The following is a 288,358-nucleotide window of genomic DNA, read 5'->3' as shown; positions in this document are numbered from 1 at the left end:
GCTAAGCACTCTGTCGCCTCGCTCAGTTAGCATGGATAGCTGCATCAAACACGTTCTGAATACAACTACAAAGCAAAACATTATAACTTTTACAATTATTGGAGTAACTGAAATTATTATTGCAGTAGGCACAATGTAATACCACATTTAAAACGAATTATCGCTGCAGAAAGACATGCGGTATTAGAGCAGGTGCTGGTAGCTGACTCTACGTGTAAGTACATGTAAAGCACTGTGCATAAAAAGGCGAAGAAATCCGTTACTGTTCTGTGAGTCACATATATCTCGCGTAATGATCACGACTAGATAATCAGACACATTAGAGTGCATACGGCGGTTTTATCGACAGGCGTTCTTACCGACAACCATTTGACAACTATTTTCGAAAGGAACAGAGAAGATGAAAAATATAGTGGTACCAGTAGTACCTTCGGCCACACACCGTCAGTTGGCTTACAGATTTTTAGAAATATATGTACATGTAGACACTCACGCTCGAAGTTGTTACTGGTAGTCAAGTAAAAACAAGATAGATTTTTTTTTAAATATGTAAGCTGTTCATTATTTCAAAAGTAATCGCCATAACTGTTAATACATTTATTATTCAAAAAATGGTTCAAATGGGTCCGAGCGCTATGGGACTTAACATCTGAGGTCATCAGTCCAATAGAACTTAGAACTACTTAAACCTAAATAACCTAAAGACATCACACACATCCATGCCCGAGGCAGGATTCGAACCTGCGACCGTAGCAGTGGCGCGGTTCCGGACTGAAGCGCCTAGAACCGTTCGGCCATCGCGGCCAGCATTTATTATTCCACTGCGGCACATGACGGTCCGTGCCCTAAACGGGAAAATAACTGTTGTTGCCCATGGAACATATTTGTACCCAAGCGTGCACTTCTTCGTCCGGTGCTAACCGACGACCGCGACTCACTTTCTTCAGGGATCCAAAATTATGGAAATCGTAAGGGGAGGGATTCAGACTGTGTGGAGTATGTGTTAGGGTCCCCCAGTGAAACTTCTGCAGCATAGTCCAAATGGCATCATCCTGCTGCAGGTTATTGCCCGCTGACATGTTGCCAAGGTTGTTTCCATTGCGCCGCAGAAGTTTCCCCAGGAAGTCTTCACAAATCGTTCCGAGTCCCGATCTCTCCTCATGAGATTTCCATATCTTAAGAGTCCTGACTAAAAATATTTGTGGTCGTTGATTTGATTCGGAGGAATAAGAGAAGTGATCGCCTGGATACAATCATGGTTCCATATGCAGCCGCAAACATTTTTTCACGAAGACATTGACCGCCTTGATTCACAGTGAGATAAATGTATTAACAGTTATGTCGATTATTTTTGAAATAATGAACTGTTTACTTTCTTTTTTCAAGTTGTCTCGTTCTCATTTGACTGCCACTTTCAGATTCGGGCCAGGGACCTCCTCTTAACGTGGCAGTAAATCTATCCCCAGATCACAGAAAACTCGTCGAAACACGGATCTAATGAATTTTTTCACATCTCCCTCGTCATTTCTGCTTCTAATTCGCATATATGTAGTAGAATACTATTATCAGCTGCAAAAAAGGCACTCGTTGATGGTAAGATATCAGTAACTAAGACTACTTTTCAATGTATTTTGTCACTTTATAATTCCCAACTAAGTTTTTAATTCCCAGGGTTAATATTTACATTCCCCTTTTCTTTTGACCGAGCAAGATGAGAAACTACTTATCACTTCCGTTCTCGGAGAACTCTATTTCAATCGCCATCAAGCCGTTCTCATTTACGGTTTCCACTTTCCCCTCTATCACTGCAGGTGAAACACGAACTGTGCATTATACAAACCACTGCCGAGTTCCTATGCACAACTTTATCCAGTTTCAGCCGTAATGATAGGACATCAAATATTAACCGTCTAGCCTTTTTTGTCACATAGTTCCCAAGTGACAGCAACAAAAAATGTTATGCAGTATTACATCTGAATCATCTTCCGTGAATACACTTTGAAATCACATCTCCTGATACAATTCTTCAATTGCTCTATAGCACTGTCGCTGTTAATAACAGCCAGAGCTGCTAGAAGCTCAGTGTAGGCTTTCATACTGGTTCAGATATTAGCTTCATTTTTTAGTCTGCAGCGAAGTGTAACTGTAACATTGCTTTGCCCACGCAATACTTCTCCCATCTGAGCCGTCCAGTCATCCTTTTGAGAGCGACACGGAGCTTACATCTGTCATTACCTGTCTCGGACTTTCCAAACCCGAAAGAAGCCATGTGGCACGTCTTGGATGACTTCATAGTTTGTTGCCAATTGTTTGTGGCAATAAACTGTATTGAGGAGCCTAGGACGTCAAACGGGCAGACTTGGAGCAGAAAGGTACCATAGGACATTTTAATTTCCATTGTCTATACTTTTACAAATAAAATCGTAAAACGTTGTTAGCTTGACCAGGAAGGATTCAGGATTCACCCTCGTAGCAGTGGATGATCCAAAAAATAACAAAATAAATTTTTTTACATGTGAAATTTCATCATTTTTTTTACTTACTATTAGCTGCATTTGTTGCCTATAGATACACTTTTCTTCATAAGTAAGCGGGATTCTTCGATGAATTTTGCACAGCATACAAACCATGTTTACAGGTGTATGAAACTCTAGAATTTTCCAAATCAATTACAAACTGTGGTAAAAAATTGAGATAATTAACTATAAAATTTCAGTTTTTTTCTAAACTTGAAGTTTAAAATATAACAGATCATTTATTTTTTCAAAAATTAAATAAATTCTAGAGTTTCGTAGACCTGTAAGTATGGTTTGTATGTTGTGCAACATTCATCGAAGCATCTCTCTTACTTATGAAGAAAAGTGTACCTATAACAATAAATGCAGCCAATCGTAAGTGAAAAAATGAAAAAATTTCACTTGTAAAAAAAATTGTATTGTTATGTTTTTGAACTTCCACTTCTATGAGTGCGAATCCTGAATCCTTCCTGGTCACGCTGACAAAGTTTTATGAATTTATTTGTAAAAGCATAAACAATGGAAATTAAAATGTCCTGTGGTGCCTCTCCCGTTTGATATCCTAGCCCCCCCCCCCCAAAAAAAAGAAAAATATTGAAGGAATAGAGCTGTGACGTTTGCAGACAACACTATAAACACAACACATAGGCCATAGCTAAGCAGTTCTCCGCTACTACTCTTTCTCACCAGGATTCTAATAAATTCAGATGTTCAGTAGAGAGTGGAAATGTGAAAAGTTGCTGAAAATCAAGAATGGACGTTGTCACATAATTTTAAGGTGGCGACAACGGGATTAACGACAGGAAGGTGTGATCTCTGTCGGCAAGTTGTGTAATAGTTCAGCAGCATCTTGTATTTTCATTTCCTCGTCCTATAAGTGGTCCCACTTCCCAACCGGCTCCGATTTGCGGCTAGTTTGCGTAACACCTAGTTTGGATTGTATGGGATAGACTGGCCAAATACCTAGACACCCCTTCTTCTGCTTCTCAGCACCGAATAGGCTAGTGGCGGCTGGCAGGGTTCGCTCCATAAAAACGTGTGAGCAACTGTGCAAGGCACGTGGAAGAAGCATAGTCGTCGGCAGCGCCTTCCGCTGTGACTTCTGTGAACAATTAAGCGCGGAAGCTGGGGAACAGGGATACTTACTGGGCGCTACTTCCGCTGCCTGTGGCCAGATAACAGCAGGGAGGGGGCAGGGGTGCGGAAGCTAAGTTGGCCCCGCCCTTCGAGCCCAGAGGAATCGTCGCGTGGCAGCTAGACCTCAGTGGTCGCCGCGCGGCTGGACAAGAGATGGGCGTCACGGCGCTTCTGTGGCCCCCCAAGAAGCGCGCCCGCGTCAACGGCTTCTGTGGTGAGTCTCTGCGTACGCACCACCAGCTGTTATTCACAGTATCCGTAACACTGTATCCTTCTGGGGCTACTGCCTCTCTAAACGAAATCTTCTGAATGGTGTGCGACTGTGTGATGTTGTTTCTCCAACATGTAACGCGTGATGGAGGCTTTACATTTGAGGTGCCTGGTTATGAAAATACAAAGTTTCAGTTCATGCCTGCTGTATGATTAATCAGTATTCTACGACATGTTTGAGATTTGATGCTTCGTTTTCAAGTGTATGTCGGCTACAAGATCTGAGACGGTGTTCGTCTGTGCAATTTTGGTGTGGAGTTTTGTCAGTATCCACTGCCAAAGGACCATATTTCTAATCGGAATGTACCTAAAAAGATTTACTCTACTAGCTACCTCACGACGTATGACCTAAGGCAAATTGTGTACCACTAACGTATTGATCTGCGAATTGTATCGTGTAAGAACAATAGTTCAAATGGCTCTGAGCACTATGGGACTTAACATCTGAGGTCATCAGTCCGCTAGACTTAGAACTACTTAAACCTAACTAACCTAAGGACATCAGACACATCCATGCCCGAGGCAGGATTCGAACCTGCGATCGTAGGGGGCGCGCGGTTCCGGAATGAAGCACCTAGAACCTCTTGGCCACAGCGGCAGGCCAACAATAGTTCCCAAAGACTTGCATGACCGTCCTGCTCAAAGGAGATACGGTAATTAGGCTTGAAAGAACAGTAGTTTCTAATGACATGCTTAAGCTCCAGTTTCTTTGATTCTCCTGTTCCGAAGGAGGTAAGGTGTTCACTCTTGAAACATGAGATAAAATATTGATAAATCAAATTGTGTCTGCGGTAATTGTTATCTTTATTGTATTGTCGTTCTGGTGTAATTTATTGCCTATACGTCATACGCGAATGCCGAACAAGGTGTAGCAGTTTTAACACCCTGTACTCGTATTCGGGAGGACAATGTTCCAAATTCCCTTCCGGCCATCCAGCTTCAGATTTCTCATGGTTTCCCTAACTCGATTTAGGCATATAAGGGGATGATTCCTGTGAAAAGAAAGCTGCCGATTTCCTAATCCATCACTCCCCAGTCCGATCTGAGTTGGGTCACTAGTTACGTCGTCGTTGTGGGACGTTCAGCACTAATATTCACAAATCTTCACAAAAATGACCTACTGGCAGCTTCAAGTATTAGGCATCCCCAGTTTGTCTTCATCGAAATTGTTATTGACATTCGTTTACAATTTATAAATAAAACTTTTTTTTAACTCGTTCGTCAGGTTTGGTTTGAGCTGTGTGTAGCTTTCTCACAGAGTGCAGGTGGTGTCGTCCTTACATCGTTGCCATGGAACAGACCTCGTCGCAGATGGCCGTGAACGATATCATGTCAAATAAGCGTGCAGGTGTTTGCAGGACAGAGTTGGCAAAAAATTCCTCCCTCGTTGTTACTGCCTGTTGCCTACCAGTGTCTTTTGTCAGTTGGTGGCTGATGTGCAGTCCTGACATTCGCCAGTTCCTTGGTTTTCATTAGAAAGTTATTGACTCTTGTCATACTTGGGTTACGTGTAATCGGCTTGACAACTACGAAAACGACATCGTAGCAATAGTACGCTACAGTACTACACACTGATAGAGCCTAGCTCGTCCCCTACACGTAGTCGTGGCATTTTCTGGAGACTCTGTTGTGTGCTCTGTGACTAACAAAACTCGTGTTTCACCAGCTATTCGTTGCTCAGCACGATGGACACACCCCATGATTATTGTCTTAAGGTGTGAAGAATACTTGGTGATACCCTCAGAATGGTGAGTCGTAAACAGTGCAGTAATATTTTCTTTTCTTTTCGATAGATGCAAAAGGAAATGTGACCGTGATTTAAGTTACGTTGTTCCTTTCATATCATCGGAAGACATCCCACCACTTGTTTCTGACAGGTCTAGTGCAATATTAGAATAACATTAGTCAATAATAAGCTAATATAAAGGACAATTTTTAGGTGCACATCTTGATATTTCTGCGACAACTCATATCTACAATAGATGATACTAGCTGCGTATATGCATAGATTTCAAAGAGTGCTAAGTAACTTCCAATTACAAGCAAGATTGAGAGCCCATGTCAACAAGATAAGCCAGCCTTGACTGATGTGGGGATTAAGGTGTACAAGATGAGACTGGCTGCTTAAATTCTTTTCTTTTTTTGTCAAAAAGTAGCTGATGTGCTTTAAGGCCGTTTCCCACACACATCTAAGCAAATAGCGATGAAAATCCCATCCTCACATGAAATACAAATAGATACAACGCGTCAACATACGGAACAAATTTTCATGATTCGCAGAAACTTGCATGGATGACTCACTCATCTTCTACATCTATACTTGATGAATTAACATAGCTTGGACGAAAAAGAGTGAGTTCTATTTGCAACACGTGTGTGATTACGGTCATTCCTTTTGTACGTCGTACTTGAACATGCTGAAATTTTATATCGCGAGCTGTTATTATTTTCATATATTTGTTTATTTTTATTTTTGAGTGATGTGCAAATGGCCGTAGAACATTTATAAACACCACTGAGTATTGTTTGTTTTTATCGAATAACATTTCCTCATACAAAAGGAAGTGATCAGTGAGAAAATTTATACCAGAAGCCTAAAATATAACGGCCCTTGATTACAAAATTAGTGAGATGAAATTCGAGTCAGTCATGTCATACAGATTCCTTCGGAAATAACTTATGTGGATTTAATGTGTGTAATAAACCAGAGCTCTTACTGCGTTGCTCCTTATTAACCAATCTGAAAGAGATTGAACTTATTAATTAGGATGACAAATTTACTTATAATTATTCAGTTATATGAAATTCATCATTGTCATCGTTACTAGTCACGTGACATCTTCGCTTTAGCCATTTGTTACCATCTTCTGGTATGTGTATTCATGTGGCTCCTGTACGTTTCCTGGCGTCGTCTGTTCGTCTTCAGCTATACCTTCCATTTCCAGGTAAGAGCTTCTTTGTTAATCTGCTAACCGTTCGACTGGATATATGTCTCTGCTACAACCATCTTATTTTCACAACCCTCATGATTAAGTCTTATAATCCAATGCGTTCCCTGCTCAACTTGTTTGTTCTGCTTTCTCTCCTACCAAGTCACGAACTGTGAATCTCCATTGCTCACTGAGAAACTATATATATTTCTGAATGGTTTGCTCTTTAATATGCTATGGCACACTGACAAAAGTCTTCAACTGCCGTAAGTTCAGAACCTCAACAACTTATCATGCTCGTATGCTACAAATGTAAACGTGGTCTGCTGTTTATTTGTGCATTCAGCTAATTTCGACTCTGCGTCATTTACAATCAGCTTAATCACGTCACATTTTTCATTGTGCTAACATTTGTAAAATATTTAGAGGATGTGTACCCACACAGAAACAAAATTTTAACTCCTTGTATGACATCAGTGTTAGTTTCTACCGTTTTCTTAAACTCTGTTGCTTCTTCAGTACATTTGTACAAGCGTTTTTGCTTACGGAAGCAAAAGGCCGATACTCCACATTGTGAAAAATATAGAATAACAATTAATACAGAAAATCAAAAAGATATTACAAAATTAAAAAAATAGTACAGTGTGGCTGAGAAAAGTTGTGACGGATTAGGGTCAATTAGCAACCGAGGATTTATTTTAAGTTTGCAGTGGAGATAGAGGTTTCAGTCCACTGCACTTAAGCGCATTAACTTATTCTTAAGACAAGGCTTAGTACGTGCAGTTCACGGTTTCTCATAGAGTCCAACAATCTTTGCAAATAGTCTGTTGAAACCGTTAAACACAGGAAGTAGACAATATTCAGTTTTAAGTACTTGAACTGAAAATCCCTCCATGGAATTAAACAATTGCTTCAATACAGCTATATTTACAGTACACATGGTTAGGCTACAGGTGATTCTAAAACAAAAAAAAGAGTTTCTTCAAATGGCTCTAAGCACTATGGGACTTAACACCTGAGGTCATCAGTCCCCTAGAACTTAAAACTACTCAAACCTAACTAACCTAAGGACATCACTCACATCCATGCCCGAGGCAGGATTCGAACCTGCGACCGTAGCGGTCGCGCGGTTCCAGACTGTAGCGAGTAGAACCGCTCGGCCACAACAGCCGGCAAGAGTTTATTCTACGTATTTCTATTCAGTTATATGATACAGAATCGATCCATGACAAAACTCACTTTAAAAACAATTTTTCAGGATACAGAAGCGTAGTATGGGGTTTATAGATCTAGAACGTTTTACAGGGTATCTTCAAACAAATTGTTTAGCTAGTGGCTTCTCAGCACAGTTATTCATTAATGCATGTTTTCTTTAAAAAATTTGTGCATTCTAGGAAGATAATACTGGCACAAGACGGTCTCTAAAAATACATCAAGGATTATGCGTTAGTATAGAGAAGAGTAAGAAACTCGAGTACAAATGAATTCAACAACCTACCAGTAAATATTAAATATCATCTGATTGATTTCGTGGAATTTGAAGCGAAACTAGATAAAGAAGTGTCAGCTGAGCAACTCCTCTCAGTCCAATAATATCAGCGCTGTAATACAAGAATATTTCACAAAGTTGAGGCATTAAATATTATTCCTGTATAACAGTATGAAGATCGTTCACTTTTCTCGGCATCACTGGCTCCTCTCCACGAGATCTATAGAATATTAGACATGTAATGTAATATGTGTTGGCTCATGATTCAAACACCCTCTACTTCACTGGAAATCTATTCACCAATTATCCATAGCGGTAGGCAGTGCAAGTGCTTACTGCACTGGGAGCACTACGTCCCAGTTTCACGGTGGATGTGGGAAAGTAACTAAGCTGCGTTGCTGTTCATCCACAGCGTCCGTTAAGCTTATATGAAACTGCTATTTCAAAACAAAGCGCGTAAGATACGAAATAACGTTTTTGTAAGTTATGTCATTTGTGCAGACTATATTCTGTCATCGTTTGAGTGTGTTGCCTCACGTCTAAATAAGTTCTGCTGCTGTAAGTAGATCATGTATGATCTTGAAGTAAATGATTTGGGTTACTGAGCGAAGTGAAACACGTAGAGTTAACGCACTAGACTCGTATTCAGGAGGACAACGATTCAAATTCCCTTCTGACCCCCCAGAAGTAGACCTTTTAAGTGATTTCGCTAAAACGCCAACGCCGCGGTGGCTCCTTTGAAGAGGCATGTCCGAATTTCTTTCCTGTCCTCCAGTCTACACCTCCATCTACACTTACATGCATATTCCGGAAGCCACCTTAGGGTGTATGGCGGAGGATATCCTGTAACGCTACTACTATTCTTTCGTGTTCTACTCGCAGACAGAACGAAGGAAAAACGACTACCCATATTCCTCCGTATAAGCCCTGATTTCTCGTATCTTATCTCCGTGTTCCTTACACGGAGTGTATGTTGGCAACAATAGGATCGTTCTGTAGTCACCTTCAAATGCCGGTTTTATAAATTTTCTCAGTAGTGTTCCTCGAAAAGAAAGTCGCCTTCTCTGCAGGGATTCCCCATTCGAGTTCCCGAATCGTCTCCGTAACACTTGCGTGTTGTTCGAACCTAACGGTAACAAATGTAGCAGTCCGGCTCTGAGTTGTGTCGATGTCTTCCTTTAATTCGACCTGGTAAGGATTCCATACACTGAAGCAGTGTTCAAGAATAGGTCGCAGGACGTTCTATATGCGGTCTCCTTTACAGTTGAACCAAACTTTCCTGAAGTTCTCCCAATAAACCGAAGTCGACCATTCGCCTTCTTATCACAATCCCGAGTATGCTCGTTCCATTTCATATCGCATATCAACTCTATGCCCAAATATTTAAACGAGATGACTGTGCAAAGCGCTACACTACTAAGGCTGTATACGAACATGAGTCGTGCTTGGGTAGCTCTGATAATAGAGCACTTGCTGGCGAAAGGCCAAAGTTCCGAGTTCGAGTCTCGGTCCGGCACACAGTTTTAATCTGCCAGGAAGTTTTATTAAGGGTTTATTTTTCCTCGTTTTGCTCCGTCTGTTAATGACCTCGTCGTCGACGGCGCCTTAAACCCTAATCTTCCTTATAATTTTGTGACAGAGAGAGATCGACGGGTAAAAAGTGTTTGGTTGGCAGTCAACGCGAGATCAAGAAGCAGGAAGGAATTTTAGTGCTAAGTCCGCTGACCTAGAGCACGGTTTGAGTTGTAGCCAGTGCACGTTATACAAAACTGATGATATCTCAAACATAGTACCCAGAAAGAAATAGGGTATACTGGCTGGATGAGGCGTGGGGAACGAGTGTGAAACAATATAACAGATGGATTGGCTGGAAGGCGTCCCAGACTAGGGCCGTCCGCGGCCACTTCCCGCTGTCTTTGTCGTCGTTCCCTCCAGCGATGTGGTGTGCTGGTAATCAGAGCACAAAAGGACGAGCCGCTCATCCCTTTAGCAGCCTTTGAGCTGCCGCCACCGCGCGGTAGTGGCTTACAAAGCCAGGTGTGTCGCACGTATTGTGCGCTCGCTGTTTTCCCTGCCTTCTCGATGCACTGGCTCAAGGTCCCCAGTGAAAGTCCTCGCGTTGCCAGTGGAGCGTTTATTTGCCCCTCGATTTTTGGCTCTACAGCGAAATGAAGACCAGAGAATGGGATGTGGGACTATGATCGGAGGCACACGGGATTAGCCGAGCGGTCTCAGACGCTGCAGTCATGGACTGTGCGGCTGGTCGCGGCGGAGGTTCGATTCCTCCCTCGGGCATGTGTGTGTGTGTGTTTCTCTTTATGATAAAATTTGGTTAAGTAGTGTGTAATCTTAGGAACTGATGACCCTAGCAGTTAAGTCCCATAAGATTTCACACACATTTGAACATTTTTTGACTATTGTCGGAAGAGCACAAGTGCTTATTTATCCGCGGTGTCCCTGATACACCGTTATCGTAAGGTCGTTGTGCCACTCAGTTAAAGATTACTTAATATCTGAACCGATGCAATGACGACGGAATTCATTATCACTGGTGAGAAAGGAAAAACCTCAGAATTTAGTCTTTACTCGCATCCTGTAAGGCGTAGGGAAATCCAACGCCGTTTAAATATTTTTGACTTGAGGAAACTGAGATAATACTGACTTAAGTACTTCAGAAGCCACCTTAAACTTTTAATCAGCATCTGTTCCATCTTCTCACGACTTACGAGCGCCTAAGCTGTGATGGGCTGTTGTCATATGTTAATACTTTGCATCATGTATAAACCAGTGAAATCCTCTAACCACAATTTTGCGATTAAAACTACAGCCGAGATATCTATTTGCTTTCATCTATATTCTCGAATATTCCTTGAATTAATATTATCTGATGCAGGGGACTCGAGGCCCGAAAGTAACTGTAACCATTAATCCACTAAATGAATTGAAATGTTTCCCAGGGAATTCCAGTGGTTATATGACGAACGAACATTATGTTCTCAGTGTTGATTGAACGGCCTATCACTTGAAGAAGACCTGTATTTCTTTCTTATATACGAGGGCTATTAGGAAAGTAACATCCGATAGGTGAAAATCCGATGAAGCTTTGCGCAGATGTGTTGGGTGGTTTCTATAGTATGCCTGTCGATCGCGTTACGTCGCTCTTTTTAGTTCTGAGCACACAGTGAGCACGTCAAGATGCTAGAACAGTAGTGTCTCCCGCCAAGTACGGGTGCCCACTGCTAGGTTTCCCCAGATTTCATGCATCTGCACATAACGTACCTGTCATACATTTCCTTCTTCATGACAATTCTCGTGTAGCAAACAGTTGCAAATAAAACATTTTTGATTTTCACTGTTGTTTTCATTTCGCGACCGATCTGATATTACTTTCGGAATATCCCTCGTATTCGATTATGCCCAGTTAATGTGTTCAGTTGTCGTTAATAGAATATGATATAGTTTTGTTTTATTGCCGTTTTTATCTCCACATAGTTAAAACTCTCTTTCTATGTTGCACGATGCACTGTACAGCTCTTGTTATTCCCTTGTATAAGTGAAACTGGTCATTTGTAAGTTCTCAGTTAATTAGGAAATCACGAACACTTGAGACAAATAGGCCGGCCGAAGTGGCCGAGTGGTTCTAGGCGCTACAGTCTGGAACAGCGCGACCAGTACGGTCGCAGGTTCGAATCCTGCCTCTGGCATGGATGTGTGTGATGTTCTTAGGTTAGTTAGGTTTAAGTAGTTCTAAGTTCTAGGGGACTGATGACCTCAGCTGGTAAGTCCCATAGTGCTCAGAGCCATTTGAACCATTTGAGACAAATAGAAATAAAAATAATAACTAAAAAAAAAACTTGATGTGTTTCACTTAACACAGTTAGTCAAGTAATAGAATAAATCAGATTTTCACGTTACTTATGAATTACTGGCATATTTGTATAGCTGAACGTTCACTGTGTTGGAGTCCGACGTGTAGAACCTAGGATTCATAAAATGGTTCAAATGCCTCTGAGCACTATGGGACTTAAAATCTGAGGTCATCAGTCCCCTAGAACTTAGAACTACGTAAACCTAACTAACCTAAGGACATCACACACATCCATGCCCGAGGCAGGATTCGAACCTGCGACCGTAGCGGTCGCGCGGTTCCAGACTGTAGCGCCTAGAACCGCTCGGTCACTCCGGCCGGCTAGGATTCATACTTGGCACTGAATACTTGTCGGGAAGAATGAAGTGGGATTCAGTCCATCTGGCGAGTATAAATGAGGGACGACATGGGTATATGAAGGCAACATATATAAAAAACGAAGTGCAATGAGATTAAAACTGTGATTATTTGAGGTTACAGCGTATTATTGAGGAACTATGCGAAGAGAAATAAGTGTTTCGATTTCGAAAGCCAGCACCACTGGCCGAGAGACAGAAAGCTTCGCATTGACCTTTTCCCGCTTCAGACCTGTACTCCAAGGGCTAGGATGAAGCACTGATCGCTCTACAGGCTAACTTCCCAGAGGGACCACAGTGTAGATGACCTTAGTATTTATTTGGTTTGACACTTATGATATGACTGGTAGCTCTGTAATTACGGTGTGTGGTGCATTGCAGTCCTAAAATTTTCCATGTCGCTAATATATCTTTCTCCATTGGCAGTGTTTTACGAATGGAAAATTTCCAAGTTGCTTCATGGTTTGAGTTTCTTGCCAAACTGTAGGAGCGCCTGGATGCCCTTGGTCATAAGTCGAAAAAAAGGCAGCGTTGCAACATTTCCATTATCATCATAGACGAACAATAATTCCTATGACAAAGAAGAAGAATCACACAATAATCGGTTACGAGGTCAGCGGCTAACATCTTGATTACACAAAACCTTATAATTATTTAAGGACAGTATTAAGAAACAGCATAAAAGGACATGAACACTACAATCATTTTAATACTGTCACTTTAAAATCGTTATTTCTGAGGAAACTATGATGTAAAAAAGGTACTGCATATGTGGAACACTGGTCCGATGTAAGAGATGGGCTGATGGCCTTAATCAGATCAGGTGAAATAGATAAATAAACAAAATAAGAAATTAATCAGTATTAACTAAGGCTAATGGAAGATTTACATTTATTTGGAGGCTTCTGGGAGTGCAGCATTTTCGTAAAGGAAATTCTAGACTATTACTTGAGCGTTTGAAGTCTTTGTAAAGTATACATGGCAACAGACTTCGAACAAATTTAGAGACGTACTGCTGGCATCCGGCAGGTTAATGCATTCCATAGGAAAATTTAACAGAGGTGCTCAGGGTACTTAAATGGGAATGTTTACAAGAAAGATGGCTTAATTCATATGGAAATCTAGTGAGCAAATTTAGACAACCTGTCGTCGAAGAAGAGTGCCCGACAATTCTGCTGTCAGCCTCGTACGTCTTATGTAGGGGTCACAAAATAAGAGAGAGCAGAGCGTGAAGAAAATCCTGTGGTCGGTCTCTTTTCACTCGCTTAACATGAAAACCGAATAGGACAGAATGTCGGTAATATTTATATAAAGTACAGCTTGTGTATGGATTCACTGAAAGCGACGAAAGAGCAGTACAAGACGCTATGTTGAACTGTTCCCGGTAATCACATTTCACAATACTTTCGCATCTGTACATATGCGTCCACGGAAAATCGGACATTTCCGCATTTGAATGATTGCATTTTACAGACTTTTTCATTCTTGCCAAGGTATTTTCACATAAACAAAGACAGTTTGGGGTAACAAACGGAATAAACTATGATTACATCATTACGATCCAATGGAGACCATAGTTCCCTTTCACCAGAATACCTAGAAATATACCTGGACTATCTCCGAAGTTTTGTTGTTGCAGTGCAGTATACGTTATTTGTTCAGCAAACGTTCTTTGCACTTCCGAAGAAAAGTAAGGAACTGGTCGTTACGTCGCTTCGAAACATATGACTTGCCTGATTTCCCGCGAAGAGGTCCTCAGCTCACTTCAGCGACAAAGTCCGTTATCAGACTTATAAGGGGTAGTCAGATGAAAACGAGAAAGATGACAGATGGAAAAGGGGTAATAATACTGTTGATGGAAAAGAGGTAAGTATACTATTTATTATTTGGAAAGTGATCACCATACCTTTTAACATGTAACCCATTGTGAGACAGTATAATGAATTCTACTCTGCTTTTGTAAATGATGAAAGTCTATGTGAATGCAGCTTGCCGCTAACTTGGTGTAATGTTTTGTCTGTACAGAAGTGTATCTGTCGCCTTTATCGCTCTTTCCCTCTCACACATAAATCGGTACAATAAAGTCAGGGCTTCGTGTTTTCTAGTTAGGCTGATCCGTGAAAAGACAGAGAAACAATTATGCTAATGGAGGATTCTCTCACTCTCTCTCTCTCTCTCTCTCTCTCTGTCCTTTATCTGTGTACAGTTTAAATATATTATTTACGTGAAATCAGCCTAGTAGAATCTCTGGTGGACCCCTTCGCCTTAATATTCAGCGGCTGGCTTGCTAGAAAAGATCTTTACATTTGTTATTATTATTAAGCGCTGCATTCAGTTGGGAAAATCGATCGTTTGAACAATTCGTTCAGTTTACGACAGATCTAAAATTTCAGATGTGGACGAAGCCTTTTTGGACGATTTCAAAAAACTCAGAGATTGCAGGCTCTCTTCGTCACAGCTGAAACTTCCCAATTACTTACAGGGCCCAGACAATCATCAATGGTTCAGACAGAGAACTCATTCGTCATTCACTCTAGAATAAAATGGTCACAAACCTTATTTCTGAGGAAAATTGTATATTGAATCCATTTGCGTACATGTTCCGTTTTCTGTTGGTTCCAAGTCTCATGTAATTTTCTTTTACAGGTTTTTCTTTCTCTTTATCTATCACGCTAGCGGCACAAACTTTCCTAGCTCGCTTTAGCGCGAAGAAGAGTAAATAAATCTCCTTTAGCAATCCGACAATCTTCCAACCGATACTTCCGAAGCTGTTCCTCTCTCTCTCTCTATAATAACCATGGAGCATACATTTCTGTACCTCTGTTGTTCCAAAGAATAAACGGACTAGAAAAATACCTTGGCGTCGACGAGCTGTCGGCGCATATATTACTAGAAAATCTGATCAGATACTTTTCAAACGTAAATACATGTGGATGATTTGGTTGACCATTATTAATTATTGCGTGGTAGAGGGTAATTTTCCGTGGGGAGATTACAACAGGACGGTCAATGCTTTCATGGAAAGATGTTTGAGGTTACCTACGGAACCATGATTGAACCTAGGCGTGCATCTCTTCGTCCGAAGCAAATCGACGGCCACGAATATCTTTCTTCATGCCTCCAAAAATATGGAAATTGCACGGGGAGTGATACGGACTGTTTGGAGGATGAGTAAGGGCTTCCCACCGAATTTTTTGCACCTTGTTTGAAAGAACCTCGCAACACGTGGGCGGGCATTATCCTGCAACATAATGATGCCATCCATCAACATTCTAGGGCGTTTGGACTTGACGGCGCATTTCGCTTTTTACAGGGTGCCCACGTACCGCTCTGGGTTAATTGTAGCGCCGAGCTCCATAAAGTCAATGAGTAGCGGGCCCTTGTAGTGAAAGATAAACGTCATCATGACTTTCCCGTATCTGGCCTGTATATTGTTTCGACTGCGCTGCAGAAGCTTCGCCCTTCCTCCATACACTCCCGATCCCTCTCCATGCGAATTCCATACTTTTGGAGCCCTGAAGAAAGACAACTGTCGATTTGCTTTGGACGATGAGATGCGTGCCTGGGTACAATCATGGTTGAGTAGGTAGCCGCAGATATTTTTCTATGAAGGAACTGACCCGCCTATCCCAAGGTGCGATAGATGTATTAAAAGTTATGGTGATTCCTTTTCAAACAGTGAAGAGTTGTAAAACATTCTCGGTATTCTTGCCGCGTCAGTTCTGGATAAAATCTCGAGCTTTCGACGATTACCTCCAACGTCATCGTCAGGAGCAACTGACTGTCTTCACTGCTGCTGTGGTAGCCTTTTTTAAAGCCCGTGGACGGCTTCTGATCGGTCGGCTTATGATTGGTCGGCGATTACGTACTGCTGTCGCAGACGGCGTCACTGTGTGCGCCGGTGGCGCCACCGCTTCCGTTGGAACGTAAACCTTGGAAGGAACGTCTCTGATGCTTCTCTGCATCAAGCTCTCGTTTCCATGCACAGCTCAGATGGTATCCGCTATCGCGGTTAAGGTTCTTTTGGCTCATTCTTATTACAACAGCCTCCATAATAACAGAATCCCAGTACGTGGATGGATGGGACAGAATTTTTGTTTCATCGAACAATATTTTATGCTTGTTCGTGAAGCGGTGCTCCGCAATTGCCGATTTCTCCAGTTCTCCATTTTTAATATGACATTGGTGTTCTGCACAGCGGTCGGAAACGGTACGAATCAACTGACCTGTATAATTGCTTCCACACTCACAGGGGATATTATAAACTCCAGGGACCCTGAGGCCGAGATTTTCCCTAACAGGGCGCATCATCTCCTTAATTTTCTCAGGAGGACGAAAAATCTACCACAGCAGCAGTGAAGACAGTCAGTTGCTCCTGACGATGGCGATGGAGGTAATCGTCAAAAGCTCTAGATTTTATCCACAACTGACGTGGCAAGAATATCGAGAATGTTTTACATATAAGTGCCGTCGCGAAAAACTTCGTTCCCAATGAGGAGTTTACTTGCTGTCTTCCATCTGTATCTTTATATTCGTAAACGTAGATGTTTTATAAATCACCGTGCTGTGCAAACCAAGTTAAGTTTTACGTCACTGCCTTCATTTGTAGTGTCGTTCACAGCGGTTGCAAGCCGCTCGAGGGGTAGCAGAGACGCGTAGAGACGTACTGATAGCTCGACAAGATCGCTACCGGTACTGCTTGGCGTGTCACGCAATTAAGACTTTTAATTGCTTCTCCAAACGCCCCGCTTTACGATCGTATTTGAACGCGGCGCACACGTGCGAAGCGCGGCGGGCCTCGCCTCCATTAAGGGGCCTTAACAGCCCACTCGCTTCCCCCGCCGCTCTGGGTGGCGCTGGCTAAATGAATAAACATCTCTCGCGGCTCTGCAGATAAGCGTGAAGTATGCGTCCGGGGGCGCACGGCCACGGGGCCGAGCTGCTGTCTGACGGGAACAATTAGTAGGCCAGACGCGAGCGAGGCCGTCGGAGAGTTCCTGGAGCGCTGCTTGTCCTCGCTGTCTCTCTACACAGGATGAGCGCGCAGCCCCCCGTTTCGCGGTGTGTTTAGGTGGCCGGTCGGCCGCGGCGAGTTTAAAATGTGCTCCCTCCCTGGCCGGCCCCGCTGACGGCGCCCTCGGCACAATGGGAAGTCAATCCGCAATTCTTTATCCCAATGTCCGTCCCTATTTCATCCAATCTCCTTTTATTTTCCTCTGGAAGCCGGGGGCATTCAGCGCGCCGCCCTCTTCCGCCACCGGCCAGCCCCGTTCCAGATGCGCCGCTACTCTTCGTGGGCCTCGGCTCGCCTCGCCTCACCTCTCCTCCGCAACTCCCCCGAGTCGTTGCTCTTAACGCCGCCGCCCCCGCAGTGCGCCTGGCCGAGGCTATCAGCCGGCTTCGGGCCTCCACTCGTGTGTCTCCCTTTTTTAAACTCGGCCGGCTATCTGTGCCGGCCATTGTGCGCGGCGCGCCGGCGACAATAGCCCTCGCCGGGGCCGCCGGGGGGGTGGAGGTTCCCTCTGGGGACTCCACTTCCCAGAGGCACTGCAAGCCGTCGGGATTTCCTGCAGGTAGCGGCAGCAGCACTACTTGTTTCGAAGTGCCGCCGCTCCCATTACACTTTAATGGTACAGTCTGCCTCCATGAGTCCCTTGACATGAAACAGGAACATTTACTCGTAGGAAATACTAAACGGTGTGAGCATTACGCAGCGAAGTCTCAACCAGAATCCCTGGTGATTTTTTTCCGTCCTGCCTCTACTCTTCCCCATTGTATTCTCTTATTATTAAAAATTTTTCCATTAGTCTTCCAGTTTTAAATTTCTCTCGATCATTGCTGTTCATCAGTATTCCGAATCAGTGTCTGCCTGCTCCGGTTTACTTCATTACTTGAACTCTTCTTAACTTCTTGAGCCATCTACTTTCTTTGAAACATTCCCTCGTTTCCTACTCGGAGCCTTTCACTCGCAGCCCTGGCCAGAATCCCAGTGCTCTCGACACTCCACAAAAATTACGCAACGTACTGCTTCGAATATTAATTCGGAAGCGTCTTTCAGTAGACATGGATTATTTCTAAACACTGATATACTTCCGAAAATCGCCTTGAACAGCGGCGTCAACTTCGCTTTGATACACAAATCACGGTTCAGCTTCCTACTATTATCTCCCTTACGGACATTTGTATGCAGAAGCGGAACAGAGAATCAGGTGCTGCCCTTTTTAAATTAAACCTTGGACTTCATTTCCGAATATTTTTATTTTGTTTTTATGTTATGACTGTTACGCACTTTTTAAATGCGTGTGTATGAATCACACCACAACTGGGTGGTCAGCGTGCCGGCCCCCGGTAGCTGAGTGGTCAGCGTGAAAGAATGTCAATCTTAAGGGCCCGGGTTCGATTCCCGGCTGGGTCGGAGATTTTCTGCGCTCAGGGACTGGGTGTTGTGTTGTCATAATCATCATCATTTCATCTCCATCGACGCACAAGTCGCCGAAGTGGCGTCAAATAGAAAGGCTTGCACCCGGTAAACGGTCTACCCGACGGGAGACCCTAGTCACACGACATGTATTTGTTTAGTGGTCAGCGTGGCTGACTGGTATGTGGTGGAGTGGGCTTTCATTGCCGACACTGCCAGGGCTTTTCTCTGGTGGAAGGACTGAAACGGGGAGCATTCAGCCTCGTGTTGCCAACCGAGGAGCTACTTGACTGAGTGGCTGGGTCCAGGTCACGAAAACTGACAACGGCCGGGGAAGCAGCGAGCTGACCCGACGGTCCTCCGTACCGCACCCAGTGACGCCTTTGGCAGAGGATGACAAGGTGTTCGGTCGGTACTAACGGTTCCCTAGGGCCTGTGGACAGTGTTTACGCTTACGCATGTAAAGGGTTGAACGTCGATAGCCAGATGATGAGAACTTGATACCCGAAACGCGTTCTCTGGGCTGTTCTCCATACATTTGCGTGTTGTATGCTAAATAACGATGCTGATATCACTAACTTGCTTGAAAATTCGTACCAAGACGAGGATTCGAACACAGGTTTCCAGCTCACTAAGAAGATGCGCTAAACAGTACGCCGCACTGTCACAGTCGCTCTGCACAACTGCATGGACTACCCTAGCATACGTCGTAGATGGTCGAGGCTTGAAAAGGTCTCTGGAACCGTACCGTTTTATTTGATTAAAGCATTTAGAAAGACTCCGAAATGCGACCACTGGATTGGGAAACTCACTCTACGAACACTAAGCTGACTGCTCCAACTGTTACCTAGCAAATTTGTTTTTATTTGCCTATGAATAGAACCTTGTACATTACCCGTCAACCTGCTGGAAGAACTGCTGCTTCATATAAGATTCTGCTTCCCTTTTATCCCCACGGCACATCTGCCATTGAAGCAGTAACACAATTTTCCCGCGTTAATAGACTGCAAGCCAAAACTATTTTTCTCGATGGAATTGATTTTTGCTTGGAACGTGTGTGCCGATGATTACAGACATTCGTTCAGAATAGTTTGTTTTCTTGGAGAGTTATTTCATCACTACTTTTGTATAACAGTAGGGTTTCACTTAAATTAAATACTGAGATACATTTTTACCGTAGTTCCATGGTAAAATATTATTTTTTGCCTCAACACCCAAATTTTTCCTTCTCTAGACTCTGACAATTGTTGACACAAGTATAGTGCGATTTTCGGGATGCACTGCATCACGTCGACAGATGTCTTCGGCATTCCTGTGGTCACCAGTAGGAAATGATCGGTGTGGTGACATTCACTCTGGATAACTTAATTAGAATATTTCTGTATATGGAACATCCATTTTAGCAAGAAATTTGATAAGCGATAGTGGTGACACAACATACACACTAGCACACTAAAGCGAGTTTACAGTAACTTACGGAGGCTTTTTGATCCAGCTGTTTTCCAAGATGTGTTCCGTTTGCAGGTCCTCTCTATTCGTTTCTTTTGCTTGCGTCGAATTCGTGTACCGAGAACTGGTACAACAGAGCCGCCACCATCGCTCTCCATTATTGAATGCTGGCTGAGATTTTGAGACAACCTGAGAGTCAGTGTCATGGAAGAATGTTCAGGATCCTTCTGACTCAATGCAATCCGAGGTAGAGACACTAACTGTCGGATGCAGGCTTTATCCAAGCTTAACATTCGGGAGTAACTCTTGTGTGATCGTTCCTGTTTCTGTTAACTCAGATTGCTGCAGTTTTCTTGTAGACCATTGTTTTTATTGCACTGTTTCGACACATAACGATCATTCCATCTCATTGTCAGTTTATCACGTCATACACAGAGAGCAAGATTTTGCAGCCGTCAGAACACTTCACGAATGTTGCATACCAGCAGCCTTCTAAACTCTTTCCGGACCGTTCGGTTTAGATTTACCACGATTCCCTTAAACAGATTTACACAGTTGTCAGGATGGCTGCCTCGAAAGTGTTATGACCTATTTTCATTTATTTCAGCAAAAATACTTGTACTCCGCGTCTAACGACTTCGACGTCGACAGGACGTTAATAATAGAGCAGAAAGACTTACTTCTGAAACGACGTTTCGGAGGAATTTTGTACAAAAGCCGTCGTTCTTCCAACAGTGGAAAGCCGAGTAAATGTAACATCTCTGTGATCATAAAGCTTGGAACTCAAAACTGTTTTGTTATACATACGCTTTTATCTGTAAGGTAGAAGACCTAGCTGCGATGAGGTCACTCGAAGTCCTACTAGCGACGTATATCCCGCATGACAAATTACGCCGCCTATCACCCCGCAGCTTTATGTGGAAACATTTATGGATGGACTCGCATTAATTTTCTGCATTGTAACACTACAGAAGTAAAGATTGTCTCGCTTTGACCCGCGGAAAAAGGTGAAAGTTTTCGCATCTAGCTTTTTAACTCCGCTTCATATCTAGCTTTTTAACATTGTTGAGGAAGTTACCGAGACGCGACCACAGGGATGGTAAACGTACAGCACTAATAGTTCACCCACAGCTTCCAGCTGTATCCTCGCAACTTCACCGAAAATATCCACAGAGATAAAAGAAAAGCATAACAATCAAAGAAGGGGGGGGGGGGGGGTATACACAAAAACAAGACACCCACATTTCCAAGAAGGGCACTTCCAAATTTTGATCTTCTGTTAAACCACGCGAAGTGCACATCGTAAGCTGAACACCATTTGGCTCTTTGACTAGGTATACGAGTAAGGCCACTGCCTAACTATCTCGTGTGCTCTCACGTGTAGAAGTCGAAAATGACTCAGTCTAATCCAAAAATAGCTTGGTTGATCGCCAACTCCCGACTTCCGGAAGACAACCAACTAACCCCCTGTCTTACAGGGAGTACTACTTGCCTCTTAACCTGACGAGGGCTACCATCCCACTCCTAGATTCCGCCCTTTCAGCCAGTCGGCCTCAGGAACAGAACTGAAGCATTACCAACTGACCATTTCCTGTACCCGCAAATAGCGGCCTTCCGCAAAACGTTGTTTCCTGCCAGGAATTTCAAAAAATTATTTCCGGCCGGTACTTGAAGACATCAGCCATCCTGGGAAAATAACTCGCCCTTTAGCCAACATAATAGGTCTAGACCACATCCCGTTTAGGAGGACTGTTGAAAAGCATCTCATCATCTCCTGACTGGACAAAATCCCCCGTGCCCCTGATACCGTAAACCTGCCCTGTTGATTACAATAGTGAACAGGACGCGCACAGAGTTGCGGCCGGAAAATATACAATACAATGCGAATATAGTAACGTATAGCTGTTGCTGTACTTACTGGGTTTTGTAGGATTCTCTGCGAACATTTCGTAGGCCAGTCGACTTCCAGGAACGGCACATTTCCTCTTGCAGCTGACGGCTTGACATGTGTAGCGTACGCGGCGACAGCAGCAGAACTTGGGTTTCCTCTGGTCTCCGGCCCGACTGCAGCACACGACACTTGTCAGCAGCGCAGGTATCGAGCGCGTCGCGTCACGGGCACCTGCTGCCTGTCGCCGCCGCCTGCCGCGGGGGTTCCCCTGCAGAGGCGCCGCCGGCTGACTTTTATCGCGGCATCGCTGGAGGGTCGTACCTTATCCTCGCACCCACATACTGCTGTCCACATCCTGCCATCCGGTAGTCAGGTGTCAGCACAGAACTGTGTACATTGTGACGATATTCCTGTGTTCTCTGCAACAGTCAGTTAATGCACGGTTACGTTCTAATCTGTTTGTGACATCAAAAGACGTTGTCTTCGGCGCCAGTATAGCTTGATCACCAACAGCCTTGCCTTGTTGAATACACCGGTTCTCGTTAGATCACCGACTACAAGCAACGTCGGGCGTGATCAGTACTTGGATGGGTAACTGCCAGTATGCTGTTGGCCACATGCTGCTGGCTATGCTGTTGGCCACATGCTGCTGGCTGCTCTCTTTGCCTTTCCGGCAAATGTGAGGATGGGTGGTGACCCAAAGTTCCTGATCAACTCTCCACAGTGTCTCATGAAGTGAGGGTATGTGGAACTATAGATGGTGATTCCTTCGTCAGATTGGAAAGGCAATCTCGGCGGCCCTCTTGGTGCTATTCGAAAAACGTAGCCTATGTACCGACACCTGGTTTCACTCTCTCCCTTCTCTCATAACCATCATAATCATCCAACACAAATAAGTCACCACACTATATACATACCAATTATGGCCACTTACTCTTATCAGTGTAATTAAACTCCCACATCTCACCCATTGTAAGCGAAAAATTCGGCGGATAAACCTACCCAGTAGTTATCATAATGTTGCCCTCACTAACTGCGTGGGAAGGACCTTTGAGCGAATAATCAACCGCCACCTTGTCTGGATTTTGGAATCCAGGCAACTCCTTAGTCGCTTTCAGTGTGGGTTCAGAAGACATCGCTCCACCTTTGATAGTCTGGCCCTACTGGAGGAGGCTGAACAGCAGGCTTTTATGCGCCGGCATCACCTTCTAAGTATATTTTTTGACATCGAGGCATCTTATCTTCGAGCAGCTTCATGAATGGGGTTTTCGTGGATGCTTTCCCATTTTTATTCGGTCCTCCCTCTCGTCACGGTATTTTCGTTACCGAGTCGGCGACATCCTGTCTGATCGCTTTGAGCAGGAGAACGGTGTCCCTCAAGCTGGTGTTTTAAGTGTGATTGTTTTTGCCATAACTATTAATAGAATTGCGACAGTAGTGAAAAGTTCTGTCCAGTGTTCTTTGTTCGTGGATGACTTCTCTGTGTTCTACTCTCCGCTGCTAACATTTGCAGCTACACATGGTGTCTCACCTAAACCTCACCGAAACGAAATTAACTGTGCCGCACGGGATTAGCCGAGCGGTGTAAGGCGCTGCTGTCATGGACTGTGCGGCTGATCCCGGCGGAGGTTCGAGTCCTCCCTCGGGCATGGGTGTGCGTGTTTGTCCTTAGGATAATTTAGGTTAAGTAGTGTGTAAGCTTAGGGACTGATCACCTTAGCAGTTAAGCCCCGTAAGATTTCACACACATTTGAACATTTTTTTTTGTTCTACTCTCCTTCAAGTCTTGCAACGACAACACGTCAGTTGCATCTAACTCTTCGACATTTTGAATGAATGGACGCAGAAGAATGGTTTTAAGTTTTCAGCTGAGAAGTCTGAGTTCTTCTTAACCGTGTAACTAACCACGTTACTACGGGTTATTCCTTATTATTGGGAATGGAAATACTTATTGCTTAATGAAATCAACGTGAGAAGAATAGGGTCGCCACCGACTCAAACCATACAACTAATCAAAGATTTGGTCGAGTCGGAAAATAAATTAATTTGATCACAGACCAAAAACTCACAAAAATGCATACGTTGTGAGGTCGCTCACAGCGGATACGATGTAATTAATAGTATTGCCCGTGCGCTGTTCACGACAATCAAACATTTAAAATAAAATAGAAAATGCTTGAACACTGCATAAGATCAGCTCCCAGCAACACACCTGAAAATATGACTTAATCTAAAGCATTTGTTATAAAATACAAGAGGAGACTAATCACTGGACATGTGCATAAGGAAACGCATTGGATGTGCTAATGGGAAAGCTACGAGGTGAGTGGCTTAGGCGCAAAAACGTAATCTCGGAACACAAGAGAAAATTGTAGATAAAATCATTTATTCCTAAACTAAGGATGTGAGGCATGTACACGATTCCTGATAACACGTGGTTTGTGGAGGCACAATTTCTAGGTATAGTGCCAAATTCCAACAATATCACATCATACAATCATGTTAACATTTTCTAAAACAAACATGCGATCGGACAGTTAGTGATGCCGGTAGCCCAACAACTATAATGTTCTACCACGTGGTTGGCTCCCCACGGACGAAAGACACGGAAAGTAAGGAAAATTTACGAGAAGGCAAGGCTCTAAATATTTAGAAAGGTGAAAGCTTATACAGGCACAGCTGAAGGCAAACAGACATTCATACAGAAGCGAGTGCTCACTTCTTATCGACACCTTTGTGTGGCGCTCTTCCGGCGGATCCAAGTCTGCTACAGAAATTTGCTAAAAGAAAAATCTGCCAAAGTTTTGCATTCCTTGCTGCGACAAGGCAAAGCAATCTTCCAGATTTGAAAAGCGAGACCAAAGGCTAACAGCTCTCCCCTCGCCAAGTAACAACGCGCCACGCGGTCAGTCTAACTCACCCTTCTTCGACTGGAGCACAGCTGTGGACGCTTCCCGTACCGGCGGCAGACTGCCTCCCGCTTCTCCAGCCTCTTCCACGCTCTGCGTGGACCGGAAAACCCCAAGATGCCATTTCCGCCACCAACCTAACGCAGGTGGATTTCTCACAAGTAGCGGAAACTTCTTTGCCGAATTGACCACTACGAGAGTTGGCTATTCTGTGCAACTGCTGCTGAATCTGTACGACTATCGCAGACTTTCTGCAGCAGACTACGCCACCGTCTAGCAACGTGACACACAACCACATTCATTCAATCACACAACTATGAGAGTAAAGAGAATAGAGAAACAAGGAAAAGAAAGAGAAATGGTAATGAAAATGGGCTACCGGACTAATGAAAGGTGGCTACAGGACCCTTTCAACCGTTGTCGTTTTAAATTTTCAACCGATAAGTTTGTGTTCTCTTTAGTCGTTCTCATTCCACGTTAAACTTTCCTGAGTTGAGGATGAAGGATACTGTTCTTAATTTTAAAGACACGGTGAAGTTTCTGGGCCTCGTATTTGACTGTAAACTCACATGGTTGCCACATATTAAGGAACTGAAATAACGGCCCCTTGAGGCTCTTAATTAAAATGTCTTAGCCACAGTACAGGGGAGCAGACAGGACTTTTGTGCTCCAGTTTTACAGAGCCCTTCTGCGTTCTCGGCTAGATTATGGATGCACGATGTATGGATCTGCGAGACCTTATTTAAAGATGTTGGACGTGGTGCACCATGAAGGATTCGGCTGGCCACTGGGACGTTCGGAATAAGTACCGTGCAGAGGCTGGTGAACCGCCACTTACATCAGGCGACGGCTACTTACGGTGCGCCAGGCATATAAAACACTGTCCACACCATACACACCTACATACCATGCCATTGCTCGGCCTCCAATGGAGAGGGTTTTTCATAACCGGTAACGAGCAATGAAGCCTAACTGGATTCGCGCTAAGGAATGCCTTTTATTGTTAGATGTGGGCGGTCTTAATGTTTTACATTGTGGGTGGAGCAGATTTCCACGTTGGCCCTTACTTATTTTAGACTTGATCAATTTCGAGAGTGATAGAACACCAGATTTTACTTTTCAATCTCTGTTTTTTAACATTTTACATATGGGTCACAGTTTCACGGTAGTGTACACTGATGGCTCCAAACAAGGGAACTGTCTTGGCTGCTCTGTAGTCTTCCCCGACCATGTCACCAGGATTCACCTACTTGATGAGTATATCGTTTTCTCAGCGGAGCTCCACTTGATCCTGAAGGCACTGGAGCTCATGGGGCGTATTCAGGGTAAACGGTTTCTCGTTTGCTCTGATTCCCTTAGTGCCTTACAATCGTTACAGAATTTGTAGCCAGCTGAGAAGTGGCCCAGCTGATATATGACCAACTATACTTGCTCCAACGGCAGGGGAAGCAGGTGTCATTCTGCTGAGTGTCAGGATATGTAGGGGTATGGGGAAATGAACGGACCGATCGGACTGCCAAGATGGCCGACAGAGAACAGAATGTGGCACGGTGTCCTATCCCCCTGCCGGCTGTCGTTTCTGCGCTCCATAGAAAGTCCACGCAGTTGTGGGCTGAGGAGTGACTTTACAGTAACGGACAATAAGCTACGGTTGGTGAAGTCAACTATCCGACCGTGATGTTCCTCCTGCTAGTTGTCCACATCAGTGACCCTCACATACCTTCAAATTGGGCACTGCCCTCTAACACATAGCTTTTTACTACGGCGAGAGGATCCCCATTTTCTGATTCTTCTGGCGTGCAAATCTCTTTCCGTCATATTTAACAGAGTGCTTTTTATACCGTGATGCAAGAGCAGAGGCAAATATAGGTGGGTATCCGCTCTCTGTTTTAGCTGATGATGAGACGAGTGTGACTGAAGTTTTAAAGTTTTGTGATTTCTCTGGACTCTGGCCTAAGCTTTTAGGCTGGAGGTTTCAATGTGCTACGTAGAAGGTGGCTTGACGTCAGTCAGTCACGTCCATCTGCTATACTGTTTTAACTCCTTATACCACTTTCTTCCTGGTGAGTAAATGTTTTAATATTGGCACGATACTTCGTTCCTTGCTTCCGTGTGGGTACACGCACAGTTTTCTACAATTTGTTACTTTTATTTTCCGTGCTGTTTTATACTCCTGTTTAGTGTACTTTAGCGAAACTCGTCTCAAACTGTTTTCGCGCGGGCGCTGGAGATCTTGGTTCAAATGGCTCTGAGCACTATGGGACTTAACATCTGAGGTCATCAGTCCCCTAGAACTTAGAACTACTTAAACCTAACCAACCTAAGGACATCACACACATCCATGCCCGAGGCAGGATTCGAACCTGCGACCGTAGCAGTCTCGCGGTTCCGGACAGAGCGCCTACAACCGCACGGCCACCACGGCCGGCGCTGGAGATCTTGCTGTCGTACGCGCATACCAGCATATCCACCATCAACATCCTCCTTAGTCTCAACCACTGCTCCTACTAGATTCCAGTTGGTGGACAGGAGCGCAACACGTTTTCTCAAGTCATGTCCTATTTGTCAAGAGATGGGTCCATTACTTGTTCGACGTCTTTATGCCTCATAAAATGTTTAAGCTTGAATTCGGGAGAGTCAAGCCAGCTAGCAACCGAGCTCTTTCAACAAGTTAAATATATGTATTAGACGGAGCTTCTAACAAGAGTCCCTAACATTTGAGAGAAGACAGAGATACATTTCGGATTCCAATACAGTTTTCGTATTTAGCTTGTCACCATCACGCATCGTGGCGTATACGACGCTACGGAGTAGAAACTTGTCATTTACTCAGTTAGCGTTATTGCTAGAGATACAATCGGATTGCTCTGGTAAGTTGCATTATTTGAATTAAAGAATCTCCCACTGTCAAAGACACTGATTATTTTCTTTCTTACATCAAGTGTGTCAACGAGCCGGCCGTGGTGGCCGAGCGGTTCTAGGCGCTTCAGTCTGGAACCGCGCGACCGCTACGGTCGCACGTTAGAATCCTGCCTTGGGCATGGATGTGTGTGATGTCCTTAGGTTAGTTAGGTTTAAGTAGTTCTAAGTTCTAGGGGACTGATGACCTCAGATGTTAAGTCCCATGGTGCTCAGAGCCATTTGAACCATTTTGTGTCAGCGACATTCCAGCAACGTAATGCATTGGCACATATTAGCCGAAAGATTGACCTGGTAGATAACGCTTACAAACTCCAGTAACTAAATGTTGAATGATACAATAGATCTAGTGTCTTTTGCATTTATTGCCATTAGAGTTCGCTCTATAGGTAATGTCATTTTGTTTTCGTCCAAAAATTCTTAATGTATCGGCCAATACTGTGTGTAAGTATTTATTGTGTGTGTACTCACCTGCTTGTGTACAGCATTTGTAATGCGGGGCGACGAATCTGCACGACATTTACCTAAAAAAATGTGAAAAACAGCATAAAAACAACATTGAGGCTGACCAGTGGATGAGACCACCAATCATCCAAACCATGCTCGTATTTGAATTAGATTTAACAGTCCAGCAACACAGCGCGATCAACTCTACGGGCAGAAAGAGCATATGTACTCACGAAACGGAGGAAAAGTCGGTTGGACGGGAGGTCTGCAGATCACGAACAAGAGGCACCACTTGCTAGAAACGACTATGCAAAAGCGTTTCTTCAAACGTCAGATTTCGAACCACTATCTTTCGGATCATCAGAGTGACTTGGACGCGTCAGGAATGTAGGATTACGAGGAGGGGACAAAAGGTGAGCCGGTCCGTGACCAGTTGTCAAATATCTCGGGCCGCCATATACAATGAGCAGATCTAGTCGTATTACTGGATCACAAAGTTAAGCACGCTCAATTTTGTCTCGGAAGGACCGTGAACACAAACCCAGAGAAAGACACATAATTGTATACATTTTTTTCAACAATAAATTACTAACAACAGTCTGAATAGTTTACAAAGTTTTCAAATGACAGTCCGGAACCGCGCGACTGGTACGGTCGCAGGTTCGAATCCTGCCTCGGGCTTGGATGTGTGTGATGTCCTTAGGATAGTTAGGTTTAAGTAGTTCTAAGTTCTAGGGGACTGATGACCACAGATGTTAAGTCCCATAGTGCTCAGAGCCATTTGAACCATTTTTTTCAAATGACAGTGACATTGGCACGTTACGAACGGCATAATCTCAAAATAAACAGTCCATGCGGCCTTCAAAGAATTCATTAACACACGGTGGGTACAGGCAAAATCTGAAACACACGTGCATTTAAAACATTACAAAACGTACACTGGCAAATAACCATTAAAAAGAAACTTACTTGGAACATACGTAGCCGATCCTAGGGTGAAAATAAAATTAAGTTAGGTGAGTTTAAGGACCAGTAATAAAATTTAATATCCACTGAAAATGTTATGCCCAGGAGTACCAAGCAAAAATCTTTACAGAAAACGCTTGCAAGTTATGTACAATCAATTTCGGCTCTGCACAGTCAGCTGACAGAGAGGCATTACAAGCGATCCGTAACCCTTCGTTACTTGCTTAAAACATTATAACCATTTAAATTCAAAATGAATTACAGAAAGTTTAACGGCGCTGAAATAAGTGAGCCAACGCAATAAGAACGTTTAAAACGTATTGTCGCAACGAACACTTAATGGATTTTAAACAATTTACCTCTGTTATGAAAACAACGAAATCTCAAATCAACAAAAGCCATAGGGCCAGCCATAATCAGGAACTTCAACACCCACACACACACACCCGAACGTCCAGAGCAGAAATGAGCGTCTTGTCCTAATGCCAGCGAAAAACTGTTTACAAGCAAACGCGACGTTCATCACACACTGAATTGCTGCTTTGGCCTCCCTCAGCAAACATATCTCGGGAAGCAGCATCAGCAGGTGACAAATATGGGGAGTGTTTGGCTTACAAATCCGTCTGGTGTTTCTAATTGCCGATATGCAGCTATTAACTAGTCATATCTGGCAACCATCCACTATGTCTTCCACGGTTATTCCACTGTAAGGTGCACCATATCGGCCAAGGAACGACACCACACATCCAGCTGCCAAGGCGCCACCTAACAGCTCCGGCAGGATCTTCCCTCAACTCACAACAACAGACTAGGCGGTGCAGACAGTACTCAATCGTCACATGCCGGCCGAAGTGGCCGAGCGGTTCTAGGCGCTTCAGTCTGGAACCGCGAAACCGCTACGGACGCAGGTTCGAATCCTGCCTCGGGCATGGATGTGTGTGATGTCCTTAGGTTAGTTAGGTTTAGTTAGTTCTAAGTTATAAGGGAGTGATGACCTCAGAAGTTACGTCCCATAGTGCTCAGAGCCATTTGAACCATTTAAAGTGAAACTGATGGTCACCTAAAATATCCTCAGTTCTTTTATCCCTCTTCTTTATATTAGATTTGTCAGCAGCTTGGGCCCATTACCTCTTAAACTCACTGTGCGATTATGCGATTATTATCACATAATTGCCAGTAAAACTGAAAACCCTATAAGAGTTAGCAGTCAAATAAAGAAATCTTGTGTTAACGATGAGAGTCGAAGGTTAGTTAGGTTTAAGTAGTTCTCAGTTCTAGGGAACTGGTGACTTCAGTCGCTAAGTGAACGAAAATGTGTACAATCTTACAGGACTTAACTGCTGAGGTCATCAGTCCCTAAGCTTACACACTACTTAACCTAAATTATCCTAAGGACAAACACACACACCCATGCCCGAGGGAGAACTTGAACCTCCGCCGGGACCAGCCGCACAGTCCATGACTGCAGCGCCTTAAACCGCTCGGGTAATCCCGCGCGGCACACGTTAAGTCCCATAGAGCTCAGAGCCATCGCCACATAGAGCAGTGCTGGCAGACGGAACCCAGAGACACTTAGCCGGGCCGTATGTGCTCCCGTATTTCGCAGAGTCGCGACTCCATTGTGTCCTACCGAGGCGCCTGAGACCTTTGACAATCGATCACGGACCGGCTCAAAAGTAATACCGGAATTTATAGAGAAACCAGAGCGCCGAAAACTCATTTTCTACTCGACTTCTGCTGCAGTGTGATGACGGTTCCTGACTCGAAAGGGAGAAAGTATTCGGAAGTGCAGAGGAGGAAATTCTGTTTGGTCAGAAAGTGTAATGATTTCTCGGCGAAAGAATGGCGCGGTTGGGGACGCACAGTGAAACAGCCAGCACTCGTTGATTCTGACGTTTCACTTTGCGTCTGACTCCTCTCGCGGAATAACAATGTGGCCGCAACCCCCAAAGAGGCTTTATAGCGGCGCGCGGCGGCCGCTGACGCGTGTGAGATGGGGTGAAGCGGGCTGCAGCGCAGCGACGGGGAGGGGGTGATTGCGGAGGGGAAGGATCCCATTTCCTCGGCGCCGCGGGGAGGAGAACCGGAGGCGCCGGTCGGAGGCGTCGCAGGCGCCCACGACGCCGCAGCCGCCGCCACTGTAAACTGGTGGGCGCGGTGGCGCAGCCGTCAAGCGCAGACCGCGCCACCGGCCAATGGCGCAGCTACCGCCGCCGGACATGAAAGAGCGCCCGGTCCCTCCTTGGCCATTGTAGCGGCTTTCCAATTACCGTCATGCATGCTGGCCGCCCCGCGACTGGCGCCGACGGCAATCTTCGGCACAAAAACCGCATTGAAATCACCCTAAATAATCTGCCTGGCCGGTTGGTGCGTTCCTGCAAAGTGGCTTCGGCCGCGGACGAACTTGACCGCTGCGACCCGCTGCTGCGTCGCTGGTCTACGATCGACTTGGGGAGTCCCTCATGCAGCGCTGCCCTTCCCCGTGGCCGTCTTACGCACCGACAGCATTAAGGCTAGAGATGATTATAGACTTTAAACTGGTTGGCGTCTGTCATTTAAGCTCCAAAGTTGTGACGGCGTCTCGACAAGAACTGTCTGCAGACAGCCGCCACAGCAGTCAACTCTAGACGGTGATACACACCGCTTTGATCTGTTAGTCTTCTAAAAATATCACATAAGAAGTGTGACGTTCGTGAAGGTTATACAGGGTGTTACAAAAAGGTACGGCCGAACTTTCAGGAAACATTCCTCACACACAAAGAAAGAAAATATGTTATGTGGACATGTGTCCGGAAACGCTTACTTTCCATGTTAGAGCTCATTTTATTACTTCTCTTCAAATCACATTAATCATGGAATGGAAACACACAGCAATAGAACGTACCAGCGTGACCTCAAACAATTTGTTACATGAAATGTTCTAAATGTCCTCCGTTAGCTAGGATACATGCATCCACCCTCGGTCGCATGGAATCCCTGATGCGCTGATGCAGCCCTGGAGAATGGCGTGTTGTATCACAGCCGTCCACAATACGAGCACGAAGAGTCTCTACATTTGGTACCGGGGTTGCGTAGACAAGAGCTATCAAATGCCCCCATAAATGAAAGTCAAGAGGGTTGAGGTCAGGGAGCGTGGAGGCCATGGAATTGGTCCGCCTCTACCAATACATCGGTCACCGAATCTGTTGTTGAGAAGCGTACGAACACTTCGACTGAAATGTGCAGGAGCTCCATCGCGCATAAACCACATGTTGTGTCGTACTTGTAAAGGTTCATGTTCTAGCAGCACAGGTAGAGTGTCCCGTATGAAATCATGATAACGTGCTCCATTGAGCGTAGGTGGACGAAACTAAAATGAGCTCTAAGATGGAAATTAAGCGTTTCGGGACACATGTCCACATAACATCTTTTCTTTATTTGTGTGTGAGGAATGTTTCCTGAAAGTTTGGCCGTACCTTTTTGTAACACCCTGTAGATCTCTATGTCTCTTTGGATGTGCAAAATTCGCTCTTAATTTTAATTAAGGTTCAAAAATGGCTCTGGGCACAATGGGACTTAACTTCTGAGGTCATCAGTCCCCTATAACTTAGAACTACTTAAACCTAACTAACCTAAGGACATCACACATATCCATGCCCGAGGCAGGATTCGAACCTGCGACCGTAGCGGTCGCGCGGTTCCAGACTGTAGCGCCTAGAACCGCTCGGCCACCCTGGCCGGCTGTTCGCTATCAAATGTGCACTACTTTAAATCGGTCTACAGGCCAGCCTCACAATTAACACATTCATAGCCTGCCGTTGTGGCCGAGCGGTTCTGGGCGCTTCAGGTCGCAGGTTCGAATCCTGCCTCGGACACGGATGTGTGTGATGTCCTTACGCTAGTTAGGTTTAAGTAGTTCTAAGTTATAGGGGACTGATGACCACAGCAGTTGAGTCCTAAAGTGCTCAGAGCCATTTGAACCATTTGAACACTTTCAGATACTGTGTTGCCGCTGCGTTCACAGTTTGTCTTCCGAATGGCTGGTAACGATCCTGAAATACTGTAGTTAATAACACATCGTGCTTTCCTTTACATTACATTGGCTATAATCACATCATCGCTGCTGAGGCGATAAACCCTGATGTCCTTCCCTTCTTAGCACGGTGTACAGGCGAGTGGTTCACCATTCTCTGCATCTGACACTGCAAAGTACCAACGCCACGTTACCGTTCGACTAGCGTTCACATAGATTTAATGACCACTAGCGGAATAAATTGTCATCATCCCATGACAGTGGAAGTAGATTTTATACATCAAATGCACTGACAGTACCTGTGACTATACAGACGATTCTCTAACTCCCCAATTCATCTATGCGTCTCTAAAAGAAATTGCCCAATAATGTACCTACTATGTCTTTCTTTCATCATGAGATATTTTGGATTCAGTTTTAATTTTTCTACTAGAAATGACAGGGTTTTAATTTTAAATTTAATATCATTCGTCGGGCTCGACGGAACCATGTGAACGAAAGTTATTTGGTCACGGAACGAATCAGTAGATAATTCACAGGAAGCTGATAAGAACACTTAAAAACAAAAGAAGACAATAAAAATTAATAAAAAGGCACAGGAAGACCTACAATAGTAAATATAGTAAGTAGCACGTTACAGTACAAGTTTCTAATCTGCTGTAAGGAACCCATGTAATGAATGAAAAAAGTGTGTCACAGGGAAGTCTTAGATCTGAAAATCTGAGGTTCGACAATTGTAGGCTTCAGTTCTGCTGAAAATGAAATATATATAATGCAGTTGCAGTTAGCTTATGTAAATGCTGTTCCATGAAATACAAAATTTTGACCGTATTAATAAATTTGCTTTACTCTCAATTTTGATCATATAATTACTAGACAAAAAGCAGTCATTATTCCGTTCACTGGTTGAACACTTCAGTCTTTGTCTAGGCAAGGTCATATTGAAAGCGGTTTGTCATTTCCTTTTTTTGAACTGAGAATAACCCTCTCCAGTCATATACATGCAGATCTACAAAGTGGGGTGAAATACAGTTCTTTGTGGTAAGTTGTCTTTTTTTTTATACATACGAGGAGTTTTAATACGATCAACAAGAAAAGTCAACCTAGTCATGCTGAAGCGGATCGTTGCTAATTTGGGCGTCTTTGTAGTAGTCTTTGTCTTTCATAATGATGCAACCTAAAGATTCAGATTCTGTGATCTGCGGTCTCCATGGTTTTATCGCTGGCATTATCAGTAACTTAATAATGATGCATTCCTACATAGTTTTTCAGCCTCCTAGCATTACCGTTATGTGTCCTGTAGAAAGCGAGATTGTTACAGTGCTTGTCCCATCTGAGGTGTTCGAGGACGGAAGATGAAGCCGACCGAGGTGGCCGAACGGTTCTAGGCGCTTCAGTCCGGAACCGCACGACTGCTACGGTCGCAGGTTCGAATCCTGCCTCGGGCATGGATGTGTGTGATGTCAAAAATGGTTCAAATGGCTCTGAGCACTATGGGACTTAACATCTATGGTCATCAGTCCCCTAGAACTTAGAACTACTTAAATCTAACTAACCTAAGGACAGCACACAACACCCAACCATCACGAGGCAGAGAAAATCCCTGACCCCTCTGGGAATCGAACCCGGGAACTCGGGCGTGGGAAGCGAGAACGCTACCGCACGACCACGAGATGCGGGCTGTGTGAAGTCCGTAGGTTGGTTAGGTTTAAGTAGTTCTACGTTCTAAGGGACTGATGACCTCAGATGTTAAGTTCCATAATGCTCAGAGCCATTTGAACCATTTTTGAACGGAAGATGAACTGTTGAAGACTTCTTACTCCAGGAGTCGCCTACAATGATTCTTGCGAAGCACGTAGAACTTTAATAATGATTAACAAACTAGTATTAGAACCCCTCTTCTACAGTGTAGCAGTCGTCCGGAGTACCTTAGCGTTAGCTTTGTTGAGCCTCGCTGTTTAATTTTTTCCGTTACCCACAATATCCAATTTATGTTAACTACTTTTATGGACGACCCTGAAGGCTTCTGCAGCGAAAACGAACACAAAAATATTGCAACTATGCATCGGGTCACAATCTCAGTGACTGATTTAGGAAATGTTACAGGCAAGTAATGAGGATACTGTCTACCTAACATATTCAAAATAGTATAATTGCAAAAAACGAAGTAATTAGTTAAGTTCACTCTGTAATTTAAAGGACAATTGTTCCATTTCCTTTAAAAATACAGTTTTGGATCGAGGGAAGTATTTTCGTTTAGAGCTGCATCTGAGTGGTAAAATACACTCAAATGGTCCGGCTTTCAGTTCCTGCCAATTCGACTGTTTTCTATAAACGCATGTATCGGAAATTCGAACAATATGTATAACAAACTTACACGTTTAAATGATAGTTCTTGTGAGTAATACTGCTGAAGTGATTCGTTGCATCGTAGGAAACCACGTCAATCGATACAACCAGGGGCATTAGACTGATTGATTATATGGCTTAGGGCTTCACGAGTGTGAATTGACGAAGGGAAGGAAGGTTAGAGTTTAAAAGTCCCGTCGGCGACGAGCCGTTAGAAATGGAGCACAAGCTCGGATTGAGAAAGAATGGGGAAAGAAGTCCTTTTCGAAGGTACTATCCCGTCATTTGCCTTAAGTGATACAGGGAAACCACCGAAAACCTTATGTTGCTGGCCAGACGGTGATATGAACTACCGTTCTCCCGAACAGGAGTTGAGTATGTAATTACTGGGCGTCTTCGTTGGTTGACGATATGATTTTTATTTGTACGTATTTGAAACAAGGCATTGCTTTGCTATTGCTGAGAAGTAGTTTGTTCTGCTGTAAAATGAACTGTGAAATAGTGAAAAACAAATGAGAAATGGTACTGTGTAGTTAGTTACAGCTGAATGTAATCAATTCACATAACACGTTCTGTGGTCAACATCTTATCACATATGTATGCCTGTTACACGGCCTGTTCAAATGTTTCTGTGAGCGATGTTAATGTTGCTTAGTAACAAGAAGCACTTGAATTAACAAACTAGGGTAGGCCGGATATGTCGGTGCTCAGAAGACATTTCACTCGGAATGTATTAAACATTTTTCAGTGTGCATAGACTGACAGTCAGTAACACAACTGTCGACTTAATTCCAGGGACACACCCGAACAAAGGTTACACTTTCATGGAGCTATATTTGCCTATGCACAGAGAGTAGTATCAAAAACAAATGATAACAATGCTATTTATATCCAATTTCGTTTTATGGTTACTAGATTTCGACACAAAGCCCACAACACAAATCAGTGGATTCACGGAAGTGAGAAAGGACACAACAGAAATCAACTTTACGAAAGCAGAAATTCTAGACAGGCCAATGTTTCGAAATTAGATTATAAGGTTCGCGAGTTTTCAGGAAAACGTCAGAAAGCGCCTCACTGTATGCACAGATTAAAATAACACAGCCAAAGCAGGAAGAAATATTGGAAAGTCCAAAAACCTGAAAGAATATATGATGAGGTAGTTACATCACGTGGTCCATGAAAAATTCATGTTGACAATTATTACAGTAAAGTAAGAATTTAGAGGCACGGTGACACGTAATTACATGTAAAACTAAAAGTTCGCACAGATAGAAGATATACAGCAACAGACACTCACTAATGCGAACCGTTTTCGCTGTTAATCTATCCGTAACGTAAGCCTTTACACTGAAATATCACCTCATATGTCTTGTTGAAAACAATCATCTTTCTGTTTTCTGGCTTCATCACGTGTGTTCACTGGGTCGGTATGTTACTCTGCATTTCGCAGTGTTAATGAGAGGATATGGCCGGATGCCGCTCCTGTCGCGTGCCAACGGGTGCGTCTATGCGGGCGGCTCTTGTAAACAATAACCACGTTGTCTGTTAACAACGATCTGTAACTGAATAAACTGCCTTTTTGTTTTCAAGTTTCGTTATGCTATTTAGAACCGGGATAGAGAATAACATTTTAATTTACCGTCAAATTCGATACTATTTGGGACAGTGGTTGACACCACTGTGGTGTTACGGCATGTTATCTTTCAGTGTGAAGCAACAACGAACTTCTCGGTTACAGCTGTACTCACAGCATATGCGGATTCCCAACCTATAAAGAAGCTCTGTCGACAGGAGGCATTCGCCTCTTCGGGCGAGACCCTTTCAACCCTTTCAACGCTACAGCAATTCTAAACTAACTAACGTGAAAATATTACATCACGACTTGTGTACCTGGAGACCCAATTATGCAAAAACTATCAATTAAGACCGTGTGTGACTTATGGCATGACAGAATAAAAGGATTTTATCTCCATGTATCGAATTACACGCACTTTATTGCGTCACCGCTGCTTCTCGAATGCCGGCATAAAAGAGTCCGTGTCACTTAACTTTTAAACGTTTAACTTTATGGCTGAGGAATGCTAATGAAGACGCCTCCCAAGGGTAGCGAGGCATAAGGTTGGTCTCTTCTTCAGCGAGAGCGAGCCGCGGGCATGAAAGGGCGTCGCTGGGACCGATGAGGTGGCAAACGTATTGGTGCTTCCTGCGTATTCAAGCCGCCCTTTAACATACCGCGGTGGAGACCCTTCCGTAGCAGTGCCGGGGATAGCAACACTGGGACGCGTTTGCCAGGCGAGGACCTTGGGCGCAAGCACTGTCATCTTTTCTTTTTTTGCTACATAAAGCCCCAGTGCGCCGTGATTTAATGTTGTGATGTGTGGCCGTAAAGGGAACTGCAAATCTTCGTTATGCGGGGCGGCGCGGCACGGAATACGTGAACCACTTCGTCGACCGGCACGCCACTGCATGGCGCCGGCTGCCTCGACCGAGAAACGTGTCGCAACAGTCTAATTCCGGGCATCTTTCCATTCTGCCTAATAACAGATGCACCTGGTTTCACATTGAGCGCTGTACTGTAATTTTTCTGTTTCCTAGAGAAGGGAACAACACGGAAGCGAATAATAGCTTCGTGGGAAAGAATTCGATGTTATCACAGACTAAGCGTGCTCGTCAAGAAACGTCGACTACGTAGCGAAAACCGGTATTCGTCTGTGCTTATTTGTAGCAAGGAAAGATTCCTTCTCTGAACCGCTGATTTTCTTCCTTGCGGATCGTTATACGCTGCGCTCAGACGACTGTTTAATTCCATGGGAAGCGCACTGCATACCTGGTTTCCTTACCTCTTTTTTTCCGAAAGAACAGTATGTGTAGCTGACCTCTAGGGTCAAAACATTACACCTTATCTTTCCAGTACACACAACATAGATATGAAAATCTTTTTATGTTTTACCATGATCTTACTTTTTAACGTACGTGCTACCACACAAGCATACTGTTCTTTTTCGACACTATTTATTAGTGACTGTAAAAGGGGAGGTGGGGGGGGGGGGGAATCGGGAGCAACAATTGTTTAGCAGTACGATAGTTTTACTGATATTTCGTTGGTACTGTCATTTACCAGGGCAGCTTGCAGCCCTTTGTAAACGGTCCACTCACAATAATGTTACCAACGCATATTTTCGACGTCAACGCGCAATAACCACTCACAGACTGCAGGTGGCAGCACTAGCAGTGGAGGGTATGCAAAGCATGGTCAGGGAGGGTTGTCGCAGAAAACACTGCAGTCGTTGTCATAATGCGGAAACGGAGCGATTTATCTGAATTGCAAAGGGGCTTCATCATTGGCTGTCGCACTATGGATGGAAGCATTTACGAAACGAAAAAAGTGGCTCTGAGCACTATGGGACTTAACCTCTGAGGTCATCAGTCCCCTAGAACTTAGAACTACTTAAACCTGACTAACCTAAGGACATCACACACATCCATGCCCGAGGCAGGATTCGAACCTGCGACTGCAGCGGACGCGCGGTTCCAGACTGTAGCGCCTATAAGCGCTCGGCTACCCCGGCCGGCTTTACGAAACGAGCTAAGTCAGTAAATTGGTCGCGCAGTGATTAAAGTATACGCTGTATGGCAAAATTCGGGGTGCACTCAGCTTCGTGATGCCAATTGAGGAGCTACTCGACCGAATAGTAGCGGCTCCGGTTAAAGAAAACCATCATAATGACCGGGAGAGCGGTGTGCTGACCACACGCCCCTCCTATCCACATCCTCAGCTGAGAATGACACGACGGTCGGATGGGCCCGATGGGCCACTTGTGGCCTGATGCCTGAGTGGTTGTATGGAAAAATGGCAAGTTTGCGAAAAGGGCGCCGAGGCAACAGTGGTGCACCACGGGCTACAGATAACAGGGATGAACGACGGCTGCCTAGACGTGTACAGCCAAATAGATATGCACCTGTTGAGCAACCGACCTCCCAGATGAACCATGGGGCTACCAGCAGTGTCTCCTCAACGACTGTTCAACGAACGTTGCTGCATGTGCGTCTCTGTAGAAGGCGCCTTGCTGACTGCAGTTCATCGACGACGAAGTCTGGAAATTACACTCAAACACAGCAACTGGACCTCCACTGAGTGACAACTTGTTGCCTTTTCAGGAGGCGAAGCACGTTTTATGCTCCGAAACGCCTGAAAGGAAACACCCTGCAACAATAATCGAAAGGGTGCAGGCTGGAGGAGGGATCGTTATGGTCTGGGGAATGTTTTCGCGATATTCGGTGGATGATCTCTTCATTCTGGTAGTCACAGTGGATCGGTACAAGTAAGTATCTATCTTTGGGGACCCTGTCCACCCCTACATGCAGTTAGTTTCTCCTGGTTCAAAATGGCTCTGAGCACTATGGGACTCAACTGCTGAGGTCATTAGTCCCCTAGAACTTAGAACTAGTTAAACCTAACTAACCTAAGGACATCACAAACATCCATGCCCGAGGCAGGATTCGAACCTGCGACCGTAGCGGTCTTGCGGTTCCAGACTGCAGCGCCTTTAACCGCACGGCCACTTCGGCCGGCAGTTTCTCCCGGGCACGATGGCATCTGCCAGCACAACAATGCAACGTGACACAAAGCTCGCACTGTAAGTGCGTGATTCAGAGGTCACAGGAATGAGATGGCCACAAAACTCCCCGGATTTAAACGCAATCGAAATCCTGTGGGGCCACCTCGAGCAGACTATTGGTACCATGGATCCTCAACCGAGAAACGTAGCGCAGCTGGCCACGGCACTGGAGTGCTCAAGGCTCCACATCCGTGTCAGTGCCTTCCAGAACCTCACTTACTCTCTTCGTGCGCGTTTCACAGCGGTTCGCGCTGGTCCCATCGGGTGTTCCATGGCTGCAAGTAATGAATGACTGGCATCGATCCAAGCTTCATCTAGCTGCACCGTACTTTCGAATTTCGCACTCACAATTCTGCGCAGATATCTACACCGTCATGCACAACACCTCTCTTTCCCATTAATTATTTTGCCTCCGTTAAACACTGAAGAGTTGAAGCCTTTATCTTTGAGCATCGTAAGCAATATACATGTGGTTCATTTAGAAAGATGGTCTTTCTAAAGCGACATGAGTAATTTGGATAGCGTGGGGTGTGTTTCTAAGTTCTAGGAGACTGATAACCTCAGCAGTTATGTCCCATAGTGCTCAGAGCCATTTGAGCCAGATACGTTGGGTGAGGGGGGTCTGAAGAATATATTAGATTATACAGTTAATACTAACCCTGAAATTTTGTAAGTAGTTTTTTGCAGAGTAATTTGCGTTTATATTCAGAAGACTGCCACTTTAGATATTTTGACATTTACGCACGGTGTTCTGTCAGTCAGATAAAGCGGTCATCATTCGTGCTGTCCTCCTTTGAATACTTTCTGTATTCTCTGTTCATCGTACTTGTTATATATAGGTCGCACACTTGAGCAGTGTCCGAAAATAGGGCACACAATTTCTCTATCTCTCTCTCTCTCTCTCTCTCTTTTTTTCTTATATATATATATATATACACATGTGAGACTCAAAAGTATAGTGTGGCTAGATGAAACTCGGATCAGTGCCAGCCATTCATTACGTATGGAATGATGGAACGCCCGAGGGGACCATGGCAGTGGAAAAGGAAGCACTGTTCAGTCACAAGAATATGACCACCTGTCAAAAGCGTGAATAGCCACCGTTTTCAGCGCGGACCGTGCACGAAGGGAGTGAGTGATGTTCTGGAAGATACCGGCAGGGTACACAAACTCCATCCCGGCGGGGAAAGGATAGTGGCAGAAAGTGCATGCACTCTGCCACTGACATTGCCAAATGCAATATTTAACATGCCGATCCCGCCAAGCCAGGGGATAGAAGCTAGGAAAAAGAAGGAGATTTAAAGATAGCTACTAATTTTTGTATCGTTTTCGAATTTTATCATGATCCGACAGTGTTTGTGCAGCCTTTCTTTTCAGACAGTACCTCACTATAGACAACTGCATCATTTGCGAAAAGTAGTCGTAATAAACATGAACACCAAGGGTCCAAGTACGCTGTACGATATATCTCATATGGTCCTTTCCTGGTCGGAATATCACGAAATCTTCACGATGCGTGACTTTTAAGTATTGAATCGGGGACAGAGGGGACAGGCAGGCGCTATCTTGCGGTGGTAATGGGCCGTGCCGCGCGGTCGCAGCTGCGCACCTGAGAGCCGCCAGCCGGAGCGGAGCCGGAAGCTGAGCCGCTGGACCGCGACGGGGAGCGCGTGTCCCCCTCCCCTAGCGCCCGCGCAACCCCCTCCCGCGACGGGCCGGGCGCCTTGGAGGGGAGAGACCACGCCCCGCGCAGCTTCCCCCGCCGCCAGAGCGTCCCGCGCCCGGACCGCCGCCAGTGACCGCCCAGCGCCGCGGCGCTGCTCGCAGGACCCCGTGTCGCCACGCCGCGTCAGCACTGTGCGCCTACGCAGACCGTCTGCTGTCACCGTCGCCCCTTCTGCCGGCTGGCCGCTTCCGCCGCCCACCGACTGCTTTCCGGGTGACCACTACCGGTGTCATGGCAGGTAAAGGAAGCCTGCCCGCCCGCTTCTACCGCATCCCACGTGCCGGCCCGCCAGCTGCATTGGCGCCGACTCCTTCGCTTTCCGAGTGACCACTACCGGTGTCATGGCAGGTAAAGGAAGCCTGCCCGCCCGCTTCTACCGCATCCCACGTGCCGGCCCGCCAGCTGCATTGGCGCCGACTCCTTCGGGGTGTTTTCGTTTGCCGATGTCGAAATACGGCGTGCAGACGAAGGTCTGACTGCAGAGCTGATTCGAACGGGGAAAGAGCATCATTTGCGAAGTCCTCTCGTCTCCGCGACCAGAATGATTAATACACCCAGGATCCTTTACTGAACCATTTCTTCGGTATACTACGCTCATAGTGGAAGCGCCAGTGAAATCATGCAGTGCAGTGATGTCAGTGTTTGAACTAAACCGGATAATACATCAAAACACTCACCTCAAGTGTGCATTACTCGCTGCTAACTTTTACAATAAAATATGAACGAAGGGTGCATCTAGTGTTTGGTCGGCGAGAATGCAAAAGAAGGTGAAGCAATCGGAAAAGACCACATTTTCTAACTATCGTTCGAATACTCCTCATGTCATAAAAATAGTGTGTATCCCACGTTATGGACGTTTCACGCAAATTCGGTTCCTTTTTGTACGTCAGATATCCACACAATTATCAACGTAGGAAGTGTCTCAGGTTTTCGGTAACATCCTTACGGTTACATGAACAAGTGTCTGACTCTCTATGCATATAGTTCTTTACGCAGAAATATTCTGTATTCGCTGCTTCCACGTTATTCGCCTCGCACAAGCGTCACAACTTTTGCTACTGCTTGAATACAAATACGAAGCAGATACGCAATGGTGGATGTACAGTGCGCAGACTAAAGAAGTGACCTTAGTAAAACACCGGACATCTGTCAGTGCCCGAAGTACCGTAATTGGTCCACAGAATGTGAAATGTCCATTTAATATAAGAAATCAGCGGTCCCCAAGTAAGTTTACAATACCCTTCCGAATTAAGTTTCGCTCTTTTTGGTGCTTCACTCCTTGTCAGGAGACAGAAAATTACATAGTACTATTGGTCAGATTTAAAACTGAGTGATTCTAAGGCGAGGAAAACTACCCTTACCTTCCTTACCGAGTCAGATATCCACAAGCGCCTCATATTTCTCTTTGCTCGTACCCTCTTACAGTCGGAAAGAATCACACTCAAAAAGTGAAGTATTCGGGATATGGCGCAGTATCTTTCCCATTTTATAAACATTCAGGTCTTCTACACGACAGAAAATAAACACATTGCCTTCCACAAAATATGAAAATTGTCCCGTAAATCACAAACAGAACCTGGCACACAATCAAAGTAAAGCAGTTCTTTCGACGCTTTGCGTGACTCTCGAAACTGTAACTGCCTTTTACATCTGCAAGTCATTTATCTGCAGGGGGATACGTTTCTTAACAATACAATTAGTACTTCCGGTACGTCTGAACTATTGTTCAGTTACATCGCAGTACTTTCATTTTCGAAAGTGCAATGAACCTGATCTGTTTCACGAAAAGTGTGCCAGACTTTTGTGTAAGGGAAGTCTGCAGTCTTATCCCTGAGAACGGTGATCGAAAAGTTACCGAATGTCTCTCGCAGAGTTAAATAAGTATATTGTATCATTAGGTATTTGCAATGCGCGTAATGTACTCACCTCGCAAATGGTTGCTGCTAATTGCATGCCTAGACGGCCTCTTGCGTTACGTAGGTTTGTTTACACACTTCACCGTCATCCTGTAGTGCTAATTGAGCTGTGAATAGACACTTGCGATAAAATCAGAGGATTTCGCAGCATTATAACTACACCAATTTTACCCTTATTTGTTAGTTGTTAGCTTGAATTAGAGTTATCCTCTCAACACCATTTTTTTTTTTTTTTTTTTTTTTACAAAAACGTTTTGCTGATGTTTTGGAGTGTATAACTGTCATGTCCACTAAATATTTGCTAGAGGTTGAACAAAGAAAGCAAATGTTAAAGCTTGTAATTCTTCTCCGTAAAATATCGGAAAGTTGCATTATAGCAGGCAGACTAGATCGCGTCTGGCCGTAGTACATCACGGAGCGCAGCGGTAACATGGATAGTCTTTTCCAATTTCATTTTCACAGTCGGGCGGCGTTATATCTAAAGTATAAATTCGGTACTTTGCTAATTTCCCATGTCTTTTTGTACAGGTGGTGGACGAATACCTGGCAAATGAGATTACGAAACAAATTTTGAGATAGTTTAGATAATCAAACTTGTCTCACCTTCTTACTTGAAAACACAAAATGCTTAATATTCAAATTTTTTTACAACTTTTGAATCTTTTGACACAACCTATTATGTAGGTAAGTGAGCGCCGTGTGTTACCAGATATGCTTACAGTGATATCAGGAAATGAAAACCTGCCAGTTGTATGCATACGCTGGTGACTGTGCGAATGCGTTATACGTTTACCATTGCCCTTGATAATTCATCGCAGGTTCCAGATAACTATTGTCCGCAGCATATAGCTGTCGTCTCCGCAGGATCTCTTTGTGGTAACTACAGTACGTATTGATATCTACAAGGAGGGGACATCATTATTTGAAGATCTACATTCGTTTCTTCCGTTAGGACGATCCATTAGATACCGACAACGAATGATAATAACGAAGGAAACTGAACTCAGACTAGCCTGAGAGTCGGCGAATAGACTACACTCAGTTTTGAGCGCTACGTATCGCACCGAAGTAATCGTCAGCAGACACGCTGTCTGTGGTGGCCACACACCGTTCTGCTCTCAGAAGGGCGCTTCCTCTCAGTGCCCCAGTACAGAAACTGGGCAGCCGCGGCGCACTGGAACTCCGTCGCCACGACCAATTCCTTCCTTAATTCTTTTCGGACTTAGAGCTTCCTAGCAAAGCATGACCGGCAAAGCATCAAAGATTAACAGAAGTTTAGTATTTAAATTAGCCGTGACAGGCTAAAAGGAAAATTAAAGTTGACGTCTCGACGAGGTCATCAGGGACGAAGCAGAGCCTCTTTGGACAAGGAGAAAAAAAGAGTCAAGAAAATTACGCGAAACTTAAAACGCGCGAGCCTGATGGGTAAAAGATGTAACATCTGTGCCTCTACACGGCGCATGCGCCAGGTTTTTAAAAATCTGATAGTGCCATAATCTGACAGAGAATCCTGTTTCACCGTCATAAATTCCACAGTCTTGATCGTTACAAATAGTTACTGCAATACGAGAAGGTCAAATGCTGATAATTAGTTTACAACGTGGAGAAATAATGACAGAAGTCCTAAATAGGTCTGAAACTTGCACAGCTTAACGGTGCCCAGACGAGAAAGTGATGATGACAGACTCTTTCTCAAGAAAAAAGGTCCATATTTCATCATAATAGATATATTGTCTAATTTCCAAATTTCCCTAGCTTTTATTCCACCAGAACAACAGAAAAGATCTGTCAGCTTCACTATTTCATATTTGAATTCGCCTTCAAACATACAAAGAACATGTTTAATTTTGTTATCAGGCGGACATCTTGATAATCCTCGTGACAAAAAGGGCGCAGCCATTCTCTTGATTATGAAAAATATTGGAACTCTTATAAGTACATTCGTTTCCTTGCCTCGAAACAGGGAAGAATTTAATCCAATGGGCAGACACTTCGATATTCACTTGCTGCTTTAGTTGTGACAGTAAGTGTAGTTATTTCGTGAAATCTTTCCTACTGTAACTATTGGGTACTTTCTGACCTCTACTGTCACGGCGACAGAATCCTCTCCGTGACTTACTTCCGACACAGTGACAGATTATAAGACATGTAACTGACATGCAATCACTGCCGCTGGGGTGAGAGACCGTGACGTTACCTGCAATAACTCTCCTGTTTTACTTGGCTGGCTTATGGTGCAGGACCAGTCTTGACTATGAACCGACTGCTTACTGTGACTCGGTGTTTCACTGTGTCAGGCATGACCTGTTGATTTAGATGCTACGGAGTGCTGTGCAAGTACTTCCTATTAGATGATTTCCTCTACATGCTATTTGTACACATAAAAAGTTTTTCTTTCTACAAATCCATTACTAAATCACCGAAAGAAACAAGAGTAAACTGTTATGTTAGTGATGTTAATTCTAGAATTACAGCGACAGAATATCAGGTCTATTGAAAACATACCGTATCCTTTTACGCACATAAATGTCATAGTACCTCAAATGTGCTCAGTAGCAGTCCTGAAAGCAATTAATGTTGTGCATTTCCAACCAATCATCTTGGAACTATTAAACTTCTCATGTTCATTCTTCGAAAGAACCATGGCTAATGTAATAGAGAAAATCACAGTGAATTTCTTGCCTACAGATAACATAAGCGATTAAAAAGTTCTCAGTAGTGTAGGTTTACTTACAACTATTTATAAAAGTAACACAGTTGACCATTACAATATTATTTTCTTCCAATTACAAATAAGTACAACACCACTATTCTGTGAAACGCTCCACTGTAAGTGGTCGTATTTATAACTGTATAAAGAACAACGGCCTCGAAATACGCGAATTAATCCTGTACCCTCCTCTGATATTTCCTTATATTTTTGCTCGCCTGGTACAGAAATAAATGGTAACTTTTCAATACTAGTGGTAGTAGATAGCATATCCTCGCTTTCCCCTGTCACCCACGCTGCCTGTGAAGCTTAAGTAACAGAGAGTCTCTTATTAAGTACTTGTTAAGATGCATTCCTTTGTAGCTGCCGATTTTTCAGTTGCAATAGCTGCATGAAAAAAGTAGGTAGCTGTTTCGTGAGACAGTAATTGCTTCAAGAAGTTTAGACTGTTTTAGCTAATTACTGCTTTTATTAATTTTATTTTCGCCCACCACAAAGTATTTGGCGTCATATAAATAAAATAATTTTAGTAAAATTAAGTATGAGTCTAATATATTTTGCTGTATTTTACGACGAAGTTTGTTTAGGATAATTATCTCGTACTACTCGTCAAATCAGTAGCATCCGATTGGCACGTGTTATATAACATCCCTATGTAATAAACTGCGTCTCCCTTCATGACTTACGTTTCTGGATGCTTTAGTATAAAAATGCGTACATATCATGATGGGGAAGTTTAACTACGTGTTAGCGTTACCTGCTGCGTAATTACGGTAGCAAAAAGGATGATACGGAATACAAAATAGAACATTTGAATGAACATGACTGTGGTGAAAAGAAGTAGGATGTAGGACTCCAGATGCATAAACTGCATTCTATGTGATCTAGTGAGCATCGTAACTGTCAGTTTCCTTTCAACAAGAAGTACCCATTTTTACGAAAATGTTAAATGGCAAATGTACCTTACGGAAGGAAACAACGTGCATTTGAGATTCGGTAGATTTATGTCTGTCTTTTGCACCATTTTGAATGTAGTTTCTTCTTACCGGTAACAGATGTTCGGTACATGTTACAGAATGGAACATAACACTGCAACATGTTTGTAACTGTGAATGTGCCGTTAACTCGTCCCGCAGTATTATGCGACTTTATCTTCTTCTTGCTTTTTACATTTTCTTGGCTCTTGCGGGAAAACACAGATGACTGCTCACTCTGGGAAGTACGTAACTGTTGATAATTACCTAAAATTTGACGCGTTAATTTTATATATGATCAAGGATGCCGTTCATAAGGCGCCTCAAACAATTTGCCGTGAAACATCTGTCTCACACCGTCTCTAATGAGTTCGTTGTCGACGGGATGTTAAACACTAATGTCCTCCTCCTCTTTCTCCGTCCGTCTCACAGGCAGAAATCAATTTTGAAACGGGTGTAATAAAACCGAAAATAAAGATTGCTATCGTAATGGACTTATATTTATATTTAGAATGTGATTTTCTTTACTGTTGTAGAATTCAAAATGACTATTGAAAGATTGGCAAGAGACATTGTTTCCACCTACTGTAGCATCGAACATTAGCTTCAACTTGAGCAGTTGCATTGATACAGAAAGGAATATCTCTTCACTGCTTTCATCCCGATTTTACCACTTTCACCGATCCGTATCTCATGATCCGGTCTATAATGTGTCAAATATTTTGATGATTAATTTTCTGAAAATGATACTAACGTCTTTGTCACTAGTAAATACCAAAGCTACGTTGTTTTGTTTCTAAATTTGCTAATGACTTCGTGGAAGTCCTTAGTTGGTAATTATATCGAAAATTTCCCTGGCGTGAATACAGCATATTGGATTAATAAGCGCTGTGCACAGTCGACACACTTTGATGCGGTTGTGTTATGTTTTTCGTTGCGTAACGTTGCATTTATCGGCAGCTTGTGAAAGCATATTAGCTATGACAGCTATGGTCAAGACATTTAACAGCAGATTTGTTCTGTGGAGTATGTGCACCAAGGGCAAATAGAGGCTTCTCGGCCTGATGAGCTTTGATAAGTAGATAATGAAGTTATTAGACGAAATAAAACTCTGCAGATTCGTTTGGGATATTAGTTACTTCTTTTCCTTTACGGTTTACAATTCCGAGAAATGATTCCAAAGAAACTAAATTTATAATCTCTTTTAGTCTACATTCTTATTTTTGTAAGAAATGTAGTTGATGTGTTTTTAAAAATGTAATTTAAATTACATTGTTAGTGGTTATATGATTCCATTGTGCAAGACCTGTATTTATGCTCGGTGTGCGCTATCGAATTCTGTTAACTTTCCTCACAGCACACAACGAAACACCATCTTTTATTGACTGGAACACAGTGAAACTGAAAGTCATGGTATGAGGGCTATTCAGAAACTAATGTCCGATAGATCGCGAAACGGAAGCGACAGTGAAAATCCGATGAAGCTTTGCACAGGTGTGTTGGGGAGTGTCTTTAATATCGCGGCACGTCACTTTTTGCCGTTCTGAGCACACAGTGAGCATGTAGAGAGCGTGGAACAATAATGTCTCCTGCCAAGCATGGGTGCCCCTTCAGATGTTTCGCCTGATTTCATGCAACCCCATACAAAGTATACATTTCCTTCCTTATGACAATTTCTCGAACGCATACTGTAGGGGAAATGAGAAAGTGTGTGATCACTCACCAGAAAGCCCGGACTTGACTCCCTCTAAATCAAATGGCTCTAAGCTCTATGTGACTTAACACCTAAGGTCATCAGTCCCCTAGACTTAGAACCACTTAAACTTAACTAGCCTAAGGACATCACACACAACCATGCCCGAGGCAGGATTCGACCCTGCGACCGTGGGAGCAGCGTGGTTCCGGAGTGAAGCGCCTAGAACCGCACGGTCACACCGGCCGGCTGGCGCCCTCTGATGTTCATCTCTGCTCATAAACCGCGGGCTATGAAGGCAACATTTTGCACAAATAAAGAACTGCAGACCAGCGTAGAGAAGTGGCGGAAAGCACAGGCGGCTGACCTCTATGGCGAGGGTATTGGAAAGATGACATAACGCTACGAGAAATGTCTAAGTCGGAGCGGCGACTATGCAGAGACGTATCTGGAAGGTGCAAAAACTGTTACAAATAAAACATTTTGGATATTCACTGTTCTTTCCATTCCCAACCGATTGGACCTTATTTTTCGAAAAGCCCCCGTATGGAACTGTGGGAAACGTTGAAGTACCTTAATTCGTACATTTATTCAATTAGTAAGTCCGAATTAGTGGCCTGTGTCAGGCGTTACGGTAAAGTTAATTTGGAGCTCAAAATGTTTAGGTTTTATATCAGCTGCCACGGTATCCCAAGTTCGGAGCGCATTAGAGTCACAGTTGGTTTCAGTTCAGGGAACGGAAAGAATAGCGAGATAGAAACATTCCTGTCATGTCGTCTGCCATTGAAATAAAGCATTTAATTTGCTGAAATTGCAGAAATTTGCTGAAGTTAAGCAAAAATTGGAAATTTGTGGTAAGGTCTTATGGGATCAAACTGCTGAGGTTATCGGTCCCTAAGCTTACGCACTACTTAATCTAACTTAAACTAACTTATGCTAAGGACAACACACACATCCATGCCCGAGAGAGGACTGGGGAGCCGTTAGGACCGTGACAAGGCGCCTTAGATCGCACGGCTGAAGTTAAGCCCTACGTTGTGTGCCAATACTGTGGTTATGTTAATTGTTGGCCAGGGTTGTAGTTATCAATTAAGCTGTGATTAACGAATTAATTTACAGCGTAAAAGTTTGACTGTGGAGTGAAAGGTGTTACGGAACTGTAGGAAATACATCTCATTGCGAGCTGAGATGGAGCGGTGTGATTTAAGCACGTGGCTGGGACGACGGGCAGCGGGCGTTAATGTTTATCGGGAGCGTCAATGGGTGGGTCATGCTGGCGGCGGAGGGAGGCGGATCAGCGCGGCCGGAGCACGCCGCTATCTGCCGGACACATCCCCCGGCGGGCGCATAACTCGGGATTACAGGCGCGCCGCCTTCCTAAGCCCTCGGGCAGAGGCAGGCAAAGGCAGCCCCTGCCGCAGATAGTCGAGCCTGGCGATGAAAGCTGTCGAATCTCCCTTGCCCTGAGATACAAGCGCTAACGGCTAGTGACCTCTGTCGCAAAAGCTTGGAAATCGACAGGGACCATTACTCAGTTTGAAAAGAATTACCTGACCCACGGGAAATCGATCTACTAGTCGCTGTGAACCACAAGTACTCCACACATTCAGTTTTCAAAAAGTGTTTCGGATCAAGCGATTTCGTATGGCGTATTATAGAGTACTTTTTGTTCATGTCGTCGTGCGAAATCCCAGCGTATTGAAATATAGACATCAGATAGGGATTTCGAACAGCTTCTGCTAATTAATAGTCCACTGTGGCACTTCTAAGACCATGCTACGTAAACCACCATTAAAAGAATCGCAGAAAGTACTTCCTACTGTAGCATTTTCGTCTCCTTCCATTCGTGTATGGAGAACGAAAAGCATGCCTGTTAAGATGTTTCTGTGCGCGCTGTAATTATTCAGACTTTCGTGTTCGCAACAGAATCTATACACGGGGAAGGCAGATGAAATAACATTTCTAGATTATTCTCTCAATAGTGGTTCTGAAAGATTATAAATAGGCTTCCGAGCTATGTTTGACTTCTTTGTTGAAGACAGATAACGTTTTTCAACATTTCCATAACACGCTACCGTAGGCGAAACATACAGGCTGTTTATGATTAAACTTTCACTACTTGAGGGGGTCTCCAAAAACAATGAGTGACCGTAGGACAGTGAAACTTTATGGAAAGATTTGTAAGGACTTGCGGAAGAGAAGTAATGAATACCATTGAAAGACACGCGTGTTAATTTCCACGCGAGGGGTAACATTTGTTAATTGCGTACCATGTTTACGTTCCAGGTTACAAACGTTGCTCTGTGTGACAACAATCTGCGTCCACTACAGCCGGGAATCTCACTGGAGATACAATTTCACAATTCTGCATTTTTAGAACGGTGGACCACGAAATGTTCAATTGTCGGGATACAGCTCGTGCATTGCTTGAAAGTCGCACATTGCGTCAAACATTCTCAGCCACGACAGCAGTAACTTCTTCAGCGATTTGTGGACGTCGCCTTCTTCCGGGAAAAATTTTGAAATCCTCAGGTAATTCGAACTTCCGGTGCGGAACGACGACCTCTCCTTATTCCTCTAAAGCGTCGATAATCGCGAAGAGCGGTAGCGCCTGTTGCCGTTGTTTTGATACAACTAGTGCCGACACTTAGCGGAAATCATGGCACTCACATTACTAACAACGAAAATCCTGCAGCGCACATTCCGAACATCATTCTTCTGAAGTTGCATACCCATACGGTAAATAGTTTTCCTTCTTTACTGGCTCAAGTAGCGAACGTTATGTTATTATAGCTACCCTGTATACGTAACCATTCATTCTGCCCTTCTTTATATAATTTCTATATCGCTTGTTAGGCCTATTGATATGGGTCCAACAAACTTGAGCAATATTGTAGGATGGGACCCACAAGCGTAGCGAGGCAATATCCTTTGCTGAGTCTGTGCTTTTTCCCGGTATTCCACCATTGAACCGAAGTGTATCAACTACTTTATCTACGATTACGCTTTGTGATCACTACATTTCATATCCGTAGAAAATTGTTGCACCTTGGTTCTCTCTATCCACGATTACGGCCTATGTGATCACTCCATTTCATATATATAGAAAATTGTTACAGCTATGTTTTTGTATAAGATACCTCCGCGTCAATCTAGCCGGTGCAAGCCACTGCATCTCTGCATGTCTACTGCGGCCCACATCCACATGAATCTGCGTACTAAAATCAAGGCTTGATCTTCCTCTACAGTTCCGCGCCCCCCCCCCCCCCCCCCCCCCCGTCACAAACACACAAACACTTTCCTCCATTACCACACAGACATTTCATGCTTCAGATTTTATGCTGCAACCGATTCTTCTTTCAGTCAAATTTTGCCACACATTTCTTTTTTCCCCAATTCGGTTCAGTAACTCGTCATTATTTATTGGATCTACTCACCTAATCTTCAGCATTCTCTTGTAGCAGCTTATTTCATAAGTTTCTGTTTTCTTCTTCTGTCAACTGTTTATTGTTCACGTTTCACTTCCGTACATGGCTACACAGCAAATACAGCGACTGGACAAAAATTTGAAAACACCAAGTCAAATGCATGCTTAAACATAAATACAGTTTCAGTCCTAACCGGCAGCTGGCGCTGTTCTCAGTTGTGGCGAGGACAGTGTTCTCTGTAGTTGTGAATGCATTACATCAGTGGTAACTGAACTGGAAGGTGGGCAAATTGTTGGTGCTCGTATGATGGGTACTTCCGTAACCAAGGAAGCCAAAGTGTTTGGTAGAGGTACCGAATCCAAGATTTATACGTAACATCCTCTGGTAAGTCACTCCGTGAGCGAAAGTGTGTGTTGAGTGATTGTAAAAGACGGACATTGAAGAGGATTGTGACAAAAAGTAAGAGAACGGCAACTGTAAAAGTCAGTGCAGAACTGTTCCTCGCACTTACGAACCTGTAAACACCAAAACGATAGGAAGGATTATGTGAGAATTGCACGGTGATCTGGAACTGCAAAACGTTATTCATGCAAAAATTACGTAATAAGAAAATGTGGTGCCGAAGGCATAAATCATGGACTGCGGAACAACGAAAGAAAGTTATTTGGTGCGATGAGCCTTGTTTCACACTGTTTCCAGTTTCTGGCGTAATTAACGTCTGGCGTAACGCCGTCATAAGCTTACAATGCAGGCTGCTTGATGCCAAGAGCCAGAGTTTCCACTGGTTCGGTGATGGTTTGGGCAGGTACACCGTGGTATTCTATGGGACGTTTTATTACTCAATCAGGTACTGCCAGTGATTGTGTGAGCATTTTGGTGGATACAGTTCATCCTATTGTACGATATTTATTTCCAAATAGTGATACTGTGTTCCTAGACGATCGGACTTCTGGTCACAAAGCTCACATCTTCCAGGATTGTTTTTGGAGCAGGCAAATTAATTGTCGCCTCTTCCCTGGCCATATTCCTTACTTTTCTTCGCCCCCTGTACACGTCTTCAAAAAATCTTCCTATATTTGGTGCTAAAAAATTTCACTCTTTCAGAATCCCTTTTCTTGCTGTGTCCTGTCTGTGTTTCATTCCGTTCTCCTGCTGCCGTTGTCACGTATGTTGCTGTCGAAATAATAAAGCTCTAATGAATTTATAAAAGTGCATTATGTAATACGCAGCAGTAACGGTATATTTTATTAGAGACGATCGGTTTCACTCTAGGATCAGACCGTCATCGGGTCCAAAACTGTCTAAGCTACTCATTTGCGTTGTTGGAATAACAGTTATCAGATGTACATTGTTCCATCATTGATGTTGCCTGTAAATACCTAACATTATTTCCATTTCACGTCATAGACATTTCTTGGAAACTGTTTTTGGATCGGATGATCGTCTGATCCTAGACCGAAGTCGATCGTTTCTAATAAAATATGCCATTACATCTGTGTATTGGATAATGTAGTTCTTAACATATCGACGACTCACATCTTTCCGTGGTATGTTCATGGATAATAAACAAAACTGTGAGTCGTTAATATCACTAACTAAAACTGTCTCGTTGTGAAACAGCTCGTCATTTCCTCTTCCGAATAACTACCCGGTGATACGACTTTCTCAGCAAGCCAAAATACACTTCCTAGTCCCCCAGTTATCTCGCTTGACGGAGATAGACGAAAGGACGCTTTACCGGCGCGAAATGTGCGGCCAACGCTCGTGTGATTGCGGCGTCGCGGCGGTCGGGCGCGACCGCACGCTTCCGCGGCCAAGTTCTGCACGTGGCCGCCAGAGGCGCGGCTGTCACGCGTTCATTATACCATTCCGGGAGAGAGATTTAGGAAGCCTTTGGCTTTATATGAGTTATTTCGAGATAAAGCAAATACCACGTACTTCCACAATAATTTATTTCCATCGTGTATTTCGGAGACAACTAGGATTTATATTAAACAGGATTAAACACAACATTTCACTGTTCGAACATCTTAATGTAAAGAAATGCAGATATAAATGTGTGTGTGTTCTTTCGGATGTATCCGAAACATCAGACTCCATTTTCATACTGCAACGACTATGAATGAAGTCACAAAAGAATCAAAGACATTAGCTGCAGTGGGCACTGATTGTGTCTTTGATTCATAGCGGCTGCAGGATCAGAATGGTGTCTGTTCTTCAAAAATTTTCGAAAAACAGACACTACATATATAATTACGGCCATGACGGCCAATGGCCCCTTCTGTGCAGATGCATACCGAGGTTGAACTCTTACGGGAATCGGCGGGTTGCCGCGTGTAATAAGGCTAAAGACCAGGGTCACTGCATCAGTAGCATGTGATATACGTTGAGAATTTGGGTCTGACGGGAGGCGCGCTGGGGTAGTCCGTGCTGTTGTGGTGACAATAGTGTCTGGGTGGCGTAGTTGTCAGCGCTTCTGCCTAATAAGCAGAAGACCCGGGTTCGAACCCCCATCGATATAAATCAATGCTCACAAGCAGCTAATGTCTTTAGTCCCTTTGTGTCTTGAAATGGAAATAGTTGCCCACGAATACTGTGTCGAAATAGTGTTGTCGCACTCAAAGCCTCAGGTTACGATATTCCATTGATGTGTCGTGTGTGCTACTTGTTTTTTTTTTTCTCAACTTAGATGACAGTTGCGACACTTTTGAAAGAAATTGCTGTAATATTGAGTTTCGGGAGCGATTACCAGTATTAGCTCCCTTTATTTGGAATAGAAATGTAATGTTTTAACTGTTCTAATGTCCGCCCTCGGTAGCTGAGTGGTCAGCGCGATAGAATGTCAATCCTAGGGGCCCGGGTTCGATTCCCGGTTGGGTAGGAGATATTCTTCGCTCATGGACTGGGTGTTGTGTTGTCCTGATCATCACGATTTCATCCCTATCGACGCGCAAGTCGCCGAAGTGGCGTCAAATCGAAAGACTTGCAGCCGGCGAACGGTCTACCCGACGGCAGGCCCTACTCACACGACATTTACATTTACTGTTCTAATATTACACATAATCTACACCGAAGATGAGTATCAAAGTCTTCAAAGCGCGTGAAGGACTAAATTAAGCAGAAAATTGACGAATTGTTTGTTGTGAAATAGCGTGCAACGCCTCTCCCAGTTGCGAGGGCACGTGCTTCCTGTGGAAGATTATGCAACTTGAACTGATCTACTAGTGATGTGAATAATATGAGAAAACCTGACCCTCGTTCGCCGGGCTTTGCACGTCACTGAATAAAAATCAGAGACGGAATACTAACGTATGCATCTAACTCGTTCCTCTTCATCAGTTTTTGCCCCTCTGTGGAAAGCTCTGGTCGTGTGTTTCATTTCTGAGAAGAAGATTCGCAACTAGTCCAACAACTGCGTCTAAAACCAATGTACCAGAGATGAGGTTGTTCACCGGGCGCACGGATTCGAATCGGGCGCACTCACCTACTTATTTGGAACTAGAACGTCGCGCGTTATGCTGTTCAGCAGGATGGCGTAATTCTTTTAACACCGAGTAAAATTTACGCAAGTATCTAGAACCAGTAAGGCATCCGCAGAAGGAAAATCAAACAGAACAGAAATGAGGTTAGGGTAATGAAAATTCGAATACCAGTTCGGCAACGGAATGGTGTTGTGGAGACCACGCGCACCACACCGTCAGTAGTACTGGGGAAAAGAACATGACGTGTTTGTTAACGAGGTATCTCAGTTTTGTTAGGTTCAGTTTCACCACAGACAAAGGGAGAACATCCATTTTTTAGGAAAAGTGACGATTGTCGCCAAATTCTACAGAAGAGTTGGATTTGGTGGCTTTAATATAGCTTTCGATTGATGAGAGGTTATCGAGAACAACTTGGCTGCGCTTGGACACGAGATAAACTGAAAGTAACTGGAGGAAGGACGAGAAACGCTACTGAATGTGGTTTCTTAACCGAAAGGGCGACAGTCACAAGTGTTCCATTTAACCAGGACAACGTTTTCTCAAGCGCTGGTACGTACATCGTCTCTAGATCTGCTTGCTTTTTTGTGTCTGTTTCCATTGTCTTTGTTTCTGTGGTAAATACTATTAACGTATTAAGAGTCCAGTATTATATTCCGTTGTTGTTGTTGTTGTTTTTGTTGCTGCTGCACTCTTCAGTTCAACCACTATCTGATGCAGGTCTCCGCACTAGTCTAGCGTGTGCAGAACTCTTCATCTTTCCGTGGGTACTACAACTTCATTTGAACCTTCTTACTGCACTCAACCCTTGGTCTCTCACTAAAATTTTTATCTTCCACACTTTCTTTGATTACTGCAATGACTGCACCTTAACCCCTCAGAAAATGTCCTGTCAAACAAACCCAGTCTGTTAGTCAAACTATCACATAAATATTTTTTTCCCAAGTCGATTCTGTAGCACAGCAATATATCATATTTTCAGAATTTCTTGAGGAGATGGCTGAATAGAGCTCACTTACCGTTGTACATACAATTAAAAACCCAAGTAATGACATCGTGAGACGATAACAAAGACCAAAATCACTCTCTTCTCCAATGTGTCCTCATTCTAAATTGCCTTGAGTGAAGAACACAGAACGAGTGAACGATCGTCTCGGCCACAACACCGAGCGCAGTGGCTAGCACACTACACTCGCATTCGGGAGGACCACGGTGCAAACCCGCGTCCGGTCATCCTGATTTAGATTTTCCGTGGTTTTCCTAAGTCGCTTCAGGCGAATGCTGGGATGGTTCCTTTGAAAGTGCACGGCCGACGTCCTTCCCCATCCCTCCCTATTCCGATGGGACCGATGACCTAGCTGTTTGGTCCCTTTCCCCAGATCAACCAACCATCGGCCGCAACCACAAACTACCTGGTCTGTGTGAAATGATTAATAGGCGAACTGTCATAAATGGTCTGAGTGCCTACAGGCCAAACGCCATATTGTAAGTGTTTAGCCGACCACTCGTTCTATCGTCGTGTAACATGGGCTTTTGTATGGTGGTGAAATAGAAGCCCATTGGCGGTCTAATGTCTTTACAACACCAAGGCACCACAGAGTTCAGATGTAGTTTTACGGCCGCAATGAAGGAAGCTGTCCGTACCGCGTTTCCTGGTAAATCTCGGCGGAGTGCAGGCGAAGCGGCCCGGTGTGACAACCTGCCGAGCTTCCACGCGGCCGGCCCCTGTTTCAGTTGTGATAAGCGGCGACCGGCGGAACAACACGACACCGGCTTTTATTTCTGCCGTTTGCATGTTTGCCAGCCGTACGTGCGAACAATCAGTGCTAACGAGATAGCGCGGCGGGCGGAGAGGGCCCCGAGCAAACGCGGCCTGACGGATGGAGATTTATGGCGCGGCGGCGCAGGTGAGCGCCTGAGCGGCTGACGCGCACGTGCGTGTTTGCCGGCGCCCTCGGCCCTCAGCCCTCGCCACCACTATCGCCGTCAGGTGCTGCGGAGCTGCCCGATAACCAGGCCGGACCGCTCTCCAGACCAGCTTATCTGAGGGTAGTCTCGGGCCGCTCTAACACACGGGATGCAAATTCGTTCTGCTACCCGAGACACTTATTCCGATTTGATAGGCGAGGGTAATGCCGGAAAAAATAACACACTGTTTCGTACTTAACACACAGTAATTCCACAGTGAATGGCTCTAAGCACCATGGGACTTAACATCTGAGGTCATCAGTCCCCTAGTTTCATATCAGCGCACACTCCGCTGCGGAGTGAAAATCTCATTCTGGAAAATTATATAACCTTGTACGCCACATTGTTCAGGATCGATGACGTCGTAGAGCTGAAGGTGTGTGAAAACGAAGCTTCAGGAAGAAATGCGCTAGAGCTACAGGGAAGGTACATGTTACAGATATGCGTGAAATATGTTAAATATATGCGAAATACGTGTGACATGTACATACTCTGGGAAAGCCATGGGTAAAGAGCTCCTTCTAAACCCCCGGATCGATTTTAAACAAACGTGTATCTGGAAAGAAATAGTGTGGGATAAGAACCTGCAGCCACCCATTGGGCTGGGAAGTACAGAGCGGCGTCAGTTGATCCAGAACATTCTCGGCTACGATCTGCCAGCGTGAAAAATGCGTCTAATCAGTTGTGTTCGGCGGCTGCTCTCACCAGGCTTGGAATGCTGTGTCCCAGCACTAGCGAGCGAGAAGCGGCCCGCCGGCGCGCCGCCACCGCCACGTGCTGGCGCGTCGCGTATCGACGTGCCGCTCCCGGGCAGCCGATTCCGTCGCTGTCAATCCGCCCGAAGCGCAGGTCGCCACCTGCCGCCGCTGAAGCCCCCCCTCCCTGCTGGGGTGCCTCGCCTTGTCAGCAACTTAGCCGCCTTCCAAAGAAGGCGCACTGTCACTGAATCGCTGTTTCTTTGGCGCCTTGCCGTGCCGATAAACGAAGATCTGTATTCGTAGATCTGCCTGTTCGTTATTCTTGGAGCAACATTTTCGACACAACAAACAAATAATTCGCAATGGTATTACTGTGTTCGTTCACTTGCAGCGTTAATTCTCGATGAAAATCAGAAATTTCGATTATACCTACCTACAACAGACACCGACAGGGAAGCAAGTGACGCTCGAAGTAATAATGGACTTACATAATTGTTACTGATGTGGTACTGCTCCCAGCCGCCGGATATTACTTTGGTGCCAATGACGAAATGCGACTTGTAGCGCCTTGGAGCGCTGCAGGGTGTATAATGCGGGACGTACAAATATGCGGTCCCTCTTTCATTGACCCCAATACGACTAAGGATTCCGAGAGGTTTCACTTAGTCATGAGACGAATGCTGCAGCTAGGGCAGATTAAATAAGAAGCGATGAGTTTACAGTGTAACAGGGGTACTGATTCCGTGTTGGACAGAAGGGAAAGAGCTGGAACATACCGAGACGAGAGCTACGCGGATGGTAACAGATAAAAGCTCAATCTTCTTTTGAACCTAGAAAAGTTAGGATAATCAGAGGGCATAGTTTTGTTTCTGTAAAATGCGTTAACTAAAAAGCTACAGGAAGTTTCATTGGTACTCCGAGTACAAGATACTTCCAGTACGAAACTAGCCTCCATATTCAGTTCGCTCCAGCAAGCGAAAGAGACAACATTGGCGCCCTACGTGTAGACACTTCCTACTCGGCTAGTGGTCGTGCAATCTTTTGCTTCGCTGCGGTCACCATCATGGACGATGGCGATTCCAGCTCCCTGCCTAAGAAACTTTGTAAAAGCAGGCGCAAGGTGTTTCAGTGGACGTTGATACACTTTATGCACCCATCAGTGAACTCATTACGCGACGCAATAATTGCGTCCCATAACGCAGACTCCACCAGTGGGTACAACTACAGCATATTCTGATTCTTCTGTTCACATAACAAAGTCTTTCAAAATTACATTACACCGGTGAATATAGAACATAATAGTATCAGTCGTATATTATATGTTGCAAATTGTCAGACGTCTTTCAGTTGTTTGATCAGATTACATTTCTTGTGCTTAAGTGGGATGTGCATGAAATTCAAACGGTTCAAATGACAACTATGAGTACTATGGGACTTAACATCTGAGGTCATCAGTCCCTTAGAGTTAGAACTACTTAACCGTAACTAACCTATGGACATCACACACATCCATTCCCGAGTCAGGATTCGAACCTGCGACCGTAGTGGTTTCGCGGTTCTAGACTGAAGTGCCTAGAGGCGCTCGGCCACTCCGGCCGGCTCCAGGAAATTACAATTACTCATAGTCATAGATAGAATATTAATAGAATAATATTTCTACATTAATATGTGTTAAATGTCATCGTGTGATGTTGGCAGTCAACTTTCGTTTTAGTTTAGACCCATTCAGAGTCGAAGTGTGTATATTCAGTCTCTACAAACATCAACCACTTCATGACGGTACAAATAAACGTCGATGGTAAAACGAGTGGACCTTAATCTACAAGGGCACCGAGGTATAATAAAATACTGTTCTTTGCTCCACGGGCTGCGTAGAAGCTAATTTATTTTCAACTGCAAATGACCACACAGCCTTGTGCCCACCATTCACTACAGTGAAATGTCAAAATAAATTTACCTTTTCTCTCTTCCACCTCACCTATTAATCTCATCCGATTACTTTACTCTCTTTCTTTGACCAGTCAAATTCTTGCCCCACTTTGATTCCTTCTGTAGTGTTGTCCCACGTTTCTGTTAGATGTCACTATTCTCATTTGTCACCAACGTGGCACGAAATTCTTTGTAATCATTGGTATACATACTGTCATTATTATTATTACTTTATTATTATTACAGATTTTGTTACTTATTACACGTTACTCCTATACTATAAAAATTGCAATTTTGACTGAGAAGGATGTCTACAAATTCTTCCAAAATGACAAGAACACTTGTGCAGAAAACAGTGTACATCAGGGACTGCCGGCCGGGGTGGCCGAGCGGTTCTAGGCGCTCCAGTCTGGAGCCGCGCGACCGATACGGTCGAAGGTTCGAATCCTGCCTCGGGCACGGATGTGTGTGATGTCCTTAGGTTAGTTAGGTTTAAGTAGTTCTAAGTTCTAGGGGACTGATGACCTCAGAAGTTAAGTCCCATAGTGCTCAGAGGCATTTGAACCATTTGAACACCTGGGACGTCAACATTGTACATGGAATGTTTCCTATCTCGCAGCTGAGTCGGAATAGAGCATGCTTGAATTAAAATGACTTGACTACTGGTGTTTGTTTTTAGTGTACTCCTTACGCTTTCAGGACCAGCTACAGGTTGGTGCCGGAGATTAGTCGTAACTCTGGAGCACTGTTTCCGCCGTGGAGTGTCAGCTGGCGGCCGCAGTAAGCAGGGAGATGCTGAGCGGCGGTGTGGCGGTGTGTTGCAGGCGCGAGCGAGGACGGCGAGCCGGAGTGCGGGGGCGCAGCGGACGGCGGCGGCAGCGCCAGCGCGGGTGCGCGAGGAGACGCCGGCCAATCGCCGCCGGCCCCGCCGCAGCCGCAGCCGCCCCAGCCGCCGCTGCTGCTGCCGCCCCCGGAGCTGGAGGTGCGCGGCGCGGGGGCGGGCGTGTGGGCGCGCCAGGCGCTGCCGCGCGGGGTGCGCTACGGGCCCTTCCTGGGCAAGTGGCTGCCGCAGCCCGCCGACCACCGCCTCGCCTGGGAGGTAAGTCCTGCCGCTCATCCTTCCCCGGAGTATTTGAGAACTGCGTCTTTGATGAAGATTATGACCAGTATTATAGTCACTCAAAGTGAAACAACTACAGGACGTATTTAAACTGCAAACCACCTCCTCCAAACGTTTCTGAGCACGGTGTAATATACCGGGTGATCAAAAAGTCAGTATAAATTTGAAAACTTAATAAACCACGGAATAATGTAGATAGAGAGGTAAAAATTGACATACATGCTTGGAATGACATGGGATTTGATTAGAACCAAAAAAAACCATATTGCTAGACGCGTGAAAGATCTCTTGCGCGCGTCGTTTGGTGATGATCGTGTGCTCAGCCGCCACTTTCGTCATGCCTGGCCTCCCAGGTCCCCAGACCTCAGTCCGTGCGATTATTGGGGTTACCTGAAGTCGCAAGTGTATCGCGATCGACCGACAGCTCTAGGGATGCTGAAAGACAACATCCGACGCCAATGCCTCACCATAAGTCCGGACATGCTTTACAGTGCTGTTCACAACATTATTCCTCGACTACAGTTATTGTTGAGGAATGATGGTGGACATATTCAGCATTTCCTGTAAAGAACATCATCTTTGCTTTGTCTTACTTTGTTACGCTAATTATTGCTATTCTGATCAGTTGAAGCACCATCTGTCGGACATTTTTTGAACTTTTGTGTTTTTTGATTCTAATAAAACCCCATGTCATTCCAAGCATGTGTGTCAATTTGTACCTCTCTATCTACATTATTCCGTGATTTATTCAGTTTTCAAATATGTAATGACTTTTTGATCACCCGGTATCTTCCAGAATAGCTACAGGATTCGCTTGACAAGCCGTTTTAATTTGATGATGCAGCTTTTCTACTGTACGTGGCTCCCTGCTGCACACTACGTCCTTCATGGGGCCCCACAAGTAAAAGTAAAGGGTTGTCAAGTTAGAGGAACATGCGGGGTGCTCGATGGAATCCCTTCCTCCTATCCAAAGACCCAGTACATTGTTACCCAGATAGGCGCGCACTTCCCTATGAGAATGGGGTGGAGCGACTCTTGTTGGATGAAAAGAGGTTCATCACCAAACAGAGCACGAATTGATGCTAAAATTAATGAGTCCAGCATTTCCAGGTAATTCCTGCCAGTAACTGTACCTTCGAAAACAAAAGATCCAATCAGTCACCTTGATGATAAGCCGCACCAGACATTAAGTCCCGGAGCATTGACTGTCCGCCCAACATAATCACGTGTATGTGGTGTCTGTTCCTTCGGACATGTCTTAAAGAACAGACACTACATATATAATTACGGCGATGACACCCGGTGAACCATTCATAGCAGGTGCACACAGAGCTCGAACTCTTATGGCAATCGGCGAGATACCGCGAATCATGAGGCTAATGAACACGGGCACTTCATTGATAGTGTGTGGTATTATGTTGAGAATTTGGGTCTGACGGGAGGTGTGCAAGGGTACTCGTGCGGTTGTGTTGACCACTGTGTCCGGATGGCGCAGTGGTCACTGTATCTACGTAGTAAGCAGAAGATATGCGCCTCCCAGTCCGGCACAAATTTTCAGCTTGCCCAATTGAAACAAATCAGTTCCCACTTTAATTCCATTGTGTCTTGATACACATGTTTATTTCCCGGGGCACAGTACACACCTTTATGTCTGTCTACTGTTCCATTTAATTTAAACTGCACCTCATCAGACCACACCATTTTGAAAACGAAATTAGCAGAATGGTCAACCTGCGTGACGAACAATTCATTAGAATAACTTCTTTTGTCTTGGTCGTCGTCATTCATTGCGTGTAACTACTGCGGAAAGTGAACTTTCCATTTTACTCTGTGCAAAATACGACTTACCCTTGTCCTACTCACGCCTATTTCACGTGCGTATTGTTATGTTGATTTCTTTGGTGAGCGTGTGAATGCATATAATGCATGAGCAGAAGACTCTTCATGTCTTGTGCGTGGTCAGCCCGGTCTTCCCTCATGCACAGCCATAACTGTTGCGACAGTCTCCAACTTGTTGCGAAGGAGAGCGATGCTTACGGGTGTTGGTGGTTCAGTTACATGTTGTTGCCTCCAGTGTCGTTGCACTTCAGTGATGGTATCGAACATCTAGTTGTATCATGTGAAAATACTTTTTCGGTGCTCGAACGTCACTCGTGTTTCCATCAGGGCCTCACTTCGCACACTGTCATTGGCGCGTCACATCACTACTGCCATCTGTTGCTCACCCACTGTACTTCACATTCAACCCATATCCATTGTGATTGCAAAGCATATAGTTGGTGTAGCCAATTTTAAAACTTGTATATATTTTTTAATCTACTCTGTATGTTGTCGTTGTGTAGACCTAAATTCTTTTCTGGAATACAATTCAGTTGGATTCAAACTGCACTTCTCTCTGTTGAACTAAATGATTGCTCTGCAGTTCACAGTTATATGCTTGTCAGAGAACTCATGGAATCACATTCCGATTCTTACTCCATCGTTACACTCTCGAATGGCACGTGGCGGTGGGGAGGGGGGGGGGGGGGGAGGATGGACACCTAAATCTTTCAGTGCGGGCTCTGATTTATCTTATTTCGTTACTATGGTCATTCCTCCATATCTACATGGGAGTCAACAAAATATTTTCGCGTTCGGAGGACAAAACTGGTGACTGAATTTTTGTGAAAAGATCTCGCTACAATGACAAACGGTTGGTGCTAATGATTGCCAGTCCAACTCGCTTAACATATCTGTGACACTCTTCCCCTATTTGACAGTGGTACAAAAAATGGTTCAAATGGCTCTGAGCATTATGGGACCTAACATCTTAGGTCATCAGTCCCCTAGAACTTAGAACTAATTAAACCTAACTAACCTAAGGACATCACACACATCCATGCCCGAGGCAGGATTCGAACCTGCGACCGTAGCGGTCGCGCAGTTCCAAACTGAAGCGCCTAGAACCGCTCGGCCACACCGGCCGGCCGACAGTGGTACAAAACGAAGTGTCCTTCTTTGAAATTTCTAGACGTCTTACGTCAATCGTATCTGATAAGGATCCCGTACGGCACAGCAGATTCAAGAAGAGGACAGAAAGCATAGTGTAGTCAGTCTCTTTAGCAGATCTGATACATCCTTCCAGGTGGCCTTTCCCACAACATTTTCTGTGTTTTTTAAGTGTATGTATTTGGGATCAGATGAAAGCAACAGTTGCAATTTTATCGTTTTTTTATTACCATGACCGTTTTCGGTCATCGAGGCAGTTTTCCAGTGATTATCATGAGAGTACACAGACAGACAATGGAAGCAATAGCATTTAGTTAATGGAATTCACCGTATAACGGAAATTTGACGAAATTTTTCTACTATTCCTGTGGAGGAAAACATACTTTTTATTGTTTGGGGCCAAGTGCTACTTTTCGCACCACAAAGCTATCATACTTAATCACACTAACATTCGTTTTAATCTTCTTATGACTTTACTAGACGGCAAACGACGGCATCATCTGCGAACAATGTGAGAGGGCTGCTCAGATTTTCTCCTAAATCGTTTATATAGATTAAGACCAGAATATGGCCTATAATACTTCCGTAGGAACCACAGATATCACTTCGGTTTCACCAGATTACTTCCCGTCAGTTACTAAATCTATCTGACAGGGTATCACGAATCCAGTCTAACATGAAGCAAATCTTCGGCTATGTGAAAAACCTCATTTCGAATCATTGTTCACATTCGATGTCAAACAAAGACAAGTACAAAGAATGGTTGTAAAATTAATATCACCCAAGAATAATTACGTTATATTTGGTTATTGGCAGGTATATTTCAGCAGTATTGTGGTATACCCTGAAATTCCCTCTCCACATTACACACAGTACCGTCGCATGCCACAAGAGGAGCTAAGATAAAATGGCATTCCATCTCCACTTTGTCAGTTAATTGCGTCACTGTATATTTTCGAACTAGTAATATACGTACTATGCCTACCTCGCGTATTACCATGCAGCATCGCACAGAACTCCAGCTTTCCTCCCAATTTCTATAGAGGTTCCACACATATGCCATCTGTAAGATTTCCAAACAAACTATTTCGAACGCCAGATTAAAAGAATGAAAAATGGTTCAAATGGTTCTGAGCACTATGGGACTTAACATCTTAGGTCATCAGTCCCCTAGAACTTAGAACTACTTAAACCTAACTAACCTAAGGACATCACATACATCCATGCCCGAGGCAGAATTCGAACCTGCGACAGTAGCGGTCGCGCGGTTCCAAAAGAATGAAAGTCGTAACCAAATTTGGCCCTGTTTGTAACAATGCCACTTCAACATCTACGACGGTCCGGTTGAGGCACGAATGAAAACAGAATACGAATCAGTGAGCTGGCTCACGTATGGTACAATGGCAAGAAAAATATGTAGAGTGCAGCCAAACTCCACATACAAAATTTCAGAAGTTGTTCATAAATATTTTCTGAGTCGTTCTGTATAAGGGACTCATTATCTCCGGACTTTCGTTACACAGTATAAGTATTTGCATTTTGTTTGATTTCTTACCCGCATTCGTATTTGTATCTCTATTGCTCTGAAAATATTTGCACAATATTGCAAATGTCGGCAGAATGCGCCGTGTACCTTGTTTGTGAACAGGCTTGTTCTCTTCAGTTACGACACTTGCTGTTGATAGCAGTAACGCCAACTTTACTCTTCACCTTCAAGCTTGTGTTCAGTACTATTAGGTTCTGTCTCGTCTTTTTTTTCCGGCGGTGTTAATTGTACGGTAACAGTGACACACAGCAGTGCGCGTAGTCTTACTAGCAAAGAAATGGCCGATGTTCACATGGTGTGTGGGTACACTGAATGCAGGCACCACGACGCTACGCTCGTCTGTTCACGCAGGGACAGCCAACACATCACTGTACTTTTGCATAAACACATGCAACGCGGAAACGAATTCCTCGTGTACGAATGGAAAATACTGTCTGTATGAGGTATGGAAGAAATCGTGTTATCAGTAGTGCTTACTTTGCACGAGCATGCATCACAACTGCGCCAGTATTGTTATATAGAGACACAGGAAATTGCATGTGTCGTACACCAAAATACTCAAAATGTATTCCTGTCTAGTCATCGGAATTATGTCAGGGAATTTCGGGTTCAGCGGGTATAGAATCCATTAATGAAATTTTTTTACCACTAGGAACGAATGGTGAAGCTGACGACTTTCCGATTTCTAGTGTAAGGTTCGGTGCGTGTCATTTTCACGTTTAAAGCGTAACCGCTCCCATTTTCGTGGAAACGGACATGAGAATTAGTCTTGAAATACACTTAGTTTTGATTTGAAAACATTATATAGGAAACATGCCCCTCCTCTCTATCAGAAATAATTGCTGCCGTCTTATTCGTGGTGTTGTACAAGCACAAAATGTGTATGTAATGAATAATACTGTACCAAAGATGCAGCGATGCGCAAAAACCAACAGAAAACTTGCCAAATGCTTGAAAATATGCGCAACTCCCTTTGTCGGTTTATAGATTAATTTAGTAATTCCAGTTATTATTATGACTGTAGGTAAGATGTGCGAGGATTACTAGAGTTCATAATTTTTTAATGGGTAATGCTTCCAGTTCTACCATGGCCCTGTGACTTCTAGTGCTAATGTCTATTTGGAAAAACGAAAGTGTGGGAGAAAATGGTGCCAAAATTACCCTACTACGCTTGTGTACTGTGATTTCAGTCTGGGACGTAGCTTCTTCTAACTAGCTCTACTCAAGATTTTTGAGATACTGGCAGGAAATTTGGGTTCAAACATTCTTTCGAATTGTGATCAACAAAGTACTGATCATTGATAAATGAGGTGATTGTGCAAACATGTGGAATTTGAGATATCGTGCTGACTTCACCGACATATTCGCTTTCTTGCTAAAATGTTAGTTGTAAAGGACAGGGGAATGCTTGGCAAACGATCATACTAGATGGTACATACTGGTCACATGTGCATAACGCTGTTACCGTCGGGGTAGGACGGTGAGTTAAACAAAATTCTATAAAATGAAATGTTCTCGGGTTTCTAACCGCGTCAATTGCTTAAAACTACACGACCCTTCGGCCAAGCACTCCTTGGCCATTGACAAGTGGTATGACTACCAGTGGGCTGTTGGCGCGCCCTTATATACGCTAGCTCCTGGCTGTGACGTCACTGGTAACCGTGACATTGCCATATATGGGCATGTTTTGAGTCGGCGCTCGATGTACCCTCTTCAACCGCGCGATCGCTGGATCCCACGCAGCGCTGCGCTGCAAGCCACCGTGTCTATTCAGCCACGGAGCCACAGAATGGCAGCAGAGTGTCGGGCAAGATAAGCCGCCTGTTGAAAAGACACAAGATCAAATCAATCTTCAGGCCTCCAACGAAAATCCGTCAATTACTAACACCTGGAGTCTACGAAATACCTTGTGAGTGTGGCCAGAAGTACATCGGACAAACAGTGCGCTCTGTGGAACAACGCAGGAAAAAACATGAGAGGTATTATCGCCTGCGCTATCTAGAGAAAGCTGCGTTAGCTGAGCATGCGTTAGAAAACGGTCACCACATAAAATTTGACGATAACTCCGTCGTGGCTCGCACCAACGGCTTCTGGGACAGTTTAATAAAAATTACAGCAAACACCCTGAATAGAGACGGTGGCTTGCAGCTCAGCGCTGCGTGGGATCCAGCGATCGCGCGGTTGAAGAGGGCACATAGAACGCCGACTCAAAACATGCCCATATATGGCAATGTCACGGTTACCAGTGACGTCACAGCCGGCAGCTAGCGCATATAAGGGCGCACCAACAGCCCACTGGTAGTCATACCATTTGACAATGGCCAAGGAGTGCTTGGCCAAAAGCTCGTGTAGTTTTAAGCAACTGACGCGGTTAGAAACCCGAGAACATTTTAATCAATGTTATCGCCGCGAGACTCTGCATTCATACAAAAATCTATAAACTTGGCAGAAAAGTAAACAATTCTTAGAACCCATTAATAACTTCGCCGAGGGGGACCTATTCAGTTGTTATAGGATATACGCAGTAAGATTAAAAGAAAAAAACAGCTATATTTTGTAACAATTGCATTGTTTGTTGGACTGCAATTTATCGTCCCTGACTCACGATAATCACTGTCCTTGCTTTGTAAAGGCGGAGTCTGTTCCAAAAGTACATGTTTGTACTGTAATAGCGCGATTATGCAATAAAATTGCCGGGCTAAATGAAATTGCTTTTTGGTGCTGTAAGATCTGGAGCGATTCTATTGACAACGAACATATTTTGAATGCTCATCTGTTTCACTCAAGTACAAGCGAAACCGCTAAGCCGACACAACTCCTCTAAGGGGAGTGTTACACGGAAGCTTCCATCCCCAGCCGCAAATCACAAAGAGAAGAGGGCGCTGTCTGAGGGCTCGGCCGTTTGATTAAAGATGCTACTAACTCCGTGAGCATCGCTCTCAAGCCGGGAGCGCGACTCCCTGATTGATGACGTACAGCCAAATTGCCTTAACAACGTACTTAGCGGTGTGCCGCGGCTTAGCAGCTCCGCGCGGCTCGCCCGGGGTTCGGCAGGCGGGCGCTGCGCGCGGGAGGCCGTCGGGTGGCGCCGGAGGAGGTTTTAGGTCGTTAGCAGGGGAGGGAAGCGAGACAAAAATGATTGACTGACTTAATGCGAGGCGTCCCCATTAACCCCCATTTTCTCGCCTACACCCCCGTGGCAGCACTTAGGGCGCGGCTGGGGCTCTCCCTTACTTGCTCAGTCGCAATTGATTTTTATCCTCCTCTCGAGGGCCCGGGCGCGGGGGCCACCGCGGCAAACTCATCAGCGTCGAGCAATTACCAGCCGCCTCTCGTCGGAGCGAGTGGCCGCTCAGAGGGAACCACCACAGTGTCGCCGTGTGCGTGCGTGCGTCGCGGTATCTCCAAGTGCCTTCTCTATTGTTTGGAACGTATCAGAGACAGGTGAGTGAATGGTCTCAACCGTACTGATCGTACTGAAATGGAAAGATGAGAAGAAACATTCGTAGTATTTAAGTTTCGGTCAGTCCTTCGTGGAACACTTGAAAATCAAAGGTGCCAGATTCAATACAGTTTTAATCTTTCGGGGATTCTGGCCAGTGTGCCTTGCTCCAATCGAATTCGCCCGTCGGATATGTCGGTCACCCTCGAAGTCGTTTCCAGGTCGGTTCCCGCATCCTAGTAGCTGAGTAATAGTCCCTGAGTCCCGCCTCAGTTACACTATTCGCAAACGCTTAGAAAACGTCCGCACTCTTCCACGTGGATAACACTACACGCAGACTGTTTGTAGTACGCATTTTTCTCCCCAGGGGTAACGGTTTGACGACAGGAAGGATATCAGTCCACCCCTTAATTAATCATGCCTATCCCGCTTAGACGCAGGAGAAAGGCAGAAGAAGAAGAAGGCCGCGCGAGATTAGCCGAGCGGTCTTCAGGGCTGCAGTCATGGACTGTGCGGCTGGTCCCGGCGGATGTTCGAGTCCTCCCTCGGGCATGGGTGTGTGTGTTTGTCCTTCGGATGATTTAGGTTACTTAGTGTGTAAGCTTAGGGACTGATGACCTTAGCAGTTAAGTCCCATAAGATTTCACACACACAAGAAGAAGAAGAAGTGGAAATTTCACTCAGCTTTGAGTTTGATTTCTTATAAGATTATGCCTGAGAGCTTTCTCATAATCTGGGAACTCGGCAATTATCTTAATAATAATTGTTACATGCTGCTGTTTTAGCTTCACGGGCTTGCACTGCCGGTGTCATTTTTTATAAAAAAATTTTGAGTGTGGATCGCACCATGCTGTTAAATGGTGTGCTAACATTTCGGCCTCTAGTGTCAGTGGAAAAACTTTTGTCGCATCACTTCACAGCATGGTACGATCCACACTCCAGAAGAATTTTAGAAACTTCAGTTAAGTCAATTAGCAAGCTCTCCTCAGTACACATGGTGTAACGGGTATAATTACAGATATTTTTATATGTGGTAGCTTAATATGTACACACATCAGTGTGTTGGTTGTTTTTTCTCTGTGTCGAACAGTCTTCCCACAAATACGTCACAAACTTGAAAAAAAATGGCTCTGAGCACTATGGGACTTAACAGCTGTGGTCATCAGTCCCCTAGAACTTAGAACTACTTGAACCTAACTAACCTAAGGACATCACACACATCCATGCCCGAGGCAGGATTCGAACCTGCGACCGTAGCAGTCGCGCGGTTCCGGACTGCGCGCCTAGAACCGCGAGACCACCGCGGCCGGCCATAAACTTGACGAACTATGATTGCTGCATGGGCGTACTGCACCATTGAGTGGAGTACGGCTGTCAGACTAGCCGTTTTGCTTCCAGGCGTCTGCACTTCAGCACCTGACCTGTTTCCTGTGGGAAATTAAACATTAATGGCTTGCTTTTGCTACATGTACACTGATCAGCCCGCACATTATGGCCACGGACTTACTATCGATATAAACTCATCCAGGCTATAGCAGCGTCAACTGGCGAGGAGTCACAGCAACTCAGACACACGCACGGCGCCTGTAGTATCAGTGAGCGTGCTGTCTGTGTGTAGAATGGGCAAGGCGCACGATCTATCTGAGCGGAGGGCTAATTGTGATGGGCCAGATGATCGGCGCGAGCATTTCGGAAACTGCACGACTTATCAGTTGTACAGGGAGTGCTGTGTTGAATATCTTCAGCATGTGGCGAAACCAGGGTGAAACTACGTCCACACGTCGTGGCGTTGGGCGGCCACCCCTCATTACAGATTTCGGACGTCGTAAGCTGGCTAGACTGATGAAACAGGACAGGCGGCTATCTGTGGTGGAACTAACATCAGACTTTAATGCTGGGCATAGTGCAAGTGGGTCTGAACATACAGTGCACCGAACTCTCCTAATGACATACCACTGCAACCGACGACCCATGCATATGCCAATGTTAACACCAGACAGTTACGACTGAAAATAGCAGTTGACCACGGCACTGGACGCTGGCGCACGCCTGACGAATCCCGATACCTTCTTCATCTCGTCGATGGGAGGGTGCGAATCCGTTGTCTGCCAGGGGAACCGCTCCCTGAGGCCTGTACAACAACATGGAGACAAGCTGGCGGTTGCTCCATTATGCTCTGAGAAACATTGGGTCCAATGGAGAACGTGCAAGACACCGTGACTGCCATAGAATTTAGCACACTGGTTGCAGACCACGTACACCCCTTCTTGACGATCACGTTTCCCTATCGCAGTGGCATATTTCAGCAAGATAATGCGCCACGTCAAAAGGCCAGCGATGTGATGAACTAGTTCGAGGAACACAGTGGCGAGTTCCACTTGATGTGCGAGTTCCAAATCTGAAACGGATCGAACAAATTTAGGATGTGACTGAACGTGGCGCCAGAGCTCATCGCCCCCTCCCCCGAATTTACGGGAATTAGGTGAATTGTGTGTGTGTTGATGTGATGCCAACTCCCTCCAACGACGTACCAATTCCTCATTGCACCTCCTGGGTGCTTCTGTTTTTTTTGTCGAGTAGGGTGTAAAAGATAGAAATTAATTAAATTGCGTTGGAATAAATAAAAGTACTTTGTAACAAGTAATGGACGTTTCTTCCTTCAGACAATGTATCTGAAATTATTAAATCTGAAATTACAGTACAAGGAATTCTTACAGTAAAGTAGTGGAGAGAGACTCTGTAATTACGCGAAGTTTCGTATATACTACCAAGAGTAAAATGAAAGTTAAAATCAAGCCGGCGGCGAGTAATGTAGTTCAATGAAGAACACCAGGGAGTTCAAATGGCTTTACTAGGCACTGGTTCTACTGACCATTCTATTGCGCGGCCTATTCATACAATACCTATCCATTCATGGTAATTTTTTCCGCGCGTCACTATGAGAAGCGAACCAGTTTAATTTTTTGTGCAACTTATTTTCCACAAACTGCATGTCCCAGTCTGCAGACAATTCCTCCTTTACCGTGTCCGTATGTGGTGCGTTAGGGGAGGAAAGATTATATATCTGGAAACGTATGATTCACTCGGTTCTCGAGGCGCGGCACGCGTTTCTAACAACGTGATTTTTCACTGGGCGCTCTCGGATAACAACCCACTTCAAAGAAGTACCGGAATCGCGTGGCGGCTGTGGAGTGTATTGGCCCACTCAGCGGTCGCAGGAGTGGGCAGTTTATCCAGTAATGGCCGCCGCCGCCACCGCCGCCGTCTTCATTGGGTTCATTCGCCACGAGTCACGCAGTCGCCGTCCGCTCGGCCCAGTCAGCACTGGCGGCGTATTTACTCGAAGAGCCTCGTTGCACGGTGGCGGACGGCAGCAGAGCGATCGCTGCTGCACCGAGCTCACTGTTAACGGGGAGACCGGAGCTGCAGCTGCCGTCGAGGAAGATCAACCGACTCCTGGTGATACGACGATTTCTCGTCCATTGTGTTTGAAGAGCTGCGGAAGGAGCGCTATACGCTGGCCGTTAAACAACACCGTGGATACCGATGATTCTCGTCCCAATCGAATCCAATACGTTATTGCGCCCCATTTCCTTTGCTCTGATTACAAACAAACCTTGTCGCATCCGTAATCACGGTATTTATTTGATTGCTATTCTGTTCTTGCTACCATCTGACTGACGTCCGCCCCCGGTAGCTGAGTGGTGCCGGCACGGTAGCTCAGCGTGTTCGGTCAGAGAGCTGGTTGGTCTCTGTAATAAAAAATACTGAGTGAAAGGATCAACAACGAACTTGAACGGATGTCATGTGACGTCCGCAACGACCAAACAGAACTAACAAAATGCGAAAAAAAAGTGGTCAGCGCCACAGAATGTCAATCCTAAGGGCCCCGGTTCGATTCCCGGCTGGGTCGGAGATTTTCTCCGCTCAGGGACTGGCTGTTGCGTTGTCCTAATCATCATCATTTCATCCTCATCGACGCGCAAGTCGCCGAAGTGCCGTCAAATCGAAAGACTTGCACCAGGCGAACGGTCTACCCGACGGGAGGCCCTCGTCACGCGACATTATCTGACTTCACGGAAAATTTTTGTTTCAGTATATAAATTACGGATAACTAACTCCTACCGTGATTTAAATTGACGATTTATACGGGAATAAGTATGCTGTCAGTAACTTTCTTGGATTTTTTACGCGATTTATTGCACCATTAACGTGTTTTCAAGCCACTGCCTGCTAATCATCAGATGGCGGTGTTGCAGGAACATTATATCGTGGACCAAGCATAGCTAGAGGCTGTGGCGGCAGTGCTGGCGGAAACGACGGATATTTACTTAACGATAACGAAACATTTGCGAAACGGAAAAGATTTTTTTTTAATACTAACAGAGCACTGCATCGTGAAATCCATAGCAAATACATTCCCGTTACATACGTCACCGGGTAATACACATAAAATATATACAGTATATAGCTGCACTTGGTTGTACACTTAGTCACAGAAGGTAAACGCTGGATGGTATGACAAAGAATACGTATATGAAAGGTATTGCACTTTGCTGCGTAATGACCTGTGGCCTAAGATGGATTGCATTACAATATAAATATTAGAGGTACACATAATATATTTAACTGAATCTTGCTAGCTGCAGGAGAGTTCTTATATTCACAATGTACATGTAATACGCCTGAAAATTATGCAAAAGAGGAACAAATAGGGTGAGATATTTACTATGGAATTAAATGTAAAAAAAACGTTTCTGCTTCAGTATAGTCATCACACATCTTATTAGGAACCAAATCCCGCTTTTGTCGGTTAAAGGCGCTACAGTCTGGAACCGCACGACCGCTACGGTCGCAGGTTCGAATCCTGCCTCGGGCATGGATGTGTGTGATGTCCTTAGGTTAGTTAGGTTTAAGTAGTTCTAAGTTCTAGGGGACTTATGACCACAGCAGTTGAGTCCCATAGTGCTCTGAGCCATTTGAACCACCCTGCTTTTGTGATGCCAGTGGGACCATCATGAATCACTGTGAGTGAGGTTTAATTATTATCTTTAACTGTAATTTCTGGTCGTATCATAGGATATTTCATTCCGTTATCTTCTGAATTATACTTAAGCATTTCTTTCTATGCATTACCCAACTGTATTACTTGGCAGTGACACATTATCAGAAAGTTACTTTCGTCCTTAAGTTTTGCGCTCCAATATGCTGTGCATGCACAGCGGATTTGCCCTAAATTATGAGTGGTTATCCTTTCATAATTTAGTCGCTTCGGTAACAGAAACTGTTGTATGCATGCAATAATCAGCTGTTCAGTTGGGATAGAGTTCGCACTGGTAGTCATGTCCGCTGATACCTTGAAAATATTCACCGGCGAACAGTATTCATTTTTATCGTGGAATGTAATATTAACAACGGACGGCCATTTACAGCTTTTTTCCCCGTTCGTTTTCGTACTGACCTGATGCGGCCCACCACGCCTTCCTCTCCTGTGCTAATCTCTTCATCTCACTGTCAGAGTACTACTTTCACCCAACATTCTCCACAGCCTACCCTAGGTCCATGGAAATAATTCTCTGATGCCTTAACATCCTGTCCTTTCTTCTTGTAAGGGCTTCCCACACAGTTCTTTTTCGCTGACTCTGCGGGAAACTCCCTTATTTTAATATTTGTTTTGTTAATAAAAAACGCCTCGTCTTACAAAACAAATATTTCTGTAGAGTGAAATTTTCACTCTACAGCGGAGTGTGCGCTGGTATGAAACTTTCTGGCAGATTAAAACTGTGTGCCGGACCGAGACTCGAACTTGGGACCTTTGCCTTTCTCGGGCAAGTGCTCTACCAACGGAGCTACCCAAGCACGACACACGACCCGTCTTCACAGCTTCAATTCTGCCAGTACCTCGTCTCCTACCACAGTTTTAATCTGCGCACACTCCGCTGTAGAGTGAAAATTTCATTCTAGAAACATCCCCGAGGCTGTGGCTAAGCCATGTCTCCGCAATATCCTTTCTTCCAGGGGTGCTAGTTCTGCAAGGTTCGCAGGAGAGCTTCTGTGAAGTTTGGAAGGTAGGAGACGAGGTACTGGCGGAATTGAAGCTGTGAGGACGGGCCGTGAGTCGTGCTTGGGTAGCTCAGTTGGTAGAAAGGCAAAGGTCCCGAGTTCGAGTCTCGGTCCGGCACACAGCTTTAATCTGCCAGGAAGTTTCAGATATTTCTGTGCTTACTGCGGAGAATGGTCACGCAAACAAACTCGTCCCTCGTTTTATCTTATCCATCCATGGAATTTTCAACTTCCTTCCGTAGGAACAAATCTCAAACGCTTAGATTCTGTTCGTTTCCTGTTTCCCTGCAGTCGAAGATTTACTCTCCACACAATGCTGCCCTCCAGACGTACATTTCCAGAAATTTCTTTCACAAATTGAAATCAAGATCTGATATTAATACATATGATTTTGCTCCCGAGGTAGCGGAATGCGAATTCATCTTCTCTGTGGTCATCAGTTTTAATATTAAGTTTCTCACAAATCTCGTTTTTACTACTCCTCGTTACTTTCGTGTTTCCTCGGTTTACTCTCAATACAAATTGCATGACAGAGCGATGGGGAGCTGCACTCACACCGGGAGGCCGACGGTTCAAATCTACGTCCGGCCATCCAGACTTAGGTTCTCTGTCGTTTCCCAAAACTGCAAGGATGGTTCCTTTGAAAGGGCGCGGCCGATTTCCCTTCCCCGTCCTTGATACAATTTTAGCTTATGCTCCGCCTCTGACGACCTCATTGTCAATGAGACGTTAAATCCTTATCTTCCGTCTTTTGTTCATAGTTTGTGCTCATTAGACTGTTGATCCCATTTAGTATGTCCTGTGGATCTTCCTATCATTCACAGAGGATAGCAATGTTATAAGCGAATCTTATCACTGATATTCTTCCACGGTAAATTTTAAGCCCGCTCCTAATCCTGTCTTCTATTTCCGACATTGCTTCTTCTATATAGAGACTGAACATTAGGGGAGATGGATTACAATTCTCTATAATACGAGCACTTTGTGGTCTTTCATGTTGTCCTTTCTTGTTTCTAATACATATAGTGTGTCATCCGCATTTCGCCATAGCTTAAACACACTTTACGGAGAATTTCAAGCAAGTTGCACAAGTTTTCACTGTCGAACTGTTTTCTAGATCGAAATTCTTTGATCTTGCTTCCATTATCAAGTGGAATAACATAACTGTTTCTCTGGTACCTCTACTTTTTCTAAAGTGAAACTGAGCCGACCGGAGCGGCCGAGCGGTTCTAGGCGTTACAGTCTGGAACCGAACGACCGCTACGGTCGCAGGTTCAAATCTTGCCTCGTGTATGGATGTGAGTGATGTCCTTAAGCTAGTTACGTTTAAGTAGTTCCAAGTTCTAGGGTAGTGATGACCTCAGAATTTAAGTCCCATAGTGCTCAGAGCCATTTGAAGCATTTAAAGTGAAACTGATGGTCACCTAACATATCCTCAGTTCTTTTATCGCTCTTCTATATATTCGATTTGTCAGCAGTTTGGGCCCGTTAGCCCTTAAACTCACTGTGCGATTATGCGATTATTATCACATAATTGCCAGTAAAACTGAAAACCCTATAAGATATGTCCGTGTGTTAGCAGTCAAATAAAGCAATCATGTTTTAACGATGACTGGCGAAAATGACTGTAAACTATGATATTAAATTGAATAAAAATGTTAGGGGTGTGTGCCGGCCGGAGTGGCCGTGCGGTTCTTGGAGCTACAGTCTGGAGCCGAGCTTCCGCTACGGTCGCAGGTTCGAATCCTGCCTCGGGCATTGATGTGTGTGATGTCCTTAGGTTAGTTAGGTTTAATTAGCTCTAAGTTCTAGGCGACTGATGACCTCAGAAGTTAAGTCGCATAATGCTCAGAGCCATTTGAACCATTTGTTATGGATGTGTAAAAATATTCTGTTACGATCACTGTTATTGCTAGTTTCAACAGGGCGAGGAAGTAAATACTGACCGAGTACCACTAAAGCATTATACTCGTACAACTGCGTCTCTATGGCGCTATTGTCACATGAAGGGGTGCCATTATAGAGGAAAACACTGCACTGCCTGCAGGTCTGTACTGGCGCTGGATCGCCGTTGTCCTGATAAAGGCACGGAACACTTACGCACGCAGGCGGTAGGGCAGATGGCGATTTCACTTAATGTGGCGGATAGTATGAACAGCTCGACTGCTTGATAGCGTACTTTTTCACCGTGACACTGCTGGATAAATATCTGTCAGATTTCTTGTCACGTCAGATATATTGGTAAATTCAAGCTTCTAAATATAGGCCGTATGGTACTTTTATATTTAAATGGCCGAATTAACACGCCGAGAGTCATGGCGTTTTATATTCTACCCCATAAACTAAAATACGATATGTTAGACGGAACGATAATCTTATCCCATGCATCTACCTACAGCGATTCTGTTGTCAAAGGAGCCCTGGAAATCATTATGTGCAACAACAGCTTTAACTGGGACAAAGTTTGTACCCTCAGTGGCGAGTGGAAGCGAACCCTCGATGGTGAAAGACTGCAGAGAAATAATCTAAGTTGTCCAACAGCTAACGTTAGCAACACCGCCATTAATGTTCTTCCATCACAGAGGTCAATATTGTATCTGATAGCATATGGACGTTCCGTGACTTCGGTGACGCCCCCATGACACAATTTGGCCAACGACAAGAAATCCCAGAGACATTTATGAACGTTCGATTATAGTCCTTGCGGAAGCTCTGAGTTTCAGGAAGTGCAAGTATGGGCTGCGCTTTTGTCACAATTCTTCACACTTTTTTTCCTCGGTCCCTTTACTCTTTCAGCCCTCCTCTTCCCCCTCCAGCACTGCACACAGATGCACACGCGTGCGGCTCTTATCGCCTGTTCGGACACAAAAGCCCGCGACACGACACAGGTAGTTGGGTCGGTCGCAGCCACGCTCTCGCGGGGAACCAGTTTCTCCAGCGCCTCGCAGCACTCATCACTATGCTAAGCCGCGGCCGACAGCGCCACGTCGGCAGGGCTGGAGGAAAAAAAAAAAAAAATACTAAGGGCAAGCACGCTAGTGGGCAATTCGCACGGTCGCGTATTTCCACGCACGCATTGAAATCGAAGATCGGCCTTTTTTGATGAAAAGTCTGCTTTCCATTTTTCAGTCCACTTACCTCGGCTGGTGGTTTCGCCGTTATTTACGATCGGCGAGGGGCGTGCGCCCGTCCCAGGTAGGGTTGAGCGCAGGCCTGACGAGGGATGACGTGTCTTTGAACGGGGTGAAGGCCGTCCCCAGAGCTTCTTTTGTTACCGTCTCAAGCGGAACGCTTCTGCATTTGGAAGTCGTATAAATTGTACGTTTTGCCCTCATTCCCGCTTTGGGTCGAGTTGATATCTAATCAGACGGCATTCAGGAGAGATTTTTTTTCCGAGTGCGCGTTCTTTTCCTTTTAGACTATTATGTAGGTATCGGGATTTTTATTGGTTGAGATATTGGCAGCTCGTGAATGAAGTTCGCCAGGTATTACGTTCGTGACTCAAGAGGTTGGCTGAATTAGGTTCTTAAAACGATACGATCGAAACGGCAGCACAGGAACTATCCGATCACTATTAATTCAGTGCTCTGTTATATTGTGTTAGGTATCGTCTATCTTCTTTTTTTTTTCTTAGGTCATGGGTCGATGCTATGGCTGAAGTGTTACGCAGGATGAAGACAAACTCCACCAAAATATACATCGGAGGTTACTAAGGCATATTTTCTGGGTAGTTTGGTGTAACGGATTAGTGATCTTCCATGGCTGGTTACAGAGTATTGATGTTTATTTAGATCCGATCGGTTGCTTAATGGAAATAACAGTGAAAATCAGATTCAAAAATGTTTTATTTGTGACAGCTGCACCTTCCAGCTACTCCTCTACATAGTCGTCACTCCAACTTGAACATTTGTCATAGCGTTGTACCAGCTTTCCAATACACTCGTCACAGGGGGCAGCCACCTGTGCTTTCCGCTACTTCTGTACGCTGGTCCGCAGTTCATTGTCTGTGCCAAGATGTTGTCTTTACCGCCAGCAGTTCATGTGAGCAGAGATGAAACTCAGAGGGAGCCAGGTGCAGTCTGTACGATGGGTCATCAAACACTTCCCATCGGAAATGTTGCAGGAGCGTCTTCATTGCCCCTGCAGTGTGCCAGCGCCTTCACTGCTCTTACAGTGTTCGGCAGAGAACTGTCAAGAAGAAGGAAACGTATGACTGTTACGTTATGTGGGCTGCATGAAGTCAGGCGAAACCTCTGAGCAAGCACTCATACTTGGCGGGAGACACTACTTTCTTGGCACGTTTACGTGACCACTGTGCGCTGAGAACTGAAAGGAGCGACGTTACGCGATCGATCGGCGTACTGGAGCCACTGCCCAACACATCTGTGCAAAGCTTCATCGGATTTACGAATTGATTTCCATTTCGCGACCAATCGGACCGTAAAAAGCGAATAGCTGCAGTAGTTATGATTTATTTCGTTTGTGAATCCAGTTACCGTAGTTTCTGTGAAATTACTTCGACAACAGTGAAAAATCCTATAATATGGCCGTATCTGTCGTCCTAACGCAGAAATTTTCTCTTAAACGACTATGTGCAGGTGCAAAAGAGCTGCGATTTTATTGCCATCAGAGCAAGAACAGCTCAGCATAGCACTGTTGTCCCTCCATTACATTGAATTCAGTGATCCTATACTTGAGGTATTAAGGTACTGTCCTTACTGCAATTATCGCTGTTAGCGTACAACAAACACTGCTGGAAACACAAACCGAGACACTATCGAGAAGTACCGAATGCATGTGTGACGGCGAAGAGTAAATTGGAGATATCAGTTGTCAACATCAACTGACGAGCTCCTCGCCTGGACGTGTAGGCCCAAGGTATGTCTACCGGCCGCCGTGCCATCCTCGCTTTGCGGGTGAGGTATCGAGGAGCATGTTGTCAGCGCACTGCTCTCCCGGCCTTCTTGCAGAATTTCCAGATCGTTGAGCCGTCGCTACTCGTCAAGCAGCTCCTCAGTTGGCATCACGAGGTTGAGCGCACTGCGAACCAGTGCTCCCACCAAGGAAAAGTCCTTGGCAGTGCTGGGAGTCGAACTCGGATCCTCCGTAAGGCGGCCGTCTATGCTGTTACCACCATCTCCGTTTAAATAATAGAAAAAAATTTGATTCCATACGAGACACACGCCGCGTACTATTGATGTGTGCAATGCTGAATATACAGGGTGATTCGAAGTCCTTGCACCAAACGTCCGGGGCATAGGTCATGACGTGGGGAACAACTTCTGTTAGAGACAAATCGTTCGTTGACTCTTCCCGTCAACACTACGCGTCCTTCATTACGCTCTGGTTCTTGGACGATGGGATTTCACCTAACTACCAGCTTCTACTTATATATGTGCTGTGTATTACCTATCGCAGCAAAATGATGAGTGATTTTCAACAAAAAAAAAAAAAAAAAAAAGAAAATACGCACGCTGCAGATTGCCTAGTCCTCATCACTTATCAAGAGCATAATAAATACAGATGAACGCCTAGCGTCACCGGAAAGCTAAACATAACATTTTGTCTGTAACAAAATAATAATAATAATAATAATAATAATAATAATAATAATAATAATAAATGGTTCAAATGGCTCTGAGCACTATGGGACTTAACATCTAAGGTCATCAGTCCCCTCTATCTTAGAACTACCTAAACCTAACCAACCTAAGGACATCACACACATCCATGCCCGAGGCAGGATTCGAACCTGCGACCGTAGCGGTCGCGCGGTTCCAGACTGAAGCGCCTAGAACCGCTCGGCCACAACGGCCGGTTCTAACAAAAGTTATTCCCCATGACACGATCTACCACCTATAGATGTTAGAGCCAAGGACTTTGAAACACCATATACAGGGTGGTCAGAAAATGTGTGAAATGCTGGTAGGGATGCTACAGGGCAGGTTGTACTGAGACATAAATGTTAAGAAAGAAATTCGATACGTTGCTCCGTTTCCGAGTTATTTAGCATAGAATTTAGCCAATCGGGGCGTCGCGCGCTCGCATTCAAGCGGCCTGCCAGGGGCGGTGTTGCCCAACGAGTGCTTTGTCTCGTTAGCTGAAACTTGAATTTACGCGCGCGACGATCTGATTGGCTAACTTTAATGCTAAATAACTCGAAAACGGCGCAACGTATCGATTTTTTTTTTGTAACATTTATGTCTCAGTACAACCTGCCCTGTAACATCCCTACAAGCATTTCACGCATTTTCTGACCACCCTGTATATTCTCGGTGCCGGGCCGGGGTGGCCGAGCGGTTCTATGCGCTTCAGCCTGGAACCGCGCGACCGCTACGGTCGCTGGTTCGAATCCTGCCTCGGGCATGGATGTGTGTGATGTCCTTGGGTTAGTTAAGTTTAAGTAGTTCTAAGTTCTAGGGGACTGATGACCTCAGATGTTAAGTCCCATAGTGCTCAGAGGCATTTGAACCATTATATTCTCAGTGCAACACTGAGATAAATGGGGAGGAAAGAAACGAAATAGATTTACTCTGTAAGTTTTGTCGTTGGGATTCGGGTTCGCCCTGTAGAGTGCGAACCCTCAGAGAGCGGTTGCTTATTTTCGACTGGCGGAATAACGCTAGGTAAGACGAACAATACTTTTAAGCATAAGTTGGACGACAGCTTACTCGAGCATTAATTGGTTTCTCCCAGATCTCAGACTATTTAACAATAGCCACGCGACAATCTGGACTAGTCCAGTTTCACGTTCAGCTGGCGGGAGACAGAGAGTGGACTGACAGTCGCGGCGCCTCGCGTCGCCGCGGAGACGGCCGCTTCGGCGCCGCAGCCGCAGCCGGCGGCAGATTAGGCGTGTATAATTAACGCGGCCGTCTGTAATTACTGCGAGCGGGAGCAGTCCGAGCGGCGGCGCCTGCATGTTTCATGTGTCAATAGCTGCAGCCGGCCGGGCCGGGCCCACGGCGGGCTGCCGCACTCTGGCCGCAGCTCTCCTCTGCCCTGCCCTGCTCTGGGGCGCCGACTTCCACCAGCTGCCCGGCGCGCCGCCCCCGAGCCGAGCAGACGCTGTAGCTCCGCGTCACTGCCGTGATGAGGTCACTGGAAGCGGAGCACTGGTCCAGTTGAACAAAGTTGGCGGAAAATAGCGGCCGTGTGATTTTAAGGAGTCTTCGTGCCTTTGGGTTGAGGTGATTGTGGGAACTCTCTCTTTTCGTCCGGGAGATCGGAGGCGCCATAGGCGTCGGTGCCCACACTATTACCGTTCTCCGTGACCCCAGGAAGTTATTTGATAAGCATTGATTCCTGCAAAGAAGAGCAGCAGGTGTTTACGAGTGGCATTAGATTAGAAATGCAACACTTTTTTTCGGCCAATTTCGGTCGAGAAAATGTGGAGTTTATTGTTGCGACATCGCTGAGTATTCCTGCTTCAACCCCTATGTTTTCATGGAGCTCCGATAGGTGGCGGCGCTCTAATTAGCCTTCAAAATGGCGTCTGTAACTGAGGTACATTTCGCCGGCCGGGGTGGCCGAGCGGTTCTAGGCGCTACAGTCTGGAACCGCGCGAGCGCTACGGTCACAGGTTCCAATCCTGCCTCGGGCATAGATGTGTGTGGCGTCCTTAGGTTAGTTAGGTTTAATTAGTTCTAAGTTCTAGGCGACTGATGACCTTAGAAGTTAAGTCGCATAGTGCTCAGTGCCATTTGAACCATTTGAACGGGCAGTACAGCTTTTAAGCAGGTGGTCATAATGTTTTGGCTCATCAGTGCACAATCAACAAAGTTGCTGCACCGGTACGACTGTACTGAAAAGTACTGTTCTGTTAATCAAACGTACCAACTCTAGGCTGTAATTAGAAGTTTCCACGTTTGTCGGCATATGTGAACAAGGTATTGAAATACTAATAATCATCTTCTAACATGCATAATCACTAACTACACTACGCACATTTAATTCCATTACCAAACTGACTATTTATTTATGGCTCCAGCTCTGCCCTTTCAGCCGATCCTTTCTTTCAGTCAAGCTGTTTATAAATTCCTTTTTTTGACAATTCATTCAGTGCCTCCTTATTTGTTAATCAATCTAGCCATCTAATCTTCAGCATTCTTTTCTAAAACCGGATTTCAAAATTAAGAAATTGATACCCGTGCACGAGCGATAAGAGGCATAAGCTTATGCTGAGGCGCCCCAGTGGCTCTACAGTTGATCGCCACTTCTTGGTGCACCGTATCCTAACTTTCTTGGTTCTAAAAAAACTTTGTGTTCTTCCTTACGGCAAGTCTTACATGGGGGAAGCCTCGTCAGAGAGATCCATCGCATGAGCGTCTAGGGAAGTGATTGCAGTGTGAGCGTCTAGGGAAGTGATTCCAGTGTGAGCGTCTAGGGAAGTGATTCCAGTGGTGGTTTCCCGTTGCCTTCCACTGATGAGGATGAAATGATAATGAAGACAACACAACACCCAGTCCCTGAGCTGAGAAAATCTCCGACCCATCCGGGAATCGAACCCGGGCCCCTTGGCCTGACAGACCGCCGCGCTGACAACTTTGCTATCGGGGCGGACAACTTTCTTGGTTACTACCATCAGAAGCTAATTTCCGAACTTAGTCATTTTCGAAGTGAACACGTATTACATAACGAATTGTTAGCAGTGACAACAAAAATTCGGTAAGTTTGGCGTCCCACATAAGGTTTACACTGAAGTGTCATGACGCACTGAAAATATGGACGTCCAACAAAAATCGGGACTTCGAGAAACACCAGTCAATAGCGAGGAAACGTCACTGACCGACAGCTGTCAGAAGGATATGCAATATTGACGTAGTTAAGAGATGCGATGCCTATTTACTTACCCGTTTTCACGGTTGACACTCACCAGAGTTTGCCGAAAAGCGTGTCATCGGATCGTCCTGCCAGCCGCCAACAGCGAATTACAAGCCGCTAAGCCGACCGACCGCGAGGAGAAGACGATTGTCGCCGCATCCGGTCCTAGTAGTGACGGCGCGGTGCGAAGAGTTGTGAGGACGTGCTGCCGGAAGGTGCCGGGCCTTTGAAGTGACGGAGCTCGAGTGGACAACGGCCGCCGCGGGGCATTATGCGGGGGCGGAAGGCGCACTTTGTCAGCCGCCGCGTTCATTGTCCACAGTCTCTGGAGGCGTCCGCGGCAGCCGACCGGGCAATGGCCATTCATTGCCTTCTGCAGAAGTGACAGCACTCGCAAATTTGTAAGCGGGAGTTGAAAGTGACGAATGTAGCGAAAGCTGCACGGGGCCTGTCTCTAGCATGCACCTTTTCATGATAATGGACTTCAAGTAGCAGAAAGGAACCGACCAGCATCTACTATATACTATAGTAGTCAGGTGTATGGTAAACGGAACAGCCATTGCGTAGTATATGTGGAATATAAGGCCCTGTGATTCCTGTGCAGCCTGCATGGCTTGGCGATGGTTCCCGAGTTTTTTGTGCGACACTTCTGCGGAGATGGAACGTGTTGACATGTCCTCGGAGTCCAAGACACATACGGTAGTGTTTCGCTTTCACATTAGTTGGGCTCGCCAGTTCACAAACGAACAGCTACATTGCAAGCTAACCTACACTTCATCTGAAGATGGGTAAACAAGCCTGGAACTGGTTGAGACAAAACAAATTATAATTAAAAAAATGACATGTCGAAGGATTTTCGAGCTTCCAACATTTGCATATATGCAGGCTGAAGCGATGAATGAAAATTTGTTCCAATGCCAGGATTTGAACGCACGTCTTCTGCTCAATAGGCAGATGTGCTAACTACTATGCCACCTGGGCACAATGTCTTTGCACAACTGTACAAACTACCCTAACACGCCTCCCTTATTAGTCCAAGTCCTTGCAGTTGTGCAAAGCCACTGTGCCTGGGTGGTGTTGTGGTAAGTGCATCTGCCTAATGAGCAGGAGAAAGAGGTTAGAATCCCGATCTTGGAACAAATTTTCATTCGTTGTTTCAATCTTCATATATACATCATAGATATCTGCGACTTGAAAAGACCCGTGGAACCATTATTTTCGTTTTAATTTCAACTTACGTTAAAACTAAAGCCTGCTATCACAAATCGTGCTCTACAGCGTGCTGTGCTTCACTGACAGACAGGAAACAAATTCTTGGTGTGCGTGTTTAGTATTGCGAAAAGACGCTTATCCCAACAAGAGCCTGAAGCTTCGCAGAAATACCTCCTCATAGAAGTGTCGCTCTACACAAGTATGGGAACCTTAGGATTCTCTAGAGCAAACGTCGTATGTCCGTAAACAGTGGAAGATTCATATCGCTAAACTCGGCCAGATTATTGCGGCTAGCGAAGCTGAATCACTGGATATGTGACACATCGTTCTCCGTCCAAGGAAAACAGGACCGAGTGCAAGCATGGAGTTAGAAACAAATTCATCGATAGTACCTTCCGCATGCGCGAGTGATCTGCGAAAATACGTTCTCGGATCATAATACTGTAAGTACAAGCTCCTGTTCCTCAAGTAATGGCCACGAATCCACTGTTGTGGCTTTCGGTCCTGTGAAGAAGGTTACGCGCTGTCAGTTACGAAACTGACCTCATACTGGGGAGGCATGTACTTCAAATCCCGTTCGAGTACCCTACATGCTATGTGCGATATCATTTTCCTCCTCTGCATGATGGTGACAGTGGGTTCGCATCGAAGGTCAGTGAGCTTCTCTGACTCAATGCATGTGAATAATGTGACAGTTCCTTTGAAGTCACTGTTGATTCGTTTCCAAAAACAAATTAACGGCTCCTCTCCAAAATGCTTGTAAATTCCTAAGGGACCAAACTGCTGAGGTTCCTAGACTCACACACTAGTTAAACTAACTTACGCTAAGAACAACACACACACCCATGCCCGGGGGAGGACTCGAACCTCCGGCGGGAGGGGCCGCGCAATCCGTGTCATGGCGCCTCAAACCGTGCGGCAACTCCGTGTGGCTGGCTCGTCTCAAATCACCTCGAAGTCCACCTTCTCTCTGAGGCCTTCCGTTTCCAAAGTGTAACCGCTGACAGAAAGCGTATTGCAGAACCCTAATCTAACTCTGAAATTTCAACAGTGAGTTAAAAGTGTAACAAGATGATTAATATTAGCCCTCATCAGCATAACATGTAAGAGCTGAATGGGCGCTGGAAAATTAATATTAATTGTTCTGTGATCAGTGGCCCTGAATCACATGAAACTTAGTTACGACAGATGACGGTAGTTACAATAATGCTGTTCCTTAAGCTTCACTGTAAATTGAGAGGAAAACTTTAATGTGACCGACTACATCAACGCATCGTATGCGAAATAAGATGTCGTCTCTCTAGTGACAAAATGGATTCTTGCATAATCATTTTTGGATGGGTTGGGGGGCGGGGAGGGTAGGGAGTCATCAGTCTTCTGGATCTGTATGGCCTGAGGCGACTCGCCGTGATTTCCGCCCATATGGCCACTTATTCTTGTCAGAGTGGCACTTGCATACAACGTCTTGGGCATTCGTAGCTTATTTATCCGATCGCTGTTCCCCCTTTCTCCACCGATTCTGCATAGAATCTCCTCATCCGGTAGTCTGTTTCTTATTAGATCCTCCTTGCGTCTGTCACATTATTTTACTTCGCGTGTGTAGGTGACTGGCCTTAATAATGGTGTTGTGCATATCCTAAAGCAACTGCCGTAAATTACATTAATACCACTTAAAAATCGCACTTCGTGGTACAATTTGTACATTTAATACAGTTCATATATTATATCTTCTCACGCTCGGTCCTATGTTTCTGATTTATAAATCGATATCCGCTTCCTATACAGGGTGTCCCAAACCAATTGGGTCAATCTGAAACAGGGTATAGTAGGTCCACAACAGATCATATTGTTGCTATGCGGTGTAGGCTGTGTATGTTCATAACACAATAAATATGCATTTACGACAGTTGGTTCCGTATCTCAGAATAATCATTTGTGGATCCAGTACCACTTCTTTCTGTTTGACCCAAAAGGTCTGAGACACCTTATACAAACAGGCCACACTGACATAGTCCGCTATGAGCAAGGTTCGTCATTGATCAAAATTGGGGAATTGCAGCTTTGATCAATGCCCTAACAAACTTACGTCGTTGTCAACTTAGCCGTCTTATGACGAAATCGTTCAGGACTTTGTAAGCTACTGACGAGTACGAAAGTTGCGAAAACGCCACATGTGGACGAACGCTACAGGCCCATGAACAACGCGAAATTCAGTTCAGTATTAGTTCTGTTAGTTCTCTGACTAATAAATCCGAACTGATGTAATGTCTCCATCAGGGAATTGATAGAAAGCCCATTTGCGAACTGGACCTCAGCCTTTGATGCTCATTTCATACTTGTGTGAGCTAGGATACTGCGTACTGCAGAATAGTCACGAAGAGGATGATATAAAAATCGTGGTTCAGCATTCCATCGACGGCGGGATCATCACGAACAGATCTTGAGAACCTATTTCTGAATTTTTGCGGTCACCGCTCTGAGAGTACCGATACCTGGTGACACGCCGTGGCTGGTGTGTAATTCGCCCGGTACGTGATGCCTGCATTCGACAGCACTCGCCCCTAGTCGCTCCGCTGCGGGCTGCGGAGTTACGCTCCAGATGTTCCGGAGTTGGCTGCCTCAAAGCCGGGCTTTGCTCATTAAATGCGTCTGGTTCGCTACTCCAGTTCAGCGCGGCCCGCGTCTCGGCGACCCGCAACAGGCCGCCCAGAATACTCGGCCCTCCTGCCCCGGCGGCACTGCGGACACGTGCTCACCTGCAGCGCCGCAAGTGGAACTCGCCCAAAGTTGTTCAGCCCGCCTTCTCTGACCACGCCGCTTCGTGTGCGGTTTTTCTCTCTATGTGGCGTTTTACAGTTTAATTTCGGATTACGTTCTATAGAATTTGCTCGCATGAAATAACTTTATAAAGACGCTTTGAAATCGGCGACAGACAATTAGCTCCCGTTATTTGTTTTAGAGATCTAGTCGATTCAGATATTTTTGCGGTGTTATTTTGTTTCTTTCAGAATAGGAAGAGGATCTCCAAACTTATTTTACGTTTGCGATGGAAAACACTTTGAATTTCTCGAATTCGAAGTACGAAACCTATTGTGGAATTAAGAAGTTTGCTGCTAGTAACTCCTTCAAATAATGAAACTGCTGAACGTAACACAGGGGTAAGACAGCAGACTCTTTCTGAGCAGAAAGGAAGCTATCTAGCAGCAAAACCACAGAATGAGTGGCGTTCCCCATGTATTCCTCAACCGTGTTGAGATGAAGGTGCCGGCCGATGTGACCGAGCGGTTCTAGGCGCTTCAGTCCGCGCGACCGCTACGTCGCAGGTTCGAATCCTGCCGCGGGCATGGATGTGTGTGATGTCCTTAGGTTAGTTAGGTTTAAGTAGTCCTTAAGTTCTAGGGGACTGATGACCACAGATGTTAAGTCCCATAGTGCTCAGAGCCATTTGAATCATTTTTTTGAGACGAATGTCTACATATATTTTACACCTGTACTCCCCAAGCCATCTTGCGGTGTGTAGCGGAGGGTACTTTATATGCAACTGTCACTTCCTCCATTTTCTGTGTCAGTGGTGAGTAGATAGCGGGAAGAACGATTGCCGGTGAGCCTCCGTATGGGCTCGAATCGCTCATTGTCTTTTCGCGAGATATACGCAGGAGAAAGCAGCGCACACTCCGCCGTAGAGTGATAGTTTCATTCAGCAATATGTTGATTAACTCATCTAGAAATGTATTCTCTCGGAACTTTAGCGATAAACCATATCGTGATCGAGAGCGCCTCTATTTTAGCGTCTGCCACTAGACTGATTTGATCATCTTACTAAATGAAACTGTAACGAAACGCGCTGCTCTTCTTTGGATTTTCTCCATTTCCTGTACCAGTCTTACCTGATGCGGACCTTATAGTGACGAGCAGTATTCAGGTATTGGTCACACGAGTGTTTCGTAAGCTACTGCTTTTGTTGATGAACTACGTTCCCTGAGGATTTTTCCAAAGAAGCTCAGTGTGGCATCTGCCTTGCTCGCGATTAATTTTATGTGGCCGTTCCACCCCACATGGCTCCTAAATATTTCATGAAAGTAACTGCTTGTTGTAATTGTTCTGCAATTGTGTAATCATAAAATAGTGTAGTTTTTTTTTGTTCCTGCATTTCCATACAGTTTTCTAACGATGCAACCTCTCTGTAGACAACAGCATCATCCGCGAGAAGCCTCGTGGAATTTCTGTATTCTCAAAAGTAATCGTGCTGTAACACTCTAGTGTGGCACGCCCGAAGTTACTTTTACGTCTGAAGACTTCTCTCCTTTCAGAATCACGTGCTGTGTTCTGTTTGCTAGAAACTCTTCAGTACAGTGATACATTTGGCCTGATATTCCGTGCACTGGTATTTTGTTCATTAGGCGGTAGTGCGTAAGTGTACCGAATGCCTTCTCGAAGTCAAGAAACACGGCATCCACTATCTTCTGGGTCTCGTGGACGAACAGAGCGATCTGCTTTTTACACGACCCTTGTTTGCGCAGCCCCAGGTGGTACCTAAATCGTGTTCCGAAATTGTACAACTAACCGACGTCAGAGGTATAAATCTATAGTTTTGTGCGTCTGTTCGATGACCCTTCTTGAAAAAGGGAATGACCTATGCTCTCTTCCCAGTCATCAGGAAAACTTCGCTCCTCTAAAGACCTACGGTACTCTGCCTCTAGAAGAGGGGCACGTTCTTTCGCGTACTGTGTGTAAAATTGTACTGATATTCCGTCAGCTCCAGCCGCATTCTCTCTGCTGAGCGATTTTAGTTGCTTTTCTGTCCGATGGTCACTTATTTTTAATGTCAGCCAGTCAGCGTCGGTTTAAAGGGGGTATTAAAGTGTGAACTTCCTCCGTGCAAAACAGTTTTGGAAAAAGATGCTTCGCCTTTTTTGTGTCGTTCTCCGTTTCGATTCTATTCTGCTCACAGTGTGTCTGGACAGATGGCTTCGATCCGTTTACTGATTTAACATAATACGAAAACTATTTCTGATTTTCTGTCAAGTGGGTAGACAAAATTCTACTTTAGAACATATCACGCATGGCTCTCACTGCGCTAATTTTAGCTTCGTTCAGTTTTTGTCTGTGAAGCTTTGGCTATGTGTAAGTTTGCGGTGAAGCTCTCCTTGCCTTCGTAGCACTTTTCTGACATGGCTGTCTATCCACGGCGAGTCTTTTCCATCCTTCACAGCTTTACTCGGCACATATCTATTTAAAGCGTGTTATGCAATGTTCTTGAACTTCGTCTGTTGTTAGTGCTGGCCGCTCAGGTCATCTCAAATCCTTTGTAAAGGGCATTGTACAAACCTCTTGAACCTTGCCCATTGATACACAAAGTTCTTAGTGCTGAAGATGAAATTCTCATTCCGACTGCTCAGGTAATCTGAAATCTGTTTCTTGTCATTCTTGCTAAGGAGAAAGATCTTACTGCCCTTCTTCGTATTCGTATTTACAGCCGTATTCAGTGTAACGACCTTACGATTCTGATTCTCTGCTCTGTGCTGAGTAGAAAAATTCGCGTCAGTTTGTCACTAGGATGTCTAAGACGTTATCTTCACGAGCCAGTTCTCTGATTAACTGCTGAAGGTAAGTTCGGATGAAGCAGTTAGAAGGATCCCCTATGATTCTCTGAACCTATTACCTGCCCTAATCATTTGAGTTCCTCAGTCTAAGCTTGGCGGGTTAAAATCTACACATGACCAAGAAAATTACACGAAATATCCTCCAATTTCCCTTCACCTGTTCCACCACCAATGCTGTTGAGGCGGGAGGGCCTACAAAACCATCCGATGACCACGTTTCATCAACTTTTAACGCTTATATTTAAGAAAGTTATTTCACATTCTGAATATGTATTAATCTCTATTTCTTATTGCTGTAAACACGTATCGATATTATTTCTGAAACAAAGTTTTGACACTTTTCTTCTTCAAGCATGTCCAGTTCAACGTTTTGCCCCGTGGCTAACAATCTCGTCGACGACCTGACTAAATTTCTGCTCAGCTTCTCTTCATGCTAATGAAAATTTTTTATATAACGTGACGAGATTAGGGCCTTAGGCCCTCTGTTACAACTAATCAGACATTCTGTTAGTTTAACATTACATTCGTTTCGATAAGCATGTTATAATTTACATCTAATGTTGAAAGAACATTTGAAAGTTATTAGAGTGCAGGAAAAAGTACATTCCACGTTCGTTCATGTAAGTACAACAATAAAGCCAAATTAGAGGAAGGTAGATATAAACTATGAGCGATAGCAGCAATGGATATAAGTGACGAACGAGGGAGAGACGGAAGAGGAACATTTTAAAACACGATTAATGAAGAAAGGGACAAGGAAAATATCAGGACTGATTGAACAATTTTATTGACGCTTTTGAGGCCACCTGTTGACGAATTGTCTGTTGGATTTCCTCTCAGGATCTGCCAGAGGATGTCTTTAAATAAACGTCGACCGAAGATCCTGAGACGAAAGCCATCGTGACTGATTGAGAAATAAAAAGAGAAAGAATTGTAACTGCAAGAATTTTCTTTACTGCCTGGCAAAGGGAAAATCTGGCCAAATACGTTAATTTTTGGGTAACGTTATGAGGATGACAGAAGGAACAAGTCAGCGAACGATTTTGTTCAATGGAGGGGCACAACGAGGATGCTTGATAAGTGAGGCCTTGTGTTTCGACTGTGGTGAGATGACAGGTGCTTAATATCTGTTGCGACGCACAGCGGTGCACGCACGCAGGGGCACCGGTGCAGTAGACGTAACGTGTGTGGCCAAAAACATTGTAAGGGCGTGTGATGCACTCACATGGTCATATAGTCAGACTGCCTTATCATTAAAAAGAGTATCAATAATCAATCGATTTGGCCAGTAAGAGCCGTTTCTACACATTCAGTATTTAATTATTTCGCGTATTTCGAGAGCCAAAATGCCTTGTAATCGTTTATAACACTGGAAATACTTTGGAATATAGGCCTTATTACTAAGTATATTTATATTTTTTTCTCTTTATCGTTCATTTTTAATATTTTTGTAATTGTTTATATTTAATAGTAAATCTGGCTTTTTATCTTGTCTGGATTTCTAGTTCTGGTGATGATTCAGTCGATTTGAAACCGCTAAATCTTAATAAATCTACCAATAGCGATCAAGACATTTTTGAATAAAAGAGATTTGAAAGTATTCTTATTAGCACGCTCTACAAAATGTGTACAGTAAAACGACAGGTACGGTATACATGGGGATACAGAATGCCTGCAGCTCATCCCTCCCACAGTTCCAGTGCTCACCCCTCGTTTTCCGCAAAATAAATTTCAGTTCTCATCAGGTCATAATGAATGGAAAATATAATCAGGCGGGAACGCAGGGGCCCGGCGGGTCGGCTGCGGGAATACAAAAGTGGCGCCGTGATGATCCGCATTAATGATGCAGCGTGTGTACCCGCTCCTTGTAATTGGACGAGCATCCGCGGGGCTGTGCAGCGCGCATGCGCAGCGAACTGGCGTTTGTCTGCGCGGCCGCGCTTGTGCTCGCGAGAACTGCGGACAGTATTTTGTGATATTATATAGCGGCGCGCGTGCGTATGTGTGTCAGTGCGGACGGCGGCTTTTGTGCTTGCTTATTAGCGGACGGCGCGTTTTATAATCTAAACATGCCCGCTGCTGTTTCTGTAGCCGACCCGCCCCGCCACGCCCTGTGATACTGGCTCTGTTTTGAATTAATTTAATGGCGGCCAGATAAAATATTTGAACTGCGGCAGAAACAAACGCGCGCGCCCGCGCTGGCCCGCGGCGTGGCGCAGCGCTTAGAATATAAGCTTTTGCAATATCTTGAATAAATATTTATTACGGCCAGTAATGAAAGCGCGGCAGCGTGGAGGTTCCGCCAAAGCGCGTTGTGCCCTACTACCGTCGGTCGAAAGCCACTGGGCTTTTACATCAGCTGCGGTTACTAGACTACGTTCATCGTTTCGAGCTTCGTTACATCGTCAGGGTTTCCAGCGAAATCCCGTCTTGTTGCGGATGCTTTGACAACGTGGCGGCTCGGGCTGCTGGAAGCTAGGAACGCATCGTCGACGTCGATGTCATTTAAGACAGGGGTAGGCTCGGCGCCGAACGAGTTTCGGAATGAAATCAACCATGGCATTGATAAAGAAACCATCCGGTCAATCACATCAAATGATTTATCAAAATATTAGGTGGGAAGGAGGGAATTTCAACCGTAGATTGCCTTAAGCAATCCGCCAAGTTACTCGATGCTGAGACAGGGTTTATTTAGTAATCAAGTTTGGAATACTGTATATAACGTTAAAAAAATAGAGCATCGTTGCGTTCTGTGAGTTTCTATATGTCCCGGCACTGGTTGTTTATGTTTTGAACGATAGCGCTTAGTAGCTTTTGGAAACAGAGACGCTAACTCCTAGCTTGTTTTGTTTCCGTTTTAAAGTTTCACCGCCTAGAGCATGTGAAGGTAAACGTACCTTCGAGAAAATGCTGTAAATAATTCAGTGCGGCGGAAGAGATACGTACATTAGCTGCCAAACATTTAGCTACGGAAAATAAACACTATTTATTCTTTTTTTATATTAATTCCATATCCATATAGCATTATTTATTTTCTTTTACTACTTCTAGGCAATTTCAAAGCCACACGAATTGATCCTCAGGTACGTAATCCAGAACTCGATGTATCACGCTATTCGGAAACTATGGTCTGGTTGGTCGTGAAATGGACACCGCAGTGAAAATAAAACAATATTTTGTTTGCAACAGTTAGCTACACTTTCCAGCTATTTCTCTACTTAGGCGCCACTCCACTCCGACTTGCACATTTGTCGTAGAGTTGTACCAAGTTTCCAATACCCTCGTAGTAGAAGGCAGCCGCCTGTGCTTTCTGCCAATTCTCTACGCTGTTCTTCGACTTGTCTCAGCCCAAATGTTTCTTCCTAATTATCGGTTCACGTGAGCAGAGCCAGTTACGGTCTGTATTGCGGGTGATCCAACACTTCCCATCGAAAACTCTGCAGAACGGTTTTCGTTGCCGCTGCAGTGTGCGGCCGAGTATTGTAATGAAGAAGGAAACGCGTGACAGAATTTGTGGTAAGGATCTATGGGACCAAACTGCCGAGGTCATCAGCCCCTAGCCTTACAGACTAATTAAACTAACTTACGCTAAGGACAAGAAACACGCCCAAGCCCGCGTGACAACTATGTTATTTGGATTGTATGACATCAGTCGAAATGTCACACCAGACCCTAACATCAGGCGGGTGACTATTTTCTAGGCATATTTGCGACGTCATGGACGGGCATATTAGAGATATTGCCCAACATCTATAAGCCAACAATTTGGTGATAAATAAGACAGTTTTTGACATGCGGCGGGACGTGGAACAAAGAGCATAAATTTAGGAACTTACTGTTGTTTTTGAGGGCAAGTAGGTTTAGTCAAGGTGTGTATTAATTTTTGGCAGCAGCTCTGGTGAAGTTTTAGGTGGTGATGAAGATTTAATCACCACTGTTTGTCTCGACAAGTAGGATTAGTAGCTCACGTTTTCCACTGGATGCCAGTTACCGGTCAAATGTCTCCGTATTATCGTATGGAACGAGTGTAGGCCACACTGACAATGATGACCCTGTACATTAATATCTGCTTTGCCTTTTGCGCTAATACAGAGGAGAGTCTGGATGCTCTCAGTGGGCATGCCCCCTCTCTCTTGCAGCCCTTACACATACACTGCCGAGCCCTATTACTGTGGCCACCTGCTTAATACAGCTGAAATTCTAGGTGTCATGGATTCAACACGTCATTGGTAGGTTTCCGGAGGTATGTGCACCAGATGTTTACGCACTGGGAATGCATTTCTCGTAAATTACGGGCAGAGCTTGCGGTCGCTGTGCTGTCATCCTATACCGTCATAAATATGTTCCATCGGATGCCGATCAAGCGAATTTAGGTGGCGAAGACATCTATATGAGTCTCCTATCATGCTGCTCAAACCAATGTTGCACAACTCTGGCCTTGTGACAAGGACAGTTCCCCGTATGGAAGATGTCTTCGCCGTCGGGAAAGACATCAAGCGTGAAGGGTTGCAAGTGGCAAATAATAACGTTCAAGTAGTTGACAACTTTCATAGTGCCTTAGATTAGTACCACAGGTGGCATGGAACCCAAAATGACGTTCTTCATAGCATAATATTGCCCCCCTTCCCCCCGTCCACCCAACGGTTTGCATGTGTGGCGCTGTGAGTATCCCGAGCAGCCGTTCCCCTGGATGACGGCGTATCCGTACACGATCATCGATATGGTGCAACGACAAACGTGATTCACCCGATGAGGTGAAAGGATTCTGTTGATCGACAGTCCAATATTAATGACCTCATGCCCGCTGTAGTCGGAATTGACGATGTCTTTTGATCAATATGGAACACGTGAGGATCGTCTGCTGCCGATCACCTGCGTTCAACGATGTGCGCTTAATAGTGTGCTCCGGAACACATGCGTCTGCACCAGTGTTGTACTCCATCGCCAGGTCTGCCAAAGCTCGCCCGCCGCCTATCTTGGTTTCTAAAGTGAGCAAGCCTGGGACATCCACGTTCGGTGATGAGGCGTGAACGTCTAAGACGTTGTCGTCTACTCGTAGTTTCACAGTCCTTCAAACACCTTCCACAGACGCTCACCACAGTAGCACGCGAACAGCTGACCCAGCTTCACCGTTTCCGAAATGGTCGTCCCAAGGTGCCGGCCGTAAGAAACTGCCCATCGTGGAATACGTTTATGTCAGTGGATTTCCACATTTGCGGTACGAATCGTTTGCTCCGCCTATACACTGCGTCTCAAACTTCTTAGGTCAGATTGAAACAGTGTTGGTGGGTTCACAACCAATTATATTGAGACAGGGAACCAATGGTCGGAAATGCATATTTGTATTACGGACGTACACAGCGTACAACAGTGTAGCTCATATTGTTCACGGATGAGGCCTCATTCATCCGTGTTGGTGTTTTCAACAATAACTGCATTCTGAAACTCTTCCATTGGTCTGTGTTTGCATAAAAAGACAAAAATATGGGACTGTGGGTCCACCTTGATGCAAAACACTTGTGTTATTTATTTATTCCCCTAAAACAGGTTCACAGCCATGTCTGGAGTGAGGACTAACCCCAAGCCACCCGCATCGGTGACCACAAGCAACGATTCCCTGTCAACCTATGGGCGGGCATTATCCAAGAACACCAGATATATCCTTGTCTGCCGCGTCCCGTTTGATAGTCCACATTATCTGGTGTTCATGCGAGATGTGCTGGCACAGTTCTTGGTGACTGTACCATTCGTTGTCCGCTAAAGTATGTTGTTTCAACACGGTAGTCCGCCAGCCAACTTCGATGTTAATGTTCGCGAGCACCTGAACAGCGCGTACCTACCCTCATCGTTAGATTGTATGGGGAAGTCGTGTCCCACCGGCAGCGCTAACGTCGGATCACACACCTCTGGGCTTTTTCCTCATACATGGTTCAAATGGCTCTGAGCACTATGGGACTTAACATCTGAGGTCATCGGTCCCCTAGACTTAGAACTACTTAAACCTAACTAACCTACGGACATCACACACATCCATGCCCGAGGCAGGATTCGAATGTGCTACCGTAGAAGCAGCGCCATTCCAGACTGAAGCGCCTAGAACCGCTCGGTCACAGCGGCCGGAGGACTGTTTTGTCTCTCTTCATGCTGTTGGTGTATGAAACCGCCGTAGAAATGGATGAAGACCTGCTTGCTAGGATTCAAGCTGCGTGTCTCCTGGTGCAACAGACGCCAGTGATCTTTTAGAGACTGCTGTGGAACTTCATACGTCGTTGTCACACATGCATTGAGACTGGCTGTCGTCACTGTGAACAATTACTAAGAGCTACGTTGTTGCTATGCGGTGTGCGCTGCGTATGTCCATAACACAGTAAATATGCATTTCTCACCACTGATTCCCTATCTCAGTGTAACAGTTTGTGGATCCACTATATCATGTTTCAATTTGACCCAAAAGATTAGAGACCGTGCCATGTGCCCGGAGAGACAGCAAGTGGCATTCAGTCTCGTGATGGGCGTGACCATATTGTTTTGGCTTATCATTGTACGGATATTTATTGCTTGGTTACACATCAGTGTGTGCCCAAGGTGGTCTACCAAGTAGAGAGCTACATTCCGGTTGCGTAGCTCCCTGATTCAATCCCGGGTAGGAGCACAGGGATTTTTCCTCGTTCCAGGCACTTCAGGACGTTGCGATGTCCACTTAGCTTGCTTTCAGATGAATGACGTTTCCAGCGGGGGGGAGGGGGGGGGAGGGGATGGGGGATAGGAAGTCCTCCCACCTACTGATAGTGCAGGGTTGAAAGAAAAGTGCACTCTCTACCTGCAGTCACGTCACGCCAGTAGCCCGATCACGGACTGCGCCGCGCTTAGCATCTGAAGCGTCGCTGTCACAACAGCAACACTATCCCGAGATGATGGAGCCCAGTTGCTGCAAATTTCCTGTTGAGGGCTCCGAACTGGAACAATCGTCTCCAATCTCACGGCGATGTTATTGAATCTCATGGGTAGGCAATCATTCCTTGTTTCTGAGATTCTATTTGGACAGGGAAATAACTAATATTCTATGTTTTCGACCGAGTTGGCGCCTCTGTTATTGCGGTATCTCGCCCGCCACCTGCCCGTATCCGGGCGGGAACTTTGTCGGCGGATTCTTTACTTGGCAGCGGGATGGCCGACTTATTGGGCGGGCAGCGAAGCGGGAGGCCCGTATGATAGCTGCGGCGGGCCAGATATCAATTTGCGGATCGCTCAGTCGCAGGCTCGGCCCGCTATGATGAATGTTCGCCAATATCCGGCGGATCGGCCGAGCGGTGCTAGCCGGCGCGTGAACGCCGCGCGGCCCCTCTGAATCTTTCTCTCCCCGCCAAGACGTCCCGGCGCGGCCCGGCGGGTGCAGCGACGCGCGCCGCGGCCACGTGCGTGCGTCTTATTGCTTGCGGCGGGGGGAGGGCCGACTAGCTGACGCCGCCGCTGCTGCTGCCGCGAACTGTGTTCTGCGCTGCGTTAGAGTCGCTGATACTAGAGGGGTAAATGACTCTGCCTGCCAGTTTTGTAACTGGCCGCTATAATCAGCACGAGAGAGTTTCGTTTTTCTCATTGGCCGCCTTGTAGCGCTGTCGATGGTGTAGAAGTGGTACCAGGGGCTCAAACGCTCCACACAGGTGACGTAAGCCATGATAATGGTTGGTATCTATGGGCTTGTAAATCACATGGAGTCACCGCAATAAGATGGACGGATATAGAGACATAGAATGGCATAGAAGGCCATCGTTTCGCTATATGCCCATGAAGACACCGCGTATGAAGTCGCATAAATTGTTGGTGTGTCTGCGAGGACTATATGATGTATCTACAAGGAATGGTGGCCTCTAGCGTAGATACGGTGGTGAGGGCGGTCGGGGGGGGGGGGGGGGAGGGAGGGGTACAGGATTTAAAGTCGCTCACGTCCAAATGTGGCCATTATTAGTTGTAATGAATACGAGGATAACATGTCGCCTGTTGAGCACTCACTGTTAGATTGCAGCAATGATTGTTAGATTGCATAATTTGGCCGCAAAGAGCACTGACACGACCTCTATAATTTATCGATGGTGAGCTGACGTTCGGCTCGCTACTTGTTATCGGTGTACGTCGATACACTTCGTGTCGACTGTCTTATTTTCACGAGTACTGCCAACTTCAGTGACTGAACAGCTGAAGCTCTACAATAGCGTGGCGAATTGGTTTTTTGTGTGTCTGCTGAAGAATACATAGCGTAACGAATGTGTTTGATCATGAACAACTCTATGGTATGCAGTCACATATTCTTATTACTTCCTTTGTAATTTGTAATTTGTACCAAAGCTGCTGATTATCTGCTCACGCGCGTGCCTAAGTTAATTGGTATGAATGTTTCAGTAGTTCGTAAAATGCTACTTCTGTTTAGAACTAAAACACTTGTAGGATAACCACTTTCCAGAAAAGCTAACCATCAGGCTGACTAATTTATTTGCCATGCGTGTCATGTTTCTTAGAGTGATGTCTCTCCAGATCAACTGTGATGAGAAAGGAAGCATTTGAAGTGGACTGTCGCATAACGTGCTGGTCATAGAAGCTAAATACTGCGATTTGTGTCAACAGTAATACGCGCCGCGGTTTTCCTACTGCTGTGCTTCCGTTCCCATTTGTTTGTATCAGAAATTTCAATAGATGTTTTGTATCCCGCCTGGAAGGCGGCGCGTGGGTCTGCTCCTGTAAAACCGAAGGGTAGGCCGAAAGTAGGAAGTGAGTAGGAGCAGGAAAAGGTAAAACACGTCGGTACTGCGTGTCAAATGATAGATTTTTACTGTAGGCGAAAACAAGTTAATTAATGGTTACATAACTTTGCAATGAGGAGCAAGCCTTAGACCCGTCGTAAGTAGTACAAAGTCTCAATAGCAAGCCAACACCCTCTGAAGTTGAAGTGATGATTGTAGGTCGTCTGTAGATAACTCACAAAAATGCCGTTACTCACAGCTGCGCTACTTGAATGAAAAACACAGAAATTGGGCTGAAACTAGCTGTGGGCGTGTAGTGAAGTCCGAAGAGTGGAGACTTTGCCACTTTTTCTATGACACTAGGTAACGTGTGTACGGACTGCACAGTCAGTTGTTTACCCCGGAGTGTGTGGAGGCTAGTTCATGCCAGAGGTGGTTCTGAAGTTTTTCGGGCGTGTTTCTCTTACCTTGACTTGGGATCATACATTCAGGTTAAAGTGTGCATGACCAAGGAAGTTATTTCCAAATTCTCAGTTACCAAGTGTTGCTCTTCCTTCGACGGGATGAGCAGAAAATATTTGCTGTAAGACGGATACGAGTTTTACCCTGCTCAATGAACGTAACGGAGAACGTATGGAATTGGCCACAGCTGACGCCAGTGTAAGACTATTCTCGAATTGTCGGACTGCGAGTCACACGTAGCAGCCTGCCTGAAGGATAGCAGCAATAGCGTTTCCAGTGCCCAGTTTTATTTCTTCCAGCGTGTGTGTTTTATGAGAGCACATCTGACCCTTCAATTGGCACCACAGGTGAAAATCACAAAGACAGAGAGCAGGATATCGAGGTAGCTAGGAGATTGCATTGCCACTATTGACTGTCCTCTCTTCACTGTACACCTCAGGCACTCTTGACAAGGTTGTCAAGGCTGTGTGTGCTTTTGCTTCGTCTTCTAGAAAATATTCATACAGTTTTCACATTCTTTGTGTTGATCCACATATGAATGAAACAACTTCTAGAAATACCGCTTAACATTGACAGTTTGGTGTCAACCATGCGATCGCCAGGTACTGCACGTCAGCCACCAATCTTGAAATTATGCATCGGCTCTTAAAAATATTGATAGGGATTTTCTGTGTGTTGACATATCTTGATCAGCTCAAGCAGGCCTCATCAAATGAAAAACTGAGCGTCCAAAAGGCTTAACTGACTTCAATGAGAAACCACCGGCAGAACTCGGCAACCGTCTGCTGCATGGAAATCAAGATTCCCAGCCTTTTCTGTGATGGACAGTTGTCCTGTTCATTAACGATAGCCAGTTCACTGTCAGTGTTAAGAATATCTTATGGGCCAGTGCTATTTTTTTTTTTTTTTGCCACCCTGTAAATCTCTATGGTCAGTACGCAGTCGATGACAAAAGCCATGTTCACAGAGCTACACGCATATGTTCGTGGTTTGAGGAACATTCAGACATTCTACCGCACTGCGACTGGTCCGCTAAATTACCGGATCATAATCCCATAAAAGTGTCTGGGTTATTTGGATGAAACACAGCAGCCTACATCACCTCTGTTTGATAGCTCTTCGGAATATATTCACCAGTAAGTGTCACGACAGAGACGTGGCATATGTGAAGAAACTTGTGGATTCGCCGCCTCACTGAATAGAGGCGTTGTTACACGGTAACGACTTGGGTAATAAAGCAACTGTACACTTGTAATACGGGTGCATCTAGTGAGAACGTTTTCCCGATTTGCAAAGTGATAGCGTAGATGAAATGAAAGTTTTAAAAGCCTAGCAAGCCCTACGTAACAAGTTAAATGGATTTTCCCTGAGACAAGTTATTTGCCGGATCCAAATTTCCGTAGTCAGATGACAGACAACCTCTGGAATTTACAAGCTTATCGGAGATCTGTTATCAGCAGTTCTTTACGATTAACTGACTCACACACGAAAACACAAGTCATTGTGGAATTAGATCTTCGGACAGTTCCTTCTGCAATATTGGGCCGGCCGGGGTGACCGAGCGGTTCTAGGCGCTACAGGCTGGAACCACCCGACCGTTACGGTCGCAGATTCGAATCCTGCCTAGGGCATGGATGTGTGTGATGTCCTTAGGTTAGTTAGGTTTAAGTAGTTCTAAGTTCTAGGGGACTGATGACCTCAGAAGTTAGGTCCCATAGTGCTCACCGCCATTTGAACCATTTTGCAATATTGGTGTCTTTTCTTTTTATCGCACTGTCATAATTTGAGATGCTAATAATATTTCAGCGTATGATGTTAGGCCTGATAATAGATAAATACAGTACGTAAACCAGTTTTAAGGCGCTCACAGCAGTCAAAATATTTTTGTTATCACTTTTATTTTTATGTTGTCTGCGGTATCTAAGCGAGATGAAGATTTCTGACGTAATTCGTTCTTGGTTGTTGAAGCCCGAGACAATCCACGCGTAGCGAATGGAAAGTTATCGATCTCATGCGTAACTAATGGTAGAGATTATTGCTACTGTAAGTAACGCATAAAAAGAAATATATGTACTATTGTTATGCGGCAGAGCTTCGGGCAGTTTGCACACGGAGGTACGAAAATAAATTTATCGGTTGCTGTCGTAGTGAAATAAGGAAAGGAACCAGATGTGAAGAATATTAAGGGCAAATTGTATTTGATTTAACAAAACAGGAAAGAGAAATAGATCACGAATAAATCAGAATCGTTGAATACACCAGCGAGATATGTTCCCAATACTACACGGGAAGCCAATGGTTCGCTGTTTTTTTGTGACCTCTTTTCACCCTCGACGTAAACAGCGTTGTTAGAGCAGATGGGAAGGCGGCAGACAGCACTCTGTAGTAGTGTAAATCTATAGCGACTCCGGCACGGAAGGTTATTCCGAGCCACTGCTGATAACGGGAAAAGTAGCTGCCCGATAACCGAAAAAGTAGCGGAGATTAAATCAGCTGTTGTGGTGCTCCAAGCATGCGAACGCCGTGAAATGTGATACTGTCTGGCGCACTGTTTCAGCCGATTCTGAGATAAGGGAATACTATCGGAAAAAAACAAGGGCAAAGACGGGGTAATCTATTGCTTGCATCTATGTGTACTACCTTGTTATCTGCTGACAGCGCAAGTTTGCGTTAACACTCCAGCAGAGGCCCGACATGCATCGGAGATGTCAGCTGGTAGCAGTCAGGCAGCCGATCCTTGATTTTCTGATTCAATAACTCAACGACAATAGGATATTTGGATATGCAGATCTAGTGCCGTTTCACGTGAACTGAGGAAGAACTCGTCAGCGATTTTTTTATAACTCTGTATCGTAATAGTATTATGCAATTTAGATTTCATGAAGTTACGCAATTTTTTGATCTCTTACTTTCTGGCATTACGCAATTTACGTGGAATGGACATTGAAATCTGCTTTCGCAGGACAGAGCGGATCAGGTTGTGGAAAGCGGCCAAGCTCAGTTACTGTTAGTTACACAAGAACACACAACTTTATTCCTCGAAAACCAATGCACAGTTTTCTCTTTAAAACAACAAGGATCAATTCACGACTGAGGGCCCAGGTAACTTCTCAATAATAAAGTTTAAATAATTGCTTTTAAAATACAAGGATTTAGAGAAACGGCTGAAGACCTTACTTAAGTAAAATTAAAATATCTTCTCGGCTAAAGGCCCAAATAATATTTCAGACCGGCAAAGGAAATTCTTTAAAAGGCAAGCATTTACAAATTTCGGCTAAAAGCCATATTAAGGAAAATTTAAATTAGTTCCTCGGCTGAAAGCCCAGTAACATCTCAACATAATTAAAGGGAACCGTTAAAAACAAGCATTTACACAGTACAACAGAAAACCATCTTAAGGAAACTTTAAATACTTGACGGCTGAAGACGCAAACAATTATTCAAAATAATTAAAGACAAACCTTAAGATAAGCATTTACACAATAAGGCTGAAGGCCATTTTAAGAATTCAAAAATATTAGAGAGAAACCATACAGACAGGAATTTACACATTAGGGCTGAAAGCCACAGATTTAAAACAAACGGGGCTGAAGGCCTGAATACAGAGTAAACAAGAATTTTAAATAAAACACGGCTGAAGGCCTAAGCTTAAAGTACTTCAAATAAAGTTCGGCTGAAGGCCATATACTGAACACAGAACAGACAAATTAAAACACGGATGAAGGCCTGGTGCAGTACTTGCGACAAAAGAAAATCACAAACAGCAGAACAGTGAAGCTCAGAAGTGTTCCAAGGGTCGGCCTGGGGAGGAAACTCTAACAACAGTTCAGGTGAGACAAGCAGCCAAGCGTAACACTAACTAATCGGGTGGCAGCACGACCTAGGGACGTCTGTAGAACCAACTAACAACCTAACCCATGGCCTCCCATCCAACCAACGGGACGACAACCAAAAATATCAGCGAGGACGAGGATCGCAGCAGGACATTGTCTCAATAATTGGCGTCTAAACACAGTCAAGGCGCAATAACCACTCAAAAATATAAACTAACACCAAGGCTGTCCAACTACACGCCATGCCGGACAGCATCAACACGGCGTGGAAACAGACACTCGCTGCTCTGTCCGAACCGACAGACTGCCTACTCCAGTACGCAGACAGCATTGATAACTTCTCAGTGCAAATCACAGTTCCACGTAAGCATTTGCACCAAGAACTGCGATAATCCTAAAACCAATCACTGTGGAACAACAGGGAACAATGACAAGTCAACACCCAGATTTTCGATAAGCGGTCGGCGGCCAAATACACGTCGTCCGATGAGACGACCTACCGAACGACCAACCGAGGTCGTCCCTACTCGAATTATACAGGGTGTTACAAAAAGGTACGGCCAAACTTTCAGGAAACATTCCTCACACACAAAGAAAGAAAATATGTTATGCGGACATGTGTCCGGAAACGCTTACTTTCCATGTTAGAGCTCATTTTATTACTTCTCTTCAAGTCACATTAATCATGGAATGGAAACACACAGCAACAGAACGTACCAGCGTGACTTCAAACACTTTGTTACAGGAAATGTCCAAAATGTCCTCCGTTAGCGAGGATACATGCATCCACCCTCCGTCGCATGGAATCCTTGATTCGCTGATGCAGCCCTGGAGAATGGTGTATTGTATCACAGCCGTCCGCAATACGAGCACGAAGAGTCTCTACATTTGGTACCGGGGTTGCGTAGACAATAGCGTGTCAGGAGAGCGTGGAGGCAATGGAACTGGTCCGCCTCTACCAACCCATCGGTCACCGAATCTGTTGTTGAGAAGCGTACGAACACTTCGACTGAAATGTGCAGGAGCTCCATCGTGTATGAACCACATGTTGTGTCGCACTTGTAAAGGCACATGTTCTAGCAGCACAGGTAGAGTATCCCGTATGAAATCATGATAACGTGCTCCATTGAGCGTAGGTGGAAGAACATGGGGCCCAATCAAGACATCACCAACAATGCATACCCAAACGTTCACAGAAAATCTGTGTTGATGACGTGATTGCACAGTTGCGTGCGGATCCTCGTCAGCCCACACATTTTGATTGTGAAAATTTACAATTTGATCACGTTGGAATGAAGCCTCATCCGTAAAGAGAACATTTGCACTGAAATGAGGATTGACACATTGTTGGATGAACCATTCGCAGAAGTGTACCCGTGGAGGCCAACCAGCTGCTGATAGTGCCTGCACACGCTGTACATGGTACGGAAACAACTGGTTCTCCCGTAGCACTCTCCGTACAGTGACGTGGTCAACGTTACCTTGTACAGCAGCAACTTCTCTGACGCCGACATTAAGGTTATCGTCAACTGCACGAAGAATTGCCTCGTCCATTGCAGGTGTCCTCGTCGTTCTAGGTCTTCCCCAGTCGCGACTCATAGCCTGGAATGTTCCGTGCTCCCTAAGACGCCGATCAATTGCTTCGCAAGTCTTCCTGTCGGGACACCTTCGTTCTGGAAATCTGTCTCGATACAGACGTACCGCGCCACGGCTATTGCCCCGTGCTAATCCATACATCAAATGGGCATCTGCTAACTCCGCATTTGTAAACATTGCACTGACTGCAAAACCACGTTCGTAATGAACACTAACCTGTTGATGCTACGTACTGATGTGCTTGATGCTAGTACTGTAGAGCAGTGAGTCGCATGTCAGCCAAGCACCGAAGTCAACATTACCTTCCTTCAATTGGGCCAACTGGCGGTGAATCGAGGAAGTACAGTACATACTGACGAAACTAAAATGAGCTCTAAGATGGAAATTAAGCGTTTCCGGACACATGTCCACAGAACATCTTTTCTTTATTTGTGTGTGAGGAATGTTTCCTGAAAGTTTGGCCGTACCTTTTTGTAACACCCTGTATGTGTCGGCAACGGTTGGGCGAGTCTTGGCTGTCCGGAGCTCACTACAGCTCCAGCCCGACTCAACTCGATGTCCGTTCGGAACTCGGAGACACGGGGACCCCGGCACACTGGCTCTGACCCAGCCATGCGGAGGATAATGATCAGTGAGTTCAGTCGCCTGGCGCTTTCGCTGCAGCAGATCCATGTCGTGGTCAGCCCTGCGAGCGGACGCGGCGGGGCGCGCGTCAGGCGCGACTTCAGCGGCATCTGCGCGCTGATGGACGGCGCAATATCGCCGGATGGACACGCCGCGCTTTAAACGCCCGCCTTAATGCCTTTAATTAAGCGGGCCCTATATCACGGCGGCAGGCGGCGCCTCCCACGCGACAATTCTCTGACGGCCGGGCCGACACTGGTGGTGTGACGCAGCGCGCCGGGGCGAAGCGCGTTGACAGCCGATAGCTCTCTGTCCCGGCTGCGGCAGCCACCCTACACAGTCCCGGCGTAAACCGTCCTCAGACGTCCCAACTGCATTGTCACCCAGCTGATCTTTCCTTGGAGAGAAAAGTTAGAATTTTAAAAAAATACCAGGTGCGAGGAGGACTCGCGCACTGAGGGTTCCGTAAAAATTTAATGATGTGTATACAATCCGGGAATCGAGTGTGTCTATCATTTTTGCCTGTTCTCGACATTGATACAGTCAAGATATCGGTCTCAGGAATTCCAAGATTATTGAGAATATTCTGATTCCAATAATATAAAAGTGAAATGAAGCCTCGCGGCCGGCCGGGGTGGCCGAGCGGTTCTAGGCGCTACAGCCTGGAACCACGCGACCGCTACGGTCGCAGGTTCGAATCCTGCCTCGGGCATGGATGTGTGTGATGTCCTTAGGTTAGTTAGGTTTAAGTAGTTCTAAGCTCTAGGGGACTGATGACCTCGGATGTTAAGTCCCATAGTGCTCAGAGCCATTTGAACCATTTGAAGCCTCGCGGGAAGCAGGCGACCATTATTACAATAAGCACGAGTTCTCCATTCAGGCTGACTGGGTCGCAGTGCCACTAATCAAACATCAGGAGGGAATGACTTTACTACTCGTACAACGCGTTTCGGAATTTATTCATCGTCAGATATCGAGGAGCGAGTACTACGTGTAGATACAGCTTTTCAAGTTGTATGTGAAACGCCAAATCTACGTGCAGTATTCGCTCCTTGATATCAGATGATGGATGAATTCCGAAAGGCGTCATTTGAGTAGTAAAGTCATTCCTTGCCTGATGTCAGACTTTTAGCATTGCGACCCAGTCATCCTGACTGCAGAAATTTAGACTGCTTTAATATCAGGTATGACATCGGATAACACACGAAGAAATATTTATTTCTTGTGATACACTGATAACCGAAAATACTATGACTGCTGCTCACCGCATCGTTGAATGCGGCCTGGTGGCTTATGCGGACACGTGACGCGGTAACAGATGTATGTAAGCGAAACAGACAGCGGCGGAGGATAACCCTAGCGCAGATATGGGCTGCAAATGGGGAAATCCATTGAGATAAGCGACTTTGACATAGGGCAGATTATTATGACGCAGAGTCTGTGCAAGAGTATCTCGAAAACGGCGAAGCTGGTCGAATATTCACTCTTTCTCTCTTGAGCATCTACGGAAAGAGGTAGAAAGACAGTGAAACTACCACTAGACGCTAAATGGTTGGACGTCGACGACTCTTCACAAAGCATGTCTTTTGGAGGCTTGTTTGCTCTGTAAAAAGTATAGATATTCATCTGTGGCATCTCTGCCGAAAGAGTACAATGCTCGTGCACGCACAAGTGTTTTGGAGCACCTATGCATCGCACATTGTTGAAAATGGATGTCCGCAGCAGATCACTCCTACATGTTCACATGTTGACCCGAGGACATAGTCAATTACGATTTCAATGGGCGCGGGACCATCGATCAATGGAAACATGTCGGCTCTTCGTGGGATTCACATTTTTGGTACACTAGGTCGATGGTTCGTCTCCACAAACGAGGTGAACGGCGGTTCTAAACTTGCAGCGCGCCACGGGCGCAGGCTGATTGGAGCGGTATTATGCTATGAGAGACATCCTCCTGCGCTTGCATGCGACCTGCACTAGTAATCGAAGACACGTTGACAGTGTCCAGTTGCATCCTTTCATGCTTGGTGTCTTTCCCGACGCGATGCCATCTTTCAGCAGTATAATTGTCCGTGTCTCGGAGCCAGAACCTTGCTAAAGTGGTTTGAAGAACATTATAGTGAACACACGTTGATGTCCCGGCGACGAAATTCTCCTGATGTATATGCTATGTAATCCATCTGGATCGCTATCGCGTTCCGTCACCGCGTAAGCAAATCAGCGGGACCTTATTTACGCTAATTACGTGACCTGTACGTAGACATCTAATGTCACGTAACTCCACAAATCTACTAAGAAAATATCGGATACCTGATATGCAAAATCAGTGACATATTTAGTTTCAAAGACGGACAAACAAGCAATTAAGCAAGGATCACCCCAGCAAAGATATGGGCTGCAGAGGGGGGAATCCACTGAGATAAGCGACTTTGACAAAGGGCAGATTATTATTACGCAGAGCCTGTGCACGAGTATCATCAGTATATAATTACAAATTAACAATTCTCGGATATTTATCCTGTATTTGTACTATGGAACCTTACTTACTGCGAAATTTCGTCACTGTTCATCATCGGGAGGAATGAAAATATGTGACATAAATGGCCGTATCTTTTGATTTCATTGACTTTGAAGTTTCAATTTTTTACAGCACCAAGGGGCTGTAGACCTTAGTATGTGACGTTAATTTCAACTTGATACGTCTACCCGTTCCTAAGAAAAATCGAGTCTTAGACGGGCTAACAGAGAGTCCCAAAAGAAATGACAAAATTTTTTTCGTGTGAGATAATTACAGATTTACAGTTTTTGGATTTTTCCTTGGTTGTACTGTGAAACCTTCCCTTTTGCCAAATCTTATCATTGTAGATCTTCGGGAAGTAGCATATAGGTTTTGATAAATGAGTTAGAGAGTGTTAAAAGATGTGACACAAATAATGGCCATTTCTTCTGATTGCATTGACTTAAAGGCTTCAATTTTCAACAACACCAAGCCACCTTAGACCTCAGTATGTGACGTAAATTTCAGCTTTATACATCTACTGGTTCGTTAGAAAAAGCATTATGGACAGTCGAACTGACGGACAAAAATGAGATCCTATAAGGGTCCCGTTGGTATCGATATTGGCACGGGACCCTAAAAAGGATTGGAAAAGAAAGTAGACAACAGAATCCTTCCGGCCAAAAATAAAAACATCTCGCACAGTATTACCGAGTAAGATGACGCATTGGTATTCTGTGGACTCAAATCCCTATGTGGCTGTTCAGTTTTAGGTTTTCTGTGACCTCATTCAGTCAAACAATAACAAGGTGCTTCTTTCTAACGCCGATTTCCTTCCACAGTCCGAGCTTGTGCTCCGTCTCTAGTGATCATCTCGTTGACGTGATAATAAACTCAAGTTTTTCTTCCTTCCGTCCTTTTCCTACAGAACGATGGTATACATAGCACAGGATATACGTCCAGGATAAACAAATTTAAGAGAAAGGATATTAAGAACGGAGGAAAGGAAAATAGTTACATACTTGACGTAAAAGACGAGGGAGGTCCAGAAGAAGTGAAAGCAGTCTCGTACCTGTAAAGGGCGAAGGAAGGTAGGTATGAAAGCCAAACATGGGGCGTAGAAGAAAAATAAGAAGATAGCCTACGGAAGGATTTGAAATGCGACATTTGTAGAAGAGTGTCAGAAATTAAGTGGACACATAAAAAGATTGCGTAGAATAGGCGAGAAAATGAGAATAACAGAAAACTTTCCAGAAGACGTGGTATATGAGTAAGAGATGAGATGGATTTGTTTCTAGACTGTTCTACGATACACTGATCAGAGTTATCATTTGACATTTTACATGAGTGTAATATGCAGTCAGTCAGCTGTAATTTAATTAGGCGATTTATGTTGGTATAATATGCAAACAGTCGCTTTTCTGTATTTTGATACGATTTCTTGTACTATTATGTAGTTTTCAAGCCACTGCAGGCTGCTCATCAGATGGAGATGTTACAGAAACATCATTTTCTTGACCATGTCAGGATCGTGGTGCTGGCAGAAATAATGAAAATTTAAATATCTAAATTTCCGTTATTTTAGACAGCACCCCGATCCTAGCACTTCGGATATAATGGTAATTTACTTAAACAGATTTCAGTTATTTCTGCCAGCACCACGACAACGACCCTTTCGTCTAGCTGCACACGGTCCAGATAATGTTCCTGTAACCCCCACCTGACGATCAGTCTGAAGTCGTTTGAAAACTAGATAATGCTGCAGGAAATCGTATCAAAATACAGAAAAGCGGTTGGTTGCATATTATACTAACATAAATCGCCTATTTGAATCACGGCTACACTTTGGCATCGACAATGGATACACCGAAGTGATGATTTGTTTCATCTGAGCTATGAAGAGCGGTAGAGAACAGTCATGAGCTGAATTCATTGCTGGGAAAATTAACTGCTCTTTGTCATGTTACACATCAAAGGAAGTTGGGTAAGTACAAAAAAATCTGTTACTTCTTGCTATAAAGGTATAGTTTGCTGTGACAAAAAATACTGCAACGACACCAAAATTCATTATTTTTAGTTTTATTTCCTTTCACAAATAATCTGTTTTGTTCTGAACTCCATATTTAAAGTGATAAGTACTTGTAGCCTACTAAGGGTCTTAACATCTTTCACAGAATATCCCTGTTAGGAAATACTGAACATATTCGTAAAGACACGCTGATTGTTCTTAACAAACACTGCATAATGTGCCTATGGCAGAAAGTTGCAAAAGATAGTTCAGCAGGTTCAAGACATTTATTGCGGGGTTTTGATTCAGCTGTGTATAGCTCGAACACTATTTGAACGACATCTTTTCGATAGCTACACATGTCGATAACGCTGTAGGCCCTGTTGTTCCTGTGTTTATAACAAACTGGTGCAATGTTACGAAACTAACTTTGGGTCTCTGATTTGGATAACAGAGTATGAAACAGAGCTCATTCAATCATATCTTATCCGTCAGCTGTTTGGAAACGATTGATTATCTGTTCCTCAAGTTAGCACTAAGTTAGTGTAACTAGGGCATCAGTACCACTACAACCTGGAAGGTTCGGGATACCCTCTGTATCGTAAAGTGGCGATTTCCTCTGGTAGTTCAAAGCATGAATTGGTTCCTTAGTTTCAGTTTCATCTTACTATGTTGTATGGGGATGTATGACTCTCTTAATAGAAGTGTCAAGCTAAATCACGAACTAGTGGAAACAACAATCTCCAGCTGGGGGAAGACTGAATCTAGGTAGGTGTTACAGTAATGCATCGGATACCAGTAGTTAAACAGTCCTCTAAAACTGGAGATTTACCTGTCTGTCGTACCTATGCTTTTTTCAGTGAATATTCTACGATCCTGGTGATTTGACCTACGTACGTACCAAGACGCGACTGCAGGAAATTCTATAGACCCCATACTTGCGCAACCTTACATCGTTCTTAGCTTATCCTAGTTAACATTTCATCACAGAGAGAGAGGTCGAGAATCACAGTAATTCACGTTGTGTTTCCTTAAGACACAGCTGAATTCCCTGTGTAGGGCCATCTCTCTACGCCTTTCGAATATCTGAAGATCGAGACCGCGAATCACGTCTGATTTGTTGGTCATTCTAGCTTCTGTTACCAAAGACACACTTTATATCGCCCAACTCAGCTGGCAGTCTTTGCGGAGTCACAGAGCAAACCCTATATACTGTACAGTGAGGGCCGATACTGAATGGATTTATTAATATAAAAATTTGATTTTTATTTTTTCACTCTGTGTTCGTCAGTGCCTTCTGCCTGGCGGTAAGCTGCAGCGTCTCAGTCACGTTGCCCAGAACCGGATAGAACCACTCTGAAACTCACGTGTTGAACCATCAGCAGCAAAACTCACGTGTTGCTGACGAGGTAACGCTACCGAACTACGCGTCTTACGATCTGACCGACCAGTAGGAAGGCTTGGAGGTGGTCAAGTGGGTGTGGGACCGCGGCCGGCTGCCGGGAGCGGACACGCCATTCGCTCTCATCTGCTGGCAGCTATCAAACCGATCATGCGCCCTCCTCTCCTGCTCTCTTAGGCGGCTGCCCATTCAGTCTCGGCGGCTTCTCCAGGCCTGCCTTTCTTTACGGCAGTAAAACTTCACAGGTTAAACTATGTTTTATTCTTCACCTCAACGGGTGCCTACCGCTTTCCCCTCCTGACCAATCCTGACGCATTAACAATACCAATGTACGGAACATCCTGTCACATAGTACTGGATAGTAGCATCGTTCGGTTTGATAGTTGCTTCCTATGAAAAAATCACAGTGAAATTTCTCAGAATAAGAGATAAGAAGCAGCGATCCGTGATAGCTTTGGAGAAAATCTCAGAATAAGACATAAGAAGCAGCGATCCGTGATAGCTTTGGAGAAAATGTAATAGCCAAGATCGAAATCCGCACTATTTATTCCTGCTAGCCGGTTTCAGTAGTTAAGACTGTCTCCTGCTGACCTTTAAAACGGTTGTTATACATCCTGTTCCATTACGACTGTATCACAGATACCGCGTTGACATTCTAGTGGATATTAGATGGGACATTTCACATAAGTTTGTTAAAAATAAAAAAAATCGGCTTGTCACAAATAAAAACATTACTATTGAAAATACCTTGTATAACTACAGGGACATCAACACACATAACATGACACTGGTGCTTATTGAACTGCGTAACAGTGTACGTTTCAGCACTATTTAAGCAGACGGAGCCACACCAGAGCCTGGCTGGTTACAGCTAGTATATAATATAAACATTTACATGACGAATTGAATACATCATGGATCGACATTCTTTGAAGTAAACCGTTCAACTGATTGACAGTGAGACATAGATAAACTACGCAAATTATTCATTTTGTGCGTGATGAATTATTCAGACAGTTGAACGGTGTACTTCAAAGAATGTGAATCAGTTATGTATTTAACCCATCATGTAAATGTTAACAAGTGTGGAAATGTGCGACGTTATGTGTTTCAACACCTAACAAGCATCAGTGAAATGTTATGTGTGAGGGCATCCTTACGTAAACAAGGTAATTTTCAACTGTATTGTTTTTATTTTTAAGAAGCCTGTGTGGAAGGTGCTACATAATACACACTAGAATGCTAACATGGTGTGTATGATAGAGTCATAATGGAACAGGATGTATTACAAGTTTTTTTAAACATCAGAAGATGACAGTCTTAACTGTTGAAGTCGGTAATCAGGAATAAATAGTACTTCGCTATTAAATTTTCTCCGAAAAATAATAAATAATAGTCGGTACCAACGTTCGAATAGCAATACATTTACATATAAACACCAAAAAGGCTGGTATAGTGACTCGACTGATCTTTTTCCTACTGCCGATCTTCGCATCCTTGATTGAAGTTGCCAATGAAGAAGCTCTTACACGACGAAGATACCGAGATTTTTAAAAACGGAGAAGTGGTTTAGTAGGATGGGAATAGTAGAGGAAATCAGTGACGACTCACTCTAATAATCCATTCTGATAGTGTACCAAACTGATTTAGAGACAAACGCTAATAGAAGCCAGGATGGTTGTGTAGACGTTTGAAACTCCTTTCTGGAAAGGTGTTTCCTGCCTTAACAAATGCAGCACTTCACTCGCTCACAATAGCTGCTATTGTTTTTGTAACAAGGTCAGGACGTGTCTGAGAGAGCTCCTCAACAAGGCGGCAAACTGCTGCTTCAGTAAACTTCGCCACATTCCGGGTGAGCTCACTGTCACCGTAAAAGCAGACAAATAAATACCTCCGCTCAATGCTACGGCGCCATTCTTGTGGGTTCGCGTACTTCATACCTCTCGTTTGCTTTTTCATAGAGCTGGGTCGTGCTGCGGAAAGTTAACGAATCTTTACAGTGGGGCACATTCCGATTGTGCCCTGGCCGCACACGCTGCGGCTTTGTTACCATGTGTTTCTTAACGACGCGGCTCGGTTGGAATCCGTGGTCACATACCGCTACACCTGCAACAAATACACCAGAGTTACACGGTTTGGAACGTAAGAATGTTGCCCTGAACCTCGCCACAGGAGTTTTGCGGGCAATCCAATGAACTTATATTGTTGTGAAATTTTTTAAGGGTTCTTCGTGAATCTCATTCCATATTTTGACGACGTTTTCGTCGTGTTCGTTAAATTTTTCGCCGTTATTAGTTTGGCAACACGTTTTCCATCAGAATATCGTCGTGTAAGAGTTTCTACGTCGGGCACTATGGTCAGGGGCAGAAAGACCAGCAACAGAAAAAGGATCGGTGACGTCGGTATGCAATTGTACTTGTATTTCTTTGCAAGCGTATTAATATTCGAACGTTGGTAACACTATCTCCTGAGCCGGCCGAAGTGGCCGAGCGGTTCTAGGCGCTTCAGTCTGGAACTGCGCGACCGCTATGGTCGCAGGTTCGAATCCTGCCTCGGGCATGGATGTGTGTGATGTCCTTAGGTTAGTTAGGTTTACATAGTTCTAAGTTCTAGGGGACTGATGACCTCAAATGTTAAGTCCCATAGTGCTCAGAGCCATTTGAACCATTTGAACACTGTCTCCTGAATTATCCTACAGCTGAACGAAGCCGTGTGTTTTTACTGAGGCACAGCGGTGCATTTTAGCCATTTTGGACGTGGCTACTTGAGCGTGAGAACCATCTAGGCCTCTATTTTACTCCGAATTACATGCTACTTAATGTTTATTATTATCTAGTAAAAAGCTTATACTTAACGCCCCGTTTGACATTCTCGCTGAGCTTACAAATAGTGTTCTTTAGAAGCGCAAAGCGCTACATAGCTCCCTCATTTCCAGTCACAATACATCGTGTTTGACAATTGGAGCCTTGTTTGCTGTATGGCACTAAGGAAGAACGATAGCAAGAAAGCGTTGCTGCAGTCGAACGAAATCTTTAGAGACGGAGCCCTCTCTCTCATGGATAAGAAAGAGGGAAAGAGCTTTGCGTGGGTGTGTCTAAGAAACCATCCCCGCATCTGCCTGAACGGATTTAAGGAGACCATGGAATATCTGTATCAGGGTTGCTGGAGAGTGATACAAGACTGGTCTGTGTGTGCTGCGTGTACTGGTCCGATGTCTTACCCACTGCATCACTTCCATTTCGCCATTCGTCCGCCCCGATAGTTGAGTGGTGCCGGCACGGTAGCTCAGCGTGTTCGGTCAGATGGTTAGCTGCCCTCTGTAATAAAAAAAAAAACTGAGTTAATCGATCAACAACGAACTTAAATGGATGTCTTACGACGTCCGCCCCGAGCAGATGCAACGAGTGAAAGCAAACAAAATGAGATTTAAAAAAAAAAAAGTGGTCAGCGTGACGGATTGCCGCTCTACGGGCCCGGGTTCGATTCCCGGCTGGGTCGGGGATTTTCTCCGCTCAGGGACTGTGTGCTGTGTTGTCTTCATCATCATTTCATCCCCATCTGGTGCGCAGGTCGCCCAATGTGCCATCGAATGTAATAAGACCTGCACCAAGGCAGCCGGACCTGCCCAGTAAAGGGCCTCCCGGCCAATGACGCCAAACGCTCATTTCCATTTCACCACTCCAGATTGCGTACTCGGACTGCCCGTGGAGGTGCACATCTTACAAATTAACGAGCAGTAAAATAAAGAAACTGAAAGGAATACATTTCATTCTTTAAAAACTTTATGTTCAAACTCGGAGTCCGGAGATAATGTGTTCAGTAGTTTTTGGCGAAATTCTGAACGAAACATCTTCCTTGATAGGTGAAATTCCATACTGTACTTCCGTTAGTCGACTACAGACTTATTTCGACGTTACAAAGCTGCTGAGCAACTACTCTTCTGAGATGCCTGTGTATCTAAGGGTACTTCACGCAGGGACGTCTGAGCCGAATGGAACTCCAGTGGACGTGCTGAAAAAACACATGTTCTTTCCTGACTGCCAGATACATTATACACAGTTTGTCGTTGTCGATATACAGACCATAACCGCCTTAATCCAGTCATATCTTAATCTGCCCTCTCTCCAACACAAAAAACAGTGAGTAGCGGATGACCACTGGAACTTCTCACATTCATTCGCTAACCATTTGTAAATTTGAGGAGGCTATACGGGGAGCGAATTCACTTCTTTGTATCAATAAGTGAATAGCAGAAATATGTTCTAGCTGACACCACATTTTTAATAGCTACCGTCCATATTATGTAAAAGTCCTGCTGAACGGTACATGCAGTGAATTAGGAGCGAGAGAAAATATGTATACTGCTAACAATTTTTATCGTGGTCTGTTTGTTAGCAAAATTCAGTTACCTGGTTGTGTGTAGCTAAACATAATTCACCACAGCTTTGACACTGTTAGCGGGTTTTATGTATTTTCCCTTTACACTACACTTCGTTCTTCTGTGACTGTCTGACGATTTCAGCCAAAGATTTCCAGGTTACTGCAGCATGCTTTTGTGATCGTAGTGCGTCCGTCTTCAGCATTATGAGATTTTTTAAAAGACATATGACTGCCACTAATATAGTAATAACTCCAAGTGAAGTAGCGTTGATAACATGTCGCCAAAGTAATAACAGCGGGAAACTGAATGATATGAGTAAAAAAAAAAAGACTCAATATGACTAATCAAGAAACTTAAAAAACCTCATGTACAAGTCTCAAAAGGTTGTAACCTCCCCACAAAAATTTACATGACAGTAATATTATTTAGGAATGCCAATGGACATTGCTCTATGTGTAACCTCTCCACTGAAATTTTAAGACAGAAATAATAATGAATGGGACCCAAGTGTAACCTCCCTTAGCAATTAAATTTAATGACAATAAAAGTGAGAATCGCAATCTGACTTAAGTATAAGTTTTTCATAAAAAAATTAAAGTCCATTCAGTGATAAGGAAATTCAATTAAACCGAAACATCGGTCTTTGGCCCTGTGTAAAACAATCAGAATTAAAGTCTTACCTCAGAATAAATGGATGTCACATTTCTGCTCTTGTTGTTACGCACCGCTTGGAGGAACTGCATTGCAAATAATAATATTCTCTTTTTTTGTGATTTTACTAAAAATTTTCTTTTAAAGAAGTGGAGTGAAATGGGAAGTGCAACGAAATCTTTAATTCAATAAAAATTAAATTTTTGAAAAAAAATGCTTTTGAAATAAAAATTATTATTGGGGACTTGTTGGAGAATAATTACAATAAATAAAAATTTTTCATTATCTAATGATTATATTAATTAACAGTATACCTTATTCACCATCTTGACCAGTGTTGCCGACCGCCTACATCACACAACCGCACTGGGCTGCTACTACTGACCGACCGCTCTGCATGACGACTATTAGCGTACTCCACGCGACGACTACTAACAGAGTACTGCTCTCAACTAGACAGAGCTACAGACTCGCAACGACTAACTGACTGACTGAGAACCGCTCGCAACACTCGCGCGGTCAAGCGCATACTCTCTGGTCACAGATGCTACAATGCCTCGCCATCGCTGCTATGTTACATACGTGTTTCAAGGTACCCTCTACATCCACGATGTAATGGTGCATAAATGAGCTATTGCATAACGTCGGAAGTTCGACGAGACTTTTTGCGGATGATGATTTTGTATACAGAGAAGTCGCAACGCTAGAAAATTTTAGCGAACTGTAAATGATCGACATAAACAATTGTAACGTATTGAGCATAAAGGGAAAGATCCATTATTGCACGATTACACGATTCAGGAACAATCACTGGAAGCAGTCACACTCATAAACATCTAGAAGCGATTTAAAGTAAAAACAACCATATAAAAGTAATCGCAGTTAAGGCAGAAGCCAGACTGAAATTCATTAAAAGAATTTCCAGGATATGTAGTCCACCCACAAAGGTAATACTTCACAAAACCATTGCTCGACCGATACTTGAATAATGCCCGTAAGTCTGGGATCCGTACCGTACAGGAAAGATAGAAGAAACAGAGAAGATCCAAAGAAGAGCAGCATGTTTCGCTACAGGTTGATTTAAGCGCGAAAGCTTCACAGAAATGCCCATCCAACTCCTGCGGAAGATGCTGCAAAAGAGGCATTCTGCGTCACGATGTGCTTTGTTCTTAAAAGTTAAGAGAGAGTAAGTTCCTAGACGAATCAACCAATATATTGCTTTCTACGTGTATGTAACGAAAAGACCACGAAGGTAAAGTTGTAGAGATTCGAGTCTACACAGGAACATACCAGCAATTAATATCGGTACAGTCATGGACTGTGCGGCTGGTCCCGGCGGAGGTTCGAGTCCTCCATCGGGCATGGGTGTGTATGTGTTTGTCCTTAGGATAATCTAGGTTAAGTAGTGTGTAAGCTTAGGGACTGATGACCTTAGCAGTTAAGTCCCATAAGATTTCACACACATTTAAACGATATCGGTACACAAAGTACCATCCGCCACGCACTGTAAGGTCGCTTGTGGAGTACCGGTACAGATGTAGATGCAACTGTTGGTGGGTAGCTAAAAGTAGTCGACAGTCGCAGAAAAACGAAATCTGTTCTGAAGGCAAAGTGAGTAAACTCCCACTGGAGATGCCACAACTGTTGTGAAGTATGTGTGGATACGGCAAAGAAGAACATAGCAAAGAGCTTATTAAACCAATCCACAGTGATAACGAGGTAATACTACAGCTCTTGAATCTGTGTAATTCCATTCTGTGTGATTAACAGCAAGATGGGAAGTGTAACAAGTACTTGGAATTGGCTGACAGTTTACTTCAGATCCATCACCAAGACTGTCTTATTTGGCGCCGCGTGTAACGGGAAATAAATTTCTTTTCATTCTTAAGTAATTTCCGCGTCGTTATTTCATGTGGGTGGACGACTATTACCGACTTGTTACGATGCTGTGTAACGCGTTCCGTGTGCAGCGCCGGTAGTATGCGTCAAGACAGGCCGAAATAACCACATTGGCTTCGGGAAGCAGCAGTAATTTCCGCGATGTCTCCGGAAATCCGCGATGGGTGAGAGGATAAGGGATACGAGGGTTGTTTGGGGTGTCGGGTACAGAAACCTGCGTCGCAGTTCGCCACCCTCCTTCCCGCGCTGAAGGCGAATCGGAAACCACGAAGCTGCAAACAAGAGGGAGCGAGCGATGGGAGCCTCGGAGTGCGCAGGCCGCAGAGCGACGGGTGTCGTGTTGACTCTACGGTGGCGTTATCTGGTGAGCGTCCCTGAGAAGCAGCACGTGCGCCAAACAGCCGCCAGGTGGCTCTGCTCCCAGACAGCGGACAGGCGCGCGTTCGCAGTAGTGCTTGGCAAACAGGAATCATTCTACACGACTCGCACCCTAATTTTATTAACACATCCGCGTTTCATGTAATCGTTAGCTTACCACAGAGTTAATTGCCCTCCTGCCCGATATCAGCAGAGTGTCAGTGATACTGGAGGAAGGGGAGGAAGAAAGGCCCGTTAATTTTTCCGTGTTATCTACCAGCTGGGAGTACAAGTGACCTATGGTGCAAGATTAGATTGCTACTAAGAAATCCAGAAAACACACTCTCGATATACACCGTGATGCGTTGATGTGTACAGTGTAACTCAGGATGATTGATGATGGGGCCTTTTTAAAATGTTTGTGCGTAGTAAACAATGAGGTAAACATTACGTCTAGCGTTCAGGTGGAAACTTGGCATTTGCTTTTCTTCTACACGTTCAAAATTCATGTATTTCCTAAATCACCTCATGTAGAATGCCATTTACATTGTTTGTGCACAGTTGACTAGAAGTTACATCGAAGTATGCGCAGTACTGTAACTGGTGTCACCAATACCGAACACGACACAGAGCTACAGCTAATGGTCTGCACGCTAAATACTATTATACAGTATTTCACTTGGTCGACCGTCACCCAAGCAATTACTTTTTCTTTCCGCATCACTATTAGTTCTCCATTTCCCCTTACGAGGGCAAGACGACAGTTTGAAGAGACTCCCTGTTGTTTCTCATTTTTACAGTGCATGTCCGCAATTGCTTCTTTTGCAAGCGTAGGTGAGTAAAGTGTATTTCAGTTAACTAGTTTTTTTTTCATGTACCCACTTAAGTGCGTTAGTTGTTTCTTCTCTTCGTCTAACAGTTTTCCCGCAAACACGTCACCTAATTTACTACCTGATGTGTTCTGCATGGTCGTAACTGCATCACTAAGTGGACTGTGCCTGTCGGTATGGAATAATGGATTTGCATCCACGCGTTCACTCTTCAACTCCTGACCTGCTCCCCAGGGGAAAATAAGTGTTAATAACTTGCTCTTGCACATGTACTTGGAGTTACTAACCAACCTAAAATCATACTACTCCTAATTGTTATAAGTCTGCAGACGAAATAAATACTGATGATGCAATGTTGTCCTCAGTCAGTATTAGAAAGATCAGCACTTAAGGCCCAAGCATCTTGTCTAAATTTGGTGGCTTGCTCGTTTTAAAAGAACCCAAAATGAACTTTGTAAGAAGAAGGATATTATTTATGATTTTATACGAATATCAAGTTCTTTTAGTCAGGTTGTGCCATAAATATCCTTTTTCCTCGGTTCTGTTCATTACCTTCTGATTAATTATTCACTTTATCCATCAAATGTTCATCATTCTTCTGTAGCACTACATTTCATAAACTTCAATTATTTTGCTTAGTTTTTTCATAGTTCCACACAACTTCTTCCTGTTTTCTCGATTGATCTGTGTTCAGTTTTTCAAGGCCTATCCACTGTGCCAACTTATAACTAAACCTGAGTGGGGTGCGATGGGGAGGTTCCCTTGTGAGGTCATCAGTCCCCTAGAACTTAGAACTACTTAAACCTAACTAATCTAAGGACATCACACACATCCATGCCCAAGGCAGGATTCGAACCTGCGACCGTAGCGGTCACGCGGTTCCAGACTGAAGCGCCTAGAACCGCTCGGCCATCAGGGGCCGGCGACGTAAAATGTTTCTATCGATCAGTGTGAAGCGAAATAACTACTTGCATAAGAACCAGGTGTGGGCCAACGCGTCATTGACTTGTTCAATTCGTGAAGCTTTTTCTCTTGAATAAATCATCCAATTTCTCAGAAATTGTGATCATTTGTTTATCCGTAGATGCACATCATATTGTAAGGTGCCTCTCACGCGAGGAAGATATTTTTACCAGTTTTAATAAATTTTTCTCTCTTATTGATAGTTAGGATGTGCTGTAGTCCGTAGCCGGCCATGAGTCGGAGAGCATTTCCCACGCTGGATAGCTAGGTGACGAAGCGACCATATGTCGCGCGTAGTGGGATGGGGCTCGGCGCTGGACCGTAGCAACAAGCGTCAGCCTGGGCAATATACATGACGGGAAGTAATTTATATTTAATAATTAAAGTCATTTATGACAACATGAATACTAGGAGGAGCCTCTGGATGTTTAAAACTATTTATCATAATTTTGCCTCGTTAAAATTCACACCCGTTCATTAACAAATGCATATCTTAGTAAGTACAAACTTGATCGGAAATCCACGAACTGTGACGAAACTAGTAAGAGATACGGACTGGGCGCCAAAGTCGGCAGTCGGCGTTAAGAGCTCCTCCTGTCTTGTTCGATGGTAGCCATGCTCTCGGTTACGAGTAGTTTGTGACATGAGTGTTTAATTATTGATCTAATAGGAATGAAAGTGATATTACGGCATTTTGAATGTTAATTTCGAGTAAATAGATACCCCAAAGTTGATCGACAGCAATTCCAGATAATTAGCGTCCACCGACAGAGACATCCAATACACCAATGAAGAATCTGCACGGGACGACATTTACGAGAGCTGCTCCGCGCACAGGTAGGAGCAAATCCGACGACACGACCCACCAAGGAGGATCAAGGAAGGTCCGACTTATACTCGCAAATTCTGGGTGGAAATGCTGACCAGTTACTGTACGTCACATATACTACCCTCTACGGACTCGCGGCTAAGCTGAGTAGTAACGTTGTCAGTTTAGAAGCGAGGGGATCTTGCAACATCTACCTATTTCCGTCCCACACGGGCAATTCCTTCGTGTTGCGTCGTATTCTTTCTTAGAGAGTACAGTACAATAGACGACTTCCGCTGTCACGGTTTGCTATGCTAAGCTCCCCCGATTTTAGCAAGGATAACAGCTGTGGCTAACGTGGAAAAACCTATCTTGTCTCTGATTGTTTCTCTACGGATTCGTAGTGACAGTCCTTTTGCCACTCACCGTATGCTAAAACCGGCAGAGGAAAGGTGAGCTTGGCGTCGTGCCCTCTGGCACAGACGTAAAGGTAGTTTTTGCGGAGCTCACGCGCGCAGAGATTGAGTGCTGCGAAGCCGGCAGAGTGAGCACGGGCCCCGCAGCGGCGCGTCTCCCCGGCAGATCGATCACACGCCGGCCGAGACGCCGATACATCACAGGCTCCGTGATGGATGCCCGAATTAGCATCGCCACGCCGCGCCGCTCGGCGGACAGCACCGGCAGAGTTTTCCGTGCGGTTTGCTGCCCGCCTCACAGCCCTCAAGCCGTGCCGGACACAGCTTGTTGCTGTCGCACGTGGCCGCGACAGCTCTACTAATCTTCACCCTGGCGCCGACGTACTACGCACGAGCGCGGTCGGTGTGTCTGAATGCGTCCTCCAAATCTAACTCAATGCTGCGATTGGAGCTTCCGTGCCATTCGTGAAGTCAGTCCATTAACTGAAAAATTCCCGAAACGTCTACAGTCTGTTCATAACTCCACTTTTCCGTTAATAGCTAAATACCACTTCCAACGTACATGTTGTTTAGGAAAACTAAATACTGACTGGTCTCGTGGATTAATGACGAGGGCTGGTGAGTCGGCCAGGCTCGATGTGGTTTTTAGGCAGTTTCCCACACCCATTTAGGTGAAAGTGCTGGTATCTAATGTTTCCGCCAAAGTCGCCACAGCCGGCAGGTGTGGCCGAGCGGTTCTAGGCGCTTCATTCTGGAACCGCGCCACCGCTACGGTCGTAGGTTCGAATCCTGCCTCGGGCATGGATGTGTTGATGTCCTTAGGTTAGTTAGGCTTAAGTAGTTCTAAGTTTTAGGGGACTGATGACCTCAGATGTTAAGTCCCACAGTGCTCAGAGCCGTTTGAACCATTTTTGAAGTCGCCACAAGGAAAACACACCCAAGTAGAATATGCTTAAATCTTTTATTGCGCTCATTAGGCTCCGATAAGAAGAAATCTTAAACACATAAACTTTAATGAGGTTGGATCTTGAATATTTGTCGAACACAAAAACACTTTGTCTAGTAAGGACTTGAATATCTAACGGACGGACATAGACAAATTATTGTCTGGCTGGAAACAATCTTTATGTAAGTATGCAGCGAAGCACTTACGAAATCAAAGATGGCTCTGAGAACTATGGCACTTAACTACTGAGGTCATCAGTCCCCTAGAAGTTAGAACTACTTAAACCTAACCAACCTAAGGACATCACACACATCCATGCCCGAGGCAGGATTCGAACCTGCGACCGTAGCGGTCGCGCGGTTCCAGACTGAAGCGCCTAGAACCGCTTGGCCACACCAGCCGGCGAAATCAGAGACTTCTTGTAAAAGGCGCAGTCGAAAGGAAAGGGGAATATCCGGCAAAACGACACCGTGGACTGGTTCCACTGAAAAGTAATCACCTCATGCGTTAAGACAGTTATCCCACTGGAAGACGAGATTAATTCCTGTTACGTCCTCGTCCGACTGAAACCGACGCCGGCGCATGTCTCTCTTTAACTGGCCACAGACGTGAAAATCACGCGGTGAAAGATCCTGGATGTGCGGAGGACGTTACAGTGTTTTCCAAAAAAATCGGTAGCCTTCGTCGGATTGGAGGTGTGGCAGCGATCGTTCTCGTGCAACAGGGTGATTTCGTCTGACAGCATTCTGACACCCCGAGGGTCAACAGCAGAGCCAACATTAGGAACATCCCACAGCTTTCCTAGAAAGAATTCCAAAGCTGTCTACACAACTTCTGCCAACGTCAGAATGACCTCCTCTGACTGCAGGGGCTCTCAGTTCTTCGAGTTTCTCCAGCGTAGGGCCACAATCAGTGTACAGCGCTGTGAAGACACTTTGCAGAAAATGCGATGCGCCCAGGAATACTGTCGAGTGGAATCATCCTGTTGCACAATAACTCCCACCCCTATCCTGCCAATCAGAGAAAGGCTACGCTCTAGCGATTTGGTTCAGAAACAAAACAACATCCTTTAATCATTCCGAATCTTCCACCGTGTGATTTATCACATCTTTGGCGACCTGAACAAAGACATACTTGGACGTCTGTTTCTGTCGGATGAGCCGGCCGGACGAGCGGTTCTAGGTGCTTCAGTCTGCAACCGCGCGACCGCTACGGTCGCAGGTTCGAATCCTGCCTCTGGCATGGATGTGTATGACGTCCTTAGGTTAGTTAGGTTTAAGCAGTTCTAAGTTATAGGAGACTGATGACCTCGGATATTCTCACAGTGCTCAGAGCCATTTGAACCATGAGTCGGACGAAGAAGTCCAAGAGCAGATGCGTTGTGAATCCGACCAGACAGTGGTGGGATACCAACCTATGTGTCACCTGCCATACGGACCGATGGTCTAGGGTATCGTTTCTTCTCATAACAGAGCCCCATTAGTTGTCATCCGCGACACTCTTACAGTACAGCGCTGTGTCGACGCCGGTGTTGTTCCCTTGATAGCAAGCGATCCAGGGCTCACATTTCAGCAATATAAAGTCCGCTAGCACACCACGAAAGTTTCTGTCGCTTGTTATCGTGCTTCCCAAAACCCACCTTTCCCAGCAAGGTCACCAGGTCTTTCCCCAATTGAGATCGTTTGTAGCATTTGGGCAGGATTCTACAAGCACCTCGGGATTTTGACGATCTAGCGCGCCAGTTGGACAGAATTTAGCACGACATCACTCAGGGGGACATCCAACAACACTATCAGTCAATGCCACCTTCTTGCGTAAGGGCGAAAGGTGGGCCAAAGCGTTATTAAGTTGATAAACTTGTAAAGATTTTTCTCTTGAATTGATCATCCAATTTTTCTGAAATTGAAGTAATTTGTTTGTTTGTACGTGTACAGTCGTGGACAAAACGAGCGAGACCCCTCTCCTTTTCGTTATGCTGATCCGCACAGCTTTAAAGTCTGCTACACAGCATAACAGGCAAGGTGACGAAGTGCTACCAACATACTATGCACAGGCGTGAAATTGACAAACTATTCGAACTATGTCAGACTGTTTTCAATCACGTGTAAGACTATATTAACACTGATTAGTGTGTTAAACACAACACGTAAATGTAAGATATAAATGAAAGAAGAAGCGCTAAAAAGTGTAAACTGTACTAATAAAAATGAATTTCAGCTTATGGAGATAACATAACTGTTTTAGTAAGACAAAGTACCCCAGATCGTTATGAATTAGCAAAATATTATGCGCATTCGGCAGCGAAGCGGTGTGTGTGAACGTTCAGACCAGTTGTACCGGATTGCTGTTGCTGACCTACCATGAAAGTGTGCAAATTTAGCAATGCGTGAAGATTCATAACGAAATTCAGTTAAAAATCATTCAGTGCCACATTTGTATTAGTACAGTTCATGCTAATTAGCGTTTCTTCTTTCATTTATATGTTATATTTATACACTAATCAGCATTAATATAGTCTTACACAAGATTGAAAACAGTCTGACAAATTTGGGACAGTTTTTCAGTTTCACGTCTGTGCATAGTACGAGGGCAGTTCAATAAGTAATGCAACACATTTTTTTTTCTCGGCCAATTTTGGTTGAAAAAACCGGAAATTTCTTGTGGAATATTTTCAAACATTCCCGCTTCGTCTCGTATAGTTTCATTGACTTCCGACAGGTGGCAGCGCTATACGGAGCTGTTAAAATGGCGTGTGCAACGGATGTGCGTTGCAAACAACGGGCAGTGATCGAGTGTCTTTTGGCGGAAAACCAGGGCATCTCAGATATTCATAGGCGCTTGCAGAATGTCTACGGTGATCTGGCAGTGGACAAAAGCACGGTGAGTCGTTGGGCAAAGCGTGTGTCATCATCGCCGCAAGGTCAAGCAAGACTGTCTGATCTCCCGCGTGCGGGCCGGCCGTGCACAGCTGTGACTCCTGCAATGGCGGAGCGTGCGGACACACTCGTTCGAGATGATAGACGGATCACCATCAAACAACTCAGTGCTCAACTTACATCTCTGTTGGTAGTGCTGTCGCAATTGTTCACCAGTTGGGATATTCAAAGGTTTGTTCCCGCTGGGTCCCTCGTTGTCTAACCGAACACCATAAAGAGCAAAGGAGAACCATCTGTGCGGAATTGCTTGCTCGTCATGTGGCTGAGGGTGACAATTTCTTGTCAAAGATTGTTACAGGCGATGAAACATGGGTTCATCACTTCGAACCTGAAACAAAACGGCAATCAATGGAGTGCCGCCACACCCACTCCCCTACCAAGAAAAAGTTTAAAGCCATACCCTCAGCCGGTAAAGTCATGGTTACAGTCTTCTGGGACGCTGAAGGGGTTATTCTGTTCGATGTCCTTCCCCATGGTCAAACGATCAACTCTGAAGTGTATTGTGCTACTCGTCAGAAATTGAAGAAACGACTTCAGCGTGTTCGTAGGCACAAAAATCTGAACGAACTTCTCCTTCTTCGTGACAACGCAAGACCTCACACGGGTCTTCGCACCCGAGAGGAGCTCACAAAACTTCAGTGGACTGTTCTTCCTCATGCACCCTACAGCCCCGATCTCGCACCGTTGGATTTCCATATGTTTGGCCCAACGAAGGACGCAATCCGTGGGAGGCACTACGCCGATGATGAAGAAGTTATTGATGCAGTACGACGTTGGCTCCGACATCGACCAGTGGAATGGTACCGTGCAGGTATACAGGCCCTCATTTCAAGGTGGCATAAGGCCGTAGCATTGAATGGAGATTACGTTGAAAAATAGTGTTGTGTAGCTGAAAGATTGGGGAATAACCTGGTGTATTTCAATGTGAATAAAACAACCCCTGTTTCAGAAAAAAAATGTGTTGCATTATTTATTGAACTGCCCTCGTATGTTGGTAGCACTTCGTCGCCTTGTCTGTTATGCCGTGTAGCAGACTTTAAAGCTGTGCGGATCAGTATAACGAAAAGGAGAGGGGTCTCGCTCGTTTTGTCCAAGACTGTACATCACAGCTACCAATTTTCGTCTCATCCGGACAATTCCTTCGCGCTGCGTCTTTTTTTTCCCTATCTTTGAGTGTAAGTGAGATTCACACGGGTAGGGGTAAAACACAGATTAATTCACGATATTTCTTGAAACGACTGCACAATGCTTGAGGGAATTACGAGACGTGTTAAACGTTAAAAAGAAGGGACAGATAGAGAACCGGTGCATAAAGCCACAGCGTATCGTTCACTGTCTCCTATTGATGATGACTATTGCAGCGAACGAGGTTCAGACACGCGGTTCGCATACATTGTCAGCGCAATTCGAAACCCCTTCCAGCCATCCTGATGTACGTTTCCCGTGGTTTCCCAACATAAAAAAAGTGAACCTCGTGATGTTTGTTTGAGCAGAACCGCTGATGTTTATTAATCGTTTACAGCTCGCCTGATGCAGTGCTTCATCTATTATTCTCGCGATGTCGACGGGTCGCCAGATATTAATCTTCCGGTTTTGAAATAACTAATAGCAAGGGGGTAAGAAGACTAACTGGTTTATTTACCATTTGAGAACCAAAGATCGCTGTGTAATTCTCTGTCATGCAGGCGCTTCATTGTCGGAGCCATCGGAAAGAGTCAAAACGTCCACATTACACATATTTCTTTAACATATTCAGCAGCATTTTTCGTTTCTCGGCTTTAACTGTACACTGCGTTCATTTCCATCACTCGCTATGAACGCAGACAAGAGTTGACATTGTGCTCCTCATCATATACTGCCATAGTAATGTGAACAATGTGCTCCTAATTGTTAGAACGTTTTGCAGAAATTGTAAAGGAAACAGGAATGCATCCGACGCCTAAATACATCCTAGTATTCTAGAGTCCTGAAATTTTGACCCTCGCGCTAGTTGCAGACCACTTGCCACTTTGTAGGCTTTCTTTGTAGAAGAAGAACGATTGTGAAAGAAACCTCCTCTTCTGTGGAAAAGGGAAAGAAAGTCTCTGGACTAATAAGAGGGACGCAGTGATAAAGGGCGACTTTTTAAAAGCGTTTCAGATCTCGGTGGGCGCTCTTTATCCGGACGGTGCCCCTCCTTCATTTCTAAACATTTTCACACTTCAGCTCATGTTCTGCATAGCCCTTTCACGCGGTACTTAAGGCAAGAACGAGGAAACTCCATCCAAGTCGGGGCTACTTGGGCCGGCGCGCCTTTTGATCCGCGCAGCATTTGAATTCCGAGGCGACTCGCTGGCCGGCCGGCCAGTCCGTGACACCCCCCCCCCCTCCCCCCACCCCCCTCGGCCTCTATCCCTCCCCCTCCTGCTCCCCCTGTGAAAACGCTGCTCACCTACTTCCATTGTAGACTGTCCTTCATCAATAACCAGTGGTCCTCCTATCTACAGCGAAAGCCTTTTACAATGGGATGTACACAATACGTAATACACTTAGTGACAGCGAGGGAATAACACGTTTCAGGATGGTTTGTAAATATTTTAGGAGGCGCTTGTGTGGGCTATTTCGACTTAAACAGTTCACATGGACTTTCCTTCTCCTCCTTCTTCTTCTTTCATCATAGTCTTAGCCATAGGCCTGTTCCGTCATCTAAGTATCCAGCCACATTACCCTTGGTTTTGCTACGGATCTTTTACCTAAAGGCCTGAAATTTAAAGTTTAAAATAAACATAAACAGCCTCAACCGCAAGAAACCTTACTTGTTGTGGTTACCGGTTTCGGTCAGCTTTCGACCACCTTCAGACCTTGTACCATGATGGTAGACGTTGGCGGTGAACGGATCAGGCGTTACTACTCCACGAGCATCAACTGCTCAACTTGACGTTCGTGAAGTCGTAACGCCTGCTTCGTTCACCGCCATCGTCTACCATCATGTTACAGGGTCTGAAGGTGGTCAAAAACAGACCGAAACCGGTAACCACAAAAATATATGTTTCTTGGGGTCGATATTGTTTCTGTTCATTTTAAAGTCCTGAAAAAAAAGAAGCTGTTCTCCACGATAAATGTTCCCAAAAATTACTGAAATTCAACGTTTGTTTGGTAGTTTTGAATCTGGCATTCGTTGTAAATTTCCCAACCAGCTTTGTCTATTAGATTTCATCTTTTCATTTATAGGATGTATCCCAAACGCTGCTCTTCGTTTCTTAAATTATCTAATCTTGTAGAGCTCTGATCTCCTCTCAGACATTGCATTTGTGCCACTTGGGTTCTACTTTCTTGCTTTTTAGTTACTGTCCAAGTTTCGCTTTCAAATAACAATGCGAGGGTGTTCATTAACTTACAAAACATGATATTTGTCTCTTTTCTCACTTTATTTCTCAATGTTCTATTGATTGTTCCGCACAATAGTTGATATTTCTGCAGTTTGTTGTCTATGTCGAATTCATTCTGGTAGCTTATAACATTTCCTGGGTAACTGGAGAGACTAACTTGTTCAGTGGTTTTGTTTCATATTATGATCTTTGTCCTCAGCGGTTTTGATCCTTTGAAAGCCATCACTTTTGGTTTTGGTATAGATGTTTCCATTTTATGTTCTTTAAAAATTTGGTTCAGTCTGTAGATGGATCCATGTGACGGAGTCTCGCTATCGTGCACATTTACAAGGTCGTCTGCAGAAAGCAAAAACTTTTGTTCACTGGTCAGCAGGTGAGGAGTTGCAGTGGCTCCTAGGAAACACGTACAGGTCCTTTGCACGCGGTGAAATAAATGAGAAGCAATTGCAACTATGAATGAAATGAGACTGCACTCTGAAGATGCTTGCCAGTGGTACTAGATGTATTTAACATAACGTCTCGGGCCTTTACAAGTCTTAAAATGTGCACTACTTTGTTACCGGTTTTGTAACGGAAGTGCCCTCCCTTCCGATGTACATACTATCCTGAATTTGGAAGAAGTAGAGTGGAGCCAGTAGCAAGCTGAACTGTGCGCTGACTTGTGCGGATCCGCACACTTGGAGGAAAGATACGGTGAGCATGAAGTATTTTCATGATTCAAAAAATTCATTTTTAAGGAACTGTGCTAGTCACAGCTATGCGGTTTGTTGCAAATGGTAGCTTAACTCGTAAACTTTTGTATGGATACTCTCCTCTTGTGCTCCGTTTGTTGCCAGTAGAACGTGAAGGCGATACCCTGTTTCATTCCATGTCTTTACCAACATCCTTTTCGTCACCATCTCTACACCATATAGTATCTGCGTCATAAGAAATTGTACGTCAGGAACTGGTGAAGTGAACATTTTATCCTTACTGTAATCCTACAAAAGAAAGAAGAGGCGTTGTGTCTGGGGAACGTGGTGGCCGTAGTATTCTATCCTCTCTGTCGAGTCATCTGCCCAAAAACGTTTCATTCAAGAAATAACCTCTCTGTGACGGTGCACCATCTTGTTAAATGGTTCAAATGGCTCTGAGCACTATGGGACTTAACATCTGAGGTCATCATCCCACTAGAACTTAGAACTACTTAAACCTAACTAACCTAAGGACATCACACACACCCATGCCCGAGGCAAGATTCGAACCTGCGACAGTAGCGGTCGCGCGGTTCCACACTGCAGCGCCTAGAACCGCTCGGCCACACCGGCCGACCATCTTGTTGAAACATTATTCATTATTCAAATTCCTGTAAGTGATGCTGGTAGAGGACATATAGAAGTACGAGGGCAGTTCAATAAGTAATGCAACACATTTTTTTTCTGAAACAGGGGTTGTTTTATTCAGCATTGAAATACACCAGGTTATTCCCCAATCTTTTAGCTACACAACACTATTTTTCAACGTAATCTCCATTCAATGCTACGGCCTTACGCCACCTTGAAATGAGGGCCTGTATGCCTGTACGGTACCATTCCACTGGTCTATGTCGGTGCCAACGTCGTACTGCATCAATAACTTCTTCATCATCCGCGTAGTGCCTCCCACGGATTGCGACCTTCATTGGGCCAAACATATGGAAGTCCGACGGTGCGAGATCGGGGCTGTAGGGTGCATGAGGAAGAACAGTCCACTGAAGTTTTGTGAGCTCCTCTCGGGTGCGAAGACTTGTGTGAGGTCTTGCGTTGTCATGAAGAAGAAGTTCGTTCAGATTTTTGTGCCTACGAACACGCTGAAGTCGTTTCTTCAATTTCTGAAGAGTAGCACAATACACTTCAGAGTTGATCGTTTGACCATGGGGAAGGACATCGAACAGAATAACCCCTTCAGCGTCCCAGAAGACTAACCATGACTTTACCAGCTGAGGGTATGGCTTTAAACTTTTTCTTGGTAGGGGAGTGGGTGTGGCGGCACTCCATTGATTGCCGTTTTGTTTCAGGTTCGAAGTGATGAACCCATGTTTCATCGCCTGTAACAATCTTTGACAAGAAATTGTCACCCTCAGCCACATGACGAGCAAGCAATTCCGCACAGATGGTTCTCCTTTGCTCTTTATGGTGTTCGGTTAGACGACAAGGGACCCAGCGGGAACAAACCTTTGAGTATCCCAACTGGTGAACAATTGTGACGGCACTACCAACAGAGATGTCAAGTTGAGCACTGAGTTGTTTGATGGTGATCCGTCGATCATCTCGAACGAGTGTGTTCGCACGCTCCGCCATTGCAGGAGTCACAGCTGTGCACGGCCGGCCCGCACGCGGGAGATCAGACAGTCTTGCTTGACCTTGCGGCGATGATGACACACGCTTTGCCCAACGACTCACCGTGCTTTTGTCCACTGCCAGACCACCGTAGACATTCTGCAAGCGCCTATGAATATCTGAGATGCCCTAGTTTTCCGCCAAAAGAAACTCGATCACTGCCCGTTGTTTGCAACGCACATCCGTTACAGACGCCATTTTAACAGCTCCGTGCAGCGCTGCCACCTGTCGGAAGTCAATGAAACTATACGAGACGAAGCGGGAATGTTTGAAAATATTCCACAAGAAATTTCCGGTTTTTTCAACCAAAATTGGCCGAGAAAAAAAATGTGTTGCATTACTTATTGAACTGCCCTCGTATATTCATAAAAGCTTAATGAATTAAGTTATGATTTGCAGCAAACCACACACCATAGATGATTAGAAATAACGGCAGCGAAATGCATAAACGATTTTCGTCATTTTTTGATGAATTTAAAAACTAATATTAGTCTTGAGCACTACATTTATTAATTTTATACTGCCTTATGCATTTCGGCCTTACACCATTCTCAAAAGCTCAAAATATCTACAACACATTCCCAGGTCAAACGAAACTGAATTTGTCAAACGTGAATACAAAGTATCTTTTCAATATTATTTGGTGTAATTTGAGTGCAAATGAGTGGGAAATGCAAATGGTGGCGGCCGCTGTGGCCGAGCGGTGTAGGTGCTTCAGTCCGGAACCGCGCTGTTGCTACGGTCGCAGGTTCGAATCCTGTCTCGGGCATGGTTGTGTGTGATGTCCTTAGGTTAGTTAGGTTTAGGTAGTTCTAAGTCTAGGGGACTGATGACTACAGGTGTTAAGTCCCATAGTACTTAGAGCCATTTGAACCATTTGCAAATGGTGTGAAATACAAATAAAAACACACATCATTAGCTAACACATACTGCTATGCACACAGTTCTATTCCCAACCATTCAATCTAAGCGTAGCTATTTAAACCCGTCTGTACTGAGTATCGTTTGACGAAACTTAGTTATTATGCTTAAAAATGGACCAAATGGGGGTATTTTTTAACTCCCGAAGTAGAAGTTAGAGAACGAGATAGAAAAGGAGATATAACGGAACGAGAAGGGGAAGGCAGCGTATAGGGTCGATGTTATGGACACTTACACGGCAGACGACTCTCTCTCGTGGCGTTGGCAGTCGGAGCTGACGGCTTTTCGATTACAAAAGATGATGTTCCGACAGTTAAAGTAGCCAACTTTCCCCGTAGGTCAAATAAAACAAATCATCAGATTAAATGACCTTCGAGAATCTCGCGGAGTAAACGACGCCGAGAGCCCACAGATGAGACAATATTACGACGCGTGCGCCTGGCTGCCGTGTTTAATACCTACTTGTTGCAGAGCGCTGGCCGTAAGTGCTTGCTCTGCTAACGAGTTACGACCATTCCGAACAGAAAGAATAGCGAGCTGTGCCGCGTCACAAGCCAACTGCGGCGCCGTTCGTGAGATGTCGACACCAGTCCGACGGCGTCGCCTGTGCCTGGGGTCGAACAGCGAGAGCACACGGAGGCAGTGAGTGGAACCACATCTGCTACCACCTGCTTCTGAATAATTTTTGTGAGTAGATGTTATTCGATAAAAATTGTTGCAGTTTCCAGCCCGCTGACAACAATAAATCAGCAGATGATGAGGCGGGCAACTAGTGCGATACGGAATGAGTTCGAGTATTACCGACAAAATGTCGTCATTTGATAAAGGTTGTTGTTAGCTGATTGCTTTAATGCGAGGAACACTTTGTCACCAAGGTTCAAATGGCTCTGAGCACTATGGGACTTAACTTCTAAGCTCATCAGTCCCCTAGAACTTAGAAGTACTTAAACCTAACCAACCTAAGGACGTCACAGACATCCATGCCCGAGGGAGGATTCGAACCTGCGACCGTAGCAGCAGCGCGGTTCCAGACTGTAGTGCGTAGAACCGCACGGCCACCGCGGCCGGCTTTGTCACCAAAGCTCGTTAGAAGTACTTCGTACTGTTTGTTGTCCTGTTTATCCTTCTGACTAGATTGCACAGAGAATGACTCCACACCAGTGCAGATATGGATTCTACGAAATGTTTGTCGTGTTTCAAGACAAAACCTTCCAACTGAGTCATGGTATTAGCTGTAAACAACACATTTACACGTCATCTTGTCTTTTCTTCGGCGAGCAGTTTTCTCCTGCAGTGATACTTCTTTACCAAATATTATCATATCAAAAAATTAAAAAAAGATTAAAAAAAATTTGGAAACCTCTGTTAATGCGGAATTAGCCACTAGATGTCAAGGAGGAACATTATCGTCTCATAACGGTTCAACGAACTGAGAGTCAGTGGTTGCGAATAACTGCCTGACAGAGGGACGCGTTGTGAAGTACACTGGGGTGACAGAGGTCGAGGGATAGCAGTACTCACATATACAGGTGGCAGCAGTATCGCATACACGGGGTATAAAAGGGCAGTGCGTTGGTGGAGCTCTCATTTGTGCAATATGTTTCCGACGTGATTACGGTCACACGACGGGAATTAACAGTCTTTGAACATGGAGCTAGAAGCATGGGGAATTCCATTACGGAAATCCTTAGATATTCAACACTCCGAGATACACAATGTCAAGAGTGCGCCGAGAGCACCAAATTTCAGGCACTACCTCTCACCATTGACAACGCAGTGGCCGACGGCCTTCACTTAACGACCGAGACCAGCGGCGTTTGCGCAGAGTTCTCAGTGCAGAAAGGCGAAATGTGGTGTTAATGGGCTATCAGACGATCGACGCGAGTGGCTTTGCTAGCAGCACGACATCGCCTGCAGCGCCTCTCCTGGGGTCGTGACCATGTTGCTTCGACCCTAGAAGACTGGAACACCACCGGCCGCGGTGGTCTCGCGGTTCCAGGCGCTCAGTCCGAAACCGCGTGACTGCTACGGTCGCAGGCTCGAATCCTGCCTCGGGCATGGATGTGTGTGATGTCCTTAGGGTAGTTAGGTTTAACTAGTTCTAAGTTCTAGGGGACTGATGACCGTAGATCGTAAGTCCCATAGTGCTCAGAGCCATTTGAACCATTTTTTGAACTGGAAAACCGTGGCCTGGTCAGATGAGTCCCAGATGTAGTTGGTAAGAGCTGATAGTAGGGTTCGACTGTAGAGCAGACACCACGAAGCCATGGACCCAGTTGTCAGCAAGGCATTGCGCAAGACGGTGGTGGCTCCAGAATGGTGAGGACTGTGTTTACAAGGAATGGACTGGGTCCTCTGGTCCAACTCAAACGATCACTGACGGGGAATGTTTATGTACGGCTTCTTGGAGACCATTTGCAACTATTCATGGATTTCATGTTCTCAGACAACGAAGTCATGTCACTGGGGTACAACTGTTCACATTAGTTTGAGAGGCTTTTGGACAGTCCAGATCACACGATATGAATCCCATCGAGCCTTTATTGGACTTAATCGACAGGTCAATTAGTGCACAAAATACTGCACCGACAACTGTTCCTCAGTTGTGGACGGCTATAGAGGCTGCATGGCTCAATATTTCTACAGGGAACTTCCAAAGACTTGTTTAGTCCATGCCGCGTCGAGTTGCTGCACTGTGCCGAGCAAAAGGAGATCCCAAGACTTTTGTAACCTTAGCGTAGAATGCTGCAGGTCATCGTTGGAGCCTCTAATGAACGGAATTGCGTGCTCGAGGAACTCATTAGTAGTAATTTGGTCTCCGCCTCCGCCAAACTACTACTAATGAGTTCCTCGAGTACAAGAGCTCTCGAGCATTCGAGACACGAGCTTTCCTATAAGCGCCAGAGTAGTTTTGGCATGCAATACTATTTGCCATGGTTAGTGGCATCTCATCCCCCACAGTTAAAGTTTGTGACGCATCGATATTCTCGGCATTTAAATTTCGTCGGGTAGTACGTACATGAAGCTATAAGAGGGCACCACTGAGAAGGCTATAGGCGATGCGACATGCCCTTGCTTTGCCTATAGGTTTCTGCTTTCATTTCAGAATGATTGTCTGGCGTAAGAGCACAATGCATCCAGCGACAAAAACGACAATAATACAAAAGAGGTACCACAGTACAGCCAAGCAAGGAGCGTGCTGGGAGACAAGTGCGATGCGCTATCTTACTAGTACAGAAGAAAGATGTCACGTTATTCATATATTCAGGATGAATGGAATATAATGTACAAGCGCGACATATTTCAGTTCATATTAGTGTCATTTTAGAGAAGAACGTAAAGGGACTCGTAATGGGTGCGCTCTGGAAACTTTCCACCTGACATAATTTTCTTGTACGCTCTACAACTAGAGCCTGTTGCTACGATCGTTATCAGGTCTGTTTCTTGTCGTGTCATTATTTCTGCATCCTCTATTCATGCTGCTCTGTGACAATTCCACCCACAAGTCAGGAAACGTTAGTGTAGGTAGTAGTGGACGACTTTCTTCGGCGTCCTTCCGCTCAGGTGCCTATCTTACGCAGTTATGGCACGAGGGTGGGAGGGGGGGGGGGGAGAGGTAGGCGGGCGAAGCTGGCGTCACTTCAGCGGACTTCCATTCCAGCCTCCGCTCGAACACGCTGGCCAAGCACCTCTGACGCTGCACAACAAGTCGTCACGCGGCGTCGCCGTCCCGCGCCCTTCCTCGTCTTCTTGTTAGGGGAACCCCCGTTGTCTGATCCCGCGGCCCCTGAATGGGGCGACGCGGCCGGGGAGAGGACAGCGTCAGAAGGCGACATTTGTCCGCCCACAGCTTCTGGAAGTAAGCTGTTTTTCTGGCGTTGCAAACCATTTCGGCCGCCTCCCCGTCCGCAGAGGCCGCCACACAAAGGGCGCATCTTTCGCGCTGGCGTCTGACACATCTTCCTCTCCCCGGCGCGCTGCCTCCCAGAATGGGCCCGGCGGTTCGCCTTTTGAGACTCCTCCAGGTGAATCCGGCCTTGGGCAGGGATGATCATCCCTCCGCCCTGACACCCCCGCTGAAAGACGTCTCCATCGGCTTTGTGGCGGCCGAGAGAGATGTTCCCGGGACGCGCAGGTAGCGGCTGCTACCCCAGATGCCGCCCCACCACATTCCTCGTGCCGTTCAACTCGTGTCGCCTTCCACAGTGCGCTCGTCACGTACCTGAATTGGCCAGTTCTACCTTTCAACACACAGTCTTCAATGGCATAACTGCCGAGTTTGAGTTCGTGTTAGCGCTGACGATTCTGCAACCGTTTTCCAAACGCTTTCATATACTTTACGTATACTTATAGTTGTTACTGTTGTCGTGGTCCTCATCCCGAAGATAGGTATTTATCTCTCCACGGTAGTCTATCCTGTGCAGGTCCTTTGACCTCTGCTAAACCACAACCTGCGTCCATATGAGCCTGTTTTTCGTAGTGAAGCCGTAGTTTGTCTGAATAATTTGGACCCTCCCCCCCCCCCCCCTCCCACACACTTCCCTCCTTTACGAAACTGACAATTCTTCGATATTTTTGGATATTCCCTATCCACCTACCACCTCTTTAGTTAAATTATCCTATACGTTTCTTTTTCCACCACTTCAATTCAATACCTGCTGATTAGCGATGTACCCGTTTAATTTTCAGCATTGTTCTGTATCACCATGTTTCAAAAACTTGAATCCTCTTTTTTCTGAAATGTTTGTCGTCCATGTTTTGCTTCCGTAGAAGGATAGGTTCAACACTACCTTCAGGAATGACTTTCTGACATTTACATTTATATTCGATGCGGGCTAATATTCATACGTTGTATGCGGACACCGATGAAGCAAAAAATTAAACAAAAGGATAGATACAGCTGCTAATTTCCTATGTTTCCTTTTCGTCACTATATTTTTTGTTGCAATTTCTGTCTCCCGACCCCCAACCCTCAAACTGACTAATACAGAAGTCTTGAGGTGCTGCATAATACTATACGTACGTGCGTTCAAAGCTGAGTGTGAGACTTCCTCGGAAGATGGATCAGGCGTCTTACTCAGAAACACTCATGATATATGTGAAGTTGCAACATATTTATGGAGGATAGGATCGGCAACTTGTGTATTAAATACTTTTATTTTCTTCCAATATCCGCCGCTGATGCGATACTAGTAATTTTTTTGTGGTGACTAGTTTCGGACCATCCCATTCATTTTCAAACCACAACCTTAGACGTAAGTGTAGTCATACAGCCCACCAGCTTATATGTGAGTAAGCAAATGTTCATTATTCGACACTAGAAATCATTATGTGAATACAAAATGCTTAATTTCATATGAGTATACGATGTGATTTCTTCCAGTGCAAACCAGAACGTTTCGTTACTCACATGGACTGTCTCAGGCTATGGTTTGAAAATGGACGTGATGGTCCGAAGCTAGTCATCACAAAGAAACGACTGTTATCGCTTCCGTGACGGACATTGGAAGAAAATAAAAATACTCGTCATTCTGTTGCTTGGTTCAAATGGCTCTGAGCACTATGGGACTTAACAGCTATGGTCATCAGTCCCCTAGAACTTAGAACTACTTAAACCCAACTAACCTAAGGACATCACACAACACCCAGTCATCACGAGGCAGAGAAATCTGTTGCTTGTTAAAGGTCTTGTCAGGTCATTCGGGGTAACTTGTTTGCTGCTGCTGCCATTGAGGACACTACAAAAAGGTATAAATATCAGCCTATTACATATTTCGTCAGGATATTGAAATGATTTCATCATTCAATTAACACGAAGTAATCACCAAATGAGGTGTTTAAAAAGAAACAGAAAAGGGAGTAGTAGAATAATAGGAAACTAAAACACAAATCAAATTAAGTTATATACACAACTGTACATACTGAATATGTTACGTACTAGTAACTCCTCCCTGCTCCAATGAACCATGGACTTTACCGCGGCGGGGTTGTTTTCGTGTCTTAACTAGGCGGTGAAACGTGGACGATATGCCGTTCGCACAAGAAAACAGTAAAAGTTTTCGAACTGTGGTGCCGCAGAAGAATGTTGAAGATGAGATGGGTGGATCAAGTAGCTAATGAAGAGGTACCGAACGGAGTTGGGTAAGAAAGAAATTTATGGTGCAGCTTGACTAAAACAAGTGATCGCTTGGTAAGACACATCTTGAAACACAAAGGAATCGTCAATTTGGAAGTGGAGAGAAGTGTGGAGGTAAAAGCTGCAGAGGGGACTAACGCTCAAATACATTAAGCGGGCTCACATGAGTGAAAGTTGTTGTCCCTGTCGTGCGATGAAAAGATTTAAGCAGGTTACACTAACGTGGAGAGTTGCAGCAAACTACAAAAGTCAGCTGCAGGGTCCCGGAGAGGTTTTCACAGCCTAAACGTACCTGCGGTCTGATTGTTGGAACTCGTGGCTGCAGCTTCAGATGGTCTATACGACCTTCAAGTAAAAGATTTAAAAAACACATTTATTGACGCTAAAGGTAAAGCTAGGTTTGTGGAGTAGAAAAGGTGCTGGAGAATGATTAACATGTAACTACACCCATTTCAGTCTTTATTGAACATTAAACAAGCAGACCATCGAAAATCATCTAACCATTTTCTGAAAAACTGCCTACACAGCAATTCAGTGCAACAACCTCAAGTTTTAACACAATTTTAACGTATTAAGCAACTAAAATTATGAAAAAATTTCTTTTACGCTTTTAACGGTATCGAATTCTTGAGAATATCTTGCAATGATTTAAACAGGATAAAGTTCTCAAGATTTCTTGTTAGCTTACAAAACAGAAAAAGTAGTAATATACCTATACGAACTTCAGTGAAGTTCTAAAAAAATTGTTCTCCGAAAATTTATTACAGGCTTTTAAAAAGGTGCATGCTACAGTACAGTGATATACTGACGCCTTCCACAGGCCAGCAGCTCTTAAATAGTTCAAAAAATTACAATGAGTGCCCCAGCCACATAGGCGCTACTGCACACATGAAGATGTGGTTAGGTTGCGATCCAACACAACCACCAACTATCCACGTCCCTGCTTGGCAACGGGCTCCATACACCATCAGCTCTAAAGCAAATCAGAAAAATACGGTAAGGCTTTCTGCAACACACAAAACTCCTTAAGCGCTACAATATGAAATGAACAGATGGACTAAAATTACCCCTGCTTGGTTTTAAAATTTTAATCCAAAACACACGACAAATATTACTGACGTCACAAGAGTTTAACATACAATTCTGCTGTGATCGTATTACCAGCAACACGATTGTCAAGAGTAAAACAACCTGTATTTGAATAATCTCCATTTGACCCGAATTAAAGGAACATTGTGTACCAGTATCCGAACTTGCCAATAGCAGCTAGTTTCTGGTGCACAATTATTAGAAAATCTTCTATGTACTAGTTTTCTTTTTGGGGCGTAAACCCACTGATAACAATTACCAAAAACAATTACATTTTAAACAAACACTTCTGCAGTTTGTACTCCGCTTTAATATGAGTGTAACTCTTGATTAACACCGCACCATACGCAGTTACAACATGTGATAAAATTGTGAGATAGAAATTAGCCACTGGAAACCACAGTGGTGAAGAGTAACTGTTGTGCATGTGCGGACCAAGTTTACTACTTCTAGCCTAACCAGTAAAATATAAGTTCTCGCCATATCAAATAAATCTGCACTGCGTCTACCACATTTACGGCGGATTTCCAATCTTTCGCAGATTTCAGTGGAATTCAATACGCGGTCACGTTGCCGTCCAAGAATCAACAGCCACTCCTCTCAAGACATCAGAATCAGTACATTCGCTTACTTGCAGAACCCAACCCGCGCTATGCCTTTCTGTCTTCTTCAGGGATCCAGAGTCACTAGTCTTCGACTAGCCAACGAACCCCGCACACCTCAGTGGACCATAAACCACTCCCCCCCTCCCCCCCACTCACTCTGTCTCTGCAGTCGCGGCAACACTTCCTTATACTCCTCCCTCTCTGTGTCTGAACCAACTGCCACGCAAAGACGCCGCCGTGCGACTACTGCCCATCGCAGCTCGCTTCCTTGTCTGTACCGCGTGAGAATCTACGGGTGCACTCTTGAACATGCTAGACTCACTGTCTGTCCCGACGCGTTTTCACCATCCTGTCCCTCACAGATCAAATCTTAGCAACGTCCGAATCGATCCAGACCATCCTGCCACTTCTGCTCCTTTCCGTAGATGCTCACGACAGTAGCACGTGAACATTCCACCAGCCTCACCGTTTTGGAAATATTCGTTCACAAGCATTTGCATAATAATAATCTGTCCTTTGTCAAAGTCGCTTATCTCAATGGATTTCCCCATTTGCAGCGCATATTTTCGCTTGGGTCATTCTCAGTCCGTGTCTGCTCCGTTTAGATACTTTTGTTACCTGTTGCGTTAACAGATGTATGTAAACGGAGCAGACACGGTGGGGGAATCACCCTAGCGAGCATATGGGCTGCAAATTGGCCCGCAACACCACCAGGCGCCATCCGACGGCGCACAGGCAGTATGTTTTCGCTTATCAGTGTAGACGCTTCGTGTGTGACATTGTTTAGCAGTTTTGATCAGCCCCGCTCTGCCAGTGGTGTAGCAACGTGCGCTGCGCGGCAGAGCAGTCAGCAGTGGGTGAGTGGCGCCGCATCCGCTGCCTGCTGCAGCCCGGCCCAGCCTGCCCCGCCTGGGGTGGAGCCTGCAGGCAGCGCGCGCGGCGCAACGCCACACAGCAGGCAGCTGCGTCCTGCGTGCACGCACGGCCGGCCACGCGCGACCGCCGTAATGCGTTTGCCGCGTCGCTATTCACCGCCACAGCTCCCATTCAGCCACGCCGAGCGTCTTCGACGAGGATGCCTCTACCCTGCGTGCATCGCAGAACAGGGTCCTCCTAGGCTCTTGCAGTATTTCTACATCTACATTTATACTCCGCAAGCCACACAACGGAATGTGGTGGAGGGCACGTTACGTGCCACTGTCATTACCTCCCTTTCCTGTTCCAGTCGCGTATGGTTCGCGGGAAGAACGACTGCCGGAAAGCCTCCGTGCGCGTTCGAACCTCTCTAAGTTTACATTCGTGATCTCCTCGGGAGGTATAAGTAGGGGGAAGCAATATATTCGATACCTCATCCTGAAACACACCCTCTCGAATCCTGGCCCGCAAGCTACACCGCGATGCAGAGCGCCTCTCTTGCAGAGTCCGCCACTTGAGTTTGATAAATAACTCCGTAACGCTATCACGCTTTCAAAGTAACCCTGTGACGAAACGCGCCGCTCTTCTTTGGATTTTCTCTATCTCCTCTGTCAACCCGACCTGCTACGAATCCCACACTGATGAGCAGTACTCAAGTATACGTCGAACGAATGTTTTGTAAGCCACCTCCTTTGTTGATGGACTACATTTTCTAAGGACTCTCCCAATGAATCTCAACCTCGCACCCGCCTTACGAACAATTAATTTTATACGATCATTCCACTTCAAATCGTTCCGTACGCATACTCCCAGATATTTTACAGAAGTAACTGCTACCAGTGTTTGTTCCGCTATCATATAATCATACAATAAAGGATCCTTCTTTCTATGTATTCGCAATACATTAGATTTGTCTATGTTAAGGGTTCGCTGCCACTCCCTGCACCAAGTGCCTCTCCGCTGCAGATCTTCCTGCATTTCACTGCAATTTTCTAATGCTGCAACTTCTCTGTATACTACAGCATCATCCGCGAAAAGCCGCATGGAACTCCCGACACTATCTTCTAGGTCATTTATAGATATTGTCAAAATCAATGGTCCCATAGCACTCCCCTGTGGCAGGCCAGAGTTTACTTTAACGTCTGTAAACGCCTCTCCATTGACGATAACATGCCGTGTTGTGTTTGCTAAAAACTCTTCAATCCAGCCACACAGCTAGTCTGATATTCCGTAGGCACCTTGTTTATCAGGCGACAGTGCGGAACTGTATCGAACGCCTTCCGGAAGTCAAGGAAAATGACATCTACCTGGGAGCCTGTATCTAATATTTTCTGGGTCTCATGAACAAATAAAGCGGGTTGGGTCTCACACGATCGCTGTTTCCGGAATCCGAGTTGATTCCTACAGAGTAGATTCTGGGTTTCCAGGAATGACATGATACGCGAGCAAAAATCATGTTCTAAAATTCTACAACAGATCGATGTCAGAGATATAGGCCTTTAGTTTTGCGCATGTGCTCGATGATCCTTCTTGAAAACTGGAACTACCTGTGCTCCTTTCCAATCATTTGGAACCCTTCCTTCCTCTAGAGACTTGCGGTACACGGCTGTTAGAAGGGGGGCAAGTTCTTTCGTGTACTCTGTGTACGATCGAATTGGTATCTCGTCAGGTCCAGTGGACTTTCCTCTGTTGAGTGATTTCATTTGCTTTTCTTTTCCTTGGATACTTATTTCGATGTCAGCCATTTTTTCGTTCGTGCGAGGATTTAGAGAAGGAACTGCAGTGCGGTCTTCCTCTGTGAAACAGCTTTGGAAAAAGGTGTTTAGTATTTCAGCTTTACGCGTGTTATCCTCTGTTTCAATGCCATTATCATCCCAGAGAGTCTGGATATGCTGTTTCGATCCACTTACTGATTTAACGTAAGTAGTTTTCACTGTATCCGGCACCATCGTAGGTCTGCTTTGATGCCGTGTCGACCGGATGTGGACCTGCTTTTCCCTTACATTCCTCTTTCTTCTATACAAGGTGATTCTTTTCAAGTTTTAAAAACTTCCGAAACGACATATTTGACTGAGACAAGTGATTTAATTTAACAGACATGTGGCCACAACCGTCGGGAAATACCCCGAAAGTGGATGACATATTTTGAACATGATGACATACTTCGCCGCACATTGAGCGGTTGAGCCTGTCGGCCTACTGCACCCGATTATCGCAACCCAGCTCAAGTACTCACGTCGGTGTGGATCCGGGCGTACATGGGCGACATTAGTGCATGGAATTGTGGGTTCGAATCCTGAGTCTAGCAGGCAGCATTTTTTTCATTGTATTAGACGAGAAAAATTCAAGTGTGTGTGAAATCTTACGGGACTTAACTGCTAAGGTCATCAGTCCCTAAGCTTACACACTACTTAACCTAAATTATACTAAGGACAAACACACACACCCATGCCCAAGGGAGGACTTGAACCTCCGCCGGGATCAGCCGCACAGTCCATGACTGCAGCGCCTTAAACCGCTCGGCCAATTATGAGACAAATAAGTGTTTTCACTGAGGTATTAAATTATTATTTTATTTACCAGTCTCGCGGTCTCCGCTGGTTTATTGCAAAGTGCAGTCAACAAAATCCTACTCTGTTGCGTCACAAGTAAATGAGTATAATCTTCATAATTGCACCATTACCAGTAAATGAGCTACATTTTCTTTACTGCGTGATGTCCGTAAACAAAAAAAGAAGGGAAAAAGGAAAGAAACACAAAATAAGAACTGCTTGTTTACAGCAAGGACAACAAATTTGTAACATCTGTATTTACAAGTCACATTTACAAAATGTGTTCGAAATTTGCACAGTTTGCTTGAATGCAAGCATTGCATCGCTCAGTCGTCCCTTCACGTACGCGCTCGAAAATACTCTCCGTAATTTGGACGTGACGTCACATGTTCGACATTTGTATTCATTTTTGGGTTATTTCCCAACCTTTTCGGTCCCATAGGTCTTATATTAAATTACCTGCCTCAGCGTCCTCTACGTCGCAACAGGGTTTTCTAAACTTTAACACGTATCACCCTGTATAGTAAAACGTAGAAGGACGAGAGAATTTCTTGGCCTGGTAATAGAAGAGGGTGGTTTTAGGCCTGAAGATGCATCAATATTTGGAGCAGTTTCCTTTTAGATGACGATGATGATGATGATGATGTAGGAATAGGAATTAGGGCTCTCAATAGCATGACTGCCAGCGTCGTTACTGGATATGGACATGCACATCTCGTGATCTGAGCGATTTGAACGATGTCTGTTCTTATAACTGGAAACTTTTCCGACGATTCCCCAGACACACACATCAGAAAACATCTTCAGAATTTCTGGATATATAGACACAAATATCGGGTTCGCCTGTGTGAAAATCCAGGAATCGTTTGGAAAAAACGTCTTTATGAAATGAAGATGGTATCTGTTCTTTAGAACACGTCCGAAAGAGCAGATACTATTGGTGATCTTGCAGCTCTCGTAGAATTTTTGGTCTTTGTGAAACTCTACCTGTTACGGATGGTAGACGATCTAAAGAAAAAGACAGGGTCTTATCCATCTACTCAGATCTCACCAACTTCTTCTCTCTGATATTTCAGATAGGAGGCGTGACACTTCATAAAATTTTAAAACGTGCGTGCGGCTAGGGAGTTTCACGCTCGGATACCAGCACGCCACAGCACGCTGCTTCCGGGACGGGGAAGAGCGCCAGCCCCGGTTCGTATCTGTTCGGCAATTAAAAGCCGATGTACTGGTCAGCCTGTATGTGATTTTCAGGCGGTTTCCCACATCCTGCGAGGTGAATACTGTACACGTACCCACGTCCGGTCTTGTATATACGCTATAGAAGCGTTTAGAAAATTTTCTCACACTTTTGCACAGAAATTAGACGCAGACACATCCGTCCAGGGTGGTGAAGAGGAGACTGATCACCTATGATGTTTAGTCTCTTTAAATCCGTCACTAACGGCAGCGGCTGCTAGGGAGACTGATCACCTAAGATGTTTAGTCTCTTTAAATCCGTTACTAACGGCAGAGGCAGCTAGGAAGTGGGACAGGTCTCCGGCTAAGCAGAGGGATGACCTCATGTCACCACATGAAACATGAAACAAATGTTGTACTAAGGGTTGTGCTTCGCAAACTTCACGTGTTCGTGGACCACCCTGCCGGAGTGCGTAATGGACAATGATCTGTTCTTAACCTGCTGAGCACCACTTCATTCTATTGGTATGGTTGTGATGAGGTTCACCACGCCTGGGTGGTCCACTTGACTGTGCAGTTAGTTGTTTACCACATCCAGCTACTTGACTTCCCTTTGACGAATGATCCTTCTGTCTGACAGATGATAGCGCCTTCAGGGACGGTGCACTGAATCATAACGCCTCCTCTATACACGTGTTTAGGTGCTTTGTCGGCTGCATCATTCCCCGCACCCAGAAAAATATATTCTCCTTGCCCTGGTCAGTCTGGACAGTCAGAATCGTTATTTTATACCGAATAAACTTGTTGTGAAGTTCGTAGTGCCTTATGAGAGTTAGAGCAGCCGAGAAATTGTGGTATGTCTCGCAAAAATATCTCATCTGCTTTGGTACTCCTAGTGTCCTGCAGTCTGCTTCTGTTTAGGTGTGCACTAGGTTTAACGTTTTCCCCAATGAGTTAGAAAACAAATGGCTCTAAGCATATGAGCCGTCACATCTGAGGTCATCAGTCCTCTAGAACTTAGAAGTACTTAAACCTAACTAACCTAAGGACATCACACACATCCAAGCCCGAGGCAGGATTCGAACCTGCGACCGTAGCGGTCGCGCGGTTCCAGACTGTAGCGCCTAGAACCGCTCGGCCACCCCGGCCGGCGCACTTTATCAATGAGCTGCGACATTTTGTTCTCTGTCCTCTGGGGGCGTGCTACGGTAATATCGCTCGGGGATTTTCTTGTGTACCACGTCTGCAGATATGTACCTTCAAACAAAGGACTACACAGCTTCATTTTTTGACGTGATAATAAGCGCTGTATGACTAGTCGTAGTATAACAGCCAGCTATATGCTTCCACATACATGTCCATGACACTCTTTCTTTCCTTAAGTAAATGCATTTACCACTCTTTGTTTGCACAGAGCTTTCGCTTTACCTCTTGTTTATGTGTAATCACTTCGTTTGTTAATGAAATCAATGTATTATGTATATTTCTCTGTATTTGATTGCTTGCATGTTGAAGATACTAGACTGAAATGATTAAGATAGATCTGTAAATTGTTTATGCATGCTATTTTGTTACTCCTTCTTTTTATCCCCCTCCCCTCCCCCCCCCCCCCTCCATCTGCTGTGCTCTGCTACTTCATTTTGTAAATTCTTATTTTTTCGTGTCATGTAGTTATGTAAATACGTATCACAGGCAAATGAATTTGAAATTTTCGCTCACTGTGGAACACCATTACAGTTGACAAAGAGTTGTTCGTCTCCTGCTATCTAATACAAACATGAAGTCAACACAATATCTGATCAAGAGTATCCCACTGATTTTCCTTTTTTGATTTGTAACGAAGTAGTCAATTATCATAGCGATATAATTTAACGGTGAAAAAGTCCGAGAGAACTCTTGTTTCGCTAATAATCTCTCTCTCTCTCTCTCTCTCTCTCTCTCTCGCTATATATATATATATATATATATATATATATATATATATATATATATATATATATATATATATATAGTGGTCAGATTGTGGGAGTTAGCTGACTTTGAATATCGAGCAGTTATTGGTCTTCCCGTCTGGAGATGATCTGGTATATACTTCAAATCTCATTTTCTTAATGACGGACATGTAATAAACAGAGCTGGGAGATGAATTCACAGGTGCTTCAATCAGGCCCGTCGCCCTTAAGAACAGCTGGAAACATACATAACCGGAGTGAACTCATCCGTGGACGTGGACGGTCATCGAGCTAATAGTAATACAATTCTTCTTTTTGACTGTGTGCTCGTATGAAAATTTACGAGGTACCGGCCTCAATAAATTTATGATGAATCAAAAATTTCTATTGAAAATGCTCCATGAATCATCTGCGACCTCTGCATTCATTTCAGTGGAGAAAAACGTGATCAGCTGGCAATGTAAAATGTATGTTAACGGAGTGGAGAATTCTATTTCATAGGTCACAATTAGATAGGAGAGTCTGGTCGAGCAGAAAGCATCTTAAATTAGAAATGCATTTAGCGCTGTTCGCAAAAATGGGAGTAACGTAATTCGAGTGTGGATTGTGCCTTCTCACCATCTGTCTCTATATCTGCACCCCTCTAGTCACCTAAGTTGCATTATTTGATTCTCCTGTTCCAATTACTTTTTCACTTCTTCTTGTACGTCTTTAATATCTTCCCATTTGGCAAACAGTCCTCAAGAGTCTTTACAAGTATTTCGATAGTAGTCTCTTCGAAACACTGAGGTGCGACATTGTGACTACCTTAAGACATGTCTCATCAATCATTCCTTTCTTTTAATACAATTGTTTCCTTCCTCTCTTTGTGTCACTAATTTCAACACTGATATGATTTCATGAATCACAATGATATTTTTTATAACTTATAATGAAGAACTGGACAGTAGAAATCTTCATGAAGCATGTTTGTAATGAAAGGTTTGTGGATTTAGAGATTCAAGAATTATACTAGCAGGACAGAAACTGACATTCCAGTCCGGAAAATCTTTAGAATAAATTAGAATCTCTATGATTCTTACTATTTCAAAAAGAAAAAGGGTAACCATTTATGCAGAGAGCGCTTTTTCTCTGACAAAAGCTCTCACTGCTAGCATACGAACTCATGTAATACCGTAGAATGTCGAGGTCCTTGTAAACGTCGGCTACTAAACAATACATCACACATAAAGGCAGATTAGAGATTTAGAAGGTAGCGTGGGATTTCTGATCAGATAATGTGTTGTCTGAGCCACGATTGCTACTGTACGCAGCAGATAACAGCAGACGGTCTAGAATTTTTTTTCGAATATGTCCTTCATTTCTCTCAATACCTCTCAATTTTTCCTCAGTGTCCTGTAAAAAGCAAATAAATTTTGTCATCTTCGTGCGCCATTCCGAGGTTTTATTTGTACTTTCTTCAGGACAGAACTTTGCACGGACACTGAAGAAAGATTTATGCCAGTTATTGGCGTAACTACATTCTGAACACATCTGTAATGACCTCTTCCTTCCATCACAAACACCACCAACCTTTTACGAGATACAAGACAATCAGCAACAGCGCTTGTTTTTCTGGTTCTCGTGCTGTAACACATTTCCTCATGAGGACCCTCTCACACTGCGTGCATCCCGCTTTCCGCTTCGCATGCGTATTTAGCTTTGTGCATGTCATTGCAGGTGCGCGTCTGCGGCAGTGAGATTCGCGGTTTCCTTGACGGGACGTTCGAACTCAATAACTGGCTAAAGTACGTGCGGTGTGCGCGCAACGACCACGCTCCAAACCTTCGGCCCCTGCTAATTGCTGGGCAGGTATGGTATCGCATCACTCAATTAACTCTTCCATTTCTTCGCCGATCAGTAATGAAAAACACTCACTGCAACTGTGCTCAGCATGTGTGATTTGGTTTGGTGTTTCCACAACTTGATGAATTTCTCTCCAGATATCAGCTAAATAGAATCGTTTATTGTGCACACACTTTGACTTCCTTACTGCCAATCATGAGGCAGACAGTGGCGCCTGTTGTGTGTCCGATTCGAAATGCTTAGTATTACCGACGATTTTCCTCGGATGATATTACAGTGTGAACCATTACATCAAGTTAAGTCAAGTCAGTGAACTCACAGTAAGATTTATGTTAACGTATATGCTTTGTTTTCCTATTTTATAATTTACAGTGGAGTCGAAGTTAATTTTTATTTATCATTTAAGTATTTATTTTTTTGATTACGGGTGTCTTATCCGTCACACATTATCACTGTTGTTTTCCTTGGACTGCGCATTGTCCTTATGGTACTGTATTAACTTCGTAACTTGTATGGCTGTTAGCCACTTTTAAGCAGTACATGTGGTGTAAGCAAGTGTCATAGATGTCGTATCAGCGTGGTACCCAGTCAATTCTTGCGAGTTCTTTAATTGGCAATTTGTCGCCTTCTACATCATACGCAACTCACGAAGCAAGTATTCAAATGGTTCAAATGGCTCTGAGCACTATGGGACTTAACATCTGTGGTCATCAGTCCCCTAGAACTTATAACTACTTAAACCTAGCTAACCTAAGGACATTACACACATCCATGCCCGAGGCAGGATTCGAACCTGCGACCGTAGCAGTCGCGCGGTTCCGGACTGAGTGCCTAGAACCGCGTGACCACCGCGGCCGGCGAAGCAAGTAGTCCCCTCTGATATTTGAGTGGACGTTACGCTGTAACGGCCAGTCGTTATTCGACTCTTACAGGGTGTGGAAAAAGATGTAGGAACACCAAAAACACACAAGCTTAATACGGTGTAGAAAAGCCGTTGGCATTCAAAACAGCTTCCACTCGTATGGGAATGGATAAGTAGACTCTGTATAGTTTTAAAGGGAATTTTACACACTAGTGGCCATTAAAATTGCTACACCAAGAGGAAATGCAGATAATAAACGGGTATTCATTGGACAAACATATTATGGTAGAACTGACATGTGATTAAATTTTCACGCAATTTGGGTGCATAGATCATGAGAAATCAGTACCCAGAACAACCGCCTCTGGTCGTAATAACGGCCTTGATACGCCTGGACATTGAGTCAAACAGAGCTTGGATGGCGTATACAGGTACAGCTGCCCATGCAGCTTGAACACGATACCACAGTTCATCAAGAGTAGTGACCGGCGTATTGTAACGACCCAGTTGCTCGGACACCATTGACCAGTCGTTTTCAATTGGTGAGAGATCTGGAGCATTGCTGGCCAGGGCAGCAGTCGAACATTTTCTATATCCAGAAAGGCCCGTACAGGACCTGCAACGTGCGGTCGTGCATTATCCTGCTGAAATGTAGGGTTTCGCAGGGACCGAATGAAGGGTAGAGCCACGGGTCGTAACACACCTGAAATGTAACGTCCACTGTTCGAAGTGCCGTCAATTCGAACAAGAGGTGACCGAGACGTGTAACCAATGGCACCCCATACCATCACGGCGGGTGATACGCCAGTATGGCGATGACGAATACACGCTTCCAATGTGCGTTCACCGCGATGTTGCCAAACACGGATTCATCCGAAAAAATGACGTTTTGCCATTCGTGCACCCAGGTTCGTCGTTGAGTACACCATCGCAAGCGCTCCTGTCTGTGATGCAGCGTCAAGGGTAACCGCGGCCATGGTCCCCGAGCCGATAGTCCATGCTGCTGCAAACGTCGTCGAACTGTTCGTGTAGATGGTTATTGTCTTGCAAACGTCCCCATCTGTTGACTCAGGGATCGAGACGTGGTTGCACGATCCGTTACAGCCATGCGGATAATATGCCTGTCATCTCGACTGCTAGTGATACGAGACTGTTGGGATCCAGCACGAAGTTCCGTATTACCCTCCGGAACCCACCGATTCCAAATGGTCCAAATGGCTCTGAGCACTATGGGACTTAACATCTGTGGTCATCAGTCCCCCAGAACTTAGAACTACTTAAACCTAACTAACCTAATGACATCAAACACATCCATGCCCGAGGCAGGATTCGAACCTGCGACCGTAGCAGTCCCGCGGTTCCGGACTGAGCGCCTAGAACCGCTAGACCACCGCGGCCGGCCCCACCGATTCCATATTCTGCTAACAGTCATTGGATCTCGACCAACGCGAGCAGCAATGTCGCAGTACGATAAACCGCAATCGCGATAGGCTACAATCCGACCTTTAAAAAGTCGGAAACGTGATGGTACGCATTTCTCCTCCTCACACGAGGCATCACAACAACATTTCACCAGGTAACGCCGGTCAACTGCTGTGTGTGTATGAGAAATCGGTTGGAAACTGTCCTCATGTCAGCACGTTTTAGGTCTCGCCACCGGCGCCAACCTTGTGTGAATGCTCTGAAAAGCTAATCATTTGCATATCACAGCATCTTCTTCCTGTCGGTTAAATTTCACGTCTGTAGCACGTCATCTTCGTGGTGTAGCAATTTTAATGGCCAGTAGTGTACTATTCTTCCTGCAAATGAAATAAAGGGCAGATAACCTTTACTCCCTGCCCTGCAAAGCCTAAATATCCACGTCGTCCAAACACATTATTATATGATATACCTCACGGGTTATGCCCGATATATGTCACGTATAGGAATTGGCCATAATAACGTGATTCGATGGTGTACGTCTTTAGTCGCAGGAAAGTAAATTATTCTCGTGGCATTGCAAACGACATCAGACGCATACGGGACACTTCCAATTTACCAAAAGCATCATGGGAGCTGTAAGGAACTGAAGGGCTAATTTATACAAGTAGCAGCGCCATCTGGACTGATCATTGCTGCATCGATTAGTAATGGTGGACGAATGAGCAGCCGGCACTTAGGTAGGGAGCAGTGTGGGTCGAAGAGGGCGGCGCCCATCAAGCACTTGGCGATTACCGGAGGCGCCGCATTGCTTTAATCCCCGCGCAGCTCGCATGAATTATGCAGCTGCGGCCGGCGCCAGTGGTAATTGCGGTGTCGCGGCCGGCGATCCATCACGGCCGCTAATTACGGATGGCACCGCCGCCTTACGACGACTCACCTGGAGTCGCAAAGGGGGTGGCAACTTGGTGGGCACGTGAGGGCAGGTCGCTCTCTTACAGCTGCTGCTCATTACTTCTAGAGTCACGGATCCTGACTGCTTTCGGAATCTTAAGTAAAGAAGTCGAGAGCACGAAGCTTCAGTAAAGCGGTCGAGAACACAAAGCTTTAAATCAGTGCTTTACAGACCTCTCCTGTTCCAGACACAGGGTGTTTCAAAATTCATGTTATATACTTCTAGAGATTGTAGAGGAGACCTAATGGACTAAGTTTTTACATACCAACCCAAGGCCGGAAACGGTTTGATTCCATGTTACAAGGGAAACAATATGTACAAATTTCACTCTTACTTGCGGTGATATTAGCCTACAACAGCTGTTGCATATGACAACTAAGTTTGGTGCACACAGCGTATCAGTGCAGTAAGTTCGCATAAACTCTGTCCAGCTTGCCGGCCGATGTGGCCGAGCCGTTCTAGGTGCTACAGTTTGGAACCGTGCGACCGCTATGGTCGCAGGTTCAAATCCTGCCTCGAGCATGGATGTGTGTGATGTTCTTAGGTTAGTTAGGTTTAAATAGTTCTAATTTCTATGGACTGATGACCTCAGATGTTAAGTCCCATAGTTCTCAGAACCATTTGAAACATTCTGTCTAACACGCATGGTGTATGGTTAATTACTTCTACCGCAGCCATGATCCGTCCAACCATATCTTCCTCCGACTGGAGAGGACTCTCGTAAACAAGACCCTTCATGTGGCCTCACAAGAAAAAGTCCAAAATGGTAAAATCGGGAAACGTTGGTGGGCAAGCATGTGGTCCGCCTCTACCAATCCATCTGTCCCCGTAGACGACGATCATATGGTTTCGGGAGCGAAATATAAAATGTACTGGCGTGCCATCCTGCTGCAACAACTATCCGTGCCGAATTTCCAATGACACATCATCCAAAACCTCCGCCAGCACTTGCTGCACGAATGTCAAGTACCACCCATCCGTTTGGTGGGGAGAAAGAATGTACGGCCCAGTCAGACGACCATCGAGATACCTGCCCAGAACTGATGTCGAATGTTTGCTGAAGTCTTCGTGTAAAGTGGCTTTGGGGTTTTGTTGGGCCCAAATGTGGCTATTTCAACCGTTCAGAACACATACCTTACTAAAATACGCTTCGTCGGTGAACAAAATTCGCCCAGGAAACTGAGGAAAATCCACACAAAGGTGTAAAAATAAAGTACAGAAATTGACACAAGACACAAAATGCGCCTGTGGATAATTAGGGGTAGAGTGACTCTCGTTACCTCTTATTATTATACTGAGCTGCGTGACTTAACGGTAAATAGGTTACGATATGTGACGCACATAACAGATGACTGCAGTTGTAACTATCAGCGTCTTGTTATTCTTCCATCTTATTTAAAAGAATAAGAAGGCCTTAATGAAATCTTCATGGTTTATAAGCGGCGTCATTTCGAATAAAACGCTCGTGCTTTTGATATCTGTCCCCTGTCGTCATCAGCATTTAAAATCACCGAATGCCGTGGCTGGCACAGTGTTCTGCTTATTTAGATGTAATGGCAGCGTCTTGCACTGTTGCAGAGCGTTCACAACATATCAAAGAAAATGAACTTCAGAAGTCGGACTTGGCTGAACATTGCCTAGAAAACGACCATAAAATACAGTTTGAAAATACTGGGATCTGTTATCAAAAAAATGGTTCAAATGGCTCTGAGCACTATGGAACTCAACTGCTGAGGTCATTAGTCCCCTAGAACTTAGAACTAGTTAAACCTAACTAACCTAAGGACATCACAAACATCCATGCCCGAGGCAGGATTCGAACCTGCGACCGTAGCGGTCTTGCGGTTCCAGACGGCAGCGCCTTTAACCGCACGGCCACTTCGGCCGGCGGATCTGTTATCAACCAGCGGCCTAAATTAGAATGAACTGCGACAGTTTTAACATGAGCAGGGTACAAACTTAGTAGGGAATGGGGACTGGCGTTGGACACTGAGCGAAAGCAAAGATGCACGTTTGGCGCTTGTAGGGACGCGGGAGCGGCAGTTTCAAACGTGTCGTCGGCCCCTCGCACGATATGACGTTTGTCGGTCCCGCGACGCGGCGGAGCAACTAGGAGCTCCTCAGCTTGCCTTCCGCGCATACGTCTCTCCGGCTCTCTGGGAAAGTTCCAGAAGTTGCCGTTCCGTTACATCTATATGGCAAGAACACCGTGCCAGTCCCGGCAACGATTTTAATTTCTGAAGACGATGGCGGAGACAACTGTCGAAAGCTCGTGTGTTTCATTCGAAATGACGTGGCTTGTAAACCGAGACGATTTTATTGAAGCATTCCATCGCTAATGGCACCGAGGACAAACAAGAAAGACGTCTATGGTCACTCGTACATGGAGCGATGAAAGGCTGTCAGTGACTTCTTTTGTGAAGACCATTTGATTGTCATTGGGACTGTGTTTTTTCGTGTCGTGTTACCCGCCAAGTGCCTCCCGTCTAAGCAAGTGTCATGCCGAATACGCTGCTGTACATAATTTCACCCTCCTCTTGCAGTAACGTACGATGTTTTAAAACAGCTATATGACGGAATAAGCGGAAAAACGAAATTATATGCTGTTCCCCAGATGTACTTGCAAATACCTCTCCGCTGACGCAAAAAGTGGCGTGACGTAATTTTGTTAATGCCTTGGCGACCTTGAGAGGCTAATTAATTAGAAGGGAAAATAAGTTAGGCCACGTAGCCACAAGGCGTCTCTGCATAATGCACGTCGCGCGCCGTAATGGGTACGACATTGCAATATTTATGAAGGTGGTGGCTTGAAGGCTGCTCCTGATAGCATTTATTGGCGGTGCCGCATAAGCCGCGGACGCGTTACGTCCGTCAGTCACGGCATGACGCGACGCGACCTGCCGACGTAGAGTCTGGGGGCGGCGGGACGCCACCCCACCCCCCTCTCTCTCCTTCTCTCCCTCCCCACCTCCCTCCCACCGCCGCAAGTTTGGCGCCCACACATACGCTGCTGTGCAGAGAGCCCGGTTGCACGTTTTTCAATAGTCGCGTGCGGCCCGCGAGTGCATATCCTCTTGGCCACGTGCGGCTCCGCGTCGCGAAGAGGAAACACAAGTATAAATGTGCTTTGTACTGTTGAGAGAGCTCGAATAATGCTTAACAGGGAACTCAAGTATCCATAGGCGCCCGATCTATAAGTAGCAGAAAGAGAAACAAGCAACCGAGCTGTACATTACGTAGAGTAATGCAGCTCCCTTGTCCACAGTCCGACAGCTGAAGCGCAGAGGCTTGCACCGAGCTACTGAACTGTGGGCGTTCGGAGAACTTCTATGAAACTAGAAATGTAGAAGAAATGTTCAAAATGGTTCAAATGCCTCTGAGCACTATGGGACTTAACATCTATGGTCATCAGTCCCCTAGAACTTAGAACTACTTAAACCTAACTAACCTAAGGACATCACACACATCCATGCCCGAGGCAGGATTCGAACCTGCGACAGTAGCGGTCACGCGATTCCAGACTGAAGCGTCTAGCCAGGGTGTTCGTGCAACTGCTATAATCTGTAATATGTTTTGTATGATTCGGAATAAACTGTGGAGAAGTTGCTGCCGTTTCGCTACGAGCACATGCACCGTATATCTACTGTCCCAGCTACTGTGCCTAAGGAAGCCATTTAGAAATAAAAGTTCTTTTATCTGTTATTCTTGTTGTAAGTCTTTCCTTTCTGAAAATAACAACACTTGTTTTGAAAAGAAGTCTTTGCACATTATCTCGCAGAGAGGTGTCAGTCTCAGGAACCTTGAATGTTCCTAATTGAAATTCTGTATTGGCAATGTCTAGGAAGTTAACGTAGTGATCACGAGGTTTCCCTTAGTAAAGTAAGTTGTAAGGTAGATTAGAGGGTAATGTGTTGTCTACGGCATGGAGAAGATGCTCACTTTGGGGGAGGATGGAGGTAGGAAACCGGCTGTCTCCTGTCTAATGAACTATGTCGTCATTAGTTTTAAATTACGTATGGAAATCACGGAAAACCCATAACTGGCTGGCGGGATGGGAACTTGACTCGCACACTGCAAACTATGAGTCCAGGATGTTACTGCTGCGCCATACTGGCGCTCGTTGTTGTATGTGCAGAGAGGAAACTCGTTTACATCGTGTCAAAATAAACTTAGTAGGAAGGCGGGTGGGGCAAGGTACGTCTATTATCATGTGAAAAAAACTCCCCCATCAGAATTTCTTGAAGGATGCATTTTCCACTGTCTTCGGATAGATAATAGTGTAACATAGCCATGACTAACTTCGTCCCTTTTTATACGAAGATATATTCCAAATAGGAACGTGCGTCCTCATAGCTTTACTACCTGCCAGTACCTCGTCTCCTACCTTCCCAACTTTACGGAAGCTCTCGTGCGAACCTTGCGGCACTAGCACTCCTGAAAGAAAGGCAAAGGTCCCGAGTTCGAGTCTCGGTCCGGCACACAGTTTTAATCTGCCAGGAACTTTCACATCAGCGCACACTCCGCTGCAGACTGAAAATCTCATTCTGGAAACATCCCCCAGGCTGTGGCTAATACAGGTCTCCGCAGTATCCTTTCTTTCAGGAGTGGTAGTTCTGCAACGTTCGCAGGAGAGCTTCTGTAAAGTTTGGAAGGTAGGAGACGAGGTACTGGCAGAAGTAAAGCTGTGGGGACGGGGCGTGAGTCGTGCTTGGGTAGCTCAGTTGGTAGAGCACTTGCCCGCGAAAGGCAAAGGTCCCGAGATCAAGTCTCGGTCCGGCACACTGTTTTAATCTGACAGGAAGTTTCGTGCTACAGTTGTTTAACGGGCATTATAGTGAACTCACTTTGACGTCTTGACCAGCAAATGTACATGATCTGTAAGCACCGGAACACATATCGGGCGACAGCTGCGTGCCCGGAAACCACCATCCGGTAATTTTCTGGAAATGCTTCACCTGTGCGAGACATCTGGTGCCACGTACTTCTGGAATCCTGTCGAGAACTTGTAGAATCCATGCCAAGTAGAATCTCTGTTGTACTGTGTTTGAAAAGTGGGACAACATGCTATTAAACAGGTGGTCGTAATGTTTTGGCTCATTGGGGTAAATAAATTGACTTGCCGGTCCGTTATGCCAACGAAATGTTGGGACCGCACAAAAATGAATTAGACAAATCAAAAGACTGTGGACTCCAAACGACCGGGTAAACTTTGCGAAAGAAGTGAGAATTACTTGACACAGAACTGGTATTTCCACTCACATTTGCTATACAAGTTCATCACTTTGCAGTACAGAAACGCAAGTATTCATTTACGATAACACACTGTATATTTCTCCAGACATGTAGAGGCGATTTATTTGGCGGCTTTATCGCGCCTCGCAGCGCCCTTCGAGGCAGCGGCGTTGCACGGCAGAGCAGTGGCGGCGACAAGGACCGCAGTGCAGCGGCGGGAGCTAGTATCGGCCCCATCTTCGTTTGCCTTTCCTGGAGGACGCGTAAAAGACCAGCAGCGCAGATAAGTAAGGAGGCGGCCGCTTATCGCCCTCGTCGCGCCGGCCGAAGGGTGGGTGACGCTCGTCGCGTGTGCGTCGGCCGCCGCCTGGCCCTCGGCCGCCAGCCCCCTCCCAGTAACAAGTGTGTGCTGTGCGTATATGACACGTATGAGGCGCAGCGGGGCCCGGGCCGGTCACGCGACGCGGCCGGAAGCGGCTCCAGATGCCGGCGCCAGATTCTCGAAATCTCGCCCGCGTCCCCTCCGGCGGTCGTCTCGCGTATTACACGCCACGTTTTATAATTGCTGCCCGCTGAAGCTCTGATATCGGCCGGAATGGCTTCCAAGCACACAACGCCTCGCTCTCTCCCCCCGCCCCCCCCCCACCTAACCCCTCCTCTGACGCCGTTATTACGAGCTTATTGCAGTCGGATGAATCAAGCTCTCGCACGAAGGGTCGCCGCGACCTAGCCGCTGGCAATGTAACTGTACAGTGAGTGATATCTTCACTTTCAAGCGAGATCACAGCAATATAATACAGTGCCTCCAGTGTTTCCGAGGGCGACTGTGAGAAAACTACAAGAGATACACTGTTGTTGTTGTTGTAGTCTTCAGTCCTGAGACGGGTTTGATGCTACTCTCCATGCTACTCTGTCCTGTGCAAGCTTCATCTCTCAGTACCTACTGCAGCCAACATCCTTCTGAATCTGCTTAGTGTATTCATCTCTTGGTCTCCCTCTACGGTTTTGACACTTCACGCTGCCCTCCAATACTAAATTGGTGATCCCTCGATGTCTCAGAACATGTCCTACCAACCGATCCCTTCTTCTAGTCAATTTGTGCCACAAGCTCCTCTTCTCCCCAATTCTATTCAATACCTCCTCATTAGTTACGTGATCTACCCACCTAATCTTCAGCATTCTTCTGTAGCACCACATCTCGAAAGCTTCTATTCTCTTCTTGTCTAAACTATTTATCGTCCATGTTTCACTTCCATACACTCCATACAAATATTTTCAGAAACAACTTCCTGACACTTAAATCTATACACGATGTTAACAAATTTTCCTTCTTCAGAAACGCTTTCCTTGCCATTGCCAGTCTACATTTTATGTCCCCTCTACTTCGACCATCATAATTTATTTTGCTCCCCAAATAGCAAAACTCCTTTACTACTTTAAGTGTCTCATTTCCTAATCTAATTCCCTCAGCATCAACCGACTTAATTCGACTACATTCCATTATCCTCGTTTTGCTTTTGTTCATGTTCATCTTATACCTTCCTTTCAAGACACTGTCCATTCCGCTCAACTGCTCTTCCAAGTCCTTTGCTGTCTCTGACAGAATTACAATGTCATCGGCGAACCTCAAAGTTTTTATTTCTTCTCCATGGATTTTAATACCTACTCCGAACTTTTCTTTTGTTTCCTTTATTGCTTGCTCAATATACAGATACACTAAAACACCCATATCAGAGGATACAGCATCTCTCCACTGATATTAAGCGTAGTTGCAGAGGGTATCACTAGGGATGGTAGTGTCAGTCGAGTCACCTGCTCCGTATTGTTGCCTAGAATTAGTTCGCTCCTGCAGATAGGCAACCCACTGAACAGAATGCCAAAGTGGGCTTCGGTCGTTGCGCCCTACAAGCACCATCAACAGTAGTAGCATCAGCGACTTCAGTGAGCTGTACGAATATATTGGCATTTGCTGCGTCACAGACGGTGTCCATACCGAGCACCCGTAATGTGACGCTCTCTCTCTCTCTCTCTCTCTCTCTCTCTCTCTCTGTTTCTCCTTGTGCCTTCGTTCTGCTCTGTCGCAGGGTCGGCATGGTTATTGTTTGGTTTGACACGGTTAATTTACGGTGTGGCCGGATGCCGTTCCTGTCGCCACGCCGTTGGATGAGATGATGATGAAGACAACACAACACGGTGGCGAGGACGAGGACAACACAACACGCAGTCCCTGAGCGGAGAAAAATTCCCCACCCAGCCGGGAATCGAACCCAGGTCCTTTTCGCGCGGTATTCCGCCGCGCTGACCACTCAGCTATCGGACTGTAATGTGATGCTCTATCGACTGATGTATGTCATGAAATGGCTTTGCAAATTCTGAGTACGTACGATACCACCGCAGCTACACAATTCACTGGTAACAAAAATTTGTGCAGGACTGCGACACGAACCCAGATTTCCCGCATTACGCTAGCTGTCGCCTTAACTGCTTCGGCTATCCCAGCACCCTCCACCAGATCCAAACTTCCACGTCCTAGTCTCTGCTTTCCATAACGCTTCCAAAATGATCATTAAATGTATTAGTGCAGTGTCTGTATTTGACAGTTCAACGTCATATTCCTTCGGACATGCATGCTTGTCCACAAGAAAGACGAGATTACTAAGGAAGTCTCTCCCTGTGCGGGAATCACATAACTGTTCGAGCACTATGGGTAGCAGACACTGAGACATGCGGAAGTTTGGGTCTGTCCATGAAGCGTGTTGGGGTAGCCGAAACGTTTAAGGCGACTGCTCACTTTAAGCGGGAAATCCGGGTTCGATCCGCCGTCTGGCACAAATTTCCATTTGTTTCCAGTAAATTGTATACCTGTCGTGGTGTCGCATTCTCAATTTGCTAGTAAATTTCACGATTAAATATTGCTACAAATCGTTAGCAGTGACTCTTACTGCACTAATGTATTTCGTACCTTGATGTGTCTGTTCTCCGTGTAGTTTTCTTGTGAAACCCCGGAAGTACTTACGAATAAGCGTTTACAGTTGTCCACTGTCTGGTCTGCAAATGTGCGCTAATGTGGTGTCCGGCCCGTGGTACAAAAGCAGTAAAGTTCCTTTCTAGTAGGAGTGCCCGATGATCGTTGATGAGGCATCTCTGCAAACATATGCGTTGAAAACGAAGTATCAGATTTCAAAGATGGCAACACCGCCTATAATTTTCTCATCAGGTACAAGAATCTCTTTCTGAAGACGTCAATTAACGATACCATGGAAACGGGGAAGGGAGGAGAGAGAATAACGTTTTTGAACGAACTAAGGAAGTCCATGCTTAGGTGTTATCAAGTTCTGTGGGCAACACGGCAGACAAGGAAATCAAATTTGATTTATGGGGTGAGCATGACAAAATAGCACAAGTAAAGATTAAGTTTCAAACTGAAACAGAAACGGCCCCATCACAGCATCTGAAAGAAAGCATTCTATCTATGGAATCACATCATCGCTATTACCTACCCAGAGCCATGAAAGCTTAAAATAAATGCAACTAAATATTTGAGCTGTATAGCCACGACCTAAGCTCTTGAAAGACTCTTCTCGAAAGCATGTTACGCTTTATGTCGACAACGCAGTAGTCTGAACGGGAACTTTTTCTCAAAAATATAAATTTTAATGTCTGTATTCATATGTAATGTTAATTTCAGTTACACTTATTCATCATTAAATGTGATATTGATTTGTTTGTTAACTTTTACTCCATCCCATAAATTCATCATTTAAAATAGGAAATGTAAACTAGCGAAGTGGAAATTGCATCTATGATTTGCCAAAATCGCATTTTCCTATTTCCTGGTGCTGAAAAAGTTTATTAATTTCCAGTGTGTGGCAGCGAGGAGAGCTGGTGACGTTCATTTTCAGGTGTCTAGCCTATACGTCAGTGTTACTGTCTAATTCCGAAACCATTTCGCTGTCATTCATGCAGTTCTGTCGGATGAAGCTTTCTAGTCCACTGTATCTTTGATCGTATTGTAAAAGAATACACTTTGTCCCAGTACTTGGTTTCACCCTTTTACTTAATTCTCGTCAATACGTCACAGCATTAAGTACATACTTACGGTAGCCACTAAACTGAATTGTTAGACTACAATCACAACATTCCCACTTGGCGAAGATAGAAAGCTTTCCAGGTATTCGATGAATCTACCGCATCGGTGCTTCCCAGTGAACCAGCAATATACCTCCATAGCAGTGACAATATCACAAGCGTGATAGAACATGTCCTGACACGAAGCGACAGGGCTGTAGTCCACTACCGGTGGAAGATTTGGATAGCGCAGACTTCGTTCTAACCAAAGGACACAAAGATGGTCACATAATTCGGTGCCACTGGTTTATCAGGTTTGTGTGGATGGTAATAGAAAGCCGACTTCATTACGACAGAACACATACACAGAAAAAAGTTATCAGACTAACTGCACATTTTAACTACCAATGACCACCCAGCGTTAAAACTTTTTATGACAAATCGGTGGTCTAAGGTAGCGTTGTCAGCCGTATCTCATTCTTCATAACAACTAGGATGATGGATGCAAGGGCTTTGAGTTTCATTTCTAAGGCAGAGCACCTGTCCAGGAGTAACAAGCCAGTGACAATTGCTAGGTGCTAAATCCCGTGCTGAATGATATGTTACCACAAGAGATCTGAATATTATCCTTGCAAGATCTGTATTTGCACTGTAAAATAAATACTATCTTTTCCAAGGCGAAAGGGATAAAGTGTACGTGAAATGATTATCTTTTCAATTTTGAAACTTTAGGTAATCGGCGGAGAAATTATTCAGTTTTGTTTAAAATCTTGGTATTAATTTTACGTACAATATTATATGTTAAAAATTGTCTGAATGGAAACGGCGTGTGCCACAGCAGGATGTGATGTCCCAAAAACAGGGACTGGAATTTTTGTTCAGCTCCTTTGGGAGGAGGTGATGGGACTGAAATACACGGAAAGGCTTTCAACGCCGGTGCATATTTTATTAGAATTTCACTGCTAGCGCACTTTCTGGCCAGTTTTTGAGTTTCTCAAGATGACACTGGAGAGCTGATGGTCATTTGCAGGCAAAATTTGGTCATAAATAGTTCCTCAAGGCGGCACCTTCGGACAAAGGATTGTTATTTGCCGTAGAGTAAATGAAACAAAGAGAATACAAATGTGCCAGAAATAAGTCAGCCATTCTGCAACCAAACTGGACTTGTATCTTCCTACACAGAATGTACGATCTTCTTAATTTGTTTCCACAGTTTTAGTACCGCGTCGTCAGTAGAACTTTAAAATCTGTTTCCGTTGATTTGCACAGACGCACTTAAATACCTGTTACGCCTCAGGTGGAGTAACCAGCGGCGAGCTCAGACATACTGAGTACTGTTTACCGCAGACAAGTCAAGCCCCTCGGAGGCGCAGCGTTACTCGGAACACAATCACTCCGGCTACTGATCCTTGGATCCCCTTCTCCCTCGAGGCTATCATTTATCCGCCTCCGATGCCGCTGATTCGAGGGACAGAAACGAATGGCAACCGTTTTTCTGCGTTTGTCAACACAGTTTCTTCCTTGCTATGCGCCAAGAGTTCTATTCTGATTTCGGATTGCAGCTAAGCTAAAGGACCGCAGGATAGTGTAGAAATAAAATACTGTTTTATGAAAAATAGTGTTTCAGCTTAATGGGCGCTGTGTCCAATAACTTTATGCGACATAGTTTCTTCATTAGTTCACGACTACCTTTCTATCGAATCATGTCTTAATATGGTAGATCTGGGTGTAAAAAGTACGGATGTAAATCGGCATCATATCGCTAATGTTGGTCTGCTAATAGTCACTGTAGTCGTAACTCGAGCAGTCGTTATTGTCAGTTTGAGTGTGTTTCAATGTTTATAATGTCTGTTACATGTTGTAAAACAAGCGGCAACCGTAAAGTCAACGTTAGGAGTAGTTAAATGGTCCATGTCGGTACGATGTTTTGATCTTGAAATGAAGGAGAAAGTATCTCCAACCGTCTTTATGACAGTAGCGTAAATGCAGCAGTACTAACTATAAAGGCTGAAGGCTGGAACACTTAAACATATCCGGGAGTTGTGAGTAGTTCGGACAGTAGAGGAGTCTATCGCCAGCTTTCCTCGGTGTTGGAGACGCGAGCTTTTTGAGTTCAGAGTGTTAGCGATCGCGAAATATTTTCCCATTACAGGAAACTGGAAGAATCTGCAAGCACGTTTCTTGTGCGCAAGTGTGGAGTGCTTAGCAGTTTTTGGTTTGCGTACGAAAGCTGTAAGTACGTGATTTGTACGAACAGGTCGGTATCAGGGTGCGAGTTTTTATGGAAGAGACGGACTTGGTTACCGATTGTTGCCGATTGTCACCTAGAATATATCATTGAAACGAGCTGCAGCAACACCACAATCACGATACAGCCAATAAATTACGTTTATTTTCGAAGAACCTCGAAGTGTGATTTTTTTTAATGTGAGTTTTGTCTTTTTATTTCGGAGTATTTTCAGTTTCTAAATATGCCAGTGTTGTGGGAGTTAGCTATCTGTAATGGGCAGTTGTAATTCTCTGCTGTTGTAAAGAAGAGGAAATGTGCGATAATTATACGTGCTATGTTACTACTTTTCTAATGAGAAAGGAGCAGCGAGCGAGGAAATCGTTGAGTAACCTATATCAACGCGTTGTAATTGGAGCCGTAGCTATTAACATGAGCTTTCAACACTATGGATACTGGACACTTCAAATGGTAGTGCGGCTCATACTGACTGAAGTGTCTGTCCTCCTCTAAACACCCACTCTCCTCTCTCCCCCTCCCCCCCCTCCCCCGCCCCTTTCCTATCCTTATGGAAGCCCTTGCGGCGAGGTTCAAAATGAAATCACTGAACAAGGTAAGAATGTGAGCAGATAGAATAATATGCAAACTTCCCTGCAGAACTTAAGTAGTACCAAAGTAAGATGTAAAGTTTTATATTTGTTTGTTGTTATTTGACCGCGGGGTCTAGGCGCCTGGCCACAGTTCGCGCGGCTCCTCCCCTCGGAGGTTCGAGTCCCCCCTCTGGCATGGGTGTGTGTGTTGTCCTTAGCGTAAGTTACTTTAAGTTAGATTAAGCGGTGTGTAAGTCTAGGGACCGATGACCTCAGTGGTTTGCTCCCATAGGAACTTAACACAAATTTCCAAATTTTTTGTTGTTATTCATGAGACAGAAAAACAGTCATCGTTGAAGTTTTCGCTTTCTGAAGCTGCAGCCGAGTTGACAATTATATTTTACGCTCTATAATTCAGAGAGTGTCCATATTGTTTTCTTAGGGAGCTCGTAACTGCAGAGCAGATGGAGATGAAACAGAATTTCGTGCCGATATGGGATTCAGTATGTGCATGACACCAACAGAACAGTCTAGACGAAATGCAGCGTTTAACAGCGACACATTCGACTTAAATAACCAAGCGAATCGGCTATCGCCGATCGTCACCTAGAATATATCATTGAAACGACATGCAGCAACACCAGAATCGTGGTACAGGCGCCAAGTACCTGCTACTGCGTAGATAAGAAATAAGACGTCGGAGTGAAATTAAGTTTATCAGGATATCGACAGTCATTTCATTTATCAGAACAGCGAGGAAATTAGTACCTCGTGGAATATTGCTATGAATAGGGGGACGCAGAGCCGTATCAGAGGTCGTAATGGGTACTAACAGTCGAAATCAGCTATAAAAAGTGCACTACACCAGTAAAGGTTCATACCCTCGCTGGAGTCCAGCTAGTGAACACACATTAAGGTTAGTGGTCGGAGCACCTGTAGAACTGACTCACTCAGTCGTCGAAATTAGTGCGTAAAAATAGAATCAACTCGATAAGGGTAAATAATTAAATGAATTTGTAAGTAATAAAATACTATTTCCAGGCTGTATGGCTGTGAAATTGCAAGTGAGAGAATAATTATTTGTAACATGACTGGGCGCCAAGATGTAGATTACCCTAAATGACTCCAGGTGATTTGTTGAACGTGTTTCGGAAGAATTCTTGTATGAGAATCGTGAAACCTGGAGATCTAGATCTTCTATACAGTTTATACTGATGTAGTCGTCTACCGGACGTTAAATTCTAATCCTCCTTCCTCCCTTGATGCTTATGCTGTTCTCGTTGTTGCCGTTGTTGTTCTTCAGACTCAAGACTGATTTGATGCAGCTCTACACGCTACTGTGTCGTGCATAAGTCCTTCCAGCTATATAAAGGGTTATTTTTTCCATCGTGTACAAACTCTAGGGATTGATCGATGAGAGGATACGGAACAAAAAAGGTCTAATGAACTTATGTTCTGATAGGAATGGTTTCCATGCTAGAGACAGTTTATTTAATCATACTTTGTTACGGAGACTGCGGTCTAATACGCGCTGTACCGCGCAGCCACAGTTACAATATGCATGGTTTCTTCCTGGAGGGTGGTACTGTTCCCCATACGTCATGCCCTAGGGCCCTCTCCTGCCATAGTCATTGGTAATGTTGTGTCCGATTCACTTCTCTTGCCGACTCACCTTGTAGTGAATGTGATACCGCGTTGTACGCAATCGTTCCGTATTCGAATCGAGAGCTTGCCGACATGGTGTTTACGTACGGAAAACCAAATGGCAACTGGCGGCCAACACCAAGGTTGTATCGCCGCCGATAACAATAAGAGCATTCAATGTTTGCAACTATGTTTCGTCGTTTGTCTCAGACAGGGTCGTTTCAGGAAGCAGTAAATCATGAAGGACGTGTCCGAAATGTTAGGACACCAAACTAGAAGGAAAATTTGATTAATACTGTGGATGGCGACCACCGTGTTCGTACCAGGCAGTTGTCCCGCCAGTACACGGTAAGCCAGACAGCTGTGTGGAACATTCTCCGTGACAAGTGCTACTACCATCATTTGCAGCATGTGCAAGGCTTACTATCCACATCGCGAGCAACCACGATTCCGGGATTTGTGTCATCCACTCTATTCAAAGATGAGGCCACCTTTAGCGGAGTGTTATCTTCAGCTTTCATAAGTCATATGTGTGATAGTATGCAGAGCCCACATGGTATGGTGACAGCGAATCATCAGCATCGGTGCAGCCGAAATGTGTGGGCCAGGATAATTGGCGACCGTATTTTGGGGACCAGTGGTCCTTTCACGTCTCCTACAGGTCGGAACTATCGGCATTTCTTGCGGGCGAATTTACCTTCCCTGATGGAAGAGGTTCCATTGATGATTCGAAGGCTTATGTGGCTGTTACATGATGGTGCACCAACTCGCTACGGCGCGTACACCCATGCGGTGAGGCACACGGAAACTGTTTTTAGCACATACTGTAACTGTGGCTGCGTGATACAGCGCGTATTGGACCGCAGTCTGTGTAACAATGAATGATTGAATAAATGGTCTCTAGAATGGAAACCATGCACTTCCTAACATACATTCATTAGGCTTTTCTTGTTCCGTATCCTCTCATTGATCAGTCCCTAGACTTTATACACGGTGGGGTGGAAAAATCACCCTACATCCATTTAAACCACCTCACTCTACTCGAACCTGTGTCTCTCTCTAGGCAGCTTTTTACCCGTCCCCCACTGTTTCATTGCCATAGTGACGAAGCCTTGATGCGTCCAGATGTGTCCTGTCAAATGGTTCCTTTTTTTAGTCAGTTTTTGCCATGATTTTTTTCTGCTCAATAAGACGCAATACCTCTTAGTTACTTACTCCATGTACAAGTGTAATCCTAAACATTTTTCTGTTACACCACATTTCAGAAGCTGCTATTGTTTTCGTTTCAGTACTGGCTGATCTTCCACGATGCACCTTGAGGAAACGCTACATTCCAAACATTTAATTCCAGAAAAAACTTTGTAACACTTGAAGTTATATTCGATGTAAACGTATTTCTCTTTTTCATAAATGCACACGTTGTTGTTGTCTGTCTGCATTTTATATCCTTACTACTTCTGCCGTCAACAGTTATTTTGTTGAGAACGAGGTCTTTCTTGACAGCGCTGTTATTCTGCTGACAAAAAAATTATACTACTTTAACTATCTCAATTCCTAATATAATTCCGTCAGAGTCACCTGAATTAATTTGACAACATTTCATTACATCCTCCGTTAGTTCTCATTACCAAAACAACGTTACTGTTCGCCTAACCTTCAGTTATCGTTACGGAGTGCACATTATCAATAACGTTTCCTTAGGCAATGTGTCGACACTGAGTTGCCAGATAATTATTTCTCGTATAAGAGAGAGTGTACAGCAGTCGATACAAAAGTGCATGGAGAGAGGTGGGTTGGTTTTACCTACATCTGTTCATTACTCTGCAGTACATAGCAGAGGTTCATCGAACCATGTTCAAGCCAGTTCTCTATCATTCAATTCTCTAACAGCGCGCGGGAAAAACGAATACTTAAATCTTTCCGTTCGAACTCTGATTTCTCTTGTGTTATTACGATGATCGTTTCTCCCTAAGTACATGGCACTAACAAAATATTTTCACACTCTAAGGAGAAAGCTGGTGATTGAAATTTCATGAGAAGATCCTGGTGTAACCAAAACGACTGTCATCCTCCTCGGTAGCTGCGTCGTCAGCGCGGCGGATTGAGTTCGATTCCCGGCCGAGTCGGAGGTTTTTTCCGCGCGGGAAGTGGGTGCTGTGTTATTCTTAAGTTAGTATCGTCATAACTGACATTACAGTACTGAGATGCCTTTACGGAGGCGTTCCGAAAGTCGGTTAAAAAAGTGCCTTAATTTTAATGGCCAACGGCCTTGCCGCGGTGGTAACACAGGTTTCCGTCAGATTACCGAAGTTAAGCGCTGTCGGGCTGGGCTATCACTTGGATGGGTGGCCATCCGGTCTGCCGAGCGCTGTTGGCTTGCAGAGTGCACTCAGCACTTGTGAGGCAAACTGAGGAGCTACTTGACTGAAAAGTAGCACCTCCGGTCTCGTAAACTGACACGCGGCCGGGAGAAAGGTGCGCTGACCACATGTCCCTCCATGTCCGTATGAAGTGACGCCTGTGGACAGAGGATGACGCGGCGGCCGCTTGGTTCCGTTAGGCCTGCCAGGGCCTATTCGGACGGAGTTTAGTTTAGTTCTTAATTTTAATGATTCCCAGCTCATATCGTGTATCATATCCGTGGCACCGTCTGTCTCCCCTACTTCGCTGTAACACAGAACGGGCTGCCCTTTTTTGAACTTTTTCGACGTCCTTCGTCAGTCCGCTCTGATGCGGATCCCAAACCGCACAGTAATACTCCAGAAGAGGGCGGACAAGCGTAGCATAAGCAGTCTCTTTAGTAGACCTATTGCACTCTGTAAATGTTCTACCAGTAAATCGCAGTCTTTGGTTTGCTTTTCCCACGAGGTTATCTATGTCATCGTTCCAGTTCAAGTTAATTTTAATTGTTGTCCCAATCTAGCTTCATTCTTTCGTCAAGCAGTTCATCCCATGTTAAAATTTAGAACTAGATAACCCTCTATTTGGGAGAGTTTTGCAGTGAGACGAGAGGAGACGTTGCCGAGGGCAGTTGTGCGTGATTTACAGATCTTCTACGAGACGACGCAAGAGGTGGGCGCGTACGAGGAGCTGGTGCTGGGCCCGCGCGAGCCGTTGCAGCTGGAGGCCCACCCGTCCCAGCAGCCGGCGCACGCCCACGCGCAGGGCCAGCCGCCGGGCGCGCACCACGGCGAGTCCACCACCTCCGACGACCGCAGCGACCGCGAGACCGGTGAGTGGAGCACCCACGCTTTCCTAGTGCAGACGCTTCTCCACTCTACATCTACGTCTACACGATTACTCTGCAATTCACATTTAAGTGCTCGGCAGAGGGTTCATCGAACCAGAATCATACTATCTCTCTGCCATTCCACTCTCGAACAGCGCCCTCGGGAAAAACGAACACCTAAACCTTTCTATTCGAGCTCTGATTCCTCTTATTTTATTTTGATGATCATTCCTACCTATGTACGTTGGGCTCAACAAAATATTTTCGCGTTCGGAAGAGAAAGTTGGTGACTGAAATTTCGTAAATAGATCTCACCGCGACGAAAAACGTCTTTGCTTTAATGACTTCCATCCCAACTCGCGTATCATATCTGCCACACTCTCTCCCCTATTACGTGATAATACAAAACGAGCTGCCCATTTTTGCACCCTTTCGATGTCCTTCGTCAATCCCACCTGGTAAGGATCCCACACCGCGCAGCAATATTCTAACGGAGGACGAACGAGTGTACTGTAAGCTGTCACTTTAGTGGACTTGTTGCATCTTCTAAGTGTCCTGCCAATGACACGCAATCTTTAGCTCGCCTTCCCCACAGTATTATCTACGTGGTCTTTCCAACTGATGTTGTTCGTAATTTTAGCACCCAGGTACTTAGTTGAATTGACAGCCTTGAATTGTACTATTTATCGAGTAATCGAATTCCAACGGATTTCTTTTGGAACTCATGTGGATCACCTCACACTTTTCGTTATTTAACGTCAACTGCCACCTGCCACACCAAACAGCAATCTTTTCTAAATCGCTTTGCAAGTGATACTGGTCTTCGGATGACCTTACTAGACGGTAAATTACAGCATCATCTGCGAACAACCTAAGAGAACTGCTCAGATTGTCACCCAGGTCATTTATATAGATCAGGAACAGCAGAGGTCCCAGGACGCTTCCCTGGGGAACACCTGATGTCAGTTCAGTTTTACTCGATGATTTGCCGTCTATTACTAAGCAACTTTCGTCCTAAGTGTAGCTGTGTCACAGACTGTCACTGAAACTTTGAACCTTGAAAACTGTTTGCTATTAAGGAGCGTGCTTCCAATTATTAAGGACCAGTTGACTAGGCGTATGTCAATCAATACAGAAATGTCAAATATTACGGCTTTTTCGTAACTGTCACGAATTTATAACATCTTAATTAAGGAGTTACGTGAAGTTACTAGAAAATTACGAAAATAAACATCTTACAATTTGATGTTTGAAACTAATCAGGACAAGTCCTGCTTATATTTCGCTAATCACATGCTTTTGAAATGTATTCTATTTTGTTACGATTTCCTTGCCCTCCCGGTTAGGCGCGCGATCTAACGCATTGCTTTCCGGGCGGGTTGGCGTGCCGCTCCCCGGCACGAATTGGCCCGGCGGATGAGTGTCGAGGTCCGGTGTCCCGGCCAGTCTGTGGATGGTTTTTAAGGCGGTTGTCCATCTTACTTGGCGAATGCGGCCTGGTTCCCCTACTTCCGCCTCAGTTACACTATGTCGCCGATTGCTGCGCTATCACTTTCTCCACGTAAGCGTACACCATAATTACTCTACCACGCAAAAATTGGGGTTAAGCTCGCCTGGTGTGAGACGTTCCCGGGGTGGTGAAAGGGGGGGGGGGTCTACTGGGGTTCGAACCGCACGATAACCCTGGGTTCGGTGTGGGACGGCGTTGGGGTGAGTGGATTGCTGTAGCCTGTTGTGGAGTTGTGTACCACTGCGGGCTACGGCGTGGACGAAGCTTCACCGTCGTTTCTACGTCCCCAGTTCTATACAATACAATCCAATACAATGATTCGACCGTAGTTTCCTTAACCTTAGAGACAGTGTTGAAAAATAAAGTTACGTATCCGTCTCACTTTCAAGTGCCATGGAGCATTCAATGAAAGTTACTTGGGCTGCCATAATAATGTGTTACTTTATTTTCGAAATCAACTCGTATTTCGCTTGTTTTCCCCAGTAATATTTTTTTTGGAATGCCTGGTCTTTCGTATGAGTAAATTTTTTTGAAATTCAGTAGTTTTTTTCTGATAGTTGGTACATGTTCTATGGATTTCTTTGAAGATTGCATGCGTAATGTACTTAAGCAGGGATTACAGACATTTAATTTGCCCATTTTTAGCTTGTGGTATCAAAACGAAAGAGCAAGGAAACATCGAGAAGTGAATAAATGTATGTCGTGTGACTAGGGCCTCCCGTCGGGTAGACCGTTCGCCGGGTGCAAGTCTTTCGGCTTGACACCACTTCGGCGAGTTGTGCGTTGATGGGGATGAAATGATGATGATTAGAACAACACAACACCCAGTCCCTGAGTAGAGAAAATCTCCGACCTAGCCCGGAATCGAACCCGGGCCCATAGGATTGACATTCTGTCGTGCTGACCACTCAGCTACCGGCGGCGGACATCAAGAAGTAATTGCGGTGTTGAGTACGTTCAAGAATGGGATGTATATGAGAAAACTATAATATAGAAGAATAAATATTCGCTGTTGCCTTATCGCAGGCATTACGAACATATGTGCCTATTGAATTTCGAGATGCGACTGCAGCCGATGCTGTTGTTATTCCGTTATTATAGGGGACACACAGGGATGCTTAGGTTCGATTACTGTTGTGCACGAAGCCACCCTTCGACCACAGTTCAAATGGCTCTGAGCACTATGGGACATAACTGCTGTGTTCATCAGTCCCCTAGAACTGAGAACTACTTAAATGTAACTAACCTAAGGACATCACACACATCCACGCCCGAGGCAGGATTCGAACCTGCGACCGTAGCGATCGCGCGGTTCCGGACTGTAGCGCCTAGAACCGCATGGCCATTCCGGCCGTCTCGACCTCAGTCACATACATCTGGCAAAGTACTATTTTGTACTGTTAAGCCGTGTTCTGAAACCAACGATCACTTCCTGGACCTGCCAACAGAAGTTGTCAATGTGGCAAGTTTCGTAAGTCGCTGGACTCGTCTTCGGGAGACGCGGAGCGTGAATTCGAATACAGCTATTTTGACATGGTTCCCTTTAAGGCACTTGAATCGAATGTGCAGTTCCTCCAATAATGTCGCTGACAGTTTCTTTCATCGTTATCGTCCGAGTGTCCTGCTGTCTCAGCTAGTGGTCCGTTTCTGACTGGCCTGTGACGTCGACGCTACCTTAATCGCTAACATTATTGCCTTCCTCGTGATGTACGGGCAACGAGTCGTAATCTACGTGACTGACGTACGTTGAAGTGCGTCATCGTCCCTGGCACGCATGACCGAATACGGAGTCGAGTGAATGGCTTTGGTGCGCTTGTGATTGGGGATGTTAATGGGGAGTGAAATGTCACGCGTGACTGGTAATGGGGAGTGAAATGTCACGCGTGACTGGTGTCAAGCGTAAGCGCGAGTCGAGAGGATGCAGGTGCCGGCGGCTGGCGGCAGCTAGGTGGCGCCGGCGGCGTGAGAGCGGCGTGTAGCGGGCAGGTGACTCCACGCCGCTGGTGGTCCGCGGCGGCGCCTCCGGAACTGGGCGTCACGCATCTCGCCGGCCGACGCCGCTTCCCACGGAAGCTGTGGCGCAGGTGCGGGCCTAAAGAGTGGCGCCTGATCCATCACCTGCGCTGGCGCTCGTATGCGCGCTCTTCCGTGACACCGGTCCGACGCCCTCGCCGGCAGCTCTGTGTGGGTTGTTTGACCGCTGAGTCAGAACCAGGTTACAAATTGCAGTACACTGCTTGACAATTGCTATGGAGGAACTGACACTTGCTAAGGAACAACTGCCAGTTGCTACGGAACAGCCGACAATTGCTACGAAACGCCCGACCAGTGATAGTAAAAGGAGACGTACACGGCGGGATGTGTTAATTGCAGCGAAGTCTGTGCCGAACGCTTTGTCTGTAAGACATCATTTGAGTGCTTACGAACGTGGACGGGCAATCGGACGAGTCGAAGCCGCTCAAAGTGTCACTACTATACTCACAATAAGCGGTGTTGCCAAAAGTGTTAGCTTGCTGTTAAAAAAGGACGCTGAAGGTAGAAATGCTGTGGGAAAGCATGCCGGTGGTCTTAGACGGACCACCACTCCGGATGAGGGCCGATACGAAACCCTGTTGGCGACATCTCACTCCTAGGTAGATCTCTGCAGATCTTACAACCGCCAGTGGTACACATGTCTCTGTTAAAACCATTTCGCCACGATTAAGTTATGCTGCTTTGTACGCTCGGAAGCCTGTTAAATGCTTCCCATTACAACCACCCCATCGTCGACAAAAAGTTCGTCGGTGTACGGAGGATGCTGATTATGGTCAACAAAAGTGGTTCAGAGTGACGAATACAGCTTCACTGTGGAAAGAGATTTTGCCGAGGTAACGCGTTACATACCGCAGAATGTTCATGGGTGACATCAGTAAGGCCTAGGCGTTAAGGCGTGAGCCGGAATTATGCATAGTGGCCGAACACCTCTGCATATCGCCACGTGCTGTGCTGTTACAGCACGGTGGTATTGCGGGAAGATTATTGTGGATCATGTCCGTCTGTTTATGTGTGCGGTAGATCTCAACTTTCTGTTTATGGACGACAGTGCCCGGCTACACAGACAGCTAATGTTCAAAAAATGGCTCTGAGCACTATGGGACTTAACATCTGTGGTCATCAGTCCCCTAGAACTTAGAACTACTTAACCCTAACTAACATAAGGACATCACACACATCTATGCCCGAGGCAGGATTCGAACCTGCGACCGTAGAAGTCGCGCGGTTCCGGACTGAGCGCCCAGAACCGCTAGACCACCGCGGCCGGCGACAGCTAAGGTGTCGGACACTAGAAAGTAAAGATATCGAGCCAGCCGGAGTGGCCGAGCGGTTCTAGGCGCTACAGTCTGGAACAGCGCCACCGCTACGGTCGCAGGTTCGAATCCTGCCTCGGGCATGGATGTGTGTGATATCCTTGGGTTAGCTAGGTTTAAGTAGTTCTAAGTTCTAGGGGACTGATGACGTCATAAATTAAGTCCCGTAGTGCTCAGAGCCATTTGAACCAAAGATATCGAACGTGTAGAATGGCTTGCATACTTGTCTGACCAAAACCCAACAGAGCATGCCTGGAGTGCTCTTGCGAACGTGTTTCTCAACGAACAACCTCCCCCCCCCCCCCTCCCCGCCCCGAACCGTGCAAGAACTGAGAACCGCTGTGAGAGAGGAGTGTGACAATATTCTTCGAGAACTCCTCAACGCTTTGGTAGCCAGCGTAAATAATAGGTGCTAATTGTACATTAGCGCCAGAGGAAGTCATATCTCTTACTGAGAGTCCGATATAGACCTGTGATAAGCATGAATGTTATTTTTTCTGTTATCCTGCTTCCCTTGAGCTGAAATCTGTGCTATTTTTCGTTATCAATATACTACTCCAGCTCTCTTACTTATATGCTGTGTTTCACGTCGTCCACCATTGCCTGTGACTATTCCTGTCCAGCAATATCTCTGTTCTTCAACAATTTTGAAGCGGTGTATATTCACGCCCCTAAGCCAAGGAATCTTCGATGTTTACTGTGCGTCACGACACGTCCTCTCGGCAGAGGCAATACGAAAATCCGCTCGATCATAGTTGCCGGTCGTCCGTACGGAACCGAGACTCCACGTGGGCGCTGTTAGAAAGAGCGCCCTGACACCTGCATATTAAAAGCTTCAAGGAGACCTCACTGCACTCGACACCTAGCATCTTTTGAAGACAGGCAGACCTACAGCTCGTCTGATCACACTACATGACTTCAGTCTATTGTCGATCATCCATGTCAAAAATGGTTCAAATGGCTTTGAGCACTATGGGACTTAACTGCTGAGGTCATCAGTCCCCTAGAACTTAGAACTACTTAAACCTAACTAACCTAAGGACATCACACACATCCACGCCCGAGGCAGGATTCGAACCTGCGACCGTAGCGGTGGCGCGGTTCCAGACTGTAGCGCCTAGAACCGCCCGGCGATCATCCGTGTCGTTTGGCACATTGCAGACGTATATTCTTATGTACCGAGCAATCGCCTTGCGCGAGGTACTAGGCCCAAATATGCATCGCACGTAGTTCCCTTCGCCGTGTTTACCCAGGAAGTGGTTGAGATGAATCTGCATTCACTGACAGCAGCGATTTCTGTCTGTTTGAAACCTATTTTCAGCGACAAGATGTAAAAATCGTCTCTGGTCCTTATGGGTCAGTATCTTTTTACGAAAACTCATTTTACGCCACGTTACATGGATCCAGGCAGTCCGACTTGGTACATTAACATTGGTACAGGCAACTTCATTCACGAAATAGTCATGGACAAGTCCACCAAGCACGATAGGTCGCTCCATCTTATTGTGCTAATTCCGTACAGCCGATCTGCGCATACACACCAATTCACTGCCTTCACATAAGACAACGGTTGAGGGCCACACTGACTGGCTGGTTCCAGTTCTGCAAAATTTACGGCGTTCCTAAGGAGCAGTGTGCTCTGTTAAAGGAATGACTGATAGGTTTTCCAGTAATTTTAGAACATAAGCCTATCGAAAAGCCGGGTTTGAGTAGCAGCTTCCGTATGTGGTCTTCCCCATCGGTTAGCGCACGGAACGATAACAAGGAATGTGATGGTCTCACATGGCTATACACGATTCATAGTGGCTCCTGTAGAGTACATCAGGCTTTCCAGTATAGTTTGCGATAGGTTATGAAATTCACTGTGAAATTGCGACGTCGTTTACAGCTTTCAGAGAGACAGACGGGAACACCGCACACACGCGCCTTTCAGCGTAATAAATCGCATTCCTTCCATTTACGGCCCTCGGAGTAACCTCGCATCCTTATTGTGTGGCTGTTGTACTATAAAGCCGGTTCCCTTCTGAGAGGAGCTAGGGTTCGTCGTAAACACCGAAGTGGGGCAGAGGAAAGGCAGAAGCAGCGGGAAATTTCTCGTTCGTCGCCATTTATCGTGCAATAATAGCGCAGCTACGTAGCATCGTTAAGACCCGCTACAGCTAGACTCGCGTAATGGCGTGACGTCGCCGCGGAATGTTGTGCCCATATTGTGTGCTGTGTGCTTATCCTGTACATTCAGTTTGTGGAACCGCTACGCCACACGTCGTCCCAGAAAACGAGATCACTGGTTGCCAGCGAATAGTTGGGCTATTCTTCATTCCACAATGAGTGCTTGTCCGTTCGCGGGCAGCTGATAGAATATACCACACTGCCACCTACTATTGTTTTATGTAATACACTGACAACGCTAAAAACGAGTATTATTGTGATACAAGTTTATAAAACAGAATTCATTAATGAACGTCTTTCATATTCTCTGCAGAAAAATCTGTATCTGCAACAATAAATGCTTCTCTACAGGTAGTAAAAGTCTCGGTTGTTTCCTTTGAAAGTGCGCGGCCGATTTCCTTCCCCATCCTTCCCCAATCCGAATTTGTGCTCCATCTTTAATGACCTCGTTGTCGACGGGACTTTAGACACTAATCTCCTCCTCCAGTAAAAGTCTCACTATAATTTCTGAACAGAAAAGAAAATTGTGTTGTGTTCGAAAACTGTCGAGTGATTTTGTCTCTCAATGGCTTGTCAGCTCTGTTATTGTCTCTAACATATTTATCTGAACTGGTTAAAATTTTTATGCGAGCCCTTCAAATGCACAGTATTTCGTTCGACTTCAGTATGGTACAAATGCACAAATTAAAACAACTGCTGCTTTACATACTGTAACGTGTCGAAAATTTAGTTAGTCTCTCTTATAGCATGATTAGCGCACTGATAGTATATTTGACATTTATTTGAAAATTTCGCCACTTTTGTTTTGTAGTAGTTTTGAACAAAAGTTAACCATGAACAAGAGATGAGAGCATATGCACTGAACAATATATCGGAATGATGAAGAACAAGATAAATCCTAATAACAAAACAAAACAGGTAATTAGAACGGTTGTGAAACCGAAGATTCACATTTTAAGGTAGGTAAAAATAATGGAAAGCTCTTTCACAACTAGGAGAGAGATCTGTTTGTTGTTGATATACGTGCCTGAGTGCAGATTGCAGCACAGTTCTGATTTTGACGGAACGCTTCAAGGCTGTCTACAGGGATTCTTACCCTGTCTGTTTTTAATTTTTCTTATCACGATTCTGGGGAAATTTTGAAAACCATTTTTTTTTTCAAATTTTCCGTGCTCCGACAGGTACAGACAGACTGAGTGAATTATAAAAGTGAGTGATCTCCACCTAATTTGAAAAGAGACTGTATCAATCGGGTCAAGTTAAAATATCCGTCACCTTTCAGTTGTCTTGTTCGCTAGTCAAGTAAGATGGAAACTGGACGCTGAGGCTTGCAAATACAAAGAAATTGATCAATTGCGTAAGAAGGAGAGGGGCAACTGAGCTTGCTCAGCGAGGCATGCCGACAGTCACCGTAAATAACCTGAGGACTGGGCGGATATCTGAAAGCGTCTCTTGCTGATATATTAAATAATATCCTCTCGACTTTCAGCCAGAGGAGATGCAACTATCTATCCTCTAGCTCACACAACGGTCCATAGATGATGTGAGGTGTGTGAAAAGGGTCCTTGTCGTCTTGGAACATAGCGTCACCATTGGGGAACGAACACTGTACCACGAGGTGGTCCTGATCGGCGCAAATGGTCACATAATCCTTGGAAGTAATGCGATCTTGCAGGGTAACAATAGGGACCATGGAGTACCACGATATGGCTGCCCAAACCAGACCGAATTATCGTGTTTCACTCTTGGGATGTAAACTGTGCTAGGCATTGTAAAGAGTGTGGAATAAGACTCATCCGACCAAATGACACTTGTCGATTGCTCCATAGTCTACGTTTTATGTCTTCCGCAACATGTTTTCTGTTTAGGACATTTTCATCACTGACGTGTGATTTTGGTATTCCAGCTCGCCAAGCAGTGTCCCACTTAAAACGCTCCCTCCAGATTGTTTTGGTGCTGACAGGGTACGCGAGTGTGACATTCAGTTCTGCAGTGACTGTTGCTGCTGTCGTCCTCTTTATTTTTCGTCACAAACCTCTTCAGTGACCATCCGTCACGATCGCTCAAAACACACCTCCGTCTGGGTTGTGACTTACGAGATGATCTTTTTTCACTTTCTCTGTATGTGGTATTTATCTTCGACACAGTACCTCTCGAAACATCCAACACTTCGGCAATCTTGGTTACGGAAGCATCCACCATACGAACACCAACAGTTTGCCCACGTTCCAGTGCATTGAGATCCGGAAAACGCAGTCACAACTACAGAGAACACTCTTCTGACCACGACTGAGGCTTGCAACGTATAGAAGACATTGCACAGGTGTCGTTCGTGGTCAAAAACATGAGTGAAACCTGCATCATAGGTTCTCATTTTTGTCCCTCCCCTTTCTCCCACCTGTATTACGCAGAATGAAAACATATGGCCATTTCGCATTTTCTGTGAATTGTTCTACTTTTTTCCTCTCTTGATTGTGATGGTAGTGACAGATTTTTGGCCAGTGATTTTACGAGATTTGATTTGACTTGAAAACCGAGAGGACCTTATTATCACACCCAGTTCGAAAGAGTCCGAGAACACAGTCCGGTGTCTTTCATTGTTGCACCAGTTGTAGACCCGGTCTCTAAATTTTCTGCGACTCTCTGGTGGGCAGGCATTTTGGTGCCTCTAATCACCCTCTACCTCTCAACAACTCTAAGGCACAGAACCTCTACTGCGGTGACACTACTATGAAAACTATGCGCAAGGATATGAACGCAGATGACCATAAAAGGTGACCCTGTGTATTGTCACTGAAGACGACACATTGTCCTTCTCACTACAAGACCATTTCTGTTACCCCGTCCGTCCCCGGTAGCTGGATGGTCGCGCGACAGACTGTTAATCCTAAGGGCCCGGGTTCGATTCCCCGCTGGGTTGGAGATTTTCCCCACTCAGGGACTCGGTGCTGTGTTGTCCTAATCATCATCATTTCATCCCCATCGACGCGCAAGTCGTCGGAGTGGCGTCAAATCGAAAGACTTGCACCCGGTGAACGTTCTACCCGACGGGAGGCCCAAGTCACATGACATTTCCATTTTATTTCCTGTTATCTGCCACATAAGTAAATAAAATAATTAAAGGTGATCACGGTATCTTGTGAACTTGAGTGAAAGAAGGAATTAACTATCATGACAGATTCATTGATAAAAAACACATGTGGCATGTGGTTCAACATAACTTCATGATTATATGCTATCCAATGTTCGTTCAGTAGAATGATCTGATTCGCGGATGGCAAAGATGAACCAAAGGTGATGACTCCACTTCAACCGCGGCTTTAAAGTTCTAACGCTATCTGACGGTGATCAATACGACTGACAGTGATTGTGAATGAACCCTCAAACAGACTACTCTAAAGCCCTTGGACTGGAAAACGACTACTGCTTTTCGCCAAAGAGCAGATACTGCTCTTGGTCTTGGCGAAAACAGGAGACTGAGGAACCCTGCTGAAACACTGACTGCACCTCACTTCGCCCGGGAACAATTGCTGCTCTCACAATCCTGTGCAACTTCTGTGAAAGAAGTTGTGCATTTCTCCTCTGGCTACAGGGAGAATGCATTTGAATTCCACTTCTGTGTGTCCAGTGACTCCCTTTGGTTCGGGCTGCGACCTCTTATGACGGCCACTGCCATGGCCAGCTGCCCTTTGCATAGCTGTGGTGTGCATACTGTAAGACCTTTGGTACACACACCATCAGATTATTTGACTTGTCGCTCTAACGAAGTAGACGAGTGTCAGCAATATGTCTCGTGGTCTTATCGTGGCGTGTTTATCTTCTTCCGTTAAGTCAGACGATAGAAATGCCACTTGCACGCTTAGAGTAGCAGATTGACGGTGACCAACTTTAAACAGAACTTGATGAATTTTCACACACATTTATTAAAATAATAAAAAGCATAGACATTACATAACTTGATTCTGGGTGCTGTTTACAATTGACAATTTGAAGTTCCTTTAGTCTTGGTACATTAATCTTATTCTCACATATCTCTGATATTTGACAATGTGTCTATTCATTTATGTTCATGGCTATGTACAGGAATATGGTAATCTTATTAGGCGCAGACTGAAACTGGACTATAGACTGGTACAGACTAATGCAGACTGGTGCAGACAATGCAGACTGACTAATCGGAGGTCTGTACACTCGTTATAATACCTCGCGTGTTCAGGTATCACTGGGCGAGTGTGATCTGTGAGGAGAAAAGGTTCTACATTACCAACAATCTCATTGGCTGCGTTACATATTAACCCGCGGATCGGCGGAAGCAGAATTTGGTCTGTCTCTAAGGCAGCGCCATCTCGTAGTGCGGAGACGGACGAGCGCTTCGCCTGCGCTGTTGTGCTTAGTGGGGCGCGCTCTAGTGGGAAAGTTGTGTACGCGCTGACTACGCGGAACTATGTACACAACAATAACTGTGGCCTTTTCTTCTCAGAACCCGTGCTATTCAGCCTCACCTGCAACAGCGGTGGCTGCCAGACAGAAAACAAGCGCTCGTCTCCTCCACGTCAAGCGATCGTATGCATTTAGCTACGATTGAGTTCAGAGCTACAACCATTGTCAAGCCTCTCTAATAATCTCAGTGACCATAGAACAGGAGCAAATACAATGGAAGAAAGCCGGTTCGAAAGGACCTGCCGTCTTCCAACTCTCCGCATCTGTAGTGCCAGATTTCGGCCCTGCGGGGGTGAGCCGGAAGACAGAAGCCAGCGGAATTAATTAACGCAACTCGGCGGTAACAGCCCCGCCCGTCGGCGCCTCCGATTCGCTGCACAGTCACAAACCTGCGCTCCGGCTGCAGCCCGCAGTGTCGCGAGGCGTTTAGTGCCGGCCCAGAAGATGCCGTCTCCGCCCGTAGCTCCCGGCTTTAATTAAGACGGCCCAGCCCGGCCCTGCCCGCCACTGGTTTAATCAGGCGGCCGGTGTCAGGCGCGGAGCCGTATTTCGCGCAGACAGCTACAGATGGCGCGCGCGTCAATCCACCGCCGCCGCCGCCGCCGCCACCACCGCCGCCGCCCGCTCCTTGAGGAGCGCTGATGCGGCCTGTCGCTGCTCGCCAGCGGTATAAACCCTCGAGTGCGCCGCGGCCCCGCTTTACGGCCGCCTCCAGATATGAGGAGCTTATTACCGCGGCGCTGGCGCCAGCGGTCGTTAAGGCGACGGCCGTGGCTTACGTTTGATATCTGCCCGCTCATATTTCAAGCTGCGGACTTGTGGCAACCGCCTCAAGACCATTCCCCGTACGTGCGATTTTCCTTTGCACCATTGCAGTTATTACTCCTCCATAAATTTACGAGATGTTTGACGATGTTTTTCTCGTAACATCTTAATACGAATCAGAATTCAGGGGACATCCAGGAAAAAATAACACTTTATGAAAATGAAGAGTCTACTTCGCGGCGAATGAAAAATTGTGCACATGCTGTGCACCCTTCTGGACAGAACAGAAAGTGAAACAAACAAGGAGACCGGGACTACATGCCATCACCGATTTCGTTCCAATTTATGGTATATACAGGGCCAGAAATGCTATTTTTTTCTAAATGCTTGTCCGTCTGGGGTTCCCACTTCTGACACTTTCAGTTCTGTTCAAGCCCTGCATGTACCATAAATGTTGACTAAATCGGTGGTGACTGTAAGGCAGCCACAGCCATGAGCTGCCCCTTCTAACAGCCGTGTACCGCAAGTCTCTAGCGGAACGGAAGGTTCCAAATGCTTGGTAAAGAGCACAGGTAGTCCCAGTCTTCAAGAAGGGTCGTCGAGCACATGCGCAAAACTATAGGCCTATATCTCTGACATCGATCTGTTGTAGAATTTTAGAACATGTTTTTGCTCGCGTATCATGTCATTTCTGGAAACCTGAATCTATTCTGTAGGAATCAACATGAATTCCGGAAACACCGATCGTGTGAGAACCAACTCGCTTATTTGTTCATGAGACCCAGAAAATATTAGATACAGGCACCCAGGTAGATGCCATTTTCCTTGACTTCCGGAAGGCGTTCTATATAGTTCCGCACTGTCGCCTGATAAACAAAGTAAGAGCCTACGGAATATCAGACCAGCTGTGAGGCTGGATTGAAGAGTTTTTAGCAAACAGAACACAGCGTGTTGTTCTCAATGGAGAGACGTGTACAGAAGTTAAAGTAACCTCTGGCGTGCCACAGGGGAGTTTTATGCACCATTGCTTTTCACAGTATATATAAATGACCCAGTAGATAGTGTCGGAAGTTCCATGCGGCTTTTCGCGGAATATGCTGTACTATACAGAGAAGCTGCAGCCTTAGAAAATTGCAGCGAAACGCATGAAGATCTGCCGGGTAGGCACTTGGTGCAGGGAGTGGCGCCGGCCGGAGTGGCCGAGCGGTTAAAGGCGCTACAGTCTGGAACCGCACGACCGCTACGGTCGCAGGTTCGAATCCTGCCTCGGGCATGGATGTGTGTGATGTCCTTAGGTTAGTTAGGTTTAAGTAGTTCTAAGTTCTAGGGGACTTATGACCACAGCAGTTGAGTCCCATAGTGCTCAGAGCCATTTGAACCATTTTTGAACCAGGGAGTGGCAACTGACCCTTAACATAGACAAATGTAATGTATTGCAAATACATAGAATGAAGGATCCTTTATTGTATGATTATATGATAGCAGAACAAACGCTGGTAGCAGTTACTTCTGTAAAATAACTGGGAGCATGCGTACGGAACGATTTGAAGTGGAATGATCATATAAAATTAATTGTTGGTAAGGGGGATGCCAGGTTGAGATTCATTGGGAGAGTACTCCATCAACAAAGGAGGTGGCTTACTAAACACTCGTTCGACCTATACTTGAGTATTACTCATCAGTGTGGGATCCGTACCAGGTCTGGTTGACAGAGGAGATAGAGAAGATCCAAAGAAGAGCGGCACGTTTCGTCACAGGGTTATTCGGTAAGCGTGATAGCGTTTCGGAGATGTTTAGCAAACTCAAGTGGCAGACTCTGCAAGAGAGGCGCTCTGCATCGCGATGTAGCTTGCTGTCCAGGTTTCGAGAGGGTGCGTTTCTGGATGAGGTATCGAATATATTGCTTCCCCCTACTTATACCTCCCGAGGAGATCACGAATGTAAAATTAGAGAGATTCGAGCGCGCACGGAGGTTTTCCGGCAGTCGTTTTTCCCGCGAACCATACGCGACTGGAACAGGAAAGGGAGGTAATGACAGTGGCACGTAAAGTGCCCTCCGCCACACACCGTTGGGTGGCTTGCGGAATATAAATGTAGATGTAGATGTAGATCTATCGTAATTCTCAGCCAGTCAGTCTGGGACAAGCCAATATTCAAATCTCTACCAATTGTTTGTCTTAGGTAGCCGTAGCTTGCTCTTGCCACGCACGATTTGTTGTAGAAATGCACTTGTGACAGTAGTAGCCCACACCTTAAGAAATGTTTCAGTTCTGGGCGAAGAACTGCGAGCGATCTTTGTGTCAGGGATTTTGCCTTGGTGGGTGGTCAGGAACGGGTTTTACTCAGTCTCATGTTGGCAGTTGAGGAGCTTCTTGAGTGAGAAGTAGCGGTTCCAAGGTGAAGAAGCCGACGGCGACCCTAGCAGCTGTGTGCTGACCACACATCTCTCCATACTGGCCACAGTGACGTCATTGGCAGAGGATGACTTGGCGGTCAGTCGGACCATGCTGGCGCAGCAGGGGCAGAAAGCAGATCTTTTCTTACTTGGCTTTTGGCGGTATCATCGAACACTATGGAGGAGGCCATATCGAGGATTATGTGCACTCAGTCAATAATGGCATCATCGTCCTCAAGCAGAAATTACCCAGTGAGAGAAACATATGACTGTAAAAAAATTATTTCGCAATACACAAATGCTTGTGATAATTGAAACTGAACGTTAAAGCTGGTTTCTAAATTCCTTATCGTGTGAAGCCCCCTAGTGCCGGAATCAATGTATCAATGCGTCACTGTAAAGAATCAGGGACGGTCTTCATACATTTTCGCGTATCACCTTCTACGTGCTCCATGTGAAGGTCCTCACAATATCAACTGCAGCTACAGAAGAGGTGCGACTAACAGGCTGCCAACCGAGCATATCCCATAAACGTTCTGTGATCGAAAAATGTTCAAATGTATGTGGAATCTTATGGGACTTAACTCCTAAGGTCGTCAGTCCCTGAGATTACACACTATTTGACCTAAATTATGCTAAGGACAAACACAAACACCCATGCCCGAGGGAGAACTCGAACCTCCGCCGGGATCAGCCGCACAGTCCATGACAGCAGCGCCTGAGACCGCTCGGCTAATCCCGCGCGGCTCTATAATCGACATGGCAAGAGAATATGCAGGTCAGAGAAAGCAGTGGTAACCATTATTCAGCTAGGAAGACGCGCTGCATGTGGAAGACTGAAAATAAGGCATGCATTTTGCATAAAGGAGAAGCAGTACCTCACCCTCGTACAGTGCTTGCTATTCAGATTGCGCTGAATACGTTTGCACTAGCTTCCTCAACCATCAAATGTGGTATTTTCCCACTCTTTCTATCGGGAATGCAGAGTATTTTGGCATTCAACACACAAGGAACTTTGTTCATGTGCTATTTGCTATCAGAGGCGTTTGTGATTTCTTGACAGTGGAAGGTGGCACAGTGCAGTGCGAACCACTAGTCCAGTCCGCAGTGCACTGCGTCATTTTGTCCACGCAGACGGCTCCACAGCCGCCCGTGGTAGCCACGTGGTCCCAGGCGCCTTGCCACGGTTCACGCGGCTTCCCCCCCGTCGGAGGTTCCAGTCCTCCCTCAGGATGCGTGTTGTGTTGTCCTTAGCATAAGTCAGATTAAGTAGTGTGTTAGCCTAGGGACCGATGATCTCAGCAGTTTGGTTCCGTAGGAACTTACCATCACATGTCCACATGCTTCACCATCGATCCAACACCATGGGCAAAGCAGTCCTATCATTTCAGCTATGCAGAAAAATGGCCGTCATCTAAAGCTGTAGTCTCATTGCACGCACCAATACCCTTTTTTCCCACAGTATACATTTATACCACTTTTTTCTTAAATGCATTAAAATTGAAACAGCATGCCCTGTACAAACGAGAATTACACTGTGTTATAAATCCATTTGCAGAAAATGGAGCATTCTGGTATGTTTGGCCTCACTAACATTTTTATTTTGCACTCTTTGGCTGCTCTGAGGCATACTGGGGCTGCTCTGAGGCATACTGGCACTTGCTTTCTCGTTTACACTTTGTTTAACAGTTGTTGTATGAGCTTAAACAGCACCTGCCTTTCCGCTTACACAAGAGATGTCGCTGCTGGGCCTGCATGTATGTTATCCAACCATTGCTAAAGGCATTTGGTGATTAGCTGTTGACATAAGGACACATATGGGATAAAGTTAAGCCAGATGTTTTCCCATCCTCCACCTTGAGTAGATTTTTCATAGTTCCCAGAAGTCATCTAGTCAAGTTCTGTATTAGATCGTCTTACAAGACCATGCCCAGTTGTGAGAAAGAAGATGAGAAATGAATTTCACTCACTGCCCTCGATGTCACTGGAGACGAAGCAGTAACTTTTACAAATGGCGGAAGGTATAAATCATAGCATCACACCAAACTTCATGAGTACCAGCACTGTGGTGTTCATAAGCTAATAGCTCCAGTGGAAGTGGAGAATGGACAAAAAAAATTTTTTTCCACTCCTGCTGTGTAGGCTGTCCTGCAGTATGGGCAAGTTATGTGGGAACAGTATCAGTCTGCCTTATTGACCCTTCCTTTTTAGGGACTATATGCGGAGGTACATGTGGGGGGGGGGGGAGGCTGAAATGGGTAGAGCCAGCCCTTTTGTGGCCGAGCGGTTCTAGGCGCTACAGTCTAGAACCGCGCGATCGCTACGATCGCAGGTTCGAATCCTGCATCGGGCATGGATGTGTGTGATGTTCTTAGGTTAGTTAGGTTTAGTAGTTCTAAGTTCTAGGGGACTGATGACCTCAGATGTTTAGTCCCATAGTGCTCAAGAGCCATTTTGAAATGGGTAGATGACTCAACAGAGGGGCAGAGGAGGAGAGACAGAGAAGGGGTGGAGGAGAAGGACAGACAGAGATGGGGGGGGGGGGGAATGTGAGACAGGCAGAGAGAGGGGAGGAAAGAGAATATGGGCTGATAGGGGTGGGCTGGCTCTGAGCTCTATAGGACTTAACATCTGAGGTCATCAGTTCTCTAGAACTGAGAACTACTTAAACCTAACTAACCTAAAGTCTTCACACACATCCATGCCTGAGGCAGGATTCGAACCTGCGACCGTAGCAGTCGTGCAGTTCCGGACTGAAGCACCTCGAACCGCTCGACCACCGCGGCCGGCCAAGGGAGGGGGGGATGGAGAGATGTAAAGAGAGAGGGGGAGGAGGACATGGACATATGGAGGAGGGAGAAAGATACAGTTACAGGTAGGGGGCAGTGCGGTTGGACAAAGAGAAGGGAGAGGAGGAGGTGAAGAGAAAGAAAAAGTGGGGTGGAAGAGGAGAGGTGGGAAGGAGAGGTGGACACAGATAGGCGGGAGGAGGCACTGTAACCAATATACTTGTCGACCATGTATGCAGGCAACGCTGCGAGGTAAAATATAATACATAAATAAAAATTAGATAGCTTCCTGGCCAACTTCTTTTCCTAGATAAACGCGTATGTATGCTGGCAGCAGTTGGCATCATTAGATGAGAGTAATGCAATGAACTGAACTGAAGTTTGTTTCTCCCCCTCTCCCTCCCCCCCTGATCTTCTCCAACCAAACGGAAAAGGAGAGCGAGTGCCGCCAGATACTTTACGAAAGACATTTGGAAGAGGGCTGTAGCTGGCTGCCTTTCATTGGGCTGCAGCCCCTCCCTCGTGCACGTCGGCTGCTGCAGCGCCGACCTCTCAGAGATACACCGTTCCGTTCTTAGATGACGCCCACGCACCCACCACGCCCAGCCCTACGCGACAGCAGTCGCGGCACGTAAACTTAATTCCTAATTAAGACGTTAATGGGTTTTAATTAAAGTGCTGTCGCCGCTCGCGGCTGACAATAAAGATCTGACGTTTTAATGTTCCGTTCTTCTTTGTGCGCGGGCCTTAATGAAAGGAGGAGGAGTGAAAAGTGTGCCACATTAGCAGAACGCCGCTGTGGGAAGCGCCGTCCGTAGTCTGCACGGCACGCTCGTGCAATAAACACTAACTGCTGCCCCTCCCTCTACCCCCACTCCTCTCCCCACCCCTACCACCTACCCTGCTTTCTGCACGCTGACCGAGGGCCCCGCGCCGCAGTAAACCAAAAGTTCCCAAGACAAATGTTTTCTTTCCCCTCTGCTCCCTACATTTTAATTAATGGTTTCCATCCCCCACCAGGAACTTTTGTACGTTTCTTCGATCTTTCCCAAGTGCATCATCTCAAGAAGTTACGCTATCGAGAGCTACTCTTAGCTACGCGGACTACGGTTAGCGATTTAACTGTAGCGTCTCCACAGCTTCAAATACAGAGTGTTACAAAAAGGTACGGCCAAACTTTCAGGAAACATCCCTCACACACAAAGAAAGAAAATATGTTATGTGGACATGCGTCCGGAAACGCTTACTTTCCATGTTAGAGCTCATTTTATTACTTCTCTTCAAATCACATTAATCATGGAATGGAAACACACAGCAACAGAAAGTACCAGCGTGACTTCAAACACTTTATTACAGGAAATGTTCAAAATGTCCTCCGTTAGCGAGGATACAAGCATCCACCCTCCGTCGCATGGAATCGCTGATGCGCTGATGCAGCCGTGGAGAATGGCGTATTGTATCACAGCCGTCCACAATACGAGCACGAAGAGTCTCTACATTTGATACCAGGGTTGCGTAGACAAGAGCTTTCAAATGCCCACATAAATGACAGTCAAGAGGGTTGAGGTCAGGAGAGCGTGGAGGCCATGGAATTGGTCTGCCTCTACCAATACATCGGTCACCGAATCTGTTGTTGAGAAGCGTACGAACACTTCGACTGAAATTTGCAGGAGCTCCATCGTACGTGAACCACATGTTGTGTCGCACTTGTAAAGGCACATGTTCTAGCAGCACAGGTAGAGTATCCCGTATGAAATCATGGCGGTGAATCGAGGAAGTACAGTACATACTGACGAAACTAAAATGAGCTCTAACATAGAAATTAAGCGTTTCCGGACACATGTCCACATAACATCTTTTCTTTATTTGTGCGTGAGGAATGTTTCCTGAAAGTTTGGCCGTACCTTTTTGTAACACCCTGTATATTGCGAACTACAGTAAGCGGTTAGCAAGAGTGTTCTTTACGGTGAATTAAACTGTTCTGTTATTTCGAAATCACTCAGTTCTTCAAGTGACGAAAAACTGGCTTTTATTTCCCCTTTGTAGTGGTATTGGCTTTGTAGGAAGGAGAACATTGGTTTTCGTTTACTATAGCCCTTATGCACCTTTGTTTTCAGGCACTGGTTAAGTTTTGTTTCATTGTAACACTGACTGCTCACAGCAAAACGGTTTTCGCCGTACAGTGTACAGCTGTTTTATAAAGCACAACATTTTTATCATCTGTAGACAGCCCTTACTGTTAGAATAAATAAAATTATTTTTATTTTACGACCCAATCACAGTCATAATTTCAGATGACTCAAACGTGCAGATCTAAAAATAGAAATTAAAAATTAAAATTTATTTTGAGATTTGTGGATGGCTGATTGAAAGTTTGAAAACGGTTACCTGAAAATATGATTGTGATGGTGTGAGAAAAGAAAAATTACGAGGGTTGGAACTTTAATAGTGGCAACTATTTATTTACATCTCGTACAAAATAGATATGTGTTTCAAAGTTTTACTGACCTTCAAAGTAGTCACCAGCATTGTGTATAACCCGTTTCCGCGATGTGGAAGTCGTAGGATAATCTTAGCAGTGCCAGTTGTGTTGACAGTTCGAGCGGCTCGGTCTGTTGCCCGACGGATTTGTAGCAGTTCTGAAGCGAATGCCTTGAAGTGTTTCCTTCAGTTTAGAAATCGAGTTGAACTCACGAGGGCTTAAGTCAGGAGAGTGCAGTAGGTGGTATAGCACTTAGCAGCCCCATCAGTCAAACAAATCAGTAATAGCTTGTAGTGTTTGTCCTTGAGCACTGTCCTGCAAAATGATGGTCAGGTCCTGCAGAAAGTGTCATCACTTCTCTATCTGTGCTGTTCATTTGTGCAACACAACGTACGACCAGCTTAGAGACATGAGTGATGACACTTTCTGCGCCGGCCGGAGTGGCCGTGCGGTTGTAGGCGCTACAGTCTGGAACCGAGCGACCGCTACGGTCGCAGGTTCGAATCCTGCCTCGCGCATGGATGTGTGTGATGTCCTTAGGTTAGTTAGGTTTAATTAGTTCTAAGTTCTAGGCGACTGATGACCTCAGAAGTTAAGTCGCATAGTGCTCAGAGCCATTTGAACCATTTTTGAACACTTTCTGCAGGACCTGCCCAACCTTTTGCAGGACAATGCTCAAGCATGTACAGTGCGGAGTAGTACAGAACCGCGATTCATCGCAGTACAAAAAGCGGAGCCGTTGTTTAGCAGTCCATAGTTTCCAGCCACATCATCACTGCAAACACAGTCGCTTGTGTTATAATGTCAACAGTAACGTATGCATGGTACGGTAGTTCCATAGTGGCCGACCAGTCATGTGGTAACACACAGAATTACAATGAAACGAACACCCGTAGCTGCTTATAGGCGTTGACACACGTCAACGGGGACAGTGAAAATATTTGCCCCGACCGGGACTCGAACCCGGGATCTCCTGCTTACATGGCAGACGCTCTATCCATCTTTTTTTTATTAGATATAACAAAAATAAAGAAATTAAACTTTTCACTCGAAGGAATACTTTTTTTTGTTTTTCAAATTATGAGGAATAACCAAGGAAAAGTGTTTTTTTCATTTTTTTTTTCAAAAGAAACAAGGACTCCAATTATACTGGTTTCTCCTACCAGTAAACAAAATGAGTCTCCTCCGTCTTGTTGGCGAAGAAGCAATCCTGTGGAACAAAAAAAAGTTCCTCAAAGCCAAAATCAAATTTCGTTTTCCTTTAAGAACAAAGTATGAGGAATAATTAAGGAAACTTTTTTTTTTTTTAATTTAAAGTCGTCGTGCGACTTGTAGTTAAAGACCAGTTCTTACAGGAGCTCCTGAAGTGTCTCCGCCTACAGCATGCCAGCTCGTCCAAACGTGTCTTTTCATGGTGTAGCGTGGGTTCTGGGTAGCAGATCTATTCAGATCGGTTCGGTTTATACAGTTTTCAGCTTCTCAGGGCTTGGACGTTCCAGCTACTAGGTGGGTCATCGAAAGTGCTCCGTAAGAAATTGGAAAAATATTGCTTATAGCGTGGGTTGCGTATCAGGACGCAGTGTCGTTCGTTGAGGTAAGTCCAATATCCTAGCGTAGACTTGTCGCCAGAAGTAAAAAGATAGCAGATCGTGTGGCCACAGATCCAATTCACAGAGTGAGTTTTGGCGGAGGGGTAGAAAGTCTTATCGGGGTACAAAAGCATGTGGACGTCGATCTGAGCCGGTGTTTGGCGAGTAAGAAACGCCAAAATTCGCCGCGCAAGTTTCCAGACGTCGAACGCTGTGCCACAGTGGAACCGGTGGACATCCGTGTCATCCACTCCACAGTGGGTGCAGAGGGATGAATCGGCGAGATGGATGCGGTGCAGACGATCTCGGTTAACTTGTTTGCCATTCACGGTGATTGACCACGCTGATTGAACGTCTGATTCGAGAAAACGCACATGGATCGCCTTCCATATGTGTCGCCACACGTAGTGTGGATACTTACGTTCGATGGGGTTGGACGGGCGGCACTGTTGTAACAATTCGGAGACTGTTTTCGTGAGGTACAAACGTGTAAGTGGTAAGGACCGGATGTAATAAAAGGGGGTTTGAATGGTCGATACCAGTACTGGGGCGGACAAGGAGGCCGGTGCAAAGTTGTGAAGCAGGAGGCTAGTAAGGCTGTGCGAGCAACGATGCCAAAGTTTTAGTTGGGAGCTGACGTATAGCGCCTTGACACGAGTCGGCACGTGGATGAGTCCCTCCCCGCCACGATCTCGTGGAAGTGCAGGGGATTCATACTGCACCTTGAATAACATCCCCGAGCTGACGAAGGAGCCGAAAGCCATCAACAGTCGTCGCGCCAGGAGATTTGGGACTGGTAGTACTTGAGCCACGTGTGGTATACGGGAAGCATGATACATGTTCACGTATTGCGCGCGTTGGATAACGTCGAGAGCTCGTAGCCGGTGATCTGCGAGATTTGCTCTGATTGTTGTAGCAAGCGTCTACCATTGATAGTCGCTGAGCGGCGCAGGTCTGCCGTGAAATCAAGTCCAAGACACCGTATGATGTCTCTGTAACGGCAAAGGGCCGTACGGATGTTGTTGTCGCCTCCTAGGGAAGTCTGGTCGCAGGATGTGACGTAACGTGCGACCTTCTTGAGTCGCGATGCCAGTAGCCGTGTGAATATTTTCATGTCGCTGTTGAGCAAAGTAATTGGTCGATAGTCCTGGACCCTCGATAACCCGCGCGGTTTATGTACGGGGATAATAATGCCTTCGAGAAAGGCACTCGGGACCACTGTCATCGGTGACATCAGCTCTTGTGCGATTGTCGTCCATGTTGAAGCCAACAAATAATGAAAATTTTTATAAAATTCGATGGGTATACCGTCGGGTCCAGGAGATCTGTTATCGGAACCCGCCTTGATAGCATCTACCACTTCATCTGTGGTTACGTCGTCTTGGAGGTCATGCACTGCATCCTCCGGAAGAGTGTTCGTAGTAAGCTGAGCGTCTTCTGTGATCAGTGCTGCAGAATGCGGTACGGCTGCGTATAGCCCGGCAAAATGAGCATGGAGAGTACGACCGATGCTTTGTTGGGTGTCGTGCCGGCGCCCTTCCACATCAGTGAATACTTGGATCAGAGCTCGTCGTCGTCGTTGTCTTTCCTGAATGAGGTGGTACATCGACGGACGTTCTTGAGGGACTCGATTAGAAGCTCGAGAACGGACTACAGTGCCTTCCAAGTGACGCCGCATGATCAAGGAGATCTGCGCCTTCGTGCGATGGACCATCAACTGCCGGGCTGGCGAGAAAGGCATCGTCGTACAGTCACGTAGTATGATGTAGTAGAAATGCAAGGTATTAGTTTGCCACGCCTTTAATTCCTTCCCATAACTCATCAGAGTCTTCCTGAGGGTCGGCTTTGCACAGGAGAGCCACCATGATAAGGTGGAGTCATAGGCTTCTCGACGATGGTGGCTGCGTGCCCACGCTTCTTCGACCATACGGCGACAGTCTGAGGAGGTCAGGTCAGCGACATTGAGTTTCCAAAGACCACGACTATGCCACACCTACTGTCGGGCGAGAGTGACGTCACAGTGGTACGCATCATGGTCTGAAAAGGCCAAGGGCATGACGTGTGCCATCAGCAAGGGAGCGGGTAACGTAGATGCGATCTATGCGGCTTGACGAGTGAGAGGTGTAGAATGTATAGCCCGGTTGAATTCCGTGGAGCTTCGCCCATGTGTCAACAAGTCGTAGACGGTCGATGACCACTGAGAGAGATGCACAAGGGTAATGTCGCAGGAGTTGGTCCGCGGGCTCTTGTGTCGAGTTAAAATCCCCACCGAGTATCAAATCGTCCTGCGCCATACCTCGCGCAGTGGGGAGGTAAACGACGTCCTCTGCAGGGCGTCTGTCGCGTAGCAGGATGGCGACGCCGCTACCGGTGTCGGATGCGGGGGAACATGGGCGTTGTATCCGGTGGGAACTAGGAGGTCAGCTACAAACACCTCTTGTAAGAGTGCGATATCCACATCCGCAGCGTAAATAGAGTCTCTGAACATGGCCAGTTTATGGGGGGCACGAATGGTGGCAAGATTCATCGTGGCGATACGATATTGCTGTGTACGGCCATCCACAGTATTTGCAGAATGTGCGGTAGAAGTAGCCGGCAGGTGGAGACCCGCCGGTGGTGCCGCAGTGGTGATAATTACTGGCGGGGCGCCAGCCCCTATGTCGCCGTGGTGGACTCCTGTGCAGACACGCTGGCAGTCTGTTCCACTTCTTCTTCAACGTCATCGGCCCAGGAAGCTGACGACGTGGACATGTGACGGTCACGTACTTCCGGAACGGGTGTTGTGGATTCCGCAACTTGAGTGGCAGGGGGACCGCCGTCATCATTCGTTGACAACGGCGAGGACACGTCCCGAACTGGGAGAGGAGGCGTCACAGGAGGGGCGCCTGTTGCTGCTGCATCGCGTGACTGGACGCAATGTGGGAGATCACCGTCAGACATCAGGTCGACATCTCGCGGGGCCGTCTGAGAAAGGGAGTCATCGGAAGGCGTTCGTCGTCGTTTCCTGTGTTTGCGGGGCGACCGCTGTTTTCTGATGTGGCCTTCTGAATCAGAATGTGGTCGCCCGTCGTCTGATGGGTAAGGATGTGACCGTCGAAGCCTGGGTCTCTTCACGTAACGGCGTCTGTATTAAACGGCGGTGTAAGCATTCGAAGCGTACATGTCCCTCCTGGCCACATCCTGCGCACGTTCGTGGCTGTCCATCGTACATGACGATGGCCCTCACACCGCCAATCAGCAGGTACGATGGAACATGTTTCGTCAGTTCAATTTTTATTTGCCGGACGCCATTTAATACGGGGTAGGTCGTAAATGTTTGCCACTTCTCCGCGACGTGACCAAAAACGGTGCCATATGGTTGAAAAGCGGCAATGACTACATCCGAAGCACCTCGAACGGGAGCTCAAACACCTGCAATGTCCGGAGACCGAATGCAGCATGGCGACTGTCACAGCAACCATATGTCCATCAGAGTGTTTAAATTTGAGTCCGGTGGCATGACGGTGAATTATGTCATTGCAAATTTCCTCCGTCGACATCTTGATGTAGACAACACTTCCAGTGATGGAAAAATGTATGCCGATTACGTCCTGGGGGTTCAAACGTAGATCCTCACGTATGAACTGTTCGACTTCGAAAGCTCTGGGTCGTGGATGTTCGGCCTGAAACGTTATTTTGATCGTTGCACGGCGGTACGAGTGCGCCATGGTGTACGTTAGTACTGGACTCGATAGACACAAACACCGCGACGCGGAAGTAAACACCGCTGAGAGTGGAGCGTCGAACGGCGCGCGGAGCAGCTCCACACGCTAGCACGGCTGCGAGCCGACTGACTTTCCATCTGAGCCACCGAGGACACAGAGGATAGCGCGACTACAGGGATTTATCTCTGGCACGTTGCCTGCGAATCCCACATTCTCAACGTATCGTCCCGCACTACATTCGTAGTGCCCCCGCCCATTATACTCATCACTCGCGGCGCGTTGCCGATTCCCGTAAGAGTTCGGGCACTGTTTGTGCATTCGCACAGAAGAAGAAGATGGTCAAGTGGCCGGGAAGCCTTAACTATATATATACTAAGATGGTATCTATTCTTTCGGACATGACCGAAAGATCAGACACCATCGGTGATCAAGCAGCTTGTTAGAATGAAATTACAATTAAATGAACACCCTTAGCTGCTTACAGGCGGGGTTCGAGTCCCGGTCGGGGCACACATTTTCACTGTCCCCGTTGACGTACGTCAACGCCTCTAAGCAGCTAAGGGTGTCCATTTCATTGTAATTTCATTCTAACGAGCTGCATGGTCACCGATAGTATCTATTCTTTCGGACATGTCCGAAAGAATAGATACCATCTTAGTATATAACACACAGAATGTTTTAGGGAGTCTATTACTTGACATATGCAGATGTGAAGAGCAACGATGTCTTACCATGTCTTCTGAGTGCTTCGATTTATTTTTATTTTTTTATCAGCCATTATAATTCTTGGCCAACGGTTGCGTCATAGCAGTTTCTTGAAGGTCTCACTAGAGGACACTAGTAGGAGCTTGCATCGACGCAGCCATTGTCCAAGCGATTACTGATAACCACCAGTCACTCGAAACCGGTACGGAGACTAAACATTTTGTGTGACCATTGACGGAGTCCGCAGCTCGTGGTCGTGCGGTAGCGTTCTCGCTTCCCACGGCCGGGTTCGATTCCCGGCGGGGTCAGGGATTTTCTCTGCCTCGTGATGACTGGGTGTTGTGTGCTGTCCTTAGGTTAGTTAGGTTTAAGTAGTTCTAAGTTCTAGGGGCTGATGACCGTGGATGTTAAGTCCCATAGTGCTCAGAGCCATTTGAACCATTTTTGAACCATTGACGGAAGTAAACTGAATAGTCAGTAATGTGCTCACTAATGCTTTCTGCCAGTAACGTGGCAAATTTGATCATGTTGACAGAAATGTACATAAATATTGACGGAAATATACCGAAACTTAATTTTCGTTACTTGCCTAACGACATACAGGGGAGCCGCATTGGTATTCTCTGAGGACATTTCAGAACTCGTAGATGATAATGGCGACTTAAAAGGAAATGTTGGCCGTACTCACTCCAGATTCGCCTCCTGATGTCTCCGGCAGTGGTTAATTAAGGCAAACGACGAGCCCGTCTGACAAGGCACAATGCAGGGGCGCGGAGCGTTGTTCCCAGGCGTAAATCACGCTCCCTTTGTGGGCCGGGCCGCGCTCCGCCGTCATTAAGTTATCAGCGCGCGCGAATTTGTTTCGTTTGCACTGGGCGCGCACGCGCAGTTTTAGCTCATTTGCGGCACAATGGCGGCGGCCGCTGGCTGGGGCGCGAGGCGACGCGCATTGATAGCCGAAAAACGCCGCCGCCACAATAGACCGCTACTCGGTTTAATGGTTACAGCGGCGCCAATTGAAAAGCGAAAGGGGTGAGCGCGCTGTGCACTGCGTGCCTCTCCGCTGCCCTCCCCCCCCCCTCCTCCCCCGCCCGCCGCCGCTTCGCCGACCAAATGCAGCACAGAGTCGCGCCCGCCCTCTCCGCCCACCACACGCTAAATCTCCCCCCGTCTCCCTTTCCTGTCAGACAGTACGGTTGCCCTTTTGTGCTCCCTGTGACACAGTGGAATATTAACGCTAACAATAACAGACGGCTCGGGCGGCAGCGGCGGCGGTCGACGGTCGGCTGCTATGACGGCGGTGGGGACTGGGGACGAGGGCGCGTGCTGTACACAGTTGTTGCACGGAACCGCAAGTTGTGTCTCCATTAGGACGCCGTGCGCTGACAAAGCGCCATATACACGTCGCTTCACTGCACTTGCTTCCTGCCAATAGCCACTGGACCATACGCTACACTATTTCGCATTTGTCCCTCCCTTTCCACTGCTCCACACGATGGCACCAAGCATCGGTTGCATTGGAGTAACCCGTTAGGTTCCCTTGTATCACAACCACTAATCGTAGGAGAAAATTCTTAGTGAATCCTCTTCTTTAGTGGCAGTAGGACTTAGAAGCTTCTGTGCTGAAATCTGGTATTTTTAATCACATGACAGTGATTTGTTGTTATTAGGACAGTTGCTACGGTCGCAGGTTCGAATCCTGCCTCGGGCATGGATGTGTGTGTCGTCCTTAGGTTAGTTAGGTTTAAGTAGTTCTAGGGGACTGATGACCTCAGATGTTAAGTCCCATAGTGCTCAGAGCCATTTGAACCATTTTTTAGGACTGTTGCGTGCAAAAATGTGGTCAATATTTGTCAAGCCGGATATAAAGGGCGTCGACAAAATAATCACCATGCAGTGTAGTACATCTTGTTCCAAGATGGTACCCGTGGGTGCGCGGCAGCAGTACACACTTCACCTGCCTAGTCTTGGAGGTAACCTTTCCATGCATTACAGGCTTTGTTCTGCAACTGTTTGCACAAGCGATGGGTGAAGCGTCTCATTTCTCAGACTTGCAAAAAGGGCAACTCGTTGGTGCGCAATGAGCGGGAGCATTTTTGACGAAAACGGGTGAACTTTTTAACGGTTTACGAGCTACTCTGTCCACAGTAGCGGCAGCATGCAGTAAACATGGTAGAGTAGTACTGCAGCGATTAACCACTCTGGGACAGCCCGGTGCCAGGGACATGCTCAACGGGATTAGCTCGGTGAGCAAGGCCAACTAATGTAGGTTTATATACGCTGGCGCACCTGTTACGCTGCAGGTAGATTGGATTGGATTGTTTTTGGGGAAGTAGACCAAACAGCGAGGTCATCGGTCTCATCGGATTAGTGAAGGACGGGAAAGGAAGTCGGCCGTGCCCTTTCAAAGGAACCATCCCGGGATTAGCCTGTAAAGATTTAGGGAAATCACGGAAAACCTAAATCAGGATGGCCGGACGCGGGGTTGAACCGTCATCCTTCCGAATACTGCAGGTAGAGTAGACCAGCATAAGTAGTAGACATAGTTAAATATTGGTAACCTTAGGACATAAGTAGTAGTGCCCATAGTGGAAGAGTAATGGAATTAACATTCTCAGAATAAAAGGGTGCAGTAGTAATAATTGTATTAGTATCAAGTAGGACCCACTAATATATTAGGTGGTGGGTTACTTATGTATCATGTATTGAAGAATAAAGAATTTTTTTTAAACATGGTACAACTGCGCCGGCGAAGAATGATAGCAGAGCGTAGCCGAAGTTAACTGACAGAGAGCGACGAGCATTATCAACACTCCCTTGAATTACACCGTGTCGACAGAAACGGTACACCAGAGGCTCCACAAGGCTGGCATTCATCGAAATGACACAACTGCCAAAACTTTAGTAATGGAAGACAACTCAAAGCTTAAAGAAATGGTGCTACGATCATAAAACCCGGTCATTTGATGACTGGAAGAATATGGGATGGTCCGAAGAATCATTTTTTACATTAAATCTTATAAATGATAGGGTTTATGTATGGAGATTGCCAAAAGCAGACTACGAAGCGGCCTGCCTGCTTACTACAGTCATCCACGGCGGACGTTCGGTTATAATTTCGGTGGCTGCATCGTGACATTTAACTGGTCCTATCATTACCTTCACTGGCCAGATTATTGCGAATGAATATCTCGACATCCTCAACAATGAAGTGCTTGATATGGCCAGCGTAATGCTGGAAAGTACTGCCATGTTCCGAGGTGATAACGCGTCCTTACACACTGCAAAAAAGGTTCAGATGTGGTTTGTGGAGCATCAGAATATAAGCACACATCTTCCGGCCAGCACAATCGCCAGACCTCAGTATCATTGAACCCTTGTGGGGAGTTGTAGAACGGAGAGTGAGGAAGAGATTTCCACCTCCAACGTCATTGCAGAAATTGGCGAATGTTTTGGTACAAGAATCGGAGAACACACCGTTGAAAACTATTTAGACACTCTACGAATCTATTCGCTGAAGGACTGCAGCTGTTCTCAAAGTGAGTGGATATAGCTCATTCTCACTACTCTAGTGATGGACGAGAGCAGAGGATGCCTGCAATAGCCGGCCGGAGTGGCCGAGCGATTAAAGGCGCTACAGTCTGGAACCGCACGACCGCTACGGTCGCAGGTTCGAATCCTGCCTCGGGCATGGATGTGTGAGATGTCCTTAGGTTAGTTAGGTTTAAGTAGTTCTAAGTTGTAGGGGACTTATGACCACAGCAGTTGAGTCCCATAGTGCTCAGAGCCATTTGAACCTTTGATGCCTGCAATAATGACTGATAGTTCTACGTTCAGTCCCGGCATCAGAGTTCTGCTATAGGAGTCTATCGCTCTACAGCTGTAATGGTCACTATGATAGCTACGGAGCAAGTGCTTTCTACAAAGCCCGTGAAGCAAGCGCCTTCCTAACCTCCTCCGCAAAACTTAGCTGGTTCTGCTAGCACCCCAATCTCGCCGGCCAACTGCAACAAATCTTGCCAGTTTCGACCAATAATAATTGAACAAACGTAATAACGAATTTGCTACTCCTCTGGATCTTGCCATGGTTAATGGATAAAGTATGTTTATTCTATGGGGTGGGCTAGAAGGCAGAAAGTCTCCCCCTGTAAGTGAAACATTCTTAGTTACGGCCAATGAGAAGAAATTCCTTCTGGACTCCTGCAAAAGTGAAAACAGGTAAAAATAGGATCATCGTCATGTCTTGTGTGTTCTTATAGCCAAGAAGTGGTGTCTCGCTAAACAGAAGCCGGTTTGCCGTGTTCCCGTGAAACAGAGATATCACTAAGGACGACGACTGGGTTCGGCAGCTGTGGTTCCGGGACACGGTCTTGTTTGAGTTACAGTTTGTCGTCGCTGGGTTACGCTTCGCAGCCCCTGCAGCAGGCGTGGCCTGGTCGGGCCGTGGCGGCGGCAGAGCGCGTGCCCAGATACTGCCCGTCCCCGTCTGCATATTAGGTCGCGCCGCCCTTCCATTTGAGCGACGACAGCTGATTTATTAATACCGCGCAACTAGCATTGTACCCCTTTAGAAATATAGAGCTAGCAAAATAAATATCGCACTGATACCTCGCTTTGTGCTAGCAGAAAGGAAACGTTTTATGCTTGTTTTCACATGCAAATGTCTAGCTGAGTCAACAGTGTGTGCTGATACACGGCTACAGGAAGACTCAAGACTGTACGAACGTATTTAGCGATAGTACAAGGCTTAAAATTATGGCAAGGCTTGTTCGTTGCGCAATGTATAGTGCACAGTCCTCATATTTCCGTAACTGAGATGTAAATCTTAGCCGGCCGAAGTGGCCGTGCGGTTAAAGGCGCTGCAGTCTGGAACCGCAAGACCGCTACGGTCGCAGGTTCGAATCCTGCCTCGGGCATGGATGTTTGTGATGTCCTTAGGTTAGTTAGGTTTAACTCGTTCTAAGTTCTAGGGGACTAATGACCTCAGCAGTTGAGTCCCATAGTGCTCAGAGCCATTTTTTTAAAAATGTTATCGCTTTTGACAAGAAGTCTCTTAGGAGATCTGCTACTATCTAAAATACTGAATGAAAATCGACGCGTCCTGGTCAGCAATATAATTTTTATGAACATCACATCATTAGCGTGTCTGGACGTCGTCATCATCAGATTCATGAAAAGCAACATAACAGTCCCATGTCACCTTCTACTACATACCAGCAGATCAGCACTTCCCAATATTTAAATATTATGCGCACTATTGTGTCTAAATAGAAATAAAAGTGTGTCCAAATCTTGCATCTCAAACAACAGGTAGCGGTTTTACATGATCTAAATTCTTAAGACGAACTGGTTTTACTTCAAGCTTAATAGTATGAATCTTTAGAAAAAGAGATTTGAAATGCCACACGTAATCCAAATTTACAAAACACCACGGTACATTTTTCCACGGCGGAATCTTTATGCTAAAGTACTGTTGTGTCCTTCCGTCAACACTTCTTTGCGCCGGCTCTAAATTCCACAGATTTCGTCCTACAGTGATTCTGTCCCTTCATAAGGCGACTTAATGCCAAAATGACGTGCGATACTGATTCTACATGTTACTTCCATACAATCGGGGTCGCAACATCATGGACGGTCTTATATATTTTCTTCTTTGCTCTTGCAGTTCGCCGTGTCCAAAATTTTGAAACGTTCTGTAATGCCCTTCATTACTTCTTGACGTACACTTAAAAATCATATTCAGATGCGTAGCCTATTAATCTCCCTGTTGATGTTTCACGTGGTACACGGGCGAGGCAAAACTGTCACTGCATCTGATGAAACGTATTACAGCTGGGCATAACAACGAGGAGGAAAGGTGCTACACCGCCACTCTCTGTGCTATAATAATAATAATAATAATGTCGTGTGATGAGGGCCTCCCGTCGGGTAGACCGTTCGCCTGGTGCAAGTCTTTCGATTTGACGCCAATTCGGCGACTTGCGCGTCGATGGGGATGAAATGATGGTGATTAAGAAAACACAACACCCACTCCCTGAGCGGCAATAATCTCCGACCCAGCCGGGAATCGAACCCGGGCCCTTAGGTTTGACATTCCGTTGCGCTGACCACTTTTTTTTTGTGTGTTTGGTCGTTGCGGACGTCACATGACATCCGGTCAAGTTCGTTTGTTGATCCTTCCACTCAGTTTATTTTATTACAGAGGCCAACCGGCTCTCTGACCGAACACGCTGAGCTACCGTGCCGGCTACCACTCAGCTACTGGGGGCGGACACTCTCCGTGCTGCGCCTGTTTCATTATACAGAGTCATTCATCCAACCTACAATAACTATTTTTCTCAACATAGGCTTATTTTTTCGTTTGTCGGTAGCAGTTTTGTTTGTTTGTCTGTTTTTGTTTAAAAATTACCAGTTTCTGACAGTGTCGCTCATACTCAGATCGTTTGTCGTAATAACAGAGTAATCTGTGGTGCATCTATCACAAAAATGGTTCAAATGGCGCCTCTGTTCTCTCCAACTTTTTTAAAATCAGCTTTCTGCACCAGATCGTCAGTAATGACTGAATGTCGCCCACTTCGCTCCCCATGATGCACATGCGTAGAGTCGCCTTTAAAAGTTCTCACTCATTCCAGTGCCATCCCATTACTAACAAGTGTCAATAAGTGGGCTTTTTGCAATTTTTGGGCAACTTTTAAATTATCGAAACCTATGCCCAGGCAGCAGTTTCACTGGGATGGTATTCAAAGCTAATTGTACGATACGATAAATATATTAATGTTGGTGGGGATTACGTAGAAAAAGTAGATTAAAGTACAGGCTTCTATGTGAAAATAAAATTGCTGAAAGAAGTCTTCTTCTTTTATTTCAACACGGTAGTTGCTTTAAAAACATGTCTCGTGCATTCGTCTGCCAAGTTTTACATTCTGCCTGGACTGTCTTGCACAAAAGTTTCCAGAGGTGTAACAGGAAACCCTTTCGTTCGTGGGTCAATCCAGAAACTGTCTCCTAAGAATAATCACGGGAACCATGTCAGTATCATTCATACAGGTTTCGTCCGCCCCCGGTAGCTGAATGGTCAGCGTGACGGATTGTCAATCCTTTGGGCCCGGGTGCGATTCCCGGCTGGGTCGGGGAATTTTCTCCGCCCAGGGAATAGGTGTTGTGCTATCCTCATCATCATCCTATCTTCCTCGTCGACTGCAGGTCGCCGAAGTGGCGTCAAATTGAAAAACCGGCACCCGGCGAACGGTCTGTCCGAATGGGGGCGTTAGCCATACGAATAAATAAATAAATACAGGTTTTAGGGAGGATCACCAAATGCAGTAAGGGTTGTCAATAAATGAAACGCCTCTGCCGCCGTGCATACTGGATCCCTGACACAGAGAAATCCCCGGATCCGTCTGAGCACGGCGTCCGTAACAAGAAAAGAGGCGCACGCTGTGCCGATCACGCTTCATGCAAGGTACGCCATCTTCCTACCAAACTGCGGGTCGGATGATTAATGCTATGAAAACTCGCCCCGACTGAGAATCTGAAACGAGTTTATGACGCGTGCGCGTGTATACGCCGAGTGACTTCACACGCGCAGTGTATCGGGGACACTTGTCGGTCAGCGGACGGCGAGCTGATGTCCGCAGACGTATCGATGCGAGCGCCAGGGTAGAAGGTACAGGGTAGAGGGTAGCGGGTGCAGCGGAAAGCGCGGTGTGAGCGACGCGCCAAATGTAGCCGTTATTATTCAGGCGTCCGCGTAATGCGGCACGCGACTCCGGCAGCGTCGTTACTGTAGGGGGAGAGAGCGGCGATAAATCTGGCGAGCGCCGCAGCTGCCCCCTGCCGCCAACTTTTAAATCAGCGGAAACACGCGTCACGGCCTTGTCGCTACGCCTGCATTTATCCTCACCTCCTCCGGCAGTGCGCCGCGGGCCTGCCGATAAATGACCCGGGCGGCTGTGGCTCGCGACTCTCGTGCCAATTAATGCGCCAGCATGCTGTGTGTCAACAGAGGTCCCGACCAGAACTCTCTGTCCACTGGTCATCCTAAAATTGTCCAAAGGGAAGCTAAAACTACTTGTCTCTGTTGCAGGCGAGAACTTCTCGTATTTCAGTCCAGTAGCTGGATCGACAGTGCCTTTTTTTTAAACGCAGTTCTTACTCGTCATCTTCTGATGGATAATGGGGGTAGTAAAACTCATCACATACGTGGAACAAACTGTAGCTGCTACTAGACCGATAATCACGATGAAATAGCCTATTCCTAGAAAATCTACTAACATTGTCTCTATCGAATTCTAATCGTAATTCAGGCTTGCGTTCCGCGGCTTAACCAGATAGTACTCATAGTAATACTCGAAGGTGACAAAAAACAGTCATCTATATTGTTCTTGTTGTTTGTGCAATACTATTTCTAGTTCCACTGACAGTGGAACCTAAACGCATTTTCTAGTTTTTAACTTGTCGTTTCTGGTACGTCTATATTTGACTAGCAAATTCGGTGGTGGTTGGGATGATGCCTATGATGTACAATATCTGAGACAGATCAAATTGGCTGTTTGCGTGCTGCTGTGGTTAAAGTATACCACGCACGGCAAAGTGACGCTATGCATACCAGCGCCGACGCAATTGTGCTGTACCGCGGGCTATAGGTGACAGGGGTGACGGCAGCTGCGGAGATGTGTGCCGGGAGACAGCGAATGAATTTCTGCTTGATCAACAGCATAAGACACCGCCATGAGGCAGAATAGAAGGGGCATGTAGACAACCACCGTTAGTATCGGTTTTCAAAAATAAAGCTGTAATTTTTGTTTCCAGTAGCTTCGTTCGAGTCCTTTAACAACGAAAATTACTCTGCGTGTCGACAATCAAAGCTTCATGCAGGTATCTGGTACACTGGGATAAGAAGAACTAGACAGTTGTTAAGCAGTCGGAATCAGAGATGTCTATGTAGATAACGTGCCCCATGGGAGGGCGCCACTTACAAAGAAAAAGCCACGAGAATCACCCGTACTATCCAACAGGTAAAGTAAAACATATTTAAAATGCAACTTTTCACAGACGGGTAAGTTACACGGAATAAAATGTTCCGCGTGATTATTCCGTTCTCACTAGGTGCGCCTGACATTCGTAGGAGCAGAACACCTCTTGATGATGACCTCCCCAGATGCAGAGGAAACGTTGGTTTTTCCTAGAAATTCATTCGACCACGGCACAATAACCCAGAACATTTTAATAAGTGCCAAGTGTGTTGCGCGTGTTCAATGATGTAACGTGAAGTGTACAAACGGACCAATGTGCCGAGCATACGATTATCGAGATAGCAGGTGCTATTAGTGTTATCCTGATACAATGGCAAGTTTACAAAATGTCCAATGGAGATAGGGTAAAAGTAACTGAAATCTCAGGTGTTAGTGTAACCTGTGACATAATGTCAAGTGGAGACAATCCAGTTGGGTGCAGGAGTCAGTATGTATCAAGTCCAGACAAAAAATGGAAAACGTTGAAAAGTGCGAAATGTCAAAATGCAAGACAGCAACAAAAAATACCATGATGGATTCACGTTACAAATCGTTTTATCCGAAGGAATAGAAGTTATGATAGTTTCACATGTTTCGTAACGTCGACGGAAAAAGTGTTGCAGATGTGTAATAAGATAAAAATTGTAAAAAATATCTGGAAATGAGGATTCAGACGAAGATGTGAATACTTCCAAGCAATCACTAAATGTGCGCAACAGCACCTCACTAACTTCCGAGTTGTGGAAAAAAAAAAAAAAAAAAAAAAAAAAAAAAAAAAAAAAAAAAAAAAAAAAACAATATTGATATCACTGACACTACCAGAAGTAAAAATATCTGCATTTCGTTCCAAAAAAAAAAAATCGGCCCTGGCTAATTGATCTTCCCTTTTTCCTTGTTGGTCAAACTATGGGGAGGAACATTATCTAGTTTGGAAAGATCATCCACCTTCATCTCGAAAATGACACAATTTTTTCATTACCTTGCACATTACGCAGTTAAATTCTAATCATTTCGACTTACATCAGGTTGTGATGGTTCCTTCTGAATAATATGGCCCTTTGTTTATTACATACGGCTTTCCTTGAATTCTTTGTTCAGTATTCTTCTTTATGTTTCAGATCTTGCCTTTCCTTTCCATCGCCGGCCGGAGTGGCCGTGCGGTTGTAGGCGCTACAGTCTGGAACCGCGGGACCGCTACGGTCGCAGGTTCGAATCCTGCCTCGGGCATGGATGTGTGTGATGTCCTTAGGTTCGTTAGGTTTAAGTAGTTCTAAGTTCTATGGGACTGACGACCTCGGAAGTTGAGTCCCATAGTGCTCAGAGCCATTTGAACCATTTTTTTTCCTTTCCATCATAAAGCACTGAACATAAAAGAGTCACGTTGGAAGTAACTGAAGTGAAATAAACTGTACTAATGCTTGCTCCCTGTGGGAAAATGAGCGAGGAAGAGGTTGTAACATGTTTACCAACGCGGTCAGACACGATCGGCGCGTTTAGCGTTCGTCACGTTACGGACAATAGGAAATCATACACTATGTGATCAAAAATATGCGGACAGCCCCAAGAACATATTAGGTGCATTGTGCTGACATCTTCTGAGAGGCACTGCATATTAGCGACCTCAGTAGACATCGTGATAGAGGAGAATGGGGCGCTCCGCGGAACTCACGGACTTCGAACGTGGCCAGGTGATTGGGTGTCAGTTGTGTCATACGTCTGTAAGCAAAATTTCCACACTCCTAAGCATCCATAGTCCCACTGTTTCCGATGTGATAGTGAAGTGGAAACGTGAAGGAACACGCATAGCACAAAAGCGTGCAAGCCGACCTCGTCTGGTGACTGACACAAACCGCCCACAGTTGAAGAGAGTCGTAATGTGTAATAGGTAGACATGTATCCAGATCGTCACACAGAAATTCCAAACTGCATCAGGATCCACTGAAAGCACTATGACAGTTAGGTGGGAGGTGAGAAAACTTGGGTTTCATGGTCGAGCGGCTGCTCATCAGTCACACATCACGCCGGTAAATGCCAGACGACGCTTCGCTCGGTGTAAGAAGCGTAAACATTGGACGAATGTACAGTGGAAAAGCGTTGTGTGGAGTGACGAATCACGGTACACAATGTGGCGATCCGATGGCAGGGTGGGGGCATGGCGAATGCGCGGTGAACGTCATCTGCTAGCGTGTGTAGTGCCAACAGTAAAATTCGGAGGCGGTGGCGTAATAGTGTGGTCGCGTTTTTCGTGGAGGGGGATTGCACGCCTTGTTGTTTTGCGTGGCACTACCACAGCACAAGCCTACATTGGTGTTTTAAGCACCTTGTTGCTTCCCACTGTTGAAGAGCAATTTGGGGATGGCGATTGCATCTTTCAACACGATCGAGCACCTGTTCATAATGCACGACCTGTGGTGGAGTGATTACACGACAATAACATCCCTGTAATGTTATAGCCTGCACTGAGTCCTGACCTGAATCTTATAGAACACCTTTGGGATGTTTTGGAACGCTGACTTCGTGCCGGGCCTCACCGACCGACATCGATACCTCTACTCAGTGCAGCACCTCTTGAAGAATGGGCTGCCATTCCCGAAGAAACCTTGCAGCACCTGTTTGAACGTATGCCTGCGAGAGTGGAAGCTGTTATCAAGGCTAAGGGTGGACCAACACCATATTGAATTCCAGCATTACCGATGGAGGGCGCCACGAACTTGTAAGTCATTTTCAGCGATGTGTCCGCATACTTTTGATCACATAGTGTATGTTGCTAAATCTATTGGACTTATTCTGAAGTACCTCCAAACCATCTAAAGTTGTTAGCCATGCCACATTAAGCGATTTACAAGAAAGAACGAAAATATTTAATTTTGACATTTCAGCGTTTCCCATTTCAAGAATTCAATTATTGGTCGCGCTTAGTATTTGCCTTCCACAAGCAATGTGTTTTTCCCTTCCAAATTAGCACTTTAGAAAATGAGTCATGATCACTTGCTTAATGTACTTGAACGCTTCCTGTTTTAACGCTAGTGTCATGTGCAAAGACTCCCTGTAACGTAACACACAAGTCCCGGAAATGGCTTCAAATCGAAAGGCTTGCACAAGGCAGTGAGTGATGCAACAAATCTATTACACACCTATGACACACATCCCGCCTGTTATCAGGACACTATTACAGATTCATTGATCACAGACACCTGTTCTCAGTTTAAACGAGTGTAAGGTATCGGGACGTAAGCACTTTTCTCTACATTTGCTGCGATTTTCATGCTAATGTGCAACAGAAGCAGCAATATTAGGAACTCCACATTTTAGATGTTTATTCATATTGGTTGGAGAACGAACCGTGGGGCGGGAAAGGGGGGGTCTAGCGTGTGCAGCCGTAATGAAATCGGAAGCTCTCGCAGAACAGCTGCGCCCAGAGGGTCAACTGGTTCGAACCCTGCGGGGTGTCGCGGTGCGTGGCAGTGAGTGCGTCAAGCGGCCGGAAGCGAGACCTGCCCCGCTGCAATTACAGCGCCAGGGGCTGTGATTGCCTCACCTGTCCGGGGCGCAGCTGGCCCCAAACCGCAAGTCATCCGCGTCGGACACGCGCCGGCCTCTCCTCCTAACCTCTTCCCTCCGCCGTGAAACTTTTATTAGCGCCAATCAAGTGCTACTCGTAGATTGCAAGTCACTCGGACAGGAAGTACAGGCCCATTTAATATTAAATCGGGAGCAGCCTACCCACAACAATGCCAGAGTATTCCCTCTTTCGAGGACAGACATTAAGCCGCCACATGTGTACCGGGAGTACACTTCTTTCATGGGAGAGCTGTCAGCGTCTTCAACGCAGCGTGACGTCGTAAATGCCATGCTCAATACCCTTATTGCAGTTACTTCGAGTATCGCCTTGATAAAGTTTGATCATGTCTGGCTGAGGCTACTAAAAGCAGAAAATAATATGAATGACTATACACGAATTTGGAGTTCAAGATTAATCAACTAGAGAATCTTTTTTATCGTGAAAGTTAACCTTACGTTTGTATACCTTATATAAACTTTCTCCATACAGCTATCATTCCTAATCAGCCATATTTGGAATCAGAGATGTGTCACCCATACCGAGGTCTGCATATAAAATTAAGGTACTGCATCGGTGTGTGAAGCAACAAGCAGTTCAGATTCTGCGATATTTTGATGTGAACTTGCCGTTTTTCGGACGGATGCCAAAAATGTGTCTTTTCCGTTGAAGGTGCCTAAGTGGCATGGTATTTCGGCGTCAGACCAAGACGCCATCGTAAAGCATTCTAATTCAGTGATGTACTGTTGCGTTGCCCGCTGCCAGTAATCTTCGGAAGTCGCTCTTTTAGACCGGCTTATGTGACATGGAATATCCAGCTGCTAATTACTAAAATAAGTCGCCGCGAAGACGCCTTAATGATACGTATTAAACGCCACATCTGACAGAAGATACACCCATCTCTGAATACTGCTGCTCAATATCCCTTGCTAGACTGAAACGTTATTGGAGAAAAATTAGCTTTGATGGGAGTTGTTTTACTGGCACCTTGAGATGCGCGATCAGCGCCATAGGGATTTACATGTATACGGGCGTTTCATAGTGTCAATTAACTGCACTTTTCCGTTTTGTACAGTTTTGTTTTTCAGCGTGTTTCTTGTTGTTCTTTTTGGTAATAGGAGAACTGCGAGTATTGCGAGAAACAGAAAGTAGATCTGCATGGCGTCTTATCGTGAGAGATGTAACTCGTGGTAGTATGTCAGTACATTATACAAGAATAGCTGCAATGACTTTACCAATTAATTAGGCAATAATTCCATGTTAATGTCGAAGTTGAAAGTTTGAGCGTTCTCAGGTAATACCCTACGATGCTTATGTGTCTGTTCTTCTGCGTGCGCTTTTTAAAATGCTCTCATTCAAAAATGGCTCGGAGCACTATGGGACTTAACAGCTAAGGTCATCTTTCCCCTATAGCTTAGGACTACTTAAACCTAACTAACCTAAGGACATCACACACATCCATGCCCGAGGCAGGATTCGAACCTGCGACCGTAGCGGTCTCGCGGCTCCAGACTGAAGCGCCTAGAACCGCTCGGCCACACCGACCGGCAAAATGCTCTCATTAATTGGTGTGGAACTTGTACATTGTTGGTCGATGGAAGGCAACCTTTACATGATTTGCTGATCCCTTGAAACAGCACCTTTAATTTCCTTTCCAGCGTAATTCTGACGGATTATTATATCTTCAGTTTTAATTTCGTTTTGGATAGACTTCCCATTTATCGACGGAAGTACTCGGCACCTCAATGTACTTTCACAGCGAGAAAAAAGTCTAATTTGAGCCACTGTCACTAGATCCCCTACAGATGTTTATTGCACTAGTAACAGAGCGTGTAGCTTGAATATTTTTGGGCGAAAACTAATCTCTTAGGTATGCTATTACTGAGGATTCTTCATGTACTTATTTTTTCGCTTAGAAAGGTAACGTCGACCAGGTGGCAACTGCTCAGGAAGATGCAGTCTTCTAACATAGATCAACTTGAAACGTTCGTTTCGTTCGTGCATCGTTGGTTCTGTGTCTTGCCGCGAAATCACCTCGCGATCGCGGCCAGTGACTACGCACTTTTGGCGATGTGCGCCGCGCGAGACTAATTATGTAATACTCTGCTCCATGGATTTGACTGGCGGATCTAGATTTATTTTTTGCGCTGCTAGACTGTCATTCACTCTAAATTAGGGTGTATAGTCTCGCTTTAACCACCGAGACACGCTTAAACTTCTCACAACTCGAAAGTCGATAATACCGCTACCAGTTCTATACTCTACTGCAGCTGGCTGCTTGCCAATAATCGCCACAAAAACTATCATGAATTATTTCAAAGTCAATATGGCAAGAATCTCACACAGTCATGACTCTCAAATCTGTATGGAAACACATGAAATTTATTTTCACGAATTCACTGTGTTCAAATCCGTCACTTTTATCCAAACTCTCTTCAACTACACGCTCCGCACTGACGTCTCTCTTGTTGCTGAAAAACTCTACGTTTACGAATCCGCATTACACACCGAGAAAAACTTGAAAGTGTCTCAGCAAAAATCCGTGGGCGCGCATAGGAACGTACTTTGAATTGTCTCAGTCTTCTGTCCAAAGCGCTCCACGAAAAATTATGCAGCATTCAGGCCTCCCAGCCAGTCAGAATCAGAGGGGCAATACAGACATTTTCATTCACCATTTCTTGCTGTCGCTTATAGCGCGTCTGTAGAGTGGTCCTTTCTGGGAGAACTTTTATAAACTTTTTCTGCAAATGCGTGTTGGAAACACCGACCGGCTGGGAAAATACTCGACCTCGAGCGCCGGCTTTCCATGTCCATGCCTCAACCTCCTTAGGGTGATTAGGGAAAACTGACCAATCAATTATAGCCTAAAGAAAGCTTCCCCTCCCCGAGAAATCGGCATGATGTAGAAAACTGACGCCAAAGGGGCACACAAATTCTCTTCTCAACACTGTAAATAAACGTACGTTGAAATATTGAAGTATATATGGGCAATATTTCGCAACAGGCCAACTGTGACCTGTAAAAGACTACAATATGCGATATGCAAGAAAAACACATGAAAATAATTTATAATTATGGAAAATGTGACTTTGCTTTGAACAAACCAAATTTGTTCTTGTTTAATACCCAAAGATGTTTCGGAGTCGTTTCTCCATCGTCAGTCTGTTCATTATTCTTTGCCAAGTAATATATAAAGAGATTTTGCATGATAATATATAACGGTTTTGAAATTATGGTATTTAATTACAACACCCTCACCCCCACCCCCAATAGCTGAATGTCATAGCAAAGTTAGAAATTTCCTCCCACAACACATAAAATAAGAACGTCGGAACAAGTGAATATCTGATAATCTGAGAAATGATGACGCAAAGCGTCTTAGGAAGCACAATTTACACATCCTGTAGAAGCATGAAAAAGCGGAATCAACAAAAAGTAAATGCACTCAATTTACATACACAGCTCCTCCCACTCGCCAATAAAAGTTCATTCAACATTTTCACATTAGAGTTTTGAAAACTAGTACTTTAATGTATCAAAAGATAGTTGAAAACTGAAACGACGAATATTAGTTGACAGCAGAACATTAACGTGATGACCTGTCAAAAGCCTCATTAAACACCTTTTGCTGGCCGGACCGGTGCGAGACGTGCAGGAAGACAGTCAGTGAGGTTCTGGAAGGTAGCGACAGGGATGTGGAACCGTGACGACTCCAGTGCCGTGGTTAGCTGCGCCAGGGTCAAACGGTTCAAATGGCTCTGAGCACTATGAGACTTAACATCTGATGTCATCAGTCCCATAGAACTTAGAACTACTTAAACCTAGCTAACCTAACGACATCACACACATCCATGCCCGAGGCAGGATTCCAACCTGCGATCGTACCGGTCGCGCAGTTCCAGACTGAATCGCCTAGAACCGCTCGGCCACAGCGACCGGCCTAGCCGCACCAGGTTTCTTGGATGAAGATCCATGGCGCGAACAGCTCGATTCTCGATTGGTTCTAAATCCGAAGAGTCTGGTGCTTGGGGGAGTACGGTGAAAGCATCCTGGTATTCATCGAACCACGCATGTACACTGCGAGCTGTGTAATATACTGCATTGCCATGCTGGTAGATGCCATGGTGCCGAGGAAGGCCAAACGACTAGTAGTGGCGGACATGGCTCCCAAGGGTAGATGCAGACTGGTGTTGATCCATAAAGCGTGATTCATCTTAAAAGGCCACCTGTCGCCAGTCAGTGGACGTCCAGTTGCTGCAATGACGTGGAAATTTCACCCTTCGTCGCCGATGAATTGCACGCAGTATAGATGGATGAAACGGGCGCCTGCAGCGGAGACCCATAAGTATAGATGGATGAAACGGGCGCCTGCAGCGGAGACCCATAAGCAGTACGCTGAACTACCGCTGAGGAGGCACTGTTTCCCGTAACCTCTTGGTTCATCTGGGCGGTCAGTTGCTCAACAATTGTAGATCGATTCGCCCATACACGTCTCCGCAGCTTGGTTCACCCTTGTCATCTATGGCCCGTGATACACTACATTTTGCCGGCCGCGGTAGCCGATCGGTTCGAGGTGCTTCAATCCGGAACTGCACGACTGCTCTGGTCGCAGGTTCGAATCCTGCGTCGGGCATGCCTGTATGTGATGTCCCTAGGTTAGTTAGGTTTACGTAGTTCTAAGCTCTAGGGGACTGATGACCTCCGATGTTAAGTCCCATGGTGCTCAGAGCCATTTTAACCATTTTTACACTACATTTGGCTAGCACCGGTTCCGGATAGTGCCATTTTCCATGCACGGTATACTTTAATCCTGGCGGCACGCGAACAGTTTACGAGCGTAGCTACGAGGGCAGTTCAATAAGTAATGCAACACATTTTTTTCTGAAACAGGGGTTGTTTTATTCAGCATTGAAATACACCAGGTTATTCCCCAATCTTTTAGCTACACAACACTATTTTTCAACGTAATCTCCATTCAATGCTACGGCCTTACGCCACCTTGAAATGAGGGCCTGTATGCCTGCACGGTACCATTCCACTGGTCGATGTCGGAGCCAACGTCGTACTGCATCAATAACTTCTTCATCATCCGCGTAGTGCCTCCCACGGATTGCGTCCTTCATTGGGCCAAACATATGGAAATCCGACGGTGCGAGATCGGGGCTGTAGGGTGCATGAGGAAGAACAGTCCACTGAAGTTTTGTGAGCTCCTCTCGGGTGCGAAGACTTGTGTGAGGTCTTGCGTTATCGTGAAGAAGGAGAAGTTCGTTCAGATTTTTGTGCCTACGAACACGCTGAAGTCGTTTCTTCAATTTCTGAAGACTAGCACAATACACTTCAGAGTTGATCGTTTGACCATGGGGAAGGACATCGAACAGAATAACCCCTTCAGCGTCCCAGAAGACTGTAACCATGACTTAACCGGCTGAGGGTATGGCTTTAAACTTTTTCTTGGTAGGGGAGTGGGTGTGGCGCCACTCCATTGATTGCCGTTTTGTTTCAGGTTCGAAGTGATGAACCCATGTTTCATCGCCTGTAACAATCTTTGACAAGAAATTGTCACCCTCGATCACTGCCCGTTGTTTGCAACGCACATCCGTTACAGACGCCATTTTAACAGCTCCGTACAGCGCTGCCACCTGTCGGAAGTCAGTGAAACTGTACGAGACGAAGCGGGAATGTTTGAAAATATTCCAAAAGAAATTTCCGGTTTTTTCAACCAAAATTGGCCGAGAAAAAAATGTGTTGCGTTACTTATTGAACTGCCCTCGTATTTGGAAAATGCTTTTCACTCTTGGCCCGAAAGCCACGGTTTTCCACGTCCCCCGACTTGATTTATATACGCTGCTACACCGCTAGTCCTGCCTCTTAATGCACGTTGACGTGGAACATAGGAGGTAGTCACATTAATGTGACTGGATCGTGTATTCGTATAAAGAGCAGTACGTTCAATTTAGTCTAACGTTTTGGTAAATATACCTGAAAGAACATGAAAAACTGTGACCAATTGAGATGAAAGTGGAGAAAAATAGCCGGCCGCTGTGGCCGAGCGGTTCTAGGCGCTTCAGTCCGGAACCGCGCTGCTGCTACGGTCGCAGGTTCGAATTCTGTCTCAGGAATGGATGTGTGAGATGTCCTTAGGTTAGTTAGGTTTAAGTAGTTCTTCTAAGTCTAGGGGACTGGTAATCTCAGATGTTAAGTCCCATTGTGCTTAGAGCCATTTGAACTCTTCCTTTTTTTTTTTTTTTTTTGCAGCAAAGCAAAATAACTGCTGTTCTGCAGATGTCAGACAGCCGCATAAACATCGATACGTAGTACGAAGGTTTCTACTTTGTTCCTGGGATTATTTTTATGTTAATAATTTCGTTTGTGTATGTACCATAGTCTCAGAACTGTTATGGTTCATAATGCAAAATTTCTTTATATTTTTATGACAGAATAAATGACGGAACTACCGATGTAGAAACTTCTCCGAAACATGTTTTGAATTTGTGTTTGTTCAGGCAGAACAACATCTCCATAGTTATATTAGGAAGCAAAGACAGACAAGAAGAGAGCTTCGACCACGAGATGAATATGTAAATTATGTGTCCACTACGCACTCTGCCAACTTCCTGTTGTCGCAATATGATCGACGCGAGTAGAGGAGCGGGTGGTGCGTGTTGCGGAGGCGGCGACGGGTCTGACTTCTGCCAGCCGTCCTTCCTGCCCCCACGCGGCCGCACGCACCCTGTGGGACGCGTAATGTCAGCGCACCTGCGGCCTGACGTACATGGAGCGTGACATTTCAACTCCACTAACCATAACGCTGCCTCGGCCCTGTACCGATAAGCCGAAATTAAAACGGCGCCGAGCCAGGGGGAGGCTCGCAGCCGGCGGAGTCGGGAATCAGCGCTCGTGCGGAAGCGGCACGGCAGTGCGTTGCCGTTGCGTGCGCCGCGCAGCGCCGCGAGCGTCCGAGTGCAGCGCGGGGGTCGCGGAGCCAACTGAAATGCCATATGGAGCGCGCGCCACTTTGCATTTTCTCACGCGCGCTGCGCTAACCTGCAGTGGGGCCGGAACGCCGCTGAGGGAGCTGCTCGGCCGACGGGCGGCGCCGTTAGATGCTGCCCGCAGGCTCATCGCTCGCTGAATATTCAAAGCCGCAGCCTGCTGAGAACTGTAATTTGCGATCGTTTCCGCTTTTATACAGGAACTCATCGCGGGGGTGAATAGCATCCGCAGCGTTGTAGGAACTGCGATGATTATGGGATAGAAACGGCGTTACATGGGAGTTCGAGCAATAAAAAGTTTTCAAAACCGAAGGTAAATATGAGGTTGAGCTGAAACTGGAAAATTAGGCCTCCCGCGATTATTGTGTTAGAAACAGCAAGGTTGAATCATATACGTAGAAATTGCATTCTTCGCTGTGTTTGCCTCAATTAATTTGCTTCAGCTCTGCAAAAATCAGAAACAGAAACGCCAAAAATTATAACTCATTTATAATTCCACGACGATTTTTCAACGTAATAACTTTAAATTGATGTTGCAACATCCAGCGACGGAAGACGGATGTAACTGTCGTCGACTACATAAATACCGAGTGGTTATAATGAAAGTGGAGGTACTCAGAGAGATCTGCATCTAAGTGATTACTCTGCTGTTCACAATAAAGTGCCTGGCAGAGGGTTCAGTGGACCACCTTCAAGAAGTCTCTCTACCGTTCCACTCTCGAACGGCACGCGGGAAAAACGAGCACTTAAATATTTCTGTGCGAGCCCTAATTATTTCTCTTATTTTATCGTGATAATCATTTCTCCCTATGTAAGTGGGTAGCAACAGAATGTTTTCGCAATCGGAGGAGAAAACTGGTGATTGAATTTTCTTGAGAAGATCCCGTCGCAACGAAAAATGCCATAGTTTTAATGATTGCCACTCCAATTCACTGTGACACTATCTCCCCTATTTCGCGATAATACAAATGAGCTGCCCTTCTTTGTACTTTTTCGATGTCATCCGTCAGTCCCACCTGATGTGGATCCCACAATGCACAGAAATATTCCAGAACAGGGCGGACAAGCGTGGTGTAAGCAGTCTCTTTAGTAGACCTGTTGCCCCTTCTAAGTGTTCTGCCAATGAATCGCAGGCTTTGGTTTGCGCTACTCACTGTGGGCTGTAATTATTGTATGGCAGCGAAACTTTTTAGATATTCTAATGCGATAAGCCGGACCGATTTTCGCTGGAAAAAATGAGTTCCAGTTTTGGCCACCAGGTGGCAGTCTGGCGCTATGAATACAAGTAAGACGTATAGAAATGTTTTCATCGTAATGTTCTATAAACGAGATTGCCAGAGCGATCTAACATCCTCTAGGAAAGTAGGTGCAAGTGAGTAACAAACATTAGATTTACCACAATATGCTGAATTCACTACGCGACAAATTTGACGAAGACAGTTCCTAGATTACAAACAGTACGAACAGTACAGATTATCGTGTGGAAAAGGACAACAGCATTACTAATCTCGAAAAGACGATAAACACTTCGGTCTGTGTCAAACAAGTGCAGTGGAGAAGGTGAGCCGCGCGGGATTAGCCGAGCGGTCTCAGGCGCTGCAGTCTTGGACTGTGCGGCTGGTCCCGGCGGAGGTTCGAGTTCTCCCTCGGGCATGGGTGTGTGTGTTTCTCCTTAGGATAATTTAGATTGAGTAGTGTGTAAGCGTAGGGACTGATGACCTTAGGAGTTAAGTCCCATAATATTTCACACACATTTGAACATTTGAAGAAGTTGAGAAGTCGTAATATGCTGCCCAAAGCTCGGGAAGGTACACAGGCGGCGAATCTACCCTGGGTAAGGAAACTGCTCTCTCCCTCAAAACAGTTCTTTGGGAAAGTTGTTCGCTTACAACATGTTTTGGATTGAAAATGTCAGGAACCATACTTACTAATGAATATGTTAAAATAGGAGGTAAACGGAATAAATTCTCAGTAACGAATTCATTAAATTAGTGCAAGTTTCGGTTCTTCGTTGTAACAACCACAGTGATTTAATGTATATGGTTTCTTATGCATACGTTGTTTTGGATTCCATTATGAAGCATTTCAGGTGGAATGTACTTCTTTGTATTGGCTGTTGTTACAGCGGGCCGGGATGGCCAAGCGGTTCTAGGCGCAACAGTCTGAAACCGCACGGCTGCTACGGTCGCAGGTTCGAATCCTGCCTCGGGCATGGGTGTGTGTGATGTCCTTAGGTTAGTTAGGTTTAAGTAGTTCTAAGTTCTAGGGGACTAATGACCTCAGAAGTTAAGTCCCATAGTGCTCAGAGCCATTTGAACCATTTGTTGTTACAGAACAAAACAAATTGTTGCAGAAAGTTAAGTTTCTTAAGAGATAAATGTCCACCAGCTGCTAAAAAAGTTCCTGCCGTATGATCAACTACATTCACTGAATTAATAAAATTTTCTTGAGTTTCCGGGCAGGCCAAGTGGTTAAATATCCATGAACTTCCGGACAAGTGTTCCTCAGCCACTGTCACTGGAGTTTATCTCGCCGTGAGACCACGCATTTGTGCAGAAGTCTGTTCGACATAATTGGCTCTGAGCACTATGGGACTTAACATCTGTGGTCATCAGTCCCCTAGAACTTAGAACTACTTAAACCTAACTAACCTAAGGACATCACACACATCCATGCCCGAGGCAGGATTCGAACCTGCGACCGTAGCAGTCGCGCTGTTCCGGACTGAGCGCCTAGAACAGCTAGACCACCGCGGCCGGCTCGACATAATTCAGAATCAATAAATATTTAGTTGCTACTTACATCGGAATACTAATTTGTATCAGCCTCATTGTTGTAGAAGTCAGGGAATGCAATCACTTGTCCAAAACGTTCATGGATTCTGTTTTTGTTAAAGGCAGTGACTTGTCTGTACATAACAGCTAGTATGAGAACCAGTTTTAAAAGACATTAGCGCACATGCAGAGGTCCTGACTTTTAACAACTGGGCCTTACGGTTATTATCACGGGCGGGGGGAACCTGCCCTGAGAGAGCAGTGTCGCAACGGCGAAAATGCGGCAGACCAGTGAATTGGAGACCAGTGGCGGAAGCGGACGCCTTGCGTGGGTTGCGGCCGCAACTGAAACGCCATATGGAGTGCCGTGCCGTACTGACGGTCCGCCCGCTGCTATCTTGATGACCGGCAAAGGAAGTGCGCGACAGGTGAAATACCGACCAAGTAACAGGTAGCGCCGCCGCCATTCCCACGATCCGCCACAACGTACCTCACTGCCCGCCGCGCCGTATCTGCTGTATGGACGCCGAGCGTGCAGCGAACCAAGGCGGCGTGCCTCCGTTTCTCCCGTATGAATTACGCCGACTGTAGTGGCGCAACAGATGGCCCTAACTGCATTTTACTTTCGGCCTCGTATATGACGATAATCAGATTTGTCAATGGATCGAAGGTACCTCACTGACACTATTTGTTCGATCGGCGCATTCAACATGATTTTTTTCCACTTTTTTGCTATTTCGTCCCACCAAAGTGGAGAATCGTCTGCCAGTGGTTACTGCCAGAGCTATTAAAAACTTTAAACCAGTTTTTAAACACTGCAAGGAAATGAAATACACTGACGGAAAAAACTGGAACACCAGGAAGGAGTTTTTCGACATAAACGAAAGTTGGTAGGCATGTTTCTACATCTTGTAATGGTTCTTTATTTACGTGACCATTACGGCACTCCAGCCCCAGTTCTCGAAACCAGTAATATCGTACTAATTTTTTGCGAAGTAACAGACATATTTTTGTGACAATATTCACATTTGGTTTTTTTAATGTATGGGTACTCCGATGTATCGGTATATTACAGTGATATGGTTCTTGTGTGTATTCATTTCTGTGAGACTGTCATAACCTTTGACTTATCTGTAACTGTTTTGGCGCGAATGCGCACAGAGCAGTCTTTGTTTCACTTTGCAGAAGTTAAGTTGTTGTTTCGCTTTGTAAAAGAACAGTCAAGTCTTGTGTTTGGTTAAAGTGGAAATTAAATATATGAAGATTGATACAAAACTGTTTTCTTGATGATGTGACAATTAAGAAGAAATATATGTGAATTTACAAGAAGTTTAATAAAAATGTGGATCGTGAACGCCAAGTCAAAAATTATTTCTGCCCTACCATTGTTCTGATCTGGGATTGTTTGATCATTAAGAATTTCCTGAAAAACGCATGTTAGGTCTTCAAATATTGCTAAAATTCAGATCTGGACCTTCTAGCAGTCGAAGTGGAATCACCCTAGAGTCAACAAGATGAGCCATAACAACTTCGACGAAATATCCGTGGGAATCCATTCGAGATAAGTGCCAAAATTAATGACTTTTTTACAGTGACTTCATTATTTCCATTCTGACGATACCATCCACAGTCAATAACTTTGTTGTTGCCCGATAAAGCGAACATACGCTGCGTGAGCAACACTATTAATCTGATTTCTAACCTACTTTGCAAGTGGTGGTATTTTTAGAACCTGAACGATGACGTCTATTCAGATTTCGCGCCAGTCGCGTAAGACTGGCGCTAGTAGCGCCAGTACGAGGATGTAAATCAAGTTTCCTTTAAATACACGTTGTGACCATCGTGAGCGTTAGTTATCTTTGAGATACGAAGTGCTAACTTGATGTTAGTGAAGATTGCCTTTAAGGCGGCGTAGACGCCATTCTCAATACCTCGCTGAGTTTCAATGAGGTTGTGTAATAGGGGTGCGAGAAGATGGCTGTTCCTTCTGCGATTATGAAGAGAGATTTGACAGGAATGTAGCCACTGTACACTATTGTTGGCAGCTCTCATCTCGAAAGGAACATGCTCCTGAAGGCCTCGTGGCACTACCGAGTGGGAAGACCATCGTACGACTCTGGAGCACCGTACTGCATCTGCAGCAGCAATTCGAGCAGGGGTTGGCATCACAGTGACACAAAGAACTGTTGCAAATCGGTTAATTCAAGGGTAGCACTGAGCCAGACGCCCTGTAACGTGCATTCCACTGACCCCAAACCGCCGCCATTTGCGACGTGAATGGTGTCAAGAGAGAGCTTATTGGAAGTCAGGGTGGAGAGGTCTGTTGTGTTTTCCTGATGAAAGCTGGTTCTGCCTCGATGCCAGTGTTGCCCTTGTGTTGGTTAGAAAGAGGCCAGTTGAGGTCCTGCAACCAAACTGTCTGCGTGCTAGACTCACCGGACCACCTGGAGTTATGGTCTGGGGTGCGATTTCGCATGACAGTGGGATCACTCTCGTGGTTATCCCTCCCCACTGACTGTAAATTTGCATGTCAGCTTGGTGACTCGACCTGTTGTGCCGCCACACATGAACAACACTGTATGGGGTATTTTCCAGCAGGATAATGCTCCTTACATACCGCTGTTGTAACCCAACGTGCTCTACAAAATGTCGATATGTTGCCTTGGTCTGATAAATCACCAGATCTGTCTCCAATCGAGCACGTTTGTTTGGGACATCAGAGGATGACAATCTCAGGGACATCCACAGATAGCATTAACCGTCCCTGTATTGACCGACCAAATACAACAGGCATGGAACTCTATCTTAAAAACTGACATCCGGTACTTGTGTCATACAGTGCATTCACATTAGCATGCCTGCGTTCAATATTTTGGCGGTTACACTGGTTGTTAACAAAAAAATGGTTCAAATGGCTCTGAGCACTATGGGAATTAATATATGAGGTCATCAGTCCCCTAGAACTTAGAACTACTTAAACCTAACTAACCTAAGGACATCGCACACATCCACGCCCGAGGCAGGATACGAACCTGCGACATTAGCGATCGCGCGGTTCCAGACTGATGTGCCTAGAACCGCTCGGTCACAGCGGCCGGCGGTTGTTAACATATCAGCATTTCACATTTGCTTATCTCGCGTTTACTTTAACCTGTTATTCTGCAGTGTTATTCACTTAAATATGTTACTTAGACAAATGTATTCCAGAAATGTCATTACTCTACATTAAGTATTTTTTGTCTCATTAGAACTTAGGAGACGAACTGATTACCATGTTTCTACGATGATGTGAATGTTAATAATTGTTAATTTAAAATGTTGTTGCTACTGCGGTATTAATACCTTACAATGCGGGCACCTTTTGCAACCTCTTTTCACTTTTTCTGAGAGCCACAAAAACACCAAAGTTATTATTTGGGGAAGGGGGGGGTGAGAATGTGGAGAAGGTAGAAAATTGCGAAATGAAAATATCTGGGTGTAAATGTAGGTAGAGCGTACGGGAGAAAGGGAAGGCAGAAAGATTTTACTCATATAGTATGGACAAAAATTTGGTATTTGCTGATCGAGTTCACTTTATCTGTCGAATAGTCATTGGTAATCGAGGAAATGGTGATTAACATCTAGACTTTAATAAAGATTTTGAGATAATTTTTCGTAATGTTGTATCAAATAGGTACCATTGCCTAAAGAAATTTCTCGTTCGTAGCTGCGTCCCCGCCCCACATTGTGTACTGAATCAGAGGACTGACCACATACATCGCTCTGACATCTGAGGTTAATTAAGCGCTATTGAAACTTCTGGAAACGGTGACGATCGAAAAGATTTACTATGAAGATAGTGCCAGTGGAAAGTGCATAATTGTCTGCCCCTGCCCCTCAATAAGTAGATCGTACTATGCGTTTAATTTATGGCAGATAGCAAATACAGCTTAGCGAGTGATTACAAAGGTACCTATCCTTCTCTAGGGAAGTCAAAACTTTGATGAAGATTGTAGATGTCTTCGAGTAATGACGAGATCAACTCACAAATATTTCTTAAGAACACAGTTACTGTCAGGAATGATCAAACTAGACTATATCGTTACTTTAACTAAATTCTTCTTCAGCCATTTATTAGCTACCAACCTAGCATTGGAGTATTAAAAATCTTCAATCCTGATTTATCTTGTCCCCAGCAGCTCTTAAAACGTATCCAAGATACAGCTTTTTAGTCAGTCAGAATGTCAGTTACAAATTGATATGCTCGCGCGTATTGATGCTAACCCTTACAATAATTAATCTTCCATAGGTGCTACTTCATGCCAGCAGGATCTGTCACTATCGTTATTTACATGATATTCTAGTGAGAAATTTTGTCTGTCTTGGGAAATGCGTTGGCGTTAAGGTTAATGTAAAACCTTTGGGAAATGCATTCAGCATTTTCTGGTTGTCGACTAAGGAACTATCCGTGCTATGAGGGGCAGGGACGCATCTCGTGCTGGAAGTACGACGAACGCCAGTCATGGCGTTAATGCCAAGAAATTACGTCCTCGCAGCACGAGGCTCAAGCGCTACATCTAGTACGTACAATGTGTCCGAGAAGTCCCCATATCCTCACGTAAAATCTGTATGAGCACCATTGTGTCTTACACAGACACCTATCTATATGTCTCAATTTCTTCCTTGACATCTCGCGAAATATCTTAGCATATATGTTTCGGAAGGCTTTCTCAACCACCTCCAGTCCAGCGAGCTCGAAACTGTTCACTGAGGAACACAGATACCTGAGAAGCAAGGTGAATATGTCTTCGAGGTAAGGTATTTGCCACGTTTGTAAAACGGCCAAATAATTCTCTGTATTCACTTACCCTTTAAAAAGTTCGGATCCGAGTATGTATCGTGATAACATCCTGGCCCATCTCATAGTATGAAGAACGTTCCTTTTCAACTGTTGGGCACAATGCGAATATTTCTTACACCAGAAAACCACATTCCTCGTGTCGGAACTGTAACATATCGCACATCTACCAGAAAATAACACTCTTGAACAAAACAAGGTATCTGCAGAATTGTACCAACAAAGCATGGCGTGCTGCAACTCACTGCTCCATGTCACTGCCAGATAATTCATTCACAAACGTCGGACTAAATCGGTTCATTTCCGAATCTTGTGGTCAGCTTCAAAGTTAAGACGGCTATGGAGACACCAGGAATATACACAGTTCAATAGATGTAAATGCAGATATTTTCATATGTGGTACTTCAATCTATATACACATATCAGTGTGTTGGCTGTACGTCCCCGGTAGCTGAGAGCTGGCACGGTAGCTCAGCGTGTTCGGTCAGAGGGTTTAGCTACCCTCTGTAATAAAAAACTGAGTGAACAGAGCAACGAACAACCTGAACGGGTGTCATCGACGTCCGCCACGAACTAATAGAACGAACAATACAGAACAAAATGAAATTTAAAAAAAAAGTGGTCAGCGCGACAGGCTGTCAATCCTAAGGGCCCGGGTTCGATTCCCGGCTGGGTCGGAGATTTTCTCCGATCAGGGACTGGGTGTTGTGTTGTGCTAATCATCATCATTTCATCCGCATCGACGCGCAGGCCCCCGAAGTGGCGTCCAATCGAAAGACTTGCACCAGGCGAGCGGTCTACCCGATGGGAGACCCTCGTCACATGCCATTATTATTATTAATAGTGTGTTGGCTGTTTCTTGTTTTGCATGAAACGGTCTTTCCATAAATACGTCACAAACTTTATGATCGGATGTTTTCTACACGGTTATTAGTGCCTCTCGGTGTAGACTAACTGTTTTGGGTTCTCGCATCCACAGTTCAACACCTGATCTGCTGCCCAGTGGAAAATAAACATTAATGGCTTGCGCTTGCCACATGTACTTTGAGGTACTATCCAACCTAAAATCAATATGACAGCTATAATTATTAGTCTGCAAATGATGTAATGTTATTCAGTACACTGTCGTCTGTCACCAGTAGAAATATCTGCATTTGTATCCATTACAGCTTGTACATACATCCACGAATATGCGAATACAATACTGCAAAAACTCGTTCGTGGAAGTTTAAGAAAGGTGAATTGCAAGTTATCTGGATTCTTTGTGAAGAAAAGCAGCAGTATTTATCTGATTGACTAGAGGCTGTCTCGATCGTGAAACTGCGGCTGAGGGTGTGAGATCGTCGCCCTGTAACCCGGCAGTCGAGCTGCTCGGCGCCTCGTCCCCGCCTCCACCCCCGCTCACTTGCCTGCAGCGGCGGGCGTGCCGTGACGTCAGCAGTGAGCGCGCTGCTTCCTTCCTGAGCGGAAGCACGTCGCGCTCGCCCCCCCCCCCCTGCCCCCTCCCCGGCTACCTGCGTGCTCCGCCCCCGCTCCCGGGGCGCTGATTGCCGCGCGAGTGTCCACACGGCACTCAGACAGGCGACGCCGCCGCGCGCCGCCGCACTGCCACACACGCCCGCCGACCACCTGCTGACGCCGTCTTGCTCCAGTACAGTGTACATTGCATTGCCTTCATCTGTTGGCTAGTCTGAATTTCACCTGTTGCACCACTAGTGATAGAAGCATCAACGATTCGAACCCATTTCACGAGCACTTACTTGTTGGGTATTCGTATTTGCACTGACATGCATATTAGTAGTAGCACCTATTACCGTATCACATGATCGGGTGTACGTCAACGCTATGAAGCATAATTATTTTGTTGTGCATGTGTTTGCTGTGGTCCTCTTATGTATTTACGTGTGCCTCGATAGTGCAGAAGTGTTACTGAAGTTATATGGTAGCCAAGTCTAGAGCACTTGAATTTTACTGACTACCACGTCTGTTCACGATAACAACTGGACCGCTTTGTAGCAATGTAGATACGCGCGCGCGGATATATGTGTGTGTGTGTGTGTGTGTGTGTGTGTGTGTGTGTGTGTATGTGTGTATGAGAAGAGGGGGCAGTAGGTCTTATGTTTGTGTATGTTTGTGAATTTATCCCTTCTATCTTCTTTAAGAATTATGTGATATGCGACTTTGCTCTATAGATCTGTTTGAAGTAATTGGCATCGGACAGCGAGCGGGTTTGGGTTACTCCCGCTAGTAACTAACTTATGGGACACTGCCTTTGTCGGCTACCACTGAGTTGCCATTGTCGTTGGGAAAAGCATTGGCCCGTCAGTTGTCAAGTACAAAACTCTTCTGAGCGCGAAAATATCGCCTATTTCGCGAGCAAAACGTAGTTTCCACCCTATTCAAAATTAAGAAAAAGCTTTGGACGCACTTAGAGTCATTGTAGACATTTATACTGTACGTGAATTTCAGAATTTCACGCGAGTGTTGTAGGATATTGAGACTTCAAATTTTATTCACTGTTTCCAATTAAATATTGACAAATTTGTAAAACAAACGCTGTTTTCCGTAGTCTATGCAGTAAGTAATTCTGTAAATATTAAATTACGAGCGAGGTATTTTGGTAAAAAGAAGTACATCGTTGATTTCAATAGTTTTCGATGGATGCATGATAAAACTAAATCTGTTTTCCGGGTGATAATTCTTTTTTTTTTTTTTTGTTTTAAAAAATGAATGTAAGTGTGGCCCAAACGTATTCCTGTTCACAAATCAAGTTTTCCCCAAAACGCCTTGACGAATTTTCCTTGACTTTAAATTGTAATAACAAAATCCTCGTAACGACATGAACATTCTCTCATTACATATGCAGCACTCCGCTGCTACGCCATCAACGTTGCACTACCCGTAATATCTTCCGATTATAAATGAAATTTTAACTTTTCTCGTATCACGTAAGCACTTTGCAAATCTTACTTCACATTTCATGAAACATAAATCCTCCTCGTAAAGAATCCAGAATTATCACGACAGGAAATTAATTGGGTCGAGGTAAATCTGCGTTTTAAGAGACAAAATGCGCTGTAGACATTCTTTTGAACAACGATGATAACATAATTTGTTTATAGTTCAATTTTCGTGATGAACAGAAGCGTGTAGTATACAGCGAGGACCATCAAGGTCAGCATTCAGTTCTTTGTTTGGTGACGTCATCGCAGTAGCTGGATGTTGGTCCACTTCAAAACTTCGTCTAATTTCTTTTTCAGTGAAAGACGACTTGGTAATTTGTAAATTGTTCTTAGTTTTTAAAACTGGAAGAAGTGGACGTCAGATGCATGCCATGATTATGACATATGCAACGAAGCATCCCTCACGAACTGAATAAAAAAATTGTTGTAAGTTGTCGTTGTCATTTCGAAAACCTCCAATAGAAGGTTCAACAGTTGTATTGAAAAGGAATTTACAATTCATTTGTTTTGTGAAAAGTGGCAAGATGATTAGCTTCTCAGTATAGCTGCCACTCCATTGTACCGTGCATTATAAAGAAATTTTATATACATTTCTCCGAACTCATTGTCTTTTGCTGTATCGATAGGACATTCCACGGGCCAACCTGCTCGATTATTAAATGTCGCTCCAGAATTCCGCCCGTAGTATAATAGCCTCCTCAAGCACTTCCAGCATAATAAAAACTGTGCATCGGCTCGCTATTTTACTGAAATAAGTCAGATAGGGTGCAGGCAGAAACGAGGAAGAAGGAATTACGTCGTTGGGCGGCTCCGATTCGCCGCCGTCTCGGAAAAGTTGCGCACCGCGCTCTTGAATTAAAGGCTCGAATTTGTATAGGGAGCCGGTGGGCGAGCCACCCAGGCGTATCATTACGGCGGCCCGCGAACACAATGCGTGAAGAAATGTCGCCACTCCGGCAAGTTTGCAGCCTGTCATTACGCGGCTAATTTAACTTTAAGGCACAGCACTACAGTAACGATGCAGCAATAACGTTCCGGCCATCTGCTCGATCGACTCCATGGACTTCAGCTCCTGGCATTCTGTTTGCGGGAATTTTTTCCTCACACCATTTCGACGGAGATAATTGACACTCGTGTTTGTGACTAAAAAAAGGACAAATGATTGTTAGCTAAACATGGATTATCTGAAATACTGTCATGTTTTCGTTTACGTAACACAACTGGCGCATTAAGCTACTATCGTTAACCAGGATGATAGTCGTAGAATCAGCTACATACCTAGTGTAATACGATTTTTTGTGTCAGTTGCTCTAAATTATTCGTTGATTTTCTATGATCCGTCTTTGGCAAGAGAGTCTGAATTCAGAACCCGTAAAGCTGGGCAGTAACACACTACTTACAACGATAAGATTCAATGGGTTACCAATTTGAACCGTGCAGGCCTAATCCTCCGTTTTTGTGTCCATGGTATAGGATTCTTAGTAACGTCGACCAAACAAGCATGAGCTCACATCGCCATGTCGTACGAAACCCGTGCCTGTATTTGAACCAAAACAAATCAGAACAATTATGTACGATATTCACACCATTTTAATAGCCTTACGGACGTGGTTTTATGGTAAATCCAATTCTATATATCACCAGGCAGGCACAACAGTCTGAACACAGTGGTGTAACGCAGTTAGATGCCTTGAAGGCACGAAGGAAGATTTAGCTGTCTTCTCGTCGTCGATGTGGTCATTGTAGACAGAGCATGAACTCTGGTAGATGAAAGGTGGGGTAAGAAATCACCCGTGCCCTTTCATAAACCATGCCGGCATTCGCCTTTGGCGATTCAGGGAAATCGCGGAATAGTCTGGATGGCCAGAAGGGAATTTTAATCATTAGCCTCCAGAAAACGAAACCAGACACCTTAAAACGTGTCGAGGATGGTATTAAAAGTTGTATGAATGATTAGACCAAATTTTTTACGTCGATTTATGCAAACGAGAACTTCCTCCAACAACTGCGGAGAAATCTAACTAATGGTGACTGGCGGCGTACGAATAACTAAAACGATGTCATTTTAATGGCAATTAATCCAATCTATAGTTGTTTTCTATTAACAAAATAACAGCGAACCCACTCTCAACCTGATGACAGTGAAGTCCATCGCTTTTGATTTTGCCGTACATTAGGAATATGCAATACTTTTGCTGAAACTGAAAGGGTGGTTAAGTCCAAGACTTTTGTGCGCTATACTGAATAGTATAGAGGGGGTAATAGATGGTCGTGTACAAAACTTGGAGAATTGCGCCTTCCATATTATGAGAATTCTGTAATGAATTCTATTCAGGTTGTTTATAGTGAAGAACAAGTTTCACCCCTAAGGGAAGACCCAACACACCGAAGATAATACGATTATTTGGGAAGATCTTTGCACGAGATTCCGTCCGTAAACTGAAAGATGATACGCTGTAGTCTTCACTATCAGCCAGCAGGCTGATGATTGTTCCACTCTCCTAGGCCTTTCTTGTCACAGAATAGTACTGCTGAGCATTTTTAATTGCATTCATTGCACTTTTATTATTGTTATTATGAGGTGCATTCAAGTTCTAAGGTCTCCCATTTTTTTTCTCCGGACTGGAAAGAGATAGAAACATGCGCATTGTTTTAAAATGAGGCCGCGTTCATTGTCAATACGTCCCAGAGATGGCAGCACCGTACGGCAGATGGAATTTTACCGCCAGCGGCGAGAATGAGAACTGTTTTAAATACTTAAAATGGCGACGTTTTCCTTACTTGAACAGCGTGCAATCATTCGTTTTCTGAATTTGCCTGGTGTGAAACCAATTGAAATTCATCGACAGTTGAAGGAGACATGTGGTGATGGAGTTATGGATGTGTCGAAAGTGCGTTCGTGGGTGCGACAGTTTAATGAAGGCAGAACATCGTGTGATAACAAACCGAAACAACCTCGGGCTCGCACAAGCCGGTCTGACTACATGATCGAGAAAGTGGAGAGAATTGTTTTGGGGGATCGCCGATCGCCTCCAGAGTTGGCATTTCTGTGGGTTCTGTGCACACAATCCTGCATGACGACCTGAAAATGGGAAAAGTGTCATCCAGGTGGGTGCCACGAATGCTGACAGAGGACCACATGGCTGCCCGTGTGGCATGTTGCCAAGCAATGTCGACGCGCAACGACAGCATGAATGGGACTTTCTTTTCGTCGGTTGTGACAATGGATCAGACGTGGAAGCCATTTTTCAATCCAGAAACAAAGCGCCAGTCAGCTCAATGGAAGCACGCAGATTCACCACCACCAAAAAAATTTCAGGTAACCGCCAGTGCTGAAAAAATGATGGTGTCCATGTTCTGGGACAGCGAGGACGTAATCCTTACCCATTGCGTTCCAAAGGGCACTATGGTAACATGTGCATCCTACGAAAATGTTTTGAAGAACAAATTCCTTCCTGCACTGCAACAAAAACGTCCAGGAAGGGCTGCGCGTGTGCTGTTTCACCAAGACAACGCACCCGCACATCGAGCTAACGTTACGCAACAGTTTCTTCGTGATAACAACTCTGAAGTGATTCCTCATACTCCCTACTCACCTGACCTGGCTCCTAGTGACTTTTGGCTTTTTCCAACAATGAAAGACACTCTCTGTGGCCGCACATTCACCAGCGGTGCTGATATTGCCTCAGCGATTTTCCAGTGGTCAAAACAGACTCCTAAAGAAGCCTTCGCCGCTGCCATGGAATCATGGCGTCAGCGTCGTGAAAAATGTGTACGTCTGCAGGGCGATTACGTCGAGAAGTAACGCCAGTTTCATCGATTTCGGGTGAGTAGTTAATTAGAAAAAAAATCGGAGGCCTTAGAACTTGAATGCACCTCGTATTATTAGGAATTTAATTTAGTATTGCCATTTATCAGGAGACCCTGCACTGGATGCCAGTTGACTAAAGGTCTCCAAGTACTACACGTGTTCTTTATTTTTGAAAGCTCCATTTGTAAATGACTCCATCGAAATAAAGAAGGACCACTCAAACAGCGGTGTATTAATGTTTCCCGAAAGGTTTGCACCTAATCGTTTCTAACAACAATGAAGAAGCAGCTGGTGAACAACAATGAGAGTTATCTACTGGAAAGGCCTATTATTGTGGTCGTCAGCCCGAAACTTGTTGGATACAGCTCTCTACACTAGTTTATCCTGTGCAAGTCTGCTCATTCCTGCTTAGCTGGTGACACCTACATACTCGTACGTCTGCAACCTGCTTACTGTAGTCAAGTCTTGACCTCCCCTGCAACTTTTACTCCTCACTCTTTACTCCAATACGAAATTTACGATTCCGTCATATCTCAGGATGTGTGTGTATTAACTGATGTGTTCGATTTGTCAAGTTATCCCGTAAAATTCTTACCTTGACATTCGATTTAGTAACCCTTTATTACTTTCTTGTACACGATCTACTGATCTGATATCGAGAGTTCTTCTGTAACACCACATTCCGAAAGCTTGTATTGTTGTCTTCCTTAAAATGTTTATTGTCCCCGATTCACTGCCGTACATGGCTACGCTACAGGCAAATACCTTCGGAAAAACTTTCAAATATTTACCTGCAGATTCTATATTAACAAATTTGTCTTCTTTGGAATTGATTACTGTTGACAGCCCGCACTTTATAAATATTTTTATTATGTTTACCGGTGTGGGACCTTTACCACTCGTAACTTATAGGGTGCCTAAAGGATGCTGCGTTCTCGGAATGCTATAGAACAATTCAAACAAATGACGTTAGTTGTTTTATTTCTATAAAGCAATTGACAAACTTAACTTTGGAGTTACATCGTCGTCGGAAGAAATATGCAAACAGTAATAGTCTTTTGATACAGTCGAAGTCCAGACAAATAACTGATAAGGGTCACAACCAGTTGTTCTTGTAGCACGCTCGGCAAATACGTTCCACTAATGTCAGTACTCTGAGGCGATCTGAGCGGCCGAGTCTAGCAGTAGCGGCGGCGCTTATATTCACTTCTTCCAGGCCCAGCGCGGTCCAGTTCCGCGGACCATTGGCCGACGTTTCCCCACCGCCTCTGGTCTTGCGTTCCGCATCTTCGTTCCGGCGCTTCTGATTCTGAGTGCACAATATGTAAACAAACATCACTTGAAACACAAAGTTACGTTGTTTTAGTGGCACGTGTATGTTTCTCCTACGGAAATGAAAATTAGAGGCATAGTTAGTGACGACAGACTTGTTTGAAATGTCGTAAGATTTGAAAGGATGTTGCGGCGCCACCGTTTCTGGCGTAATGCGCAGAGCCAGGGTTGTCTACAGCACGCTTCAGGACAGTGCAGGCAACCCGCTTTACGGCGCGGCAGCATTACGGCGCTAAGTGTGGCACCCTTTCCATTATTTGAAGTTTTAAGTAATCCAGAACGCATAAGATTTAGAACAGTAAAACCAAGTGTGACATCACTAATTGTACCTCCAGTTTTCATTTGGATAGAAATAACGTATATGTGCCCCTGATGTAAGTGCATCCCGGTGGCCAATTGCATTTTACAGATTTTGTTTCATTTCGGAAATACATTATGTGACAAAGTTATAGCCTTCCTACTTTGGCCATCAGCAGTTATTTTGCTACCCAGTAGCAAATTCCATCTACAGCTTTAGTCTCATTTGCTAAGTCAATTCCCTCAGCATCCCCTGATTTAATTCGATCACATAAAACCGCGCGACTTCTACGGTCGCAGGTTCGAATCCTGCCTCGGGCATGGATGTGTGTGATGTCCTTAGTTTAGTTAAGTTTAAGTAGTTCTAAGTTCTAGGGGACTGATAACCACTGATGTTAAGTCCCATAGTGCTCAGAGCCATTTGAACCAGTTGATCACATAAAACCACGGCCACTAAAATTTAGCGATACATTTCCATTTGTTTTGATGTACTCTATCATTCATTCAACCTTGAAAAACTAGTTTCCCCGCATCTTGTCGTTAATGACGAAGTCACAGAAATTTTCTTTCAAATACAGCATTCCATGAAAATCGTATATACGAATTTAAAACATGTTCCTTCATGATGTGTGTGAAATGGGTAAATTACACATTCTTATCGTCTTAAGTGGAGGTCTTAAATTTTAAATATATCTTTTGTATGATATTCTCCTGCTATAAATTGTATTAAATGAATTGTAGTGATTGACCATTTTAATATAAAATAGCAACTTTGTCGGACTATCATTACCAAGCGTTTTGTCCTATACAGGGTGTCAGGAGGAAAGGTTATGGTTTGGGGGGGGGGGGTGAAAGTATTGGTGATTCTGAATAAATAACGTCAAGTGAATATTGGCAATTCTGAATTTAAAAAATCAGATGAACATACGCCCTTTTCCTGTAACTGTGTCCGACATGCAGCTGTGTGAAAATCACAGGCGTCAGTCACATAACCTTCTTCACCAGCACTCAAATCCGAATACAACCAAAGCGAAAGTAGACTACGTAGGCTTAAGAGCGAAGTCAGCAAGCGCAGAGTGGGCTCAAAGGAGGAACTTTTCGCTAGTATTTTACCTACATGTGCTCAAGTAACAGACCGTAAAAATGAGCTCAGATCAGTAACAAAGTAGTTGTGTACAAGAGCTGCAAAATGTGTTGCAGTTGACGGTGGACTTACTCAGCATATTTTGTGAGAAAATGAACAGAATTAAACAAAACATTATCACAACGCTTCACTTACTATTACCTGCATTTGTCATGTATCCTATTGTTTTCTTAGTTTCCTCAGAAACCGTCTATATGTTCTTATGACATTCTTTGTTCAGAATCAGTAATACTGCCACCCTTCAAGGCATGTGCTTTTCCTCCTGATCCACCCCTTATTTATCACATTAGAGGATTATGTGGTGCAGTAACAAGATACACTTCATTTCGATAACTGTGTCTTAAGCGCTTGAGGATGAAGCCACAAAAGGTTTCAAAACCGATTGAAAATAAGGTAAAGAACAAACTCATCTATATGAGAAACTAGGATAAAAATAGCATGCGCGCTCAAAAGAAAATAATTTGCAACTGAACGTCCCATTACCCGGCGTCACGGATGTGATCAGACTGGACAATGCCCATTCATGCCTAACATTTGCGGTATCGGTGGATATCCCCGGCGGTATCGGCTCGCAGTGGCGGTACCATCCCAGCCCTCAGTGGAGGCGCCGTATCGACTTGGGCCAGGAGTGACAGGCAGCGGCAGCGAAAGCTATCGGCGACGCAAAGAAAGCAGCGGCGGCGGCGGTGTCACCACGGCGCGCCTTCCGCCCCCGCCATTGTCCGCCGCCCCCGACCTCCAAGATGGATGGCGGCCCACATCCCATTGTGGCGCCCTCTTCTTCTTCGTCCTCGCGATCGAGGTTCGCTTCGGCCGGCGTCCCCATACGCCGCTAATGGAATAATTGATGTGCCGCCTTCCTCGATCCGGCCCCGGAACTTTGCTTAACCACCTCCCTTCCGTAGTCACCGCTCCACTGTACGGAGTGACCTTTCATCGCATGGTCACCCATGTACAAACACTTGTTGCTTGACACGGTTTCTTAGAGAGGAAGCTTTTCGATCATATAATTGTAAGGAATATGAAAAGAATACCAACAGTTACCTCATTGACGTAAAGAACACTCCTTCTCAATAAAAAACGGCCAAAATATAAAATATTTGTATTTTTAATCACAGTGTTGCTTATGTTCTCTCTTAAAGGACGACTTGAAACGACTAGAAGAAGAGCAAATGTTATTATGGAGGAGAATGACCGAAACCAACTGGATAGACACGAAGGCAATTTAAGCAATAATGAAAGGTGTAAATGCATAGACAAAACTCTTGAGAACGACCGGAAAAAATAAGACAACCACTCCTCAGGCCAAATGTAAGCAATATTAGCCTCCTTAACATCAGTTTTGGCCACAAGGTTCTTTGGGAGAAAGGAAAAGGAAAACAAAGAGAGAGGGTCGTATAAGAACAAGTGCAGAGCATGGGATATCGAAATTATGAAGAAATGAAGAGAAGCACAGACAAAAGAAATTATTTGTTGTAGCATCCCATAAATTTACTCACTACATTGAAGAGAACGTAAAATATACCGATGGTTAGTGACAGAGAGAATACAACGGATTCGAAGCGATATCGATAATCTTTGGTTCAGTTAATAGGGAAGTTACATTGGATTTTCATACATGTAGACATAGCTTCTCGTGTAAATAAATATTCACCATTTAGGGCAGTTTCCTCGAATGATTGTGCTATGGAATGTGAAGATGTTTACTTTCATCGTCCAAACTCTCTCTCAATTTTCTACCCCACAACCTATCTAGCAATGAAATTAGAATGAAAGCCAGACCTTTAGCTGCTTACAGCCATTGGTAAATATTAACGGGTGCAGTTGAAAATATGTGCTCCGACCGGCACTCGAACCCGACATCTGCTGCTTACATGGCAGACGCTCTATCCGACTGAGCCACCGAGAATACAGAGAATAGTGCGGCTGCAAGGACTTATCTCTGGCACGCTCCCCGTGAGACCAACATTTCCAACTTACTGTCCACACACTACATTTGTAGTGCCCCTGCCCACTATACTCATTACTCGCGGCAGTCAATCTACCGATTCTCGAAAAAATTCGGGCAATGTGAGTGTACACGCACTGAAGAAGATCACTAGCCGGTAAACCTTATCTATATGAAGATGGTATCTGTTCTTTCGGACATGTCCGAAAGAACATATACCATCTTCATATACATATATTTAGCAATGAGTTGCGACACCGCAAAGATTCCGACTTTTCGGCACGGAAGCATGAAGTAAAGACTGATATGTCTTTCTAATATGAGTCTCTCTCTGAGAGGATAAAATAAATTAACTCGAAAGTACGAATGGAACAGCAAGTAAAACCTAACTGTGTAAGTTTCACTTCATAATTTTTCTTAATGATTTTCCCGGGACTTGTACTCAAGGAAATAACAAACGTAGGATACTTATTTTTGTCATTTCTCATTCGTTTGCTGGCTGATAAGCATACAAAATCGACTTTTCGGCACGGAAGCATGAAGTAAAGACTGATATGTCTTTCTAATATGAGTCTCTCTCTGAGAGGATAAAATAAATTAACTCGAAAGTACGAATGGAACAGCAAGTAAAACCTAACTGTGTAAGTTTCACTTCATAATTTTTCTTAATGATTTTCCCGGGACTTGTACTCAAGGAAATAACAAACGTAGGATACTTATTTTTGTCATTTCTCATTCGTTTGCTGGCTGATAAGCATACAAAATCGTTACGCCGCTCACTGATTAAAGAGACTCATGATGCTTCGTGCAACTCGGATCTGGATTCGCTCAGTGTCTTCTGTCAGCAACAATTGGCCGGTTTGTAGTACTGTAGTGCTCAGTTCTGAGGTTCTGTTCATCCGTTTCATTCATAGGGTCTTCCTGTTAACCGGAGTTCGGAAATAGCCTTCTGTGCAACCGGGTGTAAGCACTCCTTTCCATCTCCCAATGCTGTATGTTAATGGGTGGGCATTCAGAGGAACAGTTGACCCATGTCGTGACGTCATCAGAAGTTTTCTTCAATTCCCTTAGTTAACCATATTGTAGAACGGATAGAGCGATACTAGAAAGTGCTCCAGGTCATGACCGAGTACACACACCCGATAGAATGACTGCTGGAATAGTACATCAGCCAGTCTGTGCGTTCTTTTTAGATAATTTCCTACACACTGTTGCAGGTAATTATAAAACTAGGGTAGCTACAAGTAAAATAATTATACATAACTGATTGGCCATTCATACAGTATAACACTGGTGTTTACGTCCAGGTGTTAAAACTAATAAAATATAAAACTGAAAGAGAAGTCCGGTAGTCGGCAATAGCTGTGTTTATTGAAGTCGATTCGAGATTCACACAACGTTTTCGCTACTTGCAAGTTGCATCTTGTGGTGTATATAATGCTATGTCATGTGGTATAGGGAGGTATCACAGAATGCCCTTGAGTAACAGCTGGTGTGACTAGCAAAGTTCTCAGCCTTCTTCAGTTCTTAAAACCATTATCAATGATGAATGTCAGTCTGTGTTAAAATCACGATGCACTGTAACCACTAGACCGATTAAAATATGTTCTTGTGGGTCTATGACGAACAATAAACGATTCCACTTGTAAACGTTATCCAGTTAGTTTCAACACGTGTATGTAAACACCTTTGTTATACTGTATGAATCGCCAATCAGTTATGTAAACAGGGCCAGTCGAATACTGGGCTGCTCGCCGATCTTCGCCCGAAAACAGAAATGTAACCAGACAGAACAGAGCAGACATTATTAGAATGCAACTCAGGCTGTTGTATGTTTCGTTAATTTACAGAGAAATCAGGACTGTGAAACTTTTACTTGTGATAATCACTTCTAACGGGCCCATACGATACAGTGATCTCTTTTGTACTGCCTTAAAGCTGTATATTGTCGAAGATTTTCTGAAAACTTTAAATTTGTAATTCAGTCTAGACGTCACAGAGTTAAAGGTGAATCGGATGTCTTCGGTTGAGTACTCCATTTTAGAAGTATAATATTCAGTTCATGTAGTGTTCTAGTGTTCTACAAGACGCGGATGCTGCAAGGAGTGAACCACGAGACTGACACAGTACTTGGCCTGCTGTTACAGAGTCGCAGCACTCGGGGACCGTTGAAGAGGAGCGGGACGACGATGAGGAGGTAGACGCGCGCTGCGCCGTCTGCTCCAAGGAGTTCCCAGACGCCGAACAGTAAGTGCCGGCTAACCTACGCATTCCGTATTGCTATCAAATGCGAGTTAGAAATTTCATTAGACTTGGATCACATTGGTCAGTGGATGTTAGGAGATGGGCCTCGGCGTGGCTGAACGCAGTCGATTAAGCAACTCTCACAATTTTCCCTGTCGTGTATACAGCTTCGAGACCAGCTTCAGTGTTGCACTCTTTAGTAGAGCTTACAAGTAGTCAAGACGAATGTGAACGCCTTCAACATCGACTGTTACCTTTACAAACCCCACTACAGCATTGATTTGAGGAATCGGGTCCATGATCGTATAGGCTTTTTTGGTTGTTAGTTGACAGGAACGCAACAAAAAAAATGGTTAAAACGGCTCTGAGCACTATGGGACTTCACATCTGAAGTATCAGTGCCCTAGAACTTAGGACTACTTAAACCTAACTAACCTAAGGACATCACACGCATCCATGCCCGAGGCAGGATTCGAACCTGCTACCGTAGCAGTCGTGCGGTTCCGGACTGAAGCGCGTAGAACCGCTCGGGCACCGCGGCCGGCGGAACGCAACGCGTTAACTGCCGCCCCGGTGTGTTACACTGAATAATGAGTCCCGACGTTGCGTTGGAATTGCCTTCACATGATTCAGACCACGAAACGAGTGTATTTGTTATCTCGGTGTGTAGCCATTAGTGTGTCGACCTATTTCATCAGCCGTTCTCGAGCTGGGCTTGGCACGTGGAATACGTTGAAGCTGTGTTGCAATACAAGTTGCTCGTTATCAGTTAGAGACTTTTTTTTCACATTATTAGTTACCACCTGAATTACAGTCACATGAAGTATCTCATCATATTCAAAATTTCTTTTCTTAGTAGTGACATACGAAAGCGTGCTGGAAAGTTGCGCCTCCGAATTTTTTATTTGAAAATTTGTAAGTTTTTAAATAAAACGAAATTTATTAACATTCTGCCTCTTTATTGCTCACGTCTTCATAGTTATTTCTCAACGTAGTTACCGTGTTGACTGACGCATTTTTCCCATCGAGTGACCAGTTTGTTGATACTGTCGCTGTAGAATGTTTGACTTCGTTGACGGAGCCTCAGTCTCACCGTATCAGTAGTAAAGTGATGCGTTCGAAGGTGTTCTTCAGGTTTTGAAAACAGATGATAATCGATTGACACCAGATCGGGACCGTATGGAGGATGATCGATGACAATGAACCCAAGGCGTTGGATTGTTGCATATGTCGCAGCGCTCTTGTGCGTCCTGGCATTGCCATGGTGAGGGAGAGGGTGCTGCATATGTGGACGAACTCTTCGAATTCATAACGCGATTACAGCACGGTACTTCTCAAGCACCGGCTTAGTTATGTTATACATCCTTATATTGTACACTACAATTCGAAGCCCTTTAACGGCAGAGGATTCCAAACTGCGTCAGCGAAGTGGGAAAGTCGGCCGAGTAGTATGAGCGACATGTAATATCTCAGCCAACGCTGAGAACACAGTGAAGGATTCGGAGGAATTACTCTTAAGCACGCCCTCGCAATTGAGAGAAAACTGTTAACCCTCAAACGTTGCAGTTCGTCTCTACTATGTTATTCTTCTCCATACTGCACTACGGCTCGACATTCTATGTCACCGGTCAAATGAGTGAGTGATTGTGCAGCATCTATGAAAACATCTATGCCTATACCTGAAACTCACTTGGAAGTAGGCGACTCACTTAACCGTTCACTTTCCAGCGTCATTTATTGTGGCTGTCTGTCTTAATGACGTGACGCTGTCGTGAGAAGGATCTGGACAGCTTCGAAGTGTTCCGATTACTGGGTTCATGATTTAATTTCAGCGCTTCTGTCCTTTCTAACATACTTAAACGTGTTGGAAACAGTTATATAAAAAACATTGATATGCCACGCTGTTCCGCATCAATGTACGCAAGGATAGAGGACATATACACTTCGTCTGTAGTTTCCTCTGGCTTTGGAAAACGAAGAATTAACGTCTCGTCAATGACAAGGTGATTAGAAATAGAGTATCACCTTGGAAAGAAAACAAAACCGGGAAGGAAATCGGCCTTTCCGGTGCCCTACTTCAAAAGAACCATCCCGGCATCTACCTTAGGTAATTGAGGTAAAAACCGCAGAAAACCTAAGTCTGAAAAGCTGGACGGGGATCTGAACCGCCATCCTCTCAAATGTGGGTCTAGTGTGATACCATTGCGTCACCTCGACAATGGTTTGGCGTAGTGTTGTAGTACCTCAGTAAGTACGTTGTGAACGGTCCAAAGTTTTCAACCTATTTAAATCATTGCTTCGTATGGCCGAACATTGTTACTCCTTGTTAATTTTAAGTTGACAGAGTTTCTTGTTACGAAAACTACTGTGATCGACGGCTACAACGCCTTGACGCTTAGCGAGTCACAACGTCTTTATGAACTTGGCCACCTGCCAGTTCAGACACCGAACTGCAGTTTTATCATGATCAGACACGATAGTCGTCAAAATTTCTTGCGATAATATTTCTTCTGCTGTATCATTAATATAAACCATGACGGACAGCACTTTTTTATTATTATCCGGAACAGAGAAAAGACCCAAGTTATCTACCGGTTTTTTTACGACTCCCTGTACAGAAGACAGCATGCAATTTTTTATTGCAAGCACAGATCGTGATAGTTCGGAACGGGTTGTTTTATTTTTAGGGTGGCATTTAGAAAACCAGGCGTCACGAATTTACGGATTTGGTATTGTATATTAATACCTTATAGAACGTAATCTTTGGAGAGCGTAACTTTGGTGTGACATAATGGCTCTGACAAATTGGAAATTTGTGGTAAGTTCCTATAGGACCGAGCTGCAAAGGTCATCGGCCCTTAGGATTACACACAAATTAATCTAACTTAACTAACTTAGGCTAAGGACAACACACACAGGCATGCCCGAGGGAGGACTCGCACTGGCACTGTCAAGCTGTCATCGCTACGAGCATGCTATCAGCAGTCTGGTACGCTGATTTTTACATCTGAATTGATCGTGTGTTTCAACATGCAGAGACTGACAGATGCCAGTGGGATACCGTTCTTATGGAAGAATTTAACTGTTGTCTTATCGCCGGCCGCTGTGGCCGAGCGGTTCTAGGCGCTTCAGTCCGGAACCGCGATGCTGCTACGGTCGCAGGTTCGAATCCTGCCTCGGGCTTGGATGTGTGTGATGTCCGTAGGTTAGTTAGGTTTAAGTGGTTCTAAGTTCTAGGGGACTGATGACCTCATATGTTAACTCCCATAGTGCTCAGAGCCGTTGTCTTATCCCACTGGAAATACATAGATCTCCTAATACGTAGAACGACCAAAACAAACGGGTACACTAGGTATTTCCTCTTGATAGCTTCATTTCTCTAAACACTGTTGCCAGAGAAAAAAGGAATGTCTGGCTTAAAGGCTTTGCCTTCCTTTAGAGAAGAGTGTGGTCTTTCAACTAAGGATAAAAAAATTGAATTTCCTTCTAAGGGAATAAAACTTAATTAAGTACCACTGGAGATGGTACACGTGGCAGAGTATAAGAACATAAAATGTAACTTGGAATACGTTGTCTCACCATGATCACATTATACTCGCATTTGGATATTACTTATACTCGCATTTGCATATTAGTAATAGTAAACGAAATCCAAGCTTTAGGGAAGAGATTCAGTACGGGAATGCAAACAAAAGAAAAATAATTGGAGTCAAATGTTTCCTGGAGGTCAACTTCATCAGGAGGTGAACTTGATATAGATTTTAAACACACTATCTTCCACACTAAAACAGCCACTCTCGTGAGTTACACTAGGTCACAGCAATCGTAAGTCCCATCTCTATTTATGATTAACCCACCAACGTGTTGATGGCGTTTACTTTGCACAGGTTAACCTCTGGTGGCTGCCAACTCTATACTGCCCGTGTAAATATGCAGCTAGTATAACAAATAGTGTGAGAGCAGCCGCTTAAAATTGTACGTAAATCATGAAAATACCATTACTTTCGAAACAGATTTTTTGTTCGTTGGAAGGAAAAAAAGTGATATTAGATAAATTACTAGTAAACTCTGAAGGCTGACTAGAAGCAGCCACTCACATGGTGTTACCCATCCAAGTATATGGGTATATCATACTTAATAATGGAAACTCACGCCGGTAAGTGTACAAAGGTCAGAAAAAATATTACAGTAAGTGTGGGTCCGGAAATGAGCTGTTTGCTAGATAAGTGGGAAGGCGTGATTTTGAGCTGCCACTGACTTTATTATGAAATATTCCCGCGATGAGTACAGATAAAAATATGTATTTTGAAATGCGAAATTTTCGACTAAGTCCTCGTATAATTAGGCTCAGATTTCATCCACACACCACGCACAACGTCTGGGAAAGCGGCACGTGCATGGTGTGTGATGTTAACGTCTTTCAGCTGGTATAAAAGGACATCTAATATACTAATATGAACCAAAATAATTAGAAGGTGTTTACAAAAAAGTGTCGAATATTTTGAGAGATGGCAGTACTCACGAAAAGAAGAAAAACACGTCCAGTAAACATGAGCTCTGAGATGCATATCTGAAGAGCTATGAGTACGTGTCCGTCTTCGCTACTGTGAAACACATCTCTTCTGTTGAACAAGTGCTCACAGCTCTTAAGGTATGCATTTTAGAGCCCATGATCACTGGACGTTTTTCCCTTGCTTTGTCTGTACTATCTGCTCCGAAAATATGGAAAGCAAAGAGTTTTCAGCAGAAGAGATGTGTTTCACAGTATTGAAGATGAACAACTGCCCAGAGCTCTTAGGGTTTGAATTTTAGAGCTCATGTTTACTAGACATGTTTTTCCTTTTTTTGGGCACTGTCACTTGACAAAAACATTGAACACTTTCGTTTAATACCATGTATGTGGAGCAAGATCTGTACCTTCACCTCCAAGATCACCTCCTTGAATCCCTTTCCTTGTTGTCTTTGGAATGATTTCAAAAGTGATACGATCGAAAAATTGTATCAGCGAATCGCAGGTTCTTCTCAAATTAGACGAGATGATCCGGGGGTACTTAGTAAATTCTACCATCTCACGTGATGAAGTAATATTGTATCTCTTGTACAATTAGGCCACCGATGAAATTTGAGCCCAGTTAGATGCAGAATTAATTGAAAAGTTTACATTTCTTATACATTCGTACTGACTGACTTCGTACTGAAGTCAGTGGCGGCTCTTAACCAAACAGCCACAAAATTTTCTCCCTCATCAGTTTTCAGTATTAAATACAATAAATTCTATTTAAGTTGAGCATCATTTACTAATATACGAAATGATTACACCACCACTTTGAGGGCGGATTGATTGAAATGACAGATGAAATTGTGGGCTCGGACCGAAAGATCGGACGTAGTACTCGTAACCGGAATTGTTGAAAGTTTTCCGTCTTACCTCCTTGCCTAGGGACGCCAGATGAAAGTTGATGTCGTCAAGCCCTGAATCAAAATTGCGCAACGGATAACTGGGGAGAGGAGCTTGAGAGCGCTACCTAAAGAGCGTGTCCTTTCTGTACGATGCTAGGCAAGGGGCTGTAGGGCTCACACGCTGATGGGTGGGTCCCTGCATTCTATAGCTTTTATTTTAATAAATTCCTTTAACTTGACTTCTTTGTGATTTGTAAGGTATGTTAAAGATTGATGACAGTTGATTTCCTATTTATTTTAAACATAATTACTCGACTTTACAGCGATAGCAGCAATTGTTTCAGTTCACAGATATTACAATTTTACAACTTATAGCTCGAGTATATTATATACTAATCTGCACGCACATTTCTACGTGTAAGACGGAATTGCGTTGGTCGAATGTACACCACGAAAGTCTCCCAATATTTTACATAGGGCATTCACTTTGTGAGGAGGATAACGGGCAAACTGGGGACCAGATACTTTAACACAGGGGGTCAAATTTCCGGAATTAAACGAGCACATTCATTACCTTACACAATCCGAAGCTGGAAATAAAAGAATTAGTACAAATATTCAAATACCTCTCTTCCATGCGTGAACATTGAGACAGACGCACTGAGGGCACATCTGCTCACTTACCCGTCTTCCAGGTCTTCCTGGGCCCCGGTGGAGGGGGTGGTCGAACCACTTGGCCGTGACCAACCTCTCCACCCCAAATCTTGTGACACTGGAAAGTCTTTGACTTTTACCTGCCTGTGCTGTCTCTCTGATCCCCTAGCCAGGAGTAAGGTTGGCACTACTATACTACTTCCCAACAAAGATTTGGCCACGCTTTACGGAAAGGTGTGAGGAGGATTAGGAAATTTCATGTGCAGATTCACATCCACGTACAAGAAATGCATAATACACGACACATAAAATAACTTATTATGAAGCCTGACACATTTCTTTCCACCCGTCCATATGGGTTCTGTTGCACCCGCGGCCGGCCGCGTCGTGTAATAAAATTGGCTGCGGAGCCGCCTCAGTTTCTATTTCCCGGTGCGAGCGAGCAGCGAAACCTGCTGCTTATAGAGCGGAAACTGCTGTACCGTTTCATTGTCACTCCGTTGTTGATACTTGAACTTGCTTAACAGAGGTCCCTTGTGAGATCGTTTGCACACGTTAGTGAGGTGCTTGAGTGTGTAGGCTTCACGCTGCGGAAAGCGGTTACTTTCACACGGACGTGGAGTCTCAGTGCCTTCCGGGGCGCGCTCTGTCGTTTCCGGCCGTGGGGCGGACAAGTGAGCGGCGACGGTCGCGGCAATGTGCGCTGGGCGCTGCCATTGATTGCCTGCAGATGACCGCCAAGCACGCGACGCCTCCCTCCCACCTCCCCCCTGCAACCATTAGTGGCGCCTCCTGCCGGGTCGCACCTACCCTCCGACGTCGGCCCCCGTAGCGTCTCTGTTGAGGACGTGCGCTACTCTGTTGGATAGCTTTCTCACCCATGACAGTTACACAGTTATTCAATTAGGATGGTGGTTATAAACGCTCGATGTGGTCGCGTTCTACTTGGGAGCTAATCCAGTATGACAGAACCAGAGCCAGCCAGTGTGGCCGAGCTGTTCTAGGCGCTTCAGTCTGGAACCGCGCGACCGCTACTGTCGCAGGTTCGAATCCTGCCCCGGGAATGGATGTGTCTGATGTCCTTAGGTTAGTTAGGTCTAAGTAGTTCTAAGTTCTAGGGGACTGATGACCTCACATGTTAAATCCCATAGCGCTCAGAGCCATTTGAACCATTTGAACAGGACCTGAGTCGCCATGCTCTTATTTGTTCAATCAAATATGTGATCGCATGGCATTACCACTTGAAAAGCCCTAGTTGGTTTTACATTCTTCGCTTTGAAAGGAAATTCTTCGTTCACGGATTTTAGCCCATTACTTCATAACAATTGACCAGGTCGCAACTGTGTCTGTCCAGGAATATGGTTCAGTGCGTATGGTACGTCTTTTTGTGTTCGTGTTGTTGATATCGAAAGAAGAAGCTGATCTGCAGTGATGGTACTTACCAGCACTGCAGCATCAGTTTATGCTATTTTAGCAGGTCCTATGCGTTCAGTTCTGGCGGTCCATTCCACTGCTTAATACTATTGTATTTGGTGCCGTCGAAGACATCGTTCAAGACCTGAAATATCTTCCTCCACATATCCTTCTACGACTCCAAAGGTTGAAAATACCGCTTTTATTATCAGACGACCGATTTTGGGCTCTTATAAGCCGACCTTCAGGTGTCGTAACTCGTTGCTGTGACCCCGAGATCCGCGATGGACGTGTGTTAGGCGCGGTGTGCTACGTAAGACCGCAGAAATACAATCAATTTAAGTCATCTACTTCCCCATTCCTGTCTCTATGCCGGAGCCATATTATCACATGCGTTTTCCAGATCTATAAATAGATGTAGAAGTCTCTTCCCTTCTCAGTAAATTTCCCTCTAAAAATAAGTAGTTTATTCGTCCTGAGTGATTTCGTGGTGGGGTGCTCAGCTTGTCAGAATCCGATATATAGCTCGTGAATAGTAATTTTATATGCTCGTGCTCCCTAAGACGCTAAGGATGTATTTAGCTGTCAGCATTGGTGCACAATGTAAGGTGCATTAGGTGTAAATGTAAGGTGCTTTAGGTGTATACTATGTTCCATTAACGGGCAAATTATGATTATGAAAAATTTATTCCACAACCGGCACTGGAACGTTCTATTTTAAGCAGCCGTTGCACCAGTGGACGTTAGTGAAGACGGCCTAGAAAATGGGCTCGCAGGCTGAAGCGAAGCCTGCTGTTAGCTTCAGCACTTGCAACAAAATTGTACAAACAGTCTTTTCTTGCATTGCGACACGAATAATGCTGTGCCCACGGAACCAGTTCGTCTGCATTTCCAATTATTTAACACACGAATAATTTGAGCCAAACAGCACATAAAAAAATGGTTCAAATGGCTCTAAGCACTATGGGACTTAACATCTGAGGTCATCAGTCCCCTAGACTTAGAACTACTTAAAGCTAACTAACCTAAGGGCATCACACACAATCATCCCCGAGGCAGGACTCGAACCTACGACCGTAGCAGCAGCGCGGTTCCGGGCCTAAGCGCCTAGAACCGCTCGGCCACAGAGGCCGGCCAAACAACACATAGCTGTAGTCCTGATTTATAACGATCATCCAGAGCATATTTAAACATACGCCGCCAAGTATATCCTTCAGGAGTTTACTTTTTCGGTGATACATCAAAATTTTCACGTCATTATTGATAACACAGTTTCCCCTATTCCATTTGTAGAGCTCCAGAGCGTTTCGCAGTTATTATGTGGTAATTCAGTGAATTCACTAGATTCCAGATGCATTGCGCAAATTTTGACCACGTGCATGCCCTAGACCGGATGGACAGCTTTTACTGCTCGGCTTTGTTTTTGCCTTAAATATTACTTCGATCATACAGCATTATTGTCCAGGAGATCCCGTTAGGGGTAATCTGGTCACCTGGTACATTTCTTTCTATTCGTTGGCATTACGGCAGCTTGCGCCCCTTTGTGATGGTGATTGTATGAATGAAACATCCGGCTCCCGAGCGAAGAGAACCTCCGATGCGACAAGGATGCTGCCTGTAACGCTATGTCTTCCGCTCTTTCTCTCATAATGCTCCGAATGTGTATTCTCTGCTCGTGTGGCGGTGTTCCGACTGTGCGGTAGGACAGAGCGCGCGCGTCGCACGGAGTTGCGGGTCAGGCTGTGTCACCGGCGCGGCGGCGCCACCTGCCGCGTTCCCAGCCGCTTTAACCTCCCTTCTCACCTTCCCGACACGAGACACTCGAGCCACGCGACGCTCCCCACGGCTGGGAGACGCCGCCGCCTCCACCAAATTGTTTCCGCGCTGGTGACTAATAAATCAGCAGCGACCCTCCGCTGCACGCGAGTCACTGGTCGGAAACATAAGACGAACCAAATCCTGAGAAAGGAATTGTTTACAAACACACGGAATGCCTCCCATCCTGTTAGGTAACTGCATGATCGTCTTATTTCAAATATAGGTTCATTCCAGCTTTTGTTGATCCTTGACTTTATCGAATCATGATTCGGATCAGTCTATCTCCATCAGACATCATAACTTATCTACAAAATTTCATGCTTATACAAAGGTGTAATGTCCTTGGCATACATGTTCACATACCGCATCATTATATTGACACCGTTATTTTGTGAGAGGAAACAGCCATTCTCCAGACCATTCTGAAGAAGAGAAAAATGTGTGCAAAGTTTGTTTCGCACACCTTTGACTCCCAAGCAAAAACAATGACAAGTGGACGCCTGCCACTGCTTGACTGGAGTCACGAGTGACGATACTTGGTGTTACCAAAGTGAAGCCAACACAAAACGGCAGAGAGCAGAAATTTACTTGAAGGGTCAACGCGTTGACGACATAGCCGATGTTCAAAGCAGTGTGAAGTGCAGGTTGAACATCTCAAAGAAGAACTTTTCCTGACAGCTTCACATGGTTGGTTGTACGAACATTCGCTGCTTTATACTCAAGGAGGGGGAGACTACGTAGAGCGCCTGAAGCACGAAAACAACTATCTCAACCTTTCTCCATTTTTCATAAATCCAGTCTTGAATCTTTTTATACTGACAGGGTGTACACCTGTAACTAGATAGGTGAATTGTTACCCGAATTAACTCCCAAAATTTGTTCTGAATTTGACTCGCTGGGCTCACACAGTCAAATTGACCTCATATTCTCCTATCTTCAGATATTTCTCTTTTCTACCACTACCCATTTCTTTCTTTTTTACTTTGTTTTTCATTAACACAGGTTCTTCATTATATGCAGTCTATTCGGTCACGAAGTCTTCGGTAACTTTTGTCAGTGCTGCTCCGTGGTAAGCCGAGCGACTGATTTAAATTACTTGGCTTCTGACGTTTAAGGTCCAAGTTACTACGTTATCTTTACAAACACTCCTCTCCGCAGCGCTAGAAAATCGCTTTAAAATCTTCTGTTTTCCACAAAGTCACGTATAAAATTTGAAGCTGATCTACTGTATAGATCTCTGTAGTACCTCTAGACATGTTTAAAGCATTTCCTAATTTTAAATATAGCCTCCATTAGATTAATGTTTTTGAAACGAGAGACATTTTTCTGTCTGGGAACCACTTCAAGCTTATGAAGTCAACGTGTAAAAGTGCTGAACTCACTGAAATACCTTTTTGCTGTTCATAACTAAAATATCAAGCCTGTGTCGCATTCCGTTTTTCTTTGTGTAAGTTTCTGCTATTGGTATGTTCCCCTCCTATGTTACGTCGTAACAAAAACAAAGTTATTTCTCCTACAAAAATGACGGATAAATTCAGAAATTTACGTATTACGTATGGTATAAATTCATATAGAGTCTGGAAGCATGTCTAAAATCATTTCTTAATTTGAGTTAGGGCGTCCGGAAAAGCTTGCAGTATGAGAAATTGTAGGCACAATGCTTTGCGCTGTGCAAGTGGAAAAACAGTGGGAGCTCAAAGTGGTTGTTTAGTATTGGTATACTGGTTCCGTGGATGACTTTGTAACAGTTGTGCGGAGATGGGATTTGTTGACATTTGTGCGGAGCGCAAGACACTTCAGGTATTTCTTTTTCCCCACATTCGTTGACTTCGCCACCTCACAACCAAACCGTCATATGCCAACCTAACCTAAAGATATATAGCCTCCATTAGATTAACGTTTTTGAAACGAGAGACATTTTTCTGTCTGGGAACCACTTCAAGCTTATGAAGTCAACGTGTAAAAGTGCTGAACTCACTGAAATACCTTTTTGAAGTTCATAACTAAAATATCAAGCCTGTGTCGCATTCCGTGCAAAATTAGGAAATGCTTTAAACATGTCTAGAGGTACTACAGAGATCTATACAGTAGATCAGCTTCAAATTTTATACGTGACTTTGTGGAAAACAGAAGATTTTAAAGCGATTTTGTCACCGCAACGAGATTACTTTTTATTCCAAATTCATTTGCTTCACCAATCCACAACCGAACTGTCACATTCGAACCTAAGTTAAACTTCCGGCTGTCACATTCGAACTTAAGTTAAGAGGGGTAGGACGTCAAACGGGCCGACTTGGAGCAGGAGAGGCACCACAAGACATTTTAATTTCTACTGCCTATACTTTTACAAATAAATTCACACAACTTCGTCGCCATGACCAGGAAGAATTGAAGACTCACACTCAAAGCAGTGGAAGTTCAAAAACGTAGCAAAATACCTTTTTTTTACATGTGAAATTTCATAATTTTTTCACTTACTACTGGCTGCATTTGTTGCTATAGGTACACTTTTCTTCCTAATTAAGATTCTTCGATCAATTTTGCACAGCATACAAACAGTACTTACAGTTGTATCAAACTCTAAAATTTTCCAAATCTGTTAAAAAACTGTGGTAAAAATTGAGATAATTAACTATAAAATTTGAGCTTTTTCTAAACATGAAATTTAAAACGTAACAGTTCATTCAGTTTTTCATAAATTAAATAAATTCTAGCGTTTCATACACCTATAACTATGGTTTGTATGCTGAGCAAAATTCATAGAAGAATGTCTCTTTCTTAGGAAGAAAAGTGTACCTATATCAACAAGTGCAGCCAGTAGTAAGTGAAAAAATGATGAAATTTCACATGTAAAAAAATCTATTTTGTTACGTTTTTGAGCTGCCACTGCTATGAGTATGAATTCTGAATCCTTCCTGGTCATGCTCTCAAAGTTTTATGAATTTATTTGTAAAAGTATAGACAGTGGAAATTAAAATGTCGTGTGGTGCCTCTCCTGCACCAAGTCGGCCCGTTTGGCGTCCTATCCCCCTTAAGCTTCCGGCTAAGCTACAGACCATCACAATCGGGGTTTTTGCTTTCACATTCATTGGCTTCCCCAACTCACAGACTACCTGTGAAAGGCCGCTTATCCGAGCAGGAGCCCCAGGGCACGGCAGAAATGTCTCTCCGCGGAAGTGTTCCGATTGCAGCTGGAACGGTCCAGTCCATTAGCCGTCAACTGCCGAATACTTTAAAGCGTACCGCGGAACTGTGCCGCGGCCGTGACGTGTGAATGAGTGACGCCTGAGACGGTGGTCGCCGTGTTGCAGACTGGACGAGCACCTGCTGTCGGTGCACGCGTTCCCCGCCGACGAGCAGCACAAGTGCGAGGCGTGCCCCGCCGTCTACGGCAGCCGGCAGGCGCTGTCCAGGCACCGCGCGCTGCTACACCGCTGCGCCGACCCTCTGAAGCGCTACCCCTGCGAGAACTGCTCCAAGGTAAGCCGGCACGCTGCAGCGGAACACCTACTCAGCTACGGCGTCTCTATCGTGAGCTACGTTCTTGTTTCATGGTTATATTATGTGAATGGAGTCGTGTGTCTTGTTCACCTTGACAGGCTGATTGGAAAACAGCGCTAATGTGCCTGCCGAATCGCTCCGTCTCTTGGATGCTAACGAGCTGAGTCCGAGAAACATCAGCAGCCACGCGAAGAAATGTGTCATGCATACAGCGACCAACTAGCCGCAGAGGAAGTTGTTTTTATATAGTAGACATCCTAAGTTACGAGATATGTGGTACGAGAAGCCTGTGCGCTTTCATTATGGGATTGTACAACAAAACGTGAACTATTTACACTACTTTCAGCAATAAATATTCCCGATACGTTAAAGCTCCGTGAGAATTTGCTCCTAAATGGAGCTGAAAAATAGTTTTCTGTTACTTGCGTCCACAGTCCTGCAGTATTCCAGAAACGTCAAAATTTTGCTCCTGGACGTTCGTTTGGCCGTGACAGCACCTCATAGTGAGCTGGCGTTTGAGAGTGGCATAACAGGCCAAAATAGCTATCGTGAGTAAACACTGTTTACAACAGTCCAGACTGAAGATGTCATTTCTGAAAACTAGTTGCATGTCCCTAATTCTGTGTCACGGGAGTATTTAAATCACGCCCTAAAATTACTTGTCGGATTTGCAATTGTTATGGGGGTTGAATGACTCTTGGTTGAGATAAAGCAAAATTCTTCCTGCTAAAGTCTGACGTACCAGACGCAGGCATTATCAGTCCCCGGCTGAGAAAACTTAATTTGATAACAGACGTGTCCGTTAAGCTTTTCACTTATTAGCGGATAGACAGCGCACCTGACTGCCATGCAGAAAACTTGTACCAGGGATTTCTCTTCATGGGAAGAGTGGAACAGGATCCACTCAGTCTCGTGATACCAACTGAGGAGTTACTTGAGCGGGAAGTAGCGGCTCCAGACTTGGGATGGAGACTACGGCTGGGAAATCAGAGTGCTGATCCCCTTCGTACTGAATCGAGCGAGGCCATGTGGCAGAAGATGAATCGGAATCCGGCCAGCATCGCACGACCATTTGGGCCCGGTAGCGCAGATTACTTTAGTTTTAATGACTCACTCATTTTATTAGTTCGACTGGGTGAAAGCAAAGTTGCTGTAGTCGCATAGTCCCCTAAGTATGAAAGTTACACTTCAGATAAGGAAGCTTACTACAGTGATTTCGCTTGTGATGATCAGCTCTCTGAACATACTGACAGTTCGTAAAATTGAAAATGACTTAAACCAGTTTCACATGAAAAAAATGGGAAGGAAATCGGTAGATGTGATGTATATATACATACAGAAAAAAGATTACAATTTCAGAAACAATGGAAGACTGGTTCAAGACACAGAGCTTCACAAACTCAGGAAGTAAATAACATGTTGGTCCACCTCTGGTCACTATGCAAGTAGTTATTCCGCTTGGCATTGATTGATATAGTTGTCGGATGCCCTCCTGAGGGATATAGTCCCAAATTCTGTCCAACTGTCGCGATAGATCTTCAAAGTCCCGAGATGATAGGAGGGCTCTGACCTTCCGTAATGCTCTCTGGGGCGTCTCCAGACACGACTCCGGCCAGGAATTTCATTGAATGGAGTAGAATTGTTTTCAGTAATGAGTTTCTCTTCGAATTGAGCCCCAATGACCAGCGAAGACGTTTCTGGACAGAAGTGGGATACCAACCCGACCGTCGTCCGCCATATGACACGACAACCAGGTGTGATGGCACTGGTTCCATTACTTTTGATACTAGAATCCCTTTTAGAATTATCTGCGTCATCCTCAGGCCTACAGCAAGCCGGTACGGCTATAATCGACCCACGTTTTGTTGCCCACCGCGTCAAGCTATCCTTGGCGTACATTTCTGTAAGATAATGCTTGTCTGCACTCGCCGATGATTTCTACTACTTGTCTTCGTGCACCCCAAACTCTATCATGGCCAGCAAAGTCTTGAGATCTCTCCCCAGTTGCTGATGTTTGGAGCATTATTGGCAGAGCCGTCCAACCATCTCGGGATTTTGACGATATATCTCGCCAATTGGACAAATTCGGCACGGTATCCCTAAAGAGGACATACTACACCTCTATCAATCAATGCCAACCCGAATAACTGCTTGCATAAGGGCCGGGAGTGAACCAATGCGTTATTGACTTGCTCAGTTTGTGAAGCTCTTTCTGTTAAATAAATAATCCAATTTTTCTCAAGTTGTAATCATTTGTTTTCCTGTACGTGTACATCACATGTACCGACTTGCGTCCCATGCGGGAAATTCCTTCTTGGAGTCCTGTCTTACAGTTTATTTACCTTAGCAATTTATTTACCTTAGCAACATCAGTGAAAGTCCCGGTATCAGTTATAACCCTGAATTTTGGAAATTTAGAAGATTTCTCGGGGCATTAACGCCACATGGTTTGCGTCATGACACCACAGTTTCCTTATTTTTATTTTCTTTTTTTCCTTGTTTTTGTAATTCTAAGCCGCATTTAAGCGTAACAATAAGGCATCTTTATGGCGTTCTTTTGGAAGTACTGAATGGGTTAGTGAGACGGAGTCCGGTGCTGTGCACAGGTCTTCTCGGACCCGAGCAACCTCCAGCGCCACATTCGCAGCCATCACGTGGGGGCGCGGTCGCACGCCTGCCCCGAGTGCGGCAAGACGTTCGCCACCTCGTCCGGCCTCAAGCAGCACACGCACATACACTCCAGCGTCAAGCCGTTCCAGTGCGAGGTCTGCCTCAAGGTGGGTTGCCCAGTGTATCGTCACTCTCAGCACGTCACTTCACAGAAAATACCTTCCCATCCATCGACGGTTCCATCGGTGCAGTGAGAATGCTGAACAACGTCAAGGCTCTGACCAAAGCTAACATACAGCACCACACTATAATTCACACAATTCTATCAGCTTCTCACCGTTACCTGCAGCTGTTGATAGTTATAGAAGTTTCAAATCATCACAGTTCATTGTTATTCTCATGCAGTGTAGATAGCTTGAACTGACAATAAGAAGCATTGTTGTACATGCAGCCTAGTCATTATTACATCATCTTTATTTTGGCGCATCTGCTGTAGTCTACACCTACATCTACCAATATCAAGTGCATGGCAGTGGGTACTTCTCTTTGTATCATATACTCTGGTTCGTTCCCGTTCCATGTGGATGTAGAGCGCGGGATGACTGCCTGCTTGAAAACCTCTGTGCGCGCTACAATCAGTCTAATCTTGTCTTTTCAGTCCGTACGAGACCGACATCTAAGAGGTTGTAGGTATTCCTAAGTTGTTCAGTTTATACTGATTCGTGAAACTTTGCAAGTATGCTTTCCCGGTGTTCATAGTTCGATATCCCCTGTTAATCCTATTTGGCATGGGTCCCACAAAGTTGAACAGTACTCTAGGGTAGGTTATACAAATGTGTACTAAGCAATCTACTTTGCAGACTAATCCTGTTTTCCTAGCATCTTATTAATGAACCGTAGTTCACCAACAGATTTTGAGTTGGCACAGTTGTTATTTTCCGTCATCTCGATAAATTCAAAAACTGAAGGAAGAGACATCTTACAGTGACTCTTATTTCCCGAAGAAAAAAGAGGATTAGCCGACCACTTTGTCGTCCCTTGCATTCTTCACTCCTAACTCGTTCGTGCATCTCGTTGCTCCACCTCAGAAGACAAAAATTTGTTGTTTAAGAGTTTTCATATTTAATTGAAGTTGTCTTTCTTATGATGATATCTTGCTCAGACGGATATTCTACTGCAACTTTTATGTTTCTTCCTACTGTTTCTGGTGAATCATTCCTAGAAGCGTGCCTGTGGTGGTGAAGCTTCTCATAAAGAGCTCTAGAATTTTGACAAATGTGCTTCTTTTTTCGTATTTTCGTAACACTATTAATGTTTCCATCTTCCTGTTCACTTTTTACCATTATTCAACAACTGGTTTTACTTAGAGAAAAATAGATCTTACGTGAAGATAATTATATGTATCGTCAAATCTTATAAAACAGAACTAGGTAATAAAACATATGGGAAAAAGCCGGAATGTTAGGCATTGTCTTCTAGCTGTATAGTTCTCGTAAAAATAACCTATGAGAAACAGTTAATGTTGTAGTATGGCTGCAGAGTATGCTCAGGAAGAAAGTCCAGTTAACGTGGTTTTGAAATTATAGTAGCTGTTCTTTCCGCAGATTCATACAAAACAGAAGATCTAATAACTTCATTTGGACATCTTGAACCGATTAAAATAAATGATCGCTACGGTCGCAGGTTCGAACCATGCCTTGGGCATGGATGTGTGCGATGTCCTTAGGGTAGTTAGGTTTAAGTAGTTCTAAGTTCTAGGGGACTGATGACCTCAGATGTTGAGTCCCATAGTGCTCAGAACCATTTAAACCAAGTTTTTAAAAATAAATGATGGATGGCATCACTTCTGTGATTGCTCTTCATGTCGTGTTTGAATGACAGTGATAGTTCATGGAAGTTTCTCTTTCGCAACGATGGAGATGTCTGTCATTTCTTCAGAGCACGTGTGCTATTGTAGTCAGATATTAATCAACATGATACACCATCTGACACGCACAGTTAAGTATTTTTAGTGTTATTTTATAGGGGTATGTAGAGTATGTTAGGCGTTTATCTCGCAGCCATGAATAGTTTTTGTGTGCCAACAATTTTTTGAAAGATTTAATTTGCAATTGTATTTTCCTATCTGTAACGTACAGTTCACAATTTTCGGGGAAGTGCACTGTTCCCGCAGGTCTGCAGGTTGATCATGGGCGTGCAACGGTTGTTGTTGCAGGCGTACACGCAGTTCTCGAACCTGTGTCGGCACAAGCGCATGCACGCCGACTGCCGCATGCAGATCAAGTGCGCCAAGTGCGGCGACACCTTCAGCACGGTGACGTCGCTGTCCAAGCACAAGCGCTACTGCGACTCGACGCCGGGGCCCGGGCCCGGTGTGGTGGCGGGCGGGGGCGCCGGGGGCGGCGGCGGGGGCGGCGCGGCGCGCGGGCTGCTGCCGCCGCTGTCGGCGCTGCCGGCGCCCTTCCTGCTGTACCCGCCGCGGCCCTTCTACGCCCCCGCGCTGCTCGATGCCGCCGCCGCCGCAGCCGCTGCCTACCCTTCACTCTACACCGCGGCGCCGTCTTTCATGCACAACTCGCTCATCTTCCCACCGCACCAGCGTATTGACAGGTACTGCCCTCAATAGATTAATTTTTATAAGTATTTTTTCACCTTATTCGGAAATATTCTTCTTTTATACATGGTGATTCTGTTGCCCCTACCTACTCGTTTTATGCAAGCCGCACAACGTCTGTGTCAGAAACGGTATCTAAACTGGCGACAGCCGCATAATCGGTTTAAGTTCCCTCTCGGAGCTTTGAGCGCCTGGTTAGCAAACTGAATCATACTGCAAAAAATACGAATGAGGACTGCCCATGAGTTAGTTGGTATTTTTGGCCGAAGTTATACCTTACTTCTGCCATACTTATCCAGGTCTCGCCAATCTTTGTTTGTGTAATTAGCGGTGTAGTCTTATACTTTTTGGAGTCTCTGTAATTTTATTCAATTTATAGTGCATTAACTTTCGTTAATAGTTCAGGGGTTACATACCGGAGAGTTATTACTTCCACGCTTTCTATTTTGGTATCTCCTGCTAATTTCGTTGTTTCCGGTGGTTTGGATTGGATTGATTTGGGGGACGAGACCAAACAGCGAGGTCATCGGTCTCATCGGATTAGGGAAGGATGGGGAAGGAAGTCGGTCGTGCCCTGTGGAAGGAACCATCCCGGCATTTGTCTAAAGTGACTTAGGGAAATCACGGAAAACGTAAATCAGGATGGCTGGACGCGGGATTGAACCGTCGTCCTCGGGAACGCGAGGCCAGTGTGCTAACGACTGCGCCACCTCACTCGGTTTTCCAGTGGTAAAACACGCTTTATAAGGCAACCTTTCAGAACCACTTACGGAAGATGAAATACTGTAAGCAGAATAAACTTACAGAGACATCCAGAAACTGTACTACTACACCACTAATTACGCAAAGAATGATTGGAACAGTTGTAGAAGTATGGCAGAAGTAAAGTATATCTTGCTCCAAAAGTAGTCTGTAACGCATGGCTAATTCTCATTTGTATTTTTAACAGTATAATTCAGGTATGTAATAGTTGTCCAAAGCTCTGAGAGGGATCTTAATAGAAATCACGTGGCTATCGGCTGTTCGGATACAGTTTGCGATACAAACGTAGTGCGGTTAGCATGAAAAGAATTAGTAGGGGCAGTAGAATCCTCCTGTATAGAGCAAATTATCTGTCTTTTGAGACACTGCTTTTATTTTCACCTTGCCACTAAGAGACGTGAGATGAAATTTCAGTAAGGCAGCAGAAGTTGTGACGAAATTGGCCAGTATCTAACTCCGTGTAATTGTTCTGACGATTAAAGCCGTACATCAGTAGATACGTATCAGAACACCAATTATGTTAAAACATCACATTCTGAAAAGTTATTTGTTTATGATTTAAGGCTGTATATACTTCGATAACAATCCCGTACAATGTAAAAAATGGAAATGTCAGTTAGATTCATACAGAATAGAGATAGGTGCCATCTTTTATGAAACGTACAGTTTTGTATTTTCCGCATTTATAAGAGTTTGTTACTGTTCAGGATTTCTGTACCAGTGTAAAGATCGGAATGCAGAGCATACGTAATACATTAATGAAAATGTTACAACTTGAATAAAATCACAGTATTAAATTTTCAAATTACTTCGAATTTTAGAAACATTCTCGATTCACACAGACAGCGGTATTGCCATCATTTCTAAAGAAACTTGAAAATATCAAAAGAAAAACAACGTTAAATTATAAAAATTACTTAAGTGGTTACAGTAACAAACTAATCAGTTATATGCAGTACTGAGGTAAGAACAGCTAAATTAATTGAAATAGAAAATGGTCATTTATTGATTTTAGATAGGTTCTCCCTTGATCAAACACAATCTTTTTTTTTTTTTTTTTACCCTGATATATTTTCGGTGCTTTACCAAGGTGGATCCGGTCCAAAAACAAATTTATTCCTAATGCAAACACGGACACAAGAATGAGCTTCAGATTCAAGATAAAAGAGGTCATTGTGCAGAAACAGAGAACAGTTAGTAATGTATTGAAGTTGATCTGTAACTGCGTTTACACTCTGATGACTATCTGTTATGTTAATAGGTAGATTCGTATATGAAAAATAGTGCTGACTCTGTGAAAGCACCTACAAGGTAGCGAGGGGAGTGGCATGTTGGACGTTCCGCTGGAGGGACGTAATTAATTGTCTTGCAGTAAGTTAAAGTGATGCGTAGTATTGCCGTCCATGTTCGAGTAATGGTGAAGGGTTGTATAGCTGGAACGAAATACCAGAAGTAATAAAGCTGTTTCCGGCTGAAATTCTCAATATTTGGAGAATTATTTCGATTCTTTTTTGAAAAAAAAAAAGATGTGGAAACTAATATTATGTAAATGTGCTGTACTTAAGCGGCAGGAATAAGTGATGGAAGCAGTACATAATTTATTCTCGTCTTCAAGGGGACCAACAGGAACAAAGATAAGCACCTGCGCTTCCGAGTTTTCTTGGGTAAAATGGAACCGGTGGTGCTGAACTCACCCCATTCGTGGTAGCACTTACAAATCCTCTGAGAAGTCGCGAGAATGTTAGAAAGTGCGGAAATGATGACGAGTTGGGTGCTTGGTCGCAGGGCGGAGGAGGACAGCGGGAGCCGGGCGCTGCAGCAGCAGCAGCAGCTGGAGCAGACGCCGCCGCCGGCGCAGACGCGTCTGTGCGCAGAGGAGCAGCGCTTCAGCCCCCGCCAGCAGCAGCAGCAGCCGCCCCCACAGCCGCTGCAGCAGCCAGCTGGGTACACATCGCCTCACCCACCCACCGCCGCGCCGGTCGCTGCTAGCGGCGCTAAGCACAAGGTGCGTGTCTTTCCCTTCCTTCCGTAGCTGAAACCGCTCGGTGCCAAGAGCGAATGAGCATTACCAGGCTTTGGGAGATTATGACTTGCATTACTTGACATCGTGTGGTCAAACAGGTACAGCGATCTGTATTATTTCAGTAGTATTTATTGCAATAAAATATAAAATTACAAACTGCTGTCTACAGTGCACAGCCGGCCGTGGTGGACGAGCGGTTCTAGGCGCTACAGTCTGGAACCGCGCGACCGCTACGGCCGCAGGTTCGAATCCTGCCTCGGGCATGGATGTGTGTGATGTCCTTAGGTTAGTTAGGTTTAAGTAGTTCTAAGTTCTAGGGGACTGATGACCTCAGAAGTTAAGTCCCATAGTGCTTACAGCCATTTGAACCATTTTACTGTGCACAAAGTTGGCCACAGCGCCGTCGTAACTAAGTGTAACGCAGATCATGCTAACTAAAGAATCTGTACCTAAGCAGAATGTTGGCCACAACGCCATCTTTACTAAATGAAAAAGAAAATAGTAAAAAAAATTTAGTGAGGTTAGAATAGGACTTGCGCTCTGAGGGTTCTGTATAAACTGAATTAAGTATATAGAACGTTTAACCATCCAACGAATCGAAAATCTCGACGATTTTTTACTGCTATCGACAATGATACCTAGAAGATAATGGTAATGGGAATTCCAAGACTTTCGAGAATGTTTTTACTGTGTAGTTTGATAAAAATGATAAAAAACTTACTTTCTTGTGATGTAATTACAAATTACCACTTTTACGATTTTTTTCCGTTACTTGCACTGTTAAACCTTACTTCTGGCCAAATTTCGTGATCCTAGGTCAATTGGTTTTAATAGCGAGTTTGCTAATGTCAAAACATGTGACGTAAATGGACGTATCTTTTCGTTATATTGACTTAAGAGCTTAACTGTTTTACACCACCAAGAAACTATACACATTATTTGTGACATGAATTTCAACTTGATACGTTTACTCGTTTCTGAGGAAAGGCGTCTTAACTGACGGATCGACACAGAAACAGTCAGACAACAAATGAGAAAAGAAATTTTTTTTTTCTTGCGATAAGATTAAAATTTATAGGTACTGGTATTTTCCTTTACTTACACTGTTAAGTCTTTATTCTTGGCCAATGTCATCATTCTAGGTTAATGGGAAGTACCTATACGTTTTAGTGTGTGACTTTGCGACTACCAAAATGTAAACAGCAGATAAATTTAAATGAAAATTACATCGCAACCGTCGTCCTTCACCGTTATGTGATATGGCATGTCGCAGTGTGATAAACTGAAGTACACACATCAAAAAAAGTTTTACATCACCCCATTTCCCAGAACGCCTGAAGATAGACGTTGACTGTGGATGTTGTATCACAGATACAGCCCCTTTGACTGTTCAGATACGTCACTAAAGCCGAACAAAGATGTAAACAACCATGCATGAGCATCTCCTATTGGACGGAGGGGGTCCGGCAGACGACCAGTTCCAGTCATTCCACCAGGAAGAAGGTACTTGGCATGCCTAGACTGTCAGTACCGCGGTTCGATCGCGTCCGCATTGTTACTTGGTGCCAGGAAGGGCTCTCAACAAGGGAAGAGCCCAGGCGTCTCGGAGTGAACCAAAGCAATGTTCGGACATGGAGGAAATGCAGAACTGTCGATGAAATGCCTCGCTGTGGCCCCCAAGGGCTACTACAGCAGTGGATGACCGCTACCTACGGATTGGCTCGGAGGAATCCTGACAAGAACGCCACCATGTTGAATAATGCTTTTCGTGCAGCCACAGGACGTGGTGTTACGTTTCAAACTGTGCGCAGTAGGCTGCATGATGCGCAACTTCACTCCCAACGTCCATGGCGAGGTCCATCTTTGCAACTACGACACCATGCAGCACAGTACACATGGGCCCAAACACATGTCGAATGGACAGCTCAGGATTGGCATCACGTTGTCTTCACCAATGAGTGTCGCATATGTCTTCCACCAGACAGTCGTCGGAGACTTGTTCGGAGGCAACCCCGTCAGTCTGAAAGCCGTAGACACATTGTCCAGCGAGTGCAGCAAGATGGAGGTTCCCTGCTCTTTTTGGGGTGCCATTATGTGCGGCCGACGTACGCCGCTGGTGGTCATGGAAGGCGCCGTAACGGCTGTAAGATACGTGCATGCCATCCTCCGACCGATGGTGCAACCATATCGGCAGCATATTGGCGAGTCATTCGTCTTCATGGACGACAATTCGCGCCCCCATCGTGCACATTTTGTGAATGACTTCCTTCAGGAAAACGACATCACTCGACTAGAGTGGCCAGCATGTTCTCCAGAGGTGAACCCTAACGAACATGCCTGGTATAGATTGAAAAGGACTGTTTATGGACGACGTGATCCACCAACCACTCTGAGGGATTTACGCCGAATCGCCGTTGAGGAGTGGGACAATCTGGACCAACAGTGGCTTGATGAACTTGTTGCTAGTATTCCACGACGAATACAGGCATGCATCAATGCAAGGGACCCCCACCTCTGAAGGTATTGCTGTATGGTGGTACAACACGCTATGTGTGATTTTCATGAGCAATAAAAATGACGGAAATTATGTTTATGTTGATCTCTATTCCAGTTTTCTCTACAGGTTCCGGAACTCTCGGAAACGAGGTGAAGCAAAACTTTTTTTGAAATGTCTATATGAGAAATCCTCGCAAGAACTTGCTTCGAACGGTTTTCAGCGGAATGTAATATAAGTACATTTGACATTAACGATGCATCAGATTTCAATCCGCCCTAGTTCACATTATCTTCTTTGTTAACTAGTATACACTGCGAGAGACTTAGTAAAAAAATAACGGAAGCCTGAACATTCTTTTCTGATCTTCAAAGCAAACTTGTTCAAATAGGGATCCGTAATCATGATTTTTAAAAGTTAAAAGACCCACGTTTGAGTTTGTGCGAATGAGGAAATCACAACGGGGCGCCTTATATTCCCTCACAGTCACAATCACGCAATGAGAATCGTACCTGCCGCCCTAGAAACCACATGCAGCAATGAAGATTTCCGTGGACGGCGAGGGCTGCCGATGTTGCCGCGATCAAGCAACAAACACCACAACCATTGAGTAACCTTCTTCACCTTTCCTTACGGCACACCATTACCTGTTCTGTTCGGAGCAGAAACTCGGGTAATTTCTTTCTGCCCACAACGGCTAGCTCAAGTTCTCGAAACGTCGCCCCACCTCCTTCTCCCGAAGAGTCTATGCCAGTTTGTTTTATAAAACGGTGACCCAGTTGTACATGCAAGCATTTAAAAATTTACAATGCTGTGATAATCTGCTCAATGAGAGGTGCAATCTTACCCTCAAGAGTGAACGCAAAACGATAAGTATTAAAGATATAAACTTTATGTATGTCTGAAAGTAGTATAATTCACAGTGCGCAAATCACCCAGTGTGTATTCATTCAACATGTGAGAATGAGAACGCTTAGCGAGTTCCAACAAAATTTACGCATACTTTGAAACCATTTCGAAACTGCATTAATTGTCTGTTCCTTCGGGTCTTAGTAGAATATTTTATACATTATGAATGAAAATACATACGACATTGGTGTAGTACCTTTTACAGACCCGCCAGGGTAGCCGAGAGCGCTAACGCGCTGCTTCCTGGACTTGGGTAGTCGCGCCGGCCCCGCATCGAATCCACCCGGCGGACTAACGACGAGGGCCGATGTGCCGGCCAGCATGGATATGGTTTTTAGGCGGTTTCAACATCCCACTAGGTGAATACTGGGCTGGTGCCCATGTTCCACCTCAGTTCCACGGCTCGCAGACATCTGAACACTTTCGTACTATTCCATGGATTACACTCGACGCAGACAGTTGGGGTACACTAATTACGTCCCAGGGGGTACGGGGTGGCGGCAGGAAGGGCATCCAGCCACCCCTTAACCATTAACATGCCAAATCTGATTAACGATGGCTGACCGTGCGTAACTGCGGGACAAGGCTCAAGCGTTAGAATTGGTGTAATATTTTGCACTATCTACGAAAAATTTTTCTACCTGCCTCACAAAATAAAGAAAGGGAAAAAATTTATCATTTTCTACATTTTCGCTGTCCATGCAGTAAAAGTTCACCATGCGGCACGATGTTTTAATTTATTACTTCATTAGTACTACCTCTATCCGCAACGCAGATAGTAGGCCATATCCACATACACCACTGAATATATTGTCAAATTATATTTTTGCACGAAACATTATTGACGAGATATGACGTCTTAAACATTGAAAACCAGGCTTCTTTAAAATGGAACTACTTTTTGCTTTATCGCAATGGGAGTAGGGGGTGGGGGGCCAGTTAGTGGTCCCTTGAGGCTTCCCTGACTTTTTCAGTAAATTCAGTTTGTCCAAAAATTATAGATTTTTCAGACCGGTCGCTGTCTTGTAGTAGTTTAATTGCTGTAAAGTCATACAATTACGCGTCGCATATAGAGAACATTAAATAGCTTTTATTCTTTATGGATAGAATTCCCTATTAAATGTACGTTCATTCCTGTGTGTCACCGACGTCAGTTTAATTACGCGTGCACCTCTAAGTGCCGGCCAGTGTGGCCGAGCGGTTCTAGGCGCTTCAGTCTGGAACCACGCTACCGCTACGGTCACAGGTTCGAATCCTGCCTCGGGCATGTATGTATGATGTCCTCAGGTTAGTTAGGTTTAATTGGTTCTAAGTTCTAGGGTACTGACGACCTCAGATGTTAAGTCCCATAGTGCTCAGAGCCATGTGAACCATTTTTGAACCAGTAAGTGATGAATGAAGCAGCGGCCCGTCTATCCACAGGTGTCGCCGCCCTCCGCAGACGAGGCGGTGTCGCAGCTGCGGCCGTCGCCCGCGAGGCCACCCCTGGCCGCCACGTACCCCGACCCTCGCGGAGCTTTGCCGCAGCCGCGGGCGCGCGAGCTGCAGCTGTCGGAGGACGACGACGCCGATTCCAACAGCGACGGCCGCTCTGCTGGCGACGGCGACGGCGACCTCGGGGGCGGCCGTGAGGACGAGGCCAGCGGCGGCGAGCAGCCGCACGACCTGCGCCTCGCCCTGCCTGCCTCTTCCCCAGCCTCCGATGCCGCCGCCCCCGACAGCGAATCCTCTACCGGCGAACCGAAGCGCAAGCGCTGCGATCAGCCGCTCGACCTCCGGGTGCAGAAGCGTCGCTACAGTGAAGACAGACCTCCCGGCGCTGACTTCCCCGGCGCCGGTACCTCCTTTCCCGAAGACAGAAGGTCACTCTCTTCCAATGTCTCTACACCGAGTACCGTCAGTCCTTCGACACCGTCACCTCAGCATCACCACCTCTCTTCGGATCGGAGCGACGCTTGGAACGCCAAAGAAACGTCGCAGAAGTCGCCCAGAACGCCGACGCCGCTCTTAGCAGAGAAACGTCGTTCGCCGTCGGCGTCTCCGGCGTCGGGTTTCCAGAGGCAGGAAACCCCGCCGCAGCAGCCGGTGGCAGCTGTACGACCACTGTCACCACCGGTGGAGAACGCCACGGCGCCTGTGTCATCTTTGGCTGTGACGCCGACGAGCCTGACCAAACTGCCGCCTATGGCGTACCCGCGGCCACTGCACCCTGTGTACCTGGACGCATTTTACCGCTCTCCTTCATTCCCGCCCTTTCAGGCCGCCACCCACCACGACCGGCTGCTACCACCGCCTCCACCGCCTCCAGCTGCTTTCGGAAGGACCTTCCCACCGTACCTGAACCCTCTCACTAATGGCATCGCAAACGGTCACCATCATCCCATGTTGGCTGGGCGGCATAACCCGTACGACATGCTGCGTACCCCGCTGCCGGGATTCGCGAGCGGTGGGAAGCCGTACCAGGACATTCTAAGTGGAGGTAGCGCTTTAGGCGCCAGTGGCTGTGGAACGGGCCCTCCTGCTGGCAGTGGGCACAACGGAGGCAGCGGCAGCAGCACAGGCGGACCGGGATCCGCTCCCAATGGAGCAACCGGCGGCAAGGTTAAGGATCGCTACAGTTGTAAATTCTGTGGCAAGGTGTTCCCTCGATCTGCCAATCTGACTCGCCACCTACGCACTCATACGGGGGAGCAGCCGTACAAGTGCAAGTACTGCGAGCGCTCCTTCAGCATCTCGTCCAACCTGCAGCGGCACGTGCGCAACATCCACAACAAGGAGAAGCCGTTCAAGTGCCCGCTCTGTGATCGCTGCTTCGGCCAGCAGACCAACCTCGATCGCCACCTGAAGAAACACGAGGCAGACGATGGAAGTGGGGTCGTCGCCGTGGCGGACAGCCCAGACAGTAACGAGAACGAGCGTGAGGACGCCTGTTTTGACGAGATACGCAGTTTCATGGGCAAAGTGGCAGCCTACTCGTCACCTCTGCCACTGCCGCCACCTCCTCCATCGTCGATGGGAGCTGAAGCTCATATGGCCCACCTATACCACAGCTCTAGTGCTCCTCAACCGTCGCCGGCGCTTGGGTTGCAGCACATCCCCACTCAGCCACATCACTTCGGCCAGCCACAACAACAACAGCAACAACAACAAATATCAGCTACAGGCTTGCAGGCAGTGGCAGACTTGGTTATCAAGCGAGAGCGAGACGTCGATTCGGAACCGGAGGATCACTGTGCTGGCGAGTCACCACGAACGTCACCGGACACAGGCAGGAACGAAATGAATCGTCAGGAACACTTGCAGGTGCCGCCATTGGAGCTGCAGACGCCCGTTTCTTTCGAAGTAAAAGTAAAGGCGGAAAAACCAATAAAAGAAGAAATTCCTACAAATAACAACTGTGCCGAGCATGACATCATCGAAGTGTCCACCTGACAGGGACCGGAATGACAATGTCCCATGTGGGAAATCTGAAATCTCATTGTATAGTTCCTAAAGGACTGCGTGTTCACGATTCTGTTGTGACTGATCGATCGTCTCTGTCTCATTACTAAATAGTTGGACACAGGGGAATCCAGTCAAGACTGTAAACAACAGTAAAAAAGCAGCAGTTGTTTCTCCAAGGGAGTGGATATTATGTGAAACTATGGTTCTCTTCACGTGCAAATATCAGAAGAACGAAGTATTTGTGTATTTTTTATGTTCATTTTCGTACTTAGTACTCCACATTGTGTGATAAACAGCCAAAGCCAAAATCTACTATTTCTTGTGTGAGAAGTTATTTAGTCACAGTGTAACTGGAAGAGACGCTACAGTTCTATAACTGAAATATTTCTGAGAGACTTTCAGATGAATGCAAGTAGCTACTAAAGAAGCTACAAAAACGTTTTGACTTTTCATTGCTGTTGGTATACACACTAGTCCATGTCTGATGATAAACAATTTATATTGACTTAAGTTACCATCATACGTATCAGCATGTCAAGCCAAGTAAATCTCTCTCTGTACTGATATAAGTCTGTAAAGCTTATTTTGTTATGATTTGTCAGTGATATTGTAATATTTATATGAAATGCAATTTCAGACTCAATTCACTGTGAGGCTCCATGCAGTTCTCATAAGCACAATAGGTTCTTTTGTCATTTAACTTCATTATCTGGTTAAAAATATCCGCTAAGATACTCATTACAAATCTCCGGCCTAACTGCACTCTGACTTCGACTGGTTTATAGCACCAGAAGAACTTAACTTCTCAGTGTTTCTGTATAGTAATTCTCAGCACATCTGGGCTCATAAGGCCTGCACTCTCCATTTACCTGAATGTTTCTTCTGTTAGATCTGCTGCTATATTTATCAGGACTGTACATATTACAATTCATATACCTGCCACTGGTGCTCAACATTTCAACACAACCCTGTTGAACCATTTTCTGTATGTTAAAATACCGTATAATTCAAGGAACTTCACATATCAAACATAAGAATCAGTTCAGTTCAACATATCACAAAGCTTCCCTGTAGTAGCCAACACGAAAAAAAAATGGTTTTAGACTTCACTTAACGTGAAAGCAGCTGAGAGATCTAACTGACTGTTTAATGTGGAACTGCGATAACAGTGCTGGGCAACAGGCAGCCATAAGGAAAAGCAACAATGAAAAGAAATTGTCAATGTGGTTTTCTTACTTAATGTCTTTAGTAAACTGGTGTACAAAATTTTAACGGTATTAGGATCTGATAACGATAAGCTCCTGTGTCAAATATAAGGGCTATTGCCCGTTTATTGTGTCTGTTGCCCAGGTGTGTTAGCTTTAATAACAATTTTGATGAAGTGTTTTCAAGTGCAGATCTGACGCTCTTACGTAGGAAACCAGTTGTTAAGTGTTCATAAGATCAGCATCACATATCACTAACGAAATAAGCACGAAATTGTTTAAGCAGTTCACATTAATTCGTCTGATGGGGATGCTCAACATCATAATGACGTTTTAAAATTTTATGTATTGATATCCTACACAGTTGAAACTACTTTATGACCGGTGTTCATGCTGTGCCATTCATATAACTAATTGTTAGAGAAAGTATTATATGGTCTAAAATTTGGTGTGTATTCTCCAGATATTGTAAAAAATGTGTTTAAATATTGTTGGTACGATTTAAAAATGTCATTCAACAATAAATATGTATCTACACAATCACTTATTAAGCATTCAGATATGCATATCAAAACAATAAAGCTTGTTTCCAGTACAAGAATAATTGAAACCTTATTGTTGTGCTACTTTATGTGCATGCTCTTCTTTTAGGTGAATTTTGCTGAACACCTTTATGTATCAGTTATTAGTGACTAGTACACTGAAGAGATAACTTGTTTTCTTGACAACTACCTAATAAACATGCTTGTCATCAAACACGTCCATCATTTTATAATGAGCAACAACACTCATTATCGACTCTGCCCTTTTACAAAAGTAGTTTTCGTGATTCTGATGTTGCTTCCAGCGATAACAACCATAAGTAAAATTCGTTTACACTCTGTGAAAAATGTTATGCTTTTTGAATTAGAACTCTGTGAAGAGGAGTAATAAATCGTCAAAAGTATGCAAATGAACTGTTGCTTATGTTTCTTAATGTCAACAATTTGAAGTCGAAGATCAAAGATTTGTATCTAAGTTACAGGGCATATTATTGTGTTGAAATAACATCCCTGAAGAAGGCAACATTGTGCATGATGGATGCGGTTCATGATGATGGAAGAGAGTGCTTTCCAAAAAGATATTGGTTCTTAGACCATGATACTACATCCACCATCTTGTGTTTCTGGAAGAATATTTAAGCAATGAGAATTCTATTGCAGATGTACTGTACATATAACCTAAGAAACAGAAAAGTTGACTACCCAGACCCTGCTACACGTCAACAATCAGTAGCTACCTGGTTTCTTCACTACCGAGGTAATTCATTTCTATTGATGTGTTGTTGTTAGTGCAGACACCATACTTCAGCTTCAGAGTTGCATGTACAACAGGGTTCTATGAAATGCTGTGTTATTTACTGTGAAGCTTAACTGGATAGCAAGCCGTGCCACTGTGGAATAACAGTTGAGCGTATCACAAGGCCATAGGTGACATTTATCTTGTACGTCACTGTTACATAGAGCTCCACAATATACAATGTGTTCATTGACTATTCTGTCATTAACTTACTGACATAATTTTCAGAACAGAGACACGCAATTAGTTAACAGAGTTCATCATTTCACAGACACTGCTTCATTTCATATGGAGGTGATGTAACTCAATACCACAAAGAATGAAATACACAGAGAGAGTATATGAAGCACCAGACATACCTACTTTGTGAGAGTACATTAAGTGATACAGAATGTGCCATGTCCTGAAGTTCTCATATATTTATTTGACCATAATTCTATAATGAAAGTAATATCATCATCTCTTACAGTCACCACAGGCAAGCAAATATAGACGAAGTGGTTTAGATGTGGGAGGGACAAAATAAAACTGGCTCAGAAAATATTTCATTCTTCAGGAACTTCAGATTAAGTCATTCACACCCATGTGAGATTATGTAAAGCTGGTTTGCTTGTCTTAAGAAGCAAAAAATACTTTCTGGTTCAGTTTTATTTTGCCTGTCGTGTTCATGTGGTGTATGCACACTAAATAGGAAGGGAAACTCCATTATTTCAAAGAAAAATCGAAGCAACATGGTCAAACGAGAAATGGGTCAGGTAGCAAGAAAATGGAGGTAACATTTTCCAAGACATTGGCAGCACTGTGCGCTATGACTTTACACTTGAAGGTATGTTGATCAGCCAGATGTATGGTCTGCTGAAAAATATCTTTTTAGTGTAGAACGAAAGAGTGTCAGATGCTGGAGTGAACAGTTCTGGTTCAAGCATAATCTGAATGTACCACTCCCAATTTTTCTCGCAAATACAAAAACAACTTTTCTCTATCCATATTACTGTCCACACTTGGAAAAAGTAGGTGCTTGTTTTTTTAAATACAAATCCACATGGAGAGGAATGTCATTTGATATCACCGAAGGCACTATAAGAAAACTGATGTAATTTTTAGTCACAGTTCATGATGTTCTCTTTAGTGATTGTTTTCAAACGTACAAATGACACTGCAAGCAAAGTGCTTGTTTGGAACGTAAGTATACTGAGAAACTGACGTAAAAGAACTTCAGTAAATACAACAACAGTTCATCATGACGCACTTCACACGCCATAGTTGGACACTGGGGCATTTTTCTTGTATTCCAAATTTAAATCTACAGTGGAAAGAAAGATACTCAATGAGACTGTATACAGATAACCAATCTGAACGTATGAACGTTTTACAATCTAAAAGTCAGTTATAATGACCGTGAAAATGATGTTTGGAGTGATGTGTATGTTTTTAAATAGATTATACTGGGAGTAGAGAATGGAAATCACTGTAGTATTATCTAAAGTTTGCTGCTGGTTCTGAATAGAACTCAACAGTGCTTTCCTTCAGTCTTTTATCATTTGATGGTGTTGTGAAACTCACGTAATCACTGTGTACGTTAATGTCAGTGGGAAGCATCCAACTTCAAGTAGAATAATGATGTAAGTCTGTAAATTGGATTTGCGATTAGTACATGGATGAAACTACCAATTATTTAATTATGTATCTAAGGCAATTAACAAAAGATGTAGAAGGCAGGAGAAAAGCAAATGAAACTTAAATTTCTAAGGGAAGAAGGTAATTATTAAACATAAGACGAGAATTTCACAAAACAATAAGATGAACATGATAGAATGCACAAAATTAAACAAAAATATTCGAAAATATCTTCGACAGGATGCGAGAAGAGGGAAAAGTTGAAGTATTAAAGAAAATACTTAAAATACTTGTATATTTTAAGTAAGGAAACGCAAAGACGGATGGTGTGTAACGAAAATATTGATAATCCACAATTAGTATCAGATGAGGGACATAAAGGAATTAAAGGTATGAGGAAAGGCACTTGGTGATACTGGTATTTCCGTACAAATAATTATATGTGTAATATGAAAGGAACTTAAAAAAAATTGCGAAAATTTCTGCAGTGCGAGACAATCCCCAACAACGGGAACAATATTGTAAATGTTACATTTCGCTAAGAGAAGACAGAAACGACATAATAGACTTTCAACCTCTTTTCCATAATGTAAAAAGGTATGTCGTAGAATTTTCATCCGATGTGAAGGAATACGTCTGACCATAAGTCAGTCAAAGTAAGAAGTGTGCTTGAGAAACAAGACTATGTATTTTCGTTCGCTTCTTCATTTACTTTGCATTTGACACTGTACAACCATAACAAATAATAGTAAAACAAGTTCTAGTCCATCCCCAGCTCAAGAGAGCAGTAGTAGTTCCTCTTTTCTCATATTTGATGTGGTTGGTGCGAAGAAATTTGAACCCAGAAGTCTGACAGTCACGGTCTGGAGTTTCAAGAAGCCTTGCCGAAAACAACCACTTCTATTTCCAGGCTATCTTGGGACTGAAAGTTCTGGCTAACATGAGCATCGCTGTTTTGCGATTGTTAGGCGAGATTTCTGCTTGACTGTAGAGTCTTGCTGGATTATGCCGTGTTTCGGGAGAGAGTGATTATTTGCATACCAACAGAATGATAACTCGCAGTTCTGCATGGAAAAGTGACATAAATTATCGCCGGAAGCAGTTGAACAGGTGTATACAGAAATCATCGTCATTACCACCTTCTTCACCTTCTTTTTCTTCTGTGCTTCTTCTAGGCTACGAACAATTTCTTTCAGTACGCCTCAGTCTACCTTGAGGTGGACACATCATCTTTTCCTTGCACGGTCTATACTTTTTTTACCTTCAGGTGATTCATTTCATTCGATTGTCTTAAGCTTCCGTTCGTTCATCCAGTCTGTGTGTTTGTTCCATTCGTACTTTCTCTTATATATATCTACTCATTGATGGTCTCCATTTCACATTCTTTTCCAACGGTTTCACTTATTACTCTATCCCTCTGTGTCTTACCTGCAGCGTTGGCTGGATTTTCATTTCTATGTTTTCCAAAAGTCTCCTAGTTTATGATGCTTCAGGCTTTGTGTCAGCTGTGTCTGTCATAATCCGTCTCACTATTATTTTTATATTCATGCCTCTGCAACTTTTCCTAAGTGTTTGTCTTTACAAATTATATCATTTTTAGACGTTGCCACATCTTTGCTTTTCCTGCTTGTTCTCTGACCTCCTTATCGACGTTTCCACTGCTGGACAGTTCAATAAAAATGTATTTAAATGCTGTTATTTGTTGAATAAGCTTTACGTCTACTTCCAGTTTGCATCTACACTCTACAAATATGGCCATACGTTAGGTTTTTTTAAAAAATTTTTGAGTGGATGTAACCAGTTCAGACCTTTGGCTGTCACGTTAAATATATGTTTCTGCAGGTTATCTTCACTACTTGCTAGCAAAATTGCATCGTCATCATAACAAATAATTTTTATTTCTTCGTCCCCCATTTTGTAACCACTTACGACCAATGAAAAAATTTCACAAAACTTTTCATCCCTTATTTCACTCCCTTATGGGATTAAAGTTTACTTGCCAACTAGCTCCGCAGACGATGAAGAGAGTGAAGCAGTGTATGATGCGATAAAAGAAATTATTCAGATTGTTATTGGAGACTAAAAGTTAATAGTCATGGGGGACTGGAATTCGATAACAGGAAAAGGAAGAGAAGGAAAAGTAGTAGGTGGGTATGGACGGAGGGGGGTAAGGAATTAAAGAAGAAGCCATCTGGTAGAATTTTGCACAGAGCCTAACTTAATCATAGCTAACACTTGCTTTAAGAACCATGACAGATGGTTGTATACATGGAACAGGCCTGGAGACACTGGAAGGCTTCCGATAGATCATATAATGGTAAGACAGAGATTTAGGAACCAGGTTTTAAGTTGTAAGATATTTACACGGGCAGATGTGGACTCTGACCACAATTTATTGGTTATGAACTGTAGACTAAAACTGAATAAACTGCAAAAATATAGGAATGTAAGGAGTGAGATCTGGATGAACTGAAAGAACCAGAGGCTGTAAACAATTTCAGAGAGAGCATTACGGAAGACAGGGGAAAGAGATACAGAAGGAGGAGGATAGGTAACAGAGGATCAAGTAGGTAAAAAGACGGGGGCCAGTAGAAACCCATGGGTAACAGAAGAGATAATGAACTGAAATGATGAAAGGAGAAAATATAAAAATGAAGTAGGCGAAAAGGAATGCAAACGTCTCAAAAATGAGATCGTCAGGAAGGGCAAAATGGCTAACCAGGGATGGCTAGAGGACAAATGTAAGGATGTAGAAGCATATATCACTAGTAGTAAGATAAATACTGCCTACAGGAAATTAAAGGGACCTTTGGAGGAAGGAGAACCACCTGTATGAATATCAAGAGCTCAGATGGAAAACCAATCCTAAACAAGGAAAGGAAAACAGAAAAGTTGAAGGAGTTTATAGAGGGTCTATACAAGGGCGATGTACTTGAGGGCAATATTATGGAAATGCAAGAGGACGTAGAGGAAAATGAAATGGGAGATATGATACTGCGTGGAGAATTTGACAGAGCACTAAAAAACTTAAGTCGAAAGAAGGCCTTGGGAGTAGACAATATTCCATTAGAACTACTGGTAGCCATGGGAGAGCCAGTCATGACAAAACTCTTCCATGTGGTGAGCAAGATGTACGAGATAGGCGAAATATCCTCAGACTTCAAGAAGAATATAATAATTCCAATCCCAAAGAAAGCAGGTGTTGACAGATGTGACAATCACCGAACTATCAGTTTAATAAGTCACAGTTGCAAAATGCTAATACGGATTCTGCACATACCACGGGGAAGATCAGTTTGGATTCCGTAGAAATGTTGGGACATGCGAGGCATTACTGACCCTACGACTTATGTTAGAAGACAGGTTAAGGAAAGGCAAACCCACGTTTCTAGCGTTTGTAGACTTAAAGAAAGCTTTTGACAATGTTGACTGTAATACTCACTTTCAAATTCTACAGGTGGCGGGGGTAAAATACAGGAAGCAAAAGGCTATTTACAATTTATACAGAAACCCCATGGCACTAATATGAGTCGAGAGGCACGAAAGGGAAGCAGTGGTTGAGAAGGGAGTGAGACAGGGATGTAGCCTTTACCCGATGTTATTTGACCTGTATATTGAGCATACAGTAAAGGAAACAAAAGAAAAATTTGAGAGGGAGATAAAATCCATGGAGAAGAAATAAAAACTTTGAGGTTTGCCGATGACACTGTAATTCTGTCGGGAACAGCAGGGCACCTGACAGAACAGCTGAACGGAATGGACAGTGTCTTGCAAGGACGATATAAGGTGAACTTCAACTAAAACAAAACGAGAATAATGGAATGTAGTCGAAGTAAATCAGGTGATATTGAGGGAATTAGATTAGGAAATGAGACACTTAAAGTAGCCAATGAGTTTTGCTGTTTGGGAAGCAAAGTATCTGATGATTGTCAAAGTAGGGAGGGTATAAACGTAGACTGCAATGGCTAGGAAAGCGTTTCTGAAGAAGAGAAGTTTGTTAACATCGAGTATAGATTTAAGTGTCGGGATGTCTTTTCTGAAAGTACAGGGTGTTTCAAAATGAATATACAGGTTTTGAGGCTTTTTGGCATTTATTATGTTCACCTTACAAATATAAAAAACACATCAAATGAAAGAGCAACCCAAACAGTTTTGTTTGTACACCTGTACACAAAGGGAAGAGAGTGGAACGAACCAGAGTGACTGAAAAATGTGCTGGGTGAGTGAGAACCTTTTACACACAGCACCAAGAAATGAGTTTGGATGGCTAGTCATGATTTAGCATTTCCAGTGATGTCTCTGTGGAGAGCTTTAAGGAGACGCATACAACTACATCCTTATGATCTGCAGTTGTTACAAGCTGAAAAAAGCCTACGGCATACAGTTTATGTGTCAACTTTGCAAATGAAGCATTGCTGCTTTATGATGAAGATATTCTGAATCGTGTCACCTTCGGTGATGACTTTACATTTCACCTAAGTGAACACTTGTAAGAAAAACTGTTTGAGCTGCTTTTTCATTTGATGTATTATTTATGACTGTAAATTGAATGTAATAAATGCTACAAAGCCTTAGAACCTGTACATTCATTTTGAGACACCCTGTATTTTTACGGAGTATAGGGATGCATGGAAGTGAAACATGAACGATAACTAGTTTGGTCAAGAAGAGAATAGAAGCTTCTGAAAGGTGGTGCTAAAGAAGAATGCTGAAGATTAGATGGGTGGATCACGTAACTAATGAGGAGGTACTGAATAGAATTGTTGAGAAGAGGAATCTGTGGCGCAACTTCACTAGGCGAATGGATCAGTTGGTAGGACACATTCTGAGGCATCAAGAGGTAACCAATTTAGTACTAGAGAGAAACGCGGAGGGCGAGACTCATAGAAGGAGACCAAGTGATGAATATACTAAGCGGATTCAGAAAGAAGTATGTTGCTGTAGTTATTCAGAGGTGAAGAGGCTTGCACAGGATAGAGTAGCACGGATAGCTGCATCAAAGCAGTCTCTTTACTGAGGACCACAACAACAACAGGGGATTAAATATACAAAAACACTTAAATACTGAAACATATAGCTTTTTATTTTTGACCAAGAAGCCAAATGTCACTTTTCATAGTTATAGCTTTAATATGCTTTAATAGTTCTATAATAACGATTTATTTTTTAAAAAATCTTTCATCATCTATTTTCCATCTTACTGGTGGAATTTTTTGAAATTGTGCCATACTTGATTTTTTTTTAAATTTTGTGTTGGGAAACCAAATACCAATTTTCGTAGCTCTAGCTTCAAAATTGCCTTAACTGCGACGTATTTTCTAGAAGCACCTTACTTCACCCTCTTGGGAGTGGAATCTCGAACAACCCCTTCTTAATGCCACACCCTCTCCAAATTTCAAGTTTGTATCCTTTGTGGTTTGTACTGGGCGACGATGACGCAGTGAAATAGTCTGGCCCTATTCAACCTCCTAGGGCTTTGATTTCTAAAAACAGTGAAATGCGTATTTTGTTATTTCTAACAGAGAAGCCAAACACCAATTCTCATATATTTAGCTCCAGAAAGGTTTGCATAGTGAAGTATTTCTATAAAAACATTCATCTTCTATTTCACCACCTTAATGGGTTGTATTTCCCATGAAACATGAGGTATTTTAGTTGTAGCCGAGAAGTCAAATACCAGTTTCCATAGATATAGCCTTAAAAATACTTTAGCATTACTTTAATAATACAGTTTAAAAAATTCTGCCACTATTTGAACCGGTAAAGTTTAAATTTTCGAAAACGCTGAAACACATATTTCTTTATTTCCGACCGAGAAACCAAATAACAATTTTGGACGGGCCAGCTTCAAAATTGCCTTGATGGCGACATGTTTTCAGAGAACCTTTCATCCCTATTTCATCCCTATAGGTGTGGAATTTCAAAAAATCCTTCCTTAAACGACACCTGCAATGTAAGATCAACACCCTCTGCGAATTTCCAGTTTCTATCCTTAGAGGTTTGATGAGTCATTCAGGACATTGAATTTTATATACATTGATTAAATCTAGGTCTCGTTCGCAGTAAACTATTTCGCTTACCTGCTTTTAAAATAGTTTTGTCATATTATTCCAAATGTTGCATTCAGTTTACTAAAATTTTTGCAGATTCCTAAGTAGGTGGTGAAGCTTACTATTGGTTTTTTTTCCACTTGTTTCAGACTGTAGGACTAGCCAGATTGCATGATATTAAGGACGCTGTTTAGTCTGAATAGTGTCAATATTGTTGAAATTCAGGATAATTTCATTAACATTTGATGATTTCGTAAGTGATACTACGAACAATGAGTCGTAGTGTTATACAGAATTGGTTTACTCTCATGTAGAGTGCTCTCCTCGTTTTTTTTGTGATTCATACTATATGCTCTACCACTGTCATCACTCTTTCTTCGGATAAAATCTTTGTTTCTTTGATAGTTGGAAATTTTAAACATTTGGTGAATATGCCAACCAGCTTTTGTCCCAAAGGGATTTCACATACCTGTGGTATTGTGAGCCAGACGACGACACCCTACTTTTTATGCGTTTTGTCCAATATGATCAGCGTAGTCATTCAGTTTCGATCACAACACGTTCAAGCTGGTTTAAAATGGAGCGATACTTTCATACAAAATTTTGCCTTGCAGTCTCACTCTTGAGTAACTGATTCTAACATTTTATTATTATCCTCGAAACATCAATATTCTGGACAACTCAAGGCACACTTGTCTTTATTCGTCTACCTATAAATAGTTATGGTTCGCAACAGACAATTACTGAGAATAAAAAAAGTGTGGTTTACACAGACCAGTCACATTTACCAACACACGACGTCAATTCAACATACACAGTATGCACAATCATACATTACTAGACTGGCAAACGCGCATCTTTTACTGTAGCCTGACGTTTGGTAAGATAAAATGGTGGCGTTGGGAGGTTTGCGCATTTTCTGGAACGAAATGACGTTATAAGCTTTAGTAGATGGTCTAAACAAGTTCTGCAACTCAGCAAATGTTTGCGTACTAGTTCAGTTTAACACACACTACATTATAGAATGTGTTATGAGAAAAACATATACATACTTTTAAAGCAGACTGTTGTTTTCGTAAGAACACTCAAATGAATAAAGACACTTGTTATCAACAACAAATAGCACATTCTACTTACAGGAGCACATTCATAACGAGCATACTACTCGAAGAAACGCAGAAGCTGATCAAAAGTGGTTAAAAACACATCATTAAGTAATGCCTGTTAATACTAGATTTATTAAACTCCTTAAAATATACACAAACTATCTAAACGCTGCGGTATTTCAGATAAGACAAACTGGAATGTAATTATTTACGCTTATATACCATCCAAAAGCAAAAATACGTAACATTTTTCTAGTTACCCTTGCAATGAGACGTGTTACTATCCATGTATCCTCCGTCTGCTGTAGGAAAAGTTACAGCCAAACACGCAGTAAATGTTGACCATTATGTCAGAACTTTGAAGGTAACATAGTTATATCCGCTTATCCCCATTTATTACGTCTGTTTTATTAGTAAATAAACAGCAGTTTACACGTCCTTTGCGCTGGCCGCCATATTGCGATTCCTGTGTGTTTGCTTCAGTGACACCAGTGACACTGTTGTATACGGTATTGCCAGTCTACTAGTGTATGTCTTTGACTGTACCGTTACGTATCGTCTTTTTGCGAAACGAATGCCCACTCACAGACAATCAGCTGCAAATAAAACGATTACTCTCCGTCTATTTTTTCGGGCGCGCAACTTCAGAGCTGGTGGTAGTACAACAGTGTTTGCCCGTAAAATTCAGATGCTTTGTTAAAACAATTTACTTTTCAAGCATTGTGCTGCAATTACGACTATCGTAGTACGGTAAATAAGATAGTTAATACGCTACAAGTGATTAGTCATTAGCACAAGCCACTCAACTCAGATTTTTACCTATTTTTGTTAGCAGATATTAAATCACTTTCGCTTGCATGGTGTAATGCTAACTTAGTCGACCTTTCTTTCGATGTCATAAATTTATTACTTGCTAGTTTCTGCCTTAGTGAAAAACTCAACGGAAGAGAAACTCAAATGAAATAATTTATTTGTATTCTCGCTCTCTTTCTACTGAGAACTGTAAAGGAAATCTGAGAAAAAGCTATCTTACGATGCTGCACTATTTCAGTCGAGACGGCGTTGACGTAGTTTAACTTTTTTATTTGTTTCTTTTCGTTCTTTCATTCGCTATCTTTAAAAGTAGAGAGGACTGTTGAAGTAATGATCCATTTTACAGCCGAAGCTCCTTAGCCAGCTAGCGTGGGAACTGTTAGTCAGGCAGAGGAAGTCCCTATTTGGGAGGCGATTTCCAGTTCGAGCATTTGACTTGTAGCCAAGGGGCACCTTCCGAAAATCTTAGTCAGAAGCGGGGTGTGGGAGCTACTTTTACCTTAATTCTGAGACAATATGTCCCAGACAACAAATATGAATTCTTAATGTATGTATAGTTATAATTGTATTTGTGTGTACAGAACAGTGTTTTATAAAATGTAACAGTCAGCCAACCGGTCGCACAGAACTTTTTTTTTTAAAAAAGTCAGTTACCAGGGTTCAATAGCTCTAAGACTATCTTCATCAGAATGGTAACAGTTACATGAACTCATGCGATAACTTTTTAATTTTCAGTAATAATGCTATCGTCAAATGACATGGTTTTATTCGATGAGTCAAAAATATAGTGATCACAGAATAATACAATCATAGTTGCAAGCGGCAGCACAAACTTGATCGTATTATTCTGTGATCACTGTATTTTTTTTATTATGACCTATATTTTTGACTCATGGAACAAAACCATTCATTTGACGATAGCACTGTTGCTGAAAATTTAAAAGTTGTCATGTGAGTTCATGTGCCTTTTACCATTCTGATGAAGATAGTCTTAGAGCTATCGAAACCTGTTTAAGGCTTTTTTTTTTTTTAAAGTTGTGTGCAACCGGTTGGCTGACTGTTACGTTTTACATAATTGGATACACGGTTGGTGAGCGCACAGCCACAAAATGTTTGAAATAACAGAACAGAGTCCATGACTTAATCGGGTCATTACTGAACGGTTAGCCTGTTCATGGTTCATGGGTCACGGTGCACAGCCCCCGTGGTAGGCCGCCTATCTGTCGTCTTCCAGGGTAAAAAAAAATTTGATTTTCAGTAATATTTCATATAATTATCGACCAAATTTAAAATTTAAATATGCTGTCATAATCCACTCATTAAGAGACATGATCTGTTAGTAATGGTTTTACTCAGTGAGGCAGTCAGAAAGCGAGTACATGTCTAGAAGCAGCTTAACTCCCCGCCTGCCAATACCTAGATTATATTTATCCAGTATTTGAAAATGAGAGCGACAGACGCTACATAAAATTTCAGATCTTTACCAACTTTTTGTTGATAATAATCCCCACAATATAAAGAAAGGCAAAAGAGTAAGCAGCTTACTACATTTTCGCTGTTCGTGCAGTAAAACTACCGCATCAGGTATGATGATTTAATTTACAGGGTGTCTACAAATGACCTTTAAAGCTTAAGACTTCAGTGTTCTTTAAACTATACTAGAAAGCAACAAATGTTTTTCAATATGTGATAACTTACGAGTTATCGTATCCCATGACGAAAACAATAATGACGCAAAACTGAACTTGAAAACCTGAAAAAGTATGGGCGCCTCAGGGCAAAACTCAGTGTGTGGCCTGGTTCATACAGATGACGTCCACTGGGCAAGGGCAACGAAACTTTCGAGCACGGTATGGAAGGTAATCACCGTCCCGACCAAACATTCGGTATTGGCATATACTGTTGTTGTGGTCTTCAGTCCTGAGACTGGTTTGATGCAAATCTCCATGCTACTCTATCCTGTGCAAGCTTCTTCATCTCCAAGTACCTACTGCAACCTACATCCTTCTGAATCTGCTTAGTGTTTTCATCTCTTGGCATAATGTCTTGCATAAGACGTTGCTACTGCATCACTATAAGGTGCACCTGCTTCAGGCATTAAAGTCCACGGACAAACCTCAGCGCGAACAGTTTGCAGTGGATATGCTAAGCAGGACCAGAACAAACGATAACTTTTTGGAAAAGATTTATTTCTCCGATGAGGATAGGTTTGATGTATCCGGCAAACTGTATCCTCAAAACGTTCGTAGATGGAGTACGCAGCATCTTAACGTTACTGAGACTGTCCCAAGGTCAATGTTCGTTGCGGACTGACGCACAATTGCATCATTAGTCCATTCATTTTTATCAAATCTGCTGTCGTCAGTGGTGTTCACCTGGACTTGTTATAAGAGTCTGCTGTGCCACAATTTGAACACTTGTAACCTTGACGTGATATTCCAGCAGGATGGGGCATCACCCAAACGTCCGTCAATTTCTAACTGACAAGTTTCCGGATAGGTGGCTTGGACAAGATGGTTCAATCCGATGGCCGCCACGATCGCCTGACCTCACACCGCTAGACTTCTTCCCGCGATGTTTTGTGTAGGTTGTAGTGTACCGAACCGAGATTAGAGATCTACAGGACTTGAAGGCACGCATTCGTACTCATTTAAACACCGTGGAGATCTTGAATCGGACTTGGAGAGAAATAAACTTCCGGCTAGACATGATCCGTGCCGCTGAGGCAGCACTCATAGATGTATATGAACGAGGAAACAAAACGTTATGAGTTATCTCACTACATGTTGAAAACCATCGGATAGTTTTGAAAGTGTTAAAGTCTTGAGTTGTAAAGATAATTTTTGGACACCTTGTATTACTTCTTTGCTGACAACACTATTTGCAACACATTTTGCACATCATGCACGTATACCACTCAAAGCAATTGCAAAATTATATCATAGACCGACACTTGGTTCAACAGATATGAGGTCATAAACATTGAAGTGAGTGAAGAACTAGCTTTTGCTTCAAACGATTCGCAAATTATCCAGAGCATATTCATACAGTGTTTGATAAATAGCACATAACGACTTCCAACAAACCGTAAATATAATTTCTAAACTTTTCTATATTTCTTCTCGCTTTCAAGATTGACTTTAGTACTTAATACAGTGAGTCATTGTACAGTTTGAAGCTGTATTATATACATTGGTGTTCTATTCTTTAAGCTGACGGTGTGTGAACTGATAGTGTACCTAAACCGATCCCACGTTTGACTTTATATTTCAGTACACCTAAAGCCTTTAAATATATAGGCTTGTCATTTAGAAATTATGAGAATTAATTATGAGCAATTAGTACTTTCTGTGACAGATTCTCACATACCAGGGCGTGTTGGAAAGTTAAGCCTCCAAATTTTGAATGTGAAAACTTTAAACCTTTTTAAACAAAACAAACTTTATTAACACTCTACGTTTCTATTCTTTGTGTCTAAATATTTCTTTCTCCACGTAGGAGGTATGTCCTCGAATGAAAGGTTAGTTTTTTGATACCATCAGTACCGAACGGGTGACATTGTTGGAGGCACAACATCACCGCTTGCACGACTTCATCACGATCAAAGTGAAATTCTCGAATATGTTCTTTAAATTTTGGAAACAGATGAAGTGGGGTGGGGCCAAGTCGGGACTGTATGGAGGATGATCGATGATGGTGAACCCAAGGTGTCAGATTGTTGCAGATGTCGTAGCGCTCGCGTGTGGTCTGACATTGTCGTGCTGAAGGGGAAGGTGGACGGTTAGCAACGTGATTACAGCACACTCTTTCTCACGCACAGACATAGTTACGCTACACACCACCATGTTACAAGCTACAATTCGGAGCCCTCCAGTGGTAGAGGGTTGCAACCTGTCCCAGCAAAATGGGATTACTGACCAAGTAATATGAATGACATGTAATGCTTCAATCGATATTGAGACAAAAAAAAAAAAAATTGGAGGCTTCACTATTTAGCATGAAATCGTACATAGGCCTATTAGTTTCTTTATTCTATTATGTAAATCTAGTCACTGACCACAGTTGTTTATTAATCAGACTGTTAATTTCGGCAACCCATGAACATCTTCAGGCCTGAGTGAATGCAGTATCTTAAAAACTTCGTGTCACTGCGTAATTCGGTGGTACAGTCACACTAATTAGCCACACAAGCTTTATCAAAAAATACAAATTTTCTGTGTCATTTGTAATTTTTTGACAAAGCTTGTGTGACTAATTAATGTGACTGTATCATCAAATTACCCAATGAGACGAATTGTATAGTACATTGCATTTACTCAGATCTGAAGATGGTCACCGTTGACTGTCTTTAATAACCTGATCAATAACATTGTTATTCGTGACTGGATTTGTAATAAAATAAATAATTCCTGAACCTCTTGAGGATCTTACTGGGACTGTGGTACAACTCGCAAACCTGTTATGCTGTTAACTCCAGATAACAGTGCTGTTAGCACATGAAAAATTAAAAGGACCTATTACAGTAAATAATGCAAAAAGTTCTTACTTTTGAAGACAATAAATGATTTTTTAATTTTTTTGTCAGCAGTGTGCAAGTCAAAAAATTTGCTGAGAATTCCTAGTAGCAGAGTATCCTTGAGGTGTCTAACCCACTTTGCTTTCCATGTAGATACTAACCGAGGGTTACTACACGCTACTTTCGACTACCTAGTTACGCAGACTTTTCAAGGTCACCCAAGTACCCACTTTCGGCTACTTTGCGACATCACCATCAGCTGACACACACACACACACACACACACACACACATACACAAAGACTCTTTTAAGATTTTTAGCGTAGTAACAAATAAGAAAATATAATTTCTTAAATCTTCTACAAAATGCTTATTAACTTTTGCAAATACCTTTACACACGAGAGAACATCCACAAACTTCTAAATTTATAGCATGAATAAGCGGAATTTCGTTTAATCAAACAAAATGGATTTAGATACAGTCATATTTAAACGGGTAACCGGAAATGACATCATGATCTTTTGGATTATTAGAATGTATAAGGTGCCTTCATAGCTGTACATCACAGGTATCTATCAGAAAATTTTACATCTTCCTTGGCTAAAGCAGATGGTACTACCAGTGTGGAAGCTACGATTAATAACTACTGAATGCATCATGAGTTTGACCCTGTGGAGGGCTGTCTGCTAAATGCCAAAAACAGCATTTACAATGTGCTCTACTGAACTCTGTGCAAATCGCTTCTATGTGGTGTAAACTCTTGAATAACTTACTGAACAGTTACGACGTTGACTATAACAGTGTTTTACAGTTTTTCTACTGAAGCAATAAGAATAATGCCTGAAAGTTCACTGGTGTGTAGGTAAACATCCAGACAATCATGACTGAGATAAGATTATTAACTACGTTCCGTCTCCCTTTAGCTTTAATTATTTACGTTTAAACTCTCTGAAAATTGTTAACACAGGCTCCAACAAAGATGACACAGGTTTTATATATAAGTATTATATTGCAGTTGGAGCAGCGTATTTTTCTCAGTCCAGGACAATATTGTCCATAGTACCATCAAACGTAGGTATTGCTGAAATAGGACTGATTGATACAAAAAAAGTTATTCGAAACTCTTAAGAAAAAGAATAAATATGTCATACACACTTCAACCATTCCCAGCCATTCCCTACTAGGCAAATTAATCCCTTAACTGTAATTAGAGTATACACAAAAGAAAACTAGAAATGGAAGAGATCGAGAAAAGCCGAAAATTGTAATATTTGCCGAATACAATGCCACAGAAGAAGAATATAAGCTGCTATTGGAAAAAGAAGTATCAAGGTCTACAAATTACTTCAGTAATTGCTTATTGCCTGGTATTAGTTGCAGTCTCTTTACTCTCGCAGTTATCTAAAGGAATAAGAACGAAATTCTATAATTCAAAAATCAAATACATTTAGAAAAAATACCATCCTGATGCTTTAATGTACCGAAATACAAATTTCTGCAGTTCAGGAAGTGTAAAAGCGGGGAATAGCGAGGAATCAGTCACGTCCTACAAATATGTTTGAATAACAGTGTGTGAAAATATTAAGTGAAGTAACCCTGGAACATTTGTAGCTAAATCATAAGGCTTCGAATCATTGGTAAGGTACTAGGAAACTGTAGTTCGTTTAGAAGAGCGATTTCTTATAAAACACCTCTATGGCCTGTATTTGAATACTGTTCAGGAGTAGGGAAACATGAAGTTGGACTGACAGGGGTCGCTGAAAATATACAAAGATAGTAATGGAAGTGGTCAAAAGTTTATTTGATTGGCAGGAGGGAGTGGCACAAATTTTGATAAATCTTAATTGAGAGACACTGGAAAACAGATGCCATTTATCTCACGAAAACATGCTGAGAATACTCAAAGAATTAGTTTTCAGGTCAGAAAATACGAACATCCTTCAGACTCCAGCGTACATATCCCATAAAAAATGTCGTGCGAGTAGAATGAGGAAAATAATAGCTTAAACGGAGACGGAGAAGCAGCCACACTTCTCATACACCAGCTGTGAAGGGAACCTAACGAAGCGTTCAAATGTGTGTGAAACCTTAAGGGACTTAACTGCGAAGGTCATCAGTCCATAAGCTTACACACTACTTAACCTAAATTATCCTAAGGACAAACACACACACCCATGCCCGAGGGAGGACTCGAACCTCCGCGGGGACCAGCCGCACAGTCCATGACTGCAGCGCCTAGACCGCTCGGCTAATCCCGCGCGGCCCTAACGAAGTCGTTAAGTGTCTACTCTGGTGTGCAAAACTTAAGACAGAAGTTCTTTTCGCGTGGCTATGTAACTGGCAAATAACATAGCACGATGAATCTAGGACCATACGTAGAAACAAATGCTACTGCATAGCACAGAATGTAACTAAAAGAAATGCGCAATGAGGTTGCAATTACGCACGCTGTTTCATGTGTGTCCCTTCTTGCCTGTTGCACAGTATAGCGGTCATCCACTGCTGTAGCTGACCGTGATCGACCACCTGCTTTCCTTTGGGCAGATGTGCCTGTGGTTCTAAACGCTCCCTATGCACGTGAAACGATGTTGTGAAGAATACCAAACTCCAGGGCGACACTCATCACACTTCGACCGTCTTCTACTTTCCTGATGACTATTCCCCGTGTGAAGCTATGCTGTAATGCAGAACACTGCCACAGTGTACCGTAACAGCTCGTTGTTTGACACACACTGTCGTTTCCAGTTCCTTCAGCTGCCTCGTGTTGCGGGGAAAGCCGAATTCGGCGCTGCAGTTACGCTGACCTCACTCCATGTGATGTGCAACTTCCCGTGCACGATTGGGAGAGCTATGTCAACATGTTCTCTTTCTTCCATTCAGTTTCATCTAATACTTATAATGTTATGCTAATTTATGTACATCGTACATAAATTTTGGAGAGCAGCCATATCCAATACCATTTTCTGCCTCAAACAACTGAGGAATGCCTTGGAAAAGGTACTACCAACGGCATCATCTGGCACGGCCTCTTCGTATCTGTGTATGGAGGGAGGAAGAATAGTTGAACGCTTCTTTTTGCACTGTAGCTCATGTTGTCTTGTCTTCGTGATCCCAGCTGGAACGTACGTAGGATACTGTATTTCTAGACTCATCACGTAAAGTTGGTTACCGAAATGTTGCACGTAGGATTTCGCAAGATAATGGACGTCTGTGTTCGAGCGTCTGCCAGATCAGGTTTTGCAGCGTCTACGTGACGTTCTTGCATGGGTCAAACAAACCTGTGATCATTCCTGATGCCATTCTCTATATTCGTTCAATATTCCGCGTCAGCCATATTTGGTATGGGTTCCATATACTTCAGCAGTATTGTAGGAGAAGTTGTACGAGTTTTTTGTAACCAGTCTCACTTGTAACACTGCTTGTTCTCAGCGTTATACAAAGATCCGGAGTCTACCATCTGCTTTATCTGCGACTGACCAGTGTTATCGTACACGTCGTATCCCAAAAAACTGGCCGCGCGGGGCAGCCGCGCGGTCTCAGGCGTCCTGTCACGTTTCCCGCGGCTTCCCCCGTTGGAGGTTCGTCTCTTCCCTCGGGCGTGGGTGTGTGTGTTGTCCTTAACGAAAGTTAGTTTAAGTTAGACTAAGTAGAGTGTAAGCTTATGGACCGATGACCTCAACAGTTTGGTCCCATAAGATCTTACCACAAATTTCCCAAAAAAAAATAATTCCTAAAAATCTGTTACTGCCAGATATTGGTATGAGTCGACTGATTCCATTTGTAATTCATTGATATTTTAGTCACGGGATATTCACAAAATTTGAACGTGATCCGAAGCAGCAAAGGATGCTTATACTTTCTGAGCCCTCCTGTTTCGTGTTACCCTGTGGCGTCATACCGGGAGAGGGGTGGATTGGGGGTTGTGACATTGTCACGAAAGCGACAAAGAGTCCCTTTGCGACTCCCCAGTTAGCTAGCAACCTCACGGGCACAGGACCATTTTCTTTGATTGACAATTTGAAAAATGAAACTGTCCATAGAGAGCCTTAGGATTTCCGAGAAAGGACCCAAATGAAATGACTGGACTCCAGTAATGTAGCTGTCGGCGCATACAGGCAGGCGACCCCTTAGCACCAATTCGGTTCCAGTTGTTTTCAATGCTGGGTGTCACCGTTCTTACCTCCATCCAAAGACGTCATAAAAAGGGTTGAAATATGCGTAAGAGTGGCTATAACGCCCTCCCCATCTTCGGACAGGTCCACTGTGGCGATGGAAACAATTTCTGCAAAATTTGGTGCTAATGTGACATCGTTAACCCACATTACACCTCATATGAATTTTTTTCGAATGTGTCGACACCTTGGGTTTGAAGCGCCGTCAAGCGTGAGGGTGACGTGTCAAGGTACCACGCTTCCACACCATTACAGAGGAAGATCGTAGGCACCTTTGAACCAAATTTGATATTTATCCGTCACAGTACGAGACAATTGTGGTGTTTCGAGAATGTAATCCTTTAACTGTATTGCGCAGTGTAAGAACTACCCGCTATCGTCCAAAAGAGGGAGATGGTCAGGCCGCATGCGTACTCTGTCCGTGTCCGGAAGGAGCGATAATGTAATGGCTTCCTGGGCTTTAGTCGTCTGTTGATTCAGTACTCGTCGATAACTATACGACACGCGTGTCATTCGGAGGCCCCGTGCTGCCGCAGCATGGCCGTGTTTGCTCACGCGGTGCGGCGCCTGCCGCGTATGCCGCCCGCGTCGCCTCCTCGCGGCAGCGGCGGTATCGCTCGCTGCAGTGGCGTGGCGTGCGCCGTATCTCGGCCGCGGACACTTATTTACGAAAGCAATCGCACCAGCGCGTGCCGTGATGCAACCTGCCGTGCGCGTCGCCGTCCGTCTATCGGCTCATCTGTCCGCGCAGAATAAACGTCGCTCTTGCTGTGCGTGCGTGCGTGCCTCCTGAAAGCGGCGAGCGTCACCAAGATCTCAGTGTTAGCGGCAGGACAGTGTGTCATTTCTCTGTGTCCGTGCAGCCGAGAGACATCAAAAGGAACGTTTGTCAAGTTTAAAACACAAGGAGTAACTTTGCGGAACAAGTTACGTACATGACAATACATATATAATTTTGATGGCTGAATCTATTGTGATTTCACATTTGCTGAATTCAGAACGTTGTGAATCTGTGATCTGCTATCAGTGGTCGTCAAACTGTGACCCCCTAGTCGCATGCGGCTCGAATCAAGCATTCGTGCGCCCCGCTGTTCTCAGTCGTGTTTTTACAGTGAAATGCATCTAATAGCTGAATACTAAAGCGTAAACTTACGTTAAGAGCTTCTTAAGAGCGTAGCCAACGGCCTTGCCGCAATGGTAACACCGGTTCCCGTCAGATTACCGAAGAAGAGCGCTGTCGGGCTGGGCTAGCACTTAGATGGGTGACAATCCGGTCTGCCGAGCGCTGTTGGCAAGCGGGGTGCACTCAGCCCTTGTGAGGGAAACTGAGGAGATACATGATTGAGAAGTAGCGGTCCGGTCTCGGAAACTGACATACGGCCGCGAGAGCAGTGTGCTGATTAAAAGGCCTCCAATTCCGCATTTAGTGATGCCTGTGGGCTGAGGATGACTCGGCGGCCGGTCGGTACCTTTGGGCCTTCATGGCCTGTTCAGGAGGAGTTTTCTTGAGGGCTGCTCAGTAACAAACAAAAGTACAAACGCAGACAGTAATACTTAAATATGTGCTTAATTTTAATTAAGTCAGTTGTGAGATAAGTAATGTTGGCCGGTTACCTTAGGGGCAGAGGGGAATGTAGCGCGGCCACTATGGGATTAGTGGATGTGAGAGGAGGATTGTTTTACTGCCTCTCTTCCAGTACTGACAACTCGAACCGATCATCTTCTGTAGTACTGATTTTAACGTGGAAGTAATATGGATCGCTTCTTGCATGGCCACAATAGAGGCGATCACCTCCAAATGCGGTACGTATTGGTTGCAAGGAATATGAAATTAAATTAAGGTTGTTGTAAGCCAACAAATTGAGTAGAAGAAAAATGACATTCGAAACATTTTTGATCGCGTTTCACATTGTACGATACATTTAAATATAAGTACAAATACTGTTATTAATCAATTAATCATCCACTCACACAACCAACACGGCAACCGTTCAAATGGTTCAAATGGCACTGAGCACTATGGGACTTAAATTCTGAGGTCATCAGTCCCCTAGAACTTAGAACTACTTAAACCTAACTAGCCTAAGGACATCACACACATCCATGCCCGAGGTAGGATTCGAACGTGCGACCGTAGCGGTCGCGCGGTTCCAGACTGTAGCGCCTAGAACCGCTCGGCCACCCCGGCCCGGCAGCAACAGTTCATCAGGCAATTAAAATATCACTTCTTTCGGATAACTGAAGGTGGCAGCAATACGAAATAGAGATCAACGAAGTGGAGACTTTTAACTATAGGCACTTCGGGGGTCAGTGGCCAACTTATCGCTCCCTTACTGTAACTGGTCTTTTGGGGGCTCGTAACATGCTAGTTTAAACGGAGGTGATAAATGTCATAGGATAGCGATACGCACTTACACAAATGGCTTGTATCGCATACATAAGGTATAAGACGGCATGTGGCGAAACAAGTGCTGTATCATTGGAGAAATGTAGAGGCGAGCGAGTGCGCCTGGACTTACTATGGTTACGAAAGTTAAAAAGGCGGTCAAGAAGGCTAGGGGAGTATTCTTACTAGAAAGGGCAGATAAGCAGTTGTTAGCATCCCACTTAGTAAATGAATCGACTTCATTTACGTCCGGTACGATGGATGTGGAAGAATTATGGGCAAATTTTAAACACATTGTAAATCACGCATTGGACAAGTATGTGCCGAAAAAGTGGGTTACGGACGGA

At 44.7% G+C, this 288,358-nt stretch overlaps 1 protein-coding gene across 1 annotated transcript; it reads left to right on the top strand.

Annotated features, from left to right (window-relative positions):
• Positions 1 to 61,397: 61,397 nt before the first annotated feature.
• LOC124775548 (histone-lysine N-methyltransferase MECOM-like) lies at positions 61,398 to 266,504 on the top strand. Its single transcript, XM_047250378.1, has 14 exons — positions 61,398 to 61,426; positions 61,749 to 61,780; positions 61,894 to 61,955; positions 62,019 to 62,168; positions 150,004 to 150,135; positions 170,175 to 170,358; positions 237,069 to 237,168; positions 249,762 to 249,930; positions 250,684 to 250,698; positions 252,558 to 252,728; positions 254,777 to 255,171; positions 257,723 to 257,825; positions 262,786 to 262,942; positions 263,060 to 266,504. The coding sequence occupies exons 1-14, from the start codon at positions 61,398 to 61,400 to the stop codon at positions 264,793 to 264,795; spliced, it is 3,435 nt and encodes a 1,144-aa protein (XP_047106334.1). The 3' UTR covers positions 264,796 to 266,504.
• The last annotated feature ends 21,854 nt before the right edge of the window (positions 266,505 to 288,358 follow it).

This window comes from Schistocerca piceifrons, chromosome 2 (assembly GCF_021461385.2).
Source record: "Schistocerca piceifrons isolate TAMUIC-IGC-003096 chromosome 2, iqSchPice1.1, whole genome shotgun sequence".
NCBI lineage: Eukaryota > Metazoa > Arthropoda > Insecta > Orthoptera > Acrididae > Schistocerca > Schistocerca piceifrons.
Note: the sequence above shows the minus strand (reverse complement) of the source record. Positions and strands in the feature narration are given on the sequence as shown.

Excerpts from the sequence above, each read along its gene's own strand:
- LOC124775548 (XM_047250378.1), top strand. The coding sequence starts at position 61,398 with ATGACAAGAACACTTGTGCAGAAAACAGT. Across the intron at positions 237,169-249,761 it reads GAGTTCCCAGACGCCGAACA|ACTGGACGAGCACCTGCTGT; the intron begins GTAAGTGCCGGC and ends GCCGTGTTGCAG. Across the intron at positions 257,826-262,785 it reads GCGCAGAGGAGCAGCGCTTC|GTGTCGCCGCCCTCCGCAGA; the intron begins AGCCCCCGCCAG and ends GTCTATCCACAG.